The 230,948-nt window shown below is 39.0% G+C and overlaps 7 protein-coding genes, 1 long non-coding RNA gene and 4 other non-coding genes across 19 annotated transcripts; 2 read left to right on the forward strand and 10 right to left on the reverse strand.

Moving 5' to 3' along the window:
• Positions 1-17,464: 17,464 nt before the first annotated feature.
• LOC147166857 (uncharacterized) lies at positions 17,465-82,548 on the reverse strand. Of its 4 annotated transcripts, XR_015096347.1 has the most exons (6): positions 82,441-82,548; positions 81,669-81,739; positions 81,248-81,300; positions 80,515-80,570; positions 38,313-38,481; positions 17,465-17,709 (listed from the first exon to the last, which is right to left on the reverse strand). It is a non-coding gene; the product is annotated as an uncharacterized LOC147166857 (long non-coding RNA). The 4 variants fall into 4 exon arrangements; XR_015096345.1 differs by lacking the exon at positions 81,248-81,300 and having other exon boundaries at positions 80,515-80,573; XR_015096348.1 differs by lacking the exons at positions 17,465-17,709; positions 38,313-38,481; positions 81,248-81,300 and adding an exon at positions 44,145-44,213 and having other exon boundaries at positions 80,515-80,573.
• A 906-nt stretch (positions 82,549-83,454) lies between these two features.
• Positions 83,455-95,122, reverse strand: LOC147166858 (inter-alpha-trypsin inhibitor heavy chain H3-like). The gene is made up of 23 exons (XM_086086281.1): positions 94,939-95,122; positions 92,960-93,001; positions 92,695-92,852; positions 92,512-92,616; positions 92,273-92,435; positions 92,080-92,190; positions 91,738-91,866; positions 91,496-91,612; positions 91,260-91,428; positions 89,409-89,534; positions 89,083-89,264; positions 88,787-88,975; positions 87,281-87,420; positions 86,949-87,109; positions 86,692-86,721; positions 86,575-86,613; positions 86,242-86,262; positions 86,116-86,157; positions 84,546-84,659; positions 84,278-84,479; positions 83,942-84,117; positions 83,717-83,828; positions 83,455-83,619 (listed from the first exon to the last, which is right to left on the reverse strand). Exons 1-23 carry the CDS (start codon positions 95,074-95,076, stop codon positions 83,490-83,492), a joined length of 2,796 nt encoding a protein of 931 aa, XP_085942407.1. The 5' UTR covers positions 95,077-95,122; the 3' UTR covers positions 83,455-83,489.
• Positions 95,123-95,556: 434 nt separating this feature from the next.
• Positions 95,557-109,650, reverse strand: LOC147166859 (inter-alpha-trypsin inhibitor heavy chain H3-like). Its single transcript, XM_086086283.1, has 22 exons — positions 109,502-109,650; positions 109,339-109,368; positions 108,241-108,264; positions 106,792-106,946; positions 106,197-106,301; positions 105,949-106,111; positions 105,759-105,869; positions 104,906-105,034; positions 104,708-104,824; positions 102,767-102,935; positions 102,575-102,700; positions 102,269-102,450; positions 100,676-100,861; positions 100,425-100,564; positions 99,712-99,872; positions 99,432-99,458; positions 99,274-99,324; positions 99,053-99,166; positions 98,638-98,839; positions 96,730-96,902; positions 95,861-95,972; positions 95,557-95,783 (listed from the first exon to the last, which is right to left on the reverse strand). The coding sequence occupies exons 1-22, from the start codon at positions 109,613-109,615 to the stop codon at positions 95,645-95,647; spliced, it is 2,730 nt and encodes a 909-aa protein (XP_085942409.1). The 5' UTR covers positions 109,616-109,650; the 3' UTR covers positions 95,557-95,644.
• Positions 109,651-111,288: 1,638 nt separating this feature from the next.
• mustn1b (musculoskeletal, embryonic nuclear protein 1b) lies at positions 111,289-113,261 on the reverse strand. The gene is made up of 3 exons (XM_086087877.1): positions 113,135-113,261; positions 112,927-113,050; positions 111,289-111,720 (listed from the first exon to the last, which is right to left on the reverse strand). Exons 1-3 carry the CDS (start codon positions 113,141-113,143, stop codon positions 111,608-111,610), a joined length of 246 nt encoding a protein of 81 aa, XP_085944003.1. The 5' UTR covers positions 113,144-113,261; the 3' UTR covers positions 111,289-111,607.
• trnae-cuc (transfer RNA glutamic acid (anticodon CUC)) lies at positions 112,049-112,120 on the forward strand. Its single transcript has one exon. It is a non-coding gene; the product is annotated as a tRNA-Glu (tRNA).
• Positions 113,262-114,719: 1,458 nt separating the features above from the next.
• stimate (STIM activating enhance) lies at positions 114,720-128,498 on the reverse strand. Its single transcript, XM_086087876.1, has 8 exons — positions 127,611-128,498; positions 125,948-125,996; positions 125,717-125,812; positions 125,035-125,156; positions 124,063-124,175; positions 122,310-122,387; positions 119,795-119,938; positions 114,720-115,872 (listed from the first exon to the last, which is right to left on the reverse strand). Exons 1-8 carry the CDS (start codon positions 127,804-127,806, stop codon positions 115,759-115,761), a joined length of 912 nt encoding a protein of 303 aa, XP_085944002.1. The 5' UTR covers positions 127,807-128,498; the 3' UTR covers positions 114,720-115,758.
• On the reverse strand, positions 117,389-117,461 carry trnar-acg (transfer RNA arginine (anticodon ACG)). The gene has a single exon. It is a non-coding gene; the product is annotated as a tRNA-Arg (tRNA).
• On the reverse strand, positions 117,726-117,798 carry trnar-acg (transfer RNA arginine (anticodon ACG)). The gene has a single exon. It is a non-coding gene; the product is annotated as a tRNA-Arg (tRNA).
• A 75-nt stretch (positions 128,499-128,573) lies between the features above and the next one.
• On the reverse strand, positions 128,574-152,513 carry sfmbt1 (Scm like with four mbt domains 1). Of its 4 annotated transcripts, none has more exons than XM_086087981.1 (21): positions 152,430-152,513; positions 146,061-146,122; positions 145,862-145,956; positions 143,269-143,512; positions 141,685-141,773; positions 139,533-139,785; positions 138,859-138,956; positions 137,666-137,767; positions 137,385-137,544; positions 137,146-137,228; positions 136,731-136,857; positions 136,430-136,543; positions 135,335-135,374; positions 135,178-135,242; positions 134,934-135,073; positions 134,610-134,719; positions 134,317-134,492; positions 133,075-133,256; positions 131,523-131,747; positions 130,053-130,181; positions 128,574-129,975 (listed from the first exon to the last, which is right to left on the reverse strand). In XM_086087981.1, the coding sequence occupies exons 2-21, from the start codon at positions 146,083-146,085 to the stop codon at positions 129,835-129,837; spliced, it is 2,598 nt and encodes an 865-aa protein (XP_085944107.1). In that variant the 5' UTR covers positions 146,086-146,122; positions 152,430-152,513; the 3' UTR covers positions 128,574-129,834. The 4 variants fall into 4 exon arrangements, with proteins under 4 accessions (XP_085944107.1, XP_085944105.1, XP_085944106.1 ...); XM_086087979.1 differs by having other exon boundaries at positions 135,178-135,245; XM_086087980.1 differs by having other exon boundaries at positions 135,335-135,377.
• Positions 152,514-154,231: 1,718 nt separating this feature from the next.
• prkcdb (protein kinase C, delta b) lies at positions 154,232-174,543 on the reverse strand. The gene is made up of 17 exons (XM_086086746.1): positions 174,300-174,543; positions 167,655-167,785; positions 166,197-166,469; positions 163,380-163,548; positions 161,020-161,051; positions 160,814-160,899; positions 160,466-160,595; positions 160,253-160,353; positions 159,188-159,269; positions 158,886-159,007; positions 158,605-158,778; positions 158,357-158,448; positions 158,187-158,249; positions 157,917-158,055; positions 156,439-156,627; positions 155,376-155,504; positions 154,232-155,236 (listed from the first exon to the last, which is right to left on the reverse strand). Exons 2-17 carry the CDS (start codon positions 167,761-167,763, stop codon positions 155,078-155,080), a joined length of 2,049 nt encoding a protein of 682 aa, XP_085942872.1. The 5' UTR covers positions 167,764-167,785; positions 174,300-174,543; the 3' UTR covers positions 154,232-155,077.
• An 8,096-nt stretch (positions 174,544-182,639) lies between these two features.
• fgd5a (FYVE, RhoGEF and PH domain containing 5a) lies at positions 182,640-225,238 on the reverse strand. Of its 2 annotated transcripts, none has more exons than XM_086087743.1 (21): positions 224,975-225,238; positions 220,763-223,406; positions 211,675-211,789; positions 211,089-211,147; positions 208,103-208,133; positions 204,415-204,566; positions 204,190-204,346; positions 199,407-199,497; positions 198,536-198,586; positions 198,341-198,399; positions 196,916-196,987; positions 196,747-196,815; positions 188,696-188,779; positions 188,519-188,598; positions 188,131-188,227; positions 187,217-187,354; positions 187,007-187,109; positions 186,752-186,888; positions 186,168-186,269; positions 185,773-185,927; positions 182,640-184,286 (listed from the first exon to the last, which is right to left on the reverse strand). In XM_086087743.1, the coding sequence occupies exons 1-21, from the start codon at positions 224,982-224,984 to the stop codon at positions 184,250-184,252; spliced, it is 4,443 nt and encodes a 1,480-aa protein (XP_085943869.1). In that variant the 5' UTR covers positions 224,985-225,238; the 3' UTR covers positions 182,640-184,249. The 2 variants fall into 2 exon arrangements, with proteins under 2 accessions (XP_085943869.1, XP_085943868.1); XM_086087742.1 differs by having other exon boundaries at positions 186,141-186,269.
• On the forward strand, positions 186,547-186,618 carry trnae-cuc (transfer RNA glutamic acid (anticodon CUC)). Its single transcript has one exon. It is a non-coding gene; the product is annotated as a tRNA-Glu (tRNA).
• Positions 225,239-230,948: the final 5,710 nt, after the last annotated feature.

Raw genomic sequence — 230,948 nt, forward strand, 5'->3', positions numbered from 1 at the left:
CTTGCATAAGCTTTATGGTGAAAAAAGTAATCAGGAAAGCACTTCAGCATTCTTGAAACAGGAGTCAAATTATCCAAACAAGGGAAGTTCCACTGGAACGGAAGACGGAGACTTCTATGACACCCTCTGCGATGCAGCCACGCTTGCTAGATGCAACTCACGTGACCTTTTGTCACATCCCAACAGCCCTTGCTCCTGGTGTGACCTTGTGTGCTGCGTGGGTCAAAGCGAAGGGTGCGAATGAGCCGAGAAAAAACACAGGGAACGGAGACGGGGCTCTCTGATTTGTTTCCTTGGCAGGATGACAAAACTGCACGGAATGTTGTGGAGAGGGGAAAGAGAAGTGATCAAGAGCTCAAGGAAAAGGGGAAAAAAATAGATGACAGACACGGGGAGAGAAGCGCGTTGAGTAAGCCAGACTGGCAGTGCCTTCCATTGATTCATTTCCCCTCTCCTACTCTATTAACATTCTTTCTTTGTCCTTCTTCACTCTTTTGTTGCACAAGCATCAACTACATGCTCGCTCATCTTTTCGGCATTATTCCTCTTTCCTTGACTAATGAAAGCAATACAGGCTATGTGAGGGGCTTCTCTCCGCATACTGACACCAACGCGGTAAATACAACTAAAACTGTAATTTATCTCAGAACGATACACGCACACTCATACACGCACACACATAGCCACAGGAGACTGCAAACAAAAAAACAGAAAAGCAGTCACGAGCGCAAGCGGCTGCCTCTGTCAGCTGCATTTCACAGTGGTCTATCACAGGCAAAGGCTACACACACACACTGAGCAAATGCTACCATCTTAAAAACACACAAATCGAGTGTCGGCGAACACACAAACACAAGTCCCAAGACGTGTGATGAATGCCGTGCGACAGCAGTAAGAAGCTCCTGTGATAAAGAGCCAAAAAACAGACACTCTGCTTTTAAGCACATCATGTCAGTTGACTAACTGAGCATTATGGGATATTGTCTTCTTTTATTATCCTGACCCACTGTATATTGGTTGAAAGTTAGCTGTCATTGGTTTAATAAAATATATATCCAAAGTTTTTTTCACAATCAACTCACTCAAAATGTTTATATTGTTGAGGTACTATGATTGTCCTGCATACCATTCCAAAATGTAAAAAAATAAATAAAAATAGATTAGGCCCCCTCACATTGTAGTATAGGGCTGCAAAAGACCCAGCATGTCTGCCATCTAGTGGTGATTGGTGATATTACAACTTAAACCTACTGTCAACCCTGCATATTCACAGATTTTCACAGATCAGCACCCATGGATTTGCATATTCACATATCTTTTCCTCCATTCCTTATGGAAAACATATACTAAGTTTTCATCTGTGTATTATGAAGAATGTTTTGGGTTTGTAAAAAAATAAACAAACAAAAGTAACGGTATATATATATATATATATATATTAGACTTTACGCCGGCCTGATCGGCTTCATTGTGATCACCCGATTTTTCGCATTTTATGCATGATCGGTGAAAGCCTGTCTATTGTCATAATTTGTTCGATCGATCAATTATGCCATTGATCGGATCCGCGAAATAGGACATTACAGCAAAAACAAACTTGTTTTCGCCAAAATCCTGTGCTAGTGTATGGGCGGCCAAAAGCTAATCTAATTTTAGCGTCTTTGTGTGCCGCGGATGCGGAAAGGCATTGCGCTGTGAGGCAGAAGTTCCGCCTTTGCGCCCTCGACCATCCAATCACAAAGTAATAGCCTTCATGTGTTTTTTTTTTTTTTTTTTTTTGATTGGTAAAAAGTCAGAAAACCATTTTATTTATGTCAAATAAAACAAATAGACCAATGTAATGAGTGGATGAACAAATTATTTTCCCGTGTGAACCAAAAAAGTCTTCCTCTGTGGTGACTTTAACATTGATTTGCTAAATCCAGCTAAAGAAAAAACCACTGACGATTTATACCAGACAATAACAAAACCAACAAGAATAACAGCACACAGTGCCAACAATTATTGACAACATCTTTTCCAATACCATGGAGAAACATACCTCTGTGCTTATTTGTGATATTACCAACCATTTACCTATTTTTACAGTGTACAATTGTTAACTTAAAAATGAACAATTCCAGAAAAATTACTCCTAAGGGAATAAGAAATGAAGACACAATCAATGTCCTGAACAATAGCTTAGAGCCCCAGGACTGGAGTTCACTCTACATGGACCAAGATGCTGACAGTGCTTATAGTAAATTTGTGAATATATTTTGTCATTTGTATAATGAACATTGTCCAAGGACAGAACATTGTACTAAGAGAAGACATAGAAAAACTCCTTGGCTCACAAAAGGAATAATTATAATTAATTATATAAAATAAAAAACAAAAGAAGATGAATTAAGATATAAGAGATACAAAAATGTATTAACTGATGTTATCAGACATAATAAACAGTTATATTATAGAAAATTATTATCAGAAAACAGAAATGATATAAAAATAATTTAGGATGTTCTCAATCGTTTGATTAAGTAACAATCTGCAAAAACAACCCTGATTATTTTATTGACAAATACGGTACACACAATAAAATGAATGATGTCGTAAATAGTTTCAACCAATTTGTAAATGTTGGCCCAGAGTTGGCAGCTGGTAACCCAAAACATGGAGGGTACAACCAAAACACAACTATTACTAAGAATCCTTCCTTCCTTTTTCTTTCAGCAACCAATGAAAAGGAAGGGATAAACATTGTCCATAAGTGCCAAAGCAAAACATCAAAACATCCATTATCATGATATTGATATGTTTTTGGTTAAAAGGGTCATTTTAAATATTGTAAAACCATTAACTTCTTTTAACTTATCATTTGAATCTGGTTGTTTCCCGAATAAGATGAAAATTGCCAAAGTAATACCTCTGTACAAAAATGATTGCAAACACAGTTTTACTAATTACAGACCAATTTCTCTATTGCTTCAGTTCTAAAAAAATTGGGAAAAGCTTTTCAACACTTGACTTGAAAACTTCTTTGAGAAGTATCATATAATAAATTAAGGACAATATGGTTTTAGAATTACCTCCATGGCAATAATTGATGCAATAGAAGAAATTACAAATTCACTGGAACAGGAAATTATGCAGTTGGTATCTTTGTTGATCTCAAAAAAGCATTTGATACAATAGATCATTCAACCCTTATTAATAAACTGGAACAATATGGTATACGCGGTACAACTGGACAGAAGAACTTGACATTGTTTGTGGTGTTCCCCAGGGCTCCGTGTTGGGTCCAAAGCTTTTCAATGTATATATAACTGACATTTTTAATGTATCACACTTACTAAAGCTTATACTATTTGCAGATGATACACACATATTTTATAGTAGTAATACTTATGAGTTGATAACTGTTGTGAACAAGGAGTTAAAATCCATCAAAAAGTGGATGGAAATAAATAAATTATCTCTAAATTTACACAAAACAAAAGTTATGATGTTGGGTAATGTTAAGATTAATTATGAATTGCATATAACTATTGATGGTGTTCAGATTGAAAATGTAAATGAGACAAAATGTTTAGGAGTTATAATTGACGAGAAGTTGACATGGAAGTCCCACGTCAGACATATAAAAACAAAAATCTCCAAAAGCCTCTCAATTATTAACAAAGTGAAACATTGCTTGGACGGAAATGCACTTCGAAGTGTGGGGCAACACTTATCAGATGTACAGTTAATCCTCTAGTATTCTTACAGAAACGGACAATCCGGATCATTCATAAAGTAGTTTTTTTCTGGTCACGCTCATGGTCTGTTTATTCAGTCAAAGTTGGTTAAATTACATGACCTTATAAAGTATAATACTTTAATATTCGTGTATGAAGCATTTCATGAATTACTACCTAATAACTTACAATATATGTTTTTATTAAAAAGAAAGAAAGAAAACGTCTATCATAACTTGAGAGGATATGGAGATATTATATGAGCTAAATTTAGAACTGTTCGTAAAAGTTTTTGTGTGTGTCAAACTTTGGAACAGCTTAGAGGTACAACACTAGCAATGCCAAAACATCCACAGATTCAAACTATTGTATAAACATATGGTTTGGTTTCAGTATTTGGAGTGCATCTTAAATTTACATCAATCTTCCATCTTATTGCGTTAGTCTATGCTCGCTGCTTTTTTATCATTGCGGCCATATTATCTATCACCATTGTTGGTTAACTTTTGTCTTAGAATTATTGATACGTGCTGTTTGTGCTTTTGTTTTATTTCTTACCCAAGCTGGTATTGTTACTTTTAATTACCATTGCTGGTATGAGCTTTTGATGTCATGCTAATTAATTAACACATTAGTTTAGTTCTGTTTGTAGACACACCTGTTTTTCAGTGATCATGGAAACCGCTGTTGGTTACTGCAAGCTTGCAGGAAAGTAGCTGAATTTGTTTTCAAAGTTTGATATTAATGAGATTGGGGGTGGGACTTAATACGTTTTTCTTCCTCCAACTCCTTTTCAGGTTAGGTTTAGTTGAGTATCGTCTGGAGAAATTGATAAATTGTTGATTTTGATTGCTGCCTGAAATAATTGAACAATGAATGAATGCATGAATGAAATACAGTATATGTGTTATTTAATTTTAACATCTCTTATCTTATCTTATATCTTTCATGAATCAGCGTAAGTAACGTTCACTTCCGGGCCGGCCACGCACATTCAGCCAATCACAGATGCAGCAAGCAGGAATATGTGTCGTATGAACGAACATGATGAGGATACCAGATAAACTACGGTTACTGAGAAATAAAAGTCAATACAGGGATTTCTGCCGGAGCCAAACAGCTTTTTCACACAGCATCCTGTGTAGATAGTGAACAAAAACAGCCAGCTTCGGCTGCAGCAACAGAATGTGAAGTTACACGGTCTCCCGCTATATAGCATTAGTTTTAGTAAAAATGTTCAACTTCATATATTTTGAAACAGGCGTCGTACATAGACAAATTCTAGCAGCAAATCATATGGATTCGTTAGAGGAGAGATCCAGTCACTGCTCTGTTTTAAACTAACTTTAAATTAGAGCAAGAATTAACCAACATGGTCGTTTGGTACAACTTGTCTCAGTCGTTTTGGGGTTTGTTGTCACATATGCAAAGAATGGGCCAATGAAAAATGCACCACTGGCAACTTGGTTTACATATGCCAGAATTGTCCTTCAGATGATGAGTCTGAAGAATGAGGAAATTAGTTTTGTTTCTTTGTTTAAAAGTGGATTTTCCAGTTGTTGTAACTACAGTATGCCCACATGTCAGAACTGGTTTAAGTTTCATGATGAACCATCCAAACAATCCAATAACTGAAGTGCTTTATTTTTTGAAATTCAATTTAATCTCAAATTTCCAGTTTAAGGGAAGCAAAACAGACATTTGAGGCTGAGAGCCATGACCTACATGGCAGCAGTTCCTAAGTACTTTAATCTATTTCATAATATTTTATGTTAAAGTTTGCTCAATGACCATGGTAAATTTTCAAGATCAATGACAAACAATTTCTATGGCTATAAAAAACAAAAACAAAAAAACTGGGGAAAATTGATAATTTTGTCCTTGTTTTATTAGTTGCAAAATCCAGTGTGACATCTTACCCCATATAGTGTGACAACTTACCCGTTAGTGGGACAACATGTCACATGTTCACTCCCTCTATTTAATGGCTTATAACTCTGCACTGACACAAAGTATATACACAAGGCACACTGTTCAATGCGTTCACTATTAATAATTACTATAATAACCTTTGTTATTAATAATCAAGATATATTAGCTGTATACTAGCAGTTGTTTTTTGTTTACTATACATACCTACTATTAATTCAATTGTGTAACGTATGTTAAAAGGGGTAGGACCTGATAAGTTTATGCTTCTTCCTACTCCTTTTCGAAAATGTATGTGGAGCTTATGACTGGGTGAAACACTGTAAAACTTTCTTATGTTGCTTCCGTTGCTTGAATGTTGTGTTTGTTGTTTAAAAAATATATATATGTTGTCTTTACACATGTACTTTTATAATCAGTTTGTTTTTTCTTTATATATATGTTCGAAATAAAATTGAAGGAAAAAAAAGTTTGAAAATGACATGAATACAAAAAATATACCTAAGACTTTGGTCTTTCATCTGGTATACATTGTGTTTATATATGATGTATTCATTCCAAGAAATAGATAAAGGTAGAAAAAGTGATACAACTAGCCCCGGTCTCCCGCTATATAGCATTAGTTTTGGTAAAACCCGAATGACTAGTTGGTTGATGTTGGTGCTGGTGAATTTCCCCCCCCCCATTAATGTCAGAGACAGAGATGTAAACATGTTAACATTACATTATATACGTTATATTGTTTATCAGCATTTTTGTGAATATATTTTTACAATTTTACCAACCATTCACACCTAGGGACAATTTAAAGTGTTCAATTAACCTGCTATGCATGTCTTTGAGAAAACCCACACAGGCACAGGGAGAACATGCAAAGGTCCAGACTCAAACTCACATTTTCTGCACTGAAAGGCGGATGTGCTAACCAGTCAGCCAATGTGCCGCCTTGAAAGAACATAAAAAAAAGAATAAATCAATCAATGTGGTCTGCCAGTTGCTCATCTAATAGATAAGGAAAGCCTAGAATAGACCCCCCCCAGGGCAACATTCCCGATTTTGATGAGAACCAAATTGTTGAAAAATGGTCAAAATGGTTCACACCTTCAAAATGAAATGTAGTTTTTGCAGGCAGAGATGCATGAAGCACATGTAGTCAATAAAATGGCCGCAGGGCGTGCATTGTGCCAAAAAAGGGAGCATAGGTGATAATGTGTTCTTTGTAAAATTCCAAGTACATCCTCTAGCACGGGGATGGCGGCTTTTTTGGAGGACAAAACACATGTTTACACAAAGCGAGCAGCAGTCACGAGTAAACGGCTCAGTTATTCAACAGTTTGAACGTAGTTTGTCTTCATTATATGCCCAACATGTGACAGCAGTCAGACTTAGTGCCCCCCTCCTCACAATTCTGCATCTTCTCATGCCCGTCTCTCGCCCCCGCCGACCCATCTTTACTGGCGCCTGTACGGTTAGTTAGAGATTGCCACAGGACATCATGTGACAAACAAACAAAGCAACACACAAACACGATGCCCAGTCAGGCACACACACACACGCGCGCACGCACACACACACACATACACACTCCATCCAGCGAGGCCGCGCAAGCCTGCAAACTGGAAACACCAACACATTCATTCGTCATTCTGCCTCTTATTGACTTCTTTCATGTGGCCAAGTTGAATGAGCAGCGGCGCGCTTCAACAATGGAACCCTTTCTACAGTTGCTTGTCCATGTGTCTTCAAGACAGTAGTGGCCAGACACACCTTGAGGCAAAATTTTACCATTGGCTAACCAGTTAAAGCCTATTTCTTGTTTCTTTTTTGGTGACAAGTTAATTTAAGCTTGTTATAAATCAGAACATATATGCGTTGTCATTTTGGATGCTGTTACCAATAATATTTCTTGGAGAGAGGACAGTTGAGGTCTACGAGTACCTTGATTTATTCAGGGGGTTCCTTCATAATGATATATAGATGGTGAAATAATAGGAAATATGATTGTCTTGAAAGGGAGCCATGTTGATGACGACGACAATTCTATGGTGATCCCACACTCATTACTCAACCTCCTTACCTTCAGTATCCAACCCACCCAATGCTCCCCTGAACATTCCCGCTGGCCCCCACCCTTCTTGTCTGGCAGGCATCCAAAGGCTGAAATTCTAGACTGGACTGGTTCTGCCTGCTACAAAATTTAGGAAGCCATTAGCAACATCAAATCATTACTTTGGGAAAAGGGAGAAAACGATGCATGGGTGGCTTGAGGAAGGACACAAAAAGAGAGGAGAAAAAACACCGGGTCAGATTTCTGCCTGCTTTCAGACGCAAACTGAATGCAATCGTTTATACCATCATTCACGAGGACCATTTTGGCAAAAATCACTGACTGAGGAGAAATGAACAATAATACTAATAATTCTGGGTGTCAAAAATAGTGCTTTAATTTTAAGTTAATTTGAAGTTCCTTTAATGCCACCATTTTTTTTTTTTTTTTTACCGCCCCTTACTTGGAAAGCTTGTACTGGGGGAATTCCAATTGCAACGCAGCAGACACATCCACGACAAAATTTAGCAGTAATACATTTAAGAATAATGCATATATTTGTGGGAACTGAGGTCAAGTTGTATTTTACAATTTTGAAAATGTGTAGAATTTCACAAGTTACTTCATGTTAAAGATTAGATAGCTCTTAATATGAAAAGAAAAATGCACTGAGCTGTCACCGTCTTACAAATGCAATTATGCCAATAACTGGCAGAAAAATGACCTCAATACAAATCAATATCATGCTCGTTTTTAACTTTAACTCAATTTTATAAATTATTATGACATTACCATATCAATGACTAAAAGATGCAGCCATATATTTATTAGTTTAACATTTTTCCACTTTTATGTTAACAAGAGTAAATTTGACTCTATTTAGAGAGGGACAAAAAAGACTCAGTTCTAGAGTAGGCTAAGATTTACACTAAGAAGAGAGTAAAATTAAAAATTGAAAAAAAAAAGAAGACTTTGAACGGTTGAGGAACAAACTCACAACCTTCAGCTTGGGAGACACTACCACACTGAGCTATGCTTTTCTCCAAGAGACCAAATACATTGTTTTTGGTCTTGGAGGAAGATTCCATGCAATCATGAAATCAACTGCAGCTGACACGAATGATATACTAACAGAAAGAAGGAGCTGCGTGGCTCAGGGATTAGATCAGCTGTCTCCCAAGCTGAAGGTTGTGAGTTTGTTCCTGCACCCTTGAGTCACTTTTATTTTTTTATTTAGTCCAGTTCTTTATTTTACTGTCTTCCAAATATTGCTCTAAAACGGAGTCTATTTCGTCCCACTCTAAATAGTCAAATTTACTCTACAGAATTTACTGTGTATGAAAACTTAAATATTATATAATCTAAAAAATATTTTATTGTAAATGTTATTGTACATTTAGAACAGCTATGAAATTTGCGATAAATCGTGAGTTAACTATTCAAGTTATGCGATTAATTACGATAAAAAAATTTCGCCTAACAATAATAACAACAATCATTTAAAAAAAGATGATGACATGTCGAATCGATGTGTTAAAAACTCATGGTACAGTATCGATACCCAAACATGAGATACCGTTGCTGCCTAACATCACGATGCTACGAATGTGATTTTTATCTGATATGAATTTTGGGATTCTTTTCCATGCACGCTTAACATAGTGCATCTAAACGACTGATTATTGATTAAGCAATTTTACATGCAACTTTGTACTCTTCCTTGTAACTTCAAAAAGGAAAAAAAAGAAAAAAGACTTTCTGGAATAATGAATGTAGTGTTTTGTGCTGATGATTGACCAAAAAGTTTTAATTTTACACAACATCTACAAGTCATGACTTGAAAAAATGTAAGCTGTTAAGACAACAATCTCATAACATCTTAAGATTTGTCGTATTGTACATAAGTTAGATCGATAAAACACATTTTATGCACACTTTCTAAAGCATATCAAATGTACTCATAAGACAAATTGTGATGGCTATAAAAAATAAAAAGTCTGATGCAAAACCAAATAAATTTTGTATTCTTTTTTCCGGAATTACAGTACTTAGCGATCACTTGATCTATTTCTCTTTTTTGGACTATAATTTTACGGCAAATTTAAGAAAGAAAACTGTATTTTTCCAGTTCTTTAACTCATTTGCTCCTGCTCTATTTTAAATATTGTCATGATGCCAAAACCTTATTTATATTTATATATATTTTATTTTATTTTATGATGATGACATGTTGAATCGGTAGGATTACAGAATGAACAATACTGAGCTCATGAAAATAAATAAAAATAAATAAATCAATATATACTTCTTTTTTTTTTAAGTAGAAAGTTTATATATATATATATGCTAGAGAATACAGAAGACATGAATGCAGCCTCTGACCTGAAGAGATCGCTTAAAGCAATGGTAGTTATTACAAAAAACGGCCAGCAGGTGGCAGCAGAGTATACGAGCTCAACCTGGGTCATGTTGCAAAAAGGCTTTTTTTCCCGGTGTTTTAAACAGATTTGTGAATACTGATGAAACTTATATAAATATATATATTTTTTCCTGATGAAAGAAAATACTTTAATCTTTCTTTTGGTAGGTTCCATGTTTTTATAGCAATAGAACACAATATTCTGTGGGCCTTGCAAAATCAGTCAAAATCCAGTAAAACAGCTGGGAGTGAAGGGGGTTGCTTCAGTGAAAATGGTTGGGAGTGTGCAAAGAAATGCAAATTATTGCGATAATATTCCATCACATTCACATGTATGGCCAATTAAGAGGCTGTAATGACCCTTACATGCAAGTTTAGAAGGCCACTGCTGAGATTCGAACCCCAAACCTCTCAGCACTGTCAGGCGGATGTGCTAACCACTAGGTAACACAATTGCCCTCCCCATTTCAAATCCTGAGATTTTATGAAACCAAAAGACAAAACTTGTACGAGTACACTACAAGCTTTCGGCATTTCTGTATCGAAAGGAATGCAAACTTCTGAAGGTGACGGTCCCATTTCCAAACCCGACTTCTGTCATGAGCCTGAACATTTTTACTTTTCCCAACTTTCAGTTGCTTCGCCATCACCCCAACACTAATCCAGTTCAAATGTAAACAGACTTAGGTCTTCATTACTCACTTAAGCCGTATCAAATGTATCAAAGCAGAGGCTCAGTGGTGTCCCTGGTTACAGAGAGGTCAGGCCAGGGTCAGACAAGGCCACACACTCTACTCAATTAAGAGAGCCAGAGTGTCTGCGTGACTAACTAAGTGTATATTTCTGCTCATGAGTGTGGCGAAGGGAACCAGTGTATTTGGAAATGTGTACACAGTCCAGTTATAGTGTCATAATGCGTGAGTTTGTGTGACTGAATGTAAATGTTGCGATGTACTGGGTTAATAGGTCAGCTCATGGATATAAAGGGTATGTGTACATAATTGTGTGTGTGTGAGTGTGTTTGTGTGTGTGGTTCCAGCAGAGACACAAAGTCTCAAAGCTTCAACACCCAGAAGGGAAAATATGTGAAAGGTTGTCTGTGGGCTAAAGACAATAATACAATCAGTGTCTGCAACAACAACAAACTTCTGGTTAAGTTTGATGCCCCAAAGGAATCCTTGATGGCCTTGCAAAGCATTTGACTGAGCATCCTTGTTTTTCTTTTCGATACAATACGTCCATTCCCAGAATCCATGTGCAGTAATTTTGCAAGCAGGATAAAAGGATATTCCGCCTTTCATCAAGTGTCTCTTACTGTGAACAATTAACAAGATATTATTAGCACCATGAAGCCAGAGGAAATGGATTTGTTTACTCAAGTCAAACAAATGAATGATTATTTTATTTCTGCTTTAATGAGCATTTCAGCCATTTCAACAGATAATTTGGCCACTTTTTGCTCTGCCCTGAGGGAGATTGTCAGTTTTCTCGAGATAAAATCACCCATTTACCATTTGACCCCTCTTAAAATGTATCGGTTTATCAATGGTCAGATCGAATGTGGGAATCAACCACAACCACAGCTCCCAATACGCCACCATCTTGTCTGCTCGTTGACAATGAAGTGGTACCGTCCCAGGAGACTCTACAGTTTTACTGTAAAGTTCCAATCGCAACATCAACAAATAGCATGTTGTGTCACAAGAGAAAGCTAATTGGATTGAATCACGCTGATTAGCAAAAGGGAATGACCCGAGCGTCAAGTTCTATATAGGCAAAGCCCAAAAAAGCAAAAAAAAAAGGATACCGATGTAACAATGATATTCAGATTCCTACCTAATCAAGTGCTAGGTACTATTAGAGTTAACATATATGGTGGCCTCAAAACGTCCCTGAGGGCCGTTCAAGCAGAAGGGTTCTTCTCTCAATCCCAAGCCCATCACTCTTCCCCCCAGCACTCAACTGTCAATTCGACCCTGATCTGGGAACCCGGTCTTATCTGATCCCTCAGGGCTCCCTCAGGGGGTGGTGAAGAGGTAGCAGTGCTGGGGTGTCCCAGCCAAGCCAAGCCAAGCCAAGCCATGAACGCATAACACCCAATAAACAGTTAAGTGTCTGACCTCATGGAACCTTCATCCAGTGGTGTGCAAGCTACCGCAACAGTGAGTGTGCAGTTATGAGGTGAAATGGATACAAATACATAAAATCCAGTTCATGTGGTTGAGATGTATTGCACATAAACAATGAAATTTAATTTCCCTCAAATTAAGTTGGGATAGGCTCCAGCTCTCTTGTGAGCAGATCAGCTGGTATAGAAAAATGGATCGATGGCGCTCCATGAAAAGAACATTCTGCAACTGTTACGGTTTATTCCATAGAGGACTACGAAAAATAACAACATATGGTTGGAGTTGGCCACAATGTATTCCACATGAACTCTTCAAGAAGAAGAAAGCGCAGCGAGCATTACCTGATGGGGAACTTTCAAATTCAATTCTGTGCCCAAATGAAAATGTAAATTTGTCAAATAAAATGAGATAACATCCATCCATCCAGTCCTAAATGCTGGTAAACCATCTCTGATGTTAGATAAATATTGTATTATATCAACACAAATTGTATTTTATTTTTTTAAAGCCAGCCACGTCTTGAGAAAAGAATGACACTGAGGGCTTTTTTTTTCATGACAGGCGTTAATTTGGTATCCTGCGTATTAGGGTTGGGTAAAAAAATAAATAAATGGAATAATCAACACCAAATCGATTTTCCTTTTTGAGACTGATATTGATTCATAAAACCATGAATTGATTATTGTGATACATATTTTTCCCATGAATTCATAACAGGCCAAATTGTTTTGTATTGTACTGTTTTCTTGAAATTTACTGTTCACATTAATTTCAAAGTATTTTCTTACATTGATGAAAGATCTGACTTTAGAATGATTGAAATAGAATTATGAAAATATTTTCATCTCATCCTTGCTGATGTCAATGTTTGAGTAACACTACAGTGATTATAACAAGTGATACCATCATTAATAAACTAAATCATTTAACCAGTTACTGCCTCTGCAAAATCTTAATTTTATGGAGTTTTTATCATGTCAATATTGGATTGAACTGAAGTGAATCGAAGCAAATTGGGAAAAATCTGAATCCAATCCACCTGAACACTCTTGTGAATCGAAATCGAATCGATTAGGACATTAGAATCGATATTCATCATATCTCTGCAAGGGAGGCGGGTCAGACCCGATGTTGCGCTGCTGTGGTCACAGCCGACTTCAATCATGGCCAGTCAAAGCTGTCCCTTAAGTGCTAGTGGCACACCAAAGTCTCAATATGGCGGATGCACATTCTATGCTATGAAGTGGGCACACGGAGACCGCCCCCATCCCAATCATTCGCGTGGGTTTAGCTATTAATGGCTGTATTTTGAGGGAGAATTAAATTAACACTGTCAAATGAGATGGACACTGACACTTTTCATTGTGTCAAAATGTCATTTCTTCATTGTTGTCCCACATGAGGATATAATTGCAGAAATGCGACTTTCGTGAGATACTATAAATTCAAAATAAAGTAGCAATTGCTAATTTGGGTGCTGATCTTTTTAATTTCCCTGATTGAGTTTGATTCAATGTCATGCACGCAGAAAGGTAGACAAGACAGCGTGTTACCTTGTCTCTCCTTATTTATCAAAACAGTCAATCATGACACAGAAATAAGCTTTGTCAGGTCTTGTAGCTAATCGTTGCAAAGATTCCCAGCAGACGCAGATCAGATTCAATTGGGGCCTTTTAATTAATAAAGCTGTTTATCATTGGCGGACATCAGGTGCTGGGACGTGGGGGGACATTGGGAACTTGTCTTTGTAATTGGGAGGTCTGATTAAACTCCGGAGGAAGCTTTTAAACCAGCAAGGTTATCAGTGTCCTTCGCTTCTTCTGTCATCATCTCCTCAATGAGGGAAGCCATTTACGGTCGCTTGATCACTTCTATTATAATGCCTGACGCCATTTCCCATTGTTTGACTCTGCTGAATTCAACAGGTGTCTGGTGTAAAATATGAACAGTTGGAAATTATTATTATTGTTCAATAAATGATCATTTTGTCAGTTGCAGTTTGGCAACTGTGCCTCAGCACTGTAAAAGCCGGACAGCTCCAGTCCAGCTTGACGTGAATGGACACTTATTGATCCCAGCAGGCTGTGGTTAAGCAGCTCTAATGCATTTACACCCCACTACACATTGTTTGCCCCTCTTAATTATAACGAGAGCATAACAGATCCATACAATTCCCCTGATATTTAATGACAATCCCATTCTACTGCTATTCCCGTTTCTCCCATTATCTCCCCCACCCTCTGTCCTTCAGGCTCCCTGGGGTATAACTCTAACGGTAGCATTTGTGGGGACCGCCTGGTGTTGGCAGGGTTAATGCATTGTGATGGCCAATAATGCGCTCTTTACGATGAATTCAAATTGTGTGTGGCACTATAGTAAACATGTCCAGTCTTCAAACGAGGCCTGGTTTTGCTGTGGATTTGTCCTTATTAGATAGTAAACATTTAATACAGGACCTGAGCTTTTAGTAGCACATGATTATAGAAGAGAAAAGCTGTAAACTTCTATGACGTAACTCCGCAATGAGTAGTCACATTTGTCTGCAGGATATTCAATTATCTAAATTTCAACACAAACGGCATATTAAATTACTGTTAGTCATAAGCTGAAGCATTGTTGTACAAACTACTCTGGAACTATTTGCGGTCAGCCGTGCATTTTTCAGGGGCTCACAACATGACCAAAACAAAACCAAAAACATTTGACACGGCTGTATTATATCACGGTATTTTAAGCCCTTCCACAGTTAACTATAGGCATATAATGATTAAAGCTTACCTTTGACACCATAGTGATGTACTTTTTTATGGAATATTAGGTATTTTGCTGGCGCCCAGTTTAGTAAAACCCCGCCTTTGCCCGTGTGGTTGCCGCGCCCCTCTCGTCGGAGCCGGCTGGTGCGCGCACCGCCCACAAAACTCTAAAGCGCTGCGTTTGAGCAGGCCACGCAAGACCGGCCAGCCTTTGCAGTCCAACCAGGTATTTTTTAAACATGGAAATCGGATGGATGTGTCAAGTCTTCAATAAACATTTGAAACAAAACGGCTCCTTGCTACAATAAATTGTAGTGGAGAAGGAGGGGAGGGTGGGGGTGAGGAAGAGAAGAAAAAAAATCCTGAGTGGGACACGAAACCGGGACTTTCTGCTTACAGGGTGAGCGCTAACTACGACACCATTCGTTCAGTTAGGTTCAGTAGCGCAGACATTTTACGGTCAATTGTCATTGCACTTTGGCATTGCAAATGTGAAGGATAATTGATTGCTTTGAATTCATTTGGACAGAATGTTTACTGATAAAGGCTACTTTTATCACTATCCGGCGAGCATGGAGGTCCCTGAGAAAGTGGGCGTGTGTTTATGCTGCATAAGTGGTGCGAGGGTGGGTCCGCACCAGATGACATCACAGAGTGAGCACCCGCTCGTTTTCTCGGGTTGAGAGGGGCTGGTGCTTGGAGAGCACAATGACCTAGAATTTCTCATAGAGGGACGAATGGAGGAAAACACCACTTCGGTGATGTTTTTGGTGAGGAATTAGCATTTTAACATGGCTAAAAGCTCCAAAAAGTAGATTTTTCACATTACTGTCATTTTAACTCATTCACTCCCAGCCATTTTCACTGAAGCAACCCCCTTCGCTCCCGGCCGGTTTACTGGATTTTGACTTGATTTTGCAAGGCCCACAGAATATTTCGTATTATTGTCATAAAAACATGGAATCTACCAAAAGAAAGATGAGAGTCTTTTCTTTCATCAGGAAAAAAGTATATTTCTCTCTGTTTCCGTTTTGCAGCAATTAGCATTAAAATATAGCTAAGTTTCATCATTATTCACAAATCTATTTAGAACTGTGGGGAAATCAGCTCGTTTGCAACATGGCCCTGGATGATCTCTTATACTCTGCTGCTACCTACTGGCCGTTTTTGTAAAAACTACCATTGCTTCAACCATTCTGCAGATGAGAGGCTGCATCAACGCTTTCTGTATGCTCTAGCATAAAAAACGTATAAATATGTATTTGGGAAACTTAAAACATTCCAAATAGAACGAATTTATACGTTTTGGGAGAAAATAATGAGTGTCCAAAAAGTAAGTTCCACTAATACTAATACATTGGTTTTTAGAAATTGTTTTATATACTGTAGAGCTTTTCTAAACATGCAAAGATACAACAAACTATTTATGACTAAAATACCAACACAATTTCTCTTTAAAAAAAAACCTGCAGTGATACTCGTGAATAGAGATAATTCAATTATAGAAGCAAATAGTTTCTTCCATTTTCTGATCTGTGTCTGATTAATTAAGATGTCACATTAACCTCAAATCAAATCCTCAATTATTTGCCTTATCAGCTTTATCAGAGGTTTGATCAAATTCACTATAAAATACAAACAATATATAATAGCTTGATTTATTGATTTTAGCGTGTTCAATAAATTAGGCGAAGGTTCCATTTTTCCGTACGCGGCCCTCATATGAAAAAGTTTGAACACTCCTACTTAAAGGGAATGTTGTCAAGGTTAGCATGGAATTGGTGAGATTGATTCGTGGACAAAAGGAAAGTGAGTCATGTAGGAATCAATATCTATTTGAATTTCTTGCCGAAGGCGAAAACATTTTGTTAGCACCCTGTTAAAATGTATCTTCCCTTCTCTTTCAATGCATCTTTGCATCTACTTGTCCTGGTATGCCAGGATCTAAAAGGAATGTCCCAACCCGCCTCCAACTATTAACCCTTACCTACAGAACACAACGATGTTATCAAGGCGAAAAAGAAGAGGGCCGTTCATTGCCAAAGTCTAAACTAGAAAAATTACCATTTTAAAATAACCTCTATGTTTAAAACAACTAACAGCAGAAGAAATACACCCACGTGACTAACACGGAGCATAAGAATGTGAGGGAGAAAAAAAAATACTGCAGCATTCAAACACTTACTGTAAAAAGTGCCTCTAAATAAACACAGTGTGACACCAACTGTTTTTGAAAGCCAAGTCAGTTCCCTGAGTTTATGTTTTTACACTTACTGAATACAAAACTGCAGGCTGAGGAGGTGAAAAGAGGGAATAAAACATATTTGTATTTCCGGGATGGCAAAAGTCAAACATCTCAAATTAAAACTGGAAGACCTACTACACCATTGACTGCTTTATTTTAAATCCACTGTTTGGTATATAAAGCCAAAATCAGAGAAAGTCAATGTTCAAATACTTCTGGTCCTGGACCTAATAGCATTCAATTATGGTAACCATTACGACTATATTTAAATATGAGCACAATTTACAGTTATCAAGTTTACAGCTAAAAAAATTCAGAAGAACAAAGGGAAGGATGAAAACAAATTGCAGTGTGTCCAAACCTTTGCTTGTGGCCCCTCGGTGTCCATATGCTGAGAGCAGTTTTCATTTCCTTTCTCGAGTTGTTTTATTAAAGTTTAGTCTCCTGAAGATGTGTGTTTTTTTCCCACTAGAAAACAAAAAACAATGAAATGTCAACAATTTGTGAAGGAATGTTTATTGATATATGGTCTGGAAGGTTGTTTTTCTGTTATGTTATATCTTATGTGTAAATGTGTGCCTGTCATTGCATTCACCTGTTATTTTAACTAAACTTTGTCTAAAGAGTCCTATTCTGCATGTCATCATCAAAATTTGCAAAAATAAAAATGATTCAACATACATTTCTGGTAGAGATAGACCGATATGTTTTTTTGTTTGTTTTCCAGGGCCAATGCCGATTAGTAGTCAAGGAGGTCGATAACTGATATTTGAAGCCGATATTCATTTTCAGTAAAAAGGGGAAAAAAATATTGACATACAAATGCCAATCTTGACTTTTCTCAGATTTTTCTCTCTCGTCATTTTAAATTTGTAGCAAAAAAAATTTCAGGGAGCTGCCAAGGTTATCAATATAATAATAATAATGCATCTGATTTATATAGCGCTTTGCTAGACACTCAAAAACGCTTTACAATGGAATGGATACATTATTCATGCACTCACACATTCACACTGTGGTGGCAGTAAGCTGCCCTGGGGCAAGGCTGACGGAAGCAAGGCTGCCAGTGTGCACCTACGGCCCTCCGACCACCACCACCAAACACTCGTACCTTCCATATACCAGTGTGAGTAGCACTGGAGGCAATGTGTGTGAAGTGCCTTGCCCAAGGACACAACGATAATGACTTGGGGAGAGCAGGGATCGAACAGCCGACCTTCTGGTTACTACACAACCGGCTGTACACCCTGAGCCACAGCCGCCACAAAACATTTCTTAAAAAGTTAAGTGGAAACAAATAAATAAATACCATAGCTTAAACTTTCACAAATCTTTGTTTTAATGTTGAACAAAACAAAAGTTTCAGAAGGTTCCCATCGTCAGCAGGATCTATTATAAATTAAACTGAAATTTAAAATAAATAGTTCCTGAGATTTAAATAGTTTTAGCTTTACCTTTTATTGGCCGTCAGATTTTGAAAAAAGGCCGTTACCGATATTCGTTAAAATGCCCAATATCGGCCTGGCTGATTATCGGTCTATGTTAATTCTGGCATTGCGTGAATGCAAAAATAGCAAAGAGTTGTTGGGGTAGGTGTAGCAGTGGAGTGAAATAAAGTAAAATGATTTCTGACAGGTAAACACTAGCAGTTAATCACTGATTACAAAGAAAGATGAGTCTACTTATGCCTTTGAGACTCAATGGGTTTTGGACATTCATACAATTCATAGCAGGCACGTGTCAAAACTGAACATCCGTGATCGTGGATTAGATATCATGCATCAAGAGTCATCATTTATCTACAGTCACTAGATAGACCCAGATGGTTTCAATGCTCTCCTTCCTGTTGTCTTGAAATGACTCCCGGTCAGTACTGACTAAATATTTGTCCACAAGTTACTAAGAAATATGAATGGTTAGATGGCTATAGATAGATTTAAAAGATGATATTTTTACTTTTGATAGAGCATCACAAATAGTTGTTTTTTTAGTGGGGGATTTTCACAACACATTTTTGAGTTTATAGTCTTTGGCAGTTTTGTATTGTAGTGTGTTAAGCTGAAAAGTGATTATAATATTCTGCTTGTATCAATATAATGAACAACATTTGGCAGAATTTTTGGCAGGGCTGTTGGAAAACATCGTATGAGATGGTACAAGTGCAGATAGTGTTTTGCATGTGTCCGGTATGAAATGACAACTTGCAACTTAAAACTCTCCGGATTCACCTTATTAAAATGGAAATTTGTTAGTGTTTTACCCCCCACTACCTACTGTATTGATCCCCTTACATCCCACACGGCTCTATTTTAGTGTAGCATGTTCTTAAGTGCTTGGACCAGGGAGTTCTGTCCCGCGGCCCATCCGTTGGCTGGTTCCTAATCCAGTTAGGGCTGAGGGGGTCTGGCGTTTCCCGACTTGGCAGGGCAGACTGTGGTAAATGAGGTTTTTACTTGCCCCGGGGATGCAAACTTTAATGGAGCCAGCCAAATGAACACAAAGGAGGGAGTAAGGCCAGGAAGAGTTGCATGGACAGGATGTGACGTAAGGAGAGTGACGACCATTCACAGGTTGAGTGATGATGAGTCAATGCAGCAAACTGACTAAGCAGATGTAAAACGATCAAATTCAAAGACAAACAATGAGGACGGAAACACAGAGCGTTGTAGCTGAAAACATTATGGGTAAGCTACCGCCTCAACTTTGAAGTCACTGCACAGTTCCACAATTGTCATAGCACCTGTGAAAGTATTTTCAAGTTAACCACATTTATGAAACATCGGACCCTTTTGTGGTTACAAAATAGCTCCATAAAGCCCCACTTGGTCAATCACAGACTGCCAAACAAACAGCCCCCCAACTCCACCCAATCCCACCGGGGACCCTGGGATGAGCAGTGGACTCGGGGGAAATGAGGTAACGCATACACACCCACCAATGCTCACATTCAAATAAAAACAGTGGCAGTGTCACGCCATTTGGGCCCCTGTTCCTCTCTGTCCATCAGAGCTGTCAATCTGAGGACATTTCTCATTGCTTCCCCTCTCAGATCTCAACCCACCTTTGGAGGTCTGGAATATTTGCTTCAGTCGGTTGCCATTGGAAACAGCCAGATGTTGGCCTCTGATTAGCCGGCGACGGTCAAATGAAATCAGAAGAAGTGAGATAAAATCGCGCGGTGACACAGACTGGAGAGTGGTGGCTGCAAAGTGAACGGTGGGGGAGGGTTGAGTCATTGATGGGGGCGGTGGGCATTTGAAAATGTTTTGTACACATTTTTGCTCACTTGAATGCCACGAAAAATCACTTTCCATGTAAAAAGGAAGATTTTTCTCAAAGAAAAGGCATCATTCATTGTTCCTCTCACTCCTCTCAGTGTAACAAATGAAACAAATGGATGATGTGGAGTGTTATGCAAAGACCAAAAGAGAAGATGATGTGCAATGACCCTATCATGAATTTGAAGAGAAGTGTCTTTGTGGGGCTGATTGCACAAGTGATTACAAAGGCTAAAACCTGCACTTTCAAATGGCTTTTAAACAAAGTCTAAACAGCACTTCACGTCTCCCCTACCTGTCCCACAAGTGCTTAATGACATTCGAAGTACCATTTCCTGTCAGTGAAATTACATTAAACGTCTCCCTCTAGGTCCTTGTCCAAAGTGACCCCAACTCACGACGACTGATAAGAGTGGTAACTAGGTAAAGGCTGAAGCACTTTGTGAAAAGGGCGAGATTGAGAGAAACAGAGGGAGCTCGGCCCTGTCCCTGCTCTCTCTATTTTCCAATAAAGTCCAGCAATCAGATCAGAGCTGCTTTAAAAGGACGACTTGATGGCAGCAGGCCATATTAGCCGCTGGTGTTTTCTGAATCTGATTAGACAGAGACAGTGACAGTTTCCAGTCAAATGAGTCAGGTTATGCACACAAATCATATATTGAGCAGTGAAACTCTAATGAAGCAAATGTACGTCTTTAACAGTGGATGAAGTAAAGTCTCACCTGCAAGCATGTGGTCACACGTAGACAGGCAGGACCTCTGGTGGCCATTTGTGGTGCTAATTGACCGGTGCGGGCCAGATGTCATTTGGACATATTAGCAGCTCCTTCGGGGTAAAGGTCTCAGCCTCAGGCTGAGTGTTTGTGCATGCGTGCACATAATTATGGTTGTGTGCGAGTTAGTGATTTATGTATGCAAAAACAACACACTTTCACTCCTGCGACCTCCCTGCTATAAGGGTCGTCTGTTTACGATCATTTAATTACCCCTGATTGTTTTAGGCGCACAATGGGGAACTTTTGTTGAGTGCACTTGTGATATGAGAGCCTGGCACCAAGCTGCTAAGTGCAACAGGCATTAGTTGTAAAAATGGCCACCATACCGTAGCTAAGGGACCACGTCAGAAGGGACCATTTGAACGGAAAAGAAGTGGCAGTTTTTCTACAGAACAACAGCATTTGGGAGACAAAACTATTGGGTTCTTTTCAGTAGAACGATCAAAACTTTATAAATGGAGACTAAGCACATACATAAACTTATAATTTTCAAAGAAATAAGTTTGTGTGGGTGCCACTCACAATAATAAGCCTGATAACACTGACTGTGGGGGCACATGACTCCCATAACTCTCTCAACCAAAATAGACGCAATTTGACATTTTTCAGGGGCTGGAATGAAATCAGAGTAAATTGAGTGCCAAACACACAAGTTAATGTACAGTTGTGGTTAAGAGAGACATGGCATGTACAAAAAAGTATTTAATCAGTCACTAATTGTGTACGGTTCTCCCACTTAAAATGATGACAGAGGTCTGTAATTTTAATTCGATGAACGAATCTTTTGAACGGTTCTTTTTAATGAACTGATTTTAAAGATTCAGTTAGCCTAAAAGAACTGTCATGCCCATCACTACTTCAGAGAGCTTGGACTAAAGTAACAAAAGGTTCCCATCAGTAACACACTACGGCGACAGGGAACCAAATCCTCCAGTGCCAGATGTGTCCAACTGCTTAAGCAAGTTCATGTCCAGGCCCGTCTGAAGTTTGCCAGAAAGCATGTGGATGATCCAGAAGAGGATTGGGGGAATGTCATGTGGTCAGATTAAACCAAAATAGAACTATTTGGTACAAACTCAACTCGTCGTGTTTGGAGGAAGAAGAATGCCGAGTTGCATCCCTGGAACAACATACCTACTATGAAGCATGGGGGTGGAAACATAATCTGTAGTCACCCGAGCTCTACAACACGGCCACCTATCAGTATTGGGACAGAGGCAGAAGAGAGAAGGCTTGGAGAATGGTGTGCGAGGGAGTTAGCATACCTGTTAAGTGTATATTAACTTGTTTGCTGCAGGAGAAAAAGAGTGGGTCGGCCGCAGTCCCAGTAACGAAGTGGAAGTACTCTGCGGTGCGTCAGTAAAATGAGCGTTTGGCTGTGTTTTTGTCATTTGTCAACAAAACAGGTGACCATCGTTGATACCGACCCAGTTATTGATGATTACATGGATGGACGAAAACCCGCTTCGGGCAATGCTTAGTCCATCAATTTTTCGTTAATTGTCAACAAAATGGGCGCCCGTCATTGATGGACTGATGGAATGCCCACCTCTACCCAAAACATTACTGCTCTAGAGGAGATCTGTATGGAGGAATGGGCCATAATAGCAGCTACAGTGTGTGCAAATCTGCTGAAGACCAACAGTAAATGTTTGACCTCTGTCAAGGTATTATTACTAAGTACTGAATTGAATTTTTGTCATTGACCAAATACTTGTGTAATGTTTTTGTCTGCCATATAAATGAAGCATTTTAGTCATTTTTGAAAGCTCATGACGCATGTCGAAATGATCATTGTCATCAAATCAGGACTTCGAAAGAAGGACGCGAAAGAGAGAGGCTTCTCACAGTGCTTATATTTTAAAACAAACTTCAAGGAAAGTAAACGCTGAATTATGTGAGATTGCCTGTGTGAGGTAGCGACTGCATGGAAACGGCACCTTATCAGGGAGCTAAACAGAAAGCAGCGAGACCGCTTAACAGATTTAGACACTCAGTGAGGCCCTACACCTGGACAGAGAAGAATGAGGAAAGCTGGAACTGGAGTCAGTCCACCCCGATCAAAGAGATACAACAGCATTCTAGACAGGTAGAAACAGAAAAACACAGAGACTAAGTTGACCAGCAGCCTGCAATCCCATTTACATTTGACAACTACAGCACTTGCACAGCTTTGATGATAAAGTCACCTACAAAGCCTCTGGCTTGAAATCTAAGCAAAAACTATAAACGGAGATGCGTTTACTTCTTTAAGAGTGTTAGCTGATAAAAGCAGACCACTTGCTGTGTAGTGCTTTATGTTAAACACATTTGTGCAACGCTACATTACCTGACTCCTCCTGACCGGCAGATGATGGACTGTGGATCAGCTAGTTAATTTAGGACAGATAAAAGCCTCTCATCTCTGCCAAGGTAGATTACTGTAATAGCAGCCTTTTCATCTTTTGATCTTTTTTACGGCTGCATCTGTTCATTTGCATGTGTCAGAGATAAAGCTTTATTTAGGGTGCTTATTAATGGGAACAGGAGGGATTCCAGATACTAAAACCTGAGGAAGATTAGCACTGACCCCCCGGGATCTTGCATAGATGCTGTTGATGTTTCTTAATACACATCATGAAACCACACACTAAAGAAAGTTATGTCACACACACCTCAGACAAACAAACAGTCCTACAAACTGGACGCTGTTGGACTTGAGAGGATTGTTTCAGGCTGCGGCCTGTCATCCTCCTCTCGGGCTGCATCGCCGCTGCAGATATGGTCGATGCGGACGGGTACTTTGTCCAGATCATCCGTGAGATGAGATGAGAGGAAGTGGGACGTATTGTTCTTCCTGTGGCGTTAAGCCCTCGGGCGATTACCCTGTCAGGAGGGAGAACTCAGCGCTGGAGCCGACTGCCACAAACTTGCACTAAATCCCAACTGATCGCAAAAGAGGACGATTTTACACTTTAGATTCCTCCCATCTCTTAATGCAGCCGATGAGGCAGAGGATCTTCTCGCCTCTCCCTCATCTTATCCAGCGCTGCTGTGCTCCTCAGCCGGCAGCGTCAACCCCTAAGCTTGCGCTGCGGGGATAAGACTCAACGCCTTGTCAGGCTAGATCAACGTGATTTTACAATGCGGTCCGAGACGAGGGCCTGTATAGCCAAGCGTGGCTAACCAACAGCACGCAGTCACTTTACGTGCTCAAGCAATGCTCGCCAAGTGACACTTGCTCTATCAAATCTAACAACAATCTCGTACACAAAATCTGCCACCTGCATCACCTAAATCTGACTACCTCACACATACCTACACTATCTCTGCTGTTTCAGTTTATCATCAGAGATGATCTCCCTGAATGCCTCATTGAACTCCTCCAACGGTTTATCTTATCTTTTTTCGTCTTCTCAGAAACACACCTCGGGACACTTTTTCAAATTCTTCAAGTCGTCAAAACATGTTTTCACAGATCACTTGAGGATATGTCGCCTGAAGATGACACCATTTGTGCGAGGGGACAGGGGATGTTTATCTTAGCGGGCGGTTGATGGCGAACTGAGTGTATATTAATGCAGTCGGTGCTACAGCAAATGGTATAGTCAAAGGCTTTGATTGCATTCCTTTTTACACTAGATTCAATGACAAATTGGAAAGACAGCTCAGGGGCAAACTGATTGAAGTTGATAAGACAAATAATCACAATATTCACCCTTACGCAGCTGCATGATGACATCCTCCTCCATACTTGATTTCCTGCATTTGATTATCATATAGGGCCGCACTAGTATATCATCCACTCCCTCTTGTCTCTTCTTCTCTCTTTTAGTTTTACGAGTGACAGTTGGGAATAAAGTAGAGTGTAAATCTCTGGCAGTAATAAAGCTGCTCTGGTCAACGTTCCTCGCTAATGCTTGTTCGTCTCTCCCTCATCACAAATTTGTACTTTTTACAAGACAAGGCCCAACTGCCTTTCATTTCCTTCTAAGTCATCTCTCAGTGTCAACTCTCTATCCACTTTTAGGAGACGTGGGCTCAGGCAAACATATAATCGGATTAAGCAACCGAAAAAGGAGCCACATGAATAAAGAGAATGTGCTCGTCCTTCATAAGCACACTCCTAATGACAAACACACACACACACACACACACACACACAAACACACACACACACACACACTTCATTTGCCTGACCACATTCCTGTAAAGGACAATCATGAATCTTTGCTAGCTGGTGTGGTAGAGCTGCTGGTGGCAGCCCAATAAAATTACCCCTGGGTGGGCAGGGAAGGCCTACACCTTCCTGACTACAATTCATCAGCCAGTGGAGAGTGCCTTTCTCCCTGCCCCACTGACTGGATCTTAAAATGTATCAACCTTGCATGCGCACACAATTTCAGCAGAATGTGTTACAACCACAGGTGTCAAAACATGTGCAAACAGCTTCAAACGCTGATCAGTCAGCTGTTAAATAATGTTGTCGATTCACCAAATTATCAGTAAATCCCTTGATTATTACTTATTTAGAGTAACACTGCTGGCTAATTATTCAGACAAATACCGAAATGTCTACTTAGTCGGCATTTGAGTAGTCTTGCTCATGAGCTAGACCAGTAAATAATACTGGAGATAGTTCATGTGTTATACAAAATAACTAAAGTTAGATACAATGATATTTGTGCAGGTATTTGGTTTTAGAACAGTAAACCATCCATCCATACAACTTGACCTTATTGGGTATCAGGTGGGCTGAAGCTGATCTCTGCTGACTTTGAGCAAGGTACACCGTGGACCGGTTGCCTGCAAATCAACCTATTCACACTCACATTCATACCCAGGGACATCTTGGTGTCTGCAAATAACCAAAGAGTCATGCAATGGAGTCTATGCATGGAGCACTTCTGTATTTGGTTTAAGGTGGTTTGCTTACTTTGTCTGGCATGAGAAAAGTGTTAAAACTCAAAAGTGAGTTGACCAAATGCTCGAAACAACTCTTTTTGCTAATCAATGACTTCATTTGAGGAGCAATTGTTTTTTTTGTCGGTTAATCCCAGTGATCTGTGAAAATATAACAGGGAGTTGAATGTATGGCTGCAGCTATTGTCTGTTCAATTTGGGGCAGTATTTGATACCAGAATAACTTAATTGCAATCAGTGACGTGCGGTCAGGATAGGTCAGGTAGGTACTGCCTACCCCAGGCTGAAATGAAAGTTGAAACCGTTTGGCTTTTTCTATTTAGTTTAATTATTTATTTCATTTCAGAAAGCCTACACTACCTATAGGTTTAAAAGAGACAACGTTTGGTGTTTTTCATACCTCAATTAAAAATGGCTCATTACTTCGTCTGGCCTGTAGGCAAAAATGCTGCAAAAATGATCCTCCTGAAGGCACACCGCTACTGTGCTTTTCTTAGCCCTGTCCGCATAGCAATGTAAGTACGTGCATGCGTAGTCAGTTTCCCAGTAGATCGCTACGCAGCCTTTTTACGTTTCTGTATTATTCCTATGCAAACTTATTCGTGAATTCAAAACACACTTAGTGCACAGCAAAGCGGTAAGATGACGCCATTCTGGAGAAAATAAACGTATTTTCACGCCTTTCTTTTAAAGGGAAAACACCATCTTTTGAAGGATGGGAGACCAACGCCTTAGCGACCTGATCTTCAGAAAAAGAAAGGGTGCTTTTTAGTTTTATTTTCTACCCATACAGAGGAGGCATATATGTTAAAATAGTTTGAATGTATGGCATCTTGTATCTGAGTATCAAGTATCTCGAGGTCAGGCTGAGTGTCCTCTTTTTTTGGAAATTTAAATATGGTCACCCTAGGATACGTTGAACACTCGCCTGCCGACACACAAATTTGTAATTGGCGTGTGTATCTCAATTTGCGACTGCCTGCCTAGCCAAACCTAGAGCACACTGCACGTCACTGATTACAATGACTCGTGGTTCTACATTGATTTCGCATCAAAACATAGTTGCGAGTCACAGTATGTCAAATAAGTCAAAATACAGCCATTAGTAGCTACACCACTGGCAACAAAAGTGAGTACACCCCTAAGTGAAAGTTTCAATGTGTACACCCTCACATTTTCATACCTCCCAAACCCTCAATCAGTCAATCTAAGCTAAACCAAATCAAACTATAGCCCTAAACTGAACATTTTCTGACTATTATGATGCATTTGAACTCTTTAATTTTTACAAAAGTTTCTCTTGCATGCATAGCTGGCATGTCCAAAGTTTTTCAGCTGCCCGCAACACTTACTAAAACTATACTAAAATAACTTTTAGTTTATAGTACATTACATTACACTACATTTACAATGAAGGTGGCAGTATAAAAACAAAATATACAAAAGAAGAAAAGCAACATGTCAGCTAATATTGAGTTTAATAATAAATTGCAACAATATTCAGATTTGTGAGACTAGAGTTAGATTTTTTTTTATGAAGCATAAAGGATGTACATTTACTTCAGCTTGCCTAATCACAAGCCCTTTACTTATACGTGTCTCAAGTAATAACTTTTTGCTATAAGGCACGATTCAAAATGGTAAAAAATACATACAAGATTACAAAAGTTTATACAAAGTAGGCGTATTTATGTTTCTGATTTTCCTTGGAGCTGGGAAGTATTTGATAGATGGCGTTGGAATGTTAGGTCTATATTTTGTTTATTATTTTGTACTTTCTTTTCTTCCTCTGTCCTTTTTTTACGGCAATATATATATATATATATATATATATATATATATATATATATATATATATATATATGTATATATATATTTATTTAAATGGTAAAAGATAGCATTAGATATATTTTTTTAAGCATTATGATGGAGTTAATCAAACCCACTAAAAACAAAGCTAAGCTGGAATGCAGGAATGGACGATAGACCTTCATTTTGCTGATGTTTTTTTTTTTTTTTTTTTTTACTGCGCAATACAATCGTGTCCAAATAAAATACATTTATTACATAAGAAGCTTGGGCAGTTTATTTGTTACGTCTTCTGCTACAGATACACACAGCATCCGGTCTTGTATTCCATCTGCTAAAATTCTCTCTATTGGACTAGTAAACCTCAATCCAGATACTCTTCTCTGGCTGGCCCTCCAGCACGAGTGTTTGTATCAGTCGTATAATACAAAAGTGCATGTCAGGTTAGACCACATATTCAACCTGCTATATGTCATTTTGTGCAATGCACAATCATTTAACACAATCTTTGTTAGCTCGGCTTTTAAAGGATGTCTGACTGATGCTGTGGGGGCCGACTTGCTAGCGACGACATAATTATGAGTATTTTTGCATGACAGTCAAATCAGCAAAATGTGTTTTCAACCCACAAGAATACACTGACTATGTTTACATGCGGTCAATATTCGGGTTAAGGTCAGAATTCATGTTTCTGAAACAATCGAGGTAACCCGTTTACATGCGTGGAGGACAGAGTGACTCTCGTTTACATGGTCATTTGTGCTCGATTGAAATATCCTGTTCGTCATTACGTAATTAGACGTCATTTCCGCTTTTAACTTTCTACGGTCAATAAAAGACAAATTATTAATGTCACTCACCACGCTAAATAAAGTAGTCGGTTTCCTCGTCATTCCGGTAGTGTGATTCTTTGCCGTGAGCGTCATGTTTGTTTACATCGGCTTGAGTATTTACGGTGGGTTACACACCAGAAGCACGGACTTATATACTTTTATATGTGTGTATTGGCACAAACTGAGGCATTTTCGCCGTAGAGACAAAATAGTATGAAAACGCCACAGAGCAAACAATATATTCAAGCAAGGCTCCTTTAGCAAGTGGGGCGTCGTTACTACATAAAGCAAGATTCCTTGCGAATTCAAATAAGTGAAGAAGAAAAGAAGACAAAGAAGAAAATGAAGCGCATGCACAGAGCGAAAAACAGTGTGCCGTTCAGTCGAGGTATTCGTTTATATGAGCAAGAATTCAGGTTATGAAAGGAGTAACCCAGGGGTCTTATTCGGGTTTTTAAAAACAGGGTTCTTGCAGAAATCACCAAGTTAAATTTTGGACCTTTTTCAGACCACTATGAGAACATGTTTAGACCAACTTCAAGTCATAGAAAGCTGGTGCTTTCTGGCTTTTGCGTGTGACTCGAGGTCCTTCACGCCCAAAGTCCCCACTTATTTATTTATTTTTGTGTATACTTTGCCAAAAGCCGAGTGTCTATCGCCTGCTACCTCTTCCAACCAGCTGGAAAACTCTGTACTTTCAAGCCAATTCTTGTTAAACTGACACCCATTTTACAGAAGCCCGTTGTCCATACTATTCTGACTAACTGCATAAACTTGGTGGAAACGAAAATTTGAAAGGTACAGTACACGGAAGTGGACACACTGAGCCACCTAATTATATTGCTACATTCACACCAAAAGTGAAGGGAGCGTTTTGCCTCGCTTTACACACTAGCGTTTCACTGCCGGAGTGTACACGGGCCTTCATTTGCGCACACTGGAGAGAGGGGCTTTGCTTTGCTTCACTTATTGCAGCCACTTCCACTACAGCAAAACTCCTCCCAGAAAAAAAAAGTTTCAACATTGCAATCAAGTGGCTGACACTGTGCTATAATGTTTTAGCTAATGCAGGGTTCTTCTACGTTAAGCCTTTTCGGATGGTGGCTATGCCAGAACCAGCACTGGCCCTGTATATCGCTAGCCTTGGGCCGATACCTCACATCAGATTTTGGTCAATTTAACATTTTTCAAATCAATACTATTCATCGCCCCCACATGTGTGTATTTTTTAGTTATTTATTTTACAAATGATTCACCAATCTTGAGTGTTGAAAATTGCTTGCTTCCTTTGATGATGCAACATCAATGATTGAACAAACATTCCGTTATTGAGGATAACATCAACACAGCATATCACCAAAACTCGTCACTTCATCATCGCAAGTACAACACCACTTGGCAAAAAAAGAAAGAATAAAAGATAGCTGAAATAATAAGAAAAAAAATAAGAGAATAAATAATGTAATGATTCCTAATAAGAGATAAAGTAATTCACAATTAGTAAAACGTTGCTCTAAAACATTGTATATTATACATTAAATTGTTGATTTCCTCACATTTATTGATAAAATTTCTAGGGCCATTTGTATTTTTAAATTTTATTGTGTATTGTACAGGTTGTTTGGACAACCTGTACAATACACAATACAATTTATTTTAAAAACTAAATATATAAATAAAATAAAAGTAAAATATCTGGTGGCCATAAAAGTCTAATTCAAAATATGTGGTTGTACAAGTTTTTTTCAAGGCAAGTGCAAATAATTAAAATTCAATACAACAGCGTGACTAACAGTAGCTCCTATTTAACCGGTTTCCACACAAACTATAGTGTCTCCGTCTAAACACTTGGTGCCACACTGGGTCACACCCACATAATGACGTACTTCACAGACCGCCGAAGAAGAGAGCCGCAAAGGGATAGCGTCATCTGCTAACTTCGAATCAAAGTTGTTAATAAAATGAATAAAGACAAATACAAGACTAATTGCTGAGAATGCTGCACAGATCATCAAACTCAATGTCCGCTACAGGCACAAGCTAGATGCTATGCTGCTAACCGCCACAAACTACCTGCCCACTCGAACTATATTGACTACAATACAATCGCACACCCTCAAAAGCACCCCTTTGCTTTTGGTGTGGACGTTTTCCCGCACGCAGACAGAAGAAACAACAACTCAACGGGCAATTTTTTTTCCCTACAGACAGATAGATACAATTGCTCGGATTGGACGGAGCGGATATAAGAATTTAAGACTTGGGTAAATAAAATGTTAGACCTGGGATGAAAATATGGGTGTTTTTTAAGACATCTAAGGCCTAAAATTTTGTCTTCTGAATTTGAGACTTTTTTGGAACCCTGTAAAAACCCGAATAAGAGCATATTATTGCGCATGTTTACATGGCCTTACAAAACCCGAATAAACGTAGTCAATGTTAGCGGTTAGCTCAACTATCTATCTGTTGCATCTATCCATCCAGCTACTGTATATCCATAACTAGATTGGTGTGTGGATACAAAGGCTGAATATTTTTTTTTTTGGTCTCATGTTAAGTTTTAAGCTCTATTACTGTCACAAAATGTAATAAATAAAACCATACCCTCCCCTGCATATCCCCCGGTTCATTCCACTGGGATGTCATTTTTAACCACTGTGAGTGTTGTGGAATAGATGGTGCATTTGTAGAACACACCCAGATGTGTGTTTGCTGCCCATGGATCAGAGCCTCTTTCACACAGGGGAGGGGCTATGAGAACCATGCTGTCACTTCCTGTGCCCGTAGGCCTCAACCAATCAACATCTGATAAGGACATCAGTTGAGCGAATCAGAGCCGAGCTCCATAGTCACATGACAGGGCCGGGTAAGAAAGTTGCCTGGGAGAATGTCTTGATCTCAATTGTAACCCTTTATACCCGACCCTCTTCCCCCTTCCCACCAAAATAGTTGTTTGGAGACAAAGTTCTTTTTTGTCTGGTCAGACATAATTACTTCCCTTTCATCTGCCCCCCTGTTCCCCTTGACCCCGACTCTGGGGTCAGTGGCCAGGATATCCCACTCTCCTCTACCAATAATGTGCCTTTTAGGGCAGATGAAGAGGGGCATTCATGCCAGGGCAGACAGGAGAGCGGCGAGGAGAGTAATCACTCCATCACACTTTGTTCCCCGTCTGTCCCAGCTCCTGACCAAATACCCAAACTGCTCGCCCAACTCCTCACATCAAAGACCTGCACGTGGACTACGGCCTCAGTCCAGCACTGCACAGAGGGTGACTGTGTCACTAGCACCAGAGCAGCTCCCATGTACATGCAAATACGCAAAAGCCCCAGTTGAGATTTGGCAATCTCAACAGACCCAACATCCGCTGATAACAAGATTTCAAACTTGTTCTCGATTTTGAAGTGTCAGGCAAGACAGTCGACCTACTCTAAAGCTATCTTCATAACGGACAATTCACAATGAAATCAAACTGTATTTCGAGTGGCAAAGGTCAAAGCATTTGCTGATGGCACCACTAGTAAGCAAACCTTTCTATGTCATTTGACCAAGGCAGAGAAAACAGGATAAATTACTTGAATGATTTCCTTCTTGCGGGGTTGTACAGGAAGGCAACTTCTCTACAACTGTAGTTTAAATTTTGTGAAGTGTCAGTTGAAAAGCAGATGCTACATGAGATAAACTGTTTTGACAGCAGAAGTTTCAAGATTTGTGAATTGATTTAAAAAAATATATATATAGACATGATGGAAATTCAGAGACGATCATTGAGGGACTAGCTAATAAATTCAGGAGATGGTAAGAAATGAAATGCTTTAACCTTGGATACGGTACATGCTAGCATACTACCATCATTTGTAATGCGAGCCTAGCCTGTCATTGAGTGTCATTCTTTGGATGACTGATGCTGTTTGGCTTACAATCTCTTAGACTTTGTTAGCTGGTCTACTTTCCTGTTGTCAAACCAAGAAGGCTATGATGGCTTGACTGAGTTTTCTGTTGCTTGGATTAAGGGCACAGATGTGCTCTTTTGACGGTGAAATGGATAGTCACTAAAACTCCATTCAATTTTCACACACTTCAACTTCAAACCCGATGACGGAGGTCTGCATCCCAGACTGTCCTTTTCCGCTACCATATATATCTATCGTGTCTGTAGAACTATTTACGACATCCACTTGCCTTATCCTTCCTCTGGATTAATTTAGATGGATTTTTTGGGAAGAAAATAAAAATAAAGTACACTTTGTGAGATAACACAAGTTCATTTCATTTGAGGTCTGTGGTCGTCACATTTTTGTCGCCTGGAAGCATCCTGGTTTACAAACATTTTGAATTGATCAACAGTATATATTTGTCTGTTGTTACTTGACTATATTTGTTGTAGGTATCTGCATGAGCAGCATCTTCACAATCTTCAGAAAGTTCAAGAATGTCAGAAATTGGTATAAAAGCTACCTGCATGACACAACAAACAAAGACATCGTTGGTCTCAGGGCAAATTTGGTATAGACTGGCCTGCACGCACAGTGCACCAGACTCACCGGAGCCTTAACACGGGTAGATATTTAAGAGGCATCATTAGGTTGTGATATGACCCCTGAATGGTTGCATGTCATCATTTCTATGTATACTTCACTGAAGAGAATTAAGAGAATGTGACTGACAGAAACTTTCCTGACTGGGGTTTATTTCAATCTGTATTTTTCCAGTGGTGGTTCAAACATGCTGCACCATGAAAATGTTTTTGTGGCGAAGGTACCAGTTAAACAGTAGGACAAGTCTATATTGCGTGCGGCAACTGTAGCATTCTGAAGTCCACCTCTTGCAACCATGCAAGGCTCACACATGATAGATGCAAAGCACTCACACTAGTCAAACCTGAGAGTAGGGCTCGGCTGGTAACCCAAAAAATTTTGTCAAAGAAGGGAAATGTTAAAATTTTAGTCAAAACTTAACTTTACATATCGCTGGGATTGGGCCGAAAGCCTCAAAAGTCACAATTTGGTGAATTTAAAGCTGCTGAATGCAGAAAATTCCATTTTGAATCGCTACTCGCACATGTGGCCGAAAAATGAAACTGCACATGCCTTTCTTCACTTACACAATGCGCACGTGACATCACACCCGAATCCAGTCTCTAAACTATTGGCCAGAGGCGTGCAGGAGTTCCCACTGTGAACAGCTAAAATGTTAATCTACTAATTAGAAGATGTTCCAGTCATAAATGGTCAAATAAAAAGGCTTTTGTATGATATTTTTGGGCAAATTTCTACAAAGAGCAGCATTAATATTTTAAAATTATACTATTATAACCATACTTTTAAATATATATATTATGCTACAAATGATTGACTAATCGAAAGTGTAGAAAATGGCTTCCTTTCTTTGAAGATGGCATATTAATGGTTGAACAAACATGGAGGTCTCTTGTAAAGTGACAATTTTGGAGATACAAGGTTTCTGCCAGATGCATCATGCCAGCAAAATGATAACTCGTTAGTTAACAGTTTTTCTTAGTCACGTTTGGTACATTTCTAAATTAATCCTCAACATGGAATATCTTCAAGTAAACAAATGTGTGAATGAACATGTCAGTGCCATCAGAATGTGGCCCCTCCGTATTCAGCCACCGGCACCGCCCCTCAAGTTGTGCCGTTTACGACGGAGTTTCTTGTGCGGCACACACTTTTGGCTGAGCTCAACTGAACAGAGAAAATAACTAATCTGATTGATGATTCGATTCTGATTCGATACAGAGCATTCACTCAAAAGAATCGCTTGATTAAACGAGCCGTTCATGAACAAAAAAGAAGAAAAAAATCTGGAGGAATTTAGCTCAAGACACAAGACAAATCATTCCAATAGCCAACAACATCAAACAATTATTTTAAATAAGGCCATGAAAAGGCAATATTTTGCACCTCCAAATCTGTTATAGTCGTCTTTAGAGCTCTTTGGTTGACGTTCAAATTATTTACACCGTAATGAGATCTCAAGATCTCAAAATGTTAAAAGCTCAAACCCCGCGGTTGACTTCATCTTTTTTCCACAGTTTTGCCATTTGTGGAGGTTGAAAAAGGTAGCAATCCTATTTTGATAGTTTAAGGAGTAGAAATTATTAAAAAATTACTTGACTTATTGAGCCATTTTCAGCAGCAAAAAGTTAGTTGGCGGCCAATCATGGCTCAGTTTGATGACCAAACCCAGAAAACAGGTGACCAATGATTAGTCGTTACCTACTTCCTCAGCACAGGTGATGTCATCTTCAGTCACCATTGTACAAGAAAAATAAGGAAGTTATCAAATTCATTCTGGACAAAATATTAACTTTTTATTTCTGAAAATGGCTCAATGAGTCTAGTATCCCTTTAAAGGTACAACGTCGGCAAAAACATTCACGTACAGTACAGATACTTGAAAAATGTAGAAATGCTTCATCAGATTTAAATAACACGGTTACATCAACCGGTCCCCACCTAACTATTTCATTTAAATTGGATGAATGTTGGATGACTAAAATGTAGCTAATGTTCTTAATTGAATACTACATTACCTAGTTATGTTGAATTTACTCAAAGTAATTGTGTTGAATTTACCTGATATTGTTAAATAAAAATGATCAATCCTCATTATGTAGAATTTATTTAACACTATTTTTCTCGATTTACTCAAAATGGTAGCACTTTTCCGATTATTAAAGCAAAAATGAAGGCATATTAAGTTTTGCTTCACACTTCTCATTCACTTACTGATGAAGCAGCATCAGGAGCAACTGGGTGCTCAGTATCTGGCTCAAGGACACTTCATCATAGTGACTGAAGAGTCAGGTATTGAACCCGCAACCACTGGTTTGGGGAGACGACCACTCTACCACTGATCCATGCAGTCCTACTACAATCCAATATGTTAAATATACTAAACACAAATTAGTTTTGAGAGAGATAAATGTGTCAAACACTGGCCTAAAATGCTTGATGTGTTTGTGCTTGTCTGACTGTTTGTCCATCTGCAGCAACTGGCCATATGTATAATGGACTAGAAATTTACATGCAAAAACAAGGTTGTTTTTGCATGCAATTAACATGCAAAAACAATATTTACATGTAAAAACAAAGCTGGTTGAGTAAATTCAACATAACATCATTGTGTAAATTCAACACAACTATATAATGTAGCATTAACTCTTTGACTGCCATAAACGTTATAAAACGTTTAGCATAAACCTAGGGAAGGGCGCCGAGGACGTTAAAAGACGTCCCCTATGTTTTTTTTTTTTTTTTCAAAAACGGGTGCAGGAAAGCCTTGGGCAGCTGTGCTGAAAGTATCAGGCTGATCTGATTAGTCAAAGACTCGTTTTGGCCCCTAGAGGGCAGCGATGACTCTCTTTGCACAAGGTTGGATGGGCCGCCCACCGTGGGCGTCAGTAGAAGACGTGAGGCGGAGCTAGAGTGTTGAGGAGACAATGGCTGATCCAAGCCACAATGGCTTGACCAAGCAACCGGTTACAAGCAGCTCAGCTTGAGCATTTTTTTCAAAGACGGAAAGCATCAATCAATACTAAAAAGCGCATTGATGTCAACGATGATGATGACAACGAGCTCTACGCCAAAGTTGGAAGCTTTGGCGTGACTGTTATGAACACGTAGTAAGCCTCACGGCTAAGCGCGGCTAGCGCGGCTAGCGCTGCTAAGGCCGGAAAACGCGCACAATAGCCGGCCGGGTACTTCTACACAATCGGACATTCGATCGGGCGATGGAGAGTTGGCATCGACCAATGCAGATTGATGATGATGATGAAGATGACTCCGAGCTCTACGCCAACGTGACTGTTATGAACACGTAGTAAGCCCCACCGGCAAAGCGCGGCTAGCGCTGCTAAGGCCGGAAAACGCGGAGCTGCACAAGCGGACATTCGATCGGACAATGAAGAGTACCCCGAGTCCAATGCATATTCATCGGAGGAGCGGGTACAGTCTGATCACGGAGAAGACACTGTTTCTGGACTACGATGCCACCATGAATGGAGTGGATAAAATGGATCAGAACATCTCCTACCAACCCGGTATAGCAACTGAAGGACACGGGGAAGCGAGACGTAACACCACCGTAACGTAACCGTAGCATGATCCTGATATTAGACTTGATGACACACTGCAGTATATACTTGCTATTCCCCGGAAAAAAACGGCCGGCAAGAAAGTGGCGCACGCGAAGAGGCAATCTTGTGCAAATGCTGTTGCGTCTCCTTGCACGCAGGAGAGTGTTACAAAAAGAAAAACTGTCGTTGAAACATCCACATATTTGTAAATAGCACCACAGTTGCACACATTTGTAAATAGTTTGCCAAATTGTTGTCAAATTGTTACACTGTTGAATGTAAATAAACGTATTTTGCTATCAAAAAACACTTTTTCATTCTTGGTGGTAGTGTTTTATAGAAGTAAAGCACTATTTAGGTGTTTGTGGCATCATTCATGGACAAAAAGAAGTGTCAAATTCACTAGAATGCATGAAATAATATCGTTTCACTAAAAGCTTGATTTCTCCGTATTTTGGTCCAACACAGGCGAAATTGGGTCAAACTAACCATTTTCTATTGTTGATTACTAAAGAACGGAATAAGGTAGAAACAAACTCTTTTTTTCTGATGAAAGATGAAAGTCCAATCTTTCATTTGGTAGTACGTGTGTTTCCATAGTCCAAACAGAACATTTTCTGTGGACCTTGAAAATCAGTCAAAATGCTTAAATCGGCTGGCACTGGCGGCATCCCTTTTCTGAAAACGTCTGGCAGTCAAAGAGTTAAGTTAAGAACATTAGCTAAATTTTAGTCACCTAACATTAATCCAATTTAAATGAAAGAGTTATGTGGGACAGGTTGACGTAACCGTGTTATTTAAATCTGATGAAGCATTTCTCTAGCGGTACGATTAGATGAGGTTAAAGTAGAGCTTTGACCTCAACTCCATCTAACACCTTTGGGATGAACTACAACGGAGATTTTGAGTTAGGCCTTTGGCTGGCCTACCATCGGTGACCCCATAAATGTGAAAAATCCCCTTTTCTCAAACTGTATCAAATAAATGTAAGGGACTTAGGGCACCACTTTCAACAATTCCTTAAAGTGACACTCAGGTCAAAATAATACCTGGGCTGCTCCAGCGACAAGTCTGTTTAGACATCAACCAGTTCGCCTGCAGCCTCCAACCCTTTAAGTTTTACTGTGATCAATAGCTAGATTAATTGTTAAACGGGTAGGAGGAGGAGAGTGAGGCGAAGTGTGTGTGTGTGTGTGTGTTGGTGAGGGGTGGGGGGCTTCAGAGCCCCAGGCAGGGGAGGGTTTCAGGGGGTGGGGGTTAAGATGGTGCTGACAGCCAAGCAAAGCTGAAGGGATTTAAAAGGCGAGTGGAGGGGAGCTCGAGCAGTAAGAGCTGGAAAGGGAGACTCAACCCCCAACCCCTCCCCACTCACCTGGCAGTGGAATGGGCGGCGGGCCGTCAGATTAGGATCTGAGAGGGGGAGATAACGAGTTTATTGCCCCCTGGACGGGGACGGTGGAGCCAGGCAAGGAGGAGGGCAGGCCAAGCAGGCTGGGCTTTGAGGCTGAATGCTGGGGCTGGCTGTTTGTGTTTGCTTTAACCTGCAGGGAGATAGATGCAACCAAACAGGGTCTTTATGACACAGGGGCCCAGCAGGGCAGTAAAACGTCAAGGCGAGAATGCTTCGAATGCCAGTAGCACCATTCAGACAACAGTTACAGAAATTCATCAATCACTCTTGTGACACACGCACACAAACATGCAAGCACGCGCGTGCTCCACAAACACAACTTGACTGTACGTGTCAATATAAGGGCTGGGTTAAAAAATAATGAAATAAATACAATTTCATTTTCATATGTCTTTTTCCCTTAAATTCATGCAAAAATAGAATCGTGCTTAAAGTGAAAATAAAATGTTACTTAAAAGTATTTTCTTTTATATTTACAAAATACCTGAATTGTTGTACTTTAAGGCAATTCAGACAATTATTCTAAAATACAATAATATATAAATAATATATAAATATAAAATCTAAATATATTTAACATAAAAATTGGTACAGCGTGAAAATCCTTATCTGAAATCGGAAATCAACCAACGTGGATCATCACTCGAATGCAAGTGCTTTTCATAACACTAGTAATAATAACACTAATAATAATAATGATAATAAAAATAATTACAGCGGCCAATACCATGATCGGCAGCCCTCATGTGGCCGTTTCAAATTCATTTTATTGCATGTTCTATACAAAATATGTCTTATGAACAAATGGAAAAAATATGTAAAATTTCCATTAATTTCATGTAATTTTCAGGAAAAATTCTATACAGAATTGCAAAAGCTAAGTCTATTTTTTTAATGATGTCTTATTGATTTTTGTGACATTTTCTGTCGCAAAAGTACTAGTGGTATATGTATTTACTATTCAGTATCAGTGACTACTCAAGAGTACTCATACTCGTATCGTTCTGAAAAAATTGGTATTGAAAATCCTTAATAGTAACAATAATAACAGTTATTATACTATTTAAAAAAAAAAATCTAATTTGTTTGGGCGCAGTGAGTGCGTTCTGCTTTTTCATCAATTCATCTCATGTAATTTCATGTTAACACCGGAGTTATTGGAAATTGGATAAGCCTGATATTATTATAGGTAAACACTGAATAACGTGTGAAATTTATATGTATTCCGCAGCCCTGTGATCTTTTGTCACTGAATTCTGCGCACGTACTGGGAGCCTGTATTAGCTTTGCGTGTCTGGCCCAGGCGCTGGAAAAGAGATAAGGGGAGCGGATATGAGAAATATGAAAAATAGCACTGTGATAGGATGATCAGTGAGAATGAGCAATACAGACTGCTGTGACAAATGGGACAGGGAGCCAAAGAGGAGAGCCATGCAAAACGACATTAGCGCCAAGGACAGAATGATTTTCCGAGGAGTGGAGATGAAACATACATTCTTAGGACAAATAAGTCAGTAATAAGCACCTATAATATGACTTACTTAGTCATATTATAGTCACTGAATTCAAAATGGAGCACTTTTTTAGCAGCAGGTGCACTTTGGAAACTGCGCTAAGACGTCAAGATTGTGCATTTCGTGATCAACTATGGAGGTAATGGAACTGCACTAATGATGTCTGGCTATGGGAGCTCGTCCCTTCATCACACAATACTCAGGAAATGAGCACACTGACATTGGCGGGCATGCAAATGCTATGAAGACTTTCAAATATCAAGAGTGCAGTAAATATCTGCTCAAGTTTTCGACCATATCGTATTGGACAGAGATTAGATGAAGTTAGATGGCATGATCAATTTTGTACCCATAGCATCAAGAGAACGGAAAAGAATAGCTCTTCCTCAAACACACGCTTTCCCTTCAACACGCCCTCTCGTACACACACTTGAAGAGATTTGGGGGGCCCCGTGGAGCGGCACGTGAGCGGCCCTCTGTCAGCTGTGTTTGCAGTGAGGTAGGCGAGGGGCGCCGCGCATCAGGGAAAGAGAGCAGGGACCCGGGGAAACGGGAGAAAGAGGAGGGGTGCTGTGTGCAAAGGCCAGGGCCCGGAGAGCAGAGAAAAGAGCAGCCACAAACCAGCTTTCTGCCAGAGAGAGTGAGAGGAGGGGGCTGTTGGAACAATGCCGCTTCAGCTGCAGGTGCAATGGCTGAAGGCTCTGCGTGTGTGTGCGCAGCGAGCGCTTTCTTTTTTGTGTTAATTGCGCTGATCTGTTGTCTTTTCCCTGCTGCAAGTTTAACACACAGCTGATTAACATGTGGCCTTTTGCAGCCCTTGTGTGTGTGCGCGGAATTAGAGCGTGAGCAGCTTTGCTAGTGCAAGCGGAGTAATGACGCAGTGTTAACTTGATTTGCACTTGTATGGAGCACAGAGCAATGGTTAACACATCTGAATAAAGGCTTTATGTGCTACATGTCGTACAATTGGAAGTGCACACAGGCGTCAGTCACCCACTAGATTAAATAGCATATTCAGAGGATTAAAGGCTTTGTAGGAAAGAACAGTAATGCAATATTATATCAGTCACAAAATTTGGATCACCTACTGTCGCTTGCTGTTGCATTTCTGGTATGAAGAAAACTTTATTTAAATGACACTTGTTGTGACCTCTGCATAATTTAAACCATGGATGAGCAGTTTAAAAGCTGGAGGGGACCACAATTTATCCTGAGCGCAACTGGGGGTGGCAAATAGGCCCATTCACTTCCTAACCAGATACATGAAAAAAATGCTATTTTAAATATGGTAAATGGTACTTTTCCAACTTACAAGGCCCTCAAAGCGCTTTACATTCGACGACTCATGATGACACAGCATCAGGAGCAACTGGGAGTTCAGCATCTGCTCAAGGATACTTCGATGTTGGGCTGCTTGATTATGTAGAAAATATTAATCATGATTAATTTGGTAATAATTGCAATCACGATTAGGACGATCATTTGTTTTTTGGTACAAAAGAAGAAAATATTTAAACGTGCAAAAAATATTAAGATAAACACATTTCTTTTCAAATAAAAAAAAGAAGCAAATATATACATTTAAACAACTCAAAATTTGTATTAATAATCTTTTATTTACGATTATGACGATTTTGTAATTGTGGAGTGTCATAATTGAAATTGTAATTGAATTTCGATTAATTGCACAGCCCTACTTTGACGTGGTCACAATGGCATGGGATCCAACCCACAACCTCTCGGTTGGGAGACGACCGCTCTACCACTGAGCCACGCCACCCCCAATATGGACAAAGTATGTGCATATGTGCAAAATACATGCTCTCAATATATTTCATTTTTCGAAAACACAATTTTCAATGCATGTATAAAATATCAACTAACCCAACAGCAGGCTTGAAGCAAACAGCAAAATAACCACATATGGCACAAAACAGTTTAACAAGAAACCAACACTAAGTGAAATAACTCATTTTGTAAATTTTTTGACAAAAATGAACGTGCTCAAAATTGTAATATTATTGAGCCACTATGTTTGTCCTGCATATTATTCAAAATCCGCAAAAAACAATTAGGCCTATTCATGATGTAGTACAAGGCAGTATAAGACCAATTTTAAGCGTAACAAAGCCATATCAACCATCTAGTGGTGAATGGTGATATTACAACTTAGAACTACAGTTGACCCCTGCAAATTCACAGTTCGGCACCCACAGACTCGCATTTGTTTTCTTTTAATATTTTTCATTTTATGAAAAAAAAAATAATTTCTTCCCCAAAATGGAATTATGCGGCGGGCCAGATCTTAACTTTGTTAACTTTGTTTACATGCAGTCAATATTTGGGTAAAGGTCAAAATTCCGGTTTCCGAAACACTTGGAATAACCCGTTTACATGCATTACTCCCGTCATTTGCGCGACGCACGTTCGTCATTTTGCAAATAGACGTCACTTCCGCTTTTAACTCTCGACGGTCAATAAAAGGCATATTAATGTCACTTACCTCACTCCAAAAGTGGGGTTCTTTGCTGTGTCGTTATGTTTGTTCACCTCTGCTAGAGTATTTCCATTGGATTGTACGACAGAAAACGTATATTGTGTGTATATATACAAACTATGGCATTTTTGCTGTAGCGACACAAAATAACATGAAAATGCTGCAGAGAAATCGATGTATTCAAGTGAGGCTCGTTTCGCGGGTGGAATGGTGCCGCACATACAAGTTGTTCCTGTACTCCAACAACCGAAAGTGTTATATGAAAAAATATTCCGGTTACACAAGAGGTAATCGGGGGGGTTTTAGCATATTCAGGTTTTTGTACATGGCCTTTCAAAACCCAATTGTTGCCATTATTCTGGTTTTAAAAGGGTTATTGACTGCATGCAATCGTACTCTGTGGCCACAGGTTCAACTACACTGAATAAAAATATACAGGGTGAGACAAAAAAACGGGAACTTTTTAACAATCCAATTAAAACCTTGAGTAATGGAATAATTTTGTTTTATTCATAGTAATTGACACTAAAATGTGGCATTTAAGAAACAATGATGGAATTTTCTTTTTTAAATTGCGTTGTAGATGACCTCTGCAACTTCTCAATGGACTAGCTGGGATTCCATCATTGTTTCTTAAATGGTATGTTTTAGAGTTTCAATTACTATGAATAAAAAAAAAATTCTTCCATCACTCTTGGTTTTATTGGATTGTTAAAAAGTTCCCGTTTTTTTTGTGTCACCCTGTATATGCAACACTGTTTTTAGAGACCTACCAATACTGTAAATTTGCACATTATGGAGAGCAACTTCGTGGCTACTGATTAGTGCTAAGGGCTGTTCAGTTTGATACACACTTTTAAAATAAAACATACAAGTCGACCACAAAAATCGTCCGACAAAGATTTCAGTCACGAAACGAGTAATTGATGGCACAATCAATAGTGTCTAAAAATTAATTCAATTCTAAAAATATATATTAGTGACACGACAGCTCTAGTTATTATTAATTTTTGTAAAGACACTGATCATGTTAGTGATTTGTCATAATATTTAGGAAATAAATCAAAACCAATATGCGGCACTTTCTTTCTATAAATCTCTCCCATTATTTACATTTTCAAATGATCACTTGTACAACATTCCTAGAAAATCACAATGCCCCTTCACTGGTGAGCTAATTTTGGAACAGGCCCGGGGGCTACTCATGTCGTTTTTGAAGTCTACTTGGTGCACCACGTTGGTGACCCCTGTTTTAAAGTGAGCTTCTACTGTGGGAAACCTCAGGCAAACCTGTAATATGTCACAGATATTTGCCACAGTATTTGCAATAAGCGACCTTTTGTGTACACAGAACGGGTCTTGCATCTTTGAGTTCAGCTCATGCAAAAGGGAAGCAAAAACAAAAGTGGTTGCGGTTATATTTTTGTTCAGTGTGAGTACGCTTTCATTGAGTTAAATTGGACTTCAAAACACCACGGCGACTGAACCTATTAAGATCCGGGTCCTGACGCCGACGGTCTGTCCTTGGCAGCTTCCCCGTGGTGCCAGATTGTTATATTCAGAGCTCACTCAACTGGATGGCCCTGTTTGGACAAGTGGTTCCTATCCACCACTGACATGAGACATCCCTGCCAAAGGAGGAAGGCCCCGCAGCCTGAGGGCACTCCGGGGCTGTTCCTTGGTCCTCTCATGCTGGTGGAGCGGTGCCCACGTACCACCCACTGGCTTTTTGAGGTGGTCCTCCCAAACACAAGAGGAGTGGAATTTGTGTGCATAAATAGTGCATCCACGCATATTGTGCTTCAACACACACATACACCTCAAAGTGAGAGCCCCGAGGCTAACGCAGCCCTGGTGAGAGAGAAACACAGAAACATGTGTAAGAAGACACTTCACAGGGAGTGCGTCCCGGGTCCACACCCATCCCACACCTCAATCCGTCTCCTTCTGCACAGATTATTGGGAGAGAGCGAATAGGGGGTAAAGATGGGGAAGGACGATATGGAAGAGGGGGCGCGACAAAGATGAAGACAGAAACACATTTTGCTCTCCATCCCTCTCTGCCGATATTACTGCTTAATTAAAAGGGCAGCATGTGCTAAGTATTATTCCAGCTGAGATCCCTATCTCCAGTCTATGTAATAAGATCTTCAGCAGGCTTACAGCTAAATTTTCGAGCAAATTTCCTTCCTATTCTTTCTCCTTATTTCCTCTTCACCGATGTGTTTTGTGCTGTCACTGCAATCTCGTTGCGTGGCTGAATTGTGAGCGTGTCGAGCGTGACTGTTTTGCATGTTAATTAATGTAATATTTTGTACACTACTCTGGAAAGCGCAAGTGTTCTATTGAATATGTTCCAATTAGGGAACGTATGCCCAGCACAAATCGGTTTGGACACAGTGAAAACACATTTTTACATATTTAAGAGACAATAAAGAGCGTAAACAAATGTGAACATTTTACAGATCCTAGCAAAGTGCTAACAACATTTTTGGTTGAGCCTTCCTCTCAGATTGTCAGTGCCAAAGCCATGTCTCCCCATCCCCACCTGCTCAATATCCTGATGATGATTCATGTCTGCAGCTAATGCTTCAAATCCAGAGATGGTGCCTGGCGTTAGTGTCAGGCTGTCTGCTTTTAAATGTACATCTCCACAACCTTAATAGCGTAACAGTAAAAATGTGCTACACAACTGCCATGATGGAATACACCATGAAAGCTGTTCATGAGGGCGAAGCTATTTTATTTTCATTGAAATCACACAGCCTTTAGATCTGCAGAACAATTCGTAATTGGTTCTAAAAAATACTCTTTAATTCACTGACGGACATTTTCAGAGGGTTAGTTTATATATGCCGTCTGATTTTATTACAAATCGTAGATTGGCTGTAATGGCATGTAATTGATCATCTCCACGAAATAAGAAATAAGTTATATTCCATGACTATCTGTGTTTTTTGAAGAATTCTTTGGGTTTCTCCCCCCCCATGCATTTCAATTGGGGACAACTATATGTGTGTTTTTGCTGGCCTGCAAGTACAGTAGAACGTACTTACCAATGAAATATGTTTAACCTTTTGCAAGTATACTTAAATGTATTTGTAATGTATTTGCCAGTCAAAAATGTTCACTCCACACGGGCAGTTCCGTGCCTCAGTGGTTTAAGGACAATAACAATACAAGAAAGTTTTGGGAAAAGCAAAAAACACCATTCATGAGTCCTGAACATACCATCACCATGTTAGCATATTTACTGCATTGGATAACAACAATGAATGAAAACCAAACCAAAAAATACTATTACCGGTACTGACTTCATGTAAAGTGGCAGAATAAAAAATTCATTTTGCAGATGGACATGAGACACACAACCTCGATTCAAAGACCAGCAGATGTAAAGATCAGTTTCCAACATATTATCTCATGAGGCAAACATATAGATTTCCATGGCACACACTCACATGTTATTGCCAAGTCATTCATAGAACACGGCTACACTGCGAGCCCTTTTTTTTTTGCATCCACTCCAAAAGAGTGGCTTTGGACTCCCATTCAATCATCTGGTAAATTAGTTTAATCCTGCGACAAATCTGTACGTCTCCTGGGACGCTTCCAGAGGTGTCAATCTGAGATAAGGTCTGTGTGACAATAAAGCCACCAAACAACCATGATGGGGGTGCTGGCGTTTTTTTTTTTTACTGCTTTCATAAAATCAATGCCATTTGATTTAACTGTTGAAAAAAGAGAGAGTTGACAATGACAAGGGCATGTAGTGTTCTAAGCAATGTTTTATCAACAAAAAAAAAAGATACTTCATTTATACAAGATATCAGTTTTAACAAATCCATTTCTTTTGAATCACATTATTCTTTCTTTAAAAAATAAATAAATAGTGTAGCCTATACGGTGCGTGAGAACTATATTTCTATATCTTGAACGGTGCCTTAACAATTCCAATTGTTTTTTTCTTTTAAATATAATTGTACGTTATCTTGATATCATAAGTATAGCATATTTTTTAGTTCTGACAAATACATACACAGTCTACTCTGCATGGGCCTATCACTTCATAAAGCAAACCTCAACAGACCTCTTCTGCCCTCCATTGACAATAAACGGGACTGCAGGTGATTTTGTGACGTGTGATAGAGGGGCAATTATACAATACTGTACTTACTGCATTTATAGCCAGCATTCATAATATGCAGAGAGCCATGCCTAATTACAAAAATGTTGTTATTAGCAGCCCTGTTTCTGATTAGAAACTGTGGACTACAGTAAAGAAATCATCAATGGAAGAGAACTGAGGATATGATGTGTATATATGTAGAATGTAGACATAAACTGCATATCAACGTGCTAAAATTATTACATTACATTCGGATGTAATATTTTTCATATTTTAATGATAACACGTTTTAATTAAAATATAAATTAAAGAAGCTTTCAGAAGAAGCAAGCACTCAGATAATTAAAACTACTCTGGTTTGTGTGCGTGTTTTTTACTACTACATGACTAAAAATGCTAGTGTTCAAAATGAATCTCATTTGTTTGAAAACATTAAATATAGATAATCTGCTTCCAGCTTATAGTACGTGTGACACATTTTACTGCTGATGTTTTAACAATTGTTAATCATTTAAAAATTTATCTGTAGTTGCACTTTTTTTCGATTATTATTTAAAAAAAATTACATTTAAATGTGTTTTCTACTGTTCTGTGGTCATTTTACTCTCTGTACATGTAATACCCCAAAACAATCACTATTTTTTTCAACTCACTCTATAAATGTCTAAAGCTTTCCACAAACAGCATGCAGAATGCTAATTCTTACATAGGTCAGTAGTTGATTTAATGTAAATCAGTTTAACATTAAAACAAGTGGGACCGAAAAGAAACACACAAAAAAAAGCTAAAAGGAAACTTCAAAATGTTCTTTGAGAAAGATGAGATCACAGGCAGCAATTATATAATTCTTGTCAGCCGATGGTGCCGATAGCCGGAGAGGAATGTGCACACGCGCGCACACACATGCACGCAGACAAACTAGCAGGAGAATGGCTCTCTTGACTGCATTTTTAAATGCTGGAAATTTATGGGGGGGTCACATAGATGTCAAACACAGATCGTGTAACTTATATTGTGCAAGTGTGTGTATTTGTGTCTGACTACATGTGTCAGGACCTGAACATTGGGCCCATGATAAAAGCAATTCTGGTTACCTCCTTTTTTTTGTGTCCATTTGGTCACTCTCTTTTTAGTTGTGATGAAAGTCAAAACGCCAAGTGTTCCCTGATGCCTCATACAGATTGGAACAGAGCAAGACTTATGAAGTGGGTGTCGTAGGCCTTGCAGTGAGAAGCATGTGCTTTCGATCCTCATCACTTCACATGGACGCTAACGCGATGACCAGGATGCAAATTTGTAAAGTGAATGCTTAGTGAGTCAGTACAGTATGCCGATTCCTGATGAGCTCTCAGAAAAATCTGGGCGTATCATTGACGCTACACATCTCTACATCTCCCACTTTACAAAACCCATTTACAACATCAGGGAGTGAAACACAAAGGTCCCAGGCTGAGCCCTCGTCCTCAATACACACACACACGCACACACATGAGCGGTGGGGCCACGGGGTCTGCTGCTAGGTTCCCAGGGAGCCTCACTGGTCTGATGGAGGCACTTTGTCTGAAGCCGGGCAGACTACAGCAGACTCCAGAAGAGATGCCTATCAGCTACTGGCTATGCTACGGCCCGGAGGAGAGAGAGAGGCATAAAGAGGGAGAGAAAGAAAGAAAGAAATCCAGGGCAACAGTGGGACATGCAAAATGAAAAGATAACCAGCATAAACATTATACAAATCAGAGCAAACTGTTGCTTTCTAAAGAGAAGACGAAAATATTCCACGCAATCCAATATTTTGTTGGGAGTTTTCAAACTTCCAGTGAGGTACAACGTTATTATGACAGATACCAGCATCAGCTAAACTGCAATATCAAAAAGTGCTCTCCATTGACAAAAGTATCCCTCTGGCATGTGATTTTCTGTAGAAACAGTAGCTGTAGAAGCCGTATGCAAGTGTTGACATGTGGAGTGGTGTATAGTCAAGCTGACGGAGTGTGAGGTCAGCAACACACTAAAAGGTCAACAAGGATTGTGACCTCTCCAGGTGTGGCCTCCTCTTGGTTCCAGTACACCCTAGGCACGGGCAGATATTAGATTCTGATAGTATGATAATCGAGAACAAAAATATCACGGTATTAAAATTACACCACTAAAATGACCTTTCTTGAAACATTTGGGTAAATAAAACCAGCATTTTTATTGAACACAGTCCATTCCATTTTTAAACAAAATATAAAATATTTAGTACAGAAGAAATGTGTATAATATTAAGTTTAAATAAATAAATGAATGAATGAATAAATAAATAAATAAATAAATAACGTTCTTGAATTCTTTTTTAGTAAGTCACAGTGTCCCATCACTGGTGAGTTATTTTACAACAGACCCATGGGCTACTCATGTTGTCCTTTGGGCTAATTAGTAGCAGCGGGCACTTTTTTTTTTTTAAGGAAAATCCCATTATCAGGGCAAAAAAATAATAATTTAAGGCAATTAACTTCAAAGGGGTGGTTCATTTACTCATCTCTGAAAGCAGCCAATCACCTTGGCACCTTGACTTGGTAAACCGTCAAACTTATCACCAGCAGGTAATCAGCCCATGCCTAGTTCCTTCAAACTGCTTTTAGCAGTGTCGTCATGCCAGTGTGAATCCTGCTAAATGATCAATTACAGTCTAAAAGGGATAAGCAATATATAGTTACAATACCCGCTGTACAATGTCAGGTATTGTAAGATGCTATGCAATGACAGTATACACAAAAAGCAGATACAAGCGCCAATGCAATTTCTTTTCCTCTAATCTCTCTGATTACTGAGGTAGTATGGTGGGGGTGGGGGGTGGAATGGAGGCCGGGGGGGGGGGTTGTCTGACACGACATAGCTAATGTGGACTGTCGGCTGTATGGCGACTTCTTAGTTACAGCGTGAGGACACAGCGTATCATGGGGGGTTAGGCTAGAAGGACTCGCACTGTGACCCAAGGATCTCCACGGCCTCAGCCAGCGGAAAATTAGATTACAACGGTGGGAGTGACAGAGGATGGGGCGTCAAGAAGTCTAAATATGGCGGGCTCAGTACGCCCATAATCACTTTATACAAGTTAGACGAACAGAAAGACTTATCTCCTCTTCGCTGTCCAGATTGCCTCTGCTGGTGTCAAGCGTGTATGTGTGTGTGTGTGTGTGTGTGTGTGTGTGTCTACCACAAATCCCCTACAATAGTTGCACCTCTGTGGTGTCCTTTTACATGGAAAAAAAAATGCAGAAGTGATATGTCTAACTAGATGGCTTTGATGCAGTAGTAGCCAAAACAGGCCAAGCTAGATGGTGCAAGTCAAAGGAATACATTTAAGAAGAAACAAAGAAGAAAAATCCACGTGTCAGAAAAATTTATGAAAACTGTCATGTTGTTTGGGTTTGAGAAAAGCTAATGGCAAACATATTTTATGTTAGACATTGGATTGATCAATAATCGGGCTGATGTTCTGGTATAAATCAGTCAGCCATCATTTAGTTAGCGCAACAAAAGAAGAAACGTGACAGTGGCTGGGACTGAACGATGGCAGATGATGACAAGAATGGAAACTAGCGGAGGGGGGTGATGAGAAGAGACAGAGCAGAAAATTGAAGTACATGAAACATGACACAAATGGACAAAAGTATTTAGCTAATGATTTATTATTAAACAGAGCAGGAGGCTCGTCCCAGCACAATCCCCCAGCCTAGCCCAGGTTCCGGCCCTATTGTAGGGAGATGGAGAGGCAGATAAGCGGGGCTGTAATGGTAGTCAGATGGCAGGTGGGACGGCTGAATCCGGGGTTAATCACTGCTAAGTGCTGTGGAGAAGGGAGGACACGGGGCCCTGGCTGAAACACTGTATCCTTGAGGCCAATGGGAGGCCACGTAAGTCAGCCCAGGTAACTCATCTCGGCCGCTCACCGAGACAGCTGGACTCCTCCAGTGCTGGCATAATGGTGTTAACATCAACACACTCCCAAATGTTGTTCGGCTTTTTGGTACACGCACCAATCTGTCTTATTGCCTGGAGCACTTCCAAGCTACAAGTTACTTCTTCTGTGTGCATGGATGAAGTGAATGACAAAGCGAAGCCTGAAAACATCCATGCATCTGCCTCTTATGTGAAAAAACACACTGTGATCTGATGATTTACATAAGAACATTATTTATTTGAAATACTTTTCCAGGCCTTTACTGCTGCCTCTTTCAGTTCTTGTTTGTTTCTGGGTGTTCTCCCTTCTGTCTCCTCTTCAGGAGGTAAAATGCAGACTTTATTGGGTTAAGCTCCGGTGACTGACATTGGGCTTTGTTGTGTTTGGGTGATTGTCTTGTTGCATGTTGAAGCTTCTCCTGATTAGTTTGTCTTCAGAACTCATTGAATTCATTCATGAGTTACGTCATCAATAACGTTTATTGAGTCTGTTCTAGAAGCCAATGTTCAGTCATGACATTACCGCCACTATGCTTCACAAGTGTGTTTTGGATCATAAGTAGATCCTTACTCCATACTTTGTCCTTTCTATCAGTTTGGTAGAGGTTAATCATGGTCTCATCAGTCCATAAAACTTTGTTCCAAAATGTTTGTGACTCAATCTCTGTACTTCTGCAGCAGAATTAATTCCAAAGTCTACAAAACAATTTAGTCTGCCAATTTACATAAAAAATGCATATAAGCTTCTTCTTTTTTTCTTTTTTTTTTTACTAATTAGTTAATCATGGTTAAGCACATTTTACTACTTCTGCTTCTACTTTTTTTCTTCAAAGCTTGTAACAGATATTCACTTGAATAAAATCTAGGAATTAATGTAAATGTTTTACATCAAATACTGTTCTAATAGCTTTTTTTTATCCTTGTCAAACAAAACGTTTAAAAGGGATTCAGCTTTACAGGCCGCCCTTTTTTTTCATAGAAGCAATTATCAAAACTTCTCGCTCCCAGGTTTAGTTGTGCTCACAAGCAGCACCCTTCAGAAGGGTTGATTTGTGAGGTCCCGTGAAGGGAACTTTGAGCTGGCTATTTTGCTCTGAGATGATACGCCACAGACGTACAGTTAAGATGCTATCTGAATTTGGCTTTGTTAAGCGCACAATTACTTGAGATTTCTCCAACAAGCATCACGTAAAACTAAAAGTAAAACTACCTATACTCCGTGTTTGTCCGTCTTCACGCCTGTGGCTTAGTTTGGCTAGGGGTTATAGACCGTAACAGGAAAGTAAACAAAACGGAGTTATTCTTTTTTACGGTTAAGAGAATTTAAATTCATTTCTAGCGTTAACGTTAATTTCGACAGCTCTAATGCAAACTAATCGGGCGAAGCTTCATCATGCAAGACAATGACCCAAAACACAAACTTTTTATCAAGGGGAAAAAGTGGAAGGTCTTAGACTGGCAAAGTCAATCACCGGACCTTAATAGAGCATGTATTTTACCTCCTTAAGAGGAGACTGAACGGAGAAACTTCCAGAAATGAACAAGAACTGAAAGAGGGTGTATTAAATTCCTGGAAAAGCATTTCAAATGAAGAAGAACAGTCTGGTGAAGTCAGTGGCTCGCAGGATTAATGTAGTGTTTGCAAATAAGGGTTATGCCACCAATCTAGATGTAAATACCATTAAATAAAAGCTGGAATTCTAAACTTTTGAAACCCAAATGTTTTCAGTACACAACAAATACAAAGGAATTGACCTTGCTGTTCCAATACTTTTGGAAGAGACTGCAAATGGGTCGGTTGTGGGGGTGTGGGTTTTAGACGCAAGCAGCCTCTACTGCCAAAGCATGAAATGCAGGCTGCTGTGTGCCTAAATAGTGGATGACAAACCCATAATGAAGGCAGTAATTGGAACAACATTTCAAGTCCGCTGTGCACGTACCAGTCTGGTATCCCCGCCGCCATCAGGCCATTCTCCTAAATCATTCCCAAACATCCAGCAAATCAAAACAAAGCACGAGGGCAGAAGCAGAAATGTACAGAGCAGTGATTTCTGATGGAGGCTGGAGGCTGCATGGAGGTGGGCTTTTTACAAAGTTCTAACAAGAAACAGGCTGATACTTTGGGTTCTTTGAGCTGGAAAGCGATCGGTGCAGTGTTACTTCAACACACACGGGCTGTTGTGTTTGGACATGAAGTTGCAGACGAAAAATCTAAACACACATCTCATTTTCTCAGTGATAACCAAGACTTGAAATAAGATGACTCGATTCAATGTTAGTCGAAATTCACATTTTATACCACATAGAAACACAAGCTAAATTGTGAATTAGGCGTTTATGTGGCACAACATGCTATGTTGTCATCCACAGTACGTGGGGGAAGTAGAAGGCGGCAGCGAAGCGATGATAAATAAAGAAGAAATAAAGAAGAAAATGCAAGGGGAAAAAGGACGCCAACCATAAATTCAACTCCCCCATCATATTGTCATATTTTCTATTGGTTAATAAAAGCCTTGCTTCAGGTTCCTGGGATTCACCTGCAAAACCGCTCCTCAAAATGAGAAAGTTGCTCATCAAATGAAGTCAATGATTAGAAAAACTGCTCCTCGAGAACCCCCCCCATTATTTCTCGAGCCTTGATAAACACAGTTGTGATGAAAAATATTTACATGCACAATTTCCATTTTAAAACATCCATATCCAAACCCATTTGTAGAATATATAGTATATTTTTTGCCCTTCTTCTAAAAAAATGCATTTGTTGTCAACAGCAGATGAACTCATCTTGTATTAGAATAATAAAACAAGGTCAAGTTGAATAGAGAAGCTGGAGCTAAATCATCTGCTTGTAGTAAACAGTTGAGAGGAACATCTATCAGCAAGGCACGCGTCTCTGACAGTATAATAAGGTAGCAAGAGCTGGAGCGTGCACTGAAAATAGATGAAGAGAGACACTTCTCTCCAGAGGTAGGGAGGAAGAGAGGGCACATGGTGCGGGGAGCAAAGCGACAGAGAAAAGTAGCTTGTCACCTTTAGCCTTAGTGAGGCAGATTTTGCTGAAAAGACTGAGCACAGTAACACTGCAAACAAGCCACGCACATAAAAACTAAAGTTACTGTTCACTGTTGGGAAAAAAAAACACTGTGGAAAAAAATGGCACGTGGGCTGCGAGGCTATGTGCTACAAGTGTGGATGAAGACATCGAAGGTCAGTCTGTCCTGCCATGTAAGCGACCTTGAATTTGCTTCAATCCTAAAACATTTTCCCCATGGGAAAAATGCACGTAGAAATAAATGGCCATCAGAAAATATGTACGTACATTCAAATAAAGTAAAAATATTAAATGTCATACAAATGTAGGGCTGGGTAATTAATCCATATCATATTTTGGAGGGGTCACATCATGGCCGAAACCACCTTTCTACGTCCGAGCTGAGATTCGGTTTATCTTCATTAAAATTCTCAATTACTTTTCATTTCCTGCTTCTCAAATCAAAACAGCTATGAGTTGTTTTCATCATAGCAAGCCCAATCTAGATTGAGAACCTTTTTTTTTCAGCAACCCCTCACCCCCACACCTTCAAAGCATTTGGCCAGTCCATTTTTTAAGTAGACAGCTCACTATCAAAGTCATTCCATTGAAATAAGTCCCCGTTAACTACAAATAGAGGCATCAAAATAATATCATTAATATCACAGAAGTATTTAGTATTTAGTGTGAGTCCAGTCTAGTCTTTTAAGGAATTTCTGAAACTCAAATAAGTGTAATTAGATGGAAAAATAGTATTCCCGAAGTTCATCTGTCATTTTTTTTTTGTCTTTTCTAGTCTGCATTTATTTATAACAGGAAATCAAGCTAAATTGTCCTGGATCGGATACGATACAATAGATGCAGGATTTTTGAGTGGAGTGGTTGGAACTGATGACCAGCTGGGGTTGAATAATTGGTCTAATGCTGCACCTTGGGTCTCATTAAGGTACATAAAAATCTTATGAACATGTCATATAACATGTTTCACTGTATATTCACTCTGTCATATAATTTGAAAATGTATAGATATTATGCAACATCATTGTTTTTAAATCACATATTATCTGTTCATGCAGTCATAAGTCAGTACAGTTTACATTCGAGATATAAGGGCAAGGCCCGTTGCCTTTCATTTTGACTTTGAGAACCAAATGTTTTTTGTTGGAAGTTGTCTAAAAGGTTTTCAAATTTAAATTAGATGTGATTGCACCGCTTCATGCACTACTTTTTATGTTTGTATGTTTATAACATACAATAGTTATAAACATGCTTCTTTTTTTTTTATACAGTAAGCAAATATTACCGGTGTTGTATATTACTGATGCCACTTTAACATTTGTGTGCCTTCAAGCATTTTAAAAATGTGTTGAATTATCTTATTTTGGCTGCCTTCAACTTAGTTTTGTATTATTCTGTGACATAAGTAGAATAAAGATAAAATACAAACTGCTTTGTGTGATTTGTTGCACAAATGGCTTTAAAAAAACAACAGTTATTTCATTTTTATTGTAAAAAACAAACAACGTAAAATAGGTTATTTCGATTTCAAATAATCTTACAGTAAGTACAATTACTTATGATGTTATAACATTTAATGTTACAGACATGTAAGATTTACTATATATTCTTACAAGTTATTTTCCTACAGGGTGGCATGGTGACCCACCGTTTACCACACCTGCCTATTTTTCAATAGGAATCAAGAAACATTTAGTTAATGTTTATATTTTGCTTGATACGGACAAACTAGTTTTACTTAAAATTACACAATTAAAATGTACACAATTTTATTTTTGTAATGCAAATTGTACTTTTTAGGGTTTTTTAAGGAAATTCTAACAGTAGCTTATTTCAGTGTGACTTTTACGTAGTTGCTGGCTTCCCCAAATATGCATTTGGACATGGACATGTTTGTTTGCCTCTTCCACTAACACTTCCAATTCCATCACTTCAAAATCCATTTTGCGCTTGCGGTGCACTCCCAAATTATCCATTTGTATGAAAAACACTTTGAGAACAAGAACATAAAACAATTAAATAGAAAAAACTGTTAGTATGGTGATAATTGAGCTACGATTCTCAGTCCACAAGACAATGTATTCTTACGCCACTGCACAAACTAGGTCACTACACACACTTTGTCACCGTCATTATGTTCCAGGTCCCTATAACAGCCCTTAGAATGTCTAAAGAAAAAAGACATATTGAAATAGTTTTGAAATTTGCTCAGGTCTTACGCATTTTTACTTTAGACATTTTAGAAATTGTACAACCTCCGAAATATTTAACTTTGATGTAGCCTTAAAGACCTTCGAGGCTGGTATTTGTGTATGCATGTTTTGTTTAAAAAAGTGTGTCTGCAGACACTTAAATGATGCAAAATTGAGTACACTAGCTTACACATACACACACAAGAACACGCATGCATAGGCTCGATGTCAATCAAGTAGGTGTCTAATTAAAAGGAACAGGAGAAAGCTGCTGGGGACAGGATTCACTATCAGACGTCCATTTTCATATGAATGGCCTTTTTTAATTAAACTCAACAGCTAATAAGCCTCAGTATCCAGCCCATGTCGCAGTTTAACAGACAAAGAGCCTGAAAGAAAACACACACGTGCGCTTCTACGGAGAATGGGGGATGAGAGGTAAAGACAGAAGGGTGAATAATGAAGAGTCAGAAGCGGAGTGATGCATTGCCTTTGAACCTGTTGGCTTCCCTTTGTTGGTGGAGGCGCTTTGCCAGCAGCTATTGTTGTCAACAAAGTTTATTTAGCGTTGACGGTGTTAAAGAACACAGAACAACAGTATTTACATGGGCCATGAGATGGACAGAAATTAAAGTGGGGAAAAGAAAGAGCACCAAGAAATATCTTTCTCTCTACAAGGACAGCCAAAGCAATCTGAAATGTTTGCGTATCGGACTTGGCCAATGGACCAAAACAAAACCAAGACACTGTTAAGAAAAGAAAAACAATTAGTGTTTTGTCAAATAATGTGGGGTTTCATGTATCCTATATAATTCAAAGCCAAAATGTCAGTGTAAAATCGTATTTGCGTCAGTGGATTTAGCCGCTATGGAATAAAACTGGTGTAAAAGAATTACAGCATGATTCAGCGGCATGAATTTAACGCTTAGCGGCATGCTATATGATGTTGAGAGTCGCACTGCCAAGCTCGAACAATGACATTTAGCAGCTCCAGCATTCTTTGTTTGGGAGCCAGACATAATTAACGTGTTGATCCTCTGCTATATGAAATGAGAAAACCGCTCAAATGGTGCCGTTCTGAAGAAGTTTCGGCTCACTGAGATCTTCAACAGTTGTGGGCAATGTACGGTCACGCCAGGTTGCCAAGTTGAGAGCGAATGGGAAAGAAAAGGCGACATGAATGGGATGTATAATTCCCATACTCCTAAGATTTCTCTGTGGAAGAGATTATGGTTCCGCCTTACAAACACGACAAATCTCCATTTTCCCAACCTTTTACAGCAGATAAAGGGCCTTGGCTCCCTTTTCCACGCTAAATCCCAGATCAACTTCTCCTTAGCTATTCAAACCACCCAGCAGGTTGTTGCTAAAAGGCTTGCAAGTGAGCAGGGAGATAGCCGGCGCTGGCATCTCAAATGAGCTCTCCGCCCTGCCGTGACGTTCGCTCCGCACGCTAATTCTCCCGCTCGCTTACTTCCCCACAAACTTGTAACATTATGACCTCCAGAAACATTTGACAACTATAACAATAAAATTAACTTGTAATGAGCAAAATAACTGCACATCAAACGCTCCTGGACGGTGTAGCGCAAGCTTGGAAGAAAGGGCCCAATTTGCAGATTACATGGCTCATGACTGCTCAAGTTCAAAACACTGAGAGATTGGTTGTGAAGTGAGAAAGAAACGACTCTGAAGCATTATTTAAACTTGTGTAATGGATATGCTGCGGGCAACTGGGCAAATTCACCATGCAAAGAATCTCCATTCTGCATGCAACACTTCAAAGACGAAAGGAGCCGTGCTTCAGGGAGCCACTGGGCACATGGAGCAGGGGGGTATGAACTTGGCGATGCATATTTGTCTCCTGTAGTGACAGAAATTGGCATGGCGTGTTCAAAATGAGAGATTTATCTGATCTGGGGCAGACTAGCAGTTCAGTCATCACTACAGAGCTCTTCAATATCTTCAAAACAGAGCAAATTGTTAAACAGTAGAAATAGTAAGTTTGTGAAAGTGCGCAAATCCAAACTCGGAGGCCGCTGGAGACATTTCCTTGGCATTTGTGGACCAAAAGAGAGCAAAAGGTAGGGCGATAGATGAAAGGGAGATAAATGATGCCAAGTGCTATATTTTCCTCTATCAGGCAGAGGTCCTTGTTATGTGTTGGTAGAGGAGTTAGTGCAGCGGGAGATTGCATTAGCAAAGATAAAGTAGCCAGTGTCTGACAAGTCTTACCATCAGATACGCACATGCGCCAGACCGCAGTCAGGATTCACTGTAGAGCAGCTACAATATAAGGCAACTACTCCTGACCACTACACATTTACATGCTGGGAAAAATGTTGTTGTAGTTAACTCACGGTTAATCACAAATTTTATATCTGTTCTAAATGTACAATAAAATGTATAATATTGCGATTGGCTGGCAACCAGTTCAGGGTGTACCCCGCCTACTGCCCGAAGCTAGCTGGGATAGGCTCCAGCGCCACCCGCGACCCTTGTCAGGACAAGCGGTTAAGAAAATGGATGGATGGAAAATGTATAATAAAATGTTTTCAAATTTTCGTACTCTTGTTAACAAAAGTGAGAACAAATGTTATACTAATAAAAATATGGCTTACAGTAGTTACAGTAATTTTCATAATAATTCAAAACATTGAGTTAAAATCCAAAATATGTACTGTAAAAAAACAAGTGTGATATTGGTTTGTGTTGAGGTCATTTTTCTGCCACAAAATGGCATAATTGCATTTGTAAGACGTTGGTGAAAGCTCAGTGCATTTTTCTTTTCATAATAAGAGCTATCTAATCTTTAGCATGAAGTAACTTGTGAAATTCTGCAATTTTTTTTTATCGTAAAATACAACTTGACCCCAGTGTCCACAAATATATGCATTATTATTACATTTATTACTGCTAAATTTTGTCGTGGATGTGTCTGCTGCGTTGCAATTGGAATTCCCCCAGTACAGGCTTTCCAAGTAAGAGGCGGTCATTAATTGCACGTTTAAAGGAACTTTAAATTAACGCACTAATTTTGACACCCCTAAAATAAATTAAAATAAATATTTGGCTAAATAAAACAATATTCCCCCCCATTATACACAATCTTTTTTATTTTTTAAACAAAATATAGACCAGGGATCACCCACACACTGCCCGCAGGCACCAGGTAGTACCCAAGGACCACACCCTAAAAATGGATTGGTCAAATTTACCCCCCAAAAAAGGTTAAATTTGACCAATCTAGCTGATAGTTATGTGTCCGACAGATCCTTTAGTTATAACAACCACTCTAGAAAGGTAGGTGTTTTCAACCAATATATATTGGTGATTGGGCCTACCGATACAAATTGGTCATTCTGACTAAGGTATTGGTTAATCTGTGTTAGAGGCTAACATTTTTTCGGGAATCCTGTGGGTCATGGGATTCCAGAACAAAAGTACCACTGATTGTCACACCCACATAAATGGGGCAAAATTCATTGTCCGCATTTGACCCAGCCCCTGAGGGAGGGGTGAGCAGCGGGGGGAACGGGGAAAGGGGAAAGGGGAAGGGGGGGCATAATAGTGGCAAGCAGGGAGGCAAATGGGTACCATTTTTATAGTCTCAGGGCTTGAACCCACAACCTCCCAGTCTCAGGGTAGACACTGTAGCACTAGGACACTGAGCTGGTCACACCAAGTGGTCTATCTAGAAACCCATTTTCATTTTTAAACACTATATTCATATCATAATATATTGTAATCACTAATAATGATTAAATACATTTAGAATACAATAAATTGATACAATAAATATATTTCCAAGTGATCTATCTAGACTTACTTTCTATTGTAACCAATTACATTGGTTGTTTGGCTAACCAATAAAATTGGTATGCCTGTAACCACCCGGATGGTCAATGTCTGACTATCGGTCAATAAAGCCAATATGAGCTTTACCTACTAGATTGGTCGTTTTTTTTAACCAATCCATTTTTAGAGTGCACAAGAGTAACCCATGGCTATTCTTAAAAATAGCTCACAAGTGAAGTGCTCATTGAAAATATTTGCAAAGCTTTATCGAAATAAAAGACTGGCATATTCATATTTAATTGTTTTCTACTATATTTAACTAGTTGATAATTGTTAGAAATCATTAACATGGCATAACACACATACAGTAAATATGATTAATTTACATATGAGAATTTTAGCTAATTTATTTTAGAAGTGAGCATGCAACTGGTAGACCTCTGCATTAATCAATCCCCATTTAGTAGCTCTCACTTTCAAAATAGTTGGTGAATCCCGATATAGACTATTTGGTACAGAAGAAACATGTACCATGTTACTTTGTGGGTTTAAATAAATACATTTTGACATTCTTCTGTTTTAATTCTTCTTAGTAAGTCAGTGTCCCATCACTGGCGATCTATTGTTAGAACAGACTCGTAGGCTACTCATGTTGTCCTTGGGGCTAATTAGTACCTAAGTTGCTCCCTCCCCCGTTCTTTTCAGTGCACAACTGTTCACCCCTGTCCTCAAAAAAATAAAAGTTAATTAGAGGCAAGTAACATCAAAGAGGCGGTTCGTTTACTCAACTCTGCTTAGACATAGCCTTAGACTTAGCTCGTTACCAGTGACAGCCAGTATTGGCGATTACTGAAATCCGGTCCCTGACTATTTAAAACTACGGTAAACCGTCAAACCAGTAATCAGCCCATGCCTAGTATGTTGTCCCACTATAATTCACAAAGCCCAATACCCAAAGTTAATATTCTATACCTTTTGAATTTAAAGCTGTTCAATGCAGAACATCGAATTTTGAATTGCTACTGGCCAAAAAATGAAACTGCACACTCCTTTTTATTTTTTTTAAATGTATTTATTTATTTATTTATTTATTTTTACTGCACACTCCCGTCCCACGAATACAATGTGCGCATGACGCCACACCCGCTGACGGGGTAGAAAATTCGAACCTAGATCCAGTCTAAAAACTATTGGCCAGAGGCTAAGGTGTTTGTTAATCTGCTAAATTGTAAAAATGTTATGTTAATATGTTGTTGTTTTTTTAAAGGATGAATAAAAAGCTCCCCAAGACAAATTCTTTTTGTTCACTTTTTTGTGTGCTCATTTCTCAGCCAGTGCCTCCAGGTTCACCCCTCCCTCATTCTGACTCTCCTCTTCACAAGGCAGTCTCCTTCTCCTTCTCCTTATCTGATGGGAGCGCTGCCTCTCTTTGCACTGAATACCATTTAGAAAGGCTTGCATATGTTAAACGCTATAAACACATTTTCTTGCACACATACAGTGTTCGCATAAACACACATGGACAGGCTATTCTGACCTTGCTAAAATGCTGGGAAAGCAGATTTATTTATAGAGCTTTTATGTACTCTATTGTCTAGGTATTGTAATAAGAACAATAAACGCATGATATACACATTCATAGCATGATTTATATGTCTCAACTAATAAAAACATTTTGGAAAATAAAATAGAGTTATGATTAATTTTACATCAACAGTATAATGCAACAGGATATTAGCCTACACAAAAAAAGTAGACGAATAGGGCAGTAGAATAGTTGAGAAAAGGGTGTGTTTATGTGTGTGCTTGGTTTGATGAGCAATCCCTCAATGTCCAAGCTTTTTGAGAACATGCAGCCGTAAAATTCTAAGTTCATGATTATTTGCTAAAAACAATGAAGTTTATCAGTTTGAACGTTAAATGTCTTTGTAGTTATTAAATATAGTTTGAACATGACTCGCAAATCATTGTACTATTACAACATCCCAACTTCATTGGAAATGGGTTTGTGTTTGTAGTTCTTTTTCATAAACTAAATGATATTAGACATTGTGTACACAGCAGTAGCACTGTTTTAAGCTTCTCCATGCTTCATTTCTACATTGTGGCCATTGAGTTGAGCACTATGGCGATCACTTAAAAGACAGCCATTTGTTTTCTCTAAAAATTGGGTCACGCCAGAAAATTTACACTAATTTACTTAACTAGTGCAAACTCATGGCCCGAGCCAATCAAATGGCTTAAATGTTTGTTTAAAATGCAACTTGAACTTTTGTGACTTTTCCCTCAAGCCTCCCCCACCCATTATCTCCCCTTTTCCACCTCTATTCTTAGACCCTAAAACATTTATTAGTGCTCAGCTTCAGAACACAGGTGAGCTGTGATTGGTCGTTGCGTGAGCCCTGAGTAACTGTGATGTCATCTTCAGTCGACAGCAAGTGGCAAAATGGCCGCCCCCTGAGATTGACATAAATGGCTGGATTTTGCTGCATAACTCATATTCCACAAATGTAATATTAATCAGAATGTCATGTTTAGAAGAGTAAGGTCACATATAACATATTATTGTCAAGAAATGCTTAAGGTTGACTTCCCCTTTAAGCCTAGGCCACCTCAGTTTGTCCGGCTGAAGGTTGATATTGCAAATTGGACTTTGATTAGTGAAATAGATTGCAGTTTCCACTGCACTTCCCGAACAAAGTTTTGCTCACACCTCTTAGTGACTGAGTAAGTTGTTAATGTCTAAACTCCGAACAATGGCTCTCTATACTTTGGCCAGTAATGTCAAAGTGTCTCTTCCTGTGTAGAGCGAGCCCTTTAAACTCAGAAGTCCATTTCCCAGGAGGTTGAGGAGCGAGAGTTGTGTATAGATTGCAAATGGTGCTGTCAACTAAAACAAGCCTTTTGGCCTCACACATGACCTGACAACTTCCGGGTCGTGCCGTGATAACTTTCCTGAGGGTTATTCAGAGGGCCAGCGTGTGTTTCACATGACCTCCAACACATCACATTCCTCAGCATTAATATCATGCAACCATTTTCAACACGCACGCCTGACAAGGGTCTGCTCATGTGACACGTGATCATATCCTTCCAAACGCAAAGACAGAATTTGTGGATGGCAGTCGTTTGATGTGCGAGGATTTGAGCGGGGTGGGTTGATGTCAACAGCTGAGTCATGCGGGTTAATGGAGATGAGTGAGAGTGCAAGGGTCTTCAATGTGGCACTCTCTGTCTCTGACCACGCATGACTCGGGATCATCATCATTAGAGACATGAAATTAGGCTATGAGCTCATTGTGAACAGATGATAGTAATCATTTCACACATCTATGAGGAGAACAAGGGTGAGAAAGTACAATTAAAACTCTCAAGCTTGTCTGGTCAATATAATTCAAAGCTAAATAGTCTTGGACTTTGTGACGATTTACGTAAAATAAATACATTTCTGCTATTGAGTGCATTTTAAGGTAACCAATTCAACTCTTGATTCTGTGTTGTGCAATATCAAGAACATTATTTGCGCTTTTATGGTTGTTGACATTGACACTAAAAGTGACACTCTAAGTCACTTCTACAATGCAGCACTTTTCTTGAAAGAGATCTTATCAACTTCACCCAAACATTTTAAGCGGCATGAATTACCATAAGAAGAACATGTCCACAAGGCAAATTAATTAGGAGAGTGTAGATAGCAAAGCCATAGATGAAAGAAGCTTGCCAAAATGGTATCGGGTTTTTTCCACTGGATTGGGAGGGGGCGTGTCATTTGCTTTTTCAAACAATGCAGGAATCAGCAGGACACAGTGCGGACATGACACAACATTATATGCTGTTGTCATTACAGCGTTTCCTCATATTTTCATGGGTGATACATTACAAACCTCCCCATTTTGTACGGACGGGGTGAAGTAGCGAGCTAGGAGCGCATTTCCAAACGCACTCAAGATGAGAGAACGTGGATTTTGGGAGCGATAATAAGCTCCAATTTCCATGGTCTTGGTTTCTGTAAACAACAATGTCCCGCAAAATAAATAAATTGAACTGGTCTGATTTTGAAGGAAGAAAAACAGCAAGAAAATCCATAAAATGGCGAGGTAAAACTATAAAGTCATGGTCACAAATGAAAATCCGCTATAGAGTGAATTCACAATAACAATGGAAGGAGGTGTGTGAATGGTGGAAGGAAAACCACACTTATAGTTTATTTAAAAAAACAACAACAACAACAATTGATTACTGGTAAATATGAACAATGATGTATTACTATTATTATTAGTCATAAATCACAGCTTTCTCTTACAAGTAATATTTATTTATATTATTTATAAGTCAGGATACCAAGTATAAAAAAAACAAAAAACAAATACAGTTCAGACTATTCATATACTTTATAATGTATGCCTAACATTTATGTTAGTAGCTCTGTTGCAGAAACAAAACATTCTATAAGATTTAGTGGAAATTATATTATAAGTATGTTCAAGCGGGTCAAACTGTCACCACCATAAAAAAATAGATAAATAAATAAATATATTTTAACAACTGCGGCAAACTGTATTGAGACTTAATCGTGTTAATGTAGATAATAACAAAAATTATATTTATTGCTTAATCACATTTTACTATGTCAGTGCCCTAAATCCTGGCACATCAATAACACTGGTGGCAATGAGTGATGACGACGCACCAAAACATTAGACTAGTTTACCTGAGTAAATAACTGAAATAATAGGAAAAAAAACTTAGGATAATACTTTTATATTGTGAGGCCATTTGATTTGTTATTGACCGTACTCAAATGTTTGTCACATTGCTATGGTTTATATTTCCATGGTGATTTTCACTCAGCATATTGGTTAGACTTTAAAAAAGATATTGGGACGGTTTCTGTTTTTGTTACTGTATGTTTATTTTATTTTTTATCATTTTTGATGGAGGAGTTTTTATTTTTAAGCTATTTACTTTTGGTCAAGAATATAATGGGGTTTTTGCTATTCAAAAATGAGCCTAAATGTAAAACTAATATATTTCGAATAATCGCCCAAGTAATTTTTTTCAGATTTGTCAGGGAACACAAAAAAATGAACCGTTTGCATCATAAGGAGATGATCTTGGCAAAAAACAAAAAAATACTTAGGCAATCATTTTAAGAGGGTGACGATTTCAAGACATTGAAAGTGCCTGATTTCTATTTATTTTTATTTTTATATAACAGACTTAAATTTGTGAGGTGAAGCCTTGCGAATATTGTCAACTAAAAATGCAGCCTTATGGTTGCACTTTAAAATGGCACTAATCTGTTTGTATTAGCCTGATAGAAAATGGTTGAATGTTATGTTGAGTTTATGTTCAAAATTCATGGTCAATATCCCTTACCGTTGTTTCAGATATTTCTATTCAATTATCATATTTACTTGAGATGAATTAAATACAAAGTCTTTAAATAGGATGAGACCAATTTTAATGAAGCCAACCTTAAAACTTAATTGAATCTTCAGAAATTTGCCAGCCAGATCACCACAAAAAAATTCAAACCCATCTGTCATTAGAGTTGAATGTGTAACCATTAGGCTCGGTCATACTGGTGCATACAAAAGGATGCACTTGGTAACATGAAGGGATGCTCAGAAACGATATTTCCCAAAGCTACAACCTAAAGCTGAGTTGTGGGACAGACTAATTAACAATCATTATGTTTGCTGGTTTTGCCCACTCTCACTTAGTGTGAGAACATGAACCTTCTGGGTCCCCAGCATAGAACGAAAGGGATATCTGCACTTTATTAATTACAAAAATGATAGCCCATTTCCACATTTCTTGGCTTTTATTCATTTTAATTCCTACTCTTGTTGAACCATGTCCCTTGCTGTCCTGCTCTCCTCAGTCAATATTCTCCATGCTATCGCTTAAGTTCCCTGATTGGTGGAACTGAATGTACAGGACAAATTAAAAAATCCTGCAAGAAGAAAAGTTTCTGCTGTAATAAACAATCTACACTAAATGTTCAGACTCTTTGAAGACAAAAAAAAGTATTTGCTTAAATAAAACTGTCCCTTGCCTTCCACTAATCACCCTTGTATTTAATAGGAGTGCCGGTGAAGAAGTGGCATTGCCGAAAGGCAGATCATCAAAGCACATTTGAAAAATAAGTCAATTTTTACTTCCTCTGCTCTGTTTCATTCCATGTAAGATAACCCAGCATTAATTGTTGCAATGTATGACAGCATTCTCTAGTCTCAACACCTGTGCAGGTGGTCTGACATGGGCTAAAATGGATAGATGAAAGGCTGTATGACTACGATTGTTAAAGTGTGCTTGAGAGACAGCCAAAAGACAGACCCCCAAATGGGCCAAAACAAAGCAGTCTGGATGGTGTTTGCATGGTGTGTGTGTGTGTGTGTGTGTGTGTGCGTGCGTGCGTGCGTGCGTGCGTGTGTATTTAGGGGCTGCAGGGATGAGAGATGTCAACATTTTGCCTTCAGAGTGCCCATCGCCATTTGCATAATATCCATTCCTCATGAAGCAACAAAGAAAAGACAGACGTGCTGACACAAAACTCAGCTTGATGAGAGAACAATGGTGGCTTGATGAGGATTACTTTGTGGGAACAAATATTCATGGTTTAGTTTTATGTCAGGTAGTTTTTAAAAGTGAAACTTTGCCAGAGTTCCGTTCAGTACCCTAACTTTTTCTGACATGATACTACAGGCGGCCCTCTGTTTAAATTACAACGCACATGGTTATGTTGCTAAGACAGCAAAATAGTCATAATGAAATATTTGCAACCAAAACATTTTGAGCCTATAAATATAAAACATCCATTCCTCCAAACAATCAAATAAAATATAAACAATAAAAAACTACTGAAAAAGAGAACAGTTTTTTAAACTTTTAAAATTGTCAGGAGAGCAAACTAGTTCGCTGCATGAGGTTCCATGATGGAGTAACATGTTACCGACAAAATGTGCATGTTTCCCAGTAATGACTAACCTTACGCATTACTTTTCCTGACCAAGTAATAAAACTACAGTTACTTATCTAACTCGCATTATTAAACGTTACTTTATGTATTGATATTTATTGAATTTCAACTAGGAAACACCTAGGGGAATACTAGTGTTTACAGTTTGAAGTGAGGAATTGTGGTTGTCTTCAACTTCAAATTTGCTTCACATTTTCAGAACGTTGATAACTCGCGTGTCCATATTATACCACATAAACAACCGTGGAAGAAGGAGAGAGTTTTGCATTTTGAAGCTGGAAATAAAGGTCAATATTTTTTGAGTTTGTGTCAGCTAAATACATTAAGGTTTGTTACACACTCTATGCTGTCGGCAAAGTGTTATCTAGCTTCAAAAACCCAATGTCAAATAAAGCAAAAAAAAAAAAAAAAAACGGAGGATCATAGCAGTGTGTGTCAAGCTGAAAGAGAAAGTCCAAACAGATTGTGTAACTGCAGGATGTCCTCAAATTTGTACATTTTTAAACAATGCACATTATAAACCATAAGGTTTGCCATTACAATATTAATTAAATTGTTAGACAAAAATATTTTCCTAAAAAAAATATTCATGTTAAATGAAGTCTAGAAAAAGTGAAGTCTGTCCATTACTTTTTGGGGGGAAACCCCCCCCCCCCCCCCCCCACACACACACACACACAAAAACGCACAAGCACATTAAGATCTCAGACAATATATTGTTATTAAAAACGTTTTAAACACTATTTTACTTCCTTAGTAGTACATATTTTCAATTAGAATGAATTATTTCTGTGGTATAGACACAATGTAGCGCGTTGATGCTCACACTTGTGCTGTCACTTGCTTGTGCGATTTTGATTTACTGTTCACAATGTTTTGTGGTCTATATTAAAGGGATACTTGACTCGTTGAGCCATTTTCAGCAGTAAAAAGTTAATATTTTGTCCAGAATTAATTTGCTTACTTCAGTATTTTTCATGTGCAATTAATACCTTTAAAACACATTTTCCCACTTGCTGTCGACTGAAGAGGACGTCGCCTGTGCTGAGGAAATAGGTAACGACCTATCATGGCTCATTTTGCTGACCAAGCCCAGAAAACAGGTGAGCCGTGATTAGTCATTACCTATTTCTGCAGCACATGTGACGTCATCTTCAGTCGACAGCATGTGGAATTTTTTTTTTTTTAAGCTATTAATTGTACGGTACATGAAAAATTATTTTAAAAAAAAGTTATCAAATTAATTCTGGACAAAAACTTTTTACTATTGAAAATGGCTAAATGAGTCAAGTATCCCTTTAACCTGTTAAGTAACCATCGATGTGTACTACCTTTGCAAGTGCATTGTGGGTAATTTTGAGTGCACTACATTTAGTGTGTACATTACATAGACAGAATTTAAAAAATATATATATCTTAAACATCACTGTTAAAAATGCACTTCCAATTTAGTAAAGCAGAGTTATCAAGCAATCAGATGTAACTAAAGTTACCTTTAAAAGCAAGTAATCAGGTAACAGAGGTTCGTAACCAAGAAAACACCATAGGTTGAGATTGTCATAAACCGAGGACTATCTGTATATCACAAAACAAAATTACTCTCAAGTACCCCATCACCACTGTTGATTTAGCTGTTTAAGAAAAAATAATAATGTACCAACAGCTGAAAGTCACAAAAGACACTGCACACTAAAATGATTAATGCTCCTTCCAAATCACATACTGTAACTGCCATAACATCAACATTCTGGAGATGGTCAATGGAATTAGACCTACTAGTTATTTAAAAATGTTTTCTATTGATGAGCAAATGCAAAAAAAAGCCATCAGAAACAGAAATGCAGCTGCATTAAATTCTTTGTGGGCAAGATGACAGTATAAATGTGCACTGTGAACACAGCTGGCAGAGGGGCAGGTGTAGCCGAAGAGAGCTGATCTGAGGGTGAATTAGAACATGGAAAAGCAGACAAAGATGGATGATGGATGGTATTGATACAGGCGGCAGAAGCCTTGCTTTATCTGGGCAGCACAAGCTAGACCTGCCCGGGTGATGTGTGGGCTGTCAGCCCTTTGTTTATGGCCACCACCCATCTTTCATCTCTTATAAGCCCCAAAAGCTTAGATCACTCAAAACTGCCTCACCAGTTTTTGTCTCTTGATCTGTGGCTTGCATCCTCTTTTTTTCTTTTCTTTGACAAACACTGTTTTCTTCTTCTGAGTTAGTTTTAGATGAACAGCCACAAACTTATATAAAAGTTTACATTGCTCTGCAGTGACTGGCAAATATGATGCAATTGATCTATTTTCTGCAATTTTTAACTTCAATATTAGAATGGATCTTTACAATGTATACGTCAACAGACAAGGAAAGAGAAGCAAAGGAGAGACAGCAGAGACAAACCTAATCCGACTATATCCCCACGAGTTGCACGCTTCCAATTAACGACGAGTTGGTTTATCAGTCTCCAATGGGTGATTGCTGTTTTTAATCATTTTCTTCCTCTACATGATTTGCTCTCGCTCTATCAGTCTTTGCCGCCCTTATCATCTAACCCCCCCCCCCTCCTCTTGCCTTACTTCCCACCCCACCCGTATGGAGGGCCATTTCCCTATGAAGCCATAGTGTGACTAACATTAGTGAGGTCCTGCATGTAAAGTGAAAACTTCAATGTGTGCATTTCCAGTCTTCTTTAGACTACTGGCACAGAAAGTTTCTCACATTAACAATGCAAACCCAGGGCTAGGCATTAATTATATATTTTTTGTCACATAGCATGGTTAACAAAGGTTAATAGTTCAGAAATTAATAGCAGAGGCACAAAATGTGCATTGCGACTAGAGATGCACCTAAGTAAAAAATCCTGGCAAAAACGGAAAATCAAACTGGGTCATGAGCTATCCTTCTCCCAAATTTGGCATTTCTATCACTTAATTAAAGACTGATCTTTGTCTCATCAGTCCATAAAACCGAGTCACAGTATTTTGGGGGGGGGGGGGGGGGGCTTGTCTACCTTTTAGCAAATTCCAGTTTGTTATTCCCATTTTTCTTGCAAGTTTGAATTTACTTGTACATCTGTACTTTCGTTCATGTTCTTGACCTTCACTTATGCCTTCTGGAGATTGTTGTCGGGTCATTCTTTATAGCTCTCAAAATGTTTGACATTCAAGGCCATGTCTGCCCACCACAACTCACCGCAACGGAATAAGACAGAATAAGAGAACAACCGTGTATGTCATGCGTGCACAGCCATCACACACCACAGATTACCATGCAGACTGGTTCAAAGTCTCACAGACTGCTCACCAGTTTTCAGATCCTTCCACTCTGTCGAACCGAATTCACGTGGCATTGACCTACACAGCAAAATAGCCAGTGTTAGATTAACAATGAGTGTTAAATCTAACACTAGAAAATTATTTATATGTGTCCACACCAAATGAGTGTAAATCTTACACTTTTCAAAATGTTAATTTTTTCACACTTAACCAGTGTTACTCCAACACTGTATAGTGTTAAAAATCTACACTGCTAAACAATGAGTAGTGGTGAAAGGACTCTATACTAGTGTTAGGGTTAAACATTTAATTCTGCCAAACTACACTTAACTCTGGTGTTTAAACACGTATGAGTGTATTGCACTAGTGTCAGTGTTAAAATTTTGACTCAAATTACACTTTACTAAATGGTACTTCATTTATAAAGTGCTTTACATTTTGACTGCTGATGACACAGCTTCAGGAGTTCTGAGGGTTCAGTATGGTGCTCGAGGATACTTTGACATAAGTCACACTAGCCTGGGATTGAACCCACGCGCTTAGGGTTGCGAGATGACCACTCTACCACTGAGCCACGCCACCTTGATAAAAGGAACGGATGTATCGCTATTGAAATGTAACACAGCGCGCTGGTAAATTTTCTTCACTGGAAATGAAGGTGTGGTCAATTTAACACAAGGTAGTGCTATTCAGGTTACGCCTAACATCTACCCCAACGCTCAAGAAATTTTTCTCTGACAAGGTAACTTTTTATCCCGTGTCAAGATAACTGCTTACTGCATATTTGATCAAACACTGGAAATTTGCCACTGACCTATTTGCTGTGTACTCACAGGACGCATTGAGCAAGTGTAGGTACCACATGCAGCCCGCGGGCCGTTTTCTGCTGACTCGGAAAAACACAAGAACATTCTCTTTCTGCTGGTTTTGTTTGTGTGATTGATTCGGACAACCAAAATGTACCTGTCACATTGATCGATTTGCCCAGTTGGTGTGGTGTCGAGTGGAGGGGAGTTTAATCCCGCCTCCTTGTTGGCATGGTAATAAATGAGAGTCGACGTGCAGTTGACAGAAATGCGGTTGTATCTTCTTTCATTTACCCAACGTCTTACGCTGACAGAGACACATAAGAAGGTGACACCCAACTGTAATGCTTCTGCTCAGTCTCCTTTGATGATTTGTATAACTTTCGGTATGCGCAGCCTCATTCTCCTCTGGTCAAGGTGCTTTTTGCAAATGGGGCAGTTATCTCTGTCCATGAGGTCGCCCACTGCCTCATGAACACCGGGAATAGCAATCTTGCGAGCCGAGCAACGTGTGCGAGTAGGTTGTTGCTAGCCACATCCTCTTGGGTGGGCAATAACTCATCTCCAGGCAAGGATAGGTCCTTATCTCAGTCGCCTTCCACAGGCCTGCCTGGTGCCTGTTCTGTCTTAAGGAAGGATTTTCTGCTGCCCACTGCGTGAGTTATAGATGGGGTTAAGGTGACGGAGTAGGCCTGTCTGTTGAGGTTGTCTTATTGGATTTATGTTTGGATGTGGAGACCAACGTGAAGGTGTGCGCCTGTATACGTATATCCGAGATTAATATACGCAAGTTGTGCCAGCTAGTATTCATATATCTCATCTCATAAGGCCAAGTATTATTCTCGTAAGTTATTTAAGCATGTGAAGGGCATCTTTACAGTTGCATCTGAGCTTTGCCCCTCCTTCTTCCACGTGCATACTCACACAGACGCACACACACACATCTCTCCACCCTTCTATCCCATCCACACCGCCCCTCTGTGTCATCTCGGCCTATCAATCAAAAATGTATTAAGTCCAGAGTCGGGGCCGATCAAAGGCAGAATTCCTGGGAGGAGAGCAGATAAGGCCTATCTCATTAATAAGTGCTTTACCATCGTAGAAGCCTGCGCGCCTCGCCACACCCTGCCTGCCTCCCTTTGATATCTAATTATCCATCCGTTTCATTCTGTCAGAGGAAAAGAGTGAAGATTCACAGTGTCATCACAAGCAAATACCGTTGCGTGAGTGGATCACGATCGGAATGAGGGGCTGCACCAAACACTTCCCCATGCACAAAAAAAATTCAAATGTGCAGAGAGTGACATGTGTAAACAAATGCAAATGAGATGTTCTTGCAAGAGAGACTGGGTTTACCCTCCAGATAATCTGTCTTGCAGATAGATAGGAAACAGGATCGATTTGAATGAGTTCTTCATAGACTTCATATACAAAACACCAGACTGCAGCTGAAACTGGTGAAAGCTCATACATCGCTCTCTCTCCCTTAGGAAAGAAATGTAAAAAGAACGCTACATGGAGCTGATGAAGGATAAGACAATAGTAGGAGAAGGAAGTCATGAGCAATAAAACCATCAAAGTAAATACTGGGGAGAGGAGACAATGGAAGGCGTGGAAGTATGAAGAAGGTCGATGAATATAGAGGAATAATAAGGAAAGACAGGCAAACTGGAGAAAGAGAATTAGGATAGAAAGACTAGAGCATTCTTTCGCCTTCTCTTCTTGGTTTTCTGTAAGAGTAGCTCAGGAAGATAAGGCTAAAAAGGTCCGTCAGTCTGTTGTGGAACAAACCGTTCTGTGTCTTCCCCTAAGTCTCTCTGAGTACTGACTTCGACGCTGCCTCGCTCTCAGCCTAATGGGCACAACTCAGATTTCCGATGATGCCTCTTGTGATATGGCTCATCTCTGTTGGCATGCTGTGCTGACATCACTTGTCCAATATAATATACTATCATACCATAAAGCCAGAACAAGCCTGAAGCTGACTGTAACAAAAAAAGCTCTCCCAATACTCCTTTCAAGAGCAAACATTCAAACCAGTGTCATTTATTGATACAAAGAATTAATTACTATTCAAAGAAACATTAAAACGGCTGAAATTACGTCTTCATAGCTGTTCAAACCTTTGTCTGTAATCTCTCAGAGCAGAGCCAGGAGACAAACACAAACCGAGGATTTAGAAGAACAAAACCAACACAAAACACAGACCCAAATGCTTAACAAAGACTCCAAAGTCTACCAACCCGTTCGATGTCCTATTCTAAGAGAAACCTTCATCTCAAGGCATTCTTGTTATAAAGAGACTTTCTTTAAGAAGAGAAAGGAGGCGTGTCAAAGATATGGGCCACAATGTTTACAAAGACAACTTTTAATCCAATCATAGTGTACCCCTTCTTTTATTACCTATTTCATGGGATTAAAATAAAATGAAACATAATAGAATACAAATTAATTTATAAGTGAATACCGTACTTTGTTGTTTTTAAGGGATGGGTTCTAAGAAATCAAAAGAGAAATAAGGACAAAACGAGTTTCTTTGACTAATGTGTGCAAAATGCTCAACACCCACTGAATATTCAAATATTTGACTTTATTAGCTCAGGCATATGTTTTCTGTAAACAATTACATGCATGCATTTGCAACTCTCACCACCTCCTCTCATCTCTCTCTGACCTGTTGTGAAGCTGCCTGAGGGTTTGAATAACTGTCTGGTGCCAGGCTGCCTCACCCCAAGGCCTTATGGGAGATGAAGAAGAGGTCAGCTGCGTGTGTGTGTACGTGAGTGCATGTGTGTGTGTTTATGCAAATTGGAATATAGGAGAAATATTAGAGTTATGGGACCACAAGACTATACAAATGGATATGTTATGATTTGTATATCTATCTATCTATCAATATATATATATATATATATATATATATATTTACATACATACATACATACACGTCACAATTAGGGGTGTGAATTGCCCAGTACTTGGCGATTCGATTTGTATCACGATTCATAGGTCACGATTCGATACCGATTAATCCCGATGCGAATCTATAAATGGTTTATTGTGATTTTTTTTTTACTCAAATTTTGAAAATACTAATCAGTAAACTTGTACATGTACACTGTAAGATTTGTATGAAAATGTATTTATTTATCTGAAAATTAAGGTTATAACTGAGCCACTGCATTTAACAAACAGGTTGCAGTCTGTTTCATGTTTGAACAGCACTGAAATAAAATGCTAAGGTTTAATGTTCCATTAATATAACATTCTTCCATGCTTAATGTGTGAAACCTAACCCTAAGTAAGACGTTTTGCTGAATATTCCCATAAAAAATTGATGTTTGAAAATCGATTCGGCTGCATATCAAATCGATTTGAGAATTGTGCTCTGTAATATCGTGATACATTGCCGAATCAATTTTTTTTAACACCTCTAGTCACAATACTGTAAAACTAATAGGTACCAAAACCATACTCTATAGTATATATTTTTAGCATTCTTAAATCAGTTTAAAAAATAAATAAATAATGATAATAAACAATAAATAATAAACAAACAAAAACAAACTGAAAACATACCGGGAGATATCCATTAATGTCCAATCGTCTGTTCTAGCAAAAAATCCACACATCAGTACAAGACGGCAGGAATTTGCTCTATCTAATAGGACTTGGCTGTTCAGAACCGACCTGGGCTGCAAAGAACTGAAGGACAAACAAAGAAAAAGACCCACTTCTTCTCAAGGTGACGGATGTTCGTTATTCTTGTCAAATGGACCAATAAATACTCTATTTAAAAATAATCAGATTTTTTTTTTTATATTTCATGGTTCAGGCTTTATAGAGATAACGGGCCCTGACGAGAAATCAACATTCGCTACTTTCGCAAACAGCGTGCGGATGACAAAGCCATTCAGTGTGCATGTGCAGCCACAGCACAGCGTCATGTTGAGGTGGGCACTTGCAGTGTGCTTGATGCATCGATGTGGCAGAGTGATTTCAGAGTGACAACAGCAAGATTTTGACTGAGTTGGACACGTTATTGAAAATAGAGTGATGAATGGCACTACTTTAAATATAACAGGTTGGTTGAAATGGTAGAACTGTGATTTTAGCATTAATAACAATAAAAATAAATAAATAACAATAAAAATGTATGCTTGAATTAAAATATATCAGAGCCACAAATTCGTCAATTGTATCTCGTCTCCTTCTCATAAGCAAAGCCAGAGCTCTCGGATGTAATTGTGTCAAATATGTTGCCGTTCTATGTCCTACCCCGCAGTGTATAAGCGCCTTCATGTTTTGAGTTGCTGTGCATATCAATGACAATGTGTGTAGAGACACAAGTTTGGCCTACTTTAAGTGCCTTGTTAGCTTTAGCCATACTTGTTTCACCAGAATACATTGTTAGAGTGTTTACACACGATGGTAATTTCATGTGAAAAGTTAATGTATAAATCAGTGAAACCGAGGTAATCGGTGGTGCGGTCTGTCTTTCAGAATAGGAGCATTGAAGTGATGCGTTGATTGTGTAAATGTTGCTAACTTACTGTGTTCTTCACAGACATCATTTGGTTATGTATTATTGCTATTATTTATTATATGGTTGAAGTGTGAACCCCCTGAATAATAGGACAGAAATATTAAAATAGTACTTTTTTTTTTATGTTGTTGTGAGTGTAAACAACATTTCGTTTAGAATATTACTGTTTTATTACCCTTAGTGGACTTTTGAGTCAGTGAAAAAAAATGATGGGCCTTTGAGATTTGTATTTTGTTGGTACAAAAAGGTGATCAATTCAAATTGTTTCCCATGTCCCATCATAACCCCGTCCACCAAGCTTGTGTTTTTTTGCACTACTACAAAAATACACTGGCAGACAACAAATGCCCAAAAGCCTGCTGTTGCAACAAACTAAGATGGCTTGTCCACCTGATACCTTACCAATCCAGCATTGCTGGGTGCAAGAGAAGATTGAAGACCTACAAACAGATGAAAGTGAGGTCAACCTGCAGGGATGAACCTCTTCTAAGACTGACCAGAGCCAGGGGGTTGCCTACCTGGGTGGCACTGCCTGCACCCCCATATAAACGGATCTGGTTGTGATTTAGTTGGGTGGACACTAAGACACCGAAGAGTCTCCCTTCATTTGCTTTTCTGTTCCCAGGATATGTTGGCTAACGTGGTTTAGAAGGGGTGACAGCGAGGTCAGGGGGGCTCCAGTCGACTGTGCCCTGAGGAGGAATCCTGGGGAGGGACAGCAGAGTGGTAGTCGAGAGAGGGAGGGGGTATCCCTCTGGGACTGTGGGTCCCTCCCAAATCAAAAATAAACAAACAGAGTGGTCCTCTGATCTAATCTGGCTAAACTAAAACCCTCCAAACAGACCGCCCAAAGCAGCTACTACACTGGACATTGAATTGTCATGGGCCTTAAAAAAAAAAAAGTCATTGAGCGTCTTCCCATCAACAAAATGGAGTCTTTAAAGCGCTACACTTTAACATGCGTTTACCAAAGAGTGTATAAATGAATGTTCACAGATGTTCCAAAAACTGCTGCTGTAAACTATGAATAGATTCATTAACTGAGGTCAGTTATGTTTGTACATATAACACAGAGGAACAGAGCCAGAAATATTACATAGGCTTCTTGCCAGAGAAAGTCAACATTCACAGTTCGGCTCCTTTAATTCTCACCCGAAACATTCCATCACTGTGTATTGCGCTTTTTTTTTTTTGCGGTTTGGACATCAGACTAAACTTGGCTAACAGGCATCCCCACACAATGCTAAACCATTTTCCTTTCCTTTGCAATGAACACACCAATCGCAGCGCAACGTTCTGTCAGCTGACCGGCTCGAGACGATGAGGGTGAGATTAGACCAATCAGGGGTCATGCTCAGGTTATCACAACCACTGGAAAACTAAAACAGATGGAGAACATATTCCAGCGCGACTCAACATCTACTGTCGGACTCGTATCTTTCGGCCCTGTATTCTCCTGCTCCACTGGACTGGAAGAATGTCAGATTTAGCTCCGATTTGGAATTCTAGGTCATATTGCTTTAACAGCCGTTAACCTGACACGCACACACAAATGAAAAAATAAATAAATAAAATGGAGGGGGAAAAAATTCACCAAGTGTTTTTGGTAAACTGTTATATTATTTATATTAATTCAATATGTGATCTATGTCATGCCCATTTTGACCACATTAAAATATTACACACATTTGGGTAGGCTGAGGCTTTGTCAACAGCCACTTTGCATTTTCGAACACAAAAATGCACTCACTTTGCAAAAAAAACAAATTTCACACTGCCAAAAAACTATTTGTTCAAATAGTAAAGTGAGGTCATACTTTGAACAACACCCTATAAAGACCCCATTAAGCCCATAAGCATTTTTAGAAACACCATCCCATACTAATGAAGACTTACAGAACAAACGTTTCTTTAGCAAATTATCCCTAAACGTCAATCCTAACGTCTGTCATAGTGCCTATGCTTTGTTTGACTTGTTTTGTCTATTTTTATATGTAGTAGTCGCCCATATCTGTTGATCTGAAATTCAGCTCAAATTGTGGATAAACGCACGGCTTCTTTTGCTCCGTGCCACCCTTGCACTGAGATGAGAAGTTGATGAGCAGCGCCGTGGCACGAGGACATGAGACGCTCATCACGATGGAGAAAAAAAACAAACAAACAAAGCACAAGAGATAAACTGATGGAAATATGTACAACGTCTTATCACAGATGCTAATTGTTTCCGTGTGGGAAGGGAAGGCGGCGGTGGAGGGGGGGCACTCAAGGGAGGGAAAGAGGAACTTGAGAATATCCTGCATGTGCCTTTGGCCTGCGCCTGACTTCAGAGCTAAGCCCTCTCTCAAGAGAGGGTCAACACCAGGTTCAACTTTTCACCTCGGCAGCACTAGAGAAGACACTAAATACCGAGGATTACACCACGGCCCGCTGCAATATTGTCTGGCCTTCCGCTGTGTTTTAGAGGACGCACTTTCAGAATCTTCTAATTCAGTCTTGCACTTTCAATACAATGCAAACAGCACAGCAAATAATCCAAACAGAATAGTGTATTTGCTTTAACACAATCATTAATCTGGCTAAATTGCAATATTTATTAAATTATTTTGTATGGTTTGGCTCAAACATTTGGAAAAGCCCATTAGCTGCACAGGCCCCACCTAGGGAAGTCAGGCATGCAGTAGCCTGCAATTAGTGTGTTCATAACCACAAAAAACAACAACAAAACGTTGGTTAAATGAGTTGCAAAGTGAGAAAATAAAAACTACAAAATATGATGCAAGTAAATAATTCACAATATTTTTATTTTAGCTCTGAAAGCTTCACGGAAATTTTGAAAAGAGCATAATGTACTTTCAAAATCAACCAAATGAGTCGAATGAGACAGAATAGTGTTTGAATAAAATAACTGAGAATTAATATTAAAAATATATAAACCACCACGTTTGCTTTGCTTACATGCTTATTAATCTGACAGCAACCCTATGATTGCTGACCATGTTGTATGAATTGAAACACTACTTCTATTACTGACAATGCACTCTTTCATTTCCGCTTTTACAATGTAGCCCAAAATGCCACTTAAACGCCATCGCTACTTAACTAAGAAACTTAGATGAAGACAGAGATGGGGGGGGGGGGGGGGGGGGGGGGTTGGGCTACTGTAATCTAACAAACTAGCAAAATTTGTTTATGGCAGCCGGTCACAGGAAAATATATATAGTTGTGCTCATAAGTGCTCATATCCTCATAAGTTTACATATCCTCATACATTTACATACGCTAAAAGGTATGTAAACTTATGAGCACAGCTGTTTGGTAAGAAAAAGGATTAATAAATCAAATCCAAATTACTGTGGCAATTGTTTTGATATTTTCAGAGGTTGAAGTAGACATGAGTAGAGATGTGCATTTCAATATTGATGACGATTCATAGCATTTTTGCGTCACTGAGATTTTGCTTTTGTACATTTAAGTTTATCAAAGCTTATGTAAACTTGTGAGCACAACGGCTATAATGTTTATAACGTCTTATTAAAGCCACTCACAAACTGTGCATGAAATGCAAAATATTGGCCGATAATGATTAAGAATCAGAGGAGTGGGGACAGCTGCAGTTGTGCTCATAAGTTTACAAAACCCTGGCAGAATAAAGATGCGTACCATGTTAATTTATTTTTAATGGAATTCATAATAAACCAGTAGGCACTTCAGAATCATCCATTATTAAACAAAAAAGAAAAAAGAAAACAATAAGACGGCCCCTGTTCATTCACATTTTTCCAAAGAATTGCCAATCATTCAGAAAGCCAAGGTATGTAAACTTACAAGCACAACTGTATGTGACAATGCATCATTATTGCAATGCATGCTGGGGCTTGTTATTATTTTATACAAAGTTGGTGGTATAGATATATCTAAAAATATTTGAAGCATACGGTGGTGTTTTTCCACTTTGTCTGCTTAAGACCATTTAAAGACAATAATAATAAAATGCGTTATCGTGACTAAAATTTCCAGGCTGACGCATAGACAGAGCAGGTTTCTAGGTGTGTGGGTACAGGTATGTGCCACCAGTTGGGTGTAAAAGCACAGACAGGCAGCCGGCTGGCTGGCTGGCGTCAGAGGCAACGCAGCCGTCACAACACAGCACACGGCGAAGAGCCGCATACCAGGCACCCACATTGCGCGCACACAATGGGCACTCAGTGCTCTGTATCACGCACCAGCAGCATCAGCAATGTGAAATATTCACACAGGGACAAAAGGTAGATAGACATGCAGGGGAGGTGAGGACTGAAGAAAGGTTCAAGAAGTTAGAGTTCAAAAAGGACGAGAAATTGTCCGGTCACACTGGACTGATATCCGAGGAAACTTTTAACCATTTTTTTCCAATTCAGGTCATCCAGATGAAGCAAATTGTACTTTTCGTTATAAATGCAACAATAATTAACATAACATTGTGTTGCTATTTTCTCAAGTCATGTAAATTAGAGTTGGAATTATTGATGCTATGTTTTTGATAACAATTACAGCAAAATATTTGGCATGATTAAAACATTTGTAAAAGATGCTTGAACTGTTTTGCAAATTGAACACATTTGGCTGCAGCTTCAGCCAAATTCATGTTACAGTTTGGTCAGTCAGTCCGTTTTTGGGGAAACAGATCACTTAAATAAACATGAATTTACTACTAATTAAATGGTGGTAAATTACAGTATATTTAATATTAACAATGTACATGATATAAAAGAAAAATAATATGCATATACTCTTTTTAAAATATATGCCGGTTGATAAGAGATGTTAAAATTTGGTAAACTTCATGAAATTATGTATTTATTTAAATTTGCGGTTAATTTTTAAGAGATGCTATTTTTGGTTTTGTTATGTGAAATATTAACATTTTAGTTCTACTGACATTTTGGACAAATGTATTTACTGTAGAAAACTTTAGGTAGCTATTTATTTGTTGAAGTTTTTGTTAAACTTTCTAAGACATGTTGCTGAGCCCGGGAGCACTTTTTGTTAAAATGTTATATTCAAAGAAAAAAACCTTGATGTTGCACATCTGAAAGGCTGTTTAATAAAAATTAATGCTTAAAGGCATTTTGACCAAGTGTTGTAGTATTATTCAAATTTTCAAACAGTTTTTACTGTAAACAAATATCGGTTCAAAATATTGTTATCGGCTTCCTTGACTACAGATTTAAAAAAAAAAAAAACGTATTGTCTCCCTTTAAACTGTATAATAAAAAATATTATATTTTACATCAAAGTAGAGACGTTTTAAAATGCTGTTGGCTCTTCATCCTGAGTTTCCAGATGTATTTAAACAATTCACGCCATAATTCCTGTAATGGTTGGAGCACAGCCAAACACTATAACAATTGTGTAAGCTCTCAGGGTGCAAAAAGTATGTACAGTACCTTGCAGTTGTGACCACAGACACGAGGACAGAATTTCCACGGCTCTCTGCCGCCCTCTGCTGGAAGGAGAAGGAGACATTCAAATCAACACCCTGCTTTGGCTGGACAACATCCTCTTTTTTTCCTTTTTTTTTCTTTTTTTCTAAAGCATCCTTCTGCTCCGGCTGACCTAATGTTTCTAACCTTAGGGGGGATCAGGGGGATGAACAGCGAAGATGTTAATGTCAGCCATGTGTGAAGAAGTCGCTTGAGCATTTTCAGCAAATACAGTGGGGCCCTCTCAAAGTATTGCCAACACCCTGAGCCTTGCACATCTGGCGTTAATCACTAACGCACACACATACACGCACACACGCACACACGCACGGGCAAACACTTCTGCAAAGATTCCCTTAAGAAAATCCCTCTCAACTCCTGAACTTACAACATGACTAGGGTCAACACACGTGCTCTGGATCTAGTCGCACCACAGCAAAGTAATAAGATCTGCAAGGTTGATACAGCACTCGGACTTGGACAAGCATGCAGTGGGAGAGAAGATGCTTGCTCAATTGTAAACAATACAAAAGGTGATATAAGACTCAGTTACTGACCATATGTAAGGACAGATCAGTATTTCTATTTATACAGTTGATCCATCCATCTATTTTCTGTTATTTTAATTATTTAGTTTACTTTTTACTGTTTACTTCCTGCATCTGTTTACGTCCTGCATTTGCATCGTGCTACCTACCTCAAAAGTTGAAAGCCCTCCAATTATGTCATTTGTAGTTTACCCCAAATGCTCTGGAAATAAATGCGTCGAAAAGTCAAACAAAACTTTGGAGTTTGAGCAGCTTTCATGTCATGCAAAACATCCGCACACTGAGACTTCAGCTCAGTGGGAAGAAAAACATAATGGTCTGAAAGTTTGTTTTGCATTTTCTACCACTTTTTTTTTTACAGACACACATTACATTACACTAAATCGACCTCTTAACAACTCATGTCACAATTTTAGAAACCATCAACAGTACTTATACAAAAATGCAAAATAAATCACAGACGCACGCAACTGCACCCCGTGCGTCACCTGGCGCATTTCAGACTCAATTTTTCAGTAATAACATGTTGAAAACATGAACTTCCCCCCCAATAAAATACATCATGCTCACCAGGGATGCTGATTATTGTGCAGCTTGCTAGACATGTCTTGCTATCGTTGAACTTGGCTTTCTCCGACCAACTAATCAGAGGGCAGAACAAATATTGATGTTATATTGTGGTCCAGCTCGCTGACCGTGTGAGATGCATTTGAAATCTGAACGATTAAAAAAATTAAAATAAAAACAGGCCGCACTATTACTAATTATTCTGAATGCCTTGAGTAGACTCAGACTGCATCAGCACACCCACCATGAAATATGTTTGGACAGCCAAGCAAAAAGTTGCAAAATGAAGACAAGAGACTCTTCGGAATAAAGTAATACAGTTTCATGGAACAAATATTAGAATTTAGGTTGTCAATTTTGACCAGTGTTTCTGACATCGGCGCCTATAAACCTGTAGAGAAGGCCACTAAATCTACATTCGTAATTAAGCAACAAAAACAAAACAATCCATTGAAAAACAAGTGCAGCGGTAACTGACGTGCTGTTCTGCGTGATGAAGTTCTTCACCTTGAAACTACTTTTTCTAATTTTACTGCCGCATATAACGCAAAAAGATTTGGTGGCATGCAGTCAGATGCTTTCCAGCACACTAGGGAGAAAATTGCATCCAAATTAAATGATCATTAACGTTACGTTAGCATGCTCAATGTAAATGGTGGCTTACATTAGCATGCTTTGTTTACCATCCAAGTAGCTTACAGTCGGCAGGTTTTACACAGCAGCTAGTTTGCTTTTGTAAATTACAATTAGAGTTATTTGGTGTTTGTTTACTTACCTTTCTACTGTAGCTTTTGTAGTTTATGCGTCACCTCTACCTGCTCAAACGAACAATTCACCTGATAAACTTTCTGAGCAGGCAGTATGGCAACTCACTTGGACAAAATACTTTTCCCTTTTTGTGTTGTACAGATGAATTAATTAATCGAAAATATTTGATCCATCCATTGAATATAATTGTACTAATTAGCCCATCCAGCCCCTACATCCACTGAAATGTATTGTCATTTTTTAATTCTGGCCTTTGTGTACAAACTTTCGAGGCACATCACAGTAGTGCTTTTAGCTTTTCTACTGAAGGAAGCCAGAACCAAATTGCTAATTACATTGAAACACTTGGAAGAAACTTGTAGTAAAGTACTTGTTAAAATATGATTTGTATTTATTTTCTTTCACACATAATGTCAAACATTAGTCATCATACAGATAAAATTAACTTTTGGGGTTCCGTACAAAACAGCTATAGTTGACAAAATAAACACATGCAAACTAATGCTCACACAATATTTAAAAAAAAATTCACAGTTCCATTCAGCTTGGAATTGGCCCTAAAGTACATCATTTATTAGAAATAAATGCGTTGCTCCATTCATGACAGCAATTTTGGGGTATTTTGACAGCGGCAATAACCTACTTTAACATTCTTTACATTCACATCTCCCTTTGGTCATTTGAGCTACAAGTTGCTTTCCACGAAAATCTAATATAGCTTACAACTTTAGAATGAAAACAGTGTTGTTGTTTTTAGCTCCACCAAATAAGGATTTACTTATACTCTGAATGTTTACACATTTATTAGTGCTCAAATAATAGTGTCTCACCTAAAGCAAAAACTGAAAACTGTTTTGTGCTCATCTTCTTACTTCTCAGTAAATTCATGTCCCTCATGTTAGCCCATCCGTAAGTACCTTTGAAAATAAAACAGTTTCGTACTTCAAACATTCATTCCCCAACAATAACTGCAATCTCCCACACTATGATATAGTTTGTGGGTCAGGGAACTTACAAATACTTTCTGTATACATATATGTTTATTTTTAAAAGGATTTAAAAGAGATTGGACACAATGTAATCAGATGCACTCCCGTCAATGAGACCAGCTCCATCATTGTCGACAAACCAGCAGGGAATATTCTCCCCGTTGATCACATCGTCGCTGAAATCCTTCTGCCAGTGTCTGCACAAGCGAGAAAACCAACGTCACTTTATGCATGAATTACCGGTACTCTTTAACACGGGTGTGTCGAGTGTTTAGCTTTACAAGCTCAGCATACCTGGTCACATTGAGAGTCTGTCCCTTCACATACATGATGGCATCCACTTTCTGCTGCAAATTCCCCAATTTTAGATCTGCCACTTCAAAATTAACACCATGGTAGAACTGGCCTGAGGTTCAAACAACATACATAGCTGCGTTTTATTTAACCATGAAAATCATTTTTGTAGTGATAGTATGCAGAAGGAAAATAAAAGGTCTACTCTGTTGCCATGGTTATTACCTAGCAACCCATGAACTGACTTGGTCAAATGATGGCTGTCCAGAGTGTAAAACCCCAAATAGTTCTGCTGATCATGTCGTCTTTTCCAAATCTTGGTATGCCTGATGACCATAAATTTGACGGAGTGCCTCAGTGTGACTGTGAGACTACAGTTCTTTGTCATCTGAAGGTCCATACTGAATGAGGAAGCAAAATATATTATTATTAATTGTACTATATTGTTATAAATAAAAGTACAGAGAAAGTCACATTATACACCGGTGCATGCTATTCACAGGATTTTTATGTTATAACACGGATTGTTGGAGAAATTTCAGATGACACAGTTTGACTCACTTGTTGTCTTTGAGAGAGGCAAAATCCGTCCACTGCATCTTGACCTGTTTCCCTCCATGGAACAGCAAGATATCCTGGGTGTTCACCTCCAGTTTTACCCCCAGAGCTTTGTGGCTGATCCCAAGACGGCCAAAGTAGGTGTTCATTTTTTGATCTGGGACAAACTTCTTCTTGCCGATAATCTCGCCATTCACAACAAAACCTGAAGGTAAAAAGGATTATTTTAGTCTCTGTGTTTTTCTCATTTGATGTATATTAAGGATGTGACCTGATTTGGGGTCCCGGACCAGGTTGAATATAATCCCTGGTTTGTCATTGATGTTGAAACACAGGGCATCTTCTCTGTCTGGGACTTCTATCATGAAATGTGGATCTCCATCCACTGTAAAAGTACAATGGGACATGTAAAAAAATACACAATAAATCCCTTAAGCATCTTTCTGTATTCATCATTTCACATGCACGATACAAGGGGGTTAAGAAAAAAAGAAATTAGCAAACGATTCTCGATTAAATCATCTCAAATTTCAACAAGATGTAAAACTAAAAATAAAGTTAACCTTTGTACTTTTTTCCGACTTTTTAATGTTCTTTCAAGTTTTCCCTTTTTTCCTTGTCATTGTTTGTTCGATCAACACGTAAACGCCGTGCGACGGTTTCTCCTGTGACGTCACCCAAGCACCACGTTACAAAAATCACAACAAGGAAAGAGAAAAACTTTAGGTGGTTGCTGTTTTTCTCTGCTTTTTATTTTATGTATTTGGCATGGATGAATGGTTTGAGTGAGAGGAGACGGCGTTTAGATGAAGAATTTGAAAAGGCTGACTCGCAAGTCACAAGTTTCGATCGACACGTAATCGCCTTGCGACGGTTTCTGTGATGTCACCCAAGCATGGCGCCGCAAAAATCAGAACATCAACGAGGAAAGAGAAAAACTTGTGGCAGTTGCCGTTTTTTTCTGCTTTTTTTAATGTACTTGGCATGTATGGATGGTTTGCGTGAGAAGAGACAGCGTCTAGATGAAGAATTTGGAAAGGCTAACAATAAAGTGGAACAAAAATAGGCAAAGGATTATTAAGAGAATTGTTTTGGTGGAAGAGACTTAAGCCGAGAATGCATCAGCGTCGCGCATGAAGGTAAGATAATTTTTTATACTGAATAATTTTTATCCAATCAGCACGAAAGCACGATCGGGAGTTTATCGGGCCGGCGGAGGACCTACCCTCAAGTAGGACCTTCGCTCGTCCCCGTAAGTTCCTGTAAATGTGGCTCGTTTGGGAAGGCTCTTGCAGTGGAGACGCGCACATACGGGGCTTACCCCGTAAATTTACCCCAAAGTTCCTGCGGTGGAAACGCGTCTTGTCCTAATGGTTCCTCATTGTCTCATAATTTTTTTCTTTCTTTCTCTGTTCTTTTTATCTATTTATATTAATTATTTTTATCATCATAGTTTTAAAATCCTTTATTTTTGTCTTTGCACTGAACGGCCTGCACTTAACTGTTGCGTCGCACTTGTTGTAATGACAATCTGAATCTGAGTCTTAATTTAGTTCCCTGGGTTGTTTTATTTTTTGTCGGCTCACATTTTCTGTTGTTTATGTTGTCACGTCTCCTGAGTCAAGTCATGTTCATTTATAAATATGTTTTATTTTTCAACACAAAGATCTTTTCATTTAATATGCCTAGAATATTTAGTTACTCAGGTAATTGTATTCCAAATAATGCCACTTTTTTGGGAAACCGTGTATATATCATTTGAATGTGAATCCTATGTAAAACCAACATCAATATAGGATCAAAATAGTTTGATGCAACAAAGAAAGTAAGAGTAAAACTACCATTTGATTGTTGCCGTGGATGTGCAGCATGGGCAGAGGAACCTGAGACAAATTATTTGAATACTGTGTTTATAGTAGTAGAGTCAAAAAATGCAATTATAATAAAGACAAAAGTGACTTTCGTACCATGGGTTCTCGCTTGTTGATCTGTTTGACAAACAAAATACAAACAGACCAATTCAGATTCATCTTAGTTGAAGTACAAACCTCTCATGGTCTATGATGCTGTTATTCATAACCAAAGAGCAAAGGCAAATCTCCCTGTTTAATTCTCTGGACATGACATATTTAGCAAAAACTGAGTCTACAAAAAACATCTAAATATATTCTCAATATATTATATAATACAATGAATAGTTCATATAATATACATTACATATCATACGAGTAGTGTGCAAAATAAAAACCTTGATAGATTCATGTAAATGAGTACGGCAGTAAGAATGAGAATGACTTTACGTTTTGATTGATGGCCTGGACTTGCAAAGGCCGAAGAGCCTAAGACAAGGAATTTCATATCATACATAAGTAATGTTGCCATTATGTTAATGTTAATGATTAAGAAATGTATCATACCTCTTTGTCTCTCTGCTTTTTGTCGTTGATCTGTTAAACAAACAAAACACAAACACATTTACACGAAATACTGCAAATCAGTTCCGTTTCTGACTTTTTCAGTTTCAAATGGTGTGTAAACTGTCCCTTAAGATGTACAGTATTTTTTTTTTTATACGGATTGGGATGTGGAAGGAAGGTGGAGTACACTGAATGAATCCGTGTGAATATTGCAAACATGGGATTGCCAATTCCTAAAACCCACGTATGTACTTTACCTTCTGTCAGCTTATCAGCAATGAGGGGGCTGTCTGGTCCGTCCTCACTTTCAGGCTTGGTGACCACCAGGGATGTGAGTGGGGTGACAAAGTTGTAGCGTAGCGACATGTCCAAGGCCTCGGCAGTGAAGTTGTCCTTTTCCTGTTGACTACCAACGCGACTGGGAGAAAAGTTAGCTGCTCAGTACAGTATTACACAAGAAGCACAGGAAAACTTAGGTGTAACTCTTTTAACGCGCGTCTTATCGACGTCTGTGATTGTGATTGCTTTGGGGGAAAGGTCAATTAAATAGTACAAATAAAGCTGAAAGAGGCATTCCAAATGAGCAAACCTCTTCTCCAGTAGCTGCTGGATGGTAAGGTAAGCCCACAGACGCTCTGTGAAGTCCCCAAAGATATACTTGTCTTCCGGATAGATCGCATCCCAGTCTGCCACATTGGCCTTCCCCTGCTCTTTGAAATCTGCCTCTGGCTGAAGGAGGAGAAAAAGAACCAGATCCGTTTTTGATGGCAGTATATGAACAGGGTTCAATTCAGTACAGCTTAATAGAATGCATCAAGAGGATCAAAATAATAGCTGTAAATTAAATACATTTTATGCAAGTAGTGCGGACCATATGACACATCTACATTTACTTTGTCAAAGGAAATCATTTGAATTGATACAAAGTAGTTGTGTAGTTTGTTCCCTCTATATCATGTATCTGTATGTCATTGAAGAGCATTTCAAATGAACTGTCAACGGTTCTTGTGGGTGTGGGGGGGATGCTCTTGTGTACTTTTGAGATTGGGGTTCTCAGAGCGGCTGAAATCATTCAGGAAGTCTGGTAGCTTCTCCTAAGCAGACAGATAGATAAGGTTTGGGTTTGAATTTAATCTGCCTCCTATTTTACTTGAAAGACACCATTTTAACTTATTTGGTCCTGGTTGCGTGCCTTCTTTTTCTTCTCTGGTGGAGAAGTACAGTCTTGGGGGTGAAGACATTCTAAAGCAATATCTGTCATCTAGTGGTGAACACGTTATTACATCGTAACATCTTTATTTCGAAAAAATTAGATGAGGGCCACTTGCCTTACCCTGACCCAAACTTTTATGTTGGGTATGTTTATTGGAAACCTGTAAATTAACATTTCAACCACTAGATCAGGGGTCGTCAACCCAAAATGTTGAAAGAGCCATACTGGATCAAAAAATAAATAAAATCTCTCTAGAGCCGCAAAAAAAAAAAAAAAACATATACAGTATCCTATAAGCCTTATAATAAAAGCAACACATACTGTAAATGTCTGTATCAGCCTACTATCAAAATGACTATAGGCTACAAATGCACAATGTTCATGATTAAATGTTTATTTCCACTGCAGCGCATCCTGGAGGGACTGACACGCTATGTGACTGCTCTGCTGTATGATGGTGCTAGAAATACAATAAAGAAACCTTTAATATCTTTAAAAACAAATTTTTCCACTTGCTGTACTGAAGATGAAATCACCAGAGCTGAGGAAATAGGGAACGACCAATCACGGCTCACCAGTTTTATGGGCTTGGTCGTTACCTGTATCTTCAGCACAGGTGATGTCATCTTCAATCGACAGCAAATGACAACATTTGTTTTTAAAAGTATTAATTGTTTATGAAAAATTAGGAAGTTATCACATTAATTACAGACAAAATATTATCTTCTTACTTTTGAAAATGGCTCAATGAGTCAAGTATCCCTTTAACTTGTAATTTTTGTCATACCAGTTGGAGCAACTATAATTTAGTCCATTCAACACCTGGACAAATTGAGTTCATAATTTGCACAGTATTATATACATTAATTCCTATTCACTCACCCCCTGTGCAAACACCTCCACGAGGAAGTTATCAAGCTCATTGCTGTCATCTAGCCGACCAGCCACCACAATCTCGGAGCCGTTGAACAAATGGCTGTGGTGATTTTTTGTCAGGATGTCTACAGTATTGCCCGGATAGTGCAGGTTCACCTCCAAGAGCAGTGGACTGGACACTTCTGCAAAGAAACCCTGGGGGGGGGGGGGGGGGGGGGTTTGGGATCAAAGCCATATACAGTACAATGCTGTTTTTTCCCTCACTTTAAAAATATAAACTTTATATTTGTCTCATACTGTACTTGGAGTTGAAGAGCTGCATCTGAAGCCTGAAAGATCCTGCGGGCCAGCCCTTTGTTTTGTTTGCTCATCACATCCAGAAAGGAGTAATCCACATCATTTCCAAATCCAAGACAAAAAAGAGATATGTTTCCATCAATAGCCTGGCGTACATTCTCCTGGATTGTCTGCAGGTTGGACACGCCTGTGTGTTGTTAAGAAGCTGTGTGAGTATCAGGTCACGCAATCCCAATTCCCTTTAGAGTTGCATTGTTTTTCACCAGATAAAATGAAAATACATAAATGTGTGTGGAACTTGCTGGTTCTTTTGCACTGAGATGAGGCTCACCGTGGTTTGGCATCCCATCAGTCAACAGTATAATCATATCCACACTCCTCTCGGGAAGCTGTTTATATTCTCTTTCCTTCTTTAACATTGTCACTGCTTCCAAAAGGGCATCGTTGATATCAGTAGCTGAAAGACAAATAGAAAATGAGCAGATTAAAGATGACATCAGCTAAAATATAGTTTGTGAAAAGGCACCCTTAGATAAATCTCGCAATATGTAACTCATTCCACAATTCGAGGACATTTTCTGATATCTTCTTCTTTGGTCAATTATGTTCTCCTGAAACAATATGTAACTATAGCCGTGGTAAAACTGATTCCGAAATATGATTTTGAACACCAAATAGCACTTGAGCACCCCATAAAATAGCTTCTTCTTTTTTTTCTCTCATCCCTCCCTTTCATGACCACCTTAATGTTAAAGTACCACTGATTGTCACACCCACCTAAGTGGGGCGAAATTCATTCTCGGCATTTGACCCATCCCCTGAGGGAGTGGTGAGCAGCAGCAGCTGCCGTGCTCAGGAATCATTTGGTGATCTAAACCCCTCAATTCCAACCCATAATGCTGAGTGTCAAGCAGGGCAGCAATGGGTCATATTTTTTAAAGTCTTTTGGCATGACCCGGCCAGGGATTGAACCCACGACCTTCCAGTCTCAGGGCGGACACACTAGGCAATTGAGCTGGTGATACCTTACAGCCATAACAGATCATTTAAGTTATTAATTGTTTTATCACACACACACAAATTTAGATTATGCTGTGAAGTTGTTTTTCTTAACATACATGCAACCCTGGTACTAAAACGTTTTTAACCATCCAGAGGAAGAAAAGAGAGCTACATGACTCAGGTGAAATGACATCCTCAATTGAATTGCTTTGGTCATAGAGTGTGTCACTCAAACAACACAATTATGTTAGCTGTTACTCATATTATCATGAAAACACATATTACTACTAAAGTATTAATTTTTTTTTGCTAAGTTTGTTCTTCACCAATTAGCATAGAAGCTAACACAGCTAGCATATATGCTTGAGCGAATACTCTAACCTTAGCATTGACAACATTGTTACTTGCAACCCAGTTAGTGTAATCAATTACTAGAGTAGCCTCATACTCATTCAAAATAAATATACCTTTATTTATTTGTAAAGTATTTACTTATTAGTAAAAAATAATAAAAAATTAAATATCGCTGGCGTCGGGCCAAAACCTCATAAATCCCAATTTTGTAAATGTAATATTTTTTCAAAAATCTATACTTTAGGTCAGTCCACGTGTGTATGTGTCAATTTTACGAGATATTGAACAATTTAAAGGGTTAAAAATGGCTAACTCTCTTTGCTGTTTTAACGTTAACTGTTGAACAAACATGTAGTTTTTGGAGTCTCCTAAAGAGTGAAAATTTTGGAGGTACAAGCAAGCGCTTTGCTTTTCAGCTGCCTCACAATAACAGGGTTTTGCCAAACATAACATAATAAATCAAAATTAAAAAAATGTTGGTGCCTAAATAATTTACCTCCAATTCTGGAATGACCAATACACAGTAGATTAGCGTTAAGCAAAGGCTCATGGGGAGAAACATGTATGTCCCTGGTCGGGTCATACCAAAGACTATAAAAATGGGACCCAATGCCGCCCTGCTTGACACTCAACATTAAAGGTTGGAATTGGGGGGGGGGGTTAGATCACCAAATGATTCCCGAGCACGGCCCCTGCTGCTGCTCACTGCTCCCTCAGGGGATGGGTCAAATGCAGGGAGCAAATTTCACCCCACTTAGGTGGGTGTGACAATCAGTGGTACTTTAACTTTAACAAACAATGCTAATCTTGGTCTCACTCCTCTAACCTCCCCTCTCCTTCAGTTTCCTGATGTAAGCAATGGCGTCTGTCACATTCTTTTTTGTGGCTTTCATGACAGAGCCCTTCCAGGTGACAATCTCAGAATCAAACAGGATGACAGCGAAGTGGTCGTCCTTATGGAGATCCTTCAGAATGGCTGCCAAGGCTTCCCGGGTCTGCAGAAGATTACATACAAAGATGTTTACATGCATAAAGACACACAGGACTTGCCTACACAATTACCTGTTTGATCTTTTCTCCGCTCATTGAGCCACTCCTGTCAACCACAAATATCACATTCTTTGGGACTGTGGGTAAGTCAGGTGGAGAGAAGAAGTGCACAAAGTAGCCGTTTACCATCTGAGGGAAAATATACACGAACATGGCACAGGTGTTATTCGGAAAGTAGAAATAGCAGGCTCTAAGGAGCATTGCAGGTGTCAATTTAAACGCACACTGGTACGGTTGAAAGTAGCAAAGCTTACCTGGACTTCCCCAAGACTTTCTTTTCGTTTGACATCATACTTGACAATAAAATCTCCATCAATTTGTGTGGCCACACATGACGGACACGTCCTCTGTTGTTCCATTGTTGGTGAGAAAGTGATGAGGGCCTAAAATATAAATACAGATTATAACTGTCAACACAGAATTACTCTGGCTGGCTGTGTTTTGTGTCTTTTTTCTTTCAATAATGCATGAGGTGCAGCCTATCTGTGACAAGAATTACGTTTTAGATCTGATGGCAACATTTGCTCCTAAATGAAAATTTAACACATCTTGGAATGATTGTGCTCAGCTTTATAAATTCCACTGGAAAGCTTAACCTTTGTATCTGTGACAGTTTTCTCCACCAGAGGGAGCAGTTGATTAGAGAGGAATGTCGCTGTGGCATCCACTGAAGCAAGGCCCTGAGGCTCAAAGATGCGAACTGTGATCTACACACGGACACAAAAGATGAATTTTAGAAGTAAATTCATTGTTATTTCATTATGAACACACACACAAAGTGTTGTCAACCTGAAAGTCTTGAACCGGTTGTTTGGGTTTCACTCGGGTCAGAATCTCATACTGGCCCAGTTTCCTCTGAAGCAGCTCCTCATATGTCAAAACGAAAATGACATTACTTTCGGCTGCAATGTTGACAGACACTGAAAACTGCTCCATCTGTCTTCCAGATGCCCTGAAATGATTTGTGGGTAGGCTACGGCGTTATTATATTGTAATGTGTTACATCCTGTGCCCTCAGTCCAACTTACTTGACCAGTCCAGCCGTCTTTCCTGAAGAAACTGCCTTCTCGTACTCCTTTTTTGCTTTCTCTTTCCCCTTCACCTCTCCAACATAAACTTTGCTATCAATTTCCCTGAAAGGCACATGAGAAGTTTGGAAAATGTGGGCTGTTTTGTGGAATACATTCATACATTATGCATTTTGAACTTACATGGTGAAGTTGGTGATGAAGGCCATCTTAGGCAGCTCCACTTGGAAGGTGATTTCCTGCGAGACGTTGGCTTTGTTCACAGCCTTGGAGGTCATGACGGTGTGGGCGAAACGAGACGTCACTGCACAGTCAACTGTGAAAGTGTGCACCTCCACCATCTGACAGGATCAACAAAACAGCAGGAACAGAGGGAAAAGGGGACTAGCTGTTAAATGTATTGTACATTTATTGATTTATTTATTTTGTATGCGTCATTCATTATAACCTGGCTCGTGTTCCCTATGTTCTCAGAGTCGATGCTTCTTTTCTGTTGGACAAAACAAAGGAAAAAAAGATTAACAACATTTTGTTCTCAAATAAACTGTTGCTCATCTGAATCACATTTTTCTGCAACCGTGCGTCTGCTGGTTGCAGCCAAAGTAACACACTCACTTTTACAACCAATTACACGCAATCATGAGAAAGAAGCCTTATGTGGGTGTGACAATTCAGTTATGATTATTATTCAGATCACTATTGGCAACCTAGTGTATATAATAGAAATGACAGTTTATCTGTAAATAATTTAAACAGAATACCATTATTGACTTGGTTCCCCCAGCTCTGCATTACTGAATAGTGTGTCACAAGATATTTAAAAAAATAATAATAATAAACAGTGATGCAGGATTCGTATTTTAAGAAAATATATTCTGACTTAAACATTTTGGACCATCTGATAAAATCCATATGAATCTTGTTATCTGTAAATGCTGCACAACTAAAAGACATTTTTAGATTATTTTCCTGTCCGTATTTATACAATTACTGTGGCTTCCGCCATATTCATAAACTATGTACAGTATGTTAGGTACTCTAAATTGTACATAGGTGTGAAGGTGAGTGGCTATTGGTCTATGTATATGTGCCCCTATTGACCTATTGATTATTCTATCGACCAGGTATGGGCATCTGGAATGATGGAGTGGGCCACAATTTTTCATCAGCACTAGTACTGGGCCACATATGACCACATAAGACCATGCACTTCCAGAAAAAAATTGTACTTCACAATATCTTATTATAGTCCATGTCTCATGACTCATGCTCATGCGCAATAAAAAGATCGAACCTTCAATCAAAATTGGATGTTTGTTACTCCAAATCTCCAAATTAATCGGCTTACTCACATTATGGCAGTATAAGACCCGGTGTAAATTCAACCAAGTGATACCTGCCATCTAGTGGTGAATGGTGATATTACCAAATAAAACTATAGCATGGAAAAAAGTAGGAAAAATGTGTCTATGTTTGACGCCCATTGAAATACATTGGGGAGGGGTGGGTGGCGGTTGGGAGGGGAAACATTTTTGTAAATCTTAAAAAAATTAATTAAAAAAAACACTGATAAACCTCCAATACCATGAAAAATGGTATTGGAGGTATATCTGCGTTAATTGTTTTTGTTTTATTTTTATTTATTTTTTTATGATTTACAAAATGTTTTTGTTCCTTCCCAATGCATGAAAAAAAGCTGGAGTCAACTGTAGTATAGGAAACGTGTCTATATATATATATATATATATATATATATATATATATTTTTTTTTTTTTTATCTTAATCAAGGGCACACTCACAGTTTGGGTGTGCTCCACCTGTGGCCCACTCACCACCAGTTGCTTATCCCTGATATAGCCAATGGATGAATAAATTGATAGTTATGCAATATAAACATATTTACATGTCCAGAATGTCTTTTTAGTATGACTCAATATTACACACACTGTATACTACTAAACTTCGCCATATCTTCAAATTGCTCATTTCAACAATGTTTGCTGGGTTTTACATTTGCCTGACTCGTTTTATTCCTGTTATTTCATGTGACTGGAACACACGACAATAAACATCCTGTGTTTTGAATCTTACATAACTGCTAGTTGGGGTAGAAAATAAATAAACTCCACCACGGTTAAGCCAGAAATCTCCATTTTAAATAGCTTTTAATATATTCTGACTAAATTGTGACTTCTAACTTTACTCCCCTCCAGCACTGTGACAGCTGTGCACTGCCAAAAACTTTTCTTTCTGAGGTTTTACAAGACATCCAGGCCTGAGATTGACATTGATTTGGGTGTGTGTGTGTGGGGGGGGGGGGGGGGGGGGTAAATTACTGACATTCATTTCTTTAAGGTACGAGACAAAAAGTTTAAAAAAAATAAAATAAAAACTTTGGATTTTCAATATTGTGCATTAAATATTACCTCCACATGAGCCTCTCTGTGGGAAACAGGCAGAGCTCCTTGCCCCTGAGCTGCAAGCACAAAGCAGACCCAAGCCCACGGTAGGACTCTCCAGAACACAGGCAGGCCCGCGACGAGGAAAGTCTGATCCCCAAGCATGGCTGAAAACAAGTACTCTGGGAATTCAAGGCATGTAAAAGAAAGTCTTCCCAAGATCTTTACTCCGCCCACGCATGTTCCTGGAGGCGGAACTTCTGTTTCCACTCTGACAGCATGAGTCAGTGGCCATCAGTGTGTGTTTTCCCGGAAATTGGCATGTGTGGGATAGAATTAAGAATGCACGGAAGGTTTTATAACCTGAAGTAAAATCTAGACTTGTCCATTCAGATGGATAGATTTGTTGCATCCAAGAAAACAAAGGCTTCTTTGTGCAAAAGGGAAGCCTTACATGAACTGTGATGAGCAGCACTTTTTGCTTCTTTTGGTGAGGGATCATAGTATGCAGTTTTGCTTTTCTTGTGCGAGAATTGGTGGAGTTTAAAGACAAAAGGGTGCATCCAGACTTTCCATCCTCTATACATATGAATGATAATAAAACTTGATTATGATTGCTTGATAATGTAAAAAAAAAATCTCAACTGTTGAAAATTAGTTTTTTATTTCACGCTTGTATGTTATGTTTTGTTATTATAGATCAAGACACAAACATAATTAGAAGGTTTGGTTTCTAAACAGTTTTAAAGAGGCCAGAGACAACGTAATCCGAGGCATCTCCGTCAATGATCCCTGTCCCATTATTATGAATGAACCAGCAGGGAACATTTTCTCCATTCTTCACATCTCTTCTGAAGTCTCTTTGCCAGCCCCTGTGGATCAGGAACACGTTGCATTGAACAAATGCTGAAACAATGCCGCTTATTTTAAAACACCACTGATGTCTTACCTGGTCACGTTGAGCTCATGTCCCTTGACGAACATGGTTGCATCTGGTTTCTCTGGGACTTCTCCTGGACGCAGGTTTGAGACCTCGTATTCAATCCCGTGATAGAACTGACCTGAAAAACGAGCCACCAATGTAAGATCATTTAAAGTACTGTATATTCTGTATTTGAGTTTTTTACACATAGTCCTGATTGCGCAACCCTCTAGCGTTCAATTTTGGAGGTTCAGCTGTATTGACTTGATGAGTGCATGTGTGGACCAGAAATTCGCATCCGGCGTCTTAGGAGGGGATAGCAGTGCACCATCAACACCGTGTATAGTGGAGATGGGGTGCTGCTGAGCTCGACTCGGGACGTCGTGAGACGATGGGTAAAGTACTTCGAAGTCCTCCTCAATTCCACCGACACGTCTTCCAGGAAGCAGAGTCTGGGGACTCTTAAGGTGGGCTCTTCTATCTTGTGGTTCGAAGTCACTGAGGTGGTTGGAAAGCTCCTCAGTGGCAGGGCCTCGGGGGTGGATGAGATCCGCTCGGAGTTCCTAAAGGCTCTGGATGTTGTGGGGTGGTCGTGGTTGACACGCCTCTACAACATTGCGTGGACATCGGGGACAGTGCCTCTGGATTGGCAGACCGGGGTGGTGGTCTACTTTTTAAGAAGGGGGACCGTAGGGTGTGTTCCAACTATAAAAGGATCACACTCCTCAGCCTCTCTGGTAAGGTCTATTCAGGGGTGCTGGAGAGGAGGGTCCGTCGGGAAGTCGAGGGAAGGGAAGTCTGGGCATCCCTCCTAAAGCTGCTGCCCCCGCAATTTGACCTCGGATAAGCAGTAGAAGATGGATGGATGGATGGATGGAGTGCATGTGTGGTTATACCTAGCAGACCGTGAACAGAAGGTGACAGGAGGTGGGTGTCCAGTGTGTAGAAGCCCAAATAATCCCGGTGGTACGGGTGGTTCTTCCACACTTTGTGTAGCAGGATCACAAACTTGACAGAATCTTTGAGAGTTACTGTCAGGCTGCGATCCTTGGTCAAGAGAATATCCATGCTAGAAAGAAAGGAGAGACGAGTAAAGTAGGGAGAAGGGACATGATGGCAGATGACGTCTCAGTCAGCATCAGTGTTGGGAAGGTTACTTTAAAAAAGTAATTATAGTTATTCATTGCTTGCTTAAAAAAGTTAGTAATTGAATTACTTCATAATAAAAGTAACTCGTTACCAGGCAAAGTAACTATTTTCACAAATTTTTAAAAATATATTAAATTATTTCGATTTTGTTTTCAATATTATTATTATTATTATTATTATTATTATATTTTTGTATAAGAAATTTAAATTATGTCCAGCTATATATTTATATTTATGTCACACAAATGCCTTACTCCATAATGACATATCATATAATAATAATAATAATAATTCATAAAATTTGGAGTGGTGCCAATTACTACAGCAAACATAATAATAATAAAAATAATTACTGGATATAAGGTGATTTGTGGCACATATGTCATCTCTGGGTAATTTGTAGACACAGGCATTTTTTATGATTGTTGCGGGCTAAAATAATCAATAATTTACAGTATAAAAGAAATAGCCACTGCTATGAAATATGCAGTGCTTAATACTATCATGGCCAAAATAATTGAAATAACTAGGCCCTGCTACTCCATTTCCTCCTCAAAATCATCAGCTTCCACTTGATCTCTCTGAAAAACTTTTGTACACTTTCAATTAAGAGAGTATGGCGATATATCTTCAGTTTGTAATTCTACACATTTAGACATGTTTAATGATCGATTTACGTCCGAAAACTGCCCAACTTTAGGCTTACATCATTCACATACAAATGTTATATAACTGTGCACAAATCTTTACTGTTATTTTGATTAATGTCACTCTTGTCAAAGTTGTCAAACCCGATGACTTCCAGGCGAGGAACGTGGACTCTTTGCTAAAATGCTAAGCCTTAAGGAAGGAAGACACGTCGTGACACGCTTCCCGCAGTACCTCCAAATTAAAAGTCACTACACAGTTCAGCTGTCAAGACACTTTTATTGTGACGAGGCCCGACAACAACTGCCTCTAACTGTGCGCAAATTGCGCACATTTTCAGAGCAAGAGTTCCGCAAAAGTGCAACACGACTGCACAATGTCTTGTAGCTTACTTCGAGCCTTGAAACTAATAAATGAATTGTAAAGCAACACATTTCACATACAATAACGATAACGGCGTTTCAAATATGGGGAGAATAATGAGTTAAATTGGTCTGTTTATGGAAAAAATAAACGGAGTTACCTAACGCCGTTATTCCCAACACTAGTCATCCATCATAAGTCAATATCACCCTTTGAAACGTAGTAGAGTGGACTTTTTGTTGTTGTTGGCATATTAGCGTTTAATGAGCTAAATGGTGAACCTTCAGTTAACAACACGATACATTTAGCAAGCTGTGTTTAACAAATACTCTATATTTTTAATGGTTGAAGGTTTTTATATCACTTCACTATGACAGAGCGGATATGTTAACCTCGAGAACATCCCTGATGTGCGACAATTTCGACCTGCAATGGGCAGGCCATACGGGAGTTCTGCCGAACTTCCCGATGGCCATCACGTCCCTGATACTGTATGTGAAAATGAAAATATTGGGCCACTTATAATAAATAAGACCATTGAGTTTCATTACTCCTCTACATTTTTATGATGACTGAATGACGTGATTCAGATGAGGACAACATCCATTTTTTACAGTGCTATTGACCCATGAACAAGCACTCACCTGTCTCCTTTGATGGAAGTTGTGTTGGACCACTGCAACCTGACCCGATTGCCATCTTGGAGCACTAAGACGTTTTTGGTGCTCACCTCCATTCTCACCCCTAAATGTTGGTGAATTATGGCAAAACGGCAAAAGTAGGTGTAGATTTTACCATCAGGAGGAATTTGCTTGTCTCCTATGATCTGGCCATTCACCAAAATACCTAATGAATGCGAAAACAACAGTTAGTTGCCATTGTCAGCATTAGACTGCAGGTTATAGTTGAGTGGGACAAGAATGACGAGGAGGGTATGTGAGGTGAGTGAGAAGGTCAACAATCTTGGCCTTTGCTCCTCATGAAAAATAATTCATCTGTATGATTTGCATTAGGAATGATATTTTTCCACATATGGTATGAATGAGAACTTGATTTAACCTGACTTTGTGTCTTTAACCAGGTTGTAAATAGTTCCTGGTTTGTCATTGATGTTGAAGCACAGGGCATCATCCCTGTCTGGGAGCTCTATGATGAAATGGGGATCGCCATCAACTGCAAACAATTAGAAATCAAATTATACATATCAAATGTGGATTTTCTTTTGTTTTAATGTGTAGTAGACCAAAAGACAATGTATATTAAACATTGAGAGTACTTACCAAAATATGAGGGTACAAAAGGGCTGGCTGGGGCTGAATGGTAATGATGTCCTGTACAACATCCCAGAAAAAAAATGCTGGTCCATTATCATTCATTCTTTCCAGGAATATACAACATTAAATACACATTATCTGTTGAGAAAAAAAAGCAGTCTTACTGTCACGCTCTGCCTGTTGTCTTTCCTCTGTCAGAGAAAAAGGAGGGAAAATAAATTGGCGCATCTTTGAGGAAAAGTTTGAGCGCAATTACAGTTGTGAAACTTTTATGAACAATTAATTAAAGCCCATTCAGTGATTTCAACACTTAAAAAAAAAAAAAGAATTTTAAAGGAAATATAACCAGTATAATTTAACTGGAAAAATGAGTCAAAGAGAACTGATAGCTTAGTCTATGATGGAGTTGACACCATCAGATCACTACAAAGATCCATGCCTTACCCTCTGTCAGTTTATCAGCAATGAGGGGGCTGTCTGGGCCATCATCAGTCTGAGGCTTGGTGACCACCATGGAGGTGAGCGGCGTGACAAAACTGTATCGTAGGGACATGTCCAAGGCCTTGGCTGTGGCATTTGCTTTCTCATCCTGGCTACCACTCTTGCTGTAAGAAAGAACACTGACATTATTCATCCATCCATTTTCTATGCCACTTATCCTCAATAGGTTACATGGAGAGCTGGGGCCTATCCTAGCTGACTTAAGGCGAGAGTTCAGGGTACAAAATGGACTGGTCACAGCTGGACATGTCATGGAGGTTTTCCATCCAGGTTTTAAGATGCTGCATAGAACAAAGTCAGTCAAGAGTTTTTAATGAGAAGACCATGTGTGTCTTGTTTTGTTGGATCTGACTGCAGTGTTTGATACAACGGACCACAGTATTCTGTTGGTTGGTTTGCAGCACCAGTTGAACATTCGCATTCCAGAGTAGTTTAGATCTTATTGGGCAGGCATGACTTGTTGTTGGGTGCTCAGAGTCCCACTCTGCCCCACTGTCGTCTGGTGTTCCACAGGGTTCCATTTTGGAGCCCCTGCTGTTTTCATTGTATTTGCTTAAGGCCACTTTCGTCTTGTCTGGAGGAAATCAAAACCTGGACGGTACTAAACTTCTTTAACTTCAACAACAAAAAGAAAACAGAAGAGCTAGTTGACTGACCTTTTATCCAGCAGCTGCTGGATATTAAGGTAAGCCCATAGACGCTCAGTGAACCCCCCAAAGATGTACTCTTCATCCGGGTAAATAGTGCCCCAATCCAGAGCGCTGGTCTGGCCCTGCACCTGGAATTTCTCCTCAAACTATAGAGCAGGAAAACAATTTAGGACATCTTAAAATGTAATATAGGCAAAGCGGACTGAAGTCAAATCCTCAGTTTGGTGGAAAGGTCAACAAAAGTCAAATGGTCTCACCCCCTGGGCAAACACTTCCACTAGGAAGTTGTCAAGGTTATTGTCCAACAGCCGACCAGCCACCACAATCTCAGACCCATTAAACAACTGGCTAAAGTGGTTGGTGGTCAGGAAGTCCACCGCATTGTCAGGGTAATGTAAATCCACTTTGGAAAGCAGTGGGCTGGACACCTCATCATAAAAACCCTGGAATGAATTCAGACAGAGATCAAGACAACCAAATTAGATTTTAATGTGTCTGCTCATGGCTGTAGTTAGACCCTAAAAGATACTGCTGGTGAAAGCAGCTGTAATTATTATGCATTGCTATTTTCCAAATATTGTCTTATTGGGTGACCAGCAGAGGTGGGTAGTAACAAGTTACATTTACTCCATTACATTTACTTGAGTAACTTTTTTAAAGTACTTCTAAGAGTAATTTTACTGCACAATACTTTTTACTTTTGAGTAGATGCGAGAAGAAGAAACGCTACTCTTACTTCGCTATATTGGGCTACATTAGAGTCGTATACCCCCATTTCATACATTAGATTTACCGTATTTTTACGGCCTTGCACACTCAAAAGTGTTAAATTTTCTCAGAAATTGACGGCCTGTCTAATAATGAGATGCGCCTTATGTGTGCACCGAGCTCCAAAATCTGTAAATGTTGTTGTGCGACTTCGGTTAGTGTTCCGCTTGACTGACTGTGTGGGAGCATTTCCGCAGACATTGCTTACATACAGGAAATGTAGCCCTGGTTGAGGACTGGCAGGCATGACGAGAACCTGAAAGAGTCAACTGAAAGATGACGTCTTGGTGCTTTCGCTTTAAGAAACTGCCACCTATGGTGATTAGACTGGGAGGCAGCGCCGAGCGAGTTATGCCACAATTTGTTAGCATGCTTGGACTAACGTGTCTGCTTGCACTGTTGTTCAAGCTTAATACGTTTTGGGTGGGGGGTTCATTTTATGATTTGAAGATGCCAGAATTTGCACATAATTTTATGTTTTTGTCTGTCTGATGAGATTGTTTTTAAAAAATAAATCAGACTTTATGTTCAAGCAGTTACTCAGTACTTGAGTATTATTTTCAGAGAATACTTTTTTACTTGTACTCGAGTGATTCTTTTAATGACTACTTTTTACTTTTACTTGAGTAATAATATTTTTGAAGTAACGCTACTCTTACTTGAGTACAATTGTTGGCTAACTCTACCCACCTCTGGTGACCAGTCCAGGGACTAGTATGCCACCTCGAGTCCAAAGTCGGATGGGATAGGCTCCAGCTAACCCGTGACACCAATAAGGACACGTGCTATACAGGATGGATGGATGGATGTGTGCTTTTTCTTTTTCTTTGACTTTGTGGATATGTGATGCCATTGGGGAATTGTAAAAATAATCAAAAATAAATGTACAACAAACAGTACACATGTGTCTGTACTGGCAGCAATACAATATGGTGAAATTCAATTTGAAAGCCAAACAAATTTATGTTGATGCTGCACTGGTACATTTCTGTAATGTGTTACCACATTTAGAATATTAGCCCTTAGCTTTACTTATACTAATAGTGGAAAAATAATGGATTGAATTGAATTGAATTCCCCACCTTCAATTGAAGAGTCGCATCTGAGCCCTCAAAGATTCTACGAGCCATTCCCTTGTTTCTTTGACTCAGCACATTCAAGAAGTTGTAGTCCACATCATTTCCAAATCCAAGACTGAACAGAGTTATGTTTCCACCACTCGCAGAAACAATATTCTTCTGGATCTTTTTCGGATTGGTCTCACCTTCAGAAGACAAAGCATGCCCATACATTATAAAATAAAAAATAAAAAAACATAATCCATTGACTGAGAAAGCAGCAAATGCAGACCGTTCCACCCCAATGAAGACACAAAAGTGAATACTCACCAGGACCGGGCATTCCGTCAGTGAGTAAAAGGATCATGTCAATGCTTCTCTCTGGGATCCTCTTCTCTGCTCTATCTTTCAGCAGCATGTTTACACCTCTTAACAATGCATCATTTATGTTAGTGCCTAGAAAGACAACATGCAATAAGAAAAGCATTTGCAGGTTTATAAAATTGTGCTTCTTTGGTTTACCTCCTCGTGCGGACAACTGCTTGACAAATGTTATGGCTTGAGTCACGTTCTTCTTTGTCGCTTTAGTTAGTGTTTGTTCCCAACAAGTGATCTCATCATCAAATTCGACGATGGCAAAATAGTCATCCTCTTTCAGATCTTGAAGGATGGCTTGCATTGCTTCTCGGGTCTGGAAGGTAAGCATCTGCTCATCAATAACTTCAGACTTTCCAAGCTTGAGGGCTCCACCACTCACACATCATGTTTTGAACATGCAGAATTACCACCAACTGATCAGTGCTTTTATTCTCTGCACTGTGGTTAATTCCAGTGGAGTGCAGTCTGGATAGGCAAGGTAGGCTGTGCCTACCCCAGGGTGAAATGAAAGTTGAAACTGTTTGCCTTTTTCTATTTATTTTAATTATTTCTTTCATTTCAGAAAGCCTACACTACCTATAGATTTAAAAGAGTCAACGTTTGGTGTTTTTCATACCTCAATTAAAAATGGCATTACTTCGTCTGGCCTGCAGGCAAAAATGCTGCAAAAATGATCCTCCTGAAGGTACACCGCTAATGTGCTTTTCCCAGCCCCATCCACGTAGCGATGTGTGTTCGCGCATGCGTAGTCAGTTTCCCAGTAAAAAAGTCCTTTACGCAAATAGGTAGATCGCTACGCAGCCTTTTTACGTCTCTGTATTATTCCTATGCGAACGTATTTGTGAATTCAAAACACACTTAGTGCACAGCAAAGCGGTAAGATGACGCCACTCTGGAGAATATAAAACTGTTTTCACACTTTTCTTTTGAGGGAAAACGCCGTCTTTTGAAGGATGAGAGACCAACGCCTTAGCTACTGGATGTTCAGCAAAGTAAGGGACAAATAATTATTCGTACATTTTTCACAAAGAATGGTGCAAAAGGAAAGATTGGCTTTGTGGTTTGTGCTTCGATTAACTGGCTGTTTCACTTTACATTGTGTTTGGCATTGCTATTACTATTGCTAGCTTGTTTATGTGAGGAAATAGGCCGTTTTACAGGGAGATATTCACTTTATTACATTCTTTCCGGGCGTCCGGGCGGGTTTGAAATGGTCCGTTTTTCGTTGTGCGACAAAAGGGAGGCAGAGTTCACTGCAACATTTACTGTGGCTGGCAGACTGCGCACTGGCTGACGGTGGCCCAGAACTTTAGCTGAGTGGCAAGTTTTGCGCTGCCGCATTGGAGGCGATGGGTACGAACCCCGCTCAAGGTAAAAATAAAAATAAAGATCCATCCATCCATCCATCCATTTTCTGTACCGCTTGTCCTCACAAGGGTCGCGGGGTTGCTGGAGCCTATCCCAGTTGGGTTCGGGCAGTAGGCGGGGTACACCCTGAACTGGTTGCCAGCCAATCGCAGGGCACACAGAGACGAACAACCATACTCACAATCCAAAAAAAAATAAAAATAAAAATAAAGATTTCGGAGCAAAAAATGTAAGACTTCAAAAGAGAGTAATGTTTTTTTTGTTTGTTTTTCTACCCATACAGAGGAGACATATGTTAAAATGGTTTGAATGTATGGCATCCTGTATCTGAACATCAAATATCTCGAGGTCTGGCTGAGTGTCCTCTTTTTTTGTATAATAATTTATTGTGATAATAAATCTAGTAACTCAGGTTGAACTATCCTGCTGATTAAAATAACATGCGGAGCGAGTTTTATTCGGAGATTCATCCAAATGGAACAAGCTGCTACTCACAATTAGAGAAGCAGGCATTACCTTTAAGATCTCAACTTCAGCTGGGTCAAAACTGACACGTTACATTCCTCAAAATATTCTGTATGATCATTATATTATGTTTCTAAACTACTTTAAAATCATTTCCTTTCTTCCTTGTGTTAATGTGTGGGTATCCGTACTGTATGGTATTGAAATCTTTTGCCAATGCACACTGACAAAAAAATTCCAACAGTCTCTTACCTGGCGCATTTTATGTCCATACATTGAGCCGCTCCTATCAATGACAAACACTACATTTGTTGGGACTCTTGGCAGGTCGGGTGGTGCAAAGAAGTGCACAAAGTATCCGTTGACAATCTGAGGGGCGGAAAAACTCTATAAGTCCAATGACAAGCGTGGCGATCCAAACTATCTCATCATAAGAATTTCACAGATGACCTGTATGTCCCCGAGGCTCGTTGCGCGATTCACGTCATATGTGATGAGCAAATCTCCATCGATCAGCGTTCCATCACAGCCTGGACATTTTCTCTGCTGATCCAGACTTGGTGAGAAAGCAATGTGTGCCTGGAAGTAGGACCAAATTTGGCAATCAATCAACTTGCAAATGAAAAGCATTTTGGAACTCATTCACATGGCGGGTTTGTGATCTTGATATTGTTTATTCCATTTGTAATGTTCATAAAATTGTTTGACAGACACAAAGGCTGAATTGAAAGGACTATTCCGAACAAACACTTAGAATCGGATAGCTTGTGATCGGAATTAGGCCTCTTTTAAATGTGGGTACAACTCTGGTATGTATCGGACATCCGCCAAGTGAGTGAAGTATAAACAGTCAGATGGGATGTAGGTATACCCCGATGATGCGAGCTTGACGTCATACAAATACTCCGATCGGTGATGTATAATGACCCCGCTCCCCCAAACAACACAAACAAACCAAATAACACCTTACGTGAATCTAAACTACAGCAAATGTTAAGAGAATTAAATCTATTGTTGTATGATCTAAATTCCAGCTTATCATAAAGAAGCACAGGTGCACCTTTATTTGTTATTGTTCAGCTCCTTGTTCTCACTGTCAAGTGTTGATCCCAAGATCAGGGTTGGGCATTCCAGGACCAGAAAGTAAAAACCCTGAAACTGTTTTCCTTTAGTCACAGGTGCTTCTACTCAACAGGTGGAGACCTGCTTGCCAGTTGAGTAGAAGTACCTGTGGCTAAAGGTTTTCTCAGAGTTTTCACTTTCTGGACCTGGATTTCTCAACCCTGCCCAAGCTGTAATGTACCTTCTTCTCTGTGACAGTTTTCTCCACCAGGGGAAGCAGATCGTTGGAGAGGAATGCAGCATGGGTTTCAACGTAAGAAATGCCTTGAGGCTCGTAGATGTTTGTCACAATCTAATTCAAACACATGCACAAATTGTCAAACTTCATTCAGCACCAGTTGCAAGATTGGTAAATGAAGATGGATATTAACCTGAAACTCCTGGACAAGTTGTTTGGGTTTCACTCGGATCAGAATCTCATACTGGCCCAGTTTTCTCTGAAGGAGCTCCTCGTGGGTCAAAACGAAAGTGACGTTACTTTCGGCTGCAATGTTGACAGACACTGAAAACGTTTCCATCTTCCTCCCAGAAGCTCTTGATGGGAGCACAAAAGAAGTTATGAGAAGATGATCCAGAAATGTCTCATTTGACTTGACCAGTCCAGCAGTCGACGACTTACTTGACCAGCCCGGCAGTCTGTCCTGAAGAAACCGCCTTCTCATACTGTTTCTTGGCTTTCTCTTTCTCCTTCACTTCTCCGACATAAACTTGACCACCAATTTCCCTAAGAAAAGTGAAGAAAGACATTTGAACAATGTCAAACTCAAGGTCAGAATGGACATTAAATCTCTTCAAACAGATAAGCAGTTTTATGCCTTGCGTTATGTTCCCTTCCTGGACTGAAGCATGACCTTAAACCAGAGGTGGGCAATCTCGGTCCTCGAGGGCCGGAGTCCTGCAGGTTTTGGAGGTTTCTCACTTCCAACGCAAGCTGATTCCAATCAACAGGATCATTATCAGGCTTATGCAGAGCTTGCTAATGAGCTGATCATATATCAGCTGTGTTGGAGAAAGGCAACATGCAAAACCTGCAGGACTCTGGCCCTCGATGCCCACCTCTGCCTTAAACCCAGGTTGGATACCGCACACTGATTTTTGGCATACCGCCACACCACTAGGTGGTTAAATATGAATGTGGTTTCAGTTTTTGAGAGCAACCATAACAACACTAAATTGGGCCCCCCTATTCTAAAATATCATCATGGGGAACTTACATGGTGAAGTTAGTGATGAAGGCAGTTTTCGGGAGATCCACTTCAAAGAAGATTTCCTGCGAGACGTTGGCTTTGTTCAAAGCCGTTGAGGTCATGACGGTGTGAGCAAAACGAGACGTCACAGCACAGTCCACCTTCACACTATGCACCTCCACCTGAGATGAAGAGAGGGAAGCATTGCGAAAACCTTTTGAGCATTCCGTCAATATCATTAGGGAAAACCCTTTCCAACTGATGACAGTTTTTCTGTCAATAGGACTGCTGTCAAACAATTCACATGAGAATTTCAGGAAGATGTGCTGTTGGTTTTAGTTATTCTGCTAGGAATGATAATGGTGGTAAACAGGCTTGGGGAGTAACGGAATACGTGTACCGCTGTTACGTAATCAGATTGCAAAAAAAAAAAATCTAACTGTATTCCATTACAGTTACAGGAAAAAATATGTAATCAGATTACAGGTACATTTATTAAAAATTACTTCGAGGGATTACAATTTCTACGATGAGAGAGAGTGCGAAAGAGGGCGAAAGAGAGACAGAGAGAGAGAGAGGGACAGAGCGAGAGAGAGCGCGTGCACGCCCGGTCGAGTCGGACCGTTGCTACATGTCGGGAGGAGGAAATGGCGACCGGTATTCACTGGAACTTACTCGGAGCGAAAGTTTGAGCTGAGAGTCCAGCGGCATGCTACGCGATGTAACTTCTTGCTAGCTAGCCCGCTAGCCTACAACCATAATGTGAGTTACACCTTCTAAACAAATTTTCCTCCCACCAATTCACTATTTAAACATCATACACAACTTATACACGGCTAAAAGTTCATTTTGCAGTTAATGTCACACATCGTCATCCTCATTGGATGACTATCTATCTATCTATCTATCTATCTATCTATCTATCTATCTATCTATCTATCTATCTATCTATCTATCTATCTATCTATCTATCTATCTATCTATCTATCTATCTATCTATCTATCTATCTATCTATCTATCTATCTATCTATCTATCTATCTATCTATCTATCTGTGAGGTGTGATTGCTTTCAGTGACAGTTCGAAGACAGCATATGGCCTTCAATCAATCAATCAATCAATCAATCAATCAATCAATCTGCCTACATGCTTTTTAATTGCACAAGGATTGTTGCTATTTGTAGTCACCCCAGGTCCCTATCACCCGCAAATAGCAGGGGCACATTGTATAGAATATATATTGTGGTGATATTTATTTTTAGTTTGTCTTCATGAGCATACTCAATATTGGAGTAATCCAAAAGTAATCCAGTTACATTACTTTAATATTATGGTACTTGGATTATGTTACTAAATACATTTTTCAGCAGGTAACTTGTAACTGTAATGGATTACATTTTAAAAGTAACATCATTAGGCCTATCCATCACTACAATAGAATACGGTATATGAATTCACGCAGATCTTTTCCTCACCGTGACAGCCTGCGTACTTCTTTTCTGTAAGAAAAGAACAGACAATTACACATTATGATAAGCAAGTCAATGGTTCACATTTTAAGTGCTAAACCACTAGAAGCTCTTACGCACAGCACAGGCCAAAAGTTTGGCTACACACACACACTATACACAATAAACATCTTACGATCTTCTTTATAAAATGTTTTACAACATCCACTAGATTGACACCCCCCCCCCCCATGCTTATGATTGAGCACTTTTAAAGCATTAAATGACTTTTTTTTCAAAATCTTTTCTTGAGCTAGTGTGTGTTTTTTGTTTTAGTAATTTTTGTAGACTATCTTTTATTTCTGTCATTTCTTTTTAAATGTCTTTACAAAGACAATGTTCTTTGTTTTGCTTTTAAATGTATTTGTAATCATGTAAAGTACAATGCGTTATATTAAATAAAGCTGCTGTAACCCGTTTATTTTCTTTACATTCTGTTTTATTAGGTTTTTATATTTTACAACACAGTGCTATTTTTTGTTTATTGAAAATGTATCAAAAAAATGTGGTGGAGTAACTTGACTACAAGCTTGTCTACACTACTAACTCATTCACCGCCATTGACAGTTATAGACTTTAAAAAAATTATTTGAACTATTTCTATTAGTTTAACTTTTTTTTGTAGTATGAAAACCTAGAAAAAAAATTGTACATTTAGAACAGATATACAATTTGTGATTAATCGTGAGTTAACTAGTGAAGTCATGCGATTAATTACGATTACAAATTTTAATCGCCTGATTTTTAATTATCTTTTCTTCTTTTTTTTAAACAAAACTTTTTTGTTTAATCTTTAATAATCTTTTTTTTTTAAGAAAATATTATTAAAAATTAGGGGCGCCAGGCGATTACAATTTTTAATCGTAATTAATCGCATGACGATTAATCACAAATTTTATATCTGTTTTAATACAATTAAAAAATAATCTAGGTTTTCATACTCTTGTTAACAAAAGTGAGAAAAATTGTTAAACTAATAGAAATAGTTCAAATGAATTTTTGACGTCTATAGCTGTCAATGGCAGTGAATGAGTTAAGTAGGTATCAATCATTTCTGGCAAATACCTGCAGTGACCTGGCAGGATGTCTTGCCTCCTATGAAAACAAACACAGCAAACAAACATGGAGGGTAGAACTCAGAAAACGTTCCTGGAATGACCAAGGCACAAAAATTATTCAAATCTTGCATCTAAAACTCCGTTTCACATGTCATAAGTCAGAATATTACCTCAGCAGCTCCATCTGGTCCAGGGATGACCAAATCTGCCTGAGCCGGGCTGGGCAGCCACAGGCAGGCGCTGCCCCACAGCAGCACTAGTCCAACAGTCAAAGCTCCAGACATGACCAAAGCTCAACTGAACACAGGGTTACTTCACCACTGAGATACATAAGTGCTCTGGCCAGGGGGCGGGACACAGTGTTGACCAATTAACTTACACCCATGGCGGTGGAGGACGGAAGGTGGACATTTTGGGGCCTGGACTCCACTACACTGCCAATTGCTTTTTGCGGACTGAACAGTATCGTAAAAGCCTCAATTCATATGAATCACGTTGCTGTTTTATTTAAAGCGTACAAGCACATTTGCTTTGCCAGATAAGTTAAATATTGTTTAATATACAGTGTTGGGCAAACCATAGTACTTGGAAAATGTGGTGACCTAAGCTGCAAGTTATTATACATGAAATAAAGTTTCACTACGCAAGCAAGCACATAGTGCAGTAGGTTACTGTTTGAATTTTTATCCTTAGTTGAATTATATAATCATGTGCTCACTTGTGCTGGATTCGTCGAGCTGCTGCTGTAGAGTCAGTGCAATTTAACAGACTTAACAAAGAAGAACGGCCGTAACTCCTCATAGTGGGTGGGGCTTTTATTTTCACTAACTAACAGGGGTCTGGTCATCCTTTACAGGTAACGAATAGTTAGCTTGGTTTTCTAACAATAAATAAATAAATAACAAGCCTCTGCACCCCCAGACCATGCAGCGGCACGTTTCAGATGGTCAGCCATGGCATTATAGATGTCTTGTTCTGTGGCCTTCCATCCCATATTTGACAGCAGCTGTAAACACAAAGATACAAAACAAAACAAAAAAAAGCGTTTGTTCCTGAAAAATGACATATAGTTTTTTCGTAGATTGCCGCACGTGTAAAAACACGTGCATCTCAATTTTTGTATTTGCGCAACAAAACTGTTAAGGGACGGATGCGCTTTCCGGCGAACACAGCTGCTGTACCTCCATCCTTCAAAGAGGCTATTTGGAAAATTGTATGAGCTCACCCGCCTACCAGTAATCCTATACCCATTACTCTCACGTGATCCCAGCAATTAATCCTATTTCCTATTATCCGACTTCTTTAAATCAGATAGAGCTTCAACAATTTAAAGTAAATTTGGACCTCATTGGACAAGCAACCTAATTTTTGGGCAAAAGTTTGACCGCATTTGATAGGCTAAATACAACCCAATTTTAAACGACTATTTTTGGGCTAAATTTAGACCAAATTGGACGGGTTATAACACGACCCAGTCTTCAACGTCTATTTTGGGTCTTAATCAAGTCTAAAAGAGGACGGACACGATTTAGCCTAAAATTAAACGTCCAAAAGATGTCTGGTGCTGGGTGGGTTAGAACGTACTCGCAAATATGTTTGAACATACTCGCAATTACGTTCAAACGTACTTGTAGGCTAAATGCTACAAAGTTAGCATACCTTCCCATAATGCCGCGGGGTATTATTTGCGCATGTGCGAGTGAAAACAAAACCCCGTTTTTTTTTTGCATTTGGGCCACATTACCAATTCGTAGAATTGGTAATTGAAAAATGAAGTAGAAAAAAAATTGTTTATTCATAATTTTTAAAAATGTATTATGTCTGCAGTGCATGATTTAGGTTCTTCATTTTTCGCCCCATAATGCAACGGGGTATTGCGTCATCTCGTGTGTACTTGAGGGTAATATAGAAGCCAATGAGTGATGTTTATTACACTGTAACCAATAAGGGAAAAAAATGAGTTTTTAAGTCATCATTTTTTATTTAGTAAACCAGAAAAAGACAACAACTATGAACAGGAAAAAAAGTTACTTAGTTACTTCTAGTTATTGATTAGCACATCAATATGAGTCACGCACATTTGGCTTATTCACCAATGTCAATTGCAAAGTGCAACTGTTTGAATAAACTCCCATCGTGTCAACACAGACTTCGTTTGGCCTTGCTCCCACGATTTCTGGGAGATGCAATATTTAAAAATTAAATGTAAATTTTTGTCAAAAATCAACGACTTAAGTACACAGATTTTTGTCACAAATGAATCTTGCAATATGGTGCTACTTGTTGAACACGCTGCCTCCCGGGGCTTTGGTAGAAGGCATGGCCATGGATGTCTCGGTTCCTGTTCTGACGTTGCTAAACACTGATGGCGCTACTTTCCCCATCCGCTCTGAAACAATAAAACAAAAACAGGTACATGACACCGTTAAGCAAATTCAGGTTACGTGAGACTGTGAGTGGACAAAGTTGAAAGTTCATGAAAAACAAATTAGAGGTCCGTTGGAATGATTCACTCGTCAAAGAGGATTGTTTGAACATATAAGTGCAGATTTTTCGGTGGAGGGAGCAAAGATACCAAACGTGCCCAGCATTAAAATTACAGTAGGCCCTATATAAAACAAACACACACCTGTTAAAATACCCGAAGACCACAATCATTTACTAGCCAGTTGTCATCATAAAAACAAAAAGAGAATTTGGTGGTACTTGTTCAACATTCCCTGGTGGTCTAGTGGTTAGGATTCGGCGCTCTCACCGCCGCGGCCCGGGTTCGATTCCCGGTCAGGGAACATTGTTTTTTCAATGAGTACTGCGCTTTTTTCTTCCCAATTTTTCAAAAAACATTTAGCATTTAAAGCAAGACAAAACGGACACAGACAATTGTTATTTCAACAATAGTATGTGTTATGGTATTGTTTAATTATCTATTCTGCAATTTGAGATTTCTACAAGAATTGCATCGGGGGAAACATACAGTATATAAGAAAATGTTGTAACTTGTAGTTTTATATAGAAAATTATAATAATAATTAAAATAATAATGGAAGCAAGCACTCTGCCCTTTGACTATTATTTCCTTTTATACAATACTATATACAATTCCATGTCAGTTGTGAGTAGTTTTGTAAAAATGAGAAAGACAATGTTACAATTATATTTTAACATACATAAAAAACAGCGCTGTGAAAGCGCCAATGTGGTCGATCGGGCTAAATATATATGATGGATGAGCACTGGATTATGGTTTGGGGCACACATTGTTCGATTTGCCCTGGGCGCTATGTCATCGTGTGCTGATCTGGAATAATATTGAGCCATCTTGTAAATCTGTGTTGAAATCTCAAAATGCGTTGGCGGGAGGCAGGAGCATGCAGGGGTGGGTGGTTAACTACTGAACTTCGCGTGCCACTGGAGGAAGGTTGCACAAATGAGCAAACACACACTGATGAAAAAATCCCCTCCTGGGTAAAAGTAATAACATTTAGAAGGAAACATTGTCGGTAAATTTGTTGGAATGGGAAAAGTCTACGTTTGTGAATGTGTGACACCATTTGAATGACGATCGTGAGAGGAAGAAACCACCCGTGTGACTTACCACACTCCGCCATGACCTCATAGGTCTTACTCTTGACTTCACCCTTCAACCCCAGTTTGCTGCGGGCTCCTTTCAGGTCCTCCTCCTTCATGGGTGGACGCTTCTTCTTTTTCACTTGGTCTGGCTAGGATGGACCGAAGAGCAGACGGGGATAACGGTGCTAACAGTGTATATTCAATGATTAAAAGTCCATTTGAAATGATTTTACCTGTGACATGTTGCTCCAAGTTGTTGCGTCGGTTCGTTTGAGTGTGTCTGCTCCACGTCTGGGGTGTGTCTTTTACCCCCTGCTAGCCTGACGTGATATATATAGTCCAGCTACAGACCCAGTGAATGACTCTGCCCCCCCCCCCCCCCCCCCGCCCCGCCCCGCCCCGTCCATTGGTGCCTGTTGTCAGGGTGTATTATTAGGTGTGATGTGAGGGATGGAACAGCTGGAATGAGTCTTCAGTAGAGTACGATGATATTACAGGCCAAACTAAAGCTGGTCTTCCCTCACCATCTCTCAAGACTCTCACTGTGGCTGAGACAATGTGCTTTATATGGCGCTAATTCGTATGACAATGCTTAGTCCAAATTAAGGCCCGCTTCACTTAAATAGTCTGTATCTGACTCAAGGGCGAACCTCTGAGAAGGTAGTGAATGTTGATTCCTCGTTAGGCTTCGTTCAAGAACATGCTGAAAATGTCATTGAAAAGAAAGAAACAACACTAGAACAGTTGGCAAATGTTTAGAGAATGTTTCAACATTTGAACAAACCCTGATGAGAAATCAACATTAGCTTGCTTCGCAAACATTCCTCAGTTGGATACAGGTTCAAGGCAGTTGAACCACTTCCCAGCTAGTCTAATGCGCTTTTCACACTGCACTTGCTAAGTGTGAAAGAGTTGTTTGGCAAAAGGGTGCCCATATATGGAAGTGCTGATGTAGCAGCTACCAGGAAGTAAAAACAGAGATTTGACGTTGGTTATGCTGCATTCAAGGAAGGTGGGAAGTTGGATTTATCCCGCAGTTCCGACCGCAAAGCGTTTGAGACCGCCTCTGAATGTGAGACATGCAAATTCTGTTCCCTCTTTTGAGTCACTTCTGAAGGCTTTTAATTTTTGATGATTTCATATTTTGTTTCTTAATCATGGGGTTCTTATTTAACTTTAATTTTCTTTTTGAATTATCCGTTTTGTATTGCTTACACTATACCACCTCCTGGTCTCAGTTGGATGGTGGGATTCCTGTATTGCCTCGAATTACCCTTGCCTTTAGGTTTCCCTCCTACTTATGTTTTATGTGCGTATGTATGTATGAAAGGATTTGTCAATTCTGTTTTATAGTTGTTTGCATTTTATGATCTGGGTTTTCAAAGCACCTTGTAAACACTTGTTTTTAAAATCACTATACAAATAAAGTTTATGTCAAAAAACTACATTCAAGTTAGAATAAAGATATATAAATATGTTTAAAATCTTGTAAGTGATGTTTTGCCGTTCACGGCCTGTGTGTACATTTTCGACTTCGCAACTTATATCTCAGAGTTGAAAGGGGCGTTACCATGCACTTCCTGTTATGAAGTCGGAAAAATTCGACTTCCCACTTTCCTCAAATGCAGCATTAAACCGCACCTTGCTTGACAATGACAAGACGCATATTTCATTTTTGCAAAAGAAAGCCCGGACTTTACTTATTTAAAATAATGTGGATGAGGACAATAGCAGAGAAAAACTAAAGGCTTGAAATGTCTTCATTGCAAATGCATCACAGCAACCCTCAGATACCATGCAAGCATGAGGAAGCGCTAATATTAGCACAACTGTGCCACAGTTGATCATTCTTTATTGGAAAATCTTCTCTAATATCTCACAACCTTTTTTCCTTCTCAGAATGCATCTCCTTGTCACGGTTGAGATAAATGCTCCAAAGACTTCCCTCCTTTCAAATCCTTTTTGTCATGCTACCACGAAATCCTCCGCTGCTGCTGCTGCATCATCACAGTCACAGTAAACATCTCGCTCCGTTTACTTTAAAGGGTTGCATCACTCACGTCCACTGCAAACACGTACAGGCAAATATTTGATACAAACAGCCTTTCTCCAAACTGTTTGGTCCACAGTCACTTAACAGTATTGAGGTCTATGCATGTCACATTCTTGAAAATCAGAGTCTCACGAATGCCCCGTCATGAACCAAAAAAATAATAAAAATCACTCAAACTAACCAAACATCTGCTGGTAATGTCACTGTGATCAATTGTGCAAGAGAATGATGGGATCAAGAACACTTCTGGAGCAAAGCATAGTCCATCTTTTGGCCCACAAATAAAACCTGTATGAAAAATAATACAGGAGACTCAAACACAAAACATGTAGACAGGGACGAAAGTGGAGTTGCAGTATTTAAGGACTTTCTGACTTTTTTTTTTTTTTTAAGTTAATCCAACTGCATACCTCTACTGTATGTGCAACCTCCGACATGATGGAATTTGTTCTGACGAGCACATGTGCACGTCCATGGTGGTACATCGACATGAGACCACAAATGGAATCAAGAATACGCAACGACGAGGAAGAAAGCATTTGCATTGTGGCCGTACACTGTCGTAAGACCGGCGTCAGGTGCCGTATTTGCCGATTATACTCACAGCATACACACTCGGGTATGTCATGTCAAAATGCAACACATGAAAACAAAGTGTGTTGAACCTGCAGGAGTCAGTTAGGCTATTGGAGATTGCCAATTAAAAAGGTTCCTATGTTTGAAAGAGTCTTTGAGGAGGTGGATGTTTAGTCTGTGGAGGAAGTTAGGTACGTTGCTGGACGAGTTTTTAATCAAGGAGCTCGCTCAAACGGGGATCCCCATGCGCAGCTTCTTCTTCTTTACCGTCTTCAGACCCGTGAGGCGGCGAACATCGTCCTCGTCCGACTCGTCCATTTCGTCGTCTGCTGAGAAGAGGATCTTAAAAAAAAGGAATGAAAGGAGAATTAACCATTGCCAAGTCATGTTCATCTAACTTTTTCAAATCATTCTTTTTTTTTTCTGCAATGTTGATTGAATTCAACTTGCATTCCACTCTAAACACTTTGAGCACGGTTGATGTGGAATCGAGAGTCATCAACGGGAATCCAAATGTGGAGTGCCAGCGACGGCAATAGTCGTCAACTACTACAGGGAGTCCAAAAGTTACGGCTACGCTAGTAAAGCAACCCGAATTTCGCCTTAAGCCGGGTTTCCCTGCTAAAGTCGATATTTACATCAAAATACTTTGTACAGTAATTTTAAAAAACATATTTGCCCAGCCCAGAAGAGCCGGAACCAATATTTCATGTTTCCGCACAGACATTCATTGCTGACGGACGGCAGAGCGGAGCTAATTCAATCTTAAACACGGACATGTGATGCGCCTGATGGCTCGCCAAACCTGCTGATGGACGTCTGTTCGCGTACGACGTAACTTGAGGACTCCCTGTACTTAAGTTTGAAGCACATGCATTTTGAAGCATGTGTACTACAGTGCCTCAGAGAGACCCACTTCGCAAGTCTAGTGAGCTAGCAAGCGAGCAGTAGTGGCTAGCAAGGATTCGCTGGAGCGGCTAACAAGAGCGGTAAGTTTGAAGCTAGCAAATAGCAAAAGCTAGCAAGAGCAAAGTAGAGGAAGACAAGCTGCGGGAGCCTGAATCACAGGATTCAGCGACGACCACCTGCAGGCCCCAGCTGTGGAAGGTAAGCGGCGGACCAACCATTGGGTTCGAAACAAGCTGCAACCACCACCACAGGCTAATTCGCTAAGTTAATTCGCTAAGTTCTTCTCCTTGAGGTATCCGCAGCAGAAACATGTCAGCCAGTAAGGCACGCTCAACCTATGTAATATAATTAGCGATTACTAGACTTTGATTGTATAAAAAAAATTTACACTGATGTGACAGAACTTTTTTTTTGCATACTATTGAAATTAATAGTGGGGTTTTAAAATGGATGAATTATTAGCACCACTAGATGGCACTAAATAGTTTCTTTAAGATGGGAAAAACAAAATAAGTAAAGAAAAAAAAGACCAGCAGATGGCAGCGTTGGGTCTGTTTTAGATGAGACGTGTATCAAAACAATACTCGACTGTGAATATGGCGGGCCTGTGGAAATTCCACTGTTACAAACAGCTTGTCATTGATCAACATCATTGACACGTTAAATATACTATTGTTAAGTATAATAAAAAGAGAGAAAAGATGATGGAGATTATTAAACATATTTTTACACTTGCCCGTTACTTGGGTCAATTTGAACCAATTTCCTGGGTCAATTTGAACCAATTTCCTGGGTCAATATGACCCAAGTAGTGGGTCGGTCAATTTTGATCCAAATTGGATTCATTTTTGACCCAACCGTTTTTAAATTACATTTGGTAATGGGCAGTTACCCAAAAACATCCATGCTCAGGAAAAAAAAAAAAGCTCCCACAAGAAAATGAAAAAGTCGAGCCAGCCAGGAGTCGAACCTAGAATCTTCTGATCCGTAGTCAGACGCGTTATCCATTGCGCCACTGGCCCTGTGCCTCTTTCAGGCACAACTGTGCGAATTATAGAAAGCTGCCCCTCCCCCACCATGAATAGAGGCAGTGAATCACACTGCAAGCAGCCCTTTGTGTGTAATTCTTTGAGCATTCACGCTAATGTTCACTACACACAGCTTAATGTGACACATTATATTCCTCAGTATTCGATGGGCAACTTTTGACTGTGTGACAAATTCCTCTTCTCACCTGAACATTGCATTTTTTCCCATTTTGACTTTTATCATGAATAAAAAAACATCGAGCCAGCCAGGAGTCGAACCTAGAATCTTCTGATCCGTAGTCAGACGCGTTATCCATTGCGCCACTGGCCCTGTGGCCTCCTACTAAAACTACAAGATCCAACTGAACTTTATAGTAGCTATGATCCATCATCAGGACCATAGTTTACCATTCAGCCTAAAAACAATATTGAGGTCTAATAGTGGCTGTTTGTCACTCTTTTGGTTCATTGTTCACTAATTATTATTTTACAATGTTATTTATATTGGCTATTTGTGTCATTATAAATAAGTTTTACATAAACTCAGGTTGCTTGTGTTACCAGTAATAACTGAAAACTGCTCGCAATCAAGTCATGATCATTTTATTATTGTGAGCAAGTACACAAATGACGCATTCCTTTTTTCATGTCACGTTTCTAAAACAGAATCTTTTTCTGGACTACTTTAAAAAAAAATAATAATAATTTAAAGGTTGAAAATTATAGAGTATCCCCACTTCTCCAGGGACCACTAAGCACTCCCTGTCACGATAATAACTAGATCAACTATCGTTTATAAATAAAATGGATACAATAGTCTTTTCCAGCTTTGATAAATTAGAGCTCGTTGAAGTCAACATTTAGAATTTGCACCTCACCTTTGCACTCTTTTACCGCCAAACGTTATCAAAAAAAAACTACAAGTGGCAGCCAATTTCTAGCTTTTTCACTCATCTTTCAAGGCAAACAGAATATTGTGTGCTATGACTACAACATAATCATGGTGGATACCATATGAAAGATTGGATTCCATGTTTTTCATTAGAAAAAAAAAGTATGTTTCTACCTTATACCGTTCTTTAGTAATCACCAAATTCCCTGCACTACAGTGACTTTGACACTAATATTTTTGGGTTTAGTGATGCTCTGTGAATTAGATTTAATGTGACAAAACGCTTTGTTCATTCACGTCATCCTTGAAAACTTTTTATTTCCTAAGATCCGCCTTGTTTTCATGTATTTCGATACCCGGGAGCCCATTGAAAAGAGATAAAATGCTGCCATCTGCTGGCCGTAGTCAGCGGGTGTTTTTGGATTTTCACAACCCCATTCACAAAGCAACACTGCACAAAACGTTGCACTGCCCTTTAAGGAAAAAACAAAACACAGTTAACGTCAATTGACGTTATTGGCGGTATACAGTGGGCGTGTGATCCTTAACGTCAGTTGACGTTTTTGGCGGTTAAAGAGTTAATAAACATTGACTTGTAAAACTGAGATTCCAACACTTTATTTTAATTTATGTTTTGTTATATTTTGTGGTTTGGAGTGATTCAGTGTTACTTTAAATTTAGCAGAAAAACGTTTAAAACTTAAATGAAAAGTTCCATTGAAAATAGTAAAGTTTTTTGTTATTTTGAATTTCTTTTAAGATCTATGTACAGAAAATAAAATAATTCTTAATATATTTTAATTTATAACATTACATTACAACGTGCATTGTGAAATTTGTCACTGTTTTACTCACGACTGCCACCGTTGGCCTTAAAGTGTAACTGCAGCCTTTTGTGTCAAACATGTGCAAGTACGTGTGCTTGAATAAACTCTTCATTTTTTCAATTTTCTTGGAGTCTGAGCTGGAGCTTGGGCTGCACTCGAAGCAGGCCTCTTTTTGTTTTTTTCCAGTTTCTATCCCAATTGCGTTGTGCGCTCGCTAACACACAATATGTCTAATAGGACGAGCATGACGTCTCCCTCCACCACTCTCCACCCTCAAGAAACTGTGGAGTGTTTAGGAAAGATACAAGCTGATAGCCCTAGACCTAACCCGAACCTAATGTGAATTTAAGAAACAAAAACTTGATTCTAGAAAAACGAAAAATGATAGTTCATTCTTTATATGATCATATTTTTATTGTATTTTTTTTAAACCCTTGCTTCAGTTCCCTTTGATTGAGCTGCCAACAAAATGCTCGACAGTTAGAAATGTGCTCCTCAAATGAAGTCATTGATTAGCAAAACTGCTCTGCAAAGAAAAACTTTTATTTCTAGCCTTTCGGTGTATGCTGAAGAGAGCAGCACCTTGACAGCGCACGAGGAAAACCAACCTCTGACTCTGAGTCGTCGTGGGACAGAGCTCGCCTGTAGCGCACCTTGCCGTTCCCTCGCGAGTCTTCTTCCCTCTCCTCCAGCTTTGCTTTAGTTCTGTGTTTCTTCATGAGGAAATTGTCCACCACCCAAAACATGAGGGCCTGTGAACAACAAGTGGATGGTCTCATCAAGCGGTTTGTATCGTTTACAAAAATGGCACTTTTTCCCCCCCTAAAGACCCAGTGTGTAGTCCTTAGCGCCATCTAGTGGTCAAAGCACGCAGGAGCACGCACACTACAGTAGCTCAGAGAGACCACATTTCACAAGCCTACCACTAATTCTTATTTTGCATGAGCAAACGAGCATCTCGACAAGTGACAGCGTGTGAAGCAACGGCGAAAGACCGAGCGAGCCGGAATTAGCCAGAGCAGCTAACAAGAGCGGCTAGCGGGAGTTAGTCGGAGCAATAGGCTGGAGTGGCTAACAAGAGCTGCTAGCGGGAGGAGCTAGTTAAAAAAATTAAAAGCTAGTAAAAGCTTGCAAAAGCAAAGCAAATAGTGATAAACGACGATTCCGAATCACGGGATTTAGTGACGACTACCTGCGGGCCCCAACTGTGGAAGGTAAGCGTTTTTTTCAGACTACTTTCTACTTTAGTATCTGTACTTCTTACTTGATACATTTTCAAAACAAGGTTGTTACTAAAATGCATGGAATCAATTAAAATACTTGACCTGGAAGAAAAAGCAGCGTCAATGTCTCCTGACTATGCCAATCATATGAAGCGTTACACACGGTCCCCTACATCCAAGCTTGTGATTGGCTCTATGACATGACGTGCAATTGGCTAGATTTAGAACAACCTAAAAATATGAAGGAAATACGCGCGTGCCGTCACTACAGAGGATAATAACAACCAAAGTTGTTTTTTTACACAAGTAATTTTACTTTTACTCAAGTAGATAATGTCAGTAGATTACCCATCTCTGATTGGGTCCGACACTCATTGCAAGCACCACCCTGGCTAACTACATTCGCAAAGTTTTCCTTTGGGAATCCGTAGCAGGAAGATGGAAGCTCTAGTAAGGTGTAGGGATGTAGCGATATCCAAACATCATGATATTGTAGGGAGGTTAGCGATATGCAAAAAGATCACAATGAGGTCATACTAAAAAAAAAAAAAACACACACACAATATTGTGCTTTTGTACATAACAGCAATGCATATAAACAAGGCACCATCTAATAAGACTTAATATTAAGGCACTAACTTGCTAATGCACGCACACATTGAGTTCCTCCACACATCGACTCGCTTCACAAGCATATTACGTTCCCCTTCATCTGACAATCAGCGTGTATTTTAAAGGGACAGCAAAGTGAAAAATCTACTTTTGGAAGCTTTTAGCCATGTTAAAATTATAATTCCTCACCAAAAACATCACCGAAGTGGTGTTTTCCTCCATTCGCCCCTCTATGAGAAATTCTAGGTCATTCTGCTCTCCAAGCACCAGCCCCTCCCAACCTGAGCAAACGAGCTGTTGGCACTTTTTGATGTCATTAGGAGCGGATCCACCCCCGCACCGCCGCTGCGGACTAAATGCACACCCCCTTTCTCTGAGACCTCCATGGGATAGTGACAAAAGTAGCCTTTATCAGTAAACATTCTGTCCAAGTGAAGTCAAAGCAATCAATTATCCTTCACATTTGCAATGACATAAATAAAAATCAACCTGACTTTTTTAACAGCTGTGTTCCTTTTAATAATGTGACATGACCACGACGATATTGTGGTAGTTTCAATATCGCGATATCACAATATTGCCGTTACATCCCTAGTAAAGTGAGACTACAGCCATGTAATAGAATTAGTAGACCTACGATTATATATGTATATCAAAAAATGTTTATGCAATATAACATATTTTTTTTGCATACTATTCACATAAACGTTTTTTAAAACGTTTTTAAAACGTATCAATTATTAGTTCACCACAAGATGGCGCTAGGGATTACTGAATGTCCTCATTCACTGCCATTGACAGCAATAGACGTCAAAAATTTATTTGAGCTATTTCTATTAGTTTAACATGTTTTTCCATTTTTGTTAACAAGAGTATGAAAGCCTAGATTTATTTGGGTACATTTAGATCAGATATAAAAATTTTGATTAATCGTGAGTTAACTAGTGAAGTCATGCAATTAATTTACAATTACAATTTTTAATCACCTGATGCTTCTAATTTTTACTAATCTTTTCTTAATTTTTTTTTACCAATCTTTTTTTTTTGAAAAGATTATTAAAAATTAGGGGCGTCAGGCAATTAAAATTTTTAATAGTAATTAATCGCATGACTGCACTAGTTAACTCACAATTAATCACAAATTTTAACTAATAGAAATAGTTCAAATTAATTTTTGACATCTATAGCCGTTGATGGCAGCGAATTAATTACCAAGTGATGGGTGGTAGCACGACATCACGCGTGAGCAGCGTGCAGGGACAAAATATAAGAGAAGAGCTACACTTACGTTTACGAAGAACGGAACGATGAGCATGACGATGGCCAGTTCCAAATCAGGATTATCAATGGGGTTGAGGAGCGCCAGCTGCAACGCACATTTCGCACATACAATTGTATAGCAAACATACATACACATATAACAGGAAACATACACAGCATTTAATGCAGGGGTGCCAAATCTGGAATTATGGGCCGAATATGAACTATGCTTGACACTGTCATAAAACTTTCATGAACTCTACACGCACAGGGAAGGCTTTTTTAACTAACATTTTCATTGCCACACAGGAGAGATGTTAACCACTATATATCTGGCACGTAATGAAGAAAGAACAGGAAGGTGTTTTGTTTAAAGATATACTATCACCTAATAGTTTTATATTGCTGAAATTAACTCATTTACTGCCATAAATTCATTAAAAAAAACATTATTAAAATTTAAAGGCAAGAGGCGATTACAATTTTTAATTGTAATTAATCGCATGACTTCCCTAGTTAACTCACGATTAATCACAAATTTTACATGTGTTCTAAATGGACAATAAAAAAATTATAGGTTTTCATTATTTTGTTAACAAAAGTGTTGGGGGGGGGGGGTGTTAAACTAATAGAAATAGTTCAAATGTATTTTTGACGTTTATAGCCGTCAATGGCAGTGAATGGGTTAATAGAGATAATGATTTCCAGTCAATTGAGGGCAAATATAAACATACAACCGTTCAAACAAACAAACCAATAGGCAACTAGAATCTTTTTTAGAATGTGGGAGGAAGCTGGACTGCCCTGTGAAAACCCACAGCACACACAGAGGCCGCCGCTGAGATTTGAACCATGAACCTTGGAACTGTGTGACACAAGCTTCAGAAAAAAATATTCTTGTGATGTTAAATGAGCCAAAAGTTCTAGTATGAGTTGACAGCCAGGTAAGTAACTGGGAAGAGAACAAGAATGAGTGACCCACTTTACTCTGACTGAGGTGGTTTGTTTCAGGCGGATTGCTTCTCACTGAGCTCTCAGCTTTGGAAAAAGTCAAGTCTGTGTGCTCAGTCAAAGAGCAGTCTGTAGTGTGTACACCTAAACCAAAGAACATGTAATATTGCCTGAGAAATGTTCAGGTCTGGTGGTGGTGGGGCCAGTCCCCAAATCTAATGGGATCCTCCTTGGGCCCTTTTCCATGAAAGCCAGGCAAGTGGTTGCGTAATTCTTTAAATAAACAAACCTACATAGAAGTAACAACATGACCTTGGGGCAGGGCCACTAAATGTGTGTGATGATTCCAAGGGCTCGTGAATAACAGGGACCCCCCCAAAAAATATCCTCCATTAGCAGCTTGACTGGGAGGAGGCTAAGTGAGAGTTATATCACGGGGTCGCAAATCCTTGGCAGCGCTCCTGCTTCTGGATGAAGGTGATACAATTATAAGATGAAAAGTGCGATTGAATAAGCTGAGCTGCCCAAGCACTCACTACACACGCTCTTACTTCAGATATATATGCGGAATCCATTACGAGATGATAGATCTGAGTATTAAATTGAGGGTAATTGACATTATCTAAAAAGGATGGACTACTTATACTTACAGGATTGTTGACGGGCATCAAGAGTTTCATATTGAGTTTTTTACAAACTATCAACAGTGCTCCTATAATTAAATTCAAGTGTGTACTTTAAATTCAAAAAGTTAGAAGACATCACATAGAGTGTTTAAACACAACATGCATTTCTTATCTTCACAACTATTTATCATAACAAATACTGACCTTCTTCCATTGGGGAATGAGGAGGACCAGCATGATAAGGACTTTCTCAAACATCATGATGAGGATGTAAAGAATACATTGACCCAACCATGCTGTGCACTGTATAGGCTCTCCTAAACACCACACAGAAGGACATAAAAAAACAATAACACAATAATGAACAGTAACCAGGTACATGTGTGCAGCCTACTTAAAGCAAGCTTCCATTCCTACAGCTATGATGCAACGTGAATTTTTTGTTGAAATGTGCAGCAGTTTATCGCCAATATATGCTTTTACAAAAGTAAAGTCATTTTTACAGTTAATATTGGTCTGAAAAAATCCTCAACAGTAAAACAATCAAATAAAAAATAATGAAAATTTACAGTATGCTGTACTGGGGAAAAAAATACTTAATGATTGTCTTAATTTATTTTTAATTATTAATAATAATTAAATTAATAATATAATTTATTTATTTTATTTTATTTAATAATATTTTTTTATTATTTAATTATTGTCTTTATCTTCAATTAAACAGTAGACAGACCACTCCAAATATGTTTGTTTTTTTATGTATTTGCCGCCATTCTTGTCATTGCCATTTATGACATACATTTATGGTCCAGTGACTATTTTGTAGAGCTCATCATAAATCTCAAGTTAAACATGCTTAGGATTGGACTAACTGTAAATGACTATTTCATAGAGGTGTATTTATTGTATGACATTCGATTCCATGTGCTTTTGCAAGACTAGAATCGTGTTTAATGCTGCCCTCCTTTGGACATTAGTGGCATTAAAAGAAGGTGTTGGGTGACACACACACACACACACACACACACACACACACACACCCACACACACACACACACACACACACACACACACACACACACACACACACACACACACACACACACACACACACACACACACACACACACACACACACACAATAGACACACAGACCCACGCGCACACACACCTCACCATATTCTCCAAAGCGAAGAGACTCCCATTGCCTCCACTCAACAACTGCACTGACGGCTCGTACGCCAACGTAAATGAACAACATGCCCAGAGAGGCATCCAATAGGAAGTTAATGAGGTATCTACGAAAAAAAACAGTTAGTTCCAATGTGCCTTTAACTACGCTAGAATGACGTTTGACGTTAACCCTATAAAGCCTGAATCATGAAATATATGAGAGAAAATTCTGATTCTTTGTAAATATAAATTTTGGGGGGGAAAATCAACTTCCACATATGATTTTTGATATGTGTCATATTTGATACATCCTGTCACAGTGCTTTAAATGCGTACATTTATAACTGTCAAAAATATCAGACATATTAGTATTTCCAAAAATCTGAAATAATATTTCCCACTATTAATAAGTTTAGGTGTCTCTCCTTTCTCAATTGGGGCGATCTTGCAAGATCGCTGGAAAAGCCATCAGGTGGGCGATACTGCCCTCTAATGGACTATCCGTGCAATGCATGTGTCAGATCATATACGTCAGGGTTTTAATGGGAAAAAATATATCATTCTCATGAAATAGAGGCCTCAAAATGTCTTGTATTTAATATCATACGTTTGGCATTATAGGGTTCATGTACACAATTTTACAATACAGTGTAGCATATTACTAAAAAGAAAAGGGGTGACTCACAGCGAGCAGGGATCCTCCTCAGTAAGGTCTGAAAGGTAAACGTTAGCAAAGTGGATGAAGAGCATCCCAATAGCCTGTTTGGAAGTATCCAGGAACCTGCAAAATAATAAAACAATAAAAAATATTTGTTGGCGTGGGTGCGTTATTATGAATCTCAGAACTAGAACGATAGTGGTATACATGTGGCATCATTTGACGATGGTAGAGGAATTGTTATAGTCAACAACTTACCAGATTTTCCAGGGTCTCCTTTCATGTTTGGGCTCCCGGAAGCGTTTCACTGCGCACCAACGAAACAGACAGGATGTCGTTAGTGTGATGATGCAATACATCAAACCATCTATCTATATTGCTTGTTCTCATTAAGGCCGCAAATGTGCTGGACGTCATCCCAGGGGGCGAGAGATGGGGTACACCCAGGACTGGTCGCCAGCCAATTGAAGAGCACACAGATAGACAAATAATTCACACTCGCATTTGTACCCAAAGACCATTTAGAGCAGAGGTACCTAAATAGTAAATACATATCCTAGAGTGCTGTCATTTGTGAGCAAGAAGTACGACAAAGTTCAGACTGAACACACCCAGCACACTCCCAGGCCGTGATGTGTGAAGGCTTCACACACAGACAGACACAGGCAGTAAATGGCCAGCTCACGCTGCTGCCTGGAGCAAAATTCAGACTTAAGCATTCCTCAGTGCTCTCTCTACAAGAGGCTACAGTGTGACGGGACAAGCTCATTAAGTCACACAGCTGTCAGTGCCGTGCCAGACACTGACCCAATGGAACCACAGCTCTGTTCATATCAGCACTCTCAACCTCAATGCTCTGATATATTGGAGAGGAGAACTTACCGGGAAATTGCTCTTAAGTCTTTTAGGACAGATTTAAAGCGGAAGTCCAGTCAAAAATTTGCTTCGCAATAATAACTTCTATGTGTCCCCACTAGTCTAAACACAGTATTATGATGAATGTTTTGCTTGTGGAATAAGAATTAAACTAGCTTTGTGGAGTTTGTCACTTTTTTTTTTTTAACTCGTGACTGCCACCCTATGGCACAAAGCATAACTGCAACCTCTGTGTCAAGCTCACGTAATGCTCGTTGAATCCTTAGTGATGTGACAAAAGGTGCAGAGGCTTCGGGGTGTGTGTCGAGCAAGAAAGGGTTTGATAAATGAAGCCTCAAATCGGAGCTATCAGTTTACACTTGTTGTGCATTTGTGTGTTGTCTTGTATGTATGTGTGAATGTTTGGTGAGACACTTGGTAGCTATGGTTACCTGCACACCTGTGGGTTGTACAGTAATCAACCAGTCAGCTTAGAAAAGGAAGACACAGGTGTGCACAGTTAAGGTTTTTGAGCAAGGAAGCTACACATGTTTTCAACCGTCAGTGCGTGCACGTGACCGTTTGAAAGTGCCTTTAGCATTTTTTTGCATGTGTTTTTTTTTTTTTGCAACTGACAAAATAAACTTAAAACGCACTTCATTGGTGGACATTGGTTTTGGAAATGACTTCAAAACCCTCAGGCGGCATTTTAGCAGTGGATTGCCACTACATCATGTGATTGATGACAAACGAAGCCTCGGATTGAGCAGGTCCCTGTTATCTAACTAAGAAGGCTATGGTTGTTTGATGATTTTTGTGTTGTTGTTTTTTTGTTGTTTTGTGCTGCACGGATTAATGACAGATGTGCTGTACTAGCCTAGGATGAAACCATATCTGGCAGGTTGCAATGGTGCATGTAAATCTTCAAAGTGGAACAATGTCCCAGGTCTTGGAATGGATCTATTAAATTTATATGACAGAATTTTCCTCTCAGTCACAGTGACACATGAGTGATGCTTCTGGACAGGATAGCTTGAGTCAGATGTACAAGTGTGGTTGTACTCACGCATGAGAATGCTGAACGCCATAACAGCCAGGAGTCCTTGAAGAAAGATCCCAAACGAGTCCATCAGGGCGCCATTCTCACAACCCCTGGTATCACTAGCAGGGTTCGGGCCCGAGGACGTGTTGCTCAAGGACACTGCAGACAGTCCTGCCACGTCCCCCGGCTTGGACAGCATGTGCAGCCCACTATCGACCATAGTTGGAAAAAGTATGGACCAGACGCACGGAGGGGAAACGCCTCGGAAGGTTTCTGCTTGCTCACAGGCCGTGGACAGCTCTGTCCTCCGGCTGCAGCAGATAATGGTCAGCTAATCGATGGAGTAAATAGGACAGCCTTGTGGGAGAGATGGAGATCTCTCATACTTATTTCCCCACTTCACACATTTGCTATGTACCGCTAAACTCAAAGTGGGGCCGGGAACTTTTATATAAACGTCGTTCTGGGACATTAATAACTTAAAAAGGTTCGGCGTACATCTGCTGACTCCAGTCAGCAAATCGAATAAGTCACAAAGCTGAAGTCGATAAATTGGAACGTAGCAATCATGCTTGTTTCGACAAAAAGCTAATTTGTCAAAATATGCGACATATAAAAAAAAATATTAATTAAAAAAATGTACAGAAGAGACAAGCCTAGTGATGCTGCTTCACTAGCTTAACTACTTAGCTTTCAAGCTAACTATTCAACAATGCTAAGCTAAAACAACAAACCCCGTCTCTTGCTGAAGACGTCGAAGGCATTTGGCCGCTCACTGCGTCGTTTAAATGCCGACAAAGCACTCGATTTTTGGGATCTTAAAAGGGTGACCGAGATGAAAAATTGCAGGTCATGACTCGCTTGCATCCCGCAGCTTCCCTACACAGCCCAGTGCCCACTCATGTTGACAGACGGACGAGTCACGTGTCCCGCGCATCGGCGAAATGCATTATGGGAAATGCAGTCAAAAAAAGGTCAACAGCAATATCAAATGAGCTGAGCGTTTTTTATTGCAGTGTTTTCTTTAAACAGTAAATAAAAAATAAAACATGAATGGTATTGACTGTAACAACTGACGAACGAGAGAACAAGGAAATCTACAGAAGCTTTTTTGTTGCAAAAATACAAACATAAACTTGACTAACACTACAATGACAGAATTAATAATTTATTTTCTTTACAAAGCATCCCATTGCTTTAAATCCGTCGGTTTATTTGCTGCGCGCACTGAGCTCATTTAAAATAAATTATGGTGTAAATTGGCTCAAACGATCTCAGGAATACTGCTAAAAAAACGGTTTAATTGAGTTTAAACTATTCAGTGCATATATAGTGAATATTTAGAGCATTTCCACATTGCTTATTAGGAGTATTTATCACACTGATTTTTCACTGAATTACCCTGTTGCATTAAAGATATTTGTGTACATTATATACAGCCATGCAGCCACATCAGTATTGCTATACGATGCATGGTTTTACTTGTGCCTACATTAGTGTCTGTCCATGTATCATAACACAACTAAAAAACAATTAGCACTTTCCTCACAAAAAGCAAATCATTATCGCTCAATGATATTCCTGAGCAATATAATTTTAAGATAATGATGCAAATTGTATTGTGGTTGCCTTCAATTGTTTCATCACGGTGACAAAGGGTCTCACTTCTGAGGTGTGACTTGGAATTTTTCAGTGTAGAGAGATTTTCTGTTTTTAAGCGCTTATATCCAAATGATCTTCTTTCTTTGCACTTCAACTGGACTGGTGAATGTGAGCGTACCAGTTTCTGCCTTGACACAATAATATCAAATATTTATAAGGACGTGTGAAGCAATATTGCCATGACAACAAAATTAGTAACACAAATAAATTAAAATGCCTTTTCTGAAACTTAACACAAGAAAGTAAGCTTCACAGCCTAACAACAAGATCACCTTGTATTCAAAACACAATTTAATAAAGGCTTTTAAACGTATCCAAAGGCTTCAGGGCAGCCCTTAGTTTAATTTCAGTCCTTACCCGAAGAGAGCCTGCTGTGTGTTTTATTTATCCTTCGCAGCTCTCTTTTTTAAACACCCAGAAATATCTCCGTTGATGTAGCTCTTTCCAGCTTTCTTCTATTAGTGTCCAACACCACATGGTCATGTGCTTGTTTCAAGATATCAAGTGTAAGCAAGGTCAAAATGGAACATGACGGTGTTTTTTAAAGTATGAACAAGTAGTCCCTTCGTTATTTCTTCACCTTCAGCTACGTGGCAAACTGTTGATAAAATGCAAGTTTGACTCTCTCAATGTGATGGCACAGCTTGATGGCCGGTCCCAGCTTCAGGTCCATACACTCCTGCACAGTTGGCAGGTTGAGCAGCAGAAGAGCCTGTCCGTCGATTTCCTACGAGCATAAGTTTGGCTGTTGTTACAGCAGATTGGAGTTACCCTAAGGAATTTACGTGTGCATGTATCTCTTACTTGATCCATAAAAATGCGTGCAAGAGGTGCACAGTCAGTAGTCCTGATGAAACGAACCACATCAGTCACACTCCACTCGAGGGGGCTGGTGTCCAAACACAACTTCTGAGGAGGTTCCATCTTTGACGTCTGCAAAATAAATTCAATGAAAGACGCAATGTAGTGTTGTCCAATCCAAAACTGAAGGCTCTTAATTTAATGAGCAAAACATTAGTGACCACGTATTGTATGTTTGGTATGTACACCAAGTGACCACAAACTTATGGCCAATAGCACCATGAGATCTAGTGCAGAGCAGATTTTTTTAAATTATTATTGTACAATAATAATAATTATGTTTAGAAGGAATTGTTGCAAAAGGAAAATATGGTAATCGTCCTTTCACTTTGACATACAGTTAAACACAAAATTATCATACACAGGCAACAGTTATCATTTTGTCGGAAATGGTTCCGTAAAGTGACAAAAGGCTGTAAATCCCTTCATCTATTTTTTTAAAATGCTATTTTCATTACTATATATATATGCGAAAGAGAAGTTAGATGGTTAGATGGAGGCAACTGATTCGCTGTGGCGACCCCTGAAGCAAATAGGCGAAAACAAAAGAAGAAGTAAAACATCCAAATACCATTTCTCAATGCATGCATATCCAATGTTGTAAATTTCCAGTGGATTATAGAATCCTCTAAATTACGGTAGTTCCCAAAATACTCTGGAATGGTTCGACTGTTTTCTCAAAACTGACCATCATGGATATAAATACTTTTCATAATGTTAAAAAAAATAATCCCCTCAAAATCTGTAACACAATTTGTTCAAGTATTGGCACCTTTTTGTGTCATTTCGAGCCACTCTACAGCAGATTCAAACAAAAATGGGGATAACTTAGTTAAAGTTATGAATTATTAGGGGAGAGAATGCACACTTTTTGTGCAATATACCTGCAAAATGATGTTACTACTCTGGCTCATCAACAACTACTGGTAGGTCCCAACTGAAGGACCTCACTATTAACATTGTTTTTTAGAGGGATGCTTACATCTGGTGACATTTATTTGCCATTGCCCTGAAGCATCTCAGGGTATTGAGATCAATATTTGTGGCTTCATATGACATTTGAAAAGCGATAACAATAGCATTTTATACAGACTGAGACTCGTACTCCAAGATGAAGTGTAATAAAAACGCTGGCTGGTTGATAAACGTTTCGCTTCTCATCTGGTTGCGCTCTCGATCATCAAGATATTATCATTGGCTGTTGGGTTTACAGTAGAGTACTTGGATTGTGATAGAAGATGGAAAGCGTATGACAATCACACAAATCTCAGAAGAATTCATTGAATTATGGTATTAATCGGACAGGCTAACGGCCAAGAGCCAACATTCAACCTGCTTAGCAACAAGAATGTTAAAGATATAACAATATTACATCACACTACAGCCATAAACAAGATGTTGCTTTTTTATTACCTTTGGTGACGGAGGGTGGTTCTCATCATCGGAGAAAGAGGGCGAGCGGGGTTTCCGCCGCCGCCGCGTGGGCCTGGGCGTTGCAGGCGGCGATGAGGACGGTGTGGGAGGCTGCGATTTTTCTACCGATTGTTCGGAATCATCTTGGAGATCATCATGTAGTTCTGAGCCAGAGTCTTCACTAAGGGATTCATCTTCATCAAGATCTTCTTCTTCACCACTTCCCTGAACAGACAAGAAGGTCGATGTTCTGTTAGCAGATATTCAATGACAGCGGGGCACATGAATTAAAATCAGATAATCATTTAACTAGTGTCTACTGCAGTGTTCAGGGCTAACAAATAATACATTGACATAACTTTATTTTGTAGTTTGCCCAGTATCAAACATTGATTGAACATAATAAATCAAACAGGAAACAGTATGTCCAGTTGGGACAGCACAGGTCCGTGTGTGAAAATATAGTATGCGGAGTTCCACAGGGATTTGTGCTGGGCCCAAAATTGTGCCTACATTACAAACTAAAGTTTGTCCTATTTGCAGATGATAAAACAATATTATGCTCTGGCGAGAATTTCGAGACATTGATAGAAGAGATTATAATTGCAATGTATAAATAAATAAAAACTGTTTTTCCGTAAATAAATTGTCTCTAAATATAATAAAAACAAAAATTATGTTCTTTGGGAAACGTCACATAAATCCGGAAATTCAAATTGATAATGTCCTGATTGAAAGAGTCTATGAGCACACATTTCTTGGTGTAACTCTTGACCATAAAATATGTTGGAAGCCACATTGACAAAAATTGTGGCCCTGATGATTAAATCTAAAAATCTTCTCGATAAGAAAATGTTGTATACCATATATTGTGCTCTTGTATTACCACATTTAATATACTGTGTTGAAGTTTGGAGAAATGTATATAAGAGCAACACAGAAGTTTTGTGTAAAATACAAAAGAAAGCTATCAGGAAACATTGTAACTCTGAACCGAGGGAGTATATTTCGATGCTTTGTCTTTGTCATCAGTTTGAGGTTCTGTCGTATGATAAATGCGTATAACTAAATAGTGGAAAATAAGGGGTAGGTTCATTATAAGTTGTCTGAACTTCTACTTACTCCTTATTGAGCTTATTGAGTTTTTTTTAACTTGATGTTACTCAAAGAAATGAGAAAAGAAAATCGTGGCAGCTATCTTGATCGTGACTTTTTGACTGGAGTCTCGTCTGACCGCAGTTTATATTGCCATCATTTACAGTTCTCACACACCATCCCAAAATAATTTTCAATTAACACAATAAAATATAAGCATCTTAGCACCTTCGTACTGGTCTGTGGAGACTTCAATCATCCTTTTTTCATCATATCATTATAACAAAATATTTTTATATTATTTTAATGACTGTGATTTATGTTAATGTACAGCACTTTGTTATAGCGGCAGGTGATAAACTGTTCTAGAGATAAAGACGAGATCAACAGTATGGACACAGTACGGTTTTAGTTAAGACCAGGCCGCAGGAAGAAAGTTCCTGAGTGTGTGTGTTACCTGTGGAGAGCCAGCAGGTGTGTTATCTACAGACGTTGATGAGCGTCGCTTTTTATGGACAAAGAGCTGCTTCCTTCTCTTCCTCCTCCTCCCTCTTCTTTTCACTCCAGCCTCGAGGTTTGTGTGGCCTCCAGGCGGGCGGCCCACTCGTTTGCTCTTCTTCTTCCCGTAGTAATACGCAGCTGGCAAGACAACACACCATTGCTGCACACTACTCTGATTTTTAATTGTCATAGTTTGAGTGCTGTTGAGAATCTAAATGAACGTGCAAAACAAATAGATATGACATGAACGTAATCGGAAGATTAGCTTTCATGCAAAAATAATTACAGTGGAGCCTCAAAGGTTGAACACAACCAAGTGCTATTATAATATGTACACATAATTTCTGCTATCAGGTTGGGTTGTAGCCTATCCCAGCTGTCTTTGTGCGAGTGGCGCAACTCACAGGGGCACATATAGACAAGCAACCACTCATATTTACACCTATGGACAATTTAGTATGCAGTGAACCTCGGGCTGCTCGATTATGGGGGAAAAAAATAATCACGATTATTTTGGCAATAATTTAAATCACGATTATTCAAACTATTATTTTTGGGTACAAAACAAGAAAATGTTTAAGCATTTAAAAATATTAAGACCAAAAAATTGCAACACTATAATTATGTAAGTTCCTTTTGGACCAAACAGAAGTTCTAATAATATATATTTATTTATTTACGTTGGCAAAAACTTGGGAGTGCAGCACTGTGCAGTAGGACGATCATTTATGTTTTGGTACAAAACAAGAAAATGTTTAAACGTAAAAAACAAATAAAATAAAAAATCAAGAAATAAAATTATTTGAAACATTATAATTATGCAAGTTCCTTTTGGATGGAACAAAATTGCAAATGTATACATTTAAACAACTTAAATGTATATATTTAAACAAAAAAAATTGCATTAATAATCTTTTTTTTTTTATGATTATGCTGATTTTGTAATTGTGGAGTGTAATAATTGAAATGGTAATTACATTTTGATTAATTGGACAGCCCTAAGTGAACCCAACATGAATTTTGGACTGAGGGAGGGTCCTTTAAATGCTCTCGTAACTGGACTCTCATAAGGCACACTGATGTCTCGATTGATGTGACACATCATGAAACATTTCCAACTCTGGTGCAATTCTAACAACGAACTTTCAATTTCCGAAGTGATTCAACTACGCTAAACGTACAGTATGTCTCCACTTACTGTATTTGGTTTTGGTGAGGACAGAGCAATTCTCTGAGCAGCGCTCCAGAACCATGCGAGGTCCAAAGAGGTTGGGACAGCACTCTAACTTGATGCAGGTCTTCCTGCAGAAGTCGGCCACACGATCTGCCGTGCGGACTATTTCCACTGTGGCTCGGTAGCTCTTTCCCTTGTATCTGAAAAACAAAGAGAAGCACATGTTTACGTCCACATTTTCAGCTGTGAGCACTTGTACTACTCCTGCTAGTTGTTGTAAAGGTGTGAGAGAAGCTGCAAATGACATTTTCTCTCACTTGGCTTTGAGTGTCTCTCCATTGCCTTGCCAGCGACTCTCCTGATCCAGCTGCAACTCTCTCAGCACGCGGCTTGGCTTGTACGCAGAGTTGATCAGAAGAGTCAAAACCTGCACAAACAGTTAAAAATGCAACACTTAATGTTGCTTTGGTGGTTTATTCTTTAGTTTTACACAATATACTGTATTTAGTGAGATGCCGCTGTATGGAGGTACTTGTAAGGTAAATAAGGACCTTTTCTTCTTGACATATTCAAATTTTTGTTTTTATTTCAAACAGATATAAAGGAATCTCACAACAATTCAGTGATAAAAAACCCTCAACCTCTTTTATCACAAGGACACAGTTTCCAGGGCCAATGAACTGAGGAAGCTCAGCTATGCGTCCCTTGTTAAGATACGGCCCGGAGAAACAGCGATGGTTAAAATAGATCTTGGGACAGCAGTATTTTCCATTTCCTGCTCCTGCAATGTGGATTTAAAAAAAACAACCACAACATGCAAATGATTAATACATGCAACAAACAGGGAATGCATTTTGAGCTTTGTCAATGATAGATTTTACTGACCAGCCTCTGGCTGATTTGCCATCTGCTGCTTAACCGTGTCAGGCGATGACTGCTTTGGCGGAGCTCTGCTGCAAAGTGAGGCAAAATGAGTCAAACAAGAAAGTTGATTCAGCTGGAGAAGTTCAGGCATGCGACTCATACTCATATTTATACTCACTGTTTTTCAGGCTGCACCACTGCAATCTTCCTCTCATTTTCTACTGAAAAGTAGAAAATTAGTAGAGATAAGTCAAGATTTGTTGCGTTAGAGTTCCCTCACTTTTCGCGGGTCAAACATTCCACGCCGGATAGGTGAATTTTGGTGAAGTAGAGACTTTTTTTTTCTCTCCAATAACCCCTAATACTGTCTCACACCTTAATGAGCATCTGAGTTGTAAGAGCGGCCTCTTTGAAGTTAATTGCCTTCAATTAACTTATTTTTCCTTCTCGTGAGGGTGCACGTGTATTGAGGGTGGGGGGGGGGGGGGGCGTAATGAGACACAGTGTAGGTGCATGTAGTGGTCTGTTCTTAAAATAGCTCAATTAAAAGAAGAAAAATGGCAACATTTTTAAAACTTATCATGGTACAGTTTTCTTAATTTATCATATATATAATAGTTTGTTTAAAAATGTAATAGATTGTGTTGAATGAAAGAAAGAGATGTTCTCAAATATTACGATAAAGGACAAAAATAGCAGCAGAATTGAATGGGGTACTCACGGGGGGTTGAGGGTTGGGGGTTGATCGCATAAAAAACCATGAGGTAAACCGAGGTGTATAATTTATGGATTATGAATAAAAATCTGCGATAGAGTAACATGTAAATGTTCTGATATCTGCTGCTGAGTACTCAAAAAAAACGCTACTTCGCAGGTGAGCGTGGAACGTAACACCCGCAAAAAGTGAGGGATCACTGTAAATACAAAAAAAACAGATTGTTTATAATAGGCTCTTTTTTATTCCGTTCTTTTTGTATTCAGAATACGACAGTGTATCCTTTCCTCCAGATCAGATTTCAATTGTATATCCAGCAGCAATGCACATTCACAGAACATCCCATTTAAAATCTGCCACGTTTCTAGGTCTCTCAAATTATATCAGATTATAATATGTTGTGTAATTTACTGCGTTAATGTAGAAGAAGGTAATGTTTGTTCTAGGTCTGAGGGAACAAAATATCAATAACCACAGTTGAAGCTGTTCATTGATTTAGCAGAAAAAAACGTATTAAGAATAGCTGCACATTGGTTTGTGATGGGATGCTTAGTTTACCTGCGGGCTTGATGGGGTAGACAAGTGGATATCCGTTTGTTTCACACCAGCTGACAGGGAAGATGTCCAGAGAATCCACATGAACTGTCAACTCAGGCATGGGCTGCTTTAAACCTGAATAAACACGCACAAAACATTGATGCTGAGTGAGCAGTTTCCTATAATAGATTGTTTTACATTCCACAATTAGTTTCTCCTCCGTGAGAGATCAAAGCGTCAAGACTCATCTTATAGCCTCCTAACACATGATAATGCAGACTAATCTAATAAAAGAAATCTTTCTTTCAATCCTCGCGCTCACCTTCCAGGCTGAGCCAAATGTATTGACCTTTCACCCTGGTGACCGTTGCCACGTGAATGTTCTCTGGTGACAGCGGGTTCACAGCCTCCAGTTTCATGGACTCTTTAAAGCTATGTTCACATGTCTCCTGGTCGTGTAGAAAGGAACAAAATAAAAAGTGTTTTAGGCAAATAAGTGAATGACATATTTTCTGTCTGTTCAAAAACATTAATAGCCTATGTTTTTTTTATAGTGTTCTTGCATCTGTTAGAAGGCAAATTTCATACTGTATTGTTCAAGTGTGTTTCTGCTTACAAGGCCACATCTTCTTCAGTCTTTACATAATAGCTGTGTGACAACAGCAGCTAGCAATAAGCTACACTTTTGATTTTCGCTGGCACTTCGCTGGTAGATGTTAAAGGTGAGTTTGACTTACAGTGGGGAAGCAGTGCTGAGGAGCTGCTTCGGCCTCACACTGTTTTAGGTAATCGGCCCAGTCAAAGTCTGGACCCTGGTAGCCTGTACATGACACGTGATAAACAAAAAGGAATTATGATGGCTTGTTCAGAAAGGAATCACAATATGTGTTAGACAGAAATTTGATTCCAAGAAAAGAAGTGTGATTGATCTAATCAGGTGATGTGAGTACGAAGGACAACATGTCACAGAGCAAACCTGGTGGCGGGCTGAGAGGAAGTCCATTTTTAAGACTCCATTGAGCAGGAAAGATCCCTGGACTGTCTTTGTGGCACAGGAAGGAGCGCCCTGAGCCTTCAGACTCCTCAATACCACAAAGGTCATCCATTGTCACCAGGAAGTACTGCTCATTGAACACCTAGAGATGGCAAAAACATAACTTAAAAAAAAAGTTTTCTGTTCACCTCATTTTGGTTAAAGTTGTGTTAATTCAGCGCAAACATTAGAAATGAGACTGATTTGATAGTAAAGTATGTTACCTTGGCGACAGTGGCTGGCCGGATAGAGATGGGTGCAGCAGGGTTGACGGCTTCCAATTTAATTCCTTCTTTGAAACAATGAGTAGCAATGCCAGGCTGGTCCTGAGACGAACAAACAAGGACATATTTAGCAACACACACTAGAGATTTTTTTTTTTTTAATATTTCCAAGAACCCTCTCATAGTCCTAAAGCCAAATAAACATAACTAAGTAGGGATGTCCAATACTGCTTTTTTTTTTCAGGCCAATACCAGTACGAGAACTCAACTCTTGAGGAGTCACCGAAATCAAGTACCGATGATGACGCTAGTATTTTGGATACATCAAATTCCCCTCCCCCATAAACAGTGACCTACAAAAGACCAATATTTACCAATATAGGATTTTGCATGAAATTAATGGCAATTTTCTATTCTTCTAATTTCTAGTTACTGATCGTAAAACAGCCGTGGCCCGCACGTACCGGTAACAAAATAAGGCTTGGTATTGGCCCGATACCTGGTATCGGTCTCGGCCATCCCTAACTATATGTACTCTAAATGCCACTGGAAATAAAACGTTTACGATTTTCCAAATAACATGATGATAATTGCCCTGCGATTGGCTGGCAACCAGTACAGGGTGTACCCCGCCTACTGCCCGAAGCCAGCTGGGATAGGCTCCAGCAACCCCCGCAACCCTTGTGAGGACAAGCGGTACAGAAAATGGATGGATGGATGGATGATGATAACAAATGTATTTATTTTTTTTGGGGGGGGGGGGTGATAATGTTATAAGAATGAGTAAAATTTCTATTTAAAGATGAAACATAAAGGTTTAACCAGGGAAGAAATTAATATTTTAGCAAGTGAATTTCAAAACCACAACTTTGTACATGCCTTTTATTCTGGAAAAGACACAGTCCTTTTCTAAAAAAAAAAGCCTTATTCTTAAAAACGTAAAAAGAAAAAAAAGTAAAAATACAGGCCTTCATCATATCAGAGTTTTCATTTGGCACAAATCTAAGATAGGGAGCTGCTGGTTATGCACTTTCTTTTGTGAATTATATGACATAATCCACTGCAAATAATTTTTCAAAATAAGGCTCGGGACAGTGGGGGTCCCCACATCCCACTTTAAGAGACTAATAAAATCAACACTCATGTAAAACTTAACATGAGGAAAAGCGAATAACAGTTCATGCTGTCAGCACCTTATTGAGCTCTGCAGTCAGAGATTCATCTTGAGGAAGTTCCGTGATCCTCCGCCTCACCTCCTCCCACTCTTCTTCTGTTCGCAGGGCCAGCAGTTCTGAAACAAACAAACAAATCAGCTCCAGAAAGCCAACTGCTCACGTGTACATATATCAGGACAAACTAATAACGTTTATTAGAGTACTTGTGTACTGTTAGGTCCATGCACTTAAGTAAACAACACACAGTTATTAACAAAATCCAAGTCAAGAAAGTACAATTTTAATACCAAATCTAGGTTTGAAATCGACTGGGCCTGAAGCAACAGTGTAGCAAGCTGTAGAAATAGTCTGCAGAGCGTGTTTTAGCTTAATTATTAACAATGGTTACTCTCTTAAACACTCAAACATAGATAACTGTTTGCTCTGTCAAGAAACAGTTGAATACCACTCTCATATGGCATGATTATTCACAAATTACAGTACGACTAAAATGGTTGATTGAAAATCAATCTCTTAAGCTAGTAACTTTTCTCGTTTGTGGAAAAACAGTGTGAATGCTTGATTCTTTCAGCATTGCGACAATACTGGTACGGTATCCACCATTGATAAGCTTTGCTAGAGCGCTAACATATTAGCATATTGAATTTCCTTCTTTTGTTTCTAAAAATGAATATCAATCTCAAGCCACTGACCAGAAGGAGGCCTGAGGGCGCAGCCATGCTCTTGAGCCCAGCCTGGTGGGTGGAGACGTGGGTGGAGGTAAAAGAGCCAAAGGGTCGCGGGTGTGTCCGGGACGTCCTCCGTGCCCATCAGCCGGAGTTTCAGCCTTCCTCCGACATTCTCTTCTACCTCAGCGGCCCAGGCCAGCCCCGGGTCAACGCAGTCCTGCAGCTCCACGTAACAGCCGGCGCTCAGCAGCTCCATTGGGTCTCGACCACACTGAGGCTGAGGAAAGGAGGGAAGGGGTTAAATGAGGAGACGCGAGCGTACGCACACAAATGCAAATGCCCACACAGTGAGACGAGGTAAGGAATTCACACTGGGAGAAAATGTGCTGCATGGCTAAATTGCAGAAGTCAAGCGTGGCCAATGAAAAAACAAACATTTCACTTCTTATTGTGCACAACATACAGTAGATGTATTTTTATGATTTGAATGTTGGAGGCGCAGCACAGTGAGATAGTGGTTAGCTTGTCTGCTTCACAGTTGAGACATCACAGGTTCAATTTGTGTGAGTTTTTGCCAGCTCTTTCTTTAATCCAGTCACTGAGCATTTACAATACATTAGCAAGAGCGCTGTAATACTTACATCAATTTAAACCATTTTTCTCTCCAAAATGTTGTGAAATGTAAAGGACTTATTTAATTTTAATTACCGGTATTCATCTCATTAAACAACTGGTTAGTTAATTTAGTGTCAATTAAAATACAGAATTTCGAATATACATTTAACATACATTAATTTGATTACACAGTTGGTTAATTAATTCTAATTAAATTAATTATGAATAATCAACTTTATTTATAGAGCAATCACAGCTGTAACACAAGTTGTGTGCATAAGATCACACACACACACACATAATAATAACAATAATAATAATAATAATAATAATAATAATAATAATAATAGATGAGCAAGTATCAATACTAAGTATCCGTACTCGAATCGGTGGCTGAGACCAGTATCAGCCGCCCTCTAGTGGCTGTTTTATGATCAGGAACTAGAAATGAGGAATTAGAAGAATAGAATATTGTTGTAAATTTCATGCAGTTTTAAGGAAAATGCAATATTGAGATATATATAGGTTTTCATTTAAAATGATCTGCCATTGTTTTGTGGGGGAATTTTATGTACTAGTGGTATTAGTTTTGGCATTGGTGACTACTCAAGAGTTGGGTACTTGTACTGGCATCATTCTGAAAAAAAGTGGTATCAAACATCCTTAATAATATAATAACTCATTAAAATTAAATTCCCTTAAAATAGGTGAGTTTTTATTACCATTGGTTACAAATAATACGATAGAGTACAATTAAACTGTGAATGAATAATCATTTCTATTTATTACTAATAAAGTAATTTACTAACATATTTTAACTTTTCATTTCTTTTGTTTTCATTATTTCGTTTCCTCTTCAAATGTTCAAGGAGCTCTGTCCATTTTAAAACACAAATATGTCCCTTAAGCTCAAAAGTTTGCCCATCTCTGCCTTAAATTGTCCATCGGAGCAAATGTCGATGTGAAAGGTTGTTTGTCAATGTGCCCTGTAATTGACTGGCAACCAGTCCGGGGCGCACCCAGACTCCCACTCAAAGTCAGCGGCCAATAAAACAATTACAAAACAATTATTCCTTCCTATTTAGTTTTGGCCCAATTAAAAGCTCTCATATGATTGACTGTGAAAAATCCTGTAGAGCTTCTTATGGTGGGATGCATATAATTCCTTTTAAATGTGAACATTTCCTAAGAATCACTTAAAACAAATGACATTTGAAATGTGTGTTTGCATTCTCTTAAAAAAGGCTGACAAATGCAGAATAGTGTTTCTCTCACAAGGACATAAAAAATATGAAACGAATGACTGATGTGCACAGTGCTGTAAAGTGCCAATAATGCGTGCTAAAAGTGCATCTTACGGTAAAATCTGTCACCTTTGATTTTTCCTACTACTTTGTCACATAATAAGACAGCACTTCAATTTGAAGCAATTTTCAACAAGTTGCCAAAGTGTTCAAATCAGCAGTTACAGGAGAATGTGCTTGGCATAGATGCACACACGTGAGAGAAATGCTGCTCAAGCTCATGTTGAACAGCAGCTGCTGCGGTTTGCTTGCCTTACCAATTCCAGCAGGTTGGCAGGCGCGCTGCACTCCTCAGCCAGGACTTTCTCAAGTAAAGCCTCCCAGTCCTGGTGCCTCTCACGCACACCTGTGATGGATCACGCATATATAGATGTATTAAAAAAAATGTGTTAGTACCCAACTCACTTTGTTTGGACTTGCTCTTAAATCTGCTAGAGGTGTAAAAATTACCTAATCGATTATCAAATTAATCAACAACTGTTTTAATAATTGAATAATCGTTTAGAGCCATTGTTTAACTTAAATTTGTCCCAATCCTTTGATTTCACCCTTTCAACATTAATCATTTTCTGATTTCTGAAGTACTTTTTTACTTTGGAAAACAATGCCCAAACCAGCAGCTCAATCAGTTTCAAAAAGGTTGGGGGGTGCAACATCAGTTCCTCTAATGTGATATTGCTTAATTGTTGTTGTTTTTTTTGTTTTGTTTTATCTAAAAATCTTTTTTGCAATTATATGTTCTATGCAGCTCCATTAGTCTAAACACGGAATTGTGATTAATATTGTATTTGTGGAATATGAATAAAGCAGCAAAATCCAGCCGGTTTGATCCATCTCACAGGGCGGCCATTTTGCTACTTACTGTCGACCGACAATGACAGCACAGTCGCTCAGGCTCAGGTTACGACCAATCACAGCTCAGCTTGGAAATGTCACATGACCAAACTCAGAAAACAGATGAGCTGTGATTGGTCGTTAACTGTGCCACCATTAATCTAAAAATAAAAATAAAAACACAGTCTTCCCGCTTCCCACTTATGCTGCATTCGAGGATGGTTGGAAGTCGGCTTTATCCCAGTTGGCTTTTCCCAGTTCTGACCTGAAAGCGTTCGAGGCGAAAGTAAACAAGCAAAATGGCGGATAGTGATAATTGTTTTTTATTTTGGTCCTCAATACACAATTTGACCTCCAGCAAACTCGCCTTTTCGCAATTTTGCTTCATTTATTGTTTTTATCTTATTTCATAAGCATTCCATACAGTTCAGTAGTTTACATGCATGAAATTCTACTCATGCAGGGAGTAGAGGCATGCTGTCGCGTACATTGTGTTTCGTGACGTTATGTCGAATATTTATGATTGAACAAAGCTATCTAGTTTTATACTCGAGTAAATTGTGTTTTACCATTCACGCCATTGTAGAATGACGTCACATTGTAGTCGGTCGCAAGTGGGATTTTCGAGTTCAAGGGGGCGTTCCCGTACACACTTCCTGGTTTGAAGTCGGAAAAGGTCGACTTCCCACTTTCCTCGAATGCAGCATTACTATCGACTGAAAATGACAGCACAGTCGCTCAGGGCTCAGGTAACAAGTTGACTAATTATGGCTCAATTCCAGAAAACAGGTGTGCTGTAATTGGTTGTTACCTGAGCCCCAAGCATCTGTGATGGATTAAAAAAAATGGCTGGATTTTGGTGCTCAACAATTCCACAAAGAGATTATTATTCAGAATGCCATGTTTAGAATATTGGGGGCTTATATAACATATTACAATAAAGAAAGTTTTGGGGTTGACTTCCGGTTTAAGTTAAGAACAACAAAAAGATTCCAACTTGATCTCACCGTCAGGGGCCCTCATGATCTTGCCATGCTGCCGGCTCCATCCGAGCGGGTGCAGGTCAGCCGTCATGGTGTCACACCAAAAGTCAGCGCTGCGGTTATCCTGGTATCCTTCGTAGCGGAGCAGCAGCAGCTGGCCGCATGTTGTGATGATGCTGGCCACCCAGTAAGGACTGTCGGCCTCCGAGCGCACGCACACTTCCAGCTTCATTCCTGGAGTCAACCCTGTCTGCAGACCCTGGTCCACCTGAGACAAGGGCACATGACAAATGTGGACAGTTCGTTTGGAGTAGCCCAGTCTGTAAGGACATCAGCTTGGGGAGAAGAAGACCCGTTATGGATCAAATGTTGCTTGCTGGAGCGGTGCTAGCTTGCTTCCTGAGCTCTGCCAAAGTGCCCTAAAGCAAGGCATGGACCAAACGGTTCACTGCTAGCCTTAGTGCTGAGCATATTTAAGGAGCATGTGTAAGCAAAAACACTCATTTAGAATGTTAATGAGTTTCCCTAAGGACACAATAAAGGATTTATTTTCTTGCTGCTTTACAGCAGGTTGCAAAAGCTGCTTGGCTAAATAATCAAAAGAAAATACGTGCACAGAAGGCACACTAGAAGTGATCAAGGGAACATTCATATTCCGGGGGGGCTTCGGTTTACAGTGGTTATGAACAGCACACAATGGACTTGTTTGCCTCCTTCCAGCATGCAAGCCAGCTTTGCTATTGTTTTACATTTTATTATTTAATATTTATGGCCTGTGAATACAACTGTCTTACGACTAGTGTTAATTTTATCAGCCATTTTTAAATGTTGTCTCCTTTTTAGTCCAGTTAGTCTTTAACAGTAAGTCAACCTCATTCCATTTTCATTTAGTCCATTTTTAGTCGACTAGTATAAATTTAGCATTTTAGTCTTTATTTTAGTCCACGAAAACATAATTTTATTTGTCTAGTTTTAGTCAACAAAAACTGTCAACATTTTAGTCAGGACAATCATTTTACTCCTGTATGTTTTTTTGTCAGCAAATAATGTTGAACATTTCGGATCTAAAACTATTCCACATAAAATGTTCTCTCATCTTTTTGATGAAAACCCCCCCGACAATTACAGTATATCAACAAGTGGCTACTATGGCGCCATTCTAGGAGCTAGTAAGTTAGCCAGCATTAGTTAGCGGTCGGAATAACATTATTGTTGGAACGTTATAGCCGTTGGATTAATGTTACCTTATAACTATAATTACTTCTTTTTTTTTTTATACGTTCACAGCTTCCTGTCTGTCCCATGTGTTTGTGCATGTTGCACTTGCAAGCTGCAGATTTGGAAGGGGGGGGGGGGGGTTGTCACTGCGTGTCACATGACAGTGTCACAGTTACAGATTAGCAGAGATAAGATTTTACAAAATCATATAATTTTCATCTCGTTTTTGTTCATGAACTAAAATGAATGTAGATTTTATTAAGTGAAGTACATTTTCGTCATGTCTTCATTAGTCGACGAAAATGTAAACTGATTTAGTCCCAGTTATTGTTTATTAATGAGGATTTTAGTCCAGTGTCTAGTTTTAGTCCGGAGAAAAATGTGTGTTGACGAAATTATTTTTGTTTAGTTTTCATTGACGAAATTAACACTACTTACGACGAGTAACATTTTTCCACAACTAGCATCCTCTTTGCCCTAGTAGTACGCAATTAACCTTACTTGTGAAGTGCTTTGTTGCACTAGTAACACTACTCACCCATAAATTCTGAACCATGAACCAATTGTTCACTCTTGTTAGTGGAAGACGTGTCAGTATAGAGCTACCTCTTTATTGAAGAGAGGTTGTTTCTTAGTAACCAATTTCACTAGAGGTAAAAATACATTGCCATGCCAACACAAGTGATAGCATTTTGCGAACCACACACACATTACCAGAAGATAAAACAAACATCAATGTAAATTTAATTGGGAAAATGAGAGTCTTGCATGCTGCATTCACTCTTGCTTGTTTCTAGAGGCAATTTGAAAGAGGAAGATAAGTAGGGACAGAAGGGAGGGCAGCGAGAATAGAAGGAATAAACTGCACAACATGTTTTTTTAGCTTGGTGAGAACAATTGACCATGTGATATCAGCAGCCTAGCTTGCACGTGGAAAGTATCCTGACACAGATCTCGCACAGTGTGTCATTTGACTTAATTTACATGAAATAGTAGTAACCTATTTCCAACAGTCATAGCGTATGTTTTGTCTGCGTAGCTTCCAGTCGTTAGTTGTTGTTGTTGTTTTGTCCAATCAGATTTCAGCTTCTATATGTAACTTACCATGTAAATCTAATTTTCCTAAAGCCTCGAGAATACCCAATGATGGTGTCCACCACATACAAACAGTTGAAATATGTGTGTTTTTTAACCAATCAGATTTCAGATTCACCAAAAAAGGCCTGCTAGCTGTCGTAGCATTTTTTCCAACCTCTGATTGGTTAAGCTTGAAATGCTCACCAAACATATTTAGATTACTATAGCTAGCTATAGCTATCCTGCTAGCTATAGCTAGCAGGATAGCTACTGTAGATAGCTTGATTGAATGTTTAAGTTTTTCAAGCAAGTTAGGGCTCACATGTTTAAAAGCATGATGAGGCACAGACGCAGCACCGGTTTCCTCCAAATAGTCATCCCAGTTAAAGTCGGATACATCCTGTGCAAAGTCTCCATCTGGAACACAAACACACATTTGTTTGCTTTTACAACCTGCTTTCTAAAATGTGATGTTCCACTTTTCACTGTGCTGTTTAGAAGAGAACAATTCTAAATCCTACCAGAATCCAGTGACTGCTGGTTCATGCTGGTGTGATGTCCTCTTCAACCGAGATTAGGCACCCTGGAGAAGAATAGAAAAGGATTCCAATCTATCAAATGAATAAGGTCATGCCCAAAAAACAATCCCCCCAAAAAGTCACTGATTTCTCATTTAGATGAGACGTCATCATATGTTCCACCTGCAACATAATGAATGACACATGACTGCGCAACTTGCAACCTTAAACATGTTTTCCATGGTTTTTTTAACGTGTACATGTGTAGATGCCACGGGTCTGTTCTAAAGATAGCTCACAAGCAGTGATGGGACACTGTGACTTGCCTAAAAGCATTAAAACAGAAGAAGAATGTTAACATTTATTTATTTAAACTTAACATGGTATACATTTCTTAATGTATTCTTAATGTATGATATTCTCTCCATATTTTTTTGTAAATGAAATTGATTGTGTTCAATGGTAAAAATAAATAATAATTTAAATGCTGTTTTTATTTACTCAAATATTTCCAAAAATAACATTATGGAGCTGTAATTTTACTACCGTGATAGTATTTTTGCTCACATTTATCATACCGTCAGAATCTAATATTGGTCCACACCTAAACAATCAAGTTTCCATTAATCCGGTCAGACGGGTCAGTTCAAATGAAATGTGAATTTTTTATGGATATATCCCTGTATGATACAATTTATCATTCATTTGTGAGGCATATTTTACTGTTCAGTGGTTAACACATCTCCAATTGCTATAGTACATAAAAATGGGAAATATCCTGTCTAGGCTAAACTCTACTTTTATACAACCTTGACGTGAGCATTTGAAACCGAGAGAGGCTTGACGTTAACATGGACACACATCAAGCTTTGACACGTCAGTGTGACCCGCGGTCTGCATTGTGACACACACATGAAATCAAGTTAATTCAACAAGAGCTGCGGTGTGAATGAGGGGAGCGCTGGGCGGGACCGCGACTGCGAACAGGACGCTGGTCTGTCACAGCAGCTCCATTCAGGCGACCTGTCAGCCTCGTCTTTGTCACACGGGACGTCTCTATTAAAGCGGGGCCCACGTCGCACACCACCCCTTCTCAGCCCCCCCACTGCCACGGTGACCCCCGTGCTCCACCATGATCTGCGCCGCCTTTCACCCCCGACCCCGCCCTCTGTCTTTTTACTCCCCCACCGGCACATACATACACCAGAGGATCGCATTGTCCATGGGGTCACACTCCCGAACGTAAGAGTGGAAAAAAAGAGCAATGGAATAGAACTAAAGTTGACAGCCTCTATTCTCACATCTGATGCTTATCTCATTAATGAAAGCAAAGATGCTTTAACACACCACTCTCTCTAGACAGAAATGCATCAGTCCTAAAATAATATAAGTGCATGAAAAAATAAGTACGACACTAAATTGATTCAATCATCCTTTTTTTTTTTTTTTTTATCACATAAACACCTTAAACTGACCATGTTGTGACGTTTATTCAATTGGAAAACAAATCAGCTCACATGTGCACACTAGAGACAGACCGATATGCTTTTTTCCCCCTGGGCATCTACCGATACCGATTATTAGTCAAGGAGGCCGATAACCGATATTTGCAGCCCATATTCAATTTCAGTAAAAAGGAACATATTGTCCTCAAAAATTAAATAAGAATACAAACTCCTAGTCTTGACTTTGGTGAAATGTCTTTAAGCATTTTATCTTAGACAGCAAACAACTTTGTTTGAAAATTCTGTCAAAAAGTTCAGGGAGCTCAGCATGTCTTAAAATGTTAAAACTTAAACATTAGATCCCAACAGTTTTCTACAGTAAATAAAGTTTTCTAAAATGTTTAAATAACTGAAATGTAAAACATGTGACACTTATCTTTCGGTTAATTTCAAACAAAAGGTGCAGAGAGTTCCCAGGGTCAGCTGAAATCTAAATCTAAATCTTATCAACAGTAAGATAAAAAAAAAAATGTCAGTATTCGTCAAAATGCCAAATATCTGTGCCAATAATCGGCTCGGCCGATAACTGGTATAGAATAAATTAATGCGACAGCTGCTTCAACAAATTAATAAAAGTCTTACAGATGAAACATAAGAAATTCTGTTGTGATTTTCATTGTCAGACATAATTTTCAGTCTATTTTAATTCAATAGTGAAACTACTCTGAAAAGGGCGTCTGTTCTGTCCAGTATGTTGGTAGTGCCGGGTCATTTACAGTGCCTCTCATTATCCTAATTACATTCACCTTAAAAATAATAACGGCAGTGAGTGCAATCCACAAAGACTTCCTTTAGTCAAGTAAGAATGCGCAAAACATCATGTAAATCATAATCAAATCATGTATATAAAATATTAGCCTGCTCTGCTGAGTGCATTTTTTGTTAACAGTAAATGAAAGCAAGCCATCAGAATCGTATTCAACCCACGCTTATCATACCAGTCTTCACTTCTGTTTGGCAACCAATCATTCTTGGAGGACTTCCAGGGTAGTGTCAAAAGTTGACAAACTCCCGGAACATTCTGTGATTTCTTTTTTTCTTTCCTTTTAGTGCCACCACAACCACAAGGGTCGAGTCAGGTCTGTTGTGTATAAATCATAAGCTTCTGCCAGGTAGCAAGTAGCAACAAGCCACTTTTCTTCATTAAAATTGAACAACTAAACAAGATGAAAAGCATATCATCACCACCTAACGTGGCGAAGGGATGACATAGTGTGTCCAAGGAGCGAATTGCAATCAGTGATGTAAACAGAAGCATGAAAATGACAATGTATTTTTGCATGTAAACATACCTGCGATTATTTGCTGACTGCCCTTTTCGAAAACTATCCTTTGCGATTTTTATTTCAAGCCTTCCTTCTTTTAACCTTTTGCAGAGCAGCGCCACTTTGGCTTACGCGTACACACACACACACACACACACACACACACACACACACACACACACACACACACACACACACACACACACACACACACACACACACACACACACACACACACACACACACACACAGACAGGAAGAAAAACAACTTCCCCTCTTTCTTATACAGAACAGTTAACGGTGTGCATGGAGCACAACTACCAGCAGCCTACCACTCTCAATCTCTGTGCACTACCTGAGACTGACCGAGCCTGAAAGAAAAAGGGCCAATCCCCACCCCAACCGGCGCTCAAATCTTACAAATCAAATTCTCATTGGCACTTGGCATGTGATTAAGATTTGTGCAGCATCCAAAACCACTGAGGTCTCTCAGCAACAGGAAGTGCGACATGACGAGCGTCACGATTACAGACAGCCACAGCGTTTCTTGGAAATTAAATAAACATCATCTCGTCACCATCACATTTAATCAGTTGTTTCTTTTTTTAATGAGTGAATACTTGTTTCCTCTTTTTATTGATGTTTTACTTTTTACATGGAAACGACCGGTACCTCATTTGTGACTCAAATTTTTTTACCTGTCCATCACTTTGAGGTTCCTATTTAAGTATCACTCGATTAAAAAAAAAAAAAAACTATAGTGTCATCTGCATGGTTAGCCAGGAAGGTGCAGATTGAAATATTAACCAATAGTTGATTAACTGAATGTTAATTATGTTGATTATCCGTTAAAAATTATTTAGTTGTATTTATGGGTGCTTGCTTTTCCCCCACACTTTGGAATTCTGTTCCCGGCAAGTAGAAGCCATTGTAAGTCTCAGGATCGAGCGTTGGCCTTGGTTGTCATAATAACAAAAGCCAGATTCATCATTGGCCTAGCAGTATGTTGGGGCGGTTACGTAAGTTAGGTAGGGTCAGCCCATAGCTCAGCCCAAGATCTAGGGTGTCTAAAGTGTATTATAATTTTTGATCCATAGGATATTTTGACAAAAAGCATATTAATAGAGACTTGGGAATTGTTATGTGTAAAATGTGGGCAAAATACTAATGTCTCCTTTAATTTGAAAACGTCCTTTACCTGTGGAATCACTATTTTGCATGTCTTCCTTTCACATAGAAATTGGGAGAGAAATAACACAAGCATGTTTCAAAATGTGTCCTGAAATTAATCTCAAAAAGATGCAGATTCTAGGGTGACTGGTGGTAGTAATCTCATGGATTTTTGAGTGCGCAATCATATGGACACCTATATAGATAATGCTACGAGGTCATGTTTGATCAAATGACTAATACACTTTGGACGAATCAAAGATTAGATTAAATAAATAGTAGTTCGTTAGAGGCCGTCAAATGATTAATGATTCTGAGGAAGTTTATATTCCTTGGGTGATGATCATGGTCTGGTTCTTTACATGCTGTTTGTAATGCATACATTTGTTTATATTCCTTGGGTGATGATCATGGTCTGGTTCTTTACATGCTGTTTGTAATGCATACATTTAAAAAATAAACAGCAGATTGAACATTTTTCTTTGGGGAACTGAATTTGAATATCATAAGTTTGAGTTCATTTAAATTAGGTATTCATTTCTGCAGGCATTTAAGTCTACAGAGGGAAGCCTGCGCTGAGATTCAAACCCAGAATCTCAGAACTGTGAGGCAGATGTGCTAACCACTAACTCTAGGTCAATGTTTAACTACCACATTACTACACGGGGGTCAAAAAAATTATTGTACCAGCATGGTGAATGGATGATTCAAATTAGCAAAGTCACAAGGAGCAATCTTGCTGGAATTAAAAATAAAAATAAATAAAATAAAATAAAATAAAAATAAAAACACACACAGACGTCATTTGCACTTCAAATGCCTCTAAAATCTTCCCAAAAAAACAATTGCTGACTAAAGTATATAACCTAAAGCCTAAAGATGTTTAATGTGCACTATTTACATTAAGTCCAGTTTTTAGGGCAAGTTATGCAGTTTGAGACATCACGGTAATTTTAAGGCACTCACTTGGACGACATCAAAGAATTTCAGCCCATATGCGCCTTTTTGTGGGTATTTTTAGCTGAAACTTGCCAGCTAATCAAACAAAAGTTGACAGAAAATTAAGCTTCTATGGGGGAGTACTGAAATTGTATTAAGGTAACAGCATTCCTTGAAACTGATAGCAACAGTTAATCCAAAATGTCAAGTATTGCTGAGTTTTCATCTTGGGGTTGAATGTAGAAACGACAGATTTCGCAAGCAAATGCGACTCGCCGCACATCGCTGTAGACCAGTGTACAACTGAATGTGCAGACATGAGAATATTTACCGTTGACAGGCTGAAATTCCAAGGATACACTTTATAAAGCAAATTTATTTCTCTTATCCTATTTTGTTGTGTTTTTTTAATCCATACTTTACAATTGCTTTTTTTCTGGGCTACAACAGAGTAAAGGCATTTCAATTCCTTTGAGTGGTGTCAATTGACATAATACGCTACAAATAAACTTAGTTACAAGCTCGATAACTGAATAAATTATACTCATAAATCAAGGTAGTAACGTGCATCTTACAAAAGTGACTACTGCACAGCCCTTACATTTTCATTTACCCTAGAAGTGTACTCACTTTTGTTGCCAGCCTTTAATTGGACATTAAAGGCTGTGTATTGAGTTACTTTTGAGGGGAAAGTATATTATACATGCTGTAGACTGACTACATGTGGCAAAGTGTCATTTCAGGGGAGCCTCAATAAAATATATAACGAAATACCTAATTTGAAAAAATGTGAGGTTTGTACTCACTTTCACTATCGTGAATAATTAAAATTGTCATTTCACTATGTTTTCCCTACTTCGCGGATCAGTCAGGTTGCACAATGGGGAAGTTGGAGGTCACAATTGGCGGTTGCAAAAACACAACCTGAACATCATCCGCTTCTTTCCAAGCGCCGACATAACATTTGGAATTGGAAGAACAGTTGACATTATGACTTGCCCAACACTCGACATACTGTATTATGTATTATGTAAGACTGTTAGAGCTATTCAAGGGCAAATGTCCTTTTACGTGTGTTTAGGAGAAGTGCACTGTTTCCCACACTCCAGTGACGAGATGAGAAATTAATGGTTGTGCGCCGCCGTAACTTTCACACTGATGCGTGCTCGACGCATGGCCGCTCACGGGCGTCTCGAGAACGAAGATGAAACGTGTGCATAATGCACATATGTGCGAATGTTTATGTGTGCGTAGAGACTCCGTGGACGCGTGGAACGAGCGAGTCAAGTTACTGCACGTCACGGGCTCCCAGCAATAAGAGCGAGCACGGGCTGACGAGCAATAAGGAGGCGCTTTACACGACCGAACCGGACTCGTCTTTTTGAGAGACAGGAAAAAAGACGAGTGCCACACCGCGGCGCAAAGTACAAACAGGAAAATGTAACAAACAGTGCGGAGTACGTGAATATTTAGTCGCCGAATTCGTCTCTTACCGTTAAGTAGTTTTTCCAAGTCGCTTTTTTAGATGCCGATCCTCTCACCGCCTGTCTGCTCGCTAGCAGTTATGTGAAGTTAGCGTGATTCAAACACTTACTTAGAGTTTATTACTTTCAAAATAAAAGTATGGTACCTGCGTAAAGGACCGACAAGCAATAGCGGATATGTTTGGAGGGATGTTTCCGGTATTACACGCGTGACGCCTCGCTAGCTTGATGCACTTCTGGTCCACGACCTCATTCCAATATGGCACAAACGGCTACTGCGCATGCGCCCTTTGATATGCCTCTGAGCCCGTCTACATCACGCCGACTTCCATCTTCACACACAATAAAATTTTCACACAACCGCAATCCACGGCAACATCTGGAACACGCACAAAAGAAAAGCGACAAAAACAAAAAAATACAAAAATAAATATATATTTTTTTAGAGACGTGTTATTTCTTATGTTTAGAGAAGTATTCCCATCAATCATGAGTGGATGATTGGGGTGTAATAAATTACCCTTAATCGACCCACTTTCGATAACTAGAAATGCACTGTCAAGAAAAAGCTTTTCGTTTCGTAACGTGCAACCTTTCGTGACAATCGATTGGAAACGAACCAAGAGAAGCTCATTTTAAATGGCAAATGTTGCACTTGTGCTGCACAAAGCTCTCAAGTCGGGGGTGGGGGAGGAGGGGGGGGGGGGGGGAAGAACAGGCGTGCGGGAGGGAGAAACTGCTGGAAATGTGCACTGACACCGCGAATGCAACGCTCCAAGTTCACCCGTTCTGCGTCACCAAATTGACTTTCTTTGTTCAGTATACATAAACTAACTGCATATTGTCTGTATGATTAACGTGGAAACGGGTTTTGTCGCTCACTTGGACAACGAAAGGCAAGAGTCGCTAATCCTCCACAAACCCTTTTCGATGCATATTACAAACAAAAGGGGTGAAAATACACATCGCATTTATGGGACGCTGAGATGGAAGCACAATGCTGTCATAAATACGAGGTGCTGCAGCAAAACGATCCAATCTTGCACCAACGGCAGAAACAATGGCAGAGCAGAACCTTGTAGAATTTATTTCCAAATTCACCCAGTCATTTTGTGGAAAGTGTTTTGGTGAAAACTACTACAAGGGGTAGTGATTTGAACTGCCATTTTAATACAAAATGAATGTATGGACTGTGCATGTTTTAAGAAGGGGTGGGGGTCGTCACCTGACATTTGTTAGTGGCAACTTCCACTGCAAAAAAAGAGAAAAGGATCATGTGTGCAAATACGTACAAATTCGAGTTTGTAAAGTGTCTGTGCTCCCTTAAAATTTATTTTCAAATTCACCTCCCACGCCAGGCGATGGGGACGTTGCCGAAGGCAGAGGACACAGAACGGGTCACTGCAGGAATGTCTGCTCGCCTGTCATCGACTTCACATTGAACCGGTGGGTGCAGTCACAGCACCTGACCACTAGGTGGCAACAGAGCGCACGAGTACGCCATACAAGGATGAAGCCCTGGGCGGTGATCGAAGCTTCAATAAGTAAAGGGTCTATACTGTATACTAAAAAGTGAAAGTAGGTAGGTTACAGTACAAATATCTATTTTAACATGCCGGGAGTCAAATTCAACTCAAATGAAAAATTAAACTCATTTGAAAAATAAACACTCAGATACTAAGTGGATGCAGAAAAATCTAGTACAGTACACAGTATTGGTACTCTGTTAAAAAATGACTTCAGATGGTGCCCTGCGATTGACAGGTGAGAAGCATGCACCCCACTTGAGTAAATGACAAAATACGGTCTAATGGATGGATAAAAGGAATGTTTATTCATATTCATAATCAAATGTAAAAGTAAATTTTTAAATGTACAGTTATACCTCAAAGGGAAGCACAATAATGTCCACATTTGATTTATGATACAGTTCCAACTTCCAAGTTATTTACTTTAAAAATGCTCATTCCAACACAAAACACAGCAACATATATTGCCTACAGGTAGTACCATACTATTTCACCAACACTAATGGTAACCACTGAGTGTGCTTGTAGTTCGGCAGGCACTTTTAATGCAGCTGAAAACAGACAGAGAATAAATTAAAAAAAAATTTTTTTTTAAAGGACATTTGTCTATTTACATATACATTGTGCAGCTTTACTACAGCATCATCAGTATTAAAGTCAGTGCAGGAAGTAAGGTTGTGACTAGTGATTTAAATCACTGTAATGTGTATTTTTTTCACTATTCTATCATCTGGGGAATTATTATCCATTAGAGATGTGTGGAGTAGTGCTATTATTTAGATCTATTAGTATACAGGATGTGGTAGAAATGGCGTGTGTGGCTATTTGTCTGTTTTGTTTTTAAATATAAGTTTCAAGATACAGTACATAGATGATTGGGTTAGAAGTGATTACATGGTTAAAATAATAACACATATATAAAAAGCTTCAGTTTTGATTATAGTTACATTGGTATGTGAAGTAGGTCCCTTCATTATACATAAAGAGTGTTTTCAACTTTTCATATCCTCTGATAGAGGTATTCAGTAAAGTCCAACCATGAGGATAAAGGCAAATAGGTTCGAGCTTTTAAGAGAGTGTAAGAACCGACGACTTTAGTGACGGTACCGGGTGAGCCAGTTTGTCTTTTCAATTTCTTATCAGATGTTCCAGTTTGGGGTTGACAAAAGAAAAGCCAGCAAATGCTGACTGATCCATCGAGTCGATGAGGTTCTTGTCGGTGTGGGAGAGTCGAGGCTTTTCGCTCAGGAACTCTTTGTCAAAGTTGCTGCAGTCACTTAGGGATTTCTGTGGACGGCATAATTTCAGTTATCAAACAATAGTGTGCTGAAAATTGACATACTCGCCAATGCCATGATGCAGCTTGACGTATTTACACCATTGTGTTTTGGTCAGCATGAAATTAGAACATCAGAATGGTTCGCACCACTTTGGGCTTGAAAGGGGGCTCCACTCCTCTCCTCTCCAGGGCAGGCCAGTTGATATTTTTGAAGAAGGGCTGTTCACGGATGTTTCCCACCACGCCAAGCCTACGAGAGGGATCTCGCTCAAGCAACTGCAATTATGATGGAAGAAAAGAAGTCAACTGTTTAGTCTAAAAGGCAATACAGTCCTTTCAAATATTACTGGGGTTCCACTAGACCACATATGAGGCTAAAGATAGATTGCTTTGAACGGACATCAATAAGTTAACGTTGTTTTGCACAAGCTAAAAATAAATGCATGAGCTGAATGACGAACGGAAACGTGAAACAGGAAACAGAAGTACGGAGCGGGTTTCCAAATTAAAAGTACAGATTTCAAAATAAGAGATTTAAACATCACACACAAAATAGCTTGAAGAATACAGCTTAGCACTTATTCACTTAGTATATATGTCCTAACGTTTTTAGTCTAGAAGTGGGGGCTTTAATAGCAGGATTTAATAACATTATTATTAAATAATAACATTAGTAACACAATGTGGTTGTAAATAAAGTGCGAGGAGTAACAAAAAATTTTTTTTTCATAGGGTGTGTGGAAAATGAAACAAGAAAATATGACTTGTTCCTTAAAAGAAACAAATTTCAATTTTCATACAAATTGCAAATTTCATTTATGTTAAATACTGTTCATTGAATATTGTACATTTTGTCCAGGACATTATAGGCAAAAATCTCCTGTATGCTATAATCCATCCATGCATTTCTTGAACCGCTTACATGTGCTATAATATGTACTTAAATATATTTCAACATTTAGAGACTCCGTTTGAAATTAATTGTTTATAAAACAAAAGTATTTGGCATAATCTTTGGATACGTATCCTTGGCCCCTCCATGGCCTCCCCATTCATAAAAGTCTGGCATCAAGACGTTACGGAAAGGGCTAATCTATTAGCTTCGCTGCTAATGAATGAACGATGATGCATTATGTCTCCCGAGCACCGCCATAATCAACATATACTGAAAGCTTCTTAGTGTTGCTTTAAAGAGAGCCTCAATAATCACCAGTTCAAGCAATTTCTTGGCCTCCTTGGTTATCCAGCGAGGGTAATGAGGAGTCTCCTTCCGGATGGACTCAAAGAGCTCGTCCTCATCGTCACCTTGGAAAGGTGACTGGCCGATCAGCATTTCATAGACCAGCACACCAAAAGACCACCAATCCACTGAGAAAGTATACTTTTGTCCTAAGAGAATCTGTCATGGGAAATGAAAGAGCAAGACACTTTTAACTCATTTGCTCCCAAAAACACATAAATACGTTCTATCTTAAATATTACCATGGTCCCAAAAACATTTAGACATTTTTTATGCTAGAGCTAGAGAATGCTTTAATGCAGCCTCTGAACTACAGAGAAAGCTTAAAGCAATGGTAGTTATTACAAAAACGGCCAGCAGGTGACAGCAGAGTATAAGAGATCAACCAGGGTCATGTTGCAAAAAGGCTTTTTTCCCCCACTGATTAAAACTGATTTGTGAATAATGATGAAACTTACCTATATTCTAATGCTAACTGTTGCAAAACAGAAACATAGAAATATACTTTTTTTTCCTGATGAAAGAAGAGACTCTAATCTTGCTTTTGGTAGGTTCCACGTTTTTGTAGCAATAGAACACAATATTCTGTGGGCCTTGCAAAATCAGTCAAAATCCAGTAAAACAGCCAGGGGCGAAGGGGGTTGCTTCAGTGAAAATGGCTGGGAGTGAATGAGTTAAAAGGAAGGAAGGGAATGTGATTGGACGAGTGTTCAATGGCCATATCTGAGTGAATGAGTTAAATGAAAATGAAGCTATCATTATGAAATATTAAATTTTATTTTATTCTAACCACTATCTTTAAGAATTGACAACCTGTCGTCACATGAAAAATGTGGTGCTACCAGTTAACAGTTCCTGTTTCATTTTAAATGTAATTAGCAAGGATTTCCCTGAATGGGAATCAAACCCGGGCCGCAGCGGTGAAAAGTACCAAATCCTAGCCACTAGACCACTAGGGATAGGATTCCCTTGCTGGCCCCTTCACCACCAATATTTCATAATGGAATAGTTTCACCAATTTATGCCGAAAATCTGACAATTTGTTTCAACTATTTGCGGTCAGTTCAAGGTCGCATACTTTAACAAACTCATAGTTCAAAGATTTGAGTGTTCAATGGCCATATCGGATTTTTTTTTTAATCGATAGATGGGCCAGCTTATTCGTAGAGGAGGTTAAAAAACGTTTTGTTTTGTTTTAAGAATAAAATAATAATGAATGCTCAAGTATTGTTTTTATTTTCTTATGTTGAATAAGTCAATTCATTATTAATTAATTTGTTATTGAATGAGCTAAATGGAAGAAAAAAATGAATGATAAAAACCGTCTGATGACCCAATCATGGGGAAATCCTGCTCATGCCACAAATATTACGGGACTATTGATCATGTAAATGACTGTATTGGGCATGTGGACCACACTTATGGCACTGCAACATTAAATGCCGTACCTCAGGTGCAATATAGTCTGGTGTCCCACAAAACGTGGAAGCTCGGGCATCTCCAAACATGTTCTCCTTACACATGCCAAAGTCTGCTATTTTGATATGCCCGTCCTTGTCCAGCATCACATTATCCAGCTTCAGATCCCTGTGAATTATGACAATATGAAACTTATGTTCAAATTCCATTGTCTAGCATCCACATGAGAGCTGCTCCAGGTTGGCGATGCAGTAAAAATGTTAAATATTCATTATGCATGTCCCTCGAGAAGCTATTACCTGTAGATAATTCCTTTTGAGTGGAGAAACTGCAGTCCCACTATTATCTCAGCAGCATAGAATCTGGAGGTTGGCGCACAAAACAAACACAATAATATACAATTATATGATGATGTGAACAACATTAGTAGATAATCATGGCTTCCATTTGGCTTTGCTGAAGCGCTTACGTGGCTCGGGTGAGATCGAAGCGGCCTTTGTCTTGGATGTGGAACATCAAGTCGCCTCCATTGAGATACTCCATCACAAAGAAGAGGTGCTCCTGGGTAAACAGCATGACCTCATCGGCTCATTGTTGCAGACAAATGAATGAAGTGTTCAAGATAAAGAGTGCTGAAACAGCAGTCCGCAGCTCGTCTTGGTGTAACGGGGTCGAGAAAACCGCAGTGCTGTGATGATGTCAGATTTTCATGCTCACTTTGGACTGGAAGGTGGAATAAAGATGCGTGAGGAAGTGGTTCTCCCAGGCAAGGGCAAGGACTCTCTTCTCCACCATTGTACACTCAATGTCGTCATCCATGAGAACCACATCTTTCTTGAGAACCTTCACGGCGTAGTACTGGCCTTGACCCTTTAGCTCAGCCAACAGCACCTGAGGAGTCGTAAACGAGTGAGATGAGTGCAGCGTCCCAACAAAGCACGAAGCACAGTCCTCCATTTTCAGTCTGTTGCGCGATATGGAGTACAAACTCCACCCACCTTGCCGAAGCTGCCTTTGCCCAGAACCTTGTGGAAGAACAGGTGGTTGAGGGTGAGGTGTGACCGCTTGACAGAAGGTGCGGCTGGGCTTGAGCCGTTGCTCACTTTGCCATTCTTATCAGCTATGAGAATTTGCACGTCAGAGTGAATACACTATCATTAAGAAATTCATATAAACTGCAACCAAAAAACTATAAAAAATAAGATTTTAAATTGAATCTAATGGCAAAAAAAAAAATCTAATGATCTAAAGAATAAATTTGAACTTTTCGCAGTATCAAATTGTAATGACAACATCTTACCAGCAGGGTCAGCTGCTCCACGGATGTCTTGGTAGATCCCAATATCTGCTGTGCTGGAGCTGTCAGACTTCTTCAGGGATTTCTAAGATATAAAATACTTTTGAAAAACTTTCTAAGATGTAAAATACTTGTGATGCTCACTTGTACAATGGTGACTTGATGATCCTATTTTCAGTCATACTGCCATCACAATAAGGTCCCTGGTGGTCTAGCGGCTAGGATTCGGCGCTCTCACCGCCGCGGCCCGGGTTCGATTCCCGCTCAGGGAAAACTCTTTTATGATTACATGTGGTATCTAGTATTCTTGCTGGTTACTTGATTGGCCAAGTCAGACTGTCATTGAATATTAAGTTGCTAACCGTTATTTTGAGTCGTGTGGCCCGTACTCTGACAGTAGCATAGGGGTGCGAATTGCCTAGTATGTGGCGATTCGATTCTTATCACGATTCATAAGTCACGATTCGATTTGATACCGATTAATCCCGATGCGGATCTATAAATTGATTATTGTGATTTTTTTCCAAATTTCAAATTTAGAAAATACTTATCAGTAAACTTGTACATGTACACCGTAAGATTTGTATGAAAATGTATTTATTTATCTGAAAATTCAGGTTGCAGTCTGTTTCATGTTTGAACGGCACTGAAATAAAATATTAGGGCTTAATGTTCCATTAACATAACATTCTTCCATGCTTAATGTGTGAAACCCAACCCTAAGTAAGACGTTTTGTTGAATATTCCCATAAAAAATTGATGTTTAAAAATCGATTCGGCCGCATATTGAATCGATTCGAGAATTGCACGCTGTAATATCGCGATATATTGCCGAATCGATTTTTTCTAACACTCCTAAGCATGACCATATAATAATCTAGTGTGAAATGGTTCTGTCCAATAAGTGTGTAATGCTAACAAAATCATCTTCTGGGGACATAAAGTAGTCTACAATTAAATTAAAAGAATATATTTAAAAAAGTACTTTTACTTATATTATCTATTGTGTGCATTCACGATTCACAGTTTAACACTCTACAATCTCATTAAAAATTGTGAAGTACAAACCTGGGAGACTTGAGAAAGAGCTTCAGCCAGTAGCTTCTGGTTGATCCCACACAGATTGGCCACTTTTTTCTGACAATAACTATGAACGTTCATGGCACAATCTGATGTGGAAAAACACAAATGCTGCATATGTCAAGTTGCAAACGGTGGAGCAAACTGTCACGAGTTCAAGAAATGATTTTCTATCAGACTGAACAAATTGACAGGTCTCACCTTCACATTTAAGGCCCTGTCTGTAGAGACCCCACAGCAGGCTGCCACAGTGGTCACAGAATGTGGGGCTCCTGTAGTTATTGTACTTGAAGCGATGCGGCATATCGATCTTGAAGCGCTCTTTCTGGAACTAGACACAGATACACCATACCCGGTTAGTCATTAGATCAATGAATGCTACAATAAGATAATTGCACAACAAAATGTTTCATTCAGTCGAGATGATTTGATTATTACTTTTTTGTGTGTAAAAAACAAAACAAAACAACAACACACATTTGTTGCACAACTGACAATGTATTTGCAGTTAAACTGAACTTAAGCCCCTTAACTCAATTCCCAACTCACCATCGTGTCGCGGCTGTTTGCTGCAGTACCGGTGCACCTGCCAATAATCTTTTCGATGCATTTCTTGTGAATTGCTGCATTGCATTCTGGGTGAAATACATGAACAAATATTGTTTCCACATTTGAAGATAATGTGAAGTTAAATTGACAAAATAATCAACTGTTGGGCTATATTGTAGGGGTATTTGATAGGAGGAAAAACTCACGTCTGCACTTGTAGCCTTGCTTTTTGAGTCCCCTGAATGGGAGAAAAAACAAAACACAATTTTGTTTTTTAGTGAATGACCATGCAGGAAACGTAGTAGACACCGCTATTAGTACAATGTAATCCATTTTTACTGACCGACATGGATTTTTGAGGACGATGTCGATTCCGATATTTGATAATAAAATTCTGATAACTGATTCCTCGGCCAATTAATAAAAAATACATATAATGAATAAAATAGCGTATTTTTGGGTCCTTTAACACAATGAACATATCTATTACAGCTGGATTTGAACATTTGATTGTTTTACAAAACGTCCTTTAGGGTCACATTCACGGTTTAGGGGTAGAGTTCGCCAGTCCGCGAGCTGGCGGACTCAGTAACAGGGGTTAATTTTCACAAAGAACGCTGGGGTGACGACCGGGGCCTTCCCCCGCTGGGCCTGGGGTTCGGGGGTGTCGGCCGCCCTCCGGTGCCCCCATCTCCCCCTTCTGCCCCCGGTGTTCCGTCCTTCCACACGGCGGGGGGTGGGGTGGGCGCGGCTGCCCTCTCCGCTCCGCTGTCCGGCCCCTCTTCGGCGCCGGTGCCTGGGTGCGGGTGGTCCCCGGGGGCTGGGGGTCGGGGGTTGGGGGGCTGCCGGTTGGTCGGGGGGGGGGCGGCTTTGTTGGGGGGGGGGGGCGGTGGTGGGGGTTGCGGGGTGGGGGGGTGCTGGGGGTGGGGGGTGTCTGGGGGATTGGGGGCATGGGGGCGGCTGGGGCTGGGTTGGGGTGGGTGGCGGGGGGTGGATGGGGGGCGGGGGGTGGTGGGGGGGCGGGGGTTGGGGGCCGGTGGGGTGCCTGGTGGGCCTGCAGTGCCCCGTCCTGCTGCGTTGGGCCGGGGGCGCGGGCCGTGTTGGGGCGGGGGGCGCTCCTGCTCCTGGGTTTGCTCTCCGGCCGGTGGCCCTGGTGGGGCCCGGGGGTCGTCCTTTGGCGCTGCCGCGGCCTGGGGGGCCCTGAGGTGTTGCGCTTGCTCTGTTCCGGCGGGGGTCGACGGCTCCCCTCTTTGGTGGAGATTTTCATGCATGCCAGATCCACCACACCAGCATCTACCGAAACTCAGACACAATCTGTTTCCTCCTCAGGTTATTGAATCGGTGGAGGCTGGTGTCTCGGATCTCACGCGGCTTCGTCTGTCCTTCCTTCCTTTTCTCGGTCTCTCCGTTGGTCTCTTGAGGCCTCCCTGACTTTATGTTTTTTGGATTTGTTGGGGTCTGGATGTTTCTTGGGCTGGGGAGGAGTTCTGGTGGGGGGTGTCTGGTCGGTGCTGGATTTCACCTTCCTTGGTTTTCTTCGGTCCCCTCGGGTCTCCTGGTGTTCGATTTAGGTGAACGGTATAAGATTTTTTTTTCTAATAGGTTTTCTGGTGAGCTAACAAACACACGCACGCACGCACGCACACACACATACTCACCCACACACACAAAAAAAAAAAAAAAAAGTATGTATGTATGTATGTATATATGTATATATGTATGTATATATGTGTATATATATATATATATATATTTAAAAAAAAAAAAAAAAAAAAAAAAAAAAAAAAGAGCAATGATGATGACATTTCCGAATGAACAATACTGAGCTCTTAAAAAAAAAACAAAAAAAAAAAAAAGAAAAAAAGAAAAAAAAAAAAAAAACAAAAAAAAAAAACGTCCTTTAGTATTTAAGTTTACACCAGTGAGAAAATAATGTTCCTGAAATTTTTTCCCGAATTATTATTATTTTTTTGATGGGTGGGGGCATTATATTTGTCTTATGCTGTAATGTGTTAAAGAACAAATGGGGTGTCTGCCGATTTTTGCCGATTTTAAAATATTTAATATCGGCAGATTAATCGGTCAGGCACTAATATATTTTGATGGCCTTGTGTAGCTAAATAAGAAGACAACCAAATGATTAAAAGTCCTTGGTATAACACTGCGCTGGTCCAAATAAACTGCAAACTATAATCATAATTTCAGTTACAAACATTGATTACTTCAAAACGGTTTCATATTATAGAAAATGAATGCCAATTTCATTTTTCGTGATCAAAGAAGACATCAACTGAGCTTGTTAATGAAAAACGGACCATCTTGATGCTGGTATGTTTCACACCTTAGATGAAAAGAACACATTTTATCGACATACATTGTGCTCAAAGAGCTCGAAGGGGAGTTTAACCAACAGGTTAGTGTTGTTGACTTACAGCAGTTGCAATGCAACAAGACCTGGTGGATTCCCCTGCTGACTCACTCTTGTTGCAATAAAATTCTTTGTTGTTGTTGCTTCTTTCTTTTTGTGTTTTGATATGATGACAATCTTCACAAAGGCTGGACTTACCAGAGAAAGTCCCTACATACAGAGCAGAAGGTAGGCGTGTGGAAAAAAGTGGCAGCAAACTCGTGGTTCTTGATAACGTGAAGCTTGGGCTGCTTGAACGCTCCCCTCCTCTTGTTCAGGGTCGTGAGTCCATCCTCGTGGGCAACTCTCACAGATGGGTTGTTTGGAGCTGAAGGGAAAGAGCAATTGGTAGCAAACAGCTTGGTCAGAGACTTACTGGACAAAATATAAGATACAACCACAAAATCTAACAAAGTGTTATGTCAGAGAGCTATTTGTTATTGTGCTTTTTTATTGCATTGGTATAGGCCTGATCAGAGGTGTGTTGTATCATCAAATTTCGACATGTTGAATCGGCGTCGGGGGCATTTGATCACTGTGATTGGCTGTTAGCTAGCGAATCAGCGTACGGGGCAAGAAGAGCAAGTGACAACGCGGATAAACAGTACTCCACACAACTTTATGGTTTTTCAGCACAGCACATGTGAATATTAAAGTCAGGGGGTAGGCGTCGGTCACATTTGGCCGACGTCGGATTGGTGTATCTAGGCCTTAAGTGCTCTGCTTGACAGGCTGTGTGGGAGCATTTCTGTGTGCTTATATACAGGAAATGTGGCCCCGTTTGAAGACTGGCAGGCATGACGAGAAACCGGAAGAGTCAACTGAAAGATGACGTCTTGGTGCTTTCGCTTGAAGAAAGTGCCACCTAAATTGCGCCACAATTTGTGGATTAATCTCTACTGAGACTGTGACTATTGCGTGCAGTGGTACTAAGAGTTCTATGTGAATGCAAAGCATTATGGGTTATGTAGTCGATTGCATTCAATAGCGAATTATTGTGCATCAGCTTTGATGTAATAAAAATAGAAGTTATCTGAAATCAAATGAAACAACACAGACCATACATTTCGACAATAAACAACATAATGTATACAGTGCATGTATTTGTATAATGATACATGTAATATTAGCATTATATCGTTGTGATATTCTTTTTTATCTGTTTTGTTCCAGGTTTATGACCTGTGGTCTTATGTTCAATAAACAAACAAAGACAAAACACGAGCCATAACAATGTGTGTTTAATGCTGAGCTTTTTTGGAGGGCTAGAATAAAAACATTTCGAACACTTAGGCTAACGTGTCTGCTTGCATTGTTGTTTGAGCACAAAAGTTTTTTATTTTTTATTTTATGATTTGGAAAGGCCAGCATTTGCACATAATTTGATGTTTTTGTCTGTCTGATGACATTGTTTTTTAAAAAATAAATCAGACTTCATGTTCAAGCAGTTACTCAGTACTTGAGTATTCTTTTCAGCGAATACTTTTTTACTTGTACTAGAGTGATTTTTCTGATGACTACTTTTAACTTTTACTTGAGTAGTATTATTTTGAAGTAACGCTACTCTTACTTGAGTACAATTTTTAGCTACTCTACCCACCTCTGGTCCTGATTAAAATATGATATTGTTTCTCTTATGAAGCTAATGACTTTACCAAGTGAAACAAATGGTTGTTTGGTAGATTGATTTCCTGTTGAACAACTGTCCCAGGAGCATGTGGGAGAACCATACCATTACTGGTAAGAAGCATTGTTAAGAAAGGTAACACAATGGCCATTTATTTTAAGCACCATTTTCGCTTAACCTCTCCTTAACATTTTTTTTTTGGGATGATTCAACGTGCTAGAAATTCAAGTCCAAACTCTCAGTTACAAAAGGAGGAAGGCCTCGCTCAAATTTTTTCAAAGGAGGGTGAACACGGGGAAAAGTCAACTGTGAAGAAGCAGCTGACGCAAGTCAACAGCGTGGGGTCAAAAGTCACTTGGGGAAGACGGTGAAAGAGGCGTGAGAGAGGTAAACAAAGCAGGCAGAAACTAAGGCGATAAGGAGAGTGAATGGGAGTGGGGAAAAAAGAGTGGCCTTAAAGAGACCGCTGATTAGACTGACAAGTGGAAAGACGTATAAAAAGAAATAAACTAATTTCCTCTTCTTTGCCTTCGAGTGACAGCTGCTTGTGTTTGGACAGAGCTTCAGTGGACTGAGCCAAGAAAGCAGCGATATAAGAGAGACAGAGAGGCAGAGACAGAAAGCTGTTCTCACACACCCAAAAATACCGAGTGTTGCTTTTCAGGAAACGTGGCGTGCATGGCGGAGAGCTGATAAAGTACGGCGTCAACCCCAAAAACACCCTCCCTACCCTCAGGCCTTCTCCAATAGAAAGTGCTTCTAAACGAGTAGAATAACCTTCGTGAAGGGGTTGTAATGTGACAGCTAAGCAATTAACGAGCTTATCTAAAAAATTTAATAAATAAAAAATACATTCTATAGTGTCACTGTTCGTTCAAGAATGGAAAGCTGTAATGAAAACACTCAAATTGCAAAAAGCTGAAACTGTGACAACACTTGAAAGCGTAAACAAAACGACACAAAAACTACAAAGTCAGTGGGCATGAATGAGGTCATGTTTCCCAAATGACCCTGAATGATCGTTCCACCACATAACAAACAACAAACCCTGCAAGGTCATATCAGAGCAGATTAAAATAATTTACAGTTTAACTGCAAGTTGATGTCTAGGTAATACAGTAAACGAAGACAAGGGCCAAGTAACATACATTTAACACTTTTACACAGCACCAAAAAGTCTTCTTCCAATTAGGGTGCTTAAAAAAAAAAATCTCAATTTGAATACTAACACCACACTTTACATGTGTTTAATAAATCAAGGGATTTTAATGCTACCACAAATAGTATTTTCGCTGCCAGTAGAGGGCGTAACAAATGCAGTACAGTACTGTATGATGAGGCTGTCTTACCTGCATCACTGTCCTCCAGGAAATACTGTACAGCGATTTGGACCTTCCCAGAAGGGATCAGGTCCAACCAGAACTCAGCACGACCATTGGTTTTGGAGTTATTACAGCGTTCTGCGAGCACAGACACACCAACAGTAGCCTTGGCCAAAGCCTCCTCGGCGCTCTGCATCAGAACTACTTCTAAAACACGACCCTCATGGATATGAGCATCAAAAGTGGACTTCCACGATGGATACATGGTGGGCTTCTTCTGAATCAGGGTCTTTCCTCGCTCTGTAGAAGAAGAGTGGTTTTTAGTTTGAGGAAACAACAATTCAATCTACATTTTGATGTGTTTTAAAGCTGCAAGCAGAAATGAACAAGCCCGAACGAACGCCCTTTCTCATAGCAAATCTTTGAAATACGAGTTTGTTAAAGTATGCGACCTTGAACTGACCGCAAATAGTTGAAACAAATTGTCAGATTTTCTGCATAAATTGGTGAAACTATTCCATTATGAAATATTGGTGGTCAGGGAAATACGCTTTTAAATCCTTGCAAATTACATTTAAAATGAAACAGGAACTGTTAACTGGTAGCACCACATTTTTCAACCAACGAAAGGTTGTCAATTCTTAAAGATAGTGGTTAGAATAAAATAAAATGTAATATTTCATAATGATAGCTTCATTTTCATTGAACTCATTCACTCAGATATGGCCATTGAACACTCGTCCAATCACATTCCCTTCCTGTGGTGTTGCAAACCAACTTCCTTCCTTTTAACTCATTCACTCCCAGCCATTTTCACTGAAGCAACCCCCTTCGCTCCTGGCTGTTTTACTGGATTTTGACAGATTTTGCAAGGCCCACAGAATATTGTGTTCTATTGCTATAAAGACATGGAACCTACCAACAACAACAAAATTAGAGTCTCTTCTTTCATCTATCTGTTTCCGTTTTGCAGCAATTAACATTAGAATATAAGTTTCATCATTATTCACAAATCTGTTTAAAACAGTGGGGAAAATAGCTCTTTGCAACATGGCCCTGGTTGATCTCTTATACTCTGCTGCCACCTGCTGGCCGTTTTTATAACAACTACCATTTCTTCACCCGTTCTCCGTAGTTCAGAGGCTGCATCAAAGCATTCTGTATGCTCTAGCAAAAAAAACATAAAATAAAATAAAAAACATATAAATACGTATTTGGGACACTTCAAATGGAACCCATTTTTACGTTTTTGCGAGCAAATGAGTTAAGAGAGTGTAACACCTATAAGGAGATGGGCAATGCAAATGGCATTTGTCATTGATTTGGTTTGTTGCACTAAGCATAATGCAGTTTTGATGAATTAACAAGTTTGATGTACTGCCAAAAGCATATCACGACCCAGAAGCTGAGCTGCACTGTATTTGATTACAAACAAACATGTGGCTGAACAGGCTCTTATACTTCCAGTCCATTTGCTGCACATACCCGTACTGACAGACTCCTTCATCTTGATGGCACAAATGGGGGGTTCAGTAGAAGGAGGTAGTTCACCCACATCATATGCATTGAAGGTGATGCGCAGGAAGGGCGCCATGGCAACAGCTCACCTCAGCCTCCTAGCGAAACATCAAATTGACAATTACATTAGGCAGACACATGCACTACACACAAGTCACACACTTAAAAATAAATACATTAAAAAAATAAAAGGAAGGTGGCCAACAGTCTCATCAAACGGAAACAAGAAAGGAAATAGAAGTTTCCTGGTCATGGTCGTAGTTTGGAAACGAAATATTTAGCTACAGTAAATGGAAAATATCAAACTACAAGAGCACGAAGAACAAAGTAGTAATGAAAGTAGACTAATTACATGAGTATCACTTTTAAATTCACTTAACCCTATAGCGGCAAACATATCGTATTAAATACAAGACATTTTGAGCCCTCTATTTCATGAGAATAATATTTATTTTCCCCCATTAAAAACCCTGACGTATATGATCTGACACATCTATTGCACGGATAATCCATTAGAGGGCAGTATCGCCCAGCTGATGGCTTTTCCAGCAACCTTGCAAGTTCACCATAATTGAGATAAGAGAGACACCTATACCTATTAATAGTGGAAAATGTTCTTTGTGATTTTTGGAAATACTAATATGTTTGATACGTCTGTTTATTATTATATTTTTGGTTGACAGTTATAATGTATGAATTTAAAGCATTGTGACCGAATGTATTAAATATGACAACTCAAAAGTCATATGTGGAAGTTAATTTTCAAAAATAAATGTTTTGTTTGTTGAAAAGGACCAATAAATACAGTACTCTATTTACAAAGAATAAATTTTCTCTCGCATATTTCATGGTTCAGGCTTTATAGGGTTAATTTATAGGATAAATATATATATATATATATATATATATATATATATATATATATATATATATATATATATATATATAATGTTTGAGCATAACGGTTATATTTTCTTTGTTTATAAAACAGTCCATGTTTGCAGATTCACATATTCACTGTTAGAAATTAAAGACTACAACAACAAAGACACCCCCCTCTGAGTGCCTTTAATCCCACTCATGCCTACTAGGTCCTACACAGTCAAGTTAAGAGGTCAAGAGGAATGAGAAGCGCTCCCATAAAAGTGGCTTCATTTACACGACACATAGCTACCCTGTAGTCCAACACAAACATAGCAATACTTTATAGACTACTTCTGAGTTCTAAACAAGCAATAGCAAAAAATAAAAAATAAAAATTGCTGCTTTGGTGGGAAAAAGGTCTCTGTGTCCCCAAAGGGACTGGAAAAAACTGACTACAGCACATGTAATTGGGGAAGGGGAAGGACAGGAAAACATTCTGGTGGACCCAAGACGAAAGAATACATTGACAACAGAACATTGCTCCTAAATGGTGTGTGTGCGTGTCAACAATTTTTCCTCAGGAATTTGAATGTCTGATACATGTTGCTCTGAGCAACAGTGGGCCACATGATATCTTACACAGCAACTTAACTGGAACAGGCAACATTTACAGTATGTAGCAAAAATAAAGATTTGATCTAAAATAAACGGTTAGGTATGCATTGTGTTGATGGAAATTGTCATTTCACATGAGCACTAACCAAGCCAGTCAGACAGGTTGGGTAACTTTACAATGACAACTGCTCATTTGTACGGAAGGACCCATCACACGTGCATACAGTCAACAGCATTCTTTACAGAAACAAGAATTAGAGCATTGTACAAGTCCTTTGTGCTAAAAGCACTTCATAATCTGCCAAATGAAAAGTTGAAGCCGAATGTTTTGGTTGTATGGCAGTTACTGTATAATCCGGGGGCCACCAACCTTTTTGAAACGGAGAGCTACGGCACATCTAGGTTACTAATTACTTAGAAGGGCAAACAGTTTGATACACACTACTAAAATAACAAATTGAATTACCTTAAGTTGTTATTAACGCCATGGCCCTAGTGACGATAAGAATATGGGGTGATGGACAATTATTCATCTATGCGAATAATAATAATTGCTCACAAAAATGATCAACAATGATTTAAAAACATAGACAATGTGCTTCGCAATTTGTTTCTATACATCTCTTTTTGAGTATTTACATTTTAGAAATGATCACTTCTAACAACATTCCTGGGAAGTCATGCCCCATTACTGTTGAGCTATATTTAGAACACGCCCACAGGCTGCGCTTATGGGGGCTAACCCCTGGTTTAAGCCATTCAGCAAATCAAATGAGGATGAAACAGTCTAAGAAATATGAGGAAAGCAAGGGTACAACATTTGACAACGGCTTTAAAAACAACAGTAATTATTCATCAAGCCATTTTCAATACTACTTCTCCTTCAGGATCATGGGTTAACTAAAGTGGGAACTGAACCCATGCTGTCTGCACCACCAGCGTTTTGGGATCTTGGTCGTCGGTACATTTCGTGCTGCTTCAGCGTTGTCTCTCTGCTCATAGCAAGTCCAGTATCCCAGTTGAGTTGCGTTTATGTCCAGACTGGATGACTACCTAAACACACATTTGGTATTCAAATGTGTGTTGAGGGGGTCAGTACACTAAAATGTTATGTAACAGTATATTATTTACTTCTTTTTTTAAAATAGTCTTTTAAAGTATTTTTCTTGACAGAAGAATACATAGCAGCAAGTGTTCAGCTGTCAGTGTTTGCCTCTGTGATAGATTTTGAGCAATGAAAACCTGACTAACAACAGGCTAAATAAAGATGAAATGTGGGATGAAGGGAACAGAAACACTTTCAAAACACCACACGTCAGTGCAGCTTCAGTAGTTAGTTACTGAGCTTTAGACCCTAACAATTCAGCTAATGTATTATGTTCAGAATGATCGAAGTCTGGATGATATTTAAAGTAAGCTCAATGAAGGAGATTATTATTTTTTTGCCTTTTAGTGTTGCTCTGTGCAGACACCAGACAAGGAAGTGGAAGTGCAAGGCAGAGTGAAAGACAACAAAGTACAGAGAGCAGACGGACTTCATGGAGCGACGCCAGTTGACATGCGGTTAAAATAAAGCCGTGCCAGTCCTTCACGTGGCGACGGTTAACAACCTGGTGTGTCTTTATGAATAAATATACATGACTGTATAATAAGAAAATAATTATGATGATGTCAGTGCTGCGACGTAAAAAAAAAATACTTCCAACTGAGAAATGCAAGCTGAAATAATTCTTTCCAATGGTTATTGGGCTTTTTTAGAGTACACATTTGATAAGGGATGGGCAAGATATGATACGACATGCGATACAAGGCTCACGATAACGATCATCTCCCGATATGACGATACCGCGATTATATATATATTAGTCAGATAATAAATCCACCATAATCTACGATATAACTACTCAAGACATAAATGTAGTTTTTTTCAATGAGAAAATAGTTTCTTTTTGTACCGTCACTGAAACAAAAATATTCAAACTGGTGTCTTCACAGTGAGTACTTAAGTGTATTTTTTTTTAACAAATACAAATGTCTTCTTAACAGAGACCACTTTCTGTGAACAAATGTGTGTCTTTCTTAAACATTATTGTTATGCAACATGTCAGTTACATAGTGAATTGTTTCATTTTATAAACTGTGACGATTTTTTCGTGTAACATTGCAAAAGTAAATAAATAAAATTACTTAAATATTCAATCCAATTAAATCAATATTAACTCATTCACTGCCATAAATTCATTAAAAAATATATTATTAAAAATTAGGAGCAAGAGGCGATTAATTTTTTTTATTGTAATTAATCGCATGACTTCACTAGTTAACTCACGATTAATCACAAATTTTACATCTGTTCTAAATGTACAATGAAAACAATTATAGTTTTTTATACTCTTGTTAACAAAAGTGGGAAAAAATGTTAAACTAATAAAAATAGTTAAAATATATTTTTTACATTTATAGCCGTCAATGGCAGTGAATTAAAAAAAAAATTAAAGAAAAAATTCAGGGCGTCAGGCGATTAAAAATTGTAATTGTAAATGATCGCATGACTTCACTAGTTAACTTGCGATTAATCACAAATTTCATATCTGTTCTAAATGTACAATAAAAAAATTATAGGTTTTCATACTCTTATTAACAAAAGTGGAAAAAAGTGTTGAACTAATAAAAATTGTTAAAATAAAATGTTGACGTTTATAGCTGTCAATGGCAGTGAATGAGTTAATATTCCTCAGAAATCGTGTGCTTCAAAAAGTCGAACCATAAAATATATTTTAAAATGTTACGTATGCAAAACTGAGTCAGTTGCTGGACAGATAATAAATGTCTTACACAAGTTAAAGTAAGCTCATGAGACTTCTTCGCCTGAAGAAGTCCATACATTTCCCCGGCACTCTTATGAGGCGTTCCCCCTAGTGGCCTGCCAAATAATTGCTTAATAAGTAATAAACAATGGAGCCGTTATAGTGGCTGTATATTAACTACAAATATAGCGATACTTGCGTAGACATATCGATAATCTATCGGGAGACAAAGTATCACGATTTATCGGGATATCGATATATCGTCACACTCCTATATTTGATATTCACTTTTAAAAAATGTGTTCATAAACTCACACAAAAGTTAAACCTTGAGGAGAACGCGAGCGCTTTTGAACCATTTAAATGGCAATCAATCAGACAGTGTTCAATAACGCAACTTAAATTTGAATCAGTCAAAACATTTTTGGAAAATTTATAAGAGATGGGGACCATTTTGGATTTTGCAATGACTACTTATTCTACAAACAAATAAATGTAACTTAAATGTATTATACAGTAAATGTCCAAAAATGTCTGTGGTCATCAAGTCTTTTTGCTGCAGCACAGTGGCATGTAATATTAGCACACGCTAATAACCTTGAACAAAGCAGTCTTTAATGAATTTCAGCAGAGAGCCGCTTGACGGAATCAAAGCCCTCCCTTCGATAACTAAGTAAGATTAATGTCCAACACTCGCTCTCCTTGCCCACGGGCAACGTGTGCGTTATGCGCACACGCAGGTCAACAACTTCAGACTCTGGTGACAGCACATTGTCACCATTGTTATCACTGGTGCCACCATAACTGACATGACATGTAATTAAATGTAATTTTTTTTCCGGAAGCAAAGTTACAAGTGGCTGTTACATAGCTCATACAAATACTGTGTTATACTTCTATGCATAGATTCTGTTTCTGACTCCTATGCTCAGCTCTTTTACAGGGTGTCAAACCTGCTATACTGGCAGAGCAGGAATGCTTCTACTAACAGCGGTGTGCATTTCTTCCCCAGAAAACCTTTCGTCATCGCATCTGAGCTGGGAGAGTGTTTCTCAGCATGGTGGTGAATCACAACGACTCATCCCAACACAAGATTTGGGGGTAGAACTTTCCAAAACTACAAATGAATGTAAATGTTGCACATGAGCGACTATTACTAAGCGAATGTCCGGCGAGCATCCTCAAAGCGACGCAGGATACCACAAGCTAATATTGACACGGCCCTGCCTCTGCCTGCAGGCAGATAGTATTACTTGTCCTCACAAATACTGCACTGCCTCCAAAAACATAGACAGTACAGTGACAAGCAAAATTGATGAGCAGGCTGTGACTTTTCCAGGCAAAAGGTAGGAATAATGTAAAACATATGGGATGTTTACTGCCACAAGAATGCAACATGGTCAAACAATTAGAAAACGAATATGATTTTTTTTTTTTTTGGTTGGATAGAGAACTCAAAGCGAAGGCAAAGTGCAGTTGGTGTGGTGGAGAATCTTTAATTCTGAAAGCCGTCATATGAGGGTCACACAAAATGCATGATAAACAATTTAAACATGATTCAAATATTTATGATGACATATTATAAGCATTCGAGCATAGTATCCTGCCTGACCGGTTCAAACGTCATGGACCTAATATGACCTATACTGTAGCTTTCTGTCAAAGTGAAGGTTATTATGTACATGACTCCATTCATAAAATCTACAAGATTATATATTTTTTAAATATTTGTTTATATACAGATTGGTATAAAAATAAAGTAACGAAAACAACAATAAATTATGCTTATTCAGAAAGGTGACATTACTTCTGGCCCACCCTGTAGACTTTAAATAAAACTTGATTTTGCAATATGTGACATCTCATATCAATCACACCACAGCTTTGATATATTTTAAATGGGAAATCTGTTGTTTTCTTTGGCTGAGCTCGATAGGTTACTGTACAAAGTTAACTATAAGCGCCACTGACTCGGTTGCTATAGGCTACCATCTGCCGCCAATGTGTATTTATAAAGCAAATCCTCTCGTCTTACTGTGTTTTATTGACTGTTCAAATAGCCCGTTGTCTTAACTTGATGCAGAAAAATCGCTCGGAATGTGTTTTATTGCAAGTGGAAAAACGGTGTAGCGAAAGTGACAAACAACCAAATGTCAACTAACAAGTCAACAGGGATTTGTTTTGTTTTGTTGTCGTGCCTATATTTGCCAAGTGAAATAAAACCAAAGTTCCTCGGCTGCGTCTCTTTACGTTGCGATTAAACGCATTGTCCCACAAATCATTACCGCGACCTACACTTATAAGTTCCAACAGAAAATTGACTTACTGCTTCCGCCAAGTCGCAGAGTGTCTCGTGAGCGGAGCGTTTCCTCCTCCAGCACACTTTTTGTCCCCTCGGTGTAGTCGACTTGAGATTCTTCTCCGCAATGTTCAGGTTGCGTGTTACTTTTAAGGTATGTGATGCGTGTTGACATAGGCTGTGAGAGTGTGTGCGTGCGTGTGTGTGTAGTGTGACTGGCGCCGTGTATGTGTCCCCGGTGCCGTCCTGCTGCTAAGTGCTGCCACACGCGGTGGCCTTGCGCGACATCTAGTAAGTCAGAAGTATGACGTCACCCAGGTGATTTCCGCATAATTGTCCTGGATACATAGCTCAACTTTTGTGCTAGGTTTGTTAAATTTGTGAATTTAGCCAATTCAGCTCATGAGAATTAGTTAGCTAATGATAAAAACGAGGGAAAACAATACATCTTACCTGTAGATATGTTTTGTTATGTTTTTCAAATGACATGAATAATGAAGTTATAGTGGACATACACATTTGCCATGAATCTTAGCAGGACCAAAATAGTTAGAGACTCTCTGCAAGAAAACCAAAATCTGCTGGGTGATGGAAAGAAAATGTCGTACAAAAGAACATTTGTATTCGACATTAACTCCAGTAGACAGGTTCTAGTCTTCAATTAACATAACATTCATGTTTTGATTGATTTGTAGATGGAGAGGTAAACTCCATGCAGGAAGGTCAGAGCTGAATCTCAAAACTCACAAACTCTTGACTGTGAGGCACACGTGCTATAAACGCAAGGTCATCATGTTGCCCCATAATATGTAACTGGAAATTGCAGGATGATATAATAGCCAGTAATAAGCTTGCATTAATTTCTTTGGCAAATAAAGTATCATTTCTCTTCTTCGCTGAATGTCTCAACGTTTACAACTTTTCTACTTCTGACATCATGACTTAGAGATCACTAAAAACACACACACACTGAGCAATGACTCCTCTGATGTTTAAGCACATTAAACAAAACCTTGTGTTTTCATATCCTCTAATCTATCAACTCTGACAAGGGACTTAAGGGAGTGTCTTTACAACCGTTGCACGTAAAGCTTCTTTCAATGTTCGTCACTATGTTTCTCATCTATAAAATAAATGAATTGAAAGAATTGTCAAAACTGTGAAATTAGGTCACTGTGCAAAGTATAGCAAGTTATACATGACACTGCATCAAATTGGTCTGCGTGGCTGTTGTATCAGAAGGAAGACTCTTCTAACAAGACCGCAAACAGTTTGCTGAAGACAAGCGGACTACGGATGTGGATTACTGGAACCATGTGCAGTGGTCTGATGAGACCAAGATACATTTATTTGGTTCAGATGGTGTCAAGTGTGCGATGTCGTCTTTGAGGAGTGAAAGAGGATTTCAGTGGCAACCTGTGAAGCTCTGGTGAACTCCATGACCAAGAGAGTTAAAAGCAGTGATGGAAATAATGGTGGCCAAGCAAAGGGCATTTTCACTTAGGGGTGTACTCACTTTTGTTGCCAGGGGTTTAGCTCTTAATGGTTGCATTTTGAGTTATTTTTAGGTAACAATAATTGTACACTGCTATAAAAGCTGTACACTGGTTACTTTTCATTGTGTCAAAGTGTTATTTATTCAGTTTTGTCCTATGAAAAGATCTAATTAAATAACTGTAAAAATATGAGGGGTGTACTCACTTTTGTGAGATACTGTATGCGTGTCTGTTTCACCCACACACTGGCACAGAGCGCATATTCAGTGGGAAGATCCAGACAGCCGTGCATTACACTGGGCCCTGCCCACATCATTTCCACTGTCATACTCCTGCACAAAGCAGAACGATCCACCTGGTGCTGAGTCATCATTCCCCACCCTCCAAATCTGTACAAGTGTATGAGGGAATGGAGCAGTAAATTTAGACGGTCCACTTCAGCACCGAAAGCGCTATTTATAGCTGTGAAAAGAACACATACATGACGTATAGAAAAGATCACCAAGATGAAACCCTGGCAAAAGTCACTTAGTCAGACCAACAAGTGACTCATCGCCACCAGAAAGACTTTGCACACTACAACGTCATTAATCACATTCATTTCTCTCTGTGAATAGTAACAGAGGTAGTCACAGCGGATGGATTATGTTTGCTTTTTACAATGTACTGTAGTTACTGAACACTGAAAGCATGCTCAATTTTTTTTTATCTCTCGGAAAAACTCATAATTGATGCCAAAGTAAATAATAATGCTGTAAAAGTGTCTGTTTTTAATGTAATTTCAAACCACTGCACACTTTTAATCACTTCTTCGTGACTAGTTCCACATATTTCCGTGTCAAAACAACCTACATTGAATACAATAACGGGATATGTAAGCAAGTTGTTTTTTCAAATCATTTCTCAGCATCTACACTTCAAAGAAAGGAATGCTTTCTTGTTTTTGTTTTTATAAGTTATCTTTACTTGTCAACACAATAACCTGTTGTGACTTCAGTAATTCCAGCTTTACGTTTAACCAGTTTGCCCACCTCAAAACAAAAAATCCCTCATGCTCATACTTTATGAAAAACAATTTCCCAGCAGCTTTGACAAACAGTACCGTAGGTAATAGAGAGGGAAGACGTTATTTTGTATTTGTGGTGTGTGAGGCATGTACTATCATGGATAGACAGTAACTCATTTCAATTTTAGGTCAGTCCAATACATGATTGTAGTCGTTTTTGTTTGTCCTCTTTAAACTTTGCATCCATTCATGAAATGTCTATACAGCCAAGATTGGAAACACAAATTTAAAAACTGTTATTTTTTATTTTTTTACATTTTCTGGAAATAAACTAAGGCAGGCCAGGCTGAAGCCACATGACCAAAATAAAAAAATAAAAAATAAATACTAACAAACTTGCTCTAAAAATGTATTTAAACTAAATTCATTTAAAAACCAAAAGTCAAAATAAAATAAACTGTAAAAATAATAATAATAATAATAAATGCTAACAAACTGGCCCAAAAAAACATATTTGAACTAAATGAATTTAAAAAACAAAAGTCAAAATAAACTAAACTGTAATTTTTTTTATAATAAATAAATAAATAAATAATAATAATAATAATAATAATAAAAATAAATACTAACAAACTTGCTCTAAAAGTTTATTTAACCTAAATTAATTTAAAAACCAAAAGTCAAAATAAAATAAACTGTAAAAAAAAAAAATAATAATAATAATAATAACAAAGAATTAATAATAATAATAATATTAATAATAATAAATTAATTAATCAATACTAACAAACTTGTATTTAAACTAAATTAATTTTAAAAATAAAAATAAAAATAACCCTGATCCCCTATCCTCCAAGCTGTATGCACTTGTGCTGTTTGAAGGTTGCCGGACATGAGCTGTGTAAATGACACCTAAATGGTTTGGAGATAAATTACATACCCATATTTGGCGGATATTAAATAGTAACTTCCAGCAAACAGTATTAAACAATGCCTCTTTTACACATCGCTGTAGTCACTTGACTCTTGACTGTTCAACCAGTAATCCAATACACGAACCAAAAGGGTGTTATAAATAATTACAATCAGTGAAGGAGAAAAAAGAAAAATTGTGTTCTGTTCTTGAAATGTCACTTTTCTCAGGTGTGCTTGCCGTGCTGCTGCACAAGATTTGAAGATTACAGCATGGAAACTTTCCAGCCACACTAGTTCTCTGTTACCCGTATGGACTACTCAGGCAAAGAAGAAAGGGCCCTTTCACCTTACGGCGTGAATGTTGATTGGCTCATTCTAAAGGCTCAGTAAAACATTAATAAGGCGTCCCCGCACAGTTTCTCTCACTTTCCTTAACAGTAGTCTTATAGAGGACTCGTGTGCTAGGTTGTAACCTACTGACCTCCCGTAGCTGCATTTGAAACTTTTTACAAGTTGTGCCATGATTGATTTTTTTTTATGTTTTGCTCTAGTGCCTTTTAAACTCCCTTTAAAAATCTTTGAATCTTTGATGGACGGTAGTATCTTCGATTTACGATTGAGATCCGTGCATACGGTGGTAGGGGTTCAAGCAACAACTTTTTATTAGATTCTCCAAACTAACAAACTTAACTTATCATCTCACAAGATACATCAATAATCATGTCCAAATCATTTAAAATGAACCTCCTGCTGTCGCTTTCGAAGGCATTTATTGGCAGAATTACAAAAAAAGACATTCAGTAATCTTCAACTTTGTTGTGTTTTGACGGCGGCCACAGGGTTTCGTGCTTCTTAGGTCTTCTTGACCTTTCAAGTTTACACCGTTTCAGGGTAAATTGGGTGTTAGCATCTAGTGGTCAAGAATAGAATTACACTGAGAATAGATGAGATTTAGAATTATATCAGAGCCCACATTGGAGGTGCATTTAATGTATTCACACAAGGGCTGCACCAAAAATTCGGCCACCAAAAATATTTGGCCAAAAATTGCCCAAAAGTGCAGTGTTGGAGTTTTGTCACTGAAACAACATGGTCGAAAAAGGATGTTGTGATATTAGCCATAACCTAGAAAGCAAATGGGCTAACAATATTCAAACTACGGCCTCTGGCTGCGCCGACTCGTCAGTGCTTGATCATCATGCTGTCATGCCCATCCACCATGGTGCACCTTGGTTGGCCATGCATGCACCGTCGACCCACTGAACTTAGTGGAAGTGGGTGGCTAGGAAAGGAGCCCTAAACTCTATTACCGTGTGCACAACACTCAGAAGGAACCAGAGAGATTGCGCTTGGACAAATTTGGCACCGTGAAGAAAATGGAACAGCCCAGATGTTTTTTTTTCTTTCCGCTGTTTTGGTTTTGAGTTTTCTGCCTTGTCTTCCTCATTTTCTGATTTTGGTTTTGGACAGAAATGTTCGTTTTATTGCATCTGGAACTCACGTCTGTGGCAACGGACTGCTAGAATGGCGGCGAGGAAGAATGGCAATGGCACAAAGTGCTGCTCTATTGTTTATCATCAAAATGTTATGTGGATAGTGTATGGTAAAGAAACATTTATTTAGTTGTAGCCAGGGTTATTATAGTTTTGGGATTTTCATTTGAGTTCATTTTTATTTCGTTTTTTTTTTTTTTTTTTTTAAATTACTTTAAATTATTTTTCAAGACTATTCTGTTAGTTTTTATCAGTATTAGTTGTTTTAAAAATGCTTAGTTTTAGTTTGTTTCAGTATTAGTATTTTATTTTTATTTTTTTAAGTGTATTACTTGTGTGCAATATTTAATAAACACCATGGTAAAATGAAAAAAGTAATGCATTTCTTACCTAGCATTGCATTTCAGCTGAGTTAGGAGCTCTGTCATCTGACTTTTCCATTGGCTACTGCTAGATGACGTCACTTTTGTGTGAAACACTTTCAAACGGCCTAATTCTGGTTAAGATCAAAATAAATATATTTAAAATCACATCTAAAATCATCCCCAAAGACTCATGTATTAAATGAATTACCAAACACTAAAACAAAACACATTTTCGCTATAATCAGTCAGTTTTGTAAACATAACATGTAGTTTCAGTTAGTTTTCGTTTTTTAAAAGCATTTTTGTTTTTATTTTATTTTGTTAACAACATTTTTTTATTTTATTTTTTTATTTTAGCTTTAGTTAATTTTCTAAAATAACCTTGGTTGTAGCTGTTATATAGATAGAGGGTGCTAGGGCGCCGCCCTACTACAGATGGCCATCAAGACAAACACCAAAATAAAAATATTAATAGTACAATGAAAATATTTTCAAAATATATGTACAGTACATCTAATTTTGGCTGAACACGAGAAAATTCCTATAGCGGTCACTGGCTTTACTTCCTGACACTTGGGTTACTTTACGCCACTGTGCCACTTGTCAAAGTGCAGCATTTGGCAGTACCATGCAAGGCAGTTTTACATCGTTAATTATAAATGCCTCTTCTGCTGTATCAAAGGACAGCTTAATTAAATACATTCTCTTCCCTTCATTATCATCTGGTTAATTTCCTGTCATTAATATTGCAAAAATAAAAAAGGCCAACGTGTTTAGTGATCTTTCCATGCATTTAAATATTAATAGCAATTTTCATTGTTTCAGTGCAATGCATGCAGTCAGTCAGATAATTAACTTATCCGAGCTGGGTTGAGTTACCCAGCAGTCTGGCTCTGATAAGGAAATGCTATGAGCCAGGAAAAGTGAAAAGTTGATTACAGCCTGAATTGTGTCGTTTGCAAACACTTCGTTCAAACTAACAAATGTGTTGACTGAATACATTGATTTAACCCCCTTTCTTCCAATCACTGCAGAGAACCAACTATTTGTATACAGGCAATTCAAAAAGTCAACTTTACATCACTGTGACATTTAACAAAATTTGATTAAATGGCTGCACTTAGTGGTTTTAACAGAGGCAAAGACACGCTTTACAGTTTTACAGGACAGGACTGTAGGCCTATCTGTATATCAACGTGACACGGGCACATGCAAGATGACGTCAAGGAAATTTCCTGCTTGTCATAGTTAAAATGCTTTGACAAACTATCGCAGGAATGTAATTTGTTGGCTAGAAAGCAAACTATTATTATCACAAGGACCATGTGACTGTAAGCCCTTGACAGATTTCCAGGCCAGGTAGCGAGCAGAAACTTCTGTATTGTGTATTCCATTAAACATTTAGTTATTTCAGCAGAACTGTACAACCAATTGTAGAGATTTGGATACCTGTCTTTGAATTACTAGGACTAAACTGCATATTTGTAAAAACACATCACATTGTTAATGTATTTGTAGCATCCATGCATGATTTAAAATGGCTCTTTGGGCAAATAAAAATAATAGAGATTTCATAGTTTTCCTTGGTTTCTTTTTTACATTTCTCAAATTATTCTTGAAATTTGCAAAACAGTAAGTGCATTTCTCTAAACAATTCATCCAAATAGCAAAATATCTCTTGCTAAAAAAGACTTAGTTTATCTCACAAGTTAAAATATCTATGTTATATGTGAGTACCATCAGGATGTGTAAGCTGTTGTTTTTGTTTTGATGACCATTATTGAATTCAATTGTAAATTACACCATAGTGCAGTGGTCCCCAAACCACAGGTGAGGATTTTTTTCTTTTTAGCGGCGTATATGTGTCCCGACTGGGAATGTAACATTATCTGCAAGAGAGTGGGCACGATTCACATTTACGCTTTTGCTGTTTGCACAGTAGTATTTGTGTTGTAGAGCTGAAATTAGAGTAAGTTTTTCTACACCTGACATGCCTGGCCTTTGGATCACAAATTGTCAAAAACATTACAATAATATTTTCTATTTTGATGATCTATGGGAGGGGGGAAAAAAAGAGTCAAGATTCACCTTGGGAGGTAATAACATTTGCTAAACATTTTACTTGACATATTATGACATATGTTCAACCATTTTGCATGTTAAGACTTTTTTGTATGTGAGACTAATCAATAGAACATAATACTGTACAACATAATACATTTTGATCAATATGATATAAGCAATGGATATGGACAATTTCTGAGCTTAAAAGTGATTTATGTCACAAGTCAAAATGGCGGTCGTAGGTAAAATTAAAGCCATTAAAAAGCATTGTACTTTAGATAGTTGTGATTTAAGTTGTGAGGATTATTTTGATTTGAAAATGTGACGAAATGTCGTTTGACTAGTATAACAATCTGGCAAAAGCAAAACTATTTTTTTTTTTAATACACCGTTTGTTTTCAACGTAGGAAGGAAGCGTTTGCATTGCGAAAATGGGAAATATCACAAATGTCCTGATGTTCAGATTCCTCAATAGTAGAAAACAGTAGAGAATTGTTAAAATTAATTTGCATGGATGTGCCAAAGCACGTGTAACCTGTTCAAATAAATAAGAAGCAGTACCAAAGCAACTGAGAAAAACTGCAAACCACCCCCATCCATTTTCTGAACCGCTTATTCTTTAGTCATTTTAAAATCTGCGCTTTGGGTATGCTGCCCTCTGCTGGACAAAGAAGATATGAACCCAAAAAGAACACACCGTCTGCAACAATCAGGTGGAAAGATATGCTAACATGTTTGCAAGTCAAACACACTAACAACTCCGATGTCTAAATTCCTTCCTCACAATGAAACTCTCCACAAAAACATGTTATCTGCGTTAACTTCCCATTTTACATCACTGATAGCTGATCAAAAATGATCCAAGCTTTGTGTTAATTAAGAATTTAACTGAGAAAACAATCAAATCGATATCGCTCATTTTTATATTCCACATAATAATTATTTTCTACTACTACTTGCACTTACACTTCAGGTCAAATCGTCATTGTTTTATTTCAAATAAAGAGCATGATATATTTTTTTCAGAGTTTATTTTAATATGCATCTATATACATAAACATTTACATTTACAATACACTGGATGCAAGAGGTACAATCTCATGTAACACTTAAGGTCTGGCAAAAAGAAAAAGAAAAGAAAAAAGAGGACAATTGAAATGAAGAAATGAACGTGAGTTTCAGACATGGTAACACTTCACTCCGGTTTTCTTTCTTTTTTTTTTACTCTGTGATAATAAATAGTTTAGAGCACAATACAATGTTTTGAAAGCAAATGTATCATTAAACCTATGAATCCTGGATGAATAAATTTTCAAAGTATGATTTTTTAAATTAAAGAATGTATAATTGACAAAACAAATGGTGTATATTTATAAAGAAGCTATAGCCTATAGCTTAATCCTCAGTCGGATTATTATTTCATTACAGTGTGTTTACAAAGTGTTTTTTTTTTTTTTAATGATCTGTTTGAAAGGGCTGTACGTATACAAATAGTATGTGATACATGTGGTATCGTTTTTATTGATTTATTTTTTTAAATCTGTAATCGATAACAGACACATTTTTGCTGAAAACTATCAATGGTAGAGTTTTGCGCAAGAGTGAAGCTTCAGATTTTCAATATTTGACATTCAACATTTCAGGCAGGTACAGTAAATCAAGTAAAATTTAAACCAGCAGTATATTTACAGTGCTAAAATGGCACAATAGTATATTTATAATTTACCTCTGCTGTAAGTGAAGACCTTAAAAATGTAGTAGTAGTTGGAAGCTATAAGAGCAGATAAAAAAAGCACAATTCTTCTGTTGACATAAGAGTACAGTATTGTCTAATATTGTAACAATTCTAATTCAAAATCAGGCACATTTATCATTAAATGCAAATTGCACTGAATGCAACAGGAGGAAATAAACTGGCACTTTAGAAACGTTTTTCTAAATTTCAAAAATCTACAAATGCAAAATATGTTCATTATTATAGAACCGTTGCTGAGGACCAGTCACTACACACAGTTTATACGTGAAGCCTACTTCACAATATACAGTATACTCAGAATAAGATTGAAAATAGTGAAATGGTTCCCCTTTTTTCCCATTTAAGATGATGCCAGCAATGAGGCATTACAAAGCAGCTGGCAGTGTTTAAGTGCCGCATTTAAACACTGTATTGACTTGATTTTTTTTTTTGCAGTGACACCACAATACATTCACAACAGGAGCAAGGCTTCAGTTGCAGAGATACACAATCCATAATCCAATGGCACATCACTTTCAAAGGTAGAAAAATATAATCCAGGTGGACAGACGGAGTTAAAAACATTTTTGGCTCCTTCTTAAATCTTATGTTGTCTTTGCTGCTCCTGAAGTGTGGACACTCAATTAGAAGCTTGGCACATTGACAAAAAAAAAAAAGTGTGTGCTAGATGATTCGCTGAGCAAGATATTGGATCCCTCACTTTTATCTTCTTACCGGTCCGGGTGGCTGTTTTTGCTGCGGTTTCTTTGTTGGGACAAACTTCCACGAGAGGGAGGTTCTGACATTGCAGATATGGATGAAGGTACGGAGATGACAGATAACTACATCAGGTTTTATTGACTGTTCATTGTCAGAATGGTTTGCTTATTTATTAAGCTGGTGCTATAAAACTGTAGCCTCCTCAATGGCGTTGACCCATCTGCAACACATAAAGGAGGAAAATAAGACTCTGGTAGTAGAACTGCAAAGAAAAATAGTTATTTGTGGAATCGGCTGTTTTGGGGGAAATTAGCATTTTTTTTTTTTTTAGTAAGGGTGGCTAAAATAGATGAAAGGTTGTGCTTAGTGAAACAAATGATATAATAATTGAGACAGTTTTTTTATGGGCTTTTATACATTTTTAAAAGTGCTTTAAAAAAGATAATAATAGGGATCTGATGTGTCGATAGTCATTTACTCACAATTCTTAACCAATTAAAGGGAAGTTGAGTCCAAAATTTTCCTTGCAACATGTTGTATATGGCCATCTAGTCAAACACCACATCCTGATTAATATTGTGTTTATTCAATATGAATTAGGCAGCAAAATTCACCCGTTTTTATACATCTAAGGGTCGGCCGTTTTTTTTTTTTAACTTCCTGTCAACTAAAAATGACAGCACAGTCGAACAAAGAACTTTTTAAAATTTACAATTCATCACGTTTTCAAATTAATTACTGAAAAATATTAACTTTTTTTACTGCTGCAAATGACGTAACCAACATAAGTTTAGTATCCCTTTAAAAAGGGAAGTCAACCCTTGTCTAGCCTAAACATGGCATTCTGATTAATATTGTGTTTCTGGAATATATATATAAAGCAGAAATATCTACCCGTTTTTATCCATCTCAGGGGGCGGCCATTTTGCCATTTGCTGTCAGCTGAAAATCACATTTGCCGATGTCATTTTCAGTTGACAGGTCCTCTTCATTCAGATTATTTCCAAAATGAGAACCCTACTGATTTCAGTTTATAAGACAGGGTTGGATGCATGTATGCATGTCTGCTTAGAACAAAAAAGTTTACACACTACTGGTAAATGCCAGCTGACTGTGTGATGCAATTGACTATGTTTTTTCAACATATGCATGTGTGTGGTCTTGTTTTTGTTACATAGTGGGGCCAACAATTCGGGATTTCACAGAGTTGTGGGGCCCACCCGTCCATGTGGGGCCATTTTGCTGGGCCCCACAAGCTTAGACCTCTTTTTGAGGTTCAAGACTTGGTTTTAGAGTTTAGGTTTGAATTGGGTTATGGTTGAAGTTAGGTTAAGGAATAGGGGTAGGCAATCATTTTTGATGGTTGGGGTTAGGGGGAGGGGCTAGGAATTGCAGGTTGGCCCTACAAAAATACAACAAAGAATCTCCATGAGGTAGAAAGATGTTTCATGCCAATGGTTCCCAAAACAATTAGATGTAGTTTGTCCATTCATCCATCCATTTTCCATCTGGTTTGTCCTCAAAGCCTGCAGTGACTCACATATTTCATCACATCCACGAGCCCCCGCCCCCTTACATGGTCCAGTTATCATGATATGATGATCTCGCCACAATAGCCCTGCCACGTTTGATTCTTTTAACTTGATGCGCTTCATTTCCAGAACTAAGATAAAAGTCACGTCAAGGAGAAGAAGAACGATGCTGACCTGCGTGCTGTGTGATGATCATCGGCCCTGAAAGTGTAGTACAGGGTTTTCTTGTGGTAGAGATGGAACACGTTGCTGCTCTCGTCTCCCTCGGGCCGCTCAGTTAGCTTGACGGTGAAGCCTTGCAGTGGTAGACTCTCGGAAGCCACTTTATCCTAAAGAAATGTCCAGGGGTGTTAAGTGCAATCAACTTGAAAAGATTTTCAGAAAACATCTTGTCGAAAAAACAGCGAGGGCAAAGAGTCCCTTAAAAAGTCGCAGAGAAGGAAATCTTGAAAGGTGAAAACAAATGCATTCAGTTGATGAAGGGTTGTACGTGCGTGTGTGAGTAGTTTGGGGCTGGTGTGGGAGACTCTGTGCCCCCTCACCTCACAGGCTGTGAAGGTGTAGAGCACCTTGTCTTTGAGGAGGAACCACAGCCGCTTCCATTTCCTCTTGCTCTTCTTCCGCCGCTGTAAGATGCCGCTCATGGTGGAGCCCTCCATTCCAAGAGGCAACTGATAATAGGGCAAAATATTGCAAATACTTTAGACTAGATGTGATGCTGATTATGCAAATCTATGCAAATGTATCATCATTAATTCAGTATACAGTACTATGTAATTTTGTGACACTGGTGACTTTCCTAATGTTAAAAAAAGTCCCGTTGCTAAATAAAGATGGTAAAACACTGCATAGTTAGTTAGTGACCTCTACTGGTAAAACGTTAAAACTGCACCCTCTACCCATTATGGATGCCATAGATTCCAACAGCTTGTTCAGCTACATTACAGATCCCTGGTGGTCTAGTGGTTAGGATTCGGCGCTCTCACCGCCGCGGCCCGGGTTCGATTCCCGGTCAGGGAACAACTTTTATTTGGATACCCTTGCCCAAGGGCAACCAAGATGTACTCCAGCTGACCCGTTACCATGCGGGAAAAGTGTCATAGAAGATGGCCTGGTCAACTTCTGCATAACAACCTGCACAAATGCACCACACCTGATTGAGGGATGATGTACTCTTCCTGCTCTTCCAAAGAGTCGGCGTCTGTAAGCTTTGGAAGACAGCAGAGAGGGGACGACTGGCCCGAAGAGTCGGCGGACTTGAGCTACCGCACGCCCCTGACACGCTGCCACCTATCATCAAACACAATATGATTCATAAATTGAAATACAATATATATATATATATAATTTAAAAATAACAACAAACAGATTTCTAGTCCACCTCAACATGCCAGTATGTAAGCGTCACCTCTTTTCCTGAGCTCGGCATAGCAGTGGTCACACACTTTGGCCGCCCTGTCTTTGAGGTACTTGAGCGGATATCTATTCCTGGAACATGCTCGACACACTACCTGCAGGATCAGAACACAAATGACATCTGGAATTAGATGAATGAACAATAGCAAAACATAGTCTGCAAACTAAATTGTTAATGAGTGATTGTGGGCAAGTCTCGAACCTTGCCACAGGCATTGCAGTGGTGTCGTCGAAGAGTGAGGCTGAAGTCAGAGGTGCAGTTCATGCACATCATCACTTGAGACACGGGGACCAGAACTGGAGCAGCTTCCCCCAAGGCCATCCATAACTTCTCACGGGCCTGTTAGCGCATGAATTGAACGAATGAAAAACACAAGATGGAAAACATCGTGTTTTTCCTTTCTCAATAATGATGATAATGATCAATAGTTTAAAAAACAACCAGTTGGTGGAGTTCCCTCCTAATATGTATTTTTTATTGCATATAGAACAGTGATTCAACTAAGCAAAAATGAATGCGCAAGAAATAAACCATTGTGGCCATCATAGGAATGTGCCATATTGTTATTGGCCTTTGCTGCACTCATGATTGAGCTCTACGAATTCTGCCTAGCAACAAGCGTGACGCGACTCTCTGGACTCTTGCAAACGTATTTTTGTTTACTGCAATAACTACCAAGTACATGACTCATATTTAGATCGGATGTTACAAGTGCAATGGCCAAGGTGCTATTTACATGAGCAATTATACAAATACAAAATTAGCATCATGTTTGTAAGTGTAATAAATCTCAGCATTGCTCACAAGAGTATCCAATTGTTCACATGAACACTACTTTTCTCTGGTCTGTCTTATTACAATATTTCACTCGATTCACTATTTTCCAGCTTTTTCCAGAATTTTCATTATACATGTTTGTATCTTCATTCTCTTTTTTACCTATTCTATTGTTTTTTATTCCATAATTTTATTATTATGATTATTATTATTATATTGTTTTCTATTCTATTCTATATTTCTATTCCAAAAGGGTACGATCTTTGGCATTGTCATTTTAACAAACCCTTTCCATTCATTATTATGTAACAAATCACATGCATCGTATTTGGTCTCACCTCATTACAGGGTCCTCCAAATGTGCAGAGTCCCGCAGCGTGGTCCGCAATGGCTCGACTCAATGTGTGGAACCAGTCCTCCCTCTCTCCAACCGAGCTGAAAAATGCCCCCACCCCACACAAAAAAAGACTATGTTCAATGATGTAAAAATATTATGGTCAGCTATCAACTTGTTTATAATTTTCTGTAATGGTGACTTGTGCTACAACAACACTGAGGGGTGTGTGGTTTTCAGTGTGATATAGTGCGGTTGTACACTATAGAAAACTACAATCACAATAACAAAAATGTTAAATTGACACTAAAGTGACATTGACAAGAACATTTAAACCAAGTATTAAATTCCCCTCCCCCTGATAGTAATTATGTTTCCGATTGTGACTTTACCTGGCAGAGAGTGTAATGGTGATATCAGACACTTCGATCCTGAGACAATTCAGCACGTTGTCGAGAACAGGTTTGCTCACCTGCGTGTGTGCGTGTAGGAGAAATAGTTCAGTCAACAATTTCATCTTAACCTATGAAGCTAAATGACATTGTGCTGCATATTTAAAATGAAGGTACCTTCATCCCAGACAGGGATAATGTGTTCTTTAGCCTGTATTTCCCATCCTGCTGCGGGTAGGTGTACAGCATTATATCATTCATCTGATGGAGGACACAGAAAAAATACTTTAAATCTAATAATAGTAATAATAATAATAAAGAAGGAGTGCTGTTGACCAACTTTGCAGTACTCCTAATCACCACAAGATGGTGATGACGCTATAAAGATATATATAAAACAAATCTACACAAACCACTGATAGATACGGAAGCGAATTGCATTCACTTGAAAAAAACAACAAAAAAGTCCTGTTTTTCTGACAAATTTTTGGGGGGGAGCTTTGTTTTTTTGAGTTTTATTGAATATTTTTTCCCTGTTTTTCAAAATATATCTTCTGTTTTTCTGAATAATTTTTTTTCTGTTTTTCTGAGTAATTGTTCCCTGTTTTATAAAATAATTATTTTTCAGTTTTTTTGAAAAAAAAATCCCTGTTTTTCTGAATATTTTTTTCTGTTTTACTGAATATTTCTTTTGACAGAAAAAAATATTCAGAAAAACAGGAAAAAAAATATTCCAAAAAACTGAAAAATAATTATTTTATAAAACAGGGAAAAATTACTTAGAAAAGCAGAAAAAAATATTCAGAAAAACAGAGGATTGTCTTTTTTTTTAAACAGAAAACAAATATTTAAAAAACCTGGGAAAAAATATTCAATAAAACAGGGGGAAAAAAATACAAAAAAACCCCCCCAAAGCCCCCCCCCAATAGTCAGAAAAACATGACTTTTTTTTTTCAAGTGAATGCAATACGCTTCCGTAAATAGACGCTCTAAAAACAGTTGGGTCAAAAGTAACCCAATTATGGATCAAAAATAGACCGATCCACTTTCTGGATTGTTTTATACAAAATGACCCAATTTGTTAACCCAAGTAAAGGATCTGACCAATATTTATGAGCTGTTTTACGCTGAAATACGTATTTCTTGACTCAAAATGGGGTCAAATCGACCCAAGTGGAGGATCGGACCGTTTTTGACACATAGTTATTTTTGACCCAACTGTTTTTAGAGTGTACACACTACCTACATTCATATGGATTATTAAGTTATTTCCTTTCCCAGCGTTCCCTCAACTTAGCAAAAGTACGTAACTCCCATGTACACCGAGTGCACAGCAAAATAAGGCAATAAAGGCGTTTATTTGCACGGAAGAGCAGAGTATTGTTATTCCCTGAACACACCAAGAGTCCATTGTGTTGCGCATGAGAGGTATTTCATTTCTCACCCCCCGAAAAAAGAGATGACATAATTGGTCACACCTAATGTGCGTTCTAAACATCCGCTGGGGCCATAAAGACCGCATCCAGGAATTCTCCACCCTGCGCTGGGTTCTGGGCCTCCCCTCGCTCTCCCAGCATTCTCACCCTATGCTGTCAAGGAGGGCTGGGTGGGACAGGCCACCTTCAACACAGCACAACAAACAAACACGCCAGGGAAAATGCTGCCCTGGCCCATGGCCTTCCCAGCATAACAATACGTGATAGCCAATCCTGACCCAAGCCTGTGAACTCGGGGCCGCTTGCTCCACCTTAGCTGCTCATTCAGGCAAAGAATGTCTCCAAACACCCAATCGACTTATTGATCTTTCACCTTGTTTACCCCTGGGAGATTTTTTTGCATCGATGATGTCAAAATGCAAGCCCCGGTCAGGTCCTTGCTGGCCCCATCATTTTGTATGTCCTGCTAAGGCAAATCAAGTACGCCCATTCGTGGCCCTTTTGCCAAGTCTAGCACAAAGTGTAAACTGCAAAAAGAGCTCCACTTGCGGATGATGTCAAGTTTGCCGCCGTGAAGTGGACACTTGCACTTCCGCCCCCAATTGTGCATCTGTGTGTGAAAGCCCACAGCTGTGCCGTGGCCAGGGGGAGGATTTTAAAAATGTGTTACACCACCTGCACCACAATTTAGACCTGCTTTTAGCCGGTCTAAAGAAATGTCTATTTTTAGTCATCAAATTGTTAGGTGCGCCGGGGGAATTATTTTCTTCGACCTATGACTTATCTTGTTGTGTATATGTAATGATTTATGAGGCAATTATATTAGTGCTGTCACTAACGAATAGCTTTAGAATCAATTAATCTATCAATTATGCAATCGATTAATCGACTAATCGGATTAATTTTAATTTTGCATTAAAATGTATTACAAAAGCATTTTCCCCCCCTGATTACTGTTTATTAACCTGTTTATTTTGTACTTCTTATTCATTTAGTGATTTAAAAAAAGGTGGATTGATGTACTATGCTACTAGTTCGGTCATTGTTTTCCAAAGTAAAAACAGATGTTTGCAAATATCTTATTTAGTCTTTTGTCATCAAGGACTACAGAAATCAGTGAACTGTTGATATGCTGAAATCAGAAGATTTAGATCACTTTAAATAAAAAATGGCTCCAAACGATTACTCGATTATTAAAATAGTTGTCGATTAATTTGATAATTGATGACTTGTCGATTAATCGATTAATTTTGACAGCTCTAAATGACATATTTATATAAGGGAAACCATAATTACAATGTGATCCATGACAAAAATAAGTTTGACAACTGTGATTTAGAGGTATTGGCCCATAAAACTTTCCGATATGGTTAGCAGTTATCTTGATTCAGCAAGTGTGGATGATGGATGAAGGCGTATGTCCATGAAATATGAATGACTACACAGTCTCACAATGCTAAAATGACATTAGGGTAACCTGGTCTGAGGTAAACAGTAAACAGTTGCTCTTATGTGCATCTTGGCAATAGACAGAACTAATTACTTATGAAACAATAGAGTGAGCTCCTCTGTTTCATGTGATGTGTTTGTCTAACGCCCCACACCCCTACAAACTCTTCAACCTTCCCCTCCCTGCATTCTACAGGCTGTCTGGCCTTCACTTTGCTGTCAGTCCCCTCCCAATACACAGGAAGCCAGCATCCAGTGACCCACACCAAACATCCTGTAAGGAAGCGGGGCCCTGGAAAACAAGTCCTGAGAGGGGAGGAGAGTGGAGAGGGAGGCCCTTGCAGGTGGGTGGGGTGCCCAGTGGAGATTTTACAACTTTGGCCATGCGCCCTTTCATAGTTGCAGACTAACCTACGCCACAGAGTCGCCCATTTTTTTTGATAGCTTAAGTTGGCATTGCCTACAGCAGGTGCTCTTCATTAAGGTGTCAAAATGACTACATAATACATTTCACACACGGGCACGTATGACCTACAAATCTGTGACCTCCCAGGTCAACTTTACATCCATATAAACATAAAGTGTTGCATTTATATTTTTGTTGAGTATACTTTACATGTCACATTTACGCAAACAAATCAGTGTCTTCTTCCACCTTGTCAAAGACTATTAGCGCACTTCTTGCACGCAGCTTTTAACTCATTCACTGCCATTGACGCCTATAGACGTCATAAATTCATTTGAACAATTTCTATTAGTTTTACATTTTTTCCCACTTTTGTTAACAAGAGTATGAAAACCTAGAAATGTTTTTGTACATTTAGAACAGATATAACATTTGTGATTAATCGTGAGTTAACTAGTGAAGTCATGCGATTAATTACAATAAAAAAATGTAATCGCCTCTTGCTCCTAATTTTTAATAATATATTTTTTAATGAATTTATGGCACTGAATGAGTTAATATTGATTTAATTGGATTGAATATTTAAGTAATTTTATTTATTTACTTTTGCAATGTTACACGAAAAAATCGTCACAGTTTATAAAATTAAACAATTCACTATGTAACTGACATGTTGCATGACAATAATGTTTGCCTGACGCCCCTAAATTTTAACTCTTTGACCGCCATGAACGTTATAAAACGTTTAGTAAAAACCTACGGAGGGGCGCCGAGGACGTTAAAAGACGTTCACTATGTTTTTTTGGAAACGGGTGGAGGAAAGCCTTGGGCAGCTGTGTATCAAGTATCAAGCAGATCTAGTTAGTTTAATGACTCGTTTTGGCCCCTAGATGGCAGCGATGACTCTCTTTGCACAAGGTTGGGTGGGCCGCCCACCGTGGGCGTCAGTAGAAGACGTGAGGCGGAGCTAGAGTGCAACAATGGCTGATGAAGCAACCGGTTGCAAGCAGCTCACGCTTGAGCATTTTTTTCAAAGACGGAAAGCATCGATCAATACTAAAAAGCGCATTGATGTCGACGATGATGATGACTCCGAGCTTGACGCCAAAGTTGGAAGCCTTGACGCGACCGTTATGATCACGTAGTAAGCCTCACCGGCTAGCGCTGCTAACGCCGGAAAACGCGCAGCACAACCGACCGGGTACTTCTACACAAGCGGAGATTCGATCGGGCGATGGAGAGTTGTCGAAAAGCATCGACCAATGCATTGATGATGATGATGATGGTGAATCCCGAGGTTGACGCCACAGTTGGATGCCACAGTTGGACGCGGCCTTTATTCTCACGTCATAAAGCCTCACCGGCTAGCGCTGCTAACGCCGGAGCTGCACAAGCTGACATTCGGTCGGACAATGAAGAGTACCCCGAGTCCAATTCATATTCATCGGAGGAGCGGGTACAGTCTGATCACGGAGAAGACACTGGTTCTGGACTACGATCTCACCATGAATGGAGTGGATAAGATGGATCAGAACATCTCTTACCACCCGGTATAGGAACCGAAGGACATGAGGAAGCCAGACGTAACACCACCGTAACGTAACCGTAGCATGATCCTGATATTAGACTTGATGGCAACACACACTGCAGTATATACTTGCTATTCCCCGGAAAAAACGGCCTGCAAGAAAGTGTAGCGAAGAGGCAATCGCAGTGAAACTAATCTGTTGTGCAAATCATGTTGCGTCTCCTTGCACGCAGGAGAGTGTTTCACAAAAAGAAAAACTGTCGTTGAAACATCCACATATTTGTAAATAGCACCACAGTTGCACACATTTGTAAATAGTTTGCCAAATTGTTGTCAAATTGTTACACTGTTGAATGTAAATAAACGTATTTTGCTATCAAAAAACACTTTCATTCTTGGTGGTAGTGTTTTATAGAAGTAAAGCACTATTTAGGTGTTTGTGGCATCATTCATGGACAAAAAGAAGTGTAAAATTCACTAGAGTGCATGAAATAATATTGTTTCACTAAAAGCTTGATTTCTCCGTATTTTGGTCCAAAACAAGCGCATTCGGATGAAACTAACCATTTTCTATTGTTGATTACTAAAGAACGGAATAAGGTAGAAACTAACTTTTTTTTTCTAATGAAAGATGAAAGTTCAATCTTTCATTTGGTAGTATGTGTGCTTCCATAGTCCAAACAGAACATTTTCTGTGGACCTTGAAAAATCAGTCAAAATGCTTAAATCGGCTGGCACTGACAGCATCCCTTTTCTGAAAACGTCTGGCAGTCAAAGAGTTAATAATCTTTTCTTTAAAAAAAAAAAAGATTATTAAAAAAAAAGAGAACAAAAGAAACATTTTTAATCACCTGACACCCCAATTTTTTTTAACAATCCTTTCCTTTTAAAAATAATAAAATAAAATAATTGTAATTATTTTTTTTCCAATTTTAAATTTTTAGTTTTTTTTTAAAGAAAAGATTATACAAAATTAGGAGCGTCAGGCGATTACCATTTTTAATCGCAATTAATCACATGACTTCACTAGTTAACTCACGATTAATCACAAATTTTGTATCTGTTCTAATACAATAAAACAATTCTAGGTTTTCCTACTCTTGTTAACAAAAGTGTGAAAAAGGTTAAACTAATAGAAATAGTTCAAATGAATTTTTGACGTCTATAGCTGTCAATGGCAGTGAATGAGTAAAGGAAATGAGAAGTGCGGCTTCCATTCGCTCTGAATCAGGTCTGCTTGACATTGACAGTTCAAATGAGCATTAGCACCATTTTGAAGTCAGGGTATTTAATTTAGGGATCTCATGATTAGGCAGTGCAAGTGCACCTAAAGTTGTGGACGTGAATGTGGTCATTGGTGGAATTTGGTGCAGTGAGAAATATCGACACAAGATAAAATAGAGTTAAAACAGGTCCCAAATGATTCATACTCTGCATACTACTTTTCCTATTATTTAATTTTTTTCTTATATTTTGGAAATATTTAAACATATTCCTACTTTTTTCAAAAGAGGCACATCCAGTATCCTAAATTTATAATTGATCAGAATGCTGTAGATTATTATAGACATAGAAACAAGATCGCATTTCCAAAATTTTTAGGAATAAATAAGAATAAAATAAAAAATATATAAAAATAAATCATAAAAATGGACAATATTTAGGTTTAATCTTGCTTCATCTTCATCTTGCATTATTTTTTTCAACCAGAAGAAAAAGTTGGATTTCTGGAACTTAAAGTCATTATAAAGATAAATACTTTATATCGCTGGCGTCGGGCCGAAACCTCGTAATGACAATTTAGCAAATTTCATGTTTTTCAAAAATCTAGACTTTTAATCAGTCCACGTGCGTGAGTGTCATTTTTACGAATTATTCACTAATCTAAAGAGTTAACACTCATTCACTGCCAGCCGTTTTAGAAAATGTCTAAATTTTTAATACTCCCGATATTATGTTCAATAATTATATATAAACCGAATCTGACTCTCACCTTTTTGCCTTGTCCCGTTCTTTTATAAAAATGGACTCTAAAACTGTTTTTATTTCATATAAAATGAGGCAATGTCATCTACTGGTGGTTGGGCATCAGTAAAGTTGTTTCCAAGTTTGATAGTCACAGTGTAGCATAATTAGATTCTCCCCCATCTATCCCCGCTCCCAAAATATAATCGACAAGTATTGTCAACTTATCAAAGGCAGTGCATGAGTTTTTAATGGGTTGGAAGAAAAAAAAAAACGTCAATTTTGGGGTTTCCTGAAAAGTGACGATTTTGGAGGTACAAGGTTTTGGCCTGACACCAGCGATATAATAAGTAAGTTGTAGTACTTAACATTTGGTTGTAAACGAAGCCCAATGTGAACAATTTGGGACGGGAATGCAGGTTCTGGAGCAAAACACAACTGGCATTTTGCCCAAGAATTGGATGAAATAATGCCAACTTGTGAGAGATGTGTTCAATATTTATGTTGTAATGTTAACCTCATTTCCCACAACAATAACAATAACTTGAATCAGAAGTGAGGAAAACAGCCAGCCTTGCTTGGCCTGATCACAGCACCACTAAATCTCACTAATTATCACACTGCATCTTGTTAAAAGCTTCTATGTGTAGTTGCCAAGCAACCGACACCCAAAGATGCATTGCACGCTGTCAGGAAATAGTCACGCACACACTGTAGCACTCGATAAAACTACAAATTTTCTCTTTACACAATTAAGATGTGTTAAATCATTCACTGCCATTGACAGCTATAGACGTCAAAAATTAATTTGAACTATTTCTATTAGTTTATTTTTTCCATTTTTGTTAACAAGAGTATGAAAACCTAGATTTTTTTTTGTACATTTAGAACAGATATAAAATTTGTGATTAATCGTGAGTTAACTAGTGAAGTCATGCGAGTAATTACGATTATGAATTTTAATCGCCTGATGCCCCTAATTTTTTAATAATCTTTTCTTTTTTTCTCTTTTTTTTTTATAATGTTTTTTTTTTTTTTTTTTAAAGAAAAGATTATTAAACCTTGGGGCGTCAGGCGAGTACTATTTTTAATCGTAATTAATCGCATGACTTCACTAGTTAACTCACGATTAATCACACATTTTATATCTGCTCTAATACATAATAAAAAAACCCACTAGGTTTTCATACTCTTGTTAACAAAAGTGGGAAAAAAATTTAAACGAATGAAAATGAATTTTTGACGTCTATAGCCGTCAATGGCAGTGAATGAGTTAATTAGTGAGCTAAAACCAGGCGGGGACTTCAGCTTTTTATTAAGATTTGGCAAAGATCTAAGATAATTGATTAACCTTTGTATTTAGATAATTGCAGGGTAGCAAAAGCATAAAAGTTCAACTCAAGCTGTGAGCTCTTTTCATGTGACAGAGTTGGAGAAGAGTTACCAGAAAAAGGTGTCTGGGCTGTCTGCTTTTCCTGGAGACCTTCATGAGTGTTCCCTCTTTGACAAACATCTGCCAACAGAATTATTGTTACCACATTAGACACACAAGATTTTCAAAAACAAGGTGCTTTTGGATTCTGGTGGTAAAGTTGTGCAGTCGATTTGCTCACCCTGCCAGCCTTCAGGAGGTCCCTCTTGCCTTTCATGCTGTATTCTATGTGGACCATGCGCAGCAAGTTCTCCTGGGATATTGGAGTGAGCAAAGAGATGCTGTGTGACTATCCAAGGAGAAATAGAATGAAACTGCTCTTGTTTGTTTGTGAATGAAAGAGAGCGGCGGAAAGGGATGTGATAGGGGAGAATGAAAAGGGGGGTACAGAGATAGAGGGAGCCTGTGTTTACACTGTCTGTCGGCCTGTGTGTGCGTGAGTAAATGTGCAGTATGATAAACAGAGGAGGCGAGGAACACGGCGATCTTGGCAGTGAGAAGCCAGCGAGACACAACAGGGGGAGGATTTTGAATAATCTCTATAAAAAGCTCATTGTTGATGGAGGTTGTAAATCTTGTCCACTTTAACAAAGCTCTCCTCTGTAAAGATGCACCTGAGACCTTTGCATGAGCTCAACATGGAGAAAGCAACTTCTCCTTCCCAGCACAGAAGAACCGTAGAAATCTTTACTCTCCTTGCTTATGAATAAATACATAAAAAATGTAAATGATAATATTACTTTTTCAATGATACAAAACAAAGCCATACTGCAAAATTAGCTAAATTTGATGCGGTGCTTGAATCTAACAACTATAATTCTTCACATATGTTAAATTTTTTTGTGAAAAGTTAAGGACTGTGGCCACACTGAAAAACACACACACAAAAACTATGAAAATATATCTCATGAGGAGAAGTTGTAATTTGATGCGGGAAAGTGAAGGAAGGATATCAGAGCGAAAAGTGTGGGAACACTGTATTCTCTGAATATGTTTCTTAACTCATTCACTGCCATTGACGGCTATTGACGTCAAAAATTCATTTGAAGTATTTCTATTAGTTTAACATGTTTTTCCACTTTTGTTAACACGAGTATGAAAACCTAGAATTTTTTTGTTGCACATTTAGAACAGATATAAAATTTGAGATTAATAGTGAAGTCATGCGATTAATTACGATTAAAAATTTTAATCGCCTGACGCGATTAAAGAAAATAAATAAAAGATTATTAAAAATTAGGAGCGTCAGGCGGTTACATTTTTTAATCGTAATTAATTGCATGACTTCACGAGTTAACCCACGATTAATCACAAATTTGATATCTGTTCTAAATGCACAATAAAAAAACATAGGTTTTCATACTCTTGTTAACAAAAATGGAAAAAAATGTTAAACTAATAGTAATAGTTAAAATTAATATTTGACGTCTATAACCGTCAATGGCAGTGAATGAGTTAAAATGATGTTTTGCTTTAAAAAAACACACAAAAAAACCTTCATTCTCCTAAGATGACAGATTTCTTCTCTGAACAGTACGACTACAGACTTTAGGGATCTATGGGGTTCTATAGGCTAACACATCTGTTGCTTTCAAATTGATTTTACCCCCTGTTTCAGATTATCATTAGCCTGGTCCGCCACCTCTGACACAATCACCAAGGCAGCTGCAACACAAACAGAAAAGAAATAGCGATGCGACTGAATTCATCTACGATGCATCTCAAAAAGTAAGCCTTGTGAGTGTCACATCTTGAGAAACAGCGTCATGCATAAAAGTTTGTCTTAATACAACAGGTTTACCTTGTGTGTCCTCATATTCTTTCGAATCAGGTGAGAGGTTGTTTAGGTAATCTGTGGATGTAGTCAAACAGAAAGTCCAAGACATAACAATTATGATTTGTATACAGTGCATCTCCTTGAAACTTGTGTCCAACGTGCCTCGGTTATAAACTTTAAGCTTGCTGCTACACTCACAGAATATTTCAAGCCTAACTTAAAATTTAAGCATTTTTTACATGACAAATTCCCATTTACTTTTTTATTGTTTTTTAAATAATACATATTTATTTGTCTAATAAAGCCTATTTATTTGAAATGCATAATCCTCAGGTTTATGTATTTAATATTAATATAATAATAATATAAAAATAATATATAATAATTATAATAATAATAATAAAATAATATATAATAATAATAATAAAATAATATATATAGCATAATTACCCCAAATTAATAATAATGAGAGTTTATTTAAATATAATATAATATAATATTTAAATATTAAGTATTTATTTATAGTATTTAAATATTTAAGAATATTGTTTGAAAAGAATAATAATCAGGTTACTTATACACGATATATATACTGCTATGTAAAAATCAAAATTTTATTTTTTATTTTTTATTTTTTAAATTTGTATGTTTTGGCGATGAAACTGAATGCAGACATCCCAAAAATGTAAGAATAAAAAAATAATTATTATTCTTTAATTATACTAAATACATAAATAAATAGACTATTAGACTAATGAATATGCATAATTTAAGTTTTATTTGGTAGGTTTGTGTTAAAATGATCTAAAAAAAAAAAAGTAAATGGTAATTTGTCATGTAAAAAAATACACAAATTCTAAGTTAGGCTGTGAGTGTAATATGTTGCGTACATTACCTGTAAGAAGCATGCGATATTGCAGTACTCTCACTATGACCTGCAGCAGCTGGTGTTTCAATGGGACTTCGGCATCTTCTGGACTTTTCCTCTGCAAGATACATTTTTTAAAAAGACCCCCAAAAATCATTAGCATGTTATTTATTGCCGTTGTTGATTCATACCCCTAACAAAAAACATGTAGTAATAGTGAACGCCAGGATAATATGCCTGTAACGTGTTGTAAACTTACCAAGCTTATATGCAACATTTTTAACATGAACATTATGCAAATCAACTTGCGATTGTGATTGGTTAGTTAAGATCCAATCATGAACCAGAAGTGTTGACATCATCCAAATTATGCGTTTTATTGGTTTAGACACGCGAATAGGTCATGTCCACTGCAGCCATCTGTTGGTCTGAAGGGGTTAATTTTGTGACAAATGCCTGTTGTCAAAAAAGGTAAACACAACAAAGATTAAAGCGGCCTATAAGTTTTATAAATTTGTATAAAAAATAAAATAAAATAAAATACCCCCCCCCCCTACAAAAGCATGAAGATTAACCTTTCCAGTGTAACACAACGCAAGGTCAGAAGTGACTGAGGCAATTGCCTTGGCCAAGGTGACCTTCTCGTCTTTCCGGGAGACAAAAAACCTGGGGGGGGGGGGGGGGGGATATCCCATTCTTTTTCCTCTGATGAGTCATTTGCAGGAGAAAGGGTGCAGAAAAAGCACACAATCGAGGGAGTATTGGAAAATCAATCAGTCTAATTGTCTCTGACAGGTATTTACACCCTGAAGGGTAGAAACACATGCACATGCACACACATAAGCATGATTATTTTGTGCAAAAAAAAAAAAGTCTCATTTTCTATCTTTGCTTTTCTCTCTCCTTGTTTCCCGACCACCACATTGGGAGTACAAAAATTCCGCTTGGGAATCAGAAAACAGAATAGTTAACCCACTTTCCACGAAGCATCTGCTCTCCTCAAGTGTTGCATGTAAATTGTCATCCAATTGACACTTCTTCAGAGGGAGTGATCCGCTGATGCGTGCCAGAGATGATAATTAGCGTTTGGCTTGTTTGGACAAGCGAGCCGGAGAAGAAGAAGAGCGATGCTTCACGCTGCGATGCAGACACGCAGACACCCGCGCAAACAAGCACACCTTTCAGCCTCTTTCACGGCCAGCTGATTTGCTGTCTGCACACACAAAACTGATCTAATTGGGGAGTTGTAAAGGAGTCTGCGCCTCTAATTACTTTCTATCCGCCTCATTGCCCAGCTACATTGACTGGCAAGGGATTCACTCCACCTGCTGCAATGCTCTCTTTTGCCACCTTGACCTTCGTGCACATGTCAAAACAGACGGGCTTTGCACAAACTTGGTGAACTCCCTCGCGTTGTCATCTAAAAATAGATTCATAAAAGCAGCTTCACGAAATCCATTACAATTGCGGCGGGCCCGTGGCGGCCAATGTTTATAGATGGTGTGGCAAACAAGGAGCAAGCTGTCGAGGGGAGGCTTTAATCCTGTAAGGGCTAACTCTGATCTGATCAGGGTCTCGGGCTACTTCATCATTGTCACCACATCCACAGTGAAATTGCCAGCACTTCTATTCCTGGGCTTTGCCTTACAACAAAGAACAACATCAATGTTGAGAGTTTGCTAAGTAGATCAAAAGTGGTGCAATAATGAACACTTTTAAGTGTCACAAACGGATGAAAATGACAATATTCAGTAAATTGATAATTGAATGTCTGTGGTAGGTCTAGTGAATCCAGTGACCCATACAATCCTCCTTGCGCTCCCTCGGTGCTCCTTCACCCTCATTACGGAAGGGTCACACTCTGCACGCTAGTCCCAAGCCGATGCTCTGACACAACACAGCATCCATCACTTTCTTCCACAAAACAAAATGGCCACAGCATGCAGGAGGACGCACAAAAATCCAACGGCTAACATACAGTGAGGGAAAGTGCAATATGCAGTTAGTGTTTCGTCCGTTCCGGTAGTGGTCCGCCCATTTTTAAATGTAATTTCAGTTTTAGTTCAGTTTTAATCCCGATTGTTAGTTTTTAACATAATCAACCTCATCCTGTTTTTATTTAGTCCATTTTTAGTCAACTCTAAATCTAGCATTTTAGTCTTTATGAAAACAATTTTATTCGTCTAGTTTTAGTCAACAAAAACTGTCAACGTTTTAATGTAGTTTTAATCAAGATAATCATTTAACCCCCGTATTTCTTGGGGTCAGTAGATTATGTTAAAATTCATCTCTCATCTTTTTGATGAAAACAACTTGACACACAATTACAGTAGATCAATAAGTGGCTACTATGGCTCCTTGCTATGAGCTAGTAAATAAACCAGCGGTCGGATTAACATTATTGTTGGAACATTATAGCTGTTGGATTAATGTTACATCATAGCGATAATTTACTTTTTTTATTTAACCTTTCACTGTGAACCTACTGTCTGTCCCATGTGTTACTCGCTAGCTGCAGATTTGAAAGGGTGTGTGTCACATGACAGTGTCACAGTGACAGATGAGCAGAGACAAGATTTTACAAAATCATATCATTTTCGTCTCGTTTTTGTTCATGAACTGAAAATGTCCATACATTTTAGTCCAGTTTTTATTAAGTGAAGTGCATTTTCGTCTCGTCCTAGTTATTGTATATTAATGAGGATTTTAGTCTAGTCTAGTTTTAGTCCGGTGAAAAATGTGTGTTGACGAAATTATTTTTGTTTGACGAAATTAACACTATATATGCAGTGTGCATATGTGTTGGCAAGTGTGCTATGAAACATCCCTCCGGGTAAGCCCCCATTTCCCCCCACACATCATCTCTCACAGCGATAAAAATAAACCGCCCTTCGATAAGACAATATCTTTTCATGCGTTCACCTTTCTCTGAGGATCACTTCATTTACTGCAGGTGCCAATTAGTGTAACTCAATTTCATGAAGCAAAAATGAAAAGGCCCATTAGGCCCAACTTTTATGGAGGTTATCGAGAGACAAGTTCTCAGCTGACATAGACCAGGTGTTGAGGATCGTGAAGTGTTTATTTCATCCTTCTTTTTATGTAGATTAGATCGTCTAGCTAGTATCAATGAGGTACAAGTTTTGTTTTTTTTCTCTCCAGGAAGAGGCAGCTGCTGTTAGATATTCATGAGCGAAAACAGTTGGTGCTTTATCCACTTTCTTACCCAAACTAGACAAACTTAGAAGCACTTTGTCAACAAACATCCAGTAAATCAAAGTACGTGGAGGTAGTAATGTGAACAGCTGAATGCAGTTCGCTCACTCTAAACAGTGAATCTATTCTGCGGACCAGCACACAGCTGCATGGAAATGAGAATCTGATGCATGTGGTTATCTTTTCTCGCTATCTTAATATCCTGTCTTTTTTTATTAAATGCTGTCCACGTTTCCATTAACACCAGTATGCACATTTACTTTCAAATGTGCTGAAGAAGTGAATTAGGAAAATATATAAAATAAAATGGGCTATAAAATAGTGACAAGCTGATTACTCCTTTTACCTAAACCTTTATTGTGCGAGTCTTTAAGAATGAAGAGATAGATAAGGGGAAAAAAAATGGTATTGCTGACTAGATATAGAAACTGTGAGCTAGACAGAGGAAATGTCAGTCCCATAGAGAGAAGAGAAAGAAATTTAAGGTCAAGTCTGTCGGATGAATGCAAAGGAAGATAGCAGACAGACGGATCACAGCAAGGTGTCTTTTACAAATATGTAAATTACGAATGAGCTTTAAGAAAACCAGTAAAGTGTTTAGAGCATCTGCCTCACAATTCTGTGGTTGGGGTCTGAGACCATGACTCTAAACAGGATTTGTGGTTTAAAATGGATGACGTACAGCATTTTAAACTAGAATAAGTGGAATTTCTGCAGAAATTGCATGGGAATGCTGAAAGCTGAATGCTAATAGCTGTATGCTAAATTCAATGCTTTTGAAGTAAATAATGCAAGATAAATTATGTGAAAATTACAAAGTATTAATTGTAGTTGAAAGATAAATGAATAAAAAGAAAACTGTTGAAGTTGAAAGTTATATGGAAATGTGTTATCTGAAAGTACCCTCCATTGATTTAGATGGAAAAGTAGAACTATGACAGTCAGTTGGTTAGCATATAATCACTTAACATAATTTGCAATGTACAGTCAGAGGTGGGATTTGAACCCGCAAATTCCTGTTTTTTTTGCACAATGCAGTGTCAGAGAACTGGTAATGATGATCCGTTGTATGTATGGAAGTGGGCGTGGAAAGTTCAATGTCAGTCCCATTGAAAATGAATAGAGAACAATTGATATTTAAGGTTAAATTGTGCAAACACTTTAAGTCATGTGGAATTAGACGATAAATACCCCGGAAGATGTGAATTTTTTAAGCAAGTTGAAATTTGAACGGTGTAAATTGGAAGCATTATGTGGGAGTTGTTTCTCGGCAAAAAAGCGAGGAGAATAAAAATCACAATAACAATAAAAAGTGCATTACATAGCGCAGGGGTGCTCAAGTTCGGTCCTCGAGAGCCCCTATGCAGCCTGTTTTCCATGTTTCCCTCCTGCAGCACAGCTGAATCTAATGATCAGCTAATCAGCCAGCTTTGCAGAATACCTGATAATGATCCTGATCATAAATCAGGTGTGTTAGTGGAGAGAAACATGGAAATCTGAACTTGAGCACCCCTGACAGACAAATAATCGTCTAACCAAAGAGCAACAGAATATGACTTCATGGTTTCATTTACAATTTTTTTTTAGATTTTACCTCAAATTTCTTGACAGTGCTGGCAAAGTCTGGATTGACCTTACAGCTCTCCTCCAGTAAAGACATGCTGCGATCATACTCAGAGATGAAGGTGTCAAACAACCTGAAGTCCTCACGATATGACAAGATCACATCCACCACTCTCTGGCCTTCCTCCCTAAACACGAAACAACATTAGAATCTCCTTCAAATATGGAGTATTAATGTGTTTATGGTGCTGCGTACCAGTGATCAATGCGCTCCTCCAGCTCAGCGAGAATGTTGCTGTGTAGAGTGAAGACCTGAGGAAGAACACCCAATATCTCCTCCAGCCTCTGATCGTCCAGAAGCGGACTCCCGTCCTCAGCCACGGCCTCGGCCACTGCTGGCCTGAAGTCCTTCACAAGACAAAAAGGAAGTTGATTAGAAAAACTTTACTTGAAAAGGCTGGAAGGATGGACAGAAGAAAGGGGGAGAGCCTGGGGAAAGAAGTGGAGCCACTTTTCAAATCATTAGCAAAAAAAGACGAAGTCTATTTGTCCCAAGATCTTCATTGACAGCAGCAGTGTTCAGGTTTTTCAACATTTTCATACTGCATTTACATTCAACTGTGCAGGGCTACACAGTAAATTCTGTAGAGTAAATTTGACTCTATTTGGAGTGGGACCAAATAGACTCCGTTTTAGAGTATAAGAAGTTACACTTGGAAGGGAATAAAATAAAGAATACAAAATAAATAAAAGTCACTCAAGGGTTGAGGAATGAACTCATGACCTTCAGCTTGGGAGAGAGCCGATATACTCCCTGAGCCATGCAGATCCTGCTGTGTCTTAGTATATCGCTCGTGTCAGCTGGCATCTTCCTAACTCCAAGACCAACAATTATGTTTTTGGTCTCCTCTTGGAGATAAGCAAATACTAGGAGAGGCATAGCTCAGGCGGTAGTGTGGCAGTCTCCCAAGCTGAAGGCCATGAGTTTGTTCCTCAACCCTTGAGTGACTTTTATTTATTCATTTATTTTCCCAATTCTTTATTTTACTCTCTTCCAAGTGTAAATATTAACCTACTCTAAAACTTTAAAAAATTTACGCTAAATGGTGTCAAATTTACTCCACAGAATTGACTGTCTATCTAATGCTATGGCCAGTGAATGCTAAAGAATAAGGATAGCGGAGGAAAGGAAAATGGGTCTTCCTAAACATCCTTCCTGCTGCCCTGCCTTCACTTTGGGCTCTGTCCAGGCATTCAGGAAAGGAGCAACTGTCTGCAGAAGACATACCACCAGGTGTTGTTGCATAATGGCCTCCGTGTCACAGTACTGTTTTGCATTGACAGTAGAATCTACCGTATGTTCAGTTTCTCAGTGGAAAAGAACATAATGTTCCCTGATGTGATGGCAATCCAAGTGAAGAAACAAGCATTGCTAACTCTTGCACGAAGAACTCTGACACGTTGGAGACCAATTGTAGCAAAGAGGCCCAAAATGAAAGGAATTATATCAGAAAAAGGGGCTGACACGCTAAGCGATTGACTTGTGGAGCCTATAAATTGTAGTTGTGAAAAGTCCAGACATAAACCAAATAAAGATGTTCAAGTTGGCTGTGAGATAATGTGCTGACACTTGGCACTACCAAGCCATGCATCTTGCACAATTGATCTCATTCACGTTAGCATTCATCACATCTGCCGGAGAGAAGATCGGCTACATACTCAAATACTGTCTCCTAGGTTACATAGACACACACGCACGCACACACTTTACTTTGTGCAGACTATCCCCATTTTCATCACGTAAGGCCGGTCAAGAAGCAACGTGAGCGGCTTCTTAAGCAGATAGTCATGCTTGGCTGCCATAACATTTGTCCAGAGGTCACAGGTTACAAATAAAAACAAAATAACAAGCCCATATGTTGAAGCTGTTGTGCGAAAAGTCCTTTAAAAGAGGAGCACGGCCTCCCTTCCTTTGCGGAGACAGGCCCTGGAAATTCTTTGTGCTCTTGTTATTCCTTATCAGACAATGGAACAATAGCTCATATAAGTCTCAAGCTCCCCCCCAAAAACAAGCATGTTGAGCCACTGTAGTGCTTCCAAGCTAAATAACTCCATTTTACACACTACACTTGTTGGTATCCAACCATTTTAACAGCACATTGATACAAACAAAAGTACTTAAAAGACTTAACAATGTTACAGACAAGTAATGCTGTAGGTTGGCTTTGATTTCCTCTTGCAAGTGTAGTAACGGGATAGACCGATTATCGGCCAGGCCGATTTTCGGAACCGATATTCAGCATTTTGACAAAAATATCGGCATCGGCCTGTGTGGAGAATCTTAAGGCTGATATTAGATTAATTTAAAAATTGTAACTTCTATTAACTATTTATCAAAAAACTTGGTCAAAAAACATATGATTAACCCCTTCAGACCTGTAGATGGTCCCAGTTTGCGTGACTAAACCAATAAAATGCACAATTTGGATGTCAACACTTCTGGTTCATGATTGGATCTCAACTAACCAATCACAATCGCAAGTTGATTTGCATGATGTTCATGTTAAAAATGTTGCATATAAACATGGTAACTTTACAACACGTTACAACCATATTATACTGGCGTAAAAACATGATATATATATATATATATATATATATATATATATATATATATATATATATAGGTTAAAAGGTACAGGCTAACTGATGACCTCAATGCCCAAACTGTCGGATCTTTACTAGCAGTCATTCATCGCAATTATTATACAATTTTGATGAAAATGTTTTCTTGTAGTAATCTCCTCTTTTGGTTATAATTGATTCACTGAAGTAATTGTTTACATGCCCACACTCACAGCTCGGTGCGTGTGCAATACAATTGCACTCTACATGACAACTTACTTCAGCTCACCTTGAAGTCCCTTGGCGAGCATTGTATAAAAAAATAAATAAATAAATAAAAATATTTGTAAAAATTGTAAAACTGTAAAAGAAGCTTTCATGATCGTTGGGTCACTAAAAGTTAATTGCTAGTTTCCACAGGGGATAGTCATAATCATTTATTTAATCGTTGAGATTTTGTCAATATTTGAGAATTGATTGTGCATCAAAATGCATGAAATGCACTCAATATATGGATACAAATGAATCAATTAGTTAATCAATCAGGGTTAGTAGGGTTGTAGTAGACCAGGTTATTCCCATTCACAATTTATCTACACCATCAAAACATGATCAAATTCCCGATGGCCACCACGCACCTGCTGACTGCAGAATATCATTAAAATGATCTTTTTAAAATCTATCCCTCTCTATTGAACTCCAGTCAGCAACAAAAATTTAACAAATATATAGTGAATGGTTTGCAACTACTGATCTGGTCATCAGGTAAGTTCATCTTATGTTTTTAATTGATTGTATCATCCTACAACAAACTCTTACCGGTAACATTTAATTTTTGGCAGTTCTCCATCATGGATAAATCATGCGAGCAATGTAGCTGCCTTGGCATGCCGCCATGCATCAATTTTAGTGAGCTGTGGGTGTTTCTTTGGGCAGAGATGTGAGGAGGGGAGTGAGCTAGTAGTTTGAAGTCTACATAATCCAACTTTAAGTGCCAGAAATGACACTTTTAGTACTCTAAGTATTACTATATACTATACATAGTCTATCAGGTAAGTAAAGCTACAAGTAGAATATCAGTAGGCGGCTGTAAACACGCTGCATCACTTTACAACTGACCACACCACAGCACAACATGTTAACTTTGTCAAGACCAGGAAGTAGCTCTCACTGCAACAACATTGATAAACTTCAGCAGAGCTTTACAGCAGGGGGAGGAGGAGACGCAGACAGAGGCTGGGGAGTACATTCACATGATAAAATGCTATCAGTGGGTTTTCAAGAAAGTGGAATAGGAGGACACATTTATTTATTTTTACCTCTTGAAGGTACTTGAGGGCACTGACATGTCTGAAAAAGATAGAAAAGGCAAAATGAAACAAGGAATAACAACTGATGTGAATGTTGAGAAATGTTACCATGTATGAAATAAAGAAATAATTTTAAAGCTAGTTAAGTGAATCATAATAATCAGCAACAGCAAATATGCTACCATACTGTTGTGAGCAGTATAAGGATAATGTGAGAAAAAATTGGGGCAATGTCATCACTGACACATCAATACTTCCGTTTGTGATTTTCTGCCTTACCCTTTTTTTTTCTGAAAAAAAGTCCAGCATTTCAGAATCACAATATTTTTCATCAAATTAAAAGTTTTGAATTGCTCACCTGTCCCAAATACATTCTTTTGTAAACTCTGTTATTGCCATCATCTAAACCAGGGATGTCAAACGTACGGCCCGTGGGCCGAATTAGGCCCGCAAAGGAGTTTCATCCGGCCCACGAGATGATCTTGTAAAGTTAAAAAAGTGAGTCATGTCGGCCAAAATCAAAACATAAAGCTTTAATTTCACAAACAATCATCAGATGAGCAATGTAACTTGTACATGGAATTGACCTGGATGTCCTTATTTTACACACAACCTAAAGTTACGGTTTGTTGAAAAAATAATAATAATAAAAACATAGACCTACATAAATCAAACGTGCTGAATAAGACAGACGTGCTACTGGTAACACAAACACATATGACATGGATTAACATCCCATAGCTTTATTAACTGTGCCACACAATGCATTCTGGGAATAATACATATGCAAAACATATGTTCCATGCGTTCCATTTACATTTGTGTGTTTTTTTAACCTTATATTAACAGTTGAACCCCGCTATTTAGGGCTCGCTTGCAAATAGCGGAAAACGGTGTATAACTGACGCCAATTGTTAAAGTTAAAGTTATAAACCATGATTTTACCGATCCAGCCCACTTGGTAATATGTTTTCCTCCATGTGGCCCTTGAGCTTATACACTCTTAAAACAGTTGGGTGGACTGATCCTCTACTTGGGTCAATTTGACCCAACTTTGAGTCAAGAAATTGGTCTTTTAGTGTAAAATAACTCATAAAATATAGGTCAGGTCCTTTACTTGGGTCAAAAAATTGGGTCATATCATATAAAACAACCCAGAAAGTTGGGTCAAATTGACCCATAAAGTGGGTCAATCTATTTTTGATCCATAATTGGGTTACTTTTGACTCAACTGTTTTTAGAGTGTATGAGTTTGACACCCCTGATCTAAACATTCATGCTCTTACATTTGTCATATTGTACGTGACTGGTAGAAGGATGGTGGACCCAACAGCGGGGAAGCAAGGAGCGAGGCAGGAATGGAGTGCAAGAAGAGGAACTTTAATAACACATAGTGGGAAAGATGAGAAGACAAACATGACTGGACGAGATGTGACTGAACGCCTTGACTGGACAGGATGTGAGTAGACTGGTTGCCATGACTGGACAGGATGTAAGAAGACTGGCAGAACGTGGGCCACTTGGCTGAACGAGGACAACTTGACTGTGACGAAGATGACTTGACTGTGACAAGGATGACTTGGTTAGCTGTGGCGATGATGGTGATTTGGCGGTGACGAAGACAACTTAGCAATGACGACGAAGACAACTTAGCGATGACGACAAAGACTGCTTGGCGGTGAGGACGAAGAAAACTTGGCTGATACAAAGACTACACGCATGAACTTCCACACGTAACGTAATAGGCAATTCGTCCTTGTTCAACCAAGTCGCCCACGTTCTGTCAATCTTCTTACATCCTGCCCACTCATGGCGACCAGTCCACTCTCATCCTGTCCAGTCACGGCGACCAGTCTACTCTCGTCCTGTCCTGTCATGACGACCAGTCTACTCTTGTCCTGTCCAGTAATGGCGACCAGTCCACTCTCATCCTGTCCAGTCATGGCGACCAGTCTACTCTCGCCCTGTCCAGTTATGGCGACCAGTCTACTTTTGTCCTGTCCAGTTATGGCGACTAGTCCACTTTTGTCTTGTCCAGTCATGGCGACCAGTCTACTCTCATCCTGCCCAGTCATGGCGACCAGTCTACTCCCGTCCTGTCCAGTCATGGCGACCAGTCCACTCCTGTCCTGTCCAGTCATGGCGACCAGTCTACTTACGTCCTGTCCAGTCAAGGCGTCCAATCCAGTCACATCCCGTCCAGTCATGTTCACCTTTCCCACTATGTGTTATGAATGTTCCTCTTCTTGCACTCCATTCCTGCCTCACTGCCTTGCGGGGGCATTTGGGTCCATTATCCTTCTACCAGTCACGTACAAAATTCCCTCTGCCTGTTCACTGTGCCTCCTTGCAATTGCGTCCACTTCTCAGACTCTACCACCAAACCCTAACAATATTAAATCCCACTACAACTGAACCATGTTTTTGAGTTCTGAAAATTGCCTCTTTTTTGGGAAGGGTTCTAATTCTTTGTCAAGTTGAAATTGACTACTGTGAATCCTCATGAAGACAAGTGGAGAATTAACAATAATGATTTGAAAAAATATTGGTCTGATCAGCATCAACTTGGTGTGCAGCTTTAAAAGTGTAGCGCAAAAATGTGAAGGTGAAGTAAGTAAGAGTATTACGACCCACTGAAAAGATCAGAAATAAAATATATAGAATAAAGCCATAGCATTTGCACTTATACAAAAATAATACAGGTTGGATAATGGTCACAATAGCACCAGATTGTTGATTGTTTTACATAAAAGTAATGACGCTTGTCTCTCAACATTCACACAATGAAACAAAGTTAATCTGTCTACAAGACCTATACATTATGCATGATGGCAAACCGCATTAGAGAATTAGTTTGGTAGAGAGCAAGGTGAGGAAGAGATTGTTGCTCTGCATGCAGCCTGATGGATTAGCTCACACGTGGGTGACATTAGAGCAGGCAAAACACCTTCACGATGCATATGCTTGGGTGTGACGACACCATGGCCATACTCACAGTCTTTCTGAATCGACAAGCTCCTTGGCGACATAGAACGCTCGGGATCGGCCATCAGTCTGGGTGAAAGCAGCGAGAGATAAATGACCACAGTTAATGTTCAAAAGGGCACTTATTGCTCTCAAGCATTAACAGCAGCAGCTATACGGAAACCAAGGGGAATGATAAATAAAAAAAAAAGAGTGTAGTTTTGCTGTCAGAATGAGACTGATTATTTCATTAAAGTGCAGCATAGACATGAGGGTCCTCTCAAAGATGGCACTTTTAAATACTGATGCATTATGTATGAGTGTGTGCACAGTGACAACAATGATTTAGAGGCTAATCAAAAGGCCTCAACACATCACATTCAAACCATTTAGGGGTTTACTGGCAAGGCTACTGTACTCTGTGTTGAGAGGGACACTTCCCAAACAATTTCACTTAGACTCAAACACATTTCAATTCAATATAATTATTCTTTAGTGGCCGTTTATGTCTCTAAGGCCATCTTCCACTGTTGTGTACTATAGCTAGCCTGGCTGCAACCGAGAGAGTTAAACGGGCAAATTAAACTGTGGTATAATTTGTATGTCCCATAACTCACTTGTCGATCGTAGCTTTGCTCAGCAGCTCCTTCTTCCTCTTCTGAGGTACGTCCATGGTCCTCCTCAGCTGACCCGGCAGAGACCGAGCTCAGCGGGAAAGGTTCTGTGTAGGCACTGCAAGACAAGGGAGAACCGAAGTGCAACATCAAATCATAGGGAATCCAGTAAGGAGTTGTTTTTGCTTGAGAGGGTTAAGTGGTTTCCTCCAAAATTCCAAAAACATCAACAACACGTCAGGTTTATTCAAGTGGAGAGAAACATGGAAAACATGTTTATAGGGGCTCTTGAGGACCGAACTTGAGCACCCCTGGTTTAGTGGTCATTGCACCTCCCCTCCTCCTCCACAATTTCTTGCGGCAAGGAGCCGTTTTGCTTATTGAAGAATTGATGGCTTGCGTGGCCATTCAGAGGAGTGCTCAAACGCAGAGCTTCAGCTGCAGGCTGCAGCCGGCTCCCCGGGGGCGCTGCAAGCACACGGGGCGAGGCGGGGTTTTACTGAACCAGGTGTTTTATTTCCACGTTAGAAAAATAACCAGCAAACCTAATATTTCATTAAAAAAATTATATCGCCATGGTGTCAAAGGTAAGATTTAATCATTATATGCCTATAGTCAACTGTGGAAGGGCTTAAAACACTGTGATATAATCACTTTAAGAGATTATAACACATGTTACTTTCATTAATAAACTAAATCATTTAACAGTTACTTCCGCAAAATTTATTTGAAATTTAATGTTTGTGGAGTTTTATCATGTCCTTGATATTTAAGAAGAATTGATGTTCCATAATTAATCAATATCGGATTCAAGTGAAGTGATTCGAATCCAATCTGATTTTCTTTTAAATTTAATCTTATTGAACTCTTGTGAATCAAAATTGAATGATTGAGGAAATTACAATCAATACCCAGCCCTACTAAAAATGACATTTGAAAGAGGTGGTGTTGAAAAAATAGGCACCACTAAATTGGTTTAGATACCAAAGAGCTTTTCTAGATATGCAAAGATAAAGTTAAAAAAAACTATTACTAAGCAATAATAATAGAAGCAATCATTGTTTCTTCCACTTTATGCTCTCTGTCAAGGTCAGATTTAGGAACGTTAATGTTTCTCAAATTTCTAACAGTTTTTTGATTTGCGTTCTGAATTTGGAGATTGGGATTTGGTCGCTATTCAATGCAAGGGTGGATCCAGTCTAACGGGATACAGGGCCGAGGCCACCCCAAATCTTGTAAATCCTTAATTAGTTGCCTTGTCACCTTTAACAAAAATGTAGCAATTTTCCAAAAATAACTAGAAATTATAAACATTAAACAAGATGTAATTATTTGCTTGTCTGATTTATTTCATTGTGTATAATAAATTAAATTTAAAGAATTTTAAAGCGGCCCTTCAATCTTTTCATTAGTCTGTTTGTGGCCCACGACTGCTGCTCCAAACCCTTAAGTGGGATTGTGAATGGTTGTTTGCCTATACATGCTCTGCCATTGGCTGGTGACAAGTCCAGGGTGTAAATCCACCTCTCACCTTAATTCAGCTGGGATAGGCTCCAGCACACCTGCGACCCTAGTGAGGATAAGTGGAATAGAAGATGGATAGTGCCTGAGCTGAGCCTTTTCATTTCTCATATGCAGCACAGTGCACATAATAATCCTCTTCCCATTTCACCCTTTTATCGATGACAAGGTTGTGTATGCCCAGTGATAATCCTCCAGTGCAGTGGAGAAAGGCTCGAGGGGGGTTACACTATAGGTCAATTTTCTTCTAATCCCTTTAATGCTTTCTGCGGTAATTCTTAAAATTCTCCTAACCATTAACACCCAATTAGTGTGTTTGACCATATTCCCCTAACAAGGATGATGATCTAAAAGCAGTAAGGAATAAGGGGGTTCACCACAACCAAATGATTACATGCTGGATAAGCATCCACAACATCATAAGGTACCCCTGCACCTGCCTCTACAAAAATGTTACGTACTTTTTAAATGTCAGGGCAGTATGAATTAACAGTATGTTTTATTATTGTGATTGCAGTGGTATAAAACTACACTGCATCATTCTGAGAGCTGTTTCTAATAATAACATAAACCACATGAGAGGGGATCTTCCAATGAAATTTATTACAATTTTGTGGCCTCATAATGAATAGAACCTGCTGTCTTTTAAAGCTCCACTGTGTATGTCACACAATATTGTGTACTCGAGTACATTTGAATCTATTATTCCAACACACAACGCACACTCCATTAGGTGGTCTATTATTCATGGTGGCCCTAAATGAAGGCAAAGCAATTTGGTCTCCAGGGTTATGTTGGCTTCTGATGGAATTAATTCAAATATATAATAGAACCTCTTTGCCAAGTTTCTGCATCTTCAGTCGTTAACAAAATTAACTGAGATAATGCTCATAGACTGGAGAAGGAAAACATGTAAACCAATACATATAATGTATATTACAATATAGAAATCATTTTAACATGATCATTAGGGAAACACACGCTCCCCGTGGGGACTCTCTCTTTCTGCTGGGGGACTTCAACGCTCACGTGGGTTATGACAGTGAGACCTGGAGGGGCGTGATTGGGAGGAACGGACCCCCCGATCAGAACCTGTGGTGTTCTGTTATTGGACTTCTGTGCTCGTCACGGATTGTCCATAACAAACACCATGTTCAAACATAAGGGTGTCCATATGTTTAAAACTGGCACCAGGACACCCTTGGCCGCAGTTTGATGATTGACTTTGTTGTCGTTTCATTGGATATGCGGCCGCATGTGTTAAACACTCGGATGAAGAGAGGGGCGGAGCTGTCAACTGATCACCACCTGGTGGTGTGTTGGCTCCCATGGCGGGGGAAGATGCCGGTCAGACCTGGTAAACCAAAATGTATTGTGAGGATTCGCTGGGAACGTCTGGCAGAATCCCATGTCAGAAAGAGTTTCAACGCCTTCCTCTGGCAGAACTTCTCCCTTGTCTTGGGGGAGGTGGGGGACATTGAATCCGAGTGGATCATGTTCCGCGCCTCCATTGTCGGGGCGGCCGATCGGAGCTGTGGCCGTAAGGTGGTCGGTGCCTGTCGTGGCGGCAATCCTCGAACCCGCTGGTGGACACTAGCGATAAGGGATGCCGTCAAGCTGAAGAAGGAGTCCTATCGGGCCTTTTTGGCCTGTGGGACCCCGGAGGCAGCTGACAGGTACCAGCTGGCCAAGCGGAACGCAGTTTCAGCGGTCACTGAGGCAAAAACTCGGACATGGGAGGAGTTCGGTGAGGCCATGGAAAACAACTTCCGAACGGCTACGAGGAAATTCTGGTCCACCATCCGGTGTCTCAGGAGAGGACAGTAATGCACCATTTACACTGTGTATAGTGGAGATGGGGTGCTGCTGACCTCGAGTCGGGACGTTGTGAATCGGTGGGGAGAATACTTCGAAGATCTCCTCAATTCCAATAACAAGTCTTTCTTTGAGGAAGCAGAGTCTGGGGACTTTGAGGTGGGCTCTCCTATTTCTGGGTTCAAAGTCACTGAGGTGGTTGGAAAGCTCCTCGGTGACAGGGCCCCGGGGATGGATGAGATCCGCCCGGAGTTCCTATAGGCTCTGGATGTTGTGTGGCTGTTGTGGTTGACACCTTTCTACAACATCGCTTGGACATCGGGGACAGTGCCCCTGGATTGGCAGACCGGGGTGGTGGTCCCCCCTTTTTAAGAAGGGAGACCTGAGAGTGTGTTCCAACTATAGAGGGATCACACTCCTCAGCCTCTCTGGTAAGGTCTATTCAGGGGTGCTGGAGAGGAGGGTCGTCGGGAAGTTGAATCTCGGATTCAGGAGGAGCAGTGTGGTTTTCATCCCGGCCGTGGAACAGTGGACCAGCTCTACACCCTCGGCAGGGTCCTCGAGGGACAATGGGAGTTCACCCAACCGGTTTACATGTGTTTTGTGGATTTGGAGAAGGCGTTTGACCGCGTCCCTTGGGGAGTCCTGTGGCTGGTGCTTCAGGAGTACGGGGTACCGAGCCCCCTGATACGGGCTGTTCGGTCACTGTACGACCGGTGTCAGAGTTTGGTCAGCATTGCCGGCAGTAAGTCGGATTTGTTCCCAGTGAGGGTTGTACTCCGCCAAGGCTGCCCTTTGTCACCGATTCTGTTCATAGCTTTTATGGACAGAATTTCTAGGCGCAGCCAAAGCGCCTCAGTATAGCATCTCTGCTTTTTGCAGATGATGTGGTGTTGTTGGCTTCATCAAGCTGTGATCTCCAACTCTCACTGGAGTGGTTTGCAGCCGAGTGTGAAGCGGTTGGGATGAAGATCAGCACCTCCAAATCCGAGACCATGGTCCTCAGTCGGAAAAGGGTGGCGTGCTCGCTCCGGGTCGTATCTTGGAGTCTTGTTCGCGAGTGAGGGTAGGTTGGAGCGGGAGATCGAAAGGCAGATCTGTGCAGTGTCTGCAGTGATGCGGGCTCTGAATCGGTTTGTGGTGGTGAAGGAGCCTGACCCCGGATAAGCGGTAGTAAATGGATGGATGGAATATATTATTTATACCACAACAAAGTACATTTGCTGAAATTTAGAGTGCAAAATGCTTTTCTAAAAATAGAACCTATATTTAAATTAGTTCATTTGATGATGCCTGCATTATGTAATTTAGTTGAATTAAAAAATATATTAAGTGCAATCACAAAGGCTTTTTCCACTTCTAATGGCACTATTACAGAAAATAGGTACAAGAGAATAGTTTTTTTCCGCCACAATAAACAACAAAAGGAATACTGATGGGGGAATTGTGAGAATTGAAGGCTTTAGTTTTAAATTGCTTGCTGCTTTTTGTAACGGTTATGTGTTGCCTGTGGCGCTTGTGCTTCTAATGTGATATCGCATGATGTTCTAATAATACAGGTCCGACTTTTCTCAGACTACCTGCAACATGGCAGGTAAAAGGTTGTAAAAACTGCACCTAATGTGGCAAAGATCAAGAGGTCTCAATTGTGTGTGTCTGAACAAGAATTCCTGAAAACCTAACACTAAAAAAGCAGACCAAGCATTTTTGTGAAGACCACACCTCAGAGTCTACAAACCTTCATGCCAGCACGCCATGGCCACATTCTTCCTCTACACTTTCATGCTATCTCCAGTCATGTCTCCCTCTCCCTGTCTCCTGCCACAGTCTGACCCTTGTCCTGCATTTCCTGTAAACAGCGTCCAGGCTGGACATTTTCTCCCCGGGGATGACCTGGCAATGACCTAAGAATGCCTGGCACGGAGTCTGCCTGGTGAGCCAGAGACACACCCTGTCCACCACCTCACCACAGAGCCACCACCCAGTACAACAATACACATAAGGGAACTCCTTCATCCCATAACATAGCACAGACAGCCATGACGGCCCTAGCAGGAATCTGCACAGAAAAAAAGATTTGTGCTACGCAGATAATTCCATTACAAAATTAACTGTGCATAACAGTATAACGGCGCAACTACACATTTGCTTTGTTAAGTGGAAATGACTAAAAGTGGCATCTGGGGTCAACGAATGGTCGCAAAGTTGCTTACAATCGCATATCCTGCACTTTCTTTGCCAAAATGTTGTTTACTGCTCATTTGTTGCCACACTGCTAATTGGCTAAATAAGAGAGCGTTCTCAGCAAGGGTGCCATGTTTGACAAAGCACATGCACACTCGACACACACTCTTGCAGAAAAATACCTTGGCTCGCATCATTAGTGAGTTTAGTAAATCATACTAGCTTGTAAATGAACATGATTATTTCATTAACCTGATAAAGTCACAGCAATGTTACCATACAACATGGAGATTTGTTGCTCAACAGCTTTGAAACTACACTTGAAATACTTCACCGCCTTTGCAAGTTTGCTTTGTCTACAATGCTGTGAGACCATTTGGTAATTCTCACCACAGATTTTTTTTTCTTTCTCTGTGTCACATTGACCACACTGGCTGTGTTCCCAATCAATCACTGCCATTGTAAGATGGCCAGCCTGGAAGCATGCTTATGTTGAAATTAAAGTTTAGAGTACAATATACCCACAAAGGGTTGTGCGTTCAAAAATAGATGGTATGCAGTTGCATTCAAATAAGCATTAACCAGCCCCTCTAGACACACTAAGGAGTGGCTCTGGCAACACAAGGCTCTCCAGGGGAAATGTGATGAAGTGGAGGCGACACGACCGATTGGCTCGTTGCATTATAGTGAGTGCGATGAGCTCTCCAACTCACAATGAGCCGCATCGATAACATCACTGAGAGAAAAACAGTACACAGTGAATCTATGTGAAAAACAAAAACGCAACAAATGATGATATTTATCAGTTTAAAGTACATTTGAATAAATGGTGTTGTGTATTCATTTTGGCAGAAGTAACCACAATGTTGATGCCTGTAACAATACACTGAGAAGGGATTGGCATAAAGAGTTATTAAATCAGTCACATTCTTTGGATAAGTTTTGCTATTTTATATCGAGTTGAGTTTGGATTGATGCCATTTTGCAATCAACGCTTAATTGAGTGCACTGGGTGCCACCAGCTGTGGCCTATATATATCCGCACATCCACTACTAAAGCACACCTCTCTCAGGCAGTATTATTACTTTGCTCTGTACGATGAAGGAAATTAATGAATATAAATTTAAAGTTAATTTCAAAATAAATTCTCCTATCTCTTGATTGTAGCCATGCACACAGACAGTGATGAACAGAATGACTTGATGTAATTATCATTCCTGCAACAGCATCTTTGCAGTTCTTCAACCATCTTTTTATGTCTATATATTGAACTTATATTTCCCAACAAGAACTATTAAGCTGTAGATACTTTCCTTTGGTTAAGTAGTTCAATTGTGTGTGGGTTCTTGAATTTAATAAATATATGATGACAAACACACTCCAATGTATTTGGTAACGTGTATATATATAAGTGAATCACATGGACTCACACTGAGCAACAAATGCACCGTAAATATCTAAATCTAAATATTTCAATTTGTGCCTAAATGAAATACAATTACCAAATGAATGGGTTATTAATCTTCCCCATTGTCAAAGAAGGATATTTCTTTCCACTGCACATTTCTTGCCACAGTCTCAAATCGATATAAAGAGCAGTCAAGATAACATTCATTGCTGAATAAAAAAAACTTGAAAGAGAAAGGGTGTTCAGGACATAAAAATCAGGATGGAGGTTATCCACTCCAAGATTGTCTTGAAGTCTTTTGGAGAGTGGACAGTAATGGACCGTGTTTTTGACCACACACAGGTCATCAAGCACTACTACTTAATTAGGAATGGGAAAGATTGTGGCCTCTTAGCAACTGAAGCTGCTGGTCAGGCTGAGGTAATTTGGCACTGCCTGACCACGGTGATTCCTCACTCCCTCACACACTGCAGTAAAGCACGCGGTCCCCCGAGGGTCCAATGAAGGAGAGAGAGGCACCCGTGAGAGTGCTACTTTAATAAAAGCACTTCTAAACTTAACCATAACTGTCAGGTACAGGAGAGCAATTACAGTGCAACTGCTTTCTCCCTTTTCTCTTGTTTTAGCTGCCTCTTCATTTACTCCACTATTCTTTTGTTTTCTCACGCCTCGGACTCCATCTAATTGTACATGTACCGCTCTTATTTCTTATTTAAAATATGCTCTTCTACTGCTAATACCCTTCCCCCATTTCCCTCCCACTTACTTTTAATTGCTTTGATTGCAGCTAATAATGACTATGTAATGTGAATCATCTCTGCTCAGTGAGCTATTGCTTTTATATGTTCTATCGTTTCAAATCTTCACAGGAGGCAGATGCACTCAAACTGACCTCTAAATCTATGAAACATTAGAAAGCTTCCTCACGAGGGCTATCCTAAGGACCATCAGGGTGGTAATCTCTCATTTAACAGATTTTTACAAGCGGTAGGTCTCACTCAGCCTCATGTAAGAATCTCTGAGACTTTGTAGGACATTATTACACCGTTAAAGAGTCAAGACTGCAATTAGAGTGATTCTTACAAGACTACAAACATTGCAGGTGAGCGCAAACTTGAAAATGTTGTATAGCGTTCGGTCGTATTGTTTGCACTATAATAATTTGTAATGCCTTACAAAAATAGACACATTAACATTACAATACATTAACACTTGCATTCAGTTTTTATGCCAATAAAAAACACTTTGTGTAATCCAGAGCATGCAATGTCAATTTTTTTGTTTCCCAAATTAAATAGTCTCGGGGGGATGGACAGGGGTCTAAGGATTATCTATAGTCAATCTGTTTATTACTGTCTGCATCATAAATGGATATAACAGAAATGCTTAAAATCCACTCATTTACCAAAAACTAAACTCTGATTAAAATACATTGAGGCACCGTGTTTTTTTTTCATAATCAACCTTCAACGTTCCACTCTTGTTTTAATGTAAAACATGGAACAATACCTATGAATTATTACAAACAGGCTACTTTAACCGCACATGAACCAGTTCTCGCAAATAAAAATTAAAAGCCTATTAGCTCATTCACTGCCATAAATTCCTTTGAACTATTTCTATTAGTTAAAAAAAAAATCCACTTTTGTTAACAAGAGTATGAAATCCTAGAATTTTTTTATTGTACATTTAGAACAGAAAATTTGTGATTAATCATGAGTTAACTAGTGAAGTCATGCGATTAATTACGATTACAAATTTTAATCGCCTGACGCCCCTCATTTTTAATCTTTTTTTTTAATCACGTCAGGCGATTACAATTTTTAATTGTAATTAATCGCGTGACCTCACTAGTTAACTCCCAAATTTTATATCTGTTCTAAATGAACAATTCAAAAAATCTAGGTTTTCATACTCTTGTTAAAAAAAAGTGTAAAAATGTTAAACTAATAGAAATAGTTCAAATTAATTTTTGACATCTATAACTGTCAATGGCAGTGAGGACAGTGGTTGACATTTTCAGACCTCTACAGAGAGAAATGAGACATGAAATGAAATGAAATTGGGGCTGATATTGATTGATTGATCGTGCACCTCTAAAAGGTAGAATATTTGTTTGTGAAAATACTTTTTAAAAAAAAGTTTGTAAAGATGTACTGTACCTTTCGGCGTCTGCTTTTGAGGGTTTGTTGTCTATCCCAGCGAAACTGTTCATGTCCACGTATCCATCATTCTCATTGCAAGGCGCTGTCATGCGATTCGGATCCTCAAAAAACTCTGTTACAGTGTGTGATCTGGTGGGCCTGCCTGGAATTTGGATGTTCTCATAGTCTGAACTCATAGCAGGAATGTTTTCATAGTCAGAAGTGTCTGCACTGGGGAAGGAGATTGAGCGCGGTTTGGTTAAAGGCAGCGGCATGGCAGAGCGATGCGACCGTTCCTCAAAAGACTCAACTCTGGAAACGCCTCTGCCATAAGCTTTAAGGTCACCTTTCCTCCTCTGATGATCTTTGTAGAAGGCAAACGTTGATGTAAGGTCTGAGGGAGGCTGCTGGGGGTTTACAATAGGAGGCTGGAGTTGAGGGGAGCTGGCGGTGCTTCTATGGTCAAGATCAATGACTCTTGCAGGGCCGTGATGACTAGACTCAGAAGAAGACCGAGAGGAACGGACGGAACCATCATTGAAACCTTTTGAGTCTGTCTTCCTTTTGAACTTCAGAGCCAGAAAGCGTTTAAAGGAGATTTTCTTCTTCTTGAGTTTGTCATCTGGATCATGCTGGATCAAAAGGGAAGGGGAGCTCTTGGTTACTGGTCTCTTGGTGATGTATGCCAGTTCAAAGGGTGGAGGAATGTCCACTACAGAAGTTGGTGTAGAAACACCGCTGGATGATTTGTGACTATGTTGGGAGAAACTTCCAGAAGAAGTCATGACACAAGGAAGCGAAAGAGTGTCATCTTTCCTCTTGATCTTGAGCTCGTCGAGTAGAGATTGTTCAGCCAAGGACAATTCCGGACTCCCCGCTGATCGAGAGTACAAAAGGAATTGGCGGGATTTTGTAGATGGGATTAGGCAGTTATCCCCTGCAGGTGTTTGGGACTTGCTGATTGGATCACTGTTCTGGTCCAAGGACACTGTGCAGTAGTCATGCGTTTGGTACTCAGTGCCTGTCTCTTCTGGCACAGTCTCTGGGACGTAACCTGGAACTTTCCCAGAATAAGAGCGAGAACGTGTCACAATAGTCTTTCTCTCTAGATTCAAAAAGTTCTCGCCCTCAGAGTCAAAGCCAGCCTCCTCATAAATATGCTCTTCGGTCTCTGAGTCAGAGTCCTCATAGAAAGGCACAATATGGCAGTCCAGTTCCTCGATGTCTTCTTCAAACGCCTCAGTGGTGTGGGCAAAAACCACCCTGTTGGTGAGCTCCGGGGTGCGGCCCAGGTCCAAGTCTTTTGGCACAGTGATATTGCATAACCTGAGCCGAGGCTGGCAGCTTCTTCTTTGACTGAGGAAAGCCTGTTCTCGTTGAGCTGTTCTCTCTTTTATACTTTTTCCTTTAACTTGTTTCTTTTCTGGCTCTTCCTCTTCATCCTCATCACCAATTTCCACATAATCTTCTGACGAGACACATTCCAACTGCTCAAAGTCATCAGCTTTTGGACAGGAAGAATCCTCAATGTCTGCATACTCATCTGCTGACTCAGTGTCATTTGCTTTGTCTTTTTGCTGATTCCAGTGTTCAGCTCCCTCCTCAACCTCAGCCTGATCTATGAGGGCTTGCTTATCTTCGAGTTGGTCCACGTCATCTGATGACACATAGAAAGGCTCCGGGTGTGAAGCCACTGAAGTTTGCTCAACATTTAATTGATTTTCATCAGTATCATCCTCCCCCCATTCGGGGTCAGCAGTGCAAGTTTTATTTGATGGGACAGATTCAATGACGGAATACGGGCCAAACACATCTTCATTGCTGGATGTGAAACGGAAGCAGCCAGAGACATCTTTGGTGGCCCGTTCTGGTTGCCATACTTCAGCATCAGCACTTTCACCTGGGTCACAAGACTCACATGTATCACTGGTGTCATCTGTGGGGCCAATCACATCATAGGGATACTCTTCGGTTACAGTCGAGAGTGTGCGGAATCCAAACACAAATCTTCCCATCTCAATCTCATTGTTATGTGGGGGCAAGTTAAATGTAACGCAGTTTGTCTCACCCAGACTCAGTGAATGCATTTGATTAAGCTGTTGTTCTACTAGATGTTCATCTAAGTGTTTGTCAGTCTTTCCACTCAACTCTTGATTGCTGCTTTCCTCGTTCTCATTTTCATTTGCAGGAGACAAAGGAGGAGAAGCAGCTTTGTTTTGGCCACTATAAGATTGAGTTGAGTCATTGTCAGGATTCGCATCGTCGGGGGTGTCTGCAGTCAAACCATCATCTTCTATAAGTGTGCCTTCAGAGCCCATGCTTTCAATGTCATCATCCTTATTCTTATTAAATATTTCCACATTATCTGTTTTGCCCTCAATGTCTCCTCTTACACCATTGACCTCTTCCTCCGTCTCACTTTTGCCCTCATTGTCTTGGTTTTTATCAGCCTTATTAAAACCTGTGTCCCCATGAGAATGGAGCAGGTCTCCATTAGTGAGGCTCTGAGGACAGCATTGCTCTCCCTGTGGTACAAACACATAGAAGCCTTTGGGTTTGGGGGCAACAGGGGGACAAGGCCTTTGCATTCGTTTGGAGTGCACTTTGATGGTCAAATGACTTCGGACCTTTGGTCGAGGAACTTGCAGCGGATTTTGGAAATCTGTAAAGAGAGTAAATAAAAATCATGTCAAATAAAATCCTACATAAAAAAAAGAGTACTTCTTTGACTTAAAGTAGATAAACACAGATAAACACACAAAGAGCCCTGTTTCTCTATAGAATGTGAAGGGGAAGCCATGTCCTGTCTAGTAGTCAGTGACATGCAGAATGCTGCAGGGGACATTATCAGCAGGAAAAACAACAGAACCAAAGCGTACTTTGAGGAGAAACAATAACATCTCCCTGTCTGGGAAATGATACATGCCTGTTACAGGTTCACACTAAACAGTAGCTTGTCTGATACCGCACTCCAGAAAAAAAGGGGGAAAATTTTAATTGGCTAAGGTTAGTCATGCAATATTCCTCTTCAAAAATACACACAGTTGAGCGTTAGCTGAGATGATCACTGCTCATGAAGTTTAGAATTATCATGAAACACACCCGTTCTTAACAAAGTGTGCACACCCCTTGTCGCTTCCTGTTATTGAGCACCTGCCCTGACGCACATCCTATTAGACACTGTGTCTCGACGTGTCCATCACTTTTCGTGAAATACTGAATATCTTATGTGAGACCAATTTTTTATTTATTGAAAAACAGTTTAGTTTCGTCTGTGCTTTTCTTGAAGGAGTCCACACAGGATATCCACAGGAAGGACATTAGCAGACCTCCAGTCACCATGAATGTCTAAGAGTACACATTTTCACAACACAAATGGACTTCCTTCTCGTCATTCTTCCACTGAAAGTACATAAACACACTCACATAGGTACACACGCACACACGCACAATGCTGCTGAAAAGGCTCTTTGAGTATGTCAAAGAACAATAAAACAAAAGAAAAACAAGGGTTCCAGGCTGACAAAGCACCCAACTGCAAACAACAGGATATGAATTATGCAACAAGAATTCAAGTCAAGCAAATGTTTGAAAATCAAAAAAGGTGACAGACAGTAAGTAGGACCTTGGCAATTCCAAAAACAGGATATGATTGAAGACAATGTCCACATAGTGAAATCCGACCTGAACAATCATAACAACACTACCGTATTTAAGCATGGGCACATGCAAGCGCACAATGACCATGCAACAAAAAGGAAGGCTATTACTTGTGAAGGCATTTAAATATATTCCAAGTTAACTTGCAGTTTACCTTATGTGCATGTTTTTTTCTCAGTAAACACAGTAAAAGTTCTGCAGATACTGAAAATGCTTTTAAAAAAAATTGTGTGTGACCCTATCATGAAATATTTATGTAATAAATTGAAATGATAAGTTCTAATGTTCAGTACATTTACCCTCTAAAGCAATCAGACAATAATTGCTTAAACTGTAAGCAATGATTGGAGAGGTCAAATTTAACTTTAAGTCTTTAAGTTAAATTTGAGCTCTCTTGGTATACTTCAGGTGAAAAAACGTATATCCGGTCATTCACCAATTAATCAATGATTTTAAATTAAACCACAGTCCCACAAACATAAGCACGTGATCTACTTTACTACACCCCAAAAACACGTTATTTGACTGTGACAGCGAAACGAACTATTAATAAAAATGTTAGCAACTAACCTGTGTTCATCGTGGGACATCATCATCCACGGGAACCGAGAGTTACGCTCATTTTTCGACACAATGACTGCATCCCCCGCAAAGTTAATCCACAGACATACGGAAAGACGTTGGTGGGGAAGTCAGGTGTCAAAAGCAGAGTTGCAGCTCATATCGTCTCGTTTTTGCCGGTCGATTAGCACCAGATGATGATGCGACTCCGCACTTAGAGGAGCAGATGTGCGTTGAGCCGGTGTGCAGTGTGCGCCTCCTCTTCTGCTGATGCTCCACTCAAGTGAGCTCCTGTGTGCAAACGGGAGGTGCTCTTGAGGCTTCCTGACTGAGGCAGGACTATGGAGCGCAAACCCATTTTGGATGTCTTCAACACGTTATCGCGTTACTATTTTTACGACTATACATGTATGAACGGCTACGAACTAAAAAGTATTTTTGTTTTTAACTCTGGTGACAAATTACAACTATCGTGGCAAAGAGCTACACAATCAAATCATGCTAACAAAAAAATAAAAAATTTAATAATAATAATAATAATAATAATAAACAAACAACAACAACAAAACAATGCACGCTAACGCTGGTCCTGAGTTCCCCACTGTAGTCCAGTTGTTGGCTCGCGGCTAAATGGCTAACTCTGTGCTTATACTGGCCACAATTGTGCCTGAGAATTGATCAATCACAATTTGACGAAATTGTGTTTTTCAATAAAAAAAAATATGGGTTCAAATGCCGATATTTAATTAAACAAATGTTCTACTTACATTTGTTTAATTAAATATTTAACTAAACAAATGTTCTACTTACATTTGTCTAATTAAATATTGGCATTTGTGGTATTGTTAATGTTAAATATGTTTTAGCTTTTAAAAAAATGAATTCATAATCATGAATATAAATATTACAGTAAATGTTTTCATAAGTTGTTGCCCATCCCTGAAATCTGTTTTTTATACCGGTTGTCCTCATTATCGCCCCAGGTGAGCCCCGGTCAGCATATTCCAGCTGACTTGGTCAAGAATTGAGGTACACCCACTTATGGTTAGAGCATTGATAGGCCCCTCACAGCTGAAGCCAGAGGGAAACCATCTTACGTTGCCACTGTTACTGACAACTTTTATTCTTTTTTTGCTGAAAATATTGTTCAGTGCGCGTTTTACGCTAGGATCTCTGTATGGTGTAATAAGAACTTCACTGTTTGCATCAACCATTCAGTTCATGAATTTTGACTCAGAAATGTTACATTTACATTTCACAGCGATTTTTCCCCTCATGAGCGTTACTTTCATTTGATTGTTGATGGTTCTGACACAACATGATGCAGACAAATATTTGAGTAGCACACAGCCTTTATACCTTGAGAAAAAAATGAAAAGTCTTTATCTTAGCAATGAAATAGACATGTACCACTTCTCCCTGACTGATTTGAACAACGGTATGTCATACACGGTGGCATTTTCGTCATAGAGGCTGAAAATAACGTGAACATGCTGCGGAGAAATCAATGTATTCGAGTTAGGCGGGCTTAGTGAGTGGCAACATAAGATGGCTGCCAGTGGCTTCACTTCTCCCAACAATGAATATGCTGCATTGTTAGTCCGTTCATGGGTACACCCTTAAAATCATTGCCAGCCAGTTGCTGGGCACCTACAGAGACAGAGAACCATCCATACTCACATTCACACCAATTTTGAGTCTTCAATTGAGCTAACATAAATGTTTTAAGGATTTGGGCAGAAATACCAGGTGAAACCCCACACAAGCAAGAAAACACTGATTTGGAACGCTAACCTTGGAACTGTGAGACAGATATGCTAACAACTAGTCTACCATGCTGTCAGACCCGAAATACTGTTAATACACAAAGTCTTGGGACACAACTTTCAATCACTTAATGCTTCCCCAGCAGAGTTCAATCTATTCTTAACTGTGAAATGTTATTACTTATTTTAGCAAGTTGTTTGCTTGTGTGTGTGCTTGATGTAGAAAAACCGTCGGACAGTTTTAGGATGAACACCAACAGAGACTGTGAGCTCTCTAAGTTCTAACATGATCAGTTAACTTCTGCCCTCACAAATCTTCTTCTGGATTAATAGATTGCTTGCATAGATTTTTCCTGGTACTTCAGCTTTTCCCCACATTCCAAAAACATGCATGTATATATGACTCTAAATCGTTTGGTGGTGGTAGTGTGTGTGTGTGTGTGTGTGTGTGTGTGTGTGTGGGTGTGCGTGGGTGCGTGTGTGTGCCCTGCGATTGGCTGGCCACTATTTCGGGATGTTCCCCCCTATTGCTCAAATGCATCTGGGATAGATTTTCAGTCTCCTGACCCGGAAAAGAACAAACAATATAGAAAATGGATAAATGGGGATTTTCTAGCCCTTTTGCCAGTGGTGGAATTTCCTTATAGATATATATATAATGCACACAAAAAAAATGATGAATAGAAAACATGTTGAAATATAAGTCTATGATATTGAAACACAGAACTAACCATAGAAACATTCATTCATCGAATAGAAACAAGCAAAGATGAATCCATTGTCAGTGTATTGTTTTTTGTTTTGCTTTGCATATAAAAGTTCCTAAAAACAGTTTCCAAAAACAGTTTCTCTCAGACACCAAAGCTTTTGCTATTGGCCGAGCTTCCTGGCCCAGCATCTGTTGCCTGATTGAATGAGTGCAACCCTTTAAAAGCCTCTCTTCATAACAGGAAACCGCTCTCCCTGTTTCCTGCACAACAGGCTACACTTCCTTGGCAACAGATGGGAAAGGTTGGCGATGTTAACCCCTTAGGTAACCTTTCTCGGCGATGATTGATTGATACTGTACGAAGGCTGATCGCTCGAGGAACATGCAGACGCTGACCGGCTTCAATGGAGGACTCGTCAGGCTTCAAGGACACCTTGTGTTACTCAGGTGGGCTGGGGTAGTCGTCTGCTTGGTGTGATTTGATGGCTCACAGCTCCAATTTGATGCCCGCATACTGGGATGGGAATATTTCGCCTCATTTCTCCTTTTCATCAACATACTTGAAGGTCAATCTATGCAGCCAAACTGCATTATGGGAGATGAAGTATACACCCTTTGAACAGCGGTACGTAGTCAAAGAATTAGCTCTGTTGTATTGGGATATGGCCCTGACTGCAGGAGAGCGCATACGCCCGTACAATACTTGTGAGTCAAAACTCCCATTCCAGATGGTTTGGTGCAAGGGGATTAATTTAAGCTCCATCACAAAGAAGGGATAGTCGGGGAGGGTGCACGCTGTAATCACTACATTGCTTTTTGTTTTGTTTTCACTAGCATGAAGGTCATCACATTAAACAAACTGTTTTGGTGTGTCAGTAAAATTAGGGGCATCATAATTAAATGGAATTAATATCTATAATTTGAAGTATAACATGGCTACTGTTCTTTCTGCAGAATTTAAAGACAGTCGCGCATTGTGCAATGCAGATTGGACTGGTAAATTGTAAGGCGAGCCCCGGCCATCTTGACCCTCTCACATAAATCCAACACTAAGATATAAACAGAAAAACTACAACCCCCAGCTTTCTTATTGTAGAACAATGCTTTGAGATGTCTTATTTTTATTTTGTATTAAAAAAAAAAAGTTAAGATGTGTATTACAATATAGAAATGCTGATTATTTTAGCATATATGACACAATATTCTTAGTTTCAAAAGTTATTAATACCTGATTAGTATTATTTATTAAAATAAATGATGTGCTCAGTGTATTTGTAATTTTTTATTTTTTTCCCCATGTTTTTATTCCATTAAATCAATTACCTAATTATTTAATTAAATTAATGAATTCTGAAAAATTATTAATGCATGTAAACTAGACTTTACACCGATCTGATCGGCTGGATCGGGGCCGGCCGTCATTTTGCATTTTATTCAAAATCGGTTATCAACTGTATTGTTTTCATTTTTGCTAATGATGTCATTGATTGGCTCCGCAAAAAAGACATTACATGTTATAATTAATGTTTCTCAGTGTTTTTTTTAATATATTTTTTGGGGGGAGCCCCCCCCCCCCATGCATTTCAATTGGTGACAATTTTTCATGAGTTTTCGCTATTTATGGGGCTACTCTCCACTCAGTCGACTATAGAGTAAATATAAATGTTGTTTTAACTGATATATTGCTCCATCTTCTGATCGAATCGGTTGTTGGTTTGTTCAAACTAGTTGATAGGTAATTGTCCCAAAAACCTTGATCATACAAAGCCTAATGTAATTTACGTAAGCCAATTAATTTTAGAATGAAATAATTAATTCCCATTTGTAGTTCTATTAGTTAGAATAAAATAACCAATTATTAATTCAAAACACTGATAATCGGATATGATTAAAAAAAAATGTTTTTGCTTAATTGTAATATTTAAAATAGATTCATCATGCAACTATATAATCCATTAAAAGTCTTTGAAATTAATAATTAAATTTTAGTTAACCAAATTTACGATAACAAATCATAAGTAATGTAATAAATATTACAGGATTCTGGATAATGTAAATGCTTGGTGGACCGGATAAAAGAATGGAGTGGGCCATGTGTGGGCCACAAACCACACTTTGCTCACGACTGATCTAAGGCATAAATAACATGCTGAATCTACTGTATGTTGCATAATACATGACTCAGTTGTTTTGTTTTCATTTACTGCATTGTACTACTGTCAGAAACCGGGTTGCAGAATTAGTGGCACACTTGTGGCACATTTATGGCTGCAAAAAAAAGTTAGCTTTTGTTTTTTTTAATGGATGACTAAAGATAGCTCTTTTCAGTTTTTTTTGTTCTTGTCTTCTGTTCACACCCGCTACAGTTGACCTTTTTCCTCTCATTTGTCCAAAATGTGTTTTGCTTTTGCAGGGTGTGCAAATAAATCCTGTCAAACATATTGTGTCATATGACTGCCGAAAAGAATGGAGAAAATATCCCTCCAGATGTGGCACAGACGGTCAAAACATGTTTTTTTGGATAGAGGACACAAATTTCCTGGACCGCCCGTGTCTGCGCTCCGTCGCTCCACCTGGAACATGACATGACTGAAATAGAGGAGAATTGTGATATGAGGAAAACATGCTGTGGTGGCACGGAACAAACCAACTGTATCTCCACTCTGCTCGGCTACTCGCTGCTCCAAACAGGAAAGGGATCAGGGAAAGGGGTCAGCGACTTGTTCCCAGAGCTGAGACAATCCATACACCTGCTTTGCCAACGCCTGCCCACTAGACTGAATGGATATGCTGAGTGTTTTTATTCCCCTCTGAGACCGTGCAAGTGTGACATCACACTTAAGCCCCGCTGATTACTGGAAAGCACATGCTCGCCTGTGCTCCACATCATAGCATCTTCTCACTAGGTTTTGAATTCTAATTAATATCTAAGATGGAGGTACTTAATCAACCCCTTCTGCAAACTAGCTGAAGTGCATTAAGCTCAGGGAATGATATATGTGATAGTACAGTCAGGTTGACACTTTAAAGTGACCTGACCGCCTTTGTAATTGGATGGCAAAGCCTTTGACTGCTGTAATGGATCTGCTCATTATTGACATGTATTATTGATTTCCAACCAGTGCTCTACTGAGATGTGTGTGTTTGCCCTGAGCTTTATATTCTGATGAAGAAACTCTAGACCCAAGGATATGTATACAAGTACGCAGAGACTCTAATTTGAGTGCAGATAGTTTAAGTTATTTTGTAGTTTGCTTGTGAAAAACATCAAATGCTTGTCCTCAATAAGTCATATTTATCACAGACATTGAGGTAATCATATCATTGAAAAAGGTATACCTAAAGACTGTTAAGTAGAATGACATATGATAATTGATAATAAAAATAAAAATCAGAAGTAAACATTTTTTTAATGTCGATGATTATGGATTACATTTTTGTCATATGAGACTATTTGCTAAAGGGTTAACAGCATTTTATTGAAGAAATAAATCCTGAAATAAAAATG

The sequence above is a fragment of the Leptonotus elevatus genome, chromosome 10 (genome assembly GCF_054856555.1).
Source record: "Leptonotus elevatus isolate MCC_2025b chromosome 10, RoL_Lele_1.0, whole genome shotgun sequence".
NCBI lineage: Eukaryota > Metazoa > Chordata > Actinopteri > Syngnathiformes > Syngnathidae > Leptonotus > Leptonotus elevatus.

Bases quoted from the DNA above. Each gene is read 5' to 3' on its own strand.
- LOC147166858 (XM_086086281.1), bottom strand. From the start codon at position 95,076: ATGCTTGGGGATCAGACTTTCCTCGTCGCGGGCCTGCCTGTGTTCTGG. The intron at 89,535-91,259 runs GTTAGAGGAGTG...TTTGTCTTTCAG, and splicing joins GAAACTGAAGGAGAGGGGAG to CTACTGATATCAACGATGCC. The intron at 86,263-86,574 runs GTAAAGTCATTC...TTTGTCAAACAG, and splicing joins TCCAGGCCATCAATCAAAAC to ATCAACAAGCGAGAACCCAT.
- LOC147166859 (XM_086086283.1), bottom strand. From the start codon at position 109,615: ATGTCTGGAGCTTTGACTGTTGGACTAGTGCTGCTGTGGGGCAGCGCC. The intron at 102,451-102,574 runs GTGAGTATTCAC...TGTCTTCTGAAG, and splicing joins TGACGGAATGCCCGGTCCTG to GTGAGACCAATCCGAAAAAG. The intron at 95,784-95,860 runs GTAAGACATCAG...CCTGATCCACAG, and splicing joins CATGAGCTCAACGTGACCAG to GGGCTGGCAAAGAGACTTCA.
- mustn1b (XM_086087877.1), bottom strand. The intron at 111,721-112,926 runs GTAAGTCACACG...TTATTGTTTCAG, and splicing joins TGAGGTCATGGCGGAGTGTG to AGCGGATGGGGAAAGTAGCG.
- stimate (XM_086087876.1), bottom strand. From the start codon at position 127,806: ATGGTCGATAGTGGGCTGCACATGCTGTCCAAGCCGGGGGACGTGGCA. The intron at 125,157-125,716 runs GTGAGTCACCCC...TTTTTTTCGTAG, and splicing joins GAGGAGGATCCCTGCTCGCT to ATACCTCATTAACTTCCTAT. The intron at 122,388-124,062 runs GTCAGTATTTGT...TGTGCGTTGCAG, and splicing joins TCATTCCCCAATGGAAGAAG to CTGGCGCTCCTCAACCCCAT.
- sfmbt1 (XM_086087978.1), bottom strand. From the start codon at position 146,085: ATGAACCAGCAGTCACTGGATTCTG. The intron at 141,774-143,268 runs GTGAGATCAAGT...GATCCATCACAG, and splicing joins GATCATGAGGGCCCCTGACG to GTGTGCGTGAGAGGCACCAG. The intron at 133,257-134,316 runs GTAAGTGGAGAC...TTGTCTTGCCAG, and splicing joins CCTCACCAAAACCAAATACA to CTGCGTATTACTACGGGAAG.
- prkcdb (XM_086086746.1), bottom strand. From the start codon at position 167,763: ATGGCGCCCTTCCTGCGCATCACCTTCAATGCATATGATGTGGGTGAA. The intron at 160,596-160,813 runs GTGAGTTGGGAA...ATCTGTGTCTAG, and splicing joins CAAACAGCCGCGACACGATG to TTCCAGAAAGAGCGCTTCAA. The intron at 159,270-160,252 runs GTTTGTACTTCA...TTTATATCTTAG, and splicing joins CTCTTTCTCAAGTCTCCCAG to AAATCCCTGAAGAAGTCTGA.
- fgd5a (XM_086087742.1), bottom strand. The intron at 186,889-187,006 runs GTGACGCTTACA...GTTTGATGATAG, and splicing joins TGCCGAGCTCAGGAAAAGAG to GTGGCAGCGTGTCAGGGGCG. The intron at 184,287-185,772 runs GTCAGCATCGTT...TATGTGTTGCAG, and splicing joins GATCATCACACAGCACGCAG to ATGGGTCAACGCCATTGAGG.